General features: G+C 35.9%; 1 protein-coding gene and 1 pseudogene across 2 annotated transcripts; one reads left to right on the top strand and one right to left on the bottom strand.

Annotated features, from left to right (window-relative positions):
* Positions 1-95,133: 95,133 nt before the first annotated feature.
* Positions 95,134-204,560, top strand: ADGRL4 (adhesion G protein-coupled receptor L4). Of its 2 annotated transcripts, XM_030326590.1 has the most exons (16): positions 95,134-95,222; positions 96,849-96,998; positions 152,819-152,971; positions 159,937-160,086; positions 160,613-160,683; positions 161,687-161,866; positions 161,982-162,165; positions 163,453-163,569; positions 168,336-168,541; positions 170,691-170,864; positions 172,283-172,486; positions 174,556-174,776; positions 174,899-174,965; positions 200,926-201,017; positions 202,608-202,776; positions 203,134-204,560. In XM_030326590.1, the coding sequence occupies exons 1-16, from the start codon at positions 95,201-95,203 to the stop codon at positions 203,194-203,196; spliced, it is 2,223 nt and encodes a 740-aa protein (XP_030182450.1). In that variant the 5' UTR covers positions 95,134-95,200; the 3' UTR covers positions 203,197-204,560. The 2 variants fall into 2 exon arrangements, with proteins under 2 accessions (XP_030182450.1, XP_030182451.1); XM_030326591.1 differs by lacking the exon at positions 200,926-201,017 and having other exon boundaries at positions 203,134-203,200.
* Positions 166,464-166,984, bottom strand: LOC115521391 (annotated as a pseudogene).
* Positions 204,561-288,358: the final 83,798 nt, after the last annotated feature.

Raw genomic sequence — 288,358 nt, 5'->3', positions numbered from 1 at the left:
TGCATTCTTCTATGACTTGTTCCTCTACCTCAGTGTCTCATTTTGGAGATTCATTAATGTTGATGCTTATAATTGTTAAACCATTAATTGACACTGCTCTATAATATTGGGGTTTTTTTAATTTTTTTTAACGTTTATTTCTTTTTGAGACAGAGAGAGACAGAGCATGAACGGGGGAGGGGCAGAGAGAGAAGGAGACACAGAATCTGAAACGGGCTCCAGGCTCCGAGCTGTCAGCCCAGAGCCCGATGCGGGGCTCCAACTCACGGACCGCGAGATCGTGACCTGAGCTGAAGTCGGACGCTTAACCGACTAAGCCACCCAGGCGCCCCTATAATATTGTTTTAGAACATTTCACGATATATTTATCCATTCTACCATTGATAGGCATTTGGATTTTTTCTACTCTGGGGCTATTAAAAACAATTCTGCTAAAAACTTTTTATACATGTCTCCCTGTGAATATGTGGAAAAATTTCTTAGCTTGTATACCCTAGGAGTAAAGTGTCTAAGTCTTAGACTATGTGCCTGTTGAACTGCTCTAGGTAATGTAAATGGTTTTTTCATAATTGTGTTAATTAATGTTCCCATTAGTAGTAGGCGTAATAATGCCCCTCACACCTCCTAATCACTAGAACTTGTAAATGTGTTACCTTATATGGCAAAAAGAATTTGCGAATGTAAGAATAAGAACCTTAAGGTTGGGAGATTACCCTGGGTTATCCTGCTGTGGACTCAATAAACAAGGGCCCATAAAAAGTAGAAGAAGGAGGCAGAAGAGGCTGAGTGACTCAACATGGGAAGGATTTCACTTACTTTTGCCAGATTTGAAGAACACACATAGCCTTGAGCCAAGGAATTTAACTAGCTCCTAGAAGCTGGAAAAGGCAAGGAAGCAGATTTTTCCCCAGTGTCCAAAAGGGAGACTGGTAGAGTGCTAACCCACACAATTGTAAAATAATAAATTTACATCCTTTTAAGTTTGTAAGACTTTTTCACAGCAACAAAATAAAATGAATACAATGAGCAAGCATCTCTGCTGTACTTTATCCTTACCAGTACTCTGGTTTGTCTTGGCCAGTTTACTGGGAATGGCATGCCATTGAAGATTTACTCTGCATTTATATAGATGTAGATGTAGATATAGATAGATAGGTGTAGAGGCTAGTTGAATTCCTTGGCTTGTGGCCCCATCCTCCATCCTTAAAACCAATAATATACACTCTCCTTGTCACTTACTACCATCTAAATGTTTTCTATTTTAATTATTTCGTTAGTTTATTCTTTCTCTCCCCACTTGAAAATAGCACCATGACAATAAGGATTTTCAACTATTTTCTTCACTGTTGAGTGCTTGATATATAGTGGATGTTCAATAACTATTTATTGAACAAATTAATGAATAAATTAGCCTTGTTTTGAGATGTACTTACTGAGTGTTGATTGCAGATTGCACATTTTCCATGAGACACATGGTAAAAGTGAGTTCCCTTAGAAAAGATTTACATTTTCTTCTGTCAGGTGACTCAAGGCACTACCATTTTGAGATCACTTTAGCGTAATTGCCCAGTCTCTTCAGATATGTTCTGGGTATTTCAGATATTATAAATATAGGCTACAAATCTATGAGGTCCCCCTTACTGTTACAACTTTTCAGATACTTCTCCTGCTCAATACTAAGATTCAAGTAGTAATTCATCTTTTGGGTGAGATGATACTAAGGAAATGGGTATTTCTTATCCACTGGTACACTGAGGATGACAGTGTAGCTCTTAGGATAATTAATTTATAGTAAGGTTTTCCTAATAGATACCCTGTTGTGATTAGTTCCTGAGCTTTGTCTCCTGTCTCTTGTGTCCCTCAAATCCATGACAATCAACGTTTGAGGTCATCAGGTTAGCAAATCCCCTCAAGGCTAATGCTAGCTTCAGTGCTCAACATGTCCAGCTGGGTTCAACCTTCCCTTAATCCTAAATCTATGTACTTTTAATTTTCTTTTTAGTACCTATCAAATGCGTTTGAGGGTATATTCTACCCTTTTTGTGTGGTAAATGTTGACAGAAATGGAAATCCTCAGCCCCCAACTGATTGCATCAGAACCACTATCTACCTGAGAGAGGGCAATGTTGCATGACTGGACCCCAAATGGAAGGAATTACCCAGCTACCAATTAAAATTAGTTACAAAATACTTCAAATTGGCTAAACGTATTAAATCTTCTAGTAAGTAAATCCGATATATTCCTATAAAATCAAATAGAACCATTTTTACTGCTGTACTTATTTTCATACTTTTCCATGTCAGTGGAATGTGAAAAGAAAATCATGTTCTGCTTGTCATTATATCTCAGTGTGTGAGATAGCTCGTGTGTGACTAGCACATACTAGGTGTTCTCATAGTATTTGAACAGATTCTGTGCATGAATGAATAATCTAAATGAACAAACTTTGTTATCTGTGTATAAGTTTATTTTTTCCCCTACATGTTGATGGAGTCTGCAGCTCAGGTTCTAAGAGTATCTAAGTCTATATTAACACTGACTTTAGAGGAGTTCATTTTGTTAATAAGGATGATTTAGCAGCAAAACCAATTTATATCCAACTATGGACACCTTGCTATCTGGCATTTTACTAATACAAAGCTTTGAAATTTATAATTTTAACTCTTTCAGTAATAATAATTTAGCCATGACAATGGTACAAAGAGTTTTGACAAGCAGTCTCACACTCTAGATTCTCTACATTTTTGTGAATTATGAAAGGGAAGAAACTTCTCAAAATTTGGGCAAGAAAACCTAATACTTCATGCCTAGTTAGTGGCATTGCCAGGATCATAAATTAGTTCATCTCTGTCTTGTCGCAGGTTCTTTCTTCCCTTGTTTCAATATTGGTTTGCTACAAATATTAAACTGAGTATCCTAGATCCCTGGTGATACATAGATACCATTAATGAATTAATTAGGTTCTAGTTTAGGATTAATTAACAAATATCAAATAACAATGGAAATGTCTTATATTTTAAAAACATTAAAAACATCTCCTCCTTTTTCTAAAAAATAGTATAGTCATTTATCAAACCTAAAGATTCTTCCCCCCCACCACCAAAAAATGGCAATTTACATGTTGAAATAAATTGCAGTGTGTTATTTCAGAAAAGACTTTTAAGGATAAATTAAACAGCCATTTAGCAGAATTTCTGATTACAGGTACATGAACTCTGATAATATGTTGGCTATCAAATAATTTGCTCCAATCTAAATTCTTGGAGTGGCACTATTACTGAACTTATTCAAAATCCTCTCTATAACAAAAGAAATTTAGTTGTGTACACTGAGATAACAAATTAATCATCTATTTTTGGTCAAAAGTTATGTTCTAGAAGAAAATGAGTAAAAAGGATGTGAAGGTCTTATACCTCACTAATTTAAATAAATACTTAAACATTAAGTGCCATTTAAAAATTATTACTTCATTTTTTAAGTGTCAGTAATACTTTGAACAAGATTTCAAAAAAAAGCAGACATATTAAATATTTCTAAGGGCAAAATAATTTAGAAAATCAAATTGGAAAACAAATTTGGTGATATTTATCAAAAGTTTTACAAAGTGTTCACAGGCTTTGGACTTAGGTATTCATTTATACAAATATATCCTGAAGAAAATACCTATAGGAAATAGTTATATTGCAACATTTTTACCTAGGAATAAGAGAATATTTAAATAAAGCATGACACATTCATTCAGTGGAATATTTTATAACAGATATAAGCTAGAATAGACTATATGGCAGCATGGAATACAGTTAAACAAATATTGAGATATAAAAACACTATAGGTGTTCATCATAAGTATTACAATATACACACGGAGTTTTTATTTTCAATGATTTATATGTAAATTATTGGAAAATGTAGTGTTTAATGATAACTTTGAAGTAAATTGATAGATTGGTCAGCCAAACCTGAAAGTTCAAATTTGTAACACTTTGAAAGAAAAACACATAATACCTGAAGCTTGATTGAGTTCCACACAAGAGGCAAAAGAGTAAACATAGATTATTGGTCAATCGTTCATATAGATAAATGGATGGAAGGATGGATGGATGGTTGGATGTAGACAGATAGATAGATAGAAGGATAGATAGATAGATCCCTTCTTTAGGCTAAATCCTATAAAAACACAAAAATAGGTATCTAACAAGTTCCCAAAAAGCTTACATTCTTGTAGGGAAGAAAGAATTAATTAGATAATAATACAAAAACAATAAGACCTATACTAAGTAAAATTATGGGAATTTTTTTGCTAATTTATTTACTTATTCATTAATTTATTCATTAATATAGCTCTAGTAACAAGGCCAATATTTAGATTCAGAGAGCTTTTGTGGGAAAATTAGTTTACTTGGGAGTATTGTTGGGAAAACTACTTAGATTTTCTAAAATTTGGTCTTTTCACCTGGTAAGTGGGTTCAACAATACTACTGTCAAATTTTAAGGTGAGAATTAAATAGGAAATATGCAAAAGGTACCTGGCACCAAAGTGCAGAAAGCTTCCCCCAAATATTAATTTACTCCATCTTTTCCCCTTTCTTACCAGGCTATCTTGAAAAGGGACTGAAATTTCTGTAATGAAAAACACATCTTTATTTATGGATTTTTTTTACATTAAGAACACTTAAATTTTAAGTATTCTAACAGTATTTTCTTCAGAATATGTTTTTTTTTTCCACTTACTGAAGGATTTTTAATAGGTCTCTTCAGTCTTCTTTTTTTTTTTTTTCAACGTTTATTTATTTTTGGGACAGAGAGAGACAGAGCATGAACGGGGGAGGGGCAGAGAGAGAGGGAGACACAGAATGGGAAACAGGCTCCAGGCTCTGAGCCATCAGCCCAGAGCCCGACGCGGGGCTCGAACTCACGGACCGCGAGATCGTGACCTGGCTGAAGTCGGACGCTTAACCGACTGCGCCACCCAGGCGCCCCTCTTCAGTCTTCTTAAATATCAAAACTTAACAGTTTTAAGATTTCAGTATGAATGAATCAGAAATTAGCATATTAAACTTTCTTTAAAATGTACCAAACATTTAGAGTTAATGAGAAATATTAAAGACAAAGGAGATTTTCAAAATACATGCTAAAGCCTCGATTTTATACCAAAGAAGAAGATGAAGAGAGTTAGCAAATAGTCACCCTTTTGAACATTATGCCAATGAAATCAATATACTCATCCTTCAAAGGGAAGTCTAATGTAGGACCTGTACTGATTTCTAGTCCTGAGTATTATTAAGGAGCACTGCATTAACTTCCAGTTCCAATAATGGATATGCTTTAGTTGTCTCTTCCTTGCACTGAAAGGAACAAATCCTTACTTTTCTCATTGGATGACTTCCAAAGTAGTCAGAGAGAGAGAGAGAGAGGGGAGAAAGAGAAAAGATGACATTAGCCATATTACACACTCTAGGGGATTTTAATATTACTAAGGTATTATGTTTCTTATGAATGAAAGCACCCAAAGAGCGTGACATGTTATTTCTTCAAAGAAGCTTTTCCTTTTACCTTCAATTGACATGACTGAGAAATTATCTTATAATTCCTCATAAGTGGATATGTATCCTGACCTGAACGTACATATAAGTCAGTTTTTCACAAAATGTGTATATCTTATCTGTCATTTGTTTGGGGTATTATATTTTTCACAGCAAAAGCCCCTTGATGAGCACTGAGTTGGTTGTCAGGTTAAATATATGAGTAATCGACAATACAGTTCTAAGTTTTTCAACTTATATTTGCATTTTGATAACTAAAGAAAAAACTACTAGGATGAGAAAAGGGCTCTTCCTGGTTCTCAAAGAAGCTAGAAGTCATTTGCTCTCATACACTTATAACGTCTCAATTATTCCTGCAAATAGAAGAGGTAACTTCATGCATAATTCAAAAGCATGAATAATAACAAATTGTATTATATTTGGCTTTGTGCTCCGTAATTTGGGGTCAGAGGCTTTACTTTCCTGACATGTAAGCTGCAACCAGAATGATGAGTCGGACTTGGACGGGTTAAAGTGGAGACACTTGGTACATCCTGGAAATGAAGTAGTTGAATAAATCTTGTATAATGTCCAACAGCAAAGCTTTCTATTATATTGATAGCTAAATCAAATACATTTTATTCCTGCTTGCATAAAAAAATTAAAATTATAACCTAGCTGACTTTTTCAGTGAGATATACATACTCTTGAATTAAGATTCAGAAAATTTCGATTTCGGTCTGGCTCTCTCATTAACTCATAAGCTTTATGTTCTCAGGCAACTAGCATTATTTTTCTGGGTATTAATTTTCCAAGTATTTCATGTGAAAAATGATGGAATTGCATTAATTCATTCTAGGGGTGTTTTCTGGATTTTAAAATCCGTATATCTGTAATTACTTCTAACACTGAAGCTGACTGTCTCAGGGAAAGAAAATGGGCCAGAGCACCAATTCTTAAACCTGTTTCCACTAGACACACATTAAATCAGATGTTTCTATGGTTGCCGCCCCCCACCCTCAACCTCTCTCCTTCCAGTCGTCCTTACATCTACTCCCCCAAAACCACCTGTTAAGGACATCGATGACTTTCATATTGACAATCCAATGATCTTTTGTCCTTATCTTACTATGCCTTTCAGCTACATTTGACACAATGAATTACCTGCTTTCTACAACGGCTTCCTGGAAGGTTATTCGGTCTTAAACCTCTTCCTACCTCAATGCGCTAATGCTCACATACTTTTGCTTGATTCTCTTTTTCTGGACCTTTAATGGCTGCAGTGCTTGGCAAGCATCCATTCTCAGACCTTAACACTTCATCTACACTCACCTGCTGCGTGATCTTGTCCAGGTGTATGGCTTTAACTATGTGGTAGCAACTTACAATAGTATTGTTAGTCCAGAACTATCCCTTTAACTACAATGTCAAAATTCAACTGCCTACCTATTGTATTTATTTGCGTATTGAATAAGCATTTTAGACTTAGCCTAATACGAAACCAGTATCTCAATTCCTACCATCCATCTGCTTCCATATTTTCTTTCCTTCTAATCTTCCCACTTAAGTAAAAGACAATCATTCTTCCGGTGGTGCAAAACAAAATTTTAAGACCATCTCTAACTCATCTTTTAAACAGAAACTTTATTTTATAATTAGAAAATCTTATTTCTTTAATATTATAGATGCCCAGAAGTTTATTAATCCTATTTATTGATTCATTACACACTCATCCATCCAGAGTCTTTTTGAAATGTGTTTATATTTTATTCATTTTTTTGTTTTTGATAATGTAATAAGCTTTTAATTTATCACTCAATATAAAAACTGGCACACTGTGAATATTTTATATGTGTTCCCCAACCCCCATCCCATCCTCCTACCAGTCGTAAGCCAAAGTAGCAACCATCAAGATCTGTTGTTCATCACTTCTTTTCCATAGTTTTGTATATTTTAAAACTCATCAATATGTATTCCTATATATTTTAATTACTTTTTAACTCCATAAAAAGGCTTTTATGGAATATGAAAATTTACTTATTGCTTCATATTTATGTTGCTGAAATTTAACCAGATTGTTGCATGAGGCTGAGGTTAATTCATTCTGACTGAATAAAAATCCATTATGTGAATATCCCACGGTTGATATATGAGCTGTCATATCAATAAACCCAAAGGTTACAGGGTGCCTGGGTGGCTAAGTCGGTTAAGCATCCAACTTTGGCTGAGGTCATGATCTCACAATTTGTGAGTTCAAGCCCTGCATCAGGCTCTGCATTAACAGTGTGGAGCCTGCTTTGGATTCTCTCTCAATCTCTCTGGCACTCCGCCACTCGCATTTTCTCTCTCTCTCAAAATAAATAAATAAATTTCGAAAAACAAAACAAACAAACAAACAAAAAAAGGTTGCTTCTAGTTTGGGGCCACTGTGAGCAATGCATCTATGAACAATCTTGCATATGTAGAATGTTTCTCTCAGGCTGTGGGAGATGCTGGTACTGCCTTACCCAGATTTTCCCAGATTCTGTTTACCAGTTGCTGTGGTGCTGCCGCTAAAATCTTAGACCTGCAACCTTCCCTGGAGAATTGCTCTTGGGAAATAGGTGCAGCATCACCTGAGTTGCCTAGATTGCATTTCTTCCTCATCTCCTTATCATCCTGGGGTGGCTGGGAGTCAATGAAAGTGTACAAATGCCTGCCACCCTGCCTCAAGGCAGGGAAGATGTGGAGAGATCACCCCTATTACGGCGTTGCTTGGCTCCCCGCTCTCCTTATTCTGCATACCCGCTCCCTTACAAGCTTCTCCTGTGTGCACAACCTTAACAGAGCATTGCCCAAGAACCCCTGTCTCCTTTTCGAGGGAATTTGGCCCAAAACAAACCTAGGGTTGTAGGGTATAAAAAAGCATAATTTTTCAAGACAGCTTTTGTTTTTCAAAGGGGGTGTGTTAATTTACATTCCCACTAGAATACGCAAGTTCTCCAGTGGATCCACATCTTCATGGCCTAGTATTGTCAGATGTCTAGAAAATCTTTCCATAGAATAAATATAAACTAGCATTTCATTATGATCTTGACATATTTTTCATACTCACATTTTTTTTAATAATACACTGACTCATTTCTTTTCCACCATTTTTTAATTAGTTCTTGAACTTCAAATCCTAAGAAGTTCTTTGTGCATCACTGGTATTAATAATTCTTTTTTATTTGTAAGCATTCTGGTTTTAATTTGTCAGTTTTAGTTTCTTTAGTATTTTTAACCAAAAAAAAAGGGAAAAACTCATTTTAACATCCTAAAATATAATATATATTTTTTTTCACAGCCACATGTAATTGTCTTGATTTTAAAAGTCTGCCTACCTCAAGGTCTAAATTTTGATATGTAGTGTGTTCTTTATTACTCAGTTCTGGGCAGTTTTAAATTCTTATTAGGATTTCTTCTTCAATTATGATTTATGTAAATATCAGTGCATAATTACTTAATTTCTAATTATTCAGGAAATTTTCATATCTCTTTTGCTATGTACTTCTAATTTAATCATTTTGTGACCAGAAAAGAAGACCTTCATATACCTATCCCATACCTATCTTACCGCAGAGTTTTCCGAGGCCTGCTTTTTGGCCTATTTACATAATCAGTATTTATAAATGTTCCATGGAAGTCTGAGAAAACTTTCCTAGTTGTTATATGCAGAATTTTTGTTATATCTCTTGGATAAACTTTGTTGTCCTGACTTTTTGTCTGTTCCTTTGAAGTTAAAAAAAAAATGTATTGCAATTCCCTATGTTTATGCTAATTTTTCTAAATCTCCTGGCACTTTTGTTTCATGTTTTACAAGCCCTTTTGATTGATTGTATACATGCTTAGAATTTTTATATTTTTTGGTGAACTGGACATTCTGTTCTCATATAGGGACACTCCCCGATGCTTATGATGTTCTATCCTTAATAATAGTCCCTCAGCGGGGCGCCTGGGTGGCGCAGTCGGTTGAGCGTCCGACTTCAGCCAGGTCACGATCTCGCGGTCCGTGAGTTCGAGCCCCGCGTCAGGCTCTGGGCTGATGGCTCAGAGCCTGGAGCCTGTTTCCGATTCTGTGTCTCCCTCTCTCTCTGCCCCTCCCCCGTTCATGCTCTGTCTCTCTCTGTCCCAAAAATAAATAAACGTTGAAAAAAAAAAAATTAAAAAAAAAAAAAATAATAGTCCCTCAGCCCGTTTGCCAGATACCAGCCAGGGTGATCCTTTTAAAACAAATCAGAGCATGTTGCTCATCTGGCGAAAATTGTGATGCTCGTCCTTTGACTCAAAATCAAATTCAGGATAGGGGTGCCTGGGTGGCTCAGTCGATTAAGCTTCTGAGTCTCGATTTTGGCTCAGGTCATGATCTCGAGATTGGTGAGATTGAGCCCTGGGTCGGGCTCTGCGCTGTCATCTCAGATTTTTCTCTACCTCTCTCCTTCTACACGCCACTCGCACTTTCTCTCAAAATAAATAAATGAACTGAGAAAAAAAGAGAGAGAGAGAGAGAGAGAGAATAGAAATCAAGGTTTTACAGTAGAATCTCCCTGCTTATCCTGACAAGGTTGCCCCATTTAGCTCATCGCTTACCCCTGCCCCCTTGCTCATTCCATCCAGCTTATAGTAGCTTCCTCACTTTTCTCTGACTCCACCAAACATGTGCTTAGCTCAGGACCTTTGATTGCCTATTGCCTATGCTCGGATGACTCCTCCATGCACAACTGTACATTTATTTCTGTCACTTGAGTCCCCTGGCTGGAGTACCCTATATAAATATACCACTCACTAACAAACATACCATCTCTTTCTGGCCTTTACTCTATTTACTGTGTTTTTAAAGATCTTCAATCATCATTTGTGTTTCTATTAATACCATAAAAGTAAGGCATGTTATTTTCAACTCTGATACATGTTCTGGTCTCAATGGGTCATTTCTTTCACCTATAAATATTCTCCTTGCCTTCTATCCTGTATTTTTGCGGAGAGACCTCACTCTCTTTACCATTGTTACAACCAGTATATTCCAAGAGTTACAGAAATAAGAGTGTATGATTGAATGTTAGGTTTTCCCAATGGGAGAAAAGAGAATGAACACAGAGTATAACAGATAGATATCATCTTCAAGATATCAGAGAACAAAATGAACACAAATTCAGGAAATTCAAGGGATCAGAAACCTTATGTTGAGTAATTAAATATTTTGGAGAACACAGACTGTGGCTGTCATAGGAGTCTCTCAGTCTCCCTTGAAGGGAGAACCAGTAATGAGAAATAGAGTCAGTTGACCGTCTCTACCTACCATACCTTTGGGATCTACTGCAATGTTCAAAGTGAGGCACATTCGTGTTGGGCCACTCCCATAAATTGACCATGGTGGGGGTACCAGAGCTAAGGCATTCCTGCCCAGTGCAGCTAAACTCTAATGAGAAATCATTACTCTGAGACACCCCAGTAGGCTGGTCAAGATTTTCTCAAAGCTTTTTGTATCTTCCTATCCATTCTTCCTCATTCTTTCCTATCCATTCTTTCTCATTGACCTCACTCCTTCACAGATATCACACCCACATTATAGGCTGTCTTTGCCTACTTCCGTTTTTCCTCCCCTATATCCTTTATAGCCATTCCCACCCCACCCCCAAATTTCTCTTACATTTAATTCCACCTTGGTGTCGGCTTCCTGGAGAACCCAACCTAACAATAAAGAGTAGTCCTTGTTTGTGGCTGTTAGAATATAAAGCGACAGAACTTTAATTGGGATAAGTTTAAAATCTGCTGGTTATCCACTTCTTCAACAAATTTTTGAGAATCGCTATGCATGCATATAGTTGTCTTAAGAACTACCATGATGTTATAATTTTAAGACTGAATTAAAGCATTTCTATTTCCTGTTCATATATACACAGTTTGCTTTGGAATTCAGGAAAACATCTCCTATTTTTCCATTGTTTGGGCCATGATTGTAAATTATCAGAATGTTACTTTATCTCTTGTGAAATAGAAAAACTCATTTTAAATTACTAGGCTTCATTGGTTAGTCAGGTGTGCCAGATAATAATAGGCCATTAAAAATAAAGAGAATCAAGTACCAAACTGCACAACTGAAGAGTAAAATAGTAGCAATGTCAGAGTAGAAGATTATATTTCTGGAATGCTTAGATTCTCCAAATAATTAAAATCTGAACAAAAACACAAATCACATACCAAACTATTATCAAGGGCTTAGAAGAGTTTTATTAATAAAATAAAGCTTGCCTTCCTTTTATGCAATAGATGTGTCCTGGAAAGTTTTACGCAAATTGAATTTGTCTAATCAAATCATGTACTAAAAGCTTTTTATTAAGGGGAAATTATGAATCCCTTACCAAAGAATTGTCCAGAGTTTTATACCCTCTTTGCTTAAATCAAGGTGAATTCTCAGGATGGAATATTTCAATATACTACACATGACAAATAATTGGAAAGGAAATATCTAATAATTAAATTTAAAAGCTATATCTTAGAGTCTGAACTCCTACAAATTGAAGGTGAAAATGTCCCTCGTCCATCTCGATTTCAGTAAATTTGTAAAATAATCAGTTCTTCTAAATGAATAGTTCACTCATTAAGTTATCTTGGCTCTTTTTTCAGGTGACCTTTCCTTTCAAGTACCCAGGAATCCAAATAAGAGCAAATTTTCTTTTTATAATATATATTAACAGTCCCCTTTCCCAAGAATATTTTTATTCCAAATATATACTCATACACGCAAAAATCAAGACACTCTGTCACCTTAGGTACCATTAATATGATGCTTTCACTTATAAAAATCCCAAATTAGAGCTCATCTAAAAGACATCCCTGAAAGAGTAAAAGATGATGAAGGGAGGGAATAGCTAGTCGCTATAGAGGAAACACGATCTGCTGTAGGTAATAGCTGCAAGTTCTAAATGTCAGAATCTGTTATTGGGTAAAATCACCGCCAACATTTCCACTGCCAAAAGAAATTAACAAGTTAAACTATCAAATTCTGTTGAATAACTTGTTTTCTATGGAATACATTCTTATTTTCATAACAGAAGTTGAACATATTACTATGACAAATAGATATATTTAGTCCATAAACATGCTGATGTGGTGATTTCATGAATAATTTCACATCTGGATAAAGATAGAAGAAAAATTTATACCCACTCAGAATCTTGGAACACCAAATGGCAGCCAACAATGTCCAGATAGTGGTTTTGAAATTTAAGTTTTATAGAGGATTTTCTAAATGGCTCTTTTTGATTTTGCAAGCAGACTGCTTCAAAGGGGCTGTTATTTCTCCAGAGTTCACTTAAGTATCTGTGAGCATGATCTTAATGGGTCATCTCTTAATGTCTACTGATTAATGAGTTAGCTTCCCCAGGACACTGGAGTTAAGGGGTTATACTAGCATTCCATTCAAAACCAGGGCTAATATAGAATGCAGAGCGAACTACTTTGAATTTCAAGTCACTGTTATAGCCTTTTTAGCATGAAATGTCATGTGCCACAGACTTTGAAGATATAGTAGTTGAATCCACATGCTTTCAGTTTTCAAACAAAATAAAAATGTAGAATTGCACATCACATTGCTTTTACTTAGGGCTGAGGTTCAGAAGGCATAAAAAAGAAATAATAATTAACACAAACTATTTAACTAAACTCAGCAGTATTCCAGCTGCACAGCAGCAATCGGATGGCAGGGACCTGAGTTTAACTTCATATGTATTCCAGAAGTTGTTCTTCATAATCCAGTCTTGACTACAGAAATTATATTAAGCATTGTTTTGATTCTTCTTTGAATATTTAATGCCTCAAGTTTATTATGTATTTATTCTTGCACATTCTATTAGAGGAAAGCATCATTCCAAATCACCATTAGGAGTTTCAACCGTAATACCATAGAATACTTGATATATCCCCATTCTGAGTGACTGAAGGCAAACCCCTCATTGCTTCTTTTCAGGATAGAATATAGAAGTTGGTTTTGTATTTAGTTTGTTTAACAATAGATGAATATTCCTTAAAAGGTGGCTGGGAAAGGGCTGGGATGAGGGTGGTTGTAAACATAGTGTTAGAACAAGCCTGTCTACTTGGAAATAGCAATTCAGAAGATATATTTGGCTACTCTATTGTTGCTTGGTGACTTAGGATAGAAAATGAATGTCTGTAGGACTTACTTGCAAATAAAACTTTTTGTGATCCCTGGAGCACTCTCAGAGGTGGCCAACAACCAGTTCTATGCAGGAACTTAAAGAAGCTCCCTCTTGTCTCATTCCAGATCTCCTTCGTCCCCTTTCCTCTATTTTAGGTAACTCAAGAAACCCAAAATTCTTTACTTATTATTTTTCCCATTATTCTTCTCTGTTTCCTCTTGATGCCCATTAAGTAATTCCTCCTTCCAATGCATTTTCTTTGCTTTATATGTGCCCAAATTCTAGCATTCTAAGGTACCTATAATAAATAAGATGCTCTCCAAATTTTAAAGATTTTTTAATATTGGGAAAGAAAAAAATATGCTCAGTTTATGTAATCACCTTCCCTTTTATTGCAAGCATCAGTACATGTACTTCTGTAACATATATTTTAGGAAGAGCACAGAAGCCAATGACTGTGGTACTATGTAATAAGTAAGTACTATGTAATAAGTACTTTGATGGTAGAGACTTGCAATGTTGGTATCTCCAGGAGAGCACAGAGGAGAGAGCAAGTAATTTCTCCTAGGGAAATTTACAAGTGATATCATCCTGAAAGCACGTAATATTCCTATGTACTTTTCTGTATAAGATTTTGTAACTCTTAAATATATGAATTAGAAAGTAAAGAACTCAAAGAGTTCAAAATCATTTGAAAAGTGACTATAATTTCAGAGAGGTATCTGGTTTAATTGTGGAGGACTTTGAGCAGGATATTCTTGCTCTTGGTTATACTGGGCATGAAGATTTAATGTAATGGAATGTGTATTAGGGTTTTGAATGTGCTAATTTTATAATTCAGTGGTCCTGTAGACAGCCTGTGCCCAGGGAATTAAGTTGAGACGATTTATGTTAAAGAAAACTTGTAGAGTTAAGAGCTTCAGGCCAAAATGGCTGTGAAATATAATGCAATATTTCTTTTTTTTTTTGAAGAGGAGAAACTTCACTAAATAACATGTGATTCTATCTTTCTCTATTTTTTCATCACAAAGTGGTATCTACAAGGATCTGTTGGAAAAATTTATAATTTCCTGGAGTTGGTTTCATTTTCTTATTTCATCTTGAAACATATATTCTGGTTTGAATTGACTTATTCTTTTGTATAATTTACATTCTGTATCAGTTACCTATTACTTAAAAATTACCTCATTTAAAGGTTGACAAACATAATTGATTGTATTATATTTTTGATGATTCAGCAATTTGAACAAGGCTTAACTGAATAATTTTTCTGCTCCACGTCGGCTTTTTGAATAACTTTTTTTTTAAGTTTATTTATTTTGAAGGGCACCTCGGTGGCTCAGTTGGTTAAGCATTTGACTCTTGATTTCAGCTCAGGTCATGATTCCAAGATTGATGAGTTTGAGCTCTGCATCTGGCTTTGGGCTGACAGCACAGAGTCTGCTTAGGATTCTGTCTCCTTTTCTCCCTGCCCCTCCGCTGCTTGCTCTCTATCTCTCTCTCAAAAAAAAAAAAAAAAAAAAAAAAAAAAGAAAAGAAAAGAAAAAGGCAGGGAATCGTGTGATGCCTGGGTGGCTCCGTCAGTTAAGCTTCCAACTTAGGCTCAGGTCATGATCTCGGGTCCCTTTTTCGGACTCTGTGCTGACAGCTCGGAGCTTAGAACTTGCTTTGAATTCTGTGTCTTCTTTTCTCATTGCCTCTCCTCTGCTCACACTAATGATAGATACATAGATAGATAGATAGATAGATAGACATAAAATTATTAGTTCTCATGACTCTATAGATTTACTGGCCCCAGTTATGTGTTTCTCATTCAATATCTGTCATGCTATGACACTCAGGCAGGACCTAGGAACAGACTTACCTAAAGACTTCTTTATTCACTTTTTGGTGCCTGGGCTGGGAGTCTTTGAAAAACTGGGTTATGATAATCCATATTTTCCAATACAGCCTCTTAAAATGGCTTACCTGGGTGTTCTCATGGTACAGTAATTGGACATCTTATGTAATGATTGACATTCCACAGAGAGAGCATTACAAGAGACAGAGAGTAGAAGATGCCAGTCCTCTAAGACTCAGAACTGAAACTGGCACAATGTCACTTCCACCATAATCTATCACTCAGAAGCTGCCCAGATTCAGTGGAAAGGAAATACACTGCACACCCGCGAGGGAAGTGTCCAATAATTTGCCATAGTCCCAGCTCTAATTACAAATCATTTACATTTCTTTAAATACCAAAATGCACTCATGCCCTCCAAAGACTTCCTAAAGTGTTATCAAATCAAGGTATCATGCTCAGGTTCAAGGATCCTGTCATCTAAATGAGCCTCAGTTGTGGATGAGGCTCACTGGGTGTGCTTTCCCTAGCACATGGCTTCATAGGCTTCCATTCATTCTGAAGCCTTATGAAATAATGAGATAAGTTATCTAACACTCTCACACACACACACACACACACTCTCCACCAAACACTGATGAGATAGCACATCCTATGCTATTGTAGGTTGCTTAAAATAGACACCCCCTTTCTTGGGGGCAGAGGGAGAACAGGAACCCCCACCAGTCGTATGGTTCATAGAAATTCTGAAATACATTTGGGCACATGTTGACAATTCATCTGTTAGGGACCTCCTACTAGACTTAGAAGTGATCCTTTGGTTCTGCTCTCTGGGTTATTCGTCAAGCCCTTGATTCACCCTTCCTTTTCTATAAGAAATGGCCAGTATTTGACACTTATGTAGCCTTTTCATCCTGCTTTGTTTTTGCAGAAGTTTGGAGTCCTAAAGCCACTTTTCTTATTGTACTATCAGTTTCTCCTTTAGTCTAAGCTGGTCATATAATGCTCTTAAAAATTGTGTGTGTTTTCTACATGCTTTATTGGAACTCAATCAAAAAAAAAAAATACACCCACATATTGCCTTGAGACCAGTCCCTCTCCATCACTGGCTACCTGGGAGACCATCGTGAAATAACATCTTTAAATTTACTAGAAATCCTTTTGTCTAAAAGAGAGGGTCTAAAAATCATAAACTTAAATATTGTGAGGACTTATAAAGAGGTTCTTGTCCAAACTCTCATGTTTTTCTTCATCCAAGACCACATTATACTTTAAGAATATTTTACTAAAAGAAAGAGAGGATGAGAAACAATTTTATTTTTAATTTTTTCAATGTTTATTTATCTTAGAGAGACAGAGAGAGAGAGAGACAGAGTGCATGCAGGGGAGGCAGGCTCCAGGCTCTGAGCTGTCAGCACAGAGCCCTACGCAGGGCTCGAACCCACCAGCAGCCGTGAGATCATGACCTGGGCCAAAGTCGGAGGCTTAACCAACTGAGCCATCCAGGTGCCCAGAAACAGTTTTAATTTCATGTCTAGCATGTCCTGTCTCCTTTATGTTTCCTCTAAATTCTGCTGGAAGACTGAAATATTTTATCTATAGTTTATTTCTCTTTTCATATTTTATCTTAAGGATCTGTAAAGAGTCAATTGGCACTTTCTATATTCTGCCTGGAAATCTCTCCAGTGAGATCGATGACTTCATTTGGTGACCTTCCTATTTTCCATCATACTGTAGATAACAGAGCTGCTAAACTTTTGCCACTATATAAAAGGTGTGATTTTTGCTTTAACCTCTAAATGTTTTACTTATGGTTCTTCAATCCGTCACTAATAGTCTTTTCAAGGCTCTTCCAACTTTCAGAAAATTTCCTCAGATTTTTTCCTGCTTCCACCTCTTACCTGTGCTCAGTTTCCTACTTCCTACTGTCAAATTGTGTTCTAGTTAGCTATTCCTGCAAAACAAATAACACCAAATTAGCAGATTAAAACAATAATCACTTTATTATGTCTCATGGTTTTGTGGGTCAGGAATTAGATCAGGACCCAGAAAATTCTTCTTACATTGCCTGAGTTTATGTGGTGGTATTCAGCTGGCAGAGGGTGGTGTAGATTGTCAAATATGGATAAGCACATGTCCGAAGCCTTCACAGGGATGTTTAGAAGGTTGACTTCTGCTGGGACTATCCACTGAAGTGCCTACAAGTGGTCTATCTAGTTTAGTACAGAAGGACATTTTGCATAGTGTCTTAGGGCTTCAGGTTATAGAAGATTTGTATGGAAATTGAAGGCTTCCAATAGCATAGTCTTAAAAATCCCCAAATGTCGCTTTTATTTCTTTCGATCGGTCCAAGAAGTCACTAAAAACTAGATTTAAGGTGATGAAAACCACACTCCATCTTTTAATGAGAGGAGTAGTAAATGGCTTGGCAGCCATTTATAATGTACCACACATTTCTACAACACAGAACCACTTTCATAAAAAGCATATTTTGATATGGGCTTTTGGGTGTCTTTTATGTGAAGGCTGCTTTGAAACCAGCAGTTAATTCTCCAAGAAATAATTTTGTTGTGTTTAAGATTCATATCATTGCTTTTCATGAGGAAGTTTTTTGAGTTGTAAAGTAACTAGTCTACAAATGCATGTTTAAAATAATAACTATCTAAATGTTTCAAGTGTGTACAGTTATGGTTCTGTTCTGAAGTACAGATAATTCTTTTGGAAGATAAAATGTTAGGTAGGAGTGAGTGTAATGGCTCTGTTTAAAATTAAATCTGGGAAAGTTTTCCCCACTACAAAAGTAATTCACATAAGCACTGTCACGGTAAATCTATAAACTGGTTTTGATGATAAGATTCTGTTATGTATGATGGAATGCACAAACATCGCCAAAATTTACCTTTCCCAAGTCCTTGCTTTTGCCAAGTAACTTCATAGCTACTTTATAATTACTTGGTCTTGGCCAATAAAATTGGAAATGACAGTGTGTCAGTTCTCTCTGGGTCGCATGAGTCTTCGAACACTTGTACTTCTGTCACTGCCGTAAAAAACATGCTCAGATTAGCTTGCTGGAGAATGACATGTGGAACATAGCTGAATTGCCCAAGTCATTCCAGCTAGAGCCAGCCTAGATTAGCCCACAGTCGTCAGCACACCCTTGGACATGGTAATGAGTCTGAAATCCAAAGAACCCCAAGCTGAGTCAAATCTAAATTGCTGGCACACAGCCTATTCAGCTAAATAGTAAGATTCTTATCTGTCACTTACTTTTGGAATGTTTGCCCATGGAGTGTTATTGTAGTAAGAAGTAACTGACATGGAACTTGATACAAAGAGCAGGGTGACACTACAGCAAAAATCTAAAATATGTGACACGGGTTTAGGGACAGAGTGGCAGGTGGGGGCTGTAAGTACAACAAAGAAACTTTAAAAGGAGGTTGGAAAAATGGAAAGGGAGCTGCCAAGGAAAGCTAAAATATGGTGACATATTATGTAGTTGCAAAACTTGGTAACCTCTTACCTGCATTAACTTATAAGATTAGAAGTGTAGCTAATAAATATTTAACCTCAAACGCAGAGATTTCCATTCAAAAAGTTGAAAACAGTAGCTGCTGTATATATGAAAATGTCCAATCATCAAGAGACGAGCTCAGAGTGGTGCTGGAGGTGTACAAGTAGAGGGAAGCTAGAAGGGCCAGATAATTGAGTCTAGAAAGAGATACAAGTCTACAACAGAATAGGGAGTGTGGCTTTGAATCCTACGGTGTACTGGATCAAATATTTAAAACGCATTCAACATTTTTGAGAGAGATGTATTGGCAAAAGAATAACCCAGCTGATCAAAACTGGACTGAGATTTTGCAAAATGTAGATAGATCTTTAAAGCCCTAAATTTATATAATTAGAAAACAAGTTTTGAATAATCTTCATAGAGCAAACTTTCCAATGATATCTTTAGAAGTACCAAAGGACCTCGCGGGAAATGAAAGATACTCTAAAGAGCAGAACTAAAAGCTGTAGAGAATAATAGATTGAAAAACTTTTCTTAGATATCAGAATTGGACCAAAGCAAATTCTCCAGCCCCAGGATAGAGGACCTGGTTATCATTACAGACTTCAATTTCTGGATTTTGAGATGAGTGACTTCTTTTTTTTTTTCCTCAAATTTTTAATTTACATTCTGGTTAGTTAACATATAGTGTAATGTTGGTTTCAGGAGTAGAACTTAGTGATTCATCAGTTACATATAACACGAAGTGCTCAACACAGCAATGTCCCACCTCTCTTCTATCAACCCTCAGTTTGTTCTCTGTCATTAAAAATCCAGATGAGTGACTTCTAAAGAGCCTCAGATTCTTGGTCTTTTCAAATAGTAGTATTTATTGTTATCACCCTGCTTCTGTTTGATCACTGTATGTTGGATGTTAGTGAAAAAGAAAACTTGTCTTCTTTGTTTCATAGAACTCCAAATTTAAAGTAATTACATTCAGGGGTACCTGGGTGGCTCAGTAGGTTAAGTGTCCAACTTCAGGTCTTGGTCTCATGACCAAGGGGTTCCTGAGTTCGAGCCCCACATCAGTCTCTGTGCTGACAGCTGGGAGCCTGGAGCCTGCTTCAGATTCTGTGTCTCCTTCTCTCTCTGCCCCTCCCCTGAATGTGCTCTATTCTCAAAAATAAATAAATGTTTAAAAAAAATAACTGCATTCAGGGGCGCCTGGGTGGCGCAGTCGGTTAAGCGTCCGACTTCAGCCAGGTCACGATCTCGCGGTCCGTGAGTTCGAGCCCCGCGTCAGGCTCTGGGCTGATGGCTCAGAGCCTGGAGCCTGTTTCCGATTCTGTGTCTCCCTCTCTCTCTGCCCCTCCCCTGTTCATGCTCTGTTTCTCTCTGTCCCAAAAATAAATAAACGTTGAAAAAAAAATTTAAAAAAAAAAAATAACTGCATTCAAATTGATATAGACCACAGGATCCTGGAGTTGAAGCTTATGTGGGATTGGTGAGGGGCAAGTATATTTGGTATCAGGGACAAATATGAATAATTGTGGCATTAAAAGCAGACTGGGACCTTGAATAATGGCTCAAATTCTTCATCTCTCTGGATTCACACTCTTTGGCACATACGTTTGTGGCCATCTTTCTCTCTGACTCTTGGCTCATACATGTGACCTATTTTGACCAACAGAATTGTGAGCCCAAAACTCAGGAGACCTAGTGGGCTCCTGTTTTCTCTCTCTCTCTTGAACTTCTGTCATCACCCTGATGACCTGCTCAGTAAGATCAAAGATACATGGAGGATAGTTAAGTCCCCCTAGTCTTACAAACTGAGACCAGCCTATACCGGTTAATATCAAGCTCATCCCCAAACACTTAATGTGACCAGCTAGGATCTGAAAATTGCGTAGATGAGCCAAATAGTAATGATGTCCTGCATTTGTACATTTAGTCAATGCTTATTGTTTTAAGACATGGAAATCTAGAGTTGTTATTGTTTTAGGCAGTAGATATTTGATACATTATCTTTAAAACATTTTATAAAATATTTCAGGCAAACATAAAAGTATTGGGTATCTTAAAATTAAGAGCTGTATATCTCTCCAAATAAGAAATAAACATTCCAAATACCTTTGAAGCCTCTGTGTGTAACTTACCATCAAATTCCTTCTTTGCTATACTCCAGAGACAACAACAACCTCATTTTTTATTATCCTTATGCATTTTCATAATTCTACTATAAAAGTATTTTTCTGTAAACAAAATGTAGCAGTGTTTTCCATTTTAAAAATTTTTATGTGATGATAACATTCTTTATCATCTACAATGTGTTTTTATACTCAGCATTATTTATTTTTAGTTTTTACCATTTTAAAACACATTGCTCCATTTCAATCATTTTCATTATTGCCTCGCATTACTTTATGCGGCTATGCTACAATTTATTAAAGCATTTTCCTCTCTATGGATATTATGTTATCATTTTAGGCCATTGGACACCATTTTGTATACTGGCCAGATATAGGAATTTCGTTTTAAATTTTATATCCTACAGTTCTGAGTTACTAAAGCAATGAAAAGTCCTTACACCAGCATATATTTTATTCACGCTTCAGAATTTGTCTCATGTATTCAGCTAACAAACACCAAATGTAATACTATTTATGTTGACATATTCCATACTTCACAACTCTGCAAAACTAGCAAAGTTCATATAAACATAGATTGGTTTCAAACACCAGAAGCATTAAGAAATGTTTTTAAATAATATATAACTATTTTGTATAGACTTATTCAATGAGCTATCAATCCTGAAAAGCAATTTGCGTTATTTGCTCACAGTTTAGAAGAATCAAAACAAACTCCTTAGCATTTCACTTTTTCATCTTGGCCTGGGATTATGGCTCTAGGTGTGTATTAGAATATGGGGAAGTATTTATGTGAGATTAGTTAACATCCGGTACTAAGAAGGCATTATTGAGATTTTTAAGTGTATGTAACAAAGGCCTCTTAAATGGATAGTAGTAAAGAACTATAAATAAAACTACATTAAACATTTATTTTATTATTCAAAATATCTCTTAGTGATTCTAAGAGATTCTTCTCCTAAGTAGAAACAAATATGTTATTTTTACAAAGCAATTCATGTGTACTGAGGAAGGCTGTTATTCCAATAAACTCAGGAACATTAAAGGCAATATATTCAAATGAAATTTTTTGACCTGTGCTCCTGATAATGCCTGTGCTGCAAATTGTTGACTTATCTTAATACCAAAATACTTACATTGAAAATATTTGCACTCCATTTCATTCACGATTAAGAGGAGTTTGATTTTTCAAACATGCGAAAATCTAAAATGTCTAGACAACCCTATATTAATGAATCGTATAGATTACCTCTTTTGTCTCAAGATAACACTATTGGAAAGGATTCAGACTCATAATTATTTTTTTAACAGACCAAAGACTGATCTAATTTAACCATCCTTATTTTTAATTGTAGCAACAGTTATTTCCATCACTGCAATATCATTTTTAAGACTTGAGGATTCAGGAGTGCCTGGATGACCAGACAGTTAAGTGTCCAACTTTGGCTGAGGTCACGATCTCACAGTTCAAGAGTTCGAGCCCCACGTCAGGCTCTGTGCTGCCAGCTCAGAGCCTGGAGCCTGCTTCGGATTCTGTGTCTCCCTCTTTTTCTGCCCCTCCCCCACTTGCATTCTGTCTCTCAAAAATAGACATTAAAAAAAATTAAGACTTGACGATTCATAAGAACCACGGAAAAAGTTTGCATTAATTATCAAGAATTTCCTTAGAAAACATTTAAAAAACAACAACGATGTACTCCCTTTTTGATAAAAACGGTTTATACATATTTAGATTTTACACTACTTGAATAACGCTTGTGTCAACTTGCTACACTCTGCTTTGACTCAGTTTGAGAGCTATGTCCATCTGTTTCATTTTTGATTTTTGTTCTTTTTATATTATCACAATTTTATATGTTTTTTTTTGTGTTTTTTTTTTTTGTTTTTTGTTTTTTGTTTTTTAAGGAAAAGCAGACTGCCATGTTCACTGCCCCATTTGGATGTGGCTGGAGTCTTGGAAGCTTGACTACCCAACAGTCTCCTACAAATGGACCTTCAGAACTTGTTTGGAGGTTCTGGCAGGGAGCACAGCTACTTGTATACCCTTGACTGAAGAATGGCCCTCCTTTGTGGGGAAAGGTCACCCTTTTCCACTGGGCCCACAGCTCTAGGAGGGAGGTACATGGAGCATTGAGGGAGACAGGTGACACCACCTAGCCAGCCAGATCAACCCAATCAATCCTGGTGACCAGTGGGGTGACAGATGTCACAGCCAGATCACCCACATATCAAAATTATCTCAATTTTAGAGCACTCCCATTTCTCTCATAATAACAGCTATTAAATAATATTTTATAAAGATTTTTTTCCTGGTACTATTTGAACCTCTAGTTCCATAAACTTTATATCTAAAAAATCTATATAAACAACACTATAAATAGGTGTTACCTGCAAATTTCAATATAATAATATGTCTGAATCATATTGCAAATAATAGGCCATAGGTCCCAAGTAGAAGTTTACATATTCTTAGTCTCTATGTATTCTCCATTTAAAAACTAAACTTAAAGCAACCACTTATTGTGTAATATGCTTTCATAATTAATGCATTAATATTTATTAGCAAAACAGAATCTAAGGATTTAATGTGGTGAAAAAATTGTCTCTGTATGTAATACAAATTTATTTTTCTAAAATTATGGATGTTCCTATTCTGAGTATTTGAGACTCAGTTATGTGACAAACCACTCCAAACTTACTGGCTTAATACAACCTTAATTTATTATTTCTCATAACCAAACGGGTTGCCTGAACAATTTTTCTGTTGGTCTCACCTGGACTCACTCCTGCATTTACATTCAACTGTGAGTCAATCAGTGGCTGGTTGAGTCTTTCTCTCCAGGTGGTCCTTCAAGGAGACTCCATTGATTTCTTCAGACTATGGTCATCTTAGAGCCTCACATAAGCTAGGCTGACTACAGAATTTCTTGGGTGCACACAAAGTGAAAATATGGGGCCCCTTTTTAAAAAATTATTAAGAGTTTAAAGATGAGAGCAGCAGAGTATTAAACTAAGTGTGGGCCCTTTTAATCAGGGCCCCCATGAGACTGCACAGGCTGCATCCCCAAGAAGCCAGCCATGGAAAAGGGCAACAGCAGGAGCTACAAAATGACTTGGAGTGCTGGATCTTAAGTCACATGGTTCACATCCACCAGACTCTACAGGTCAAGGCGAGTTCTAAGATGAGTGCATACTCAGAGGGGTAGATTGGAATGGGGAGAATTCGTGATTATATTTTACAATCTACCACAAGAGATATTTTAATTCTGCACCTTCTTATATCACCGAGTTGTTCTCAGCATTTCAACAAAGATAATCAATCTTTAAAAACTCTAATTAAATTACTTAATAAAATCAGATGCAGTCTGCTATTTCCACCCTTGTTCACTTAATTTTCAGAATTTCATTAACTAGGAGGGAAGGTTGAAAATAAATAAGGAAATGAAATTATTTAAAATATCTATAGATTGAAAAATATATATTTGGAAGGAAAAGAAGGGATTTTAAGGAATCATCAAGGATTACTATTAGACTTTGTAGAGACGTCTGCCAGATAAACTATGTACAAATGCATCAGAGTGGGTGTGTATGGAGCCATCACATTTCAACAAAACAGACCCATGTAATCCCCAGGTCTAGTGTAACCCCCTGTAAAGCACTGGAGTACCATATAGCTTAAATGAGAATTATCTTCCAATTGTGCAAAATAGATCAGGCTGTGAACACACAGCAGTGTGACCTGTAGTGAAAAGGGACTAGTTTGCTTTAAAGATGACAAAGAGAGGGGCGCCTGGGTGGCTCAGTCAGTTAAGCATCTGACTATTGGTTTGGGCTCAGTTCATGATCTCACCATTTATGAGTTTGAGCCTCACATTGAGGTCTGTGCTGACTGTGTGGAGTCTGCTTGGGATTCTCTCTCTCCCTCTCTTTCTGTCCCTCCCCTGCTCTCTCTGTCTCTTTCTCTCAAAAATAAATAAACCTAAAAAATAAAAAATAATAAAATAAAGATGAAAAAGAAAGACTTCATAAACCAAAATCTTTAAATCTAAGAAAGAAGGGGAAAAATCTAGGTTGCTGTCATTTTCACTGTGGGCTACCCATGTCCTTAGAGGAGGCACTAAGGTCCCTGTGTTACAATTAGCAATAAAACGCTGCTTAATAATCTTGAGAGAGTCGAGTCATTTTCCCACCAACGCTTGGATGTTTTTGGTATTATTTTAATAGCGTCTTCTGATTTTATTAACCTCTCTTGAAATGCAACCTTCCCTTTGAAGGAAATGGGTCCTAATTCTCCCCATCAATTCTGATCTTTCAGTGACACTCTATTATAGCATCTCTATGTTCTCATTCTAAATTTGCATTGTCGTCTTTTACTGATGTCTGAAAACATTGGGAGAATGGTTATTTTTAGCCCTTCTAATACCATCTTCTCGTATTTGTACAAGATCAAACCATTTGTTTAATAGAAAAGAGATGGATATAATATATTTCATTGTAAAGTGATCATTGTAGAGACCTTGTTGGTCCTATTGCTAAGAGGGAGTAAAAAAGTGTAGTAAATGAAAACTGCAGAAGGCTTCCTGGTGTCTTCCAAAAAGGTTTTTGTTGTTACTGCAGTTTTTCCACTTGAGAAAGACACATGAAAGAGGAAAGGAGAGCAGTGATGTGTGTTTCCAACTTCAGGGTAATTGAGGGATTGGATTATTCTGCTGAGAGTGCATCAAAGAGAAGAAAACCCATTACAGGATGGGGGCAAAGAACCCAGGGAGAGGCCAGATTGCCAGAAGTATGGTTCTCACAGCACTGAAAGCAGGCGTGAGACAGGGCACCCTGCAGTTTCAGACAGAAGGATCTTTCCCGGCCCCTGCGCTGATCATGAGTGAGGCTGAGGACATGTAACAGTCTGGGCTTCATGGGAATTTTCAGCTTTCCATATGCTACCTACTACTGCCAGGCTGCATTATGTTAATTAAACCTCTTCCTCCAAAGTGGTTATTACAAAAGAGGTCTGCCAATGTCCTGCATAGCGTGCAAGCCCAGGAAGAGAGGACAAGGGCTCTGCTATGAGGGACAGTCCAACCACCAGGACCTGGGCATTTTGAGGAAAGTATACTCAAAACAAGATTAACTGGTTTCTGTACTTTTAAATGAGACAGTGAGCTCAGTCCCCAAATAGCACTGTGAGTAGTAGATACCTTAGAGCCAAATTTCCTAATTAGAATAGTCTCAAATGACCCTGAGTCTCCTGCCAAGGACACCAGTGGAAAAGAGTAGATGAGTGCTTTCCTCTGCGGGGCTACTCTGCCTTTATACTTAGTCTTCCTCCCCGTGGTGTTGTCTGAAATGGCAAATTTCACACTAGCACTGAGAGAAGAGAATAGGATACTGAAAAGTTTGTATGAGATCTCATTTCTGTAAAATAATGACAAAAATAACTCCTTTACATGATTGCACGTAGATGATTACTATGATTATGATAGATGATAGATAGATAGATAGATAGATAGATAGATGTTCGGTAGACCTCATTTGTTATTTTATAAGCCTGCAGGAACATAAACTTATGAACATGAGTTGTGGTAGTGGGTCAGAGGTGATATAGAAAAGGGGAGAAGAGATAAGAGATGAAATAGAAAACAAAACAAAACAAAACAAAGCACTCCTTTTCCAAAGTTCCAAGCATGTATATAATTCACTATAATTGTTGTATTTGCATAAGATTATGTGAGCATGTATCTGCAAGGACAAAATTTAAAGAACCTCATGTAGTCTGAAACACTGATACTTAGGAGAATAAAAAGTTATTTCTGCACTCTTTCATGTTAATTTCCGAACAAGAAAATATCGGAACAGCCATTAATAGTCCTGATACATTTATTGGGGCCAAATAAATGTCAAGCATTATTGCAGTTGTGGGGCCTGGCAGCCTCCTTCCTCATTATTCCTCTCAACCACGTCATAAGAGCAACAGCACAGTATGAGGCGTCATGGCCTAAAAACAAGAGGTTTTTCAGGGTGGAATCAACTCTACCAAATAATGGCCAACAGCAGTGGGAGAGGGGAACACTTTCCTGGTAGAGACGAAGGAAGGGGATGTTCATAGATCCACAGTTCCAATGTGAAAAGTGCAACTTTCTAACCACGTCTGGGACACACATACACACATCTTTACTCCTCTAAATAACATTGTCTCAAAAACCTTAATGAGTTTTTAAATATGAAATAGTTCAAGTATTATTTAATTGTCGGAACTTTTCACTTTAACACACTTATTTTTGGGCAATGCAAAGTAGGATCTCCTTTTCACAGCAATGAATTAATTGCATAGAACATCATTCTTCTCAAATATGTACCCACCTTGTTTTTATTCTCTCTCTAGTCTCCACTATGCTGCTAAGGATGTAATCTGATTCGCAGCTATTCTGTAAAAAATTAGTTTGATGTCAGGAGCCCGATACTATTGTCCTTTCCCTGGCAAACCTCCCAATGAGATCAATCAGAGTTTCCCTTCCGACCTAAGGAGAGAGCAATTGGGTCCCAGTGCAGGAGAAAATGTGGGCAAACAAAGCAGCTGTTTGGTCATCATCGATTGCTCAAACACAGTTAGGAGCATTTGAGTCCCCCGAACTCCCGCTGGGATCGTGACCTTAAATTCAGGTTGCAGAACATCAGGAAAAGAGGTCTGCTCTGGAAATATCCCGTCCTTTTTACTTTAGTATTTCTGCCACCACTTTTTTTTTTTAATTTCTCTGAGGATTAAATTGAGATACGTGGCTGGGTATACGAACGTGGCGGTAGGGATGACTAGAGTTGATGGAAAACAGGTAAGGGAGAGGGATGGTGAGCATTTACATGGGGAGATAGAAAAAACTTTCCCATGAATATTTTTTCTTAGAATCCATAATTACTACAATCAATACAATAGAGAAACTACAACAACAGAACCTAGTAAATTATGTTTTTAATCTCCAAAGCATTTTTAATATTTTCCAAGTCAACAAACTAAGCCTAACTGACTTGGAAATTTCTCTATCATACGCTAGTACAAAACACAAAAATATTTACCAGAACACAAAGTGTTCAAATAATATTTGAATTATTTGAATAATATTTGAATATTATTTGAATTATTGCTTGAATCATTTTACTTTAGTCATGTAAAAGTACAATCAGGAGCTACTAGATTATAAAGTATTCCAAGACCGAAAGCTTGCTTTCTCTTTACTATATATTATTTTATTATTGTTGTTGATGATGATACCTTATTCAGGATGCATTACAGCAATTGTTACTTATTAACAGGATTTTCTGCTGATACGTTCCTCTTGGGTTGACCAAAGAACAAGCTTGAATGTTTATTTTTAAGGAGCTTCTATTGAAATGTAAGTGGTAATGGAATTTTATTTTTCATTGTAGTAATAACACTTAACATGAGATTTACCCTTTTAACGGATTTTTCAGTGTATGATACAGTATTGTTATCTATAGACACAATGTTGAATAGCAAAACTTTAGAACTTATTCATCTTGCATAACTGAAATTTTATAACCGTAGATTACAAAAGTTATTCCACAGTTTGCCCTTACCCCAGCACCTGGCAATCACTTTCAATTCTTTGCTTCTAGGAGTTTGACTATTGCAGATAAAGCATATAAGTGGAATCATTCTGTATTTGTCCTTTTGTGACTGGCTTGTTTCACTCAGCATCATGTCCTCAAGATTCATCCATGTGGTTGTATATTGCAGAATTTCCTTTTTTTCTTAAAGGCTAAATTCTAGACAGGGGCTTGAATAATATTGGTTAAATACTGAAGGTAACAACTATTGATTAAAAATGGTCAAGAACATTACACAAAGATTCATATAAGGACAAATAAAACACTCTAAGGGCAAAGACTGAAGATGTCTGAAAATAAAGGAGCTCTCTCTTGACTTTAGGACTGGTTTTTCAAGCAATTTGGGTTTTTGCTAGATTCTATGGTTTGTCAGACTAATGTCTATGAATTTGAAGACTGTTATTCTTGAGGTTTTTTCTTGAGGCTTGATGAACACACAGTGTTGCTGGGAAATAACTTACTGGAGAAAGGGCACATCACGTGCAAGTATTGGGAAAGATGTGGTTCTGAAATGGAACGTAATTATTCATTAATAGTCACCGAAAATGAATCTGAGGCGTCCAGTTCATCTCCTTGCCATTTCAAGATTTTTCTCTCCATTAAGACACTCATAGTAATATAAACAAGTAATATTGCATTTTATTTGTTCACATTTTAATATGACATTTATATTCCATTTTCTATTTCACTAGTAGTCACATATATTCCCATTGTTTTCACATTTCCCTTTTTGTCAATAGTGGTTTTTAATAAGATTTTTCTTATAAAGTCAATTCTAAAATGTTTTGATGTTCTATATAATCAATTTTCCATAGTTCTGTAATGATTGCTTCACAACAACCTATGGCTGGTTTTATTGCCTCTGTTTTCATTTGGAAAACTATTACAGGAATTGAAAACATAAATGCATGTGTAGAGTTTTTCATATCACTGCAAACATTTAAATTTAGAATTTTTGCAGAGCTGTTTATAACAACATGACAATATAATCAGAGAGTTAAAGGATGGTAATTTTCTGATGGAGTATTGTTTTAAAAAGCAAACTTTAAATGGCTACTTACTGAATGACCTGAGTGATCATATTTCTGGTTAATAATCAGGTTTCTGATTTTCCCGGCATCATCATTTCCTGATGGAACTAGTCAACAAACCTAAGTATCTAATGGTGTTCTTAAATTATCTAAAAGATTAAGAATATATCAATCAATAAAATGTTCTATATTTTATCTAATGTATTTTGGTATTTTTATCCATTTATTTTTAAAGACAACAAAGTCAAAACAACTAGTGAATACAATAAATTAAATTATTGAAATCTTCAAGTAATTGCCTCACTGGCTTTTATCATTGGAAACACACACACACACACACACACACACACACAAACACACAACTGAAAATTAGAGACAAGAAAAGTCTGGAACATATGATGCTGCAGAAAAAAAATAGTTACAGACAGAATTGTTCTTAGAAACTTCTATTATCCAGAACTAGCAAGACTACAGGCCATTGGTTCTCTATCTGATCAATTCAATACTTCTCTTATATGACAAATATTTTTATAACATCACTTTAATTCTCCCAATAAAAAATTCACAGTTAATATCATCTATCAGCACACAATTCAAAAACATCAATCATTAAGTATATCAGTGAAGAAAAGTAAATTAATTTATAACAAAATATACATTCAATATGTAAATTTTAGACATGACTATGCAAGCAACCACAATAGAATAGGTAAATGCTCCTTCCTATAGGTATCATCACTTCAAATGCTACAGATGAAAATGCAAATCGATTCATTTTGTTGTATTGTTGCCTCAAAAACCAGAGAAACACAATGCCATCCGTGATGTGATTTTGAGAAACAGAGAACCACTCTTGGCATAATTCTTAGCAAAACAAAGCACAATCTTTCCTCAGTTTAAACAACACTTGCAATACTGGAAAAATCTGTGACAAAAACTATTCATAAAAACACTTGATTTTACCAGGCTTGGTTATTTATAAACAGGTCTTTCACATACATGGATACTCAGAGGGCATTAAAGAAAGTCAGACAGGGACATTCAACCAGTCATTTTACAGGACTTTTCCACACATATCCAGAGCATCTGGCATCCCTGACAATTACCTACCAAATGATAGCAGTGTCTTTCCACTTACCGTAACATCAAAATGTCCTAACACGCTTCTCAAAGGACCTCTAAGGAATTGTACATCCAGTTAAGAACCGCTGCTCTGAGTCAGTCACATTACTTGTGTGTGATTTTGGCTACTATGGCCAAAGCATCATTCTAAATGATTACAACAACAAAGTTAAATCATTGTAAAAGAGCATCTTTGAACTGTTACACTCTTTCTTTTTTTCCCAAGTTCATCTTCTTTTTTTTTTATTTAAATTTTTTTTTAATTTACATCCAAGTTAATTCACATATAGTGCAACGATGGTTTCAGGAGTAGATTCTTTTATTCCCCTTACCCACTTAGCCCATCCCCCCTCCCACAACCCCTCCAGCAACGCTCTGTTCTCTATATTTAAGTGTCTGTTATGTTTTGTCCCCCTCCTAGTTTTTATATTATTTTTGCTTCCCTTCCCTTATGTTCATCTGTTTTATAACTTAAATTCCTCACATGAGTGAAATCATATGATATCTAATTTTCTCTCACTAATTTTGCTTAGCGTCATACCTTCTAATTACATCCACATAGTTGCAAATGGCAAGATTTCATTCTTTCTGATTGCTGAGTATTACTCCATTATGTATACATACCACATCTTCTTTATCCATTCATCCGTCGATGGACATTTGGGCTCTTTCCATACTTTGGCTACTGTCAGTAGCATTGCTATAAACATTGGGGTGCAAGTACCCCTTCGAAACAGCACACCTGTATCCCTTGGGTAAATACCTAGTAGTGTTATACTCTTTCTGATGCACATGCATAAAGGAGTGAAATGGATAGTTATGAACTGGTTGTCTACAAGTTTTAGAGCTTTATTCTTGTTGTTCTTTCCTTTTATGTCAGATTATTCAACTACTCTCTTTTCTTTCAGCTGCCTCTTCAAATTATGACTGTTGTTTTAAGATAATATCAGAAGCTCCTAACACATAGGTCCTGTGGAAATTACTCTGAGTTTGCTTGTCCCAGAGATGGCTGATTTTAGACTTGCGGAGTCTTCCAGAATATGCATTGGCACATTGTGTTTCTGCTCATAAATCTTGGCTCTCTACTTTCCCAGCTTTAATTAAATTGTCCCAGGAACATTTTTATTTCCCTGATGCACTCTAGCACAGTGAATTTATAGGTATTTAGGAAGTCCAGAAATATCATGGCTCAGAAATTATAGTAGTCCAGGTTATAAGTTCTATGAGGGCAGATAATGTGTTTGTTCTAGTTAGCACTTTGTCTCTTAGCACAGTGTTTAAAACCTAGCAGGGGTTCAATAATGATTGTTAAATAAATGAATTTAAAAATGAATTGTAGGGGCTCGTGACTGCCTCAGTTGGTAGAACGTGCAGCTTTTGACCTCAGGGTCATGAGTTCAAGCACCATGGTGAGCACAGAGATTACTTAAATAAATAAACTTTTAAAAAAATGAATTGTAGGTAAGATTTAAGAAAATAACTTCGTTTGAATTTACTCATCCTGATACTATTATTATGGCCACTCTCTCTTCGGAATCAAATTCTTTCACCTTTTACCATTATTATTGTTCAAACTGGTCAATATTCTATGGCCCTGTGTCATACATGATGGAACTTCTCATAACCCACAGCTCCTTAAATTAAATGGACCATCAAATTTGCATGGAAATTGCCTTTTAAAATTCTCCAAAATTATTTTTATTATACTTAATTACCTGCTGCATATTTATCATGGAGATCAAACTATGTAATAATCATGTTGTATTTTAAGCATACCTTTTTTACTATAATAATAGTAAATAATAATGATAGTAAATAGTAAATAAGTAAATAATAATAATAAGGTTGTGCATTTGGAGAAGTTATTCTCCAACCACTGAAAGAAAAAATAAAAAAGGAACATTTATACACATAAAGATGAAAATTGTAAGCCAAGTATTCAAAAATTATTTCCTTCATTTATATAATTTTTATATGAAAACCAGAACAGAAAACACTTAAGAGTCTATAAAACATTCATTGCATCTTTAAATTAGCATGCGTTTGTAAGGTTTACCTTTCATTGCAGTGATATGTCAGTGTGGGATGATGTGGTATACGGCAGCAACAGAAATTATACTCCATGGCATGTAATTTGTTGGAAAGCAGAAAGATTTAGAATGACAAAAAAACTGGTTCTGAAACATGTACATACAACAGTAAAATTAAATGAATTAATCTTTTATTTATTAGAAAGAGCAATTCCTTAAAAATATGAAATATGCTTAGAAATGCAATATTTGAAATACTGTCCTGAAGTGTATGCACAAACAGGAACACATCTTCGGTGAAACTCGCTTTCCCCCCAGTTCTGTTACTACATTTTATCTTTTAAAAGGGAAATCCCAATTTTGCAAGAAAAAAAATAACTCAAATTAACTGCAAAGACCAGTCGAAAGTCCCACCTAGGAACAGACCCTAAATTAATTCTCTGAAAATCATTAATGGAAGTGAAAACGAATTACAATTTCCAACATAAAAAATGCATAAAAATATTCCCATCAGAGGAAATAAAGTAAAACCAAAAATTGGTTCTGGTGTGGGGAGTCTCAGAATGGCATATGGAGCAGGAGACCAGAATGCCTAGAATGTTAGGGAGAAATAAGTATTTAAAAATGAAAAAAATGTAGATGACATGTATGACTTTTAGGTATTTGCGAGAATATTTTTCAAAGGTAACATGAGGATGAAAATAATAGAGACGTCATTTTAGCATTGTAGACCATGGCTACAACATAGCTCTGACCTTCATCAAACTCAAAATTACAACATAAAACATGTATTTGGATCTGTGTCCCGGTAGAAAGACTTTGAGAGACGCTAACCTTTGGTTGATACTGTCTAAAATTCTCCCATACCTGCTTTGTCACATTGTGAGTCATTTTCTCTTTCTTCATGTTCTCTGAAAACATTTACATCCATTCTCCTTCCAAAATATATTCTCTCCTTGCCTCTTAAAGTGTACTCTAAGCCAAAAGACCCTGTTCTATTATTAAAATAGAATAAATAGATACTGCTATGTCCACAGAAATACTTCCAGTCTGTAATCACTTCCTTCAAGGATTGCAGACATATTTTCTATTAGTTGACAGTGTATTTTCTTATAGCACTTCTGGGTTAAGTTCCCACCTATGTGATCCGTTATTTCATGTATATATGGAAAACAAACTGAATCACTATGTCCTGAACAGAAAACAACAACAACAACAACAACAACAACAACAACACTGTGTCTACAGATGCTGCCATGTCCTAATATTCGATAAAATTCCTTCTTTACTATTAAGTAATTTGGGGAAGATTTAAAATGTTGGCAACCAATCTGCAAACTGTATGTAACTAGGAAGGTGACAAATATGCCCTTTCTCTAATTCTCCCCCGCTAAAAAACCCAGCTATCTGGTCTTTCAACATGTCTGATAAAATAGTGGAATAAATACAAAAGGAACTTTCTGGGTACAACATTTTTCTGCTAAATTAGGAGAAGGTTTTATTTAACATTTTTATTTTCAACTTTAGAATCAAGTCACTTTTTGAAAAGATGGTTTGATGTAGAAAAACAATTAAGGACAAGGTGGAACCACACTTGTTCAATGACCTTGAGATGGCTCCTCCTCTGGGTCCCAGCTGACATTTCCTTCATAATTGATGAAACTGATCATAAAGCTGGAGAGAGAATTAAATGAATTAACATTTGTAAAGAGCTTTGTATATTCAGTGTCTGTCATATAGTAAGGGCTATATAAACACTTACCGTCATGAAGATTCCAATAATGATTCTTCAACCCAGAGGTACATGATGCAATTTCAAAACTATTCTAACATGACAAATGTGAATAGACATATATTTATATATCTCTAGTGAAGCCTTTGTAAAAGATTTCTTGCCAAGATTGCATGACATGAGGCACATATGTGTACTTTTCCCCAATATAACAAATACAGACTATAATTTTCTTCTTTTGCTCTCTAGACTGAGCAATCTAAGGACATATCTCTTCAACTTTATCAAATAGGGGTTACCATTGGGAGAGCCTTGATAGAGTGTATCTGTAAACATGGCCCCATCTAGCTGAGGGCAGAGTTCCAATGTTCAGAACTGATTTCCCCAGGGAGATCTTATTGGATATAAAGTTTCACTGAAATTCACACCCAATAGCAAAGTGCAGGGAGGGTCCCATTAGCCACAAGTGTTCAATTCTTCAGGAGAGCTGTTTAACAGACAGACAGACAGCTGTATTTAACCTGGATGCTCTTCCTGTATGCACCATTGATGCATATTAGTTCAAAATGGAAGCCAGGGAACTCTTGCATGTACTCTAATAACTGAAGGAATTTCATAATTCTTTGTGTTGTTTACTTACATAGACACAGCTGTGAAAAGATTGCTCATGGGAGTCAAGACGATTCCTGATCAATAGGGTACATTTTAAAGTGTGCTTATTCCAATGCGGAGGAAAATAGAATAAATGTCATGTTGCTGCTCAGAAATCCAATTGTGAACAGAGTTAGAAATGAATTAGAAAGACCATTCTCCTCAATTATTTGGCAGAGTTTTTAAAAACTATTTCTTCACAAACAACAATTGTACTTATCTCAATAGAAAAAAAATATTTTGGAAAATTTTCTTTATAATTGGTTGATATATATTTTTTCCAGGGAGGACTACATTTGTTTATCGAGTGCATCGGATGCTATGATCCATATATTACATACTTAGTTTTACTTAAGTCTTGTAACAAGTAAGTATTATATAGTCTAAGTTTACAGCTGAGGAAAGTGAAGGTTGGTAAGTAAGGTCCCACAAAAGTAGCGCTATGGCAAAACAGGAATTTAAACCTGATTCGGTTCCACTTGAATTTTTATGCTACTTACATTACACTGTGCAGATACTGTATCAGACATGACTATTTTGGCTAAATTATGGTCTTTTTCAACTGTTTGTTTTGACGGTGTGGTAAATAAGGCTAGGCGTTTTTGTCAACAGCTCAGCAACTGTACTTTTGATTTTTTCTGCTTCTTCCATTTTGTTGAAGTATAACTTCTCTGCTTCATCTTCTGGATTTCTGGATATTATTGCTCAAACAAAGATACAGATTGAGTCATTGGTACAAAAGATTTGTGTGACCACATCTGTGGCTACCAAGTGTCCATTATAGCATCAAGATAAATTCCATGGTGCTTTCAGGAAATCTGCTATTATAACATTTCTTCCATCCCTGTTCCAAGAAAGCTAAATTTGTATAGCCTTTGACAAATGTCAGCAAAATAACTAGGAAGCTATTAAGAACCACTTCAAGAATAATCAGTTCCTGGACCCAAACAGCTGCCTTTTATCAAAGGAGGGGCATCTCCACAAAAGTTGAGACTAAATATGATTTCAAAATTTGCCAGTGCTTGCACCAAGATCTCATTTTCACAGGTAGATCCCGAGATACACCCAAAGTAGAAGAAAAATAAAGGATTCAGTGCTCTTGTGATTAAATAGAGTTTTTGAGTAAATATTTGAATGCTGACATGATATTATTGGTTTGCAGAAGCTATCGGGTTTAAAAACCGTTAACGGAAAATGAGACGATATAAGACATTTTCCAAAATCCAACAAAACTAAACAATATTCGTGAAGTCTAGAGCTAAAGGCCAGCACAACATCTGCAGAACCATGAATCTCACTCATAAAGCAAGACTTGTCAGTTTTCACATTTCTGGATGAATGAAAAGTATAATTACTTTGGAAATAGGAGGGAGACTATCTCAGAGTATTGAAATTAATCTTGTCTTTAATTAATTAATTAAAATTAATCCTGTCTCTGAGTCTGTGAGGGCAGGGACCCTATCTCATTAATCATTCTACCCCTAGTACCTACTGTTATGTATGAACGATGTGGGTGCTTAAAATATATTGGGAAAAGGAATTAGTGAAATAATAAATGGAGAACTTAGCTGTGGCCCCAGGCAGAAAACACCACATGCTTCCAACATAGGATAAGGAATGGTTGGAAACTGACAAGGAAGCTCAGTAGGATACAAAATCAGTAGCTTTTTCCTCCCAATTTGCCTACTAAGATCTCTTATGACATACAAGCCCAAGTGGAAGTGTTAGTGAAAGCTTAGTGCTCATACCCTATGTCCCAACCCCAGAAAAGTCATTTCTCTGCCAGATTTGGGTTCATGCCTCTGTCTCCTCCTATCGGCGACTCTATCATCCTTCCTAATGATACACTGAGTGCAGAACATATCCTGCAATGTCCCCTGCCCTAACAATCCTGTATTAACTTTTAAGAAGAAAAAACTTCACATTATAAAGGTCACACCAAGCAAAGAACATCAGTCATCTTAAGATCTCTCTCCTAAATATGCACTTAAATTCCTTAATCAATAAAGTCCAGTCACCAGTTGTTATTAGTAGTCTTATTCTGGGGGGGAGGGGGGGGAAGGGCTGTAAAATTGATGGGTTAAGTAATTCATCAACTCCTCCACATGAGTGTCCTGGGACTTTACCTCAATTATTCATTGTGTCCATTCACAATACGTTCTCAGGTAAGTGGAATTTGCTCACAATAACATAGCAAAATCCCAAAATAGCTTTTTTTTCATATAAATTATGCAGCTACAACTGAAAGAAATTGCAGGACATCCAGTATACAACTTAGTGACATGTGATTCCATTCTAACATTTTGTAGAGTAATATTTTTCATTCAGTCCAAAGTAATTTTACAATCCAATCCCTGCAGTGAAGGATCTTTTGTTCTGAAGATTCAAAAAATATATATTTTGATGATTCAAAAGTGGGTAAAGAAGAGTTTCTTGATCTTAATATCTTACTAATTAAAATGGATAAGATTAGCATACAAACAGTGTTACTATGAAGCAGAAAGCACAGAAATTATTGAATATGTTAAGGGTAAAGAAGAAAAAGTCTCATCTATCTATTAGAAATAGTTGTCAGCAGATTGGTAGATTTTGGAGAATGATGATTAGAGTTTCATGATTATCAGGCGATCGGACAGGCGGAAACACAGGGGAAAGGAGCCTAATTCCATCCTGGCACAAATCCTGAGTGTATACTTATACAGCAGCAAATAAAAGCGTTTGCTGCAATATAAACTACCTTTACAGTGCTAGCGATATGCCACGCACTATCCTAAGAACCGTATGCATGTTATAAAATGTTCTTATTTTTATTGAGATATACTTGACAGTTACCATCGTATAGTTTCAGGTATAGAGCATAATGATTAAATATTTGTATGTGTTGCAAAATGCGCATCGTAATAACACCCATCACCATAAACGGTCTTAATTTTTTGTATGCAATGAGACTTTGAAGATCCACTCCCTTAGCCACTTTCAAATATACGACACAGTATTATTAACTATAAAATTTCATCTGTACAGCAGCAACATGAGGTTAAGGTGTTAAGGCACTTTATTATTCCAATGACAGAGCTGGGTTGGACCTGGGCAGCCTTCCCCCATAAACCTTGCTCATAATCACTGCACCATACTTCTCTCACTTCTTATAACCTCCTAATTGGGAGAGTGGCCTGCAAGCGATAGTCATTAACAAAAACCTCGATATCAGAAGGAACTGCTCTGGGCAGAAAAGAAGATGAATTCCTATTTCTATATTTCCAATTACAGATCTGTAATCTCATGGAGTTGGTTTTGAGAGTTGGAGAAAACTCCAGTTTGGGTTTGGAAATTAGCTTCACAGAGCTGAGATTAGAATGAATAAGTTTACCACAGAAGGAAAAAATGTGAGAGAGAATAGGGTAGAGGACAGAGGCTTGAGGAAAGTCTTCACTTAGAAGAGAAAGAGGGCTCTGAGAAAGAGCGGGCTGTTGTGTCCAGGTAGCTGGTGGTGCCCTCCTGGCCAGGCTCTGCAGAGACCTGTCACTCAGAGTGGACCACATTCCCACCCATCTTATCCACATGGCTAGGCTTTGTGTCTGGCATGCAGGAGACTTTCAAAAATCTTTTCAAATTAAATTGGAAAGAACTAACATATTTTGCATGTGTGCAATATGAGCCACAGGGTTTAATAACTGCACCTCATTGAATACCCATGGTGTCTTTTCTTCCTTCTTAGAAATGAAGAACTTCACACATTCAATAAATGGAGAAACTATGAGCCAACTTCAGATTTGCGTAATTTCAAATTGGTTTCTATTTCTAAACCGTGCATCAGAGATGTCTACCCTTTGTTCATTGAATTGCTTTCAGTGTAGTTTAGTTTTTATTTTTGTGGGGATGATGGTTGGTGTTTAAAGAAATAAGAAGGCTTTCACATGAAATAATGAGCTGTCATTCTTACAGTCATGCTCATACTATCCTGAAACAAAGCAGAGAAAATTCAACATGAGGACTAGAGTTTGTATTTAAGCTAATTATTACTGTGTCTAAACAAAAAGAAACAAGAAGTTAGCAATATATGACATTGTTGAGACAGTTTTGTAATACCATGATGGTTGTCCTAGGCAAACGTCATCCATCTATCAAGAGATACAAAGAATCAAGACTCTCTCTCTCTCTCTCTGTTTCCCTCTCTCTCTCTCTCTCTCTCTCTCTCTCACACACACACACACACACACACATACACACACACACAAACACACACACATTTTTTTTTGTCTTGATAATTGGACACAAGTTCATTCTATTTCTAAGATTTTGTTGTTGTGGTAGTGTTTTATTTGTTTGTACATGAGGAATTTCTTCTTGTCATCAGGACTTCCAGATTTATTCTCGACAAAAAACTCCCGATTAGGACCTTGAGGAAATAGATTTACATCTTCCTAGAAGGGTTATCAGTAAGCCCAAGAAGCATGTTAATTTAGGTGCATAAAACACCACGACCAAATAGATGAGCTATCTGTTCTGTCCCCCTGTTCTCTCCAGCTCCCGGGAGGAAAGGAGTGGGCCATGCATTTTCAGAGGAAGGGGTGGGGAAGTGGCATTTCCTCTTTTGTTAGATGAAAAAGGAAACCCATCCATTTAGGGTGTTTGAGTTTGATCTTGATCCTTCTGATCTAGAGTCATCATTTGTTTGTTAGATAGGAAAGAAATTTGTGCACTGACCCAAAGGAAAACATAACATCTGAATTACGACCTCACTCCCCCCACCAGCTGTCACATAAAAGAACCTTCTGAATTACTAACTATTCAAGTTGACAGGGAAAGTTTGAAAGGAAATGTGACATAATGTCATAATGTGAAAGATGGAAGGAAGAGACAAAAAAAGTCACTTTATTTTCTATTAAGAGTTCTCATTCATAGGAGAAATTGAGGAAAGAATAACAATGCAAAGGGCAATATCAAAAGTATGCTCAATTCTCACTTTTATTCTAGCCATTCACCCTTTTGCTCTGTACCTCATCTCTCAAATTTTTTGTGGATTTCAACAAATTTGATGTGTTTTAGAAAGTCAGTGTAGAAAGGGGAGAGAAACTAGAACGGATGCTTCTTTTTTCAAAGTTATTTGGATGTTAATGCTTCTTAATGAGAATAGTTGTATTCCTGGTTCAAATGTGAGATGGCTTTGATATCTCATCCTGATGTCTTCAACATTAGTGAGCCATTATAATTTACAGATAATGTTGACATTGTGTGATTTAACCACACTGAGGACATTATGTTATTTGTTACTTGTTTTTAAATAAGAATGTTATTTTCTACAGTGTGACCCTCTGTCTCTATGAACTGGCCAATCCATTCATGCAACATAATAAGCATCAGTAGAATATAAAAGGTATCAGTAATGATACGTAATATGTTTGCAAAAGATGATATTGCATGTGACTGAGTTCGCTGAACTTGCTGCTTCATTCAAGCTTGGCTGACATGGCAAACTAAATGCTACTAAATGCTACAAAAGATCTTTTCTACAAAGCATCCAGCCCTCCAGCCGCATCATTTCAATATTCATGTGTAATTTTACATTTTAATTTTAAGAAACCGATTTGCCTTTATTAGCATTTTAGGTCTGTAAACAAAAATGACACACCTATTGTTGCAAGAACAGAAGGAAAACTAATGTGCATGTTCCTTTTGCCTGGAGATGTTACTTTTTATCTATTTAAACAAATGTAAATTTTATCATTTTTTACAAACATACACTTTTTTTATGCATCACTATAATTTACATCATATAGAACATGAAAACAGTATTCTATTAGATTATATAAAATCAGAGCTGAGCGATTAAGTCTAAAGCCCTAAGTAGGAGTTCAATAAACATCTATTAGATTAGCTAAAAGTTCTGAATTCTTATTTCTATTAATTAGCTATTTGAAGTTGGAAAGTTGTAGAAATATAATCAAATAGAGTCAAGCACAAAAAGAGAATAGGAATTATTTGACTTCATAAAACCCTGAAGTCCTACAGTTTACCTTCAGGTATGGTTGTATTCAGAGACTCAAAACTCATCAGGACTCTTTTGTTTTTGTTTTTGCCCCACCCTATCTGTCCCCCACCATGGCCATGCTTTCTTTGGTCCATGTTACCTTCATTGTCAGGTAGGTACTTTCTTTCTAGTGGCCCCGGAAGTTCCCAAATTCCATGCTGCTACTTAGTAACCAAGGCAGTGGAAAATCCCTCTTTTCCAATAATTCTCAAAACACGTTACTGGTAGTACTTCAATGGCCAGGCATGAATCTTGTGGCTTCTCCTAGATTTCAGAAGTGAAGTCATCCTACATAAAGACGTGGACTAAGAGTGAAGGAATGATGTCCCAAAGTAAAATACAAGCATTGTTTACATAACATGTGTCTACTGCATAATCTCACCTGAGATAAATCCAACATTTTAGTACATTTCAATAATGGAATTTTACCAGCATTGCAATCCTGCCAGGGGTGTCTCAACTATTTCTAATGGTCGTCAGTGGTTTTGATGTCAATATTTTAGTCTTTTAGTAATTAATTGTATCCAATTTAAAGGAGTAGTTTATGTGGAGAAAGCATTAGTTTTATCATAACTTTCCCTGAAATTTAGGGCCACAAGTCACTATTTTGAGAACAAGTTTAACAGCATGATTTTAAGAATATTTATTTTATTGAAATGATAATTCCATTTGAAAAATGACTTTAATTTTCTAAGCAGCCTGATCAGGTTGACCTAATAAATGAAATTGGTGCTAACAAAGTGATGACAAATGTGCTTGAGTTGTTTTTCCAGAACTAAGAGGAATTTTTTTATTATTGTGAATATAGTAACTTTTCCAGCCTCTTATGAGTGGTTTATACGTGTAAGACACCTGGCTGGCCATGGTTCAGTATGCAGTCTGTGATCACTGTACAGAAAAAAAAAAAAAAAAGTTAACTGGCCTATATGGGGCTCAAGCCCCTGACCTCAGCCTCATTATGTATAGAACCGAATCAACTGTGCTTACCAGCCATAGACATGCAAGAGTGTCATTGAATGTCCCAGATTTCCTGACATAGGCTTCTTCCTTACCACAGGACAACACAGTTTGGTGATGACTCATCTAAGAAGCAGCCATACACATCTCAGCTTCCTGAGGAAGGAACCAGAACAACAGGCCAAACAATCTTTAGAAGCTGATAAGGTTTAAGTCAGCACCTTCTTCATCAACATCTCCCAGACCCCTCCACTGACTCCTTTTCCTTGGCACACTGATGTATAACAGTTACATCATTTCTCGGGAAATGGAACCCAGAGCCCAGTGATCTCTGTGGAATTATCATTATTGCTGGCATGTTCGTGATTGGAAGTCTGAGTTGTTTCTTTTAAAATTTTTTTCCGTTGGAGGATGATAAATCCAACTAGATGCATCTCTGGCTTCAAGTATATCAAGCCTTAAATCTCAATTACTAGATTTCAAGTTTACTTAAGGTAATTTGGACATATTCTTAATTTTTCACAGTTTCATACTGTAAAATGAGGTTTCAAACGTGTAAGTACTTCATCTCACAGCTTTTGGTTTCTCCTTATATGAGAGATTGTTTCTAGCCCTTGACCTATATGATTAAAAAGACATAGTTTGTATTTCATACATATGTTACAATGCATTTTGTACAGTTTCAAAATACAGCAACTGGCCACATGCACTTACAATACTTGTTTTTATGTAGTTAAAATACTTGAAAAGGCTTTTTACCACAGCTTTTCCGATGCATGATGCCTATAATTATATTGACACCAGATCATGGCTTATTAAATGTCTTTCATAATAAGCATCATAATCAGAATTCATAGACTGAGCCTATCTTTTCAAAAGGAATATTTATTTTACAGTTTTTGATGCTAAAATTCCCTTTTTTATCTATTATTCTGTGGCAGTTACAGGGTTCAGGTTTTCCGGAGATTGATCGGAGATGGTGCCATTAAGTGCCTGATTCAAACTGCAGATATTTGGATAAATAAAACTTCAGATAATAGGGTTGATGTTATTAACTGTTATTTTAAGCTAAGCAGAAAGGAAGAAAGGAGTAGAGGAAGGAAAGAAGGGAGAAAGGAAGGAAGAAAGGGAGAGAGAGGGAGAAATAAAAAAAAAATTACTTGTAGATTTTTCATATACCTCTAATAGTACGATTATGTATGCTACTTAAGTCTAACCCTAAAAAAACAAAATTAGAAAATGAAAAGTTCAGAAACTGTAACTAATCTAAAACAACTTTGTTAAAGTCAATAGGATCTGAAAACATAGCTTTATGCTCAGTAGATATCACATGAATATTTGCTGAGAAACTCAGATAAAGTGGCTGAGGCATTTCTAAAATAGATTTCTTTCTTTTCTCTTTCGAGCCAAAATACACTAAAAGGAAAGCATGAGTCCATAAAAGAAAGAGAAGTAACCATTTTAATTTAAAACGATTTGTTGGCAAGTCACTTTCCTCATAGTGTTTGGAAGGACTCTTTTTATGTGAGTTCAGAAAGCTGTGAAAATATTGTATATTGTACAACTGGAAAGATTACAGACATCCTGAAAAATAACAAAGGTGAAATACAATGCTATTTCAATCACAAAAAGTTAAACATAAGGATTTACAATAATGTAACTTATATGATCAGTTATAAACATATAATTCTAGACACATATAAGAACAAGTATAAAATTCTGTAATTAAAACATCCATTAAAACACATATGGACTTAAGAGTCTCACTGAAATTCCACTATTAACTTTTAAAGGGTCTTAAAGCTGCCAGTTCAGCTGTTTAAATAATAGGAAGACTTGTAATAGGAACATATTAGGTCATTGTATTAGAAAAGCCTACATTTTATACCTCTTTAATGTTAGTCTTTCTGGGATATTCCCTACATATTTTACTAGCAGCAAAACCCTGCCTGGGTATTCTTTCAGCTACAGAGAGTCTTTCTAGAACCCATGTGAATGTATTTGGTTGGGTGAGCAACATAAATGAAAACATTTTAAATACCCTTAAGTCTGGTAACCAAGTAGTACGCTTCTGATGGCAATTTTATCTCTCAATCAGAATTTCATAAGTAGTCATTACTGTAGAGTGTCAGTGTTTAGGAACTCTCTTGGAAGGGAAAGGTTGGGTTGCAGTGAATTTATAGAATAACAGATGAAACCTCTAAGTATTTGTGACTGTTGAAAAGTGGAATCCTAGGAGATTTATTTAAATTGTTTTAAAATCAGTTCCACTTGGAAGGTCACTTCTCAAAACTATCTCAGAAGTTACTGAAGTATAGATAATGAATTACCCATGGTAATCACGCCACATTATCTGTGGAGCCATAGGGGGAAAGCAGATACTGGATACAACAGAGAGCACAAGGTAAATATGGATCAAGAGCCTCGCAACTGTCTACGCTTCATTTTGTTTACATTTACCTAACAAGTGTTCCACGTGGCCTCCATTTGCCTGCTGAATATCCCTGTTAACTTCAGCATTCATACCTTGTCTTATTCCTCTTGTTCCCATATCCTGTCCAAAAGATTCCCTGGCCCTTCCTTTGTCTCCCTGACTGCCTCCTTTCCCTTTTGCTTTTCTCCCTTTTTCCTTCTGGCTTTGTGCTGAAAGTGCTGTTAAACATCTGTTTTGTTTCTAAGGGTGACACTCTTTCTTTACGAACTTTCCTCATGGTAATCCCTTGAAAATTTGAAACGTTGAGTCCAGCTTTTGATCAATCAGTTAGCAGCAGTTTTCTCAAACACCCATGTATGTAGTCAACACAACATCAATCTTACCCTTTAAATACAGAGCTTCACAGAAATGGAGTAAAAATCTCATATATTAAATTCTTTTTGGGTTAAAGACTATGCTATACACTTCTACAAATTATTTTATTGAAAATTTGGAACAATCTACTTCATCCAACATCAACTGGGTCCACATTATGGGGAAGAAAGAATACCTAACCCGGAGGCAGAGGCATGGGTCCTGACCCTTCTCCATTGCTTACCAGCTGTTCAATCATGAGCACCTCATTCTACCTTGGTATTAAAATCAACTGGAGATTATAATGGCTAAAGTTCACAGATGGCAATAGATGTGAAAATTGTCTTTACATTTCAAAGTACTTATTCAAGTATCAGATATTCTAATCTCTTGAGAAAGTGCCCAAAAGACTACCTTCAATTTTTCACATAATTAACTTTTTAAAGAGTAAATTAGAGCCCCTTAAAACTTTTCCCTATAACAAGGTCACTGTCACTTTTTCATGTATTCTTATGTAGGAGAAAAAGTGGTTGAGGTAGGGGTAGAAGGATTGGAATTACACATTATTAGGGTAGTCAATATTCTTAAGCTCCTTCCCTGTAATTTTTAAAGCTACAGAGAATCAAGCTCTTATTCTGTGCTCAGTTAAATGCTTTATATATGTCTGAAAGAGAAAAAGACAAATCCCTCTTGAGAATATAACTTTTCTAAAAAACCATGATGGACATGGCTTCAATATTCTGGGGGTGGGGAGAGAGAAGAAAAAGAAAAATCAAAGCTGAATTGCCCTGTTGGTGAAAACTTTGGAAAATCAGGACCAGGGAAGGTGCTGAAAAGTGAGACTGAAAAAGAAGAGCCAGGAACCAAGTCAAGGCACATTAGTGACAAGTTGCTGTTTGGGGAAATGGCTGAGGAACATTTGAAAATGGTATCATTTTAGCATACTTTATTGAAACACCTGCAAACCTTTGAACTTTGGTAAAGCCTGCCCCTTACCACCCCCCTCCCCGCCCCACACATGCACATAAACACACTCTAATGGTGGTAGTACTCCTGGGAGGGATTAAGAATCAAGACAGCATCAGGTATATGTTAATGTGGCATGGAAAAGGAGACTAGACAGCATGGGAACCAGAAGAAACCAGACATGAAAGGTATACATGTGCACTTTACTAGGAGGCCTTAGAAACTGGATTTAAATCCAATATCTTGGAATAATTAAGTGGTGTGATACTGGGAAACTACTTTTTTCCTTTCTGAGACACTGATTCATTGGGAATAATTGAGGATGATAATATCCACCTTTAGGGATTGTTGTTAGGGATTTAATCTAGAGATTAAATATGAAAACATATCTATGTGACCAATAATAGGCTCTATGGATATACTCCATGGACTCTAGTCTCCTTAAATCTTTCTGAACTCTGAGTTAGATAAATATTAAACTCCATCCCTCCCTCTTTGATTGTCTCAGGTATCAGTGAGGATATTTCCAGAAAAAAAAAGTTAAGTACCCTGCTGTAGAGAAGCAGGTGGTAACTTTGATTCCATGGTATATAGACTCCTTCCGTGTGTAAACTCTTCATGCCTATGTATGGTGTGGATTTCACTGTAACACTGAACTGGGTGGGACTAATGTGCCGAGTCAGGTGACAACACAGGAAGCAAATGCTAACTAACTCCATCTTCTTAGCAATACATAAGATTCTGCTTCTCATCTTATTTCAGGGTGGGAAGTCATCTGATACACTGGTTTACATTAAGGTGATATTGAATGATAGTTTAATGTGTAAACTTCTCTGAGGGATATGTGTATATTAAAAATAATAGTAGAGAACATATACTGAGCACTGCCTGTGTTAACAGGCACTTTCTAAGAACTTTTTAAGTATTATATACAGAGTTTAACTTCACACAACCACATGGCAAAGCTACTTTTAATATCCCCCTTTTGAAAATAAAAATAACTAAACTTTAAATTTTTTTTAATGTTTTTATTTATTTTTGAGACAGAGAGAGACAGAGCATGAGCAGGGGAGGGGCAGACACGGAATCTGAAGCAGGCTCCAGGCTCTGAGCTGTCACCACAGAGCCCGATGCGGGACTCGAACTCACAGACTATGGGATCATGACCTGAGCTGAGGTCGGACGCCCAACCGACTGAACCACCCAGGCGCCCCAAAATAACTAAACTTTAGCAGCTTAAAGAATTTACCTAAGTTATCATCATTAAATAATGGGACCAAGATCTAAACATAATTTTCTATATTCAATAAACATTAATTATCACTATTAACACATGTAGTTATTAATATTGATATTTTATATATTAATATTTAATATGTTTATTATTGATATTCCTCTTGGATTTTATCATCTCATAGCATTACATCTCAAAGCAAATTAGATAACCCTCTCCTTTTCACATAAAAAAAGGGATTCTTACCCTACTGTTCTGGAAATATTTTCTAGAAATCTAATCTCACCCATCTACACATGACTTTGGACGGTTAATTAATATTTTTGAGCTCTAAACCTCTATATTATGTCACTTTCTTCTTGAATTCCCTCAAAGTTCTCTACTAGTTCATATAACTTAGTCCATGTTTCTATGAGACCAGAGTGATTAGTCAGTCCATCCATCTTTATTTTGTACACAACATGTCAAAGTTTCTTCTACCTCTGTGCAACGCTATCCCCATATCCTTCATCACCTTGTCAACCTCCATTCACTTCCAGGGCCAAATTCAGTATAACTTTTACAGTGAAGAGTCCTGAGACCCGTGCCTCAGGCTAAGTTAACTCTACCCAATAGAACCTCTATTACATAGCCCACTTCCTTCTGTAACAATAGCATGGCACTTGTACTAATTTTCATAATTGTTTGCCCTGTATTTTCTCATAGATTGGGAATTGCATGAAAGTAAGAATATGTCTGCTTCATTTTGTTTTCTTGTTTCACCCCTTTTATCCTATTTCCTATCATACCATAAACTGTATTCAGGGCCTTCCAGACACTTGCTTATATTCATATAGGCACATCAAACTTAAAATGTCCAAGACTCAGCTTTTTCATCTCTCCCCAAAACCTTCTTGAGAATCTGGGCAATGACTGTCTATCTACTTATACTCAGTCATTCAGGGAATTATTCTACACTGCCCCCTTCTCTCCCTCTGCTTATCCACAGTCATCAGGTTATGCAGATTCTGCTTCTTAAACACTTTTCCTCCTCTCTATTTGCAAAACCCAACGCACTCAATCTGTCTTGAAGTATTTTCAGAACTTGTCTGGTCTTTTTGTCTCAAATCTGTCCCTCAAATAGATATTTTCCCCCCAAACACACAGCTGGTCAAATTAAGGTTCTGCCAAAAGCTTTTCAACGAACGATTTAACTGTCTTCAAAATATTGTCCTATATTTTTGTTGTCCTCCCCTATTCTCCACTTTCGTCCTCCCCTTCAACCATGCTACACAAATATTCGTACAAATACCTTCCATTTCATGTGCCTTCCGCCCCGCACTTGGATTCCTTTCCTCCTTGGGGAACATAGCTAACTCTAATTTAAGAATCACCTGATAATTCCTCTAGGAATCTTTTCTTCCTCATTCTTACCCTCTCACTCTGTTCTCTAGGGTTTGATATTTCCATAGTGTCCTATAACCAAATATGAAAGTTTCACATTGTATATTCATTGCTTATTAAAGCTGAAATAAGGAATACCAAATTTGGTTAAAACAATTCCAAAATTCAAATTGGTTAAAAAGAATATATTTTTTATTGTTTCTGTTTTGTTTCACAGTAAATATTTCATTCCTATCCCAATTTCGACTTAAGAGAAAATCCAGACACCACAAGAACCCATAAGGTTTTTAGTTTTGTTTTAGTTTCATAATCCAACATTCATAATGAAACCTTTCTAATGCTATCATGAAGCCTATAGGAACTGTAAAAACTCTCATCTCCCTGGGGCTAGTATTCATTTGTTTGTTTTGGTTTTTGTTTTCTTTTTTTTTTATAGCTTTAAATAGTTGATTTTTGAGATAAAAACTTTAAAAGCTTCAAAAATGATTTGGGGTACTTCCTGTGTTTTAGCACTACAAAGACAATATTCCAACCAAAGTGTTTTTCTACATTAAGAGAATCTCAAAGGAATCTCCATAAATGTGAGCTGTGGTTTATGAGACACTAATCTTGATCCTTCAGACTTTCTCAGAAATTGTGGTGATTTTGAGGAATTGGTTTCCTTTTCTCTCCTGTCCACTTGCTTGTGTTTTATTTATTTTTTTTTTATATTCATTTTTGAGAGAGCGCAATTGGAGGAGGAGAGGAGAGAGAAAGAGGATCCCGAGCAGGCTTCGCTCTGATAGAGAGCCCGATGGAGGGCTCCATGTCTCAAACTCACAAACTCAGAAACCATGAGATCACCACTTAGGCTGAAGATGTCATGTTCAACAGACTGAGTCACACAGGCCCCCCACTTGCTTGTGTTTTAAAGAGAGGGAAAAAAAGGAAAGGAGGAAGAGAGGGAGTTAGATGCTTCCTTCCATCTGCATGATTTCCTATTTATCCTCTACATTTTTGTTATTTATGAAGTTAAATGTTTGGAATATGAAAGGAAGATATGCGGGGTTTTGCTTTTTGTTTTGTTTTCAGCTCAACCTCTGAGTCATTTAAATGTTTTCGACAGGATTATAGGTAAAATTTCTATTAAACCTATCAGTTTACTTTTTATATGTAAGAGGTGATTAGATAAGCTTGAGTGTATATTAAATGTGGTTAAATTAAGAAAATTCACAGATATTATTATAAAATAAATATTTAAATTGACTATGGAATATACATATATTGAAATACATATATATTCTGTGAAATATTTCTTTATATGCACCATTCACAGAAACTATTGACAAAATGGAAATCTATGAGGATAGATAAATTCTGAAAAAAAAAGGCCTTGAAAAAAAATTTTTTTAAATCTATCGCTATTAATTTGACTGAAGTATTCATCTGTCTTGTTCTCAGCTCTTTGCAGTAAGCAATAATATTATCTACTTTATATTTCTGTGTGAGACAAATAAAATGATATATATGACGTTCCTAGCACAAACTCAGCACAAAGAAAACCCTCAATAAATGCTAAGTATTCTGCCTTTGACATTTTAAATCCTAAATGTTCTACATGTTTAATAGTTGTTTTGTGTTTTTTGTCATGTAATATTTTAAATTATCAAAAAGGAAAATTTAACTCTTAAACTGAAGTCATGTGCTTATTTGGATACAATGTTTCAGATGCCCAGAACATATCTTTTAATGCAATCCACCCACTATGTAACATGGCAGATGGTAACAGAGTATAAAATTACTGTCTTGTTTGTTAATATTATAGATATGTTATCTGGGGCACAGTGTGACACATGTGACCCACAGGAAGAGAAGGAGGTGCTCTGGTTCCCTAACAGATAATATTTCTTGTGACCTTTGCAATGTTGATATGCAATTTTTCCTTGCAGGATTCAGTGATCCTACTGATTCTAATCTGTACAGGGAGATAATAACATACAATCTGGTCAACTTCCTTTCTTTCTTTTTTTCTCTTTTTACTTATAAGTAACCCAAAGCAAGAAGTTTGCAGAGTTGTTTCCATAATAAAAAGTTTTATTGAGGTAAATTTGAAATAAACAGTGAGCATACTTAAAGTTACAATTTAATCTCTCTCTCTCTCTCTCTCTCTCTCTCTCCCTCTCTCTCTCTCTCCATATATATATATATATATATATATATATATATATTCCTGAGAAACCACCAAGATACTGAACGTTCAGCATATCAGCACCCAGGTTTCTTCCTGCTCTTTTGTCACCACTCCCTCCTATCTCCTGCCCCTTCCAGTCCTCACACAATCACTAACCTGCTTTTTGACACCACACGTTACTTTGCATCTCCTAAAGTCTTATTTAAAGTAATAATAGGGTGATGCCTGGTTGGCCCAATCGGTTTAGCATCTGACTCTTGATCTTGACTCAGCTCATAATCCCAGGGTTGTGGGATCGAGCCCTGTGTCAGGCTCCATGCGGAGCATGGAGTCTGCTAGAAATTCTGTCTCTCTTTCTCTCTCTCTCAAAAGAAAGTAGTCATACAATACTCTGTATGAAAGAGTCATACATACTCTTTTTCCACTCACTTGGTTGCATCAATTTGATTCACCTGTGTTACTGCACACGTCGATAGCTCGTTCTCTTTTCTTGTTAACCAGTATTCCTTTGTATGAATATTACAAAATCTGTTATCTTTTCACTTGTTGTAGGACATCTGAACCTACAAAAATAAAATAAAAATAAAAAGCTGCTATAAACTTTCTTGAACAAACCTTCCTATGGATATATGCTTGAATAAATACCTAGGGATGATGTCTTGGCTGATATTTTTCACATTTTTTCATTTGCTCATAAGGATTTGTAATTGCTTGCTGAAGCATCTTTCAATGGCTGCTTTAAAAATCCTGTCAGATAATATCAACATCTGATTTATCTCCGTGTTGGCATCTGTTGATTATGCTTTCTCATGGGGGGATTTTCCTCGTTCTTACTATGAAGAAGAGTTATAGTTTTACTATTGACTAGATACATTCGATATTACGCTATGAGACTGTGAATCTTATTTAACTTTCTTTAGTAGGCAGTCCCCAGGTGAGGTGTCACACTAGGCCAGTTGGGTGTGTATGACCATCTTCTCACATGCCTGGTCGGCATTCCTCCCGTGCCAGCGGGGCGCTGACTCCCACTGCTCATTGCAGACAGCTAGGGTGTAAGGTTAGCCTCCCCTTGACCCTGCCCTACGTTCCCATTAAATATAGGACATCCGTTCACACCACCTCATTACCTCTGAGCAGAGGGGTAGATCAGCTTTCCCTTGATCTCAGCTGTCACCAAGGAAGTGGGAAGTGAAGGACTCAAGCCCAAAACGTGCTTTCTTGGTACGATTTGGAGAAGCTCAACTCTTTACTGGCCCTCCCCACCATCACCCCCACCACCAGAAACCAGGAGAGGGGAAGCGGGGCGAGTGGAGTGTCAACCAGTCTTGCCCCCACTACCTCCTGGCGCCTCCTGAGGCGGGTGCTCGGCAACCATGCTGGAGATGGGGGAGCTGTGTGTCAAATCAGGAGTGTGGCCCGCCCTGCTTCAAACCACTTTCTCATGGTATCCCACCATTGCCTGCTGGACATGGAAGTTCAGCTCTCCCGTGGGCCTTAATGACACCAGGGGCAGGGAAAACATGAGCCACTTCTTAGCACCTACTTCCACCACTTTGTTTCATTTTATTGATGCCATGTAGGGTGGAGGCTCTTCTTCCCATTACGATGGAGGAGAAGGATGTAAATTCTAATGGTGACCAGTTATACAAACACCACCTCCTTCAGGCTCTTTGCTTGTGGGTGTGCCATGGAGGCTCAGCTGACCTCTAGACCCCCTAACACCATCCTCGTAGGGAAACTGGAACACCACTGCATTCGCCAGGCATATGATGAAAGCTGAGCTCCCTGCTTGGCCGACCCATACTGCAATCAGTTCTCTAACAAGATCAACACGTCTTCTCCTGAAACACAGTGTCTTGAAAAGCAACGTTTCATATATTTTATCCCATTTTCGGTTATTTCAGGCAAAAGGGTAAACCTGGCCACTGTTACTGAATCTCGGCTGGAAGCAGAAGTCTGAAATAATTCTTCTAAACGAATTGTCAAACTTTTTGAAAAGATGGACTTGAGCAGAGCTGTACTGGTCACAGTATCCAACATTGCAATCAAATGTAATAAGCTGAATACATCAGATCACAGGACCAGAAAATGAGTCACCGTGGTATTCTCTCCATAATGACTTCAGATTTTAAAAATGGAGTGTTCCTCGGTAAGATCCAATCAATAGCAAACTGTTGTCTTATGTCTACAGTCTGCTAAGCATTCCTTCGTGTTTTATTTTAATGTAAACAAAAATAATAAAATGGGGATAAATACTTATTCAAATAATTAACTGTGATTATCACTTATGTACATTTGTGAATGGTATTTATAGTTTCCTTAGTAGTATTGCAACAATAAAAATTTCTTAATTTTGATAATGCACTATGTGAGATGTTAATTACAGGAAGCGAAGTGAAGGGAATACAGAAACTCGGCACTATTTTGCAATTCCTCCGTAAGTCTAATTCATCCCAAAGCAAACAGTTAAGCTAAAAAAGTTCCCTATGTTTCTATAACCATAGTCAATGACTTGAAATATCAGTCTTTTTCATCCTTAATTCCACTCCACTCCTCCAATCAATCCCAAAGCTTGCATTTTTTTTTTTTTTATGTGGGCACTATCTTTTGTCTTCTGCAACACACTCATTGCTCAAGGTCTCGTTACTTCTAGCTTGGATCATCGCAATGGCCCTGACATTCATCATTCTATTTCTATGCCTGAGAAGAAACAAGGAATGTAAGTAGGTCCCTTAACTCTTCTGAACCACAAACGTCCTCAACTGTAAAATGGGAATAACTACAAAATGACAGTGAGAGACAAATTACTTCTGTATCTATATCTATATGTATATCTAATCTATATACCTATATCTATATCATTGGTATTTATATCTATATCTCTCCTGAAATGGGCAAAGCACTTGCACTTTAAAATGCTAATGCATAATTAATTGCTAGATGCAGCCAATCATCAACAATTCCTTCCAGGAAAATCATTTTACTCACATGTTTTAGGTTCACAGGTTTTCTGTGATCTGCTTGCATAAAAGTAGCCGCCAGCAATGACACTAAAACCCAAAGCACATTGACATGCCTCAAGCCAAGTCCATCTTGGGGATTGCAATAACCTCTTATTTCCACTTTGTTCCATTTCAGCTATGTAACATAGCCATACAGGGCTAAAGCTGTTAATTTTCATTTTGTCACCTTCAGTAACTCCTTAAAGCCATATAGCTCCAGAGCTGCCTACAAATTAACCCCAAGTAAAATAAGTCACCCTCAAATGATTGAATCGCCTTCCTGGATACATGTAATAACATCCATTGATTAACGCACCTGTAAGTACATGGGCAAAACTAAAGTAATAAATGCTTCAACAAGAAATAAATTTTTGCAAGTTCACTTGCAGGAAACAATAGGATATGCTCTTAAAATTATTCATGGCATTTAAAAGCCATCATCACCTTTATAGTTTGTCGCATTTGAATATTCTTCATGAGAATGAACATAAACATTAGTCTTTCAAAATTAATGATATTTTGTAGAAGCATTTTGCTTTACAAGTCACTGACTCAACCCAACCTTTCCAGATACCCAACTTCTTCTTTTTCTTGCCTTTCTATAGAAGAAATAATCCAAAATTTCCTAATGATATATAGCAATGAGATATCTTAAACTTTTGATAATGTACTAGGCATATTTTTAAAGTTAGATTAGATATTTGCAAAGGATTTAAAACCAAAAGCAAGCTTTGTATTTTAGTAAAATTTTCCGGTTCTTAATAAAAGTAACACCCACACAGCACCATATGTCGGCTGGGTAAAGGGGGGAAGGGTAATGAATAATTCAAAATTGCCGCCAGAACCTTAACATTATAATGGTTTTCATACTGCTTGGTTATTTCTTGCCGGACTCACTTAACTGGCATAGTCCACGTTTCCACACAGCTTTATTCAGTGAAGAAAATCTATGCTGAGACCCTAAGCCTTAACAAATTGCCAAGGGATGAGCCTAGAGAGGACTGGGGATCTCTGTATATTTAAATATTCACAAATCACACCTGATAAATACGAAGGGTAAGGCAGAAACTCAAGTAAAGGAAAAGGTTCCTATTTGCATCCCAGGTAGTCTGCCATTTCACTATGATGTTAAATGAGAACCTTGGCTTTCAATATTGACAGATGAATGATCTGACTCTTGAGGAAAAGTTATTATCCGGCACGGGCTCTGTGTTATACAAGCCATTCTGTTTTAGTTCTGGGGCACTTGGCATAAGGACCCTCCACCATTATCTGCAGCTTGAGAACGCACAGCTGGAATGGCAATGGATTTGTTATTTGTAAAACATCCATGAATTTCACCACAGGCCCCTACCAACGTGGAAGCATCTGTGAGTCAAACTGTTCCCCAGCTGTTCATCCACTACCTGCAGGTTCTTGTAGCATCAAGTCCCTATTAATACTGCTGGTTACACTGCACCCTGATGAGTTTGTACAAAATCGTTCCTCTTATACTACAGTTTAATGCATGAAATCCCTCAAGATAAATCCCTTAAGATTCTTTTTTTAAAAAAATCATGTCTTTTTGGAATTGCTGCCAGAGTTTCTGGGGCAACTCTCCACATTTTCATCTGAACCCTTTTTCCTAAGTTTTTGTAAAAGGTCCTCCCTTCCAGGCAGATACATCCTTGGTGCTTTTCCACACAAAGAATAGAAAAAATTTCCATGGAAGCAAGATTCAGAAGCTAAATAGAAAAAGGAAAGAAAAAAAAAAAAGCCAGGCTGAAGCCGTTTTAGGTCTTATCTTCAAAAGCACAATTGCTTCAGGACCCCTTAACAAATAGCTTTTCTTATTAAGGCTCTGGAAATTTTAATTTCTTTAACAGTGACACACATATTTTAGGTTTTAATTAAAAGCTTTAGTGATAATAATTTGTATCATTGTACCACGGTACTTTTATTTAAAAACAAATTGCATTTATAAATCATTTGGGAAAGGGTATTTAACGGCTTTACTTCAGGAAATGGAAAAGGAGTAGACTTTCATATTAAAAGCAGAACAATAATATATAACATTTAAATTTGCAAAGACACCAACTAATAATTATAGTAAATGAATGGTTACAAGGTTTAGCAATTCAACAGAGTTTCACAAGTGTTCCTGAAAAAGCATACAATGACTTGTTTTAAAATCTAGATCTCTTTGATGATGGTTTTGTTTTTGTTTTAATTTTTAAACATTTATTTATTTTTGAGAGACGGAGAGACAGAGTGTGAGTGGGGGAGGGGCAGAGAGAGAGGGAGACACAGAATCTGAAGCAGGCTCCAGGCTCTGAGCTGTGAGCACAGAGCCTGACACGGGGCTTGAACCCACAGACTGTAAGATCATGACCTGAGCTGCAGTTGGATGCTTAACAGACCGAGCCACTCAGGCGCCCCAATTATATTTTGTTTTGTAGCTCCAAAGTTTCAATAAGATCGGGTTAACTGCTGTAATCCATGAATCCCCCCAACAGAAGCTTGCCATTTTTTCCACATTAGCAGATCTAGATTTCTTGACATCAAATTGGGTATTCCCTCCAGTACTCGTGTTTGTTTTTCTGTAAATTCACGTTTCTCTGGATCCAAAATATATAGACCCAGTTTAATAAGAATATAGTCACACGAGTATAAAGTGTAAGAGTTTAAACCTGGACAAGGTAGTATCAGTAGCTTCACTTGCAAGTAGATTTTTAGATACCGGTTTGATTTTTGAATTTCAGATATTAACCTTCACTTTTAGATTTCTGATATAAGATTTGTTTGTATTCATAAATGGACATAAATATAATATGCTTTTAAACATAAAATTCCTAATATGTAGGCCACTTTCAAATAGGAAATAATATATTTCTGGAAGAAAGAAAATAAATTAAATATTGTCTGCCTGCTTACATTAAAAGAAATACATCACCAGTTCATAAGTAGAAGAATAATTGGTAGTTTACACTCCTTATGCATGTGGTAAAGGATAAGCTCATCAGCTTCTGATCTGTGGCTTGGCAATATTTCTCTAAAGAAATAACTACTCTCTTTTTCCATGCATCTTCCCTCTCCATATCATTGTTTTACATACCTCCTTCTCAAATCCGATTTCTATCCAAGCACTTACTAGGCAGTGTCCTTTAACCACTTACCTCATAGTCACAGAGAATTTCATCATAATTCATGACACTTTGGCAACACCGGTCAAGCTCAAGATTGACACTTGATCTAATGCTCGGTCTTCCCTCTGCCTAGAATGTTTTTTCATATATATCATTTTTTTATGGCCATCGCCACTTCTTGTCATGTTAATGTGTCAGTGATGCCTCCCTAAACTATCCAGTATATATTAATCATCCCCCATCATTTCTGTGTAAAGTATGATTCACATTTGTCCAAAACCAACAGAAAACTCAAAGAGTAGCTTAATTGAATTAATACTTTATTTTTCTCATGCATAAGAAATAGGTAGGCAATTGGTAAAGTTAATTCAGGACACTGTCCTGTCTTTCTCACATGGTCACAGTGTGGCTTCTCTAGTGCCAGCCATCACTTTTGCATTCCAGTGAAGAAGTAAATGGCAGAGGAGGGCGCAAACCTGAATAAGGAAAGCAAAAATGTCCCAGAAATTTCAGAAGTCTTTCTAAATCTTATTATTCAGAATGGTGTCATGACTACCGTTAGCTGCAAAGGATGCCTAAACAGGTAAAATTCTTGCCACCTTGAAGAGCAGTGATATTGTGTTAGCAATGAAGGAAGAGTGAATAAGCAACTAGCAGCACCTGTCAAACTTCCATGCACACCTTGTGTTTTATTTTCTTCTCTGCCTTTATTAATGGATTTATTGGTTTATTTATCTACTGTCTCTCTTACTAGAAAATGAGCTCCAGGGGAGCAGAAGTTCTGACTGTCTTGTTCACTCCTGCATGGCCATAGAATAGGTTATAAATATTTTCTTAGTGAAAGGATGTTAGAGTAATCTGGTAATTTCTTAGTGAAAGAAGTTGGATTAAATAGTAACTTTGACTTATCCAGCGCAAATACTTCCTGTCTGAAATTGTCACAAAATGACTGTGCTATTTTCAGCTAACTGTGTCAATGATTATTTAAATTTTTTAATCCCAAGAAGTACCATGTAGAATCAGACTGGAAGGATTTCCTGTCATCACTTTGTTTTGGTTTGAAAGAATTCTAATACTTGAAGTCCACCATCTTTTCTGTAGAGCTAATAATTCCAATCACAGCACCATTTTCTTCTTACTACCCCCAACCCTCACAAAAAACAAAAATGTAAGAAGCAACATAATTTTGAACACGTCCCATATGCCAAAAATTCCACTATGTATCACATACATAAGTATTTTTTGACATGAGGAAAGTCATTTGTTTACTTAGCTTCTGTAATACTATACATGAATGAAAGATGATTGTTATTGGCTTTCTAAAGCCTCATACTTTAATTTCTAAAATACGGCATTTCATAAATGGCTGTTATATGCAAATTAAGAAGACTAAGCTACTTCTTTACTGGGCTTTAAAATGAAATAAGCGTGTAAATACCTGCTAAATATAGTAAATATCTGCCTATAAATAGATTAGTTGGAAGGTGTTCAAATACTTTTGAAAAGACTATCATAAACAAGTATAGGTGAGGAATGTAGTGGCTTTTTAGGAACAGGCACCTACAAGCAGAATGGGCAAGTTTCCACATGATGATCTCCAATCATTTCTAGCACCTGTTATCAAATGCCATCCTTCCGGACGTATGCTGCCTGGAAAACAATTAGTTTTTTATTTCTTGGCCTTTGATATCATTGGAAGCAAAGTAAAATCATTCATTGTTCAACTCTTTATCAGTCCATTTGACACTAGCATAAGCAGTCACGGTCACGTACCCAATTCTCACCACCTAGAAAGGAAATTTCAAGTCAATAAACAGAGCAGTTCCCATTGGTTCATGGGGAATTCTCCAGTAGTTTCTTTACAGAAAAATCACACAAAATAGACACAATCCTTTTTATGTCTCATTAGTAAACAATAATTATTGAAGGATATTATTTTTGTTTTGAAAGAGAGAAAGAGAGAGAGCAGGGGAGGGGCAGAGGGAGAGAGAGAGAGAGAGAGAGGATCCAAAGCAGGCTCTGTGCTGAGCCTGACTGGGGGCTCGAACCCATGAACTGTGAGATCATGACCTAAGCCAAAGGCAGATGTTTAGTGACTGAGACACTCAGGTGCCCCATGAATGATGTTATTTTAAATCATGCGGGCAACTGTTTTTCCTGTGAGAGGACTAAGGAACTAAGATACTGTCACTTAACTGAGCTACTCAGAGTTGGAGAATCGCATTAGAAGTGGTGTTAAAACTAAATCAGGTTTCCTGACTACTGAGCCCGTGTTTGGACCATTCTTTCACTAGAGTCCCTGATATATTGTTAACTGAAAAGGATCATTAATTCTTTCAGGGCATGAGGGTATCATTAAAACACTCAGGAAGAAGCTACTTGCCCACCATGATACTGACTCCCTGAAACAGTTACAAGAATGAAGAGTTACACCCACAAGGTATTGTATAGATCTTGGCTCATTCTAGAATCAGAAGTTATCTTTAATTTTCATCTTTTGAAATAAATACAACTTTAATTGCATGTCTGTATTTGCTTGTTGTTGGCTTAGGAGTTCAGGAAAATCATAAACCTGCGTGTTCCATTCCCTCTCCCACTGAGCTGTATACATTTTCAAGGAAGGAATAACATGAAAGTGACAGCAATGACAAATAAAATTGCAATTCCAGAGTTTCAAGTTGTTTTCTTTTCTACTTTAGATTACATTATGTATCTGCTCCTGAAGACTAGGTTTCTTTCATTATCCCAAACTTCATAAATGATAAAATTGGAATGTATGGTCCTATAGCTAATAAAAAAGTTGGCAGGTGAATACATTCTTATATCATTAACTGTTTTTGCAACAAAATGAATATCTGAACTCAAATTTAGTACAAGTATTTAAATGACTCGGTTGCAACCATCTATATTCTTGAAGCAAATTTTATTTAGTGAATTTCATTCATGGGTAACTGATATTCTGATAAAGTTAAATTTTTTGCATATGACAAGATCAACACTAAAGTAAGATGTCTTGGCCTTTTATTTAAAGATGGAGAGAAAAACAATTCTTAATAGTAATATTATTTAGAGCCTATAATTGTTGCCTGCTAATTTCAAAATACAAAATTTATTCTAGAGTTTTAATCATAAATTCTACTTCTCTGAGTTTGAGGAATATGCCAGAGAAAATATAAGGAGAATGACGGTGAGAGGGGAAAGGAAAAGAATGAGAGAGAAAGAAGAGGAAGAAGAAGGAGGAAGGTGTGGACGAAGAGGAGGGAGGAGGGGGGGAGGGAAAGGAAAAATGCAGGAAGAGGGGGAGGAGTGAAAGAGGAAAAAAAGAAAAGAAGGAGAAGTAAAGGAGTACAATGAGATCACCAGGGAAAACACAGTGCTCCTCCTGCTGTATTCTGTTTTGGCTAAAGGAAGAAGGCTAAGCAAAGTACAATTATGTAGTATTACGGAATTTATTTCCAAGGATCTTGGCATATAATACATACAACATCTAATTCCCAGTAGGTAAAGGCAGGATTCCTTCCTGCTTCCCTCCCTCTCTCATACCACTTTTTTTGTTTCTCTTGGTTTTCTCCTCTCTGTCCCTTCAACATTTCCATTTCTGATCAAATGCAATCTATTCATGTGAAGCACAACATCATGCTGACTTAAGTCTTTCTGCTTCTTTATCTTTCAGAAGAAAATCACTCTATAGTTGAAATCCCAAATTACAGTAAGAAATACGCAAGGTATCAGTGGTTCAGATTTTGATCACCAATACGAAGTAGAAAGCTTTCTTTTTTCTCCTTGAAGTGAAATGTTTATCTTGTAGATAGATTGATAGTTGAACTAATGGTAATGAGAACACTTTACATAAGAGCATTTATAATGAAATTTGGTTCTGGAATTTGTAGGGGACGTAGGAAACATTTTTTTCTTGTTAAAAGTAATATTATAACCAAAAAAGGTATTTTTTATTACTGAATTTCAGGGTTGGAAGAATGTTAAAGAATATTGATATATCTAACTTTAGTAATAGAATTTTCTTTTCTCTTGAAATGCTCTCAGGGCTACAACAGTCTCATATGTCTATTTTCTCCTATGAAATATTTCTAGTACATCTACTAATTTTTAAACTATATTAAGAGATTTTAATATTGCAAGAGATTGATGACTTATCCTTGAGGTAACTTTATAACTGCTTCTTTTTTACTCAATACTTGAATCTATTATCATGTGTGTTAATTCAACCATTCAAAATGTTATCTGTTCATCTGAATACAACTGATAATTTGTGTATATCTGAAAGGTGTATTTCACATTTATTTTACGCAGCATGTTTTCCAAACATATTCCACCCTTTATGTACAGAGCACAATTGAAAGTCCTTCAGTGTTGTTTCCATCAAGAGACGATAAGTAGAAGGAATCATTGCCACTTATTCTGTTTGATTCTTCCCTTTCAATTTTGGGAATAAATTGAAGTTGCTTAAAAATGTGTCTTTTGATATATTGTAGCTAAAGTTCTTCAATTTATGCTTTTAGTTTGCCAACACTGAGGGGAGGTGTCCATAAATATTTAGCTACCTAAATAAATTCAGACTAAATATACCTGAAGAAAGATGATTTGATGATATACCTTCTTGAAAGACGTTCTCAACAATTTATACGCAAGAATGAATCACTATCATTTAAACTAATTTTCAACATGTTTGGCAAAAAGAAGCATTTTCTTCTGCTCAAAAGTTTCTTCTCCAAAAGCAATTACATTGTTCATGGAAATCAAACTGCTGGGTTTTCCTTTACTCCTTTCAAGGTTTATGATCCTTATATGGAATCAGACTCCCATTTTGCAGGTATTTTTAGACAAAAATCATGAATATTAAGCCATTATTTTTCCATTAGCAAGTTTTCCCAAGGTGGGTTTTTATCATTTTAAGACATTTTGTTTTGTGTGTTACTCCCTTTTTGTCTAATCACCTCTAAAATTATGAACTCTACAAGAATAATACATGCTGAATAACAAAACAGCTTGAAATATTCATAACTAAGAAAGCAACTGTTAAATGTTCATAAACAAAGTTGTTTGGAGACTCCTTTATTAATTTTTAATTTATTTTCAGTCAATTCCTTATTACTTCCAAATTCCTGTAGGGGATTCTGTTAATTAGTCATGTGTAAAATATTCATTAAAACCAGCTTCCTATTTTCTTCTTTTATTGCAAATTTACATTTCTAATCTTATAACCAAAATAAATGCCATTGGGTAGAAGAACCACATTAATTTTGATCAGCCACTTAAAATAGAAGCTCATACAATGAAAGATATGGTAATATAAACTAGAAGTAATACTTATTTTGTGCTTTTATACCTTTGCACATAAAGGATATTTCACAAACAACATACACTTCATATTAACTTACTTAAAGATTCATGGTTAATCCCCAGCGACAAAGTTGATGTCAAATTGAAATCTCTAGGTTGTACAAGTTTTGCTAGATTAGTAAACTTCACGTTTTGCTTTTAAAATTAGTTTCTTTGTTATTTATTACTTTTAAAAATATCTTAAACGACTGTCTTCACTGCAGATTACTGTTGTTTGGGCTCCATACTACAAATTACAAAGTAGGGTAGGCAATGGGACATTCAAGTGAGCTTAGTATTAATGTAGCTATTGACTCTTTTCTTCATAAAGACACATCAGTAAAACATTCATACAAATATCTTTAAAAGTAATATACGCTGGCTTGGTGAGAAATAAAGTTTCCAATGCCAGGTATAATATTGCAAAAGTCAAATTCTCCATCGGTTGAAAACTTTTGTTTTGGGGTACATCTAATACTGCTCTCCTGAAACACTCCAGATAGCCTGTGCATACTGCTTTTCTTCTGAAAGTCTAGGCCCAAATTTTAATCCTTCAGTCATGCAATTAAAATATGTAAAATACAACTCCATATGGAAAGGCTGTTAAAATTAAAGGACTATTTAGGGGCACGTAGGTGGTTCAGTCGGTTAAGCATCCGACTTCAGCTCATGTCATGATTTCATGGCTTGTGGGTTTGGGCCCTGGGTCAGGCACTGTGCTGACAGCCTGGAGCCTGAAGTCTGCTTCAGATTCTGTGTCCCCCTCTCTCTGCCTCTCTCCCCTCTCAAAAATAAATAAACATTAAAAAAATTAAGTAACTATTTAATGGAAAAAATCAAAAGCAGGTATTTTGAGAGAAGAGAAAGGAAATTATCTCCATTTAGTCAAATAAATGGAATGTTTTGTCTGTTTGCTTTGGAGAGGAACAGTAAATTTACTACCAAATTAAAGTCATGGCTGTGGCAACACATTTACACCCTAGAAAGATTTAGCAATATTCATCAAAGATCTCTCAGAGATCTTCTGACACCAAGCCACATCAAGGCAATAAATGTAGGAGGCACAATTCGTTGGATGTTTTAAAGAGAAAATACTGATTCAATAACGAAAACTACTCATTGGGATGCCCAAGGTGTATAGACCAATATTTTAAAAGATTGTTTCTTCATTAAACAGAAGGTCAAATATAAGACTGAATTTTTGAAAGACGTAATACCAATATTAAAACAGATCTCTAAGTAACAGGTAAAAATATATACTAAAACAAACAAACAAACAAACAAAAGTTAACCATAGCATATGGTCAATTAGATTAGAGATCTCTTACCAGGCTAATTTGAACTGTCAGTCAATACACTTTAGGGCTGCTTATTCTCCTAAAAGTCAACCTAACCTGAATTTGATCTAGCCTGCATTGATTTCTTCATCTTGACCACAGAACATCAAGAAAGTTATTCCATGGTGACACACACACACATAAACTAATCTGCCAGTCTCGTATTGTAATTTTTAAAAGTTAATTTAACATGCCTACTGGTAAAGACCATGCTCGCCCCTCTTATCACTACCTTATTTTCTAAACGCTCACAAACATTAACTCTCTAGCAATTTTTCTCAGAATCAACCAAATTAGAGTTTTCTAAATCTCCTTTTGGCCATGAGGTCATTTTTCCTCAGTATTTTGAAACTCTCATTCTCCAAGAGTTTTGAAAGAATTATCAGGCAGTCATGACTTTGCACCTCTGTTATTCGGTTATTTACATAAGTCCCTTAGAAAATCTCAGAGATTCCTCTATATCTCATATCTACAATGTCCCTTGATCATAAATGTCGTGTGCCTTCTGGGTTGAAAATCATTTTCACATTTAGATGGGAGAGTGGGGAGTAGCTAAAGAAGAGCGTGAAATTCAAGCCTCTCTTTTACAAATGAGGACCCTGAGATCAAGCACAGGTGTGTTCAATGAGCAGAATACCAGCTGGACCTCGGGCCATTGTGCATGCTCATTCTCCATGAAAGGAACTTGAAAGCAAAATTAAGAACAGAATAATGTGTGTGAGTGTACTATGAGGAAAAAAAAAAAAAAAACTCAGCTCTGATTTGGGTTTAAGTTCCAGCTTAACCCTTAGGCAAAGTTTTGAATATAGTTTCCTCATCTGAAAAAGGCAAAAAATTCCCTGCACTGTTTTACAGCACTGCTATGAGATGCCTAATTGGGAAACAAAGCAGGGAAACCATAATGGATCATATAAGCATAAGTTATTATAATTATATAGTAAATTACACCATCTGTCTTTGTTCTTGTTATAAACTTTAACAAAAATTGTAACATAGTCTGCCCTTGCTGCTTCTTGAAATGTTTTAAAGTTGTTAGATCGTTTTTTATCTTTCTAGACTTTATTCCAGAGAAAAGATCATGAGTTTTTTATAACCCGACAATAGCTTTTCCTGAACATACTTTTTGATGATAATCATCATTTAAAGATTTTAAATTTTGTGTGTGTGTGTGTGTGTGTGTGTGTGTGTGTGTGTTCTACATGAGTCATTTAGATTTGGGATGGTAGCTCTTCCAAAGAACTAGTAACAACACTTTCTCAGAACTGTAAGAATGATATATTTCTGAAAATATCCTCAGCTGTCTGAAGAGACTTTTAAATGCAAGCTGTGACTCCTTTTTAGAAACACGACAGCAAGAGAGTTTCCCATTTAAGACACTGCCATATGCAGCATTTTCTTGCTCACTCAGAGATTGTATTTAATGTCTACAAAAATATATTGTGTTGATTTCTTTTGAAAGTATTGAAACTTTGAGGAACAGCAGTGTCTTTTAATAAAGAACACCTAAATGTTATACTACTCTAAAAATGTTTCGTTTCATTCTTCAGCAGCTGATAGGAAACTCGGTATTATTAAAGCAAAACAAAGCAAATTCATAGTCTATAACCAAGGCACATGATAAAAACATAGTATTTTGTTTTTACCGCATATAGCATGAAAGCAAATCACTTATTATCAGAAATATATCTGATTCCTTAAACAGATAAATATGAAATAGTTCCTCATAAAATTATCACACTCGATTTTTAAAATGTCCACTACATCAAATAGTTTTTTATGGGGATGCCTGGGTGGCTCAGTCTGTTAGATGTCCGACTTCGGCTCAGGTCAGGATCTCCTGGTCCAGGGGTTGGAGCCCTGCCTCAGGCTCTGTGCTGACAGACAGCTCAGAGCCTGGAGGCTGCTTCAGATTCTGTGTCTCCCTGTCTCTGCCCCTCCCCGACTTGTGCAGGCTGTCTCTCTGTCTCTCTCTCTCTCTCTCAAAAATAAATAAACATTTAAAAAAATTTAAAAAGTTTTTTTATGAAATGATTAGAGGCATGATCAAATTCATGTAAAAAATCTAGAAAGGGCAGTTTTTACAAAAAGATTGCTTTGCCTTTTAAAGAATTAATTAAGCAATTATTTTATACATAGCCCCAAAACTTACTCACAGTTAAACAAAGCAGTTAAATATAATGTAATGTTATGAGATTACACTTGCTGGTATTTTGTCATAACAAGTAATCTTATTTTTACTTCGCTATGCAATAGGTAAGAGAAAATTATTTTCCACCATCATTTTGATCTCTAAAAACAACTTATGCTCAGAAAATCATGTGTAAAACGTAGACCCCGATAATAAATTTGGACACATTTTTATTCGCATTCAAAAATCTCTTTAAGTTAAAATTCAGATTGAAAAGGAAAGTGTTTAGGAAAAACTCAAAGATTAAGAATTCATCATCACAGAATGACATTTCTTTTGACAACATAACTCAATTGCTACTCAAAAATAAATCATTTAGGATTCAAATGCTGTGAATATTTATTTAGTGTCATACCTGTCATTTGTTTGGCACTTTTCCCCATGGATAGAGGAGAGCAACTGTATATCTCTTATTACACAGTCAAAACCATTCCTGGTAGCAAAAATCCACAAATGCTGTGTACCTTAAAGTGGGCAGGAAAAAATTTCAGTTGATCTAATAAATCACAAAAAGAACTAATATAATTCCCATAACAACACTCCACTTGCTATCAAGCTAACATTTCATAAAACATCATTCACATGCAATAGTAGATGGGGCTCCCGGATGGCTCAGTCAATTAAGCATCTGACTTCAGCTCAGGTCATGATCTCAGGGTTCCTGGGTTTGAGACCCGCATCAGGCTCTGTGCTGACAGCTCAGAGCCTGGAGCCTGCTTCTGATTCTGTGCCTCCTTCTCTTTCTGCCCCTTCCCTGCTTGGTCTCTGTCTCTGTCTCTGTCTCTTTCTTTCAAAAATAATAAACATTAAAAAAAATTTTTTTAATTCAAATGCAACAGTAGAGAAGTCCACCCAGCCTATCTGATAGGATGAAATTTGTATTAAATTTAATAAAAGAATAAAAGCAGAAAGAGTCAAGTTCTTAGCCTTTTCCAAAATTAAGTTTCTCTGGTGTCCAAACAGTACCTTCATTTTCATAGTGTCATGTCTGTGCCAAAATTTTCTTTAGGAACTACCTAATTTAAGGCCCAACATGGCATGATAGAACTGAGAATATGCAGGAACTAAGCACATCTAAGAACAACTTCTAGGAAATTCATTTAGACAAGACACTATTAGATTCTGGACAGGAATAAGTCATATTTTAATTACACTGCAGTATACCTATAAAATGATATTTCAATATTTTAAATTAATTTACTTTGAAACTACTCAGCTTCTAATTTATTGTGTTGTTGGAGATCAGTAAATTTAACATCAAACAAACAAACAAACAAAAAACAATTTTGCTGCATGAAGAATTTTGGACAAAACATTGGCACTCTCCAAAATTTCTATCTTGTACCATTTTTATGAGGATAGACTCAAGTTGTAAAGTACACTGCCAAATAAAGCTCTATATGAATATAATAGATTACTCTGTGGATGGTGATGATTAGTGTTTGTGGGTAATTTAACCCCATTTAACCCCAAATTTAACCCCGATTTAACAGATACACTTTCATCCCATCTTAATGCATTTTGGTAGTTAAACCACCCTGCATAAGCCAGATAAAATGTCTAGATTCATCAGAGAACTGAACCTTAATGGAAATCTGTTGATAATAATAAAATAAGGAATTAACAAAGTTGATATGTCATAATAAAGTGAGCGAAGTAAAGAATTTTAAGATCTAGTCACTCAACAAATCATGGAGTCAGTTTCTCTTGGTCTGGAAAATAAATGGATTGGATTTTAGGTCCCCAAATATGTATCGAACAATAAACTTCCACATTCGCTGTCACAATCAAAAATCCATAGTTTTATAAATCACTAATAACATAGCAATGCAGATGGTTGATTGTACTTTTTAAGTCAAACATTGTTTCATATCCATCATTGCAAATGATCCCTACCTTCCACCTCCTCAAAAAAAAGCTATGAGGGAGCCAAAACAGACTGTACAATCCCCATTTTACAGGTAAGAAAACAAAGGCTAAGTGAAGTTGCATAATGTGCCGTGGATAGAAACATAAGATGCCCAACTGGGGCTAGAATACAGATTTTTTTTCATTGCAAGAGAAGGAGTCTTTCAGGATTCTTAGAAAAGATTCTCTCAAAAATGAAAAAAAATCATTGATCATAGAGCATTTTGGTATCTATTAACAATAAAATTTCCCATGAGTTAATGGATAGACTAAAATACACAAAGGTTGAAATATTCTAATCTCTAAAATTAATACATAAAAGCAGGAAAACTAACCTTGTTTGTTTATTCTTCATTAAATATTTTAGCAAATAGTGGGGAAATGATTGTTTCAATTTTTAGGTATTAGACACTTCTCTTTAGTACATTGTATTGCATTTTAAAAGTATATCAGAATTGAAAAATACATATAATTATTATAATATTCAAAAGTATTCATTTTTCTCTGAGTTCAAATATTTGTAAATCATGTTCTAATTATAAAACCTCTAGAGTTGATTAGAATCAGCTTTAATTATATTCATATTTTATTTTAAAGCCAATCAGTTCACTTAATAGAAAGGAACTTATGCTGTCAATACTATTAATATCAATTGCCTTTAGATATCTCACATTAGTATTTATTTGATTCAAAAAAGTAATCATTTCTTGAGGTTGCTTTAAGATAAATGTATAATATTTTATAATCATGATAGTTCTATTTCTAAATTTCCATGTTTTATAATATGTCATTAGTTTTGATGCAGTTTATAAAACTTGAAATACAGTGATAGCAACTGTGTATCATTTATATGTCAAAGACATTTGAATTCTAACTCTTGAAAATTTTCTTTAAGCCCTATTACTGATTTCCTGTGAAAAATAATATATTACAATGTAATGCAGGTAGCTAATGGGTCCCACAAATTAAGACACAGTGAAAACTATTTGCTTCTTTCAATAAGCTCAATTAGAAAGTTTATGATAACTTGTAGATTTTTTTTTCGATTGAGTGACAGGAAGTAACAGTATATAACTGCCAAAGGTTATTAGCATATAGACTGAGGAGAGACTATGACTGGCTAAGAATTCATTTTTTCCAGTGCAACTTTAAAACTTTCTCCTGGGTGGACTCCATTCTTTATTTTAGTACAGTGAAATTGTCTCTTAACTCAGAACATAGTGAGCAATGTATTGCATTTTAATGTGTCCTTTTCTTACACAATTTGTGAAAATAAAATATCATGGTCATAGCTTTTGAAAGTACTATAACTTTTTAAACTACAAAGCAAACTGAAAGGGAGGGAGAGTGGGCGACCTGCAAGGAGATAAGGAAGGGAAATGGAAAGGCAGGGGAGAGGTGAGGAAGGAAAACAATCCTGATACCCTAATAAACTAACTTGCCTTCCATTGCCTCGTGTTCCTGCACATTTAGCAGTTTGTCAGTTGGCAGAATGAAGAAGTAATTCACAGATTCTGCAGATTCCAGTCACACTTGCGGGAATGGATTCTGGACTTCCTCAGGACTCACTGAGAAGATGAAACTTGGCAGAACCCATGTGGAAATTCATTTCATCTGTTTTCATTTTATACTGTCTATCATGTATTTTTGATGACTAAATGGAAAAGAAAAAATGAAATTCTACCATATGAATTTCTATTAAATATCATTTTAGCTATCAGTTGTCACACCTGTTATTTGATGCATTTCCACCAGTTGGTATAATTATATATATTTGCAACCTATATCATTCTATGAAGACTTATTTATTTTGCAATGAATCCAGTTTATTAAAAATTTATTCAAACATCTTAATATATACCAAATATTAGTTCCCAATATATTTAAATATTTTTCACTCCGAATCTATAAGGGATTGATAACATGTGGTTGTTTTTAAATGAAAATGAGTCACTGTTTTCCATGATAATGTCACGACAGCTCTGCAGGCTCTCTTTATGGGTCTGCACATGCGCTTAGATTTGCATACAATTTCAGGAAGTTTTGAAGCTCCCTGACTTCTCTTCTTAAACCCTCCCAGGTTCTGAAGCTCCATCAAACCTCTATAGTCTATCAGTTGCCTCCAAAATTCTGTCATTAGAGTCACATATCCGTTACATTTTTTAGTATTCTGCCATATATGTATATTTGTATATAATACCATGCAGGATTAATCTCTTAAATATAACATAAACATGTACAAAAGTAGACTTTAAAAGACTAAACAGGGGCACCTGGGTGACTCAGTCAGTTAAGCTTTTGACTCTTGATTTCAGCTCAGGTCATGATCTCGTGGTTCATGGGTTTGAGCCCCATGTCAGGCTCTGCGCTGACAGCACAAGCCTGCTTGTGATTCTGTCTCACTCTCTCTTCTCTTTTACTTAAAAATAAAATAAAATAAAGACAAAACAAAGATGTAAAGAATAATATCTTACTGCTTCCTTACTGATGTGACTTCAGAGCATCTATATGGTTGGGTGTGATTTATAATTAACGATGATATGTAAAATCTTGTTTCAGAATGAATTCTTGATTACTTTTGTTTCTTGGCTAAATGTTTGTCAGATCTGATTAGTCCCTGTTTTTATTTCCTAAAATGCCTCATAGTACAAGTATCGACATCCCACTTTCAAAACCAGCAGTCTATATATTATAAAACACCCACACATACATACATACATACATATTGGGTTATTATTATGTAACTCATGAAGATGGCTCATCAACCATTCAAACTTCAGACTGGGTAGAATCTGGCCTAAATCGCAATTTCTCAGTGGGATATAAAGACAAAAATACTTTTACATGTATATTTAAATAGATATATATTTCAATGTCTTTAGTCCCAGTCAACCTTCACATAATTTCTAAAATGCTTCCATCTTGATTTATTTATATTTCCTAGGTTAAGTACTATAAATGTATACTTTGCTGAAAGTATTAAGATGATTTACTGTACTCATGTCTCTATACTCACTTGACATCTTATTTAGATCTTTTCCTTTGGCTGAGTCATTTGATAAAAAGAAAGATTAAAAGAGAATATATTTTGTTAACAAAGATATTCTTTTCTGAATTTCCCTGCCAAATATTTTTAATATGCTGAGCAAAGCTTTCTTTTGGAAAAAAGAAAAAACATTTTATACCATCCATTTCTCAACATTCACTTACTAAAAAGGTACTTGAATACCTATTATTTATGAGCACCATGCCAAGTACTGTAGATTCCTTTTTCAAAAGTTGATATCTGCTTCCTTCTTTTATATACCCTCAGTCTTAAATTAATTGAATTAACAGGGTACCACCCACATTTCCTGACATTTTTTCCTTCTGCAAATGCACTTTTTCTAAGTTCATAGAAAATAAGTAGTGCTTATCAACCACAAAGAATTACTGAACTGTACATAAATGGGCACTAAGAATCAATCCCCACCCTTGCAATCTGGGTCTAAAATAAATCCTGGAAATAGTGCTCATTTTATCAAGGAATATGAAAGTTGACATTTCTATACTTAGCAAGCTTATTCCTTAGTGGTGATAGAAAAGAAAAAAGACTGATCTAATCATTCCAGTATTCCAAATTACATCATAGATAGTGACTCTTCAAATGAAAACATACTTCATAGGCCTACTCTATAAGCTTTATATTCTGTAGTGTAACAAAGTATTTTAGGAGTGAAAATGACAGATGTGAGGTACATTAGCAAAACGAATAGTCACTTCTTCCCACCAGACCAAGCACTTTTATCACAGCAATTTATCAGGAACTAGATAGCAATGTAAGAGGAAACATTTGAACTACAGTATATATCGCAAAGAAAGTCAGCAAGTTTGAAATTATGACTACAAAACTAGTAAGCATTTCATTACGGATTTTAATATTTTGAAATTAAACTATCACTTAAAAGATGAAGAAGTGAAAAAATACACAGTTATCAGAATACATCGGGTAAAACTTAGGGAAGAAGGAAATTTAACTCTGATTTAGTCAGTAATCGCCTGCATTTTTCGTTCTGCATTTATACATCTACATTTTGGGGGAGTACTTGGCTGATTTTCTGGGAAGTACTGATTCTCTCCGACTGCCTGTGTCACTAGTGGGTTCTGCTCAAACGTTTTACAAATAAATACAAGTCTAAATTCAAGATCCAAATGCTTAAACAGCAGAGAATTTTCTACTAATTCAATTTTATTTCATTTCATTGTTCTTATCAGAAGCTGTTGACATTCAGAAAGAGTTATTTTAAGGCTGCATGTGTTCAAGAGGAGCTCTAGAGATAAATATGCACAAAAAACTCTGATAAATGACAAAATTCCAGAATGGAAACATGCTTTGGTCAGGGGGAAACATTCACTCCCTCAGTCTTTCATTCACTTCATTAGACATGAAAAGCCTCCTCTGGGGGTGCAGTAATAAGAAAGACACAGCCCATGCTCTCAGGAGCCCATGCTGTGTTGACAAGACTGTTAATATTCAATTTGAATACAACGTAGACATGGTATGATAAAAATATGTTTAACATGCCATGACAGAAACATGAATTAAGCACCTGAGTCTGTGAGAATCCTGCCAAGGGCGGGGAATGGGGAGACAAGAAGGTGGGCATAAAAGGCTCCCCCTAGTGGTAGCCAGCCCTGCCTCTGCCCAAGGTGGAAGGGAAACTTCCATTCCTCTGAACAGCATCCCTTCAGGAATGGCAGTGTGAAGCGATTCTGTACAACATTAAGGGGGAATCCATACGCAGCAGGGTTCTGGAAAAGTTTAGGAGAAACACAAAAATGGGCACACAAAGACAGACATTTCCTCTTCTAGTCTGCGGCTCATGTTACTTTGAGAAGATCCGGTGCTATGAGTCGCCACGGTTTTGGTGCCATTTTAACAAGAAATAGGAAAAGGGGCACCAGGGTGGCTCAGTCAGTTGAGCCTCCAACTTTGGCTCAGGTCATGATCTCATGGCTTGTGAGACTGAACCCCGTGTTGGGCTCTGTGTGACAGCTCAGAGCCTGGAACCGGCTTTGGATTCTGTCTCTCTCTCTCTCTCTCTCTGCTCCTCCCCTGCTCATTCTCTCCCTCACTCTGTCTCTCTCTCTCTCTCTCTCTCTCTCTCTCTCTCAAGAATAAATAAAACGTTTTTAAATTTTTGTAAAAAGAAGAAATAGGAAAAAAATTGGAAGTCAGTGGAACTGAACACAGTCCAAAGCTTACTCAGTTACATTTGCATTTGCAGACAGAATAACTTTGACAGCTTTACTAAGTGGCCAAGAGATTCCAAACATCAAACATAGGTACAGATAAATATGCCCTAGCTACTCACCAAAGTCAGGAAATAGAAATAGAACAGGCAGCTCAAAGTGAGAATCTATCCTTTACTGATCTATTTAGTCCTATAATTTCACCCTAAGTGATTCACTCCTTTATGTCTTGATACAAAAGCTTAAATATACTTGCACAGGCTCAGCTATTATTAGCTAATGTAAGAATACATGCTATGTGCATTACTGCACGATGTAACAATGTGCCAAATGTAAAGAAGGGTAGCTGATGTTTGGAAGAGGACTAGAAGCAAGGGCCTAGTCAATGGTACAAATCAAAAGAATGGCAAGACTGAAAGCGAAGTTAGAATAGAGACCCAATTTGCCTATTTCACAATTGTATCTAGTGTTGGTCCTAAATACAATCTTTGAGATAAATTTTATTTCATTCTGGAGGATAGATTTTTATATCTAAAATTACTTCTCCATTTTCTTATTAATCAAAACAATTATCAACAGAAGGCCAGCTGGAAGAATTTCACAATAATATTTGCCAGTCTATTATAAAATAATGATTGCAAATTGCTCCCATTTATTGAAAATTGCTACATGCAGTAAGTGTGCTTGATATGTATTATCTCATTTAATCATCATAGCAAAACTATGAGGCTAATACAGAACTCTGAAGCTGATCTTTGTACTTCCCAATAAAACCCAGACCCAGCTACCCAAGACCAATTATTTGTAAGTAGCAAAAGTGAGATTCAAACTCATGCTTTCTGAATACAAAGCCCATACTTTTAAACAGTAAGTGTGAATGTATGACACAGAGGAAGAAACATGTTGGCAATTAGCCTAGGAGTGTGGTCCCTCTTGTCTGTAGAGGTAAGTATTTCAGTATTTTATTTTTGAGTATTGAAGTAAACTGTGATGGTGTTTTCTAACGTTTCTTATCATAAACTCATATAAAATTTCAAGGTTTGTCAAGAAATGTTAAGACTGCTTTGTTTAACTGAATACAAAGTATTTGTAAGGGTTAATAATACATTTTTAAAAATACCTGAAAATACACCTGTAACAACTGACCACTAATCTCCTTCCGTTATACACATTCATAAAAATGAACATTTTTAAAGTTATTTCAGGATCGTAATTTTAACAACCTCTCTTGAAATGTTATGGGAATCAATGAGTTAATACTCATAAAGCACACTGTAATTCTTAGTTTAAAGGTGCTTAATTTAAAGAATATATGGACTCTTAATAAAAAGGTCAGATGTGTAATTTATTGAACTAAAAGCAAGTTCTTCTTTATGTGTAATTAATCATGGAACTTGTATTGACATGGACTGAAAAACAGTGTGGCTCATTGCAATTCAACCTCACCAGGATAGTTAAATGAGGGAACAAATTGTTCAGGTAACATCAGCCCAAAGAATACAACAGAAACTAACATAAGCATAAATGTCATAATTGCCACCATTTAATATTCACTGGCTGCCTGCTAAGTGGATATAACTATGATAAGTGCTTTAAGAGTTTTAAAGAGAGGGAGAACATCATGGGTCAACAGCATAGGAAAAATAAGTTACGTGATGCGATTTTAATAGTTCTAGAGTATAGACCCTCTTTTATTTGTAGCAAGCATTATTCACATACTACTTCATTCTTTTTGTTTAATTTTTATTCATTATTTTAAATAAGAAATATTTGAAACAGATGAAAGACTATGTGTAAGCATATACAAGCTATAAAGCATAAGAATAAACTAGCTGCCACCACATATATATTGTCGGTTCCTTCTGCATGTCTTATTTTTATCTCTCATTTGGAAGTAAACACTATCCTGAATTTTTTTAGTATGATTCCTTCATTTTTTATGGTTTTAGCACTATCCTTGCACAGGAAGTTCATATTTGGGGGGTGTTTACAAAAAAATGGCATCATACTTCATGTCATTTACCGTGACTTCTTTTTTTTTCTCTCCTCATTACATTTCTAAAACTTATCAATGTATTTCACTTTTTGTTTCATTAATTTTTATTACTGAAAAATATTCCATTATGGGGATAAACTTCATCTTAGTTATCAGTTATCTTCCCTATATTCAGGTAGGTTGTTTCTAGTATTTTGTTTTTTGCTTGTTTTTAGTATTACAAACTATGTACATTTTTGTTTCTGTCTCCCAGGGTGTATTTACAAGAGTTTCTCTAATTATACATCTAGGAATACAATTGATAAAGGGTAGATTTTTTTCTTCCTAAGCGGATACACTAAAATATAAAATGTAACTTGATCTACACCCCACGAATACTTGATATTGCTAAGCTTACTTGCTGCTAATCTATATTGTGTCCCAGTAGAGCTGAGACTATTTTATTTTTGGTTTTTGAAAACTCTCTTGAGATTTTGTGTCCAATTTAATTGAATCTATAGTCCATTTTTTAATGTTTATTTTAGAGAGAGAGGGAGAGAGAGAGAGCAAGAGTGGAATAGGAGCAAAGAGAGAGGAAGACTCAGAATGCGAAGCAGGCTCCAGGCTCTGAGCTGTCAGCACAAAGCCCTATGCAGGGCTTGAACTCACAAACCCCAAGATCATGACCTGAGCTGAAGTCCAACATTCACCCGACTGAGCCACCCAGGAGACACGTATAGATCATTTTTAAGGAGAAGTGACAGAATTACATCATTCTATTTAAATTTTCCATAAAGACTTACATTACATTAAAATTTTTACTTACATTAAAATTTCATAATTCATGATATATTTTAAAGTGGATTGGGTTTTTTTGTTGATAGTGTAAATGGTATTTTTAATTGGAGCAAACTGCAATCAATTTTTATATATCGATCCCATATTTAGCCACTTTGTCAATCTTTCTTACTATTTCTAATAATGTATATGTTATAAAATAATGTGTATAATAGCAGCTTTGCCTATTCTTTTCAGTCCTAATACATTATATTTCTTTTTCTTATTTTGTTGGCCAGGCTTTCAGTATAATGTTTGGAAGAAGTGATAATAAGTCATTTTTGCCTTTTTTCCCCCTGATTTTATACTTTTTGCCACAACAATGATATTTGCTATAATGTAAATATTTTATCCTATTATACATTTTTTAAAAAAAACAGGAATGAGTATTGAGTTTTAGCAAATGGCTATTTTCTATATCTATTGACTACACTGTGTTATTTTCTTTCTCTAGCCAGCTAATATGGTAAAAATACTTAAAGATTTTCTGAAGTTTTATTCTTGGGCTGAACCCAAACTGGTCTTTTTTTTTTTTTTTTTTTTTTGGTGTATTAGACTGTTACCATGTTTTCATACTATCCTTGCTTAGTTTTGGTACTAATGTTATATAGGGCTTATAGACTAGGCTGCCTCTTTATTCTCTATTCTCTAAATCTTTGTATAAGATTACTTAAAATGATATATTTCTTGAAAATTTGATAAAACTCATCTGTAAAATTATTTGTATTTCATTTTCTCTGTGAGAGAATGCTGCCTTTATTTTCCTCTAGTAAACACATATCTTTCCTGGCAACAATAACAATAGCTAACACAAAGTACTTATTAAAAGTGCTAATTCTCCTGTATATAATACATATAATACTTGTTACAATCTTAAGAGCAATATATTATCATTATTTCATTTTAAAGATGAAAAGATGAGGCATGGGAACAATTGCTTAGCTTATAATAGCAAAGTCATAAGTTGTATCTACATAACTTTGCTCCAGAGCCTATGTCCACTTAGAATTGTCTGTTGACCAGAAGTCCTATGGTTTATATCTTTTGTCTTGAAACTTGGGGAGTTTCAATCTTTCCTTTTTATTCCAATTTTAAAAGTCCTGAGAAAGGTCTTTAATTGGATATTACCCTCCACTCAACTATGGTCAGGATGACAGGGTTTATAGCAACATGACTGCTCCCATTCTTACATGAGAATATAGTGATATTAAAAGAAGCTGCCAAGATAAAGAGAGTTGCATTTATAGAAAATGGTCAAGGTTCTGGGTAGACACAGGCACTGGACTAGGAAAAATATCTGAAAAACAGAAAAAAACGCTATACTCAGAAGAAAATTTCCCTTATACAAGTGGAGCTTTGTGTATATGTAAAGATTTTTTACCTGGCTGAAAGAGAAGTCTGGCCTTTGTCCTTGGTTCCAAAGAGGTAGACCCCTAGATCTTGGAATTTCTTGCATGATGAAATTTTGTTTTGTTTCATTTTGTTTTCTTGTGTTGTGTTGTGTTTTTTATGTGAAGGCTTTCGACCACATCAAACAGTCTATGATAACAATGTGATGTATGGTATGGACTTCGGGTTATGCGGAATCAGTGTGACAACCAAAGAGACTGGAGAGTAAATTCAGTCACGCAGGTAGCCAACCATCTCTACATGACTGAACATCAATAAATCTTCTGGACACGAAGGCTTGTGGGAACTTTCCTGTTTGGCGACACTCTGCATATCTTCATACCATTGCTAGGAAGGGTTGACACTATCCATGACTGCATTGGGAGAAGACAACTAGAAACTCCACAGAGGAATCTCTCCTAGACTCAACCTCACATCTCTTTTCCCATTGGCTGATTCTAATCTGTATCCTTCGCAAACTCTAACTGTGAGTTTAACAGCTTTCAGTGAGTTCTGTGAATCTTTTTAGTGAATTATCAAATCTGAGGGTGATCTAGGGAACCCCTGAAATCTGCAGGTGATGTCAGAAATGAGAGTGGTCTTGGGGACTGTTTCATAACTTTCTTAATGACGAGTATTTATCTGCCTGATGCCCAGCTTTTTTAGGTGAGGTGCTCTTTCAGAAAGTGCCTTGGTCCCTAATACAAAGAAATCTATAGCAGGCAGCCCTGGCAGGGCAACTAACATGCTCAATTTTCTTTTTTTTTTTTTAACGTTTATTTATTTTTGAGACAGAGAGAGACAGAGCATGAATGGAGGAGGGTCAGAGAGAGAGAGACACAGAATCTGAAACAGGCTCCAGGCTCTGAGCTGTCAGCACAGAGCCCGATGTGGGGCTTGAACTCACGGACCACGAGATCATGACCTGAGCTGAAGTCAGACGCTCAACCGACCAAGCCACCCAGGCGCCCCTAACATGCTCAATTTTCTATGGATCTGCTTCATGTTTTTATATATGTGAGTCTGTATACATATACTACATATAGATGCTTGTTTAATGATCTCTCCTCCTAGACTGTGAACTCCAGAAAGCAATAATCTTGTCTCTCTTATTCATTCGCAGGGTCTATATTCATTTACTATTCAGATTTGATGGATTTAATGATTGGTTAATTGATTCAACCATTCAATTAATATTACTGGTCAATTAAAGACCAGGTGCTGTCCTACATGCAGTGGGTCCAACAGTCAAGAGTTCCAATTAGACCAAAGTTTCTATTCCCATGGCTCCTAAAATATATCAGGAAAATAATATATAAACAAAATAAATAATTAAATATAAAGTTTCTCAAATGGGTGCAAATGCTGTTGAGAAAAATAAAGAAGAGAATGGGGAGAAACGAGTGGTAAATTTAGGACTGCGGTTCAGAGAAAGGTCTCACTTATAAGGTAACATTTCAGCAAATAACCTGAAGTGCAAAAGCAATATGTCAGTGCTCAGAGATAGACAAAGCCATGTGAAAACCAGGAGGAAAACATTTTCAGATGGGAGACTGTCAGAATAAATTCCCCAATGGGGCCAGTGCTACTACAGTTGAAGTGAATAGTGAAGAGGGAGAAAGAAATGATAGAAGGTAACATTAGATAAAAAGGAGAGCAGATTATATAAGGCCTGTGGGTCAGTAGAAGGACTTTGGCTTTGATTCTGAATGAACACAGATTGCTATTAGATGGCTTTGAGTTGAGGAGTGTCATTATACAAGTAACATTTTTAAAAGATCACTCTGTATGCTGTATTGGGTACAGATTATGCGAGCACAAAAGGTGAGAATTGAAAGTCCAGTAAAGAAAGCCCATTTTTATGGAGAAATCCAGGAAAGAGATGATGGTAGCTTGGACCACAGTCAAGTTGGTGGTGGCAGTGAGAAGTAAAATAATTCTAAATGGATTTTGAATGTAGAGCTCACAGAATTTGCTGACAGGTTATATGTTGGGTGAGAGAGAGAGGAGTCAAGCGTGATCTTAAGGCTTGTGTCTCAAGTAACAGTTAGGATGGAATTGTCCTTAAATCAAATGTGGAAGCAGAAACAGTTTCGGATTTTTTTTGTTTGAGAGACAGAGAAGGAGAAGAGAGGAAGTTTTTTTTAGACATTCAAATGGCATATCTAAGAAAGTAGTTCTAGGTGCTGGTGATACAGTCTAAACATGGAAAGAATAAACAACAAAGACATAGATAAGCTTCATCCTCTTGTTTGCCGTTATATCATTATTACCTTGCATAGGTGTTCAATAAATATTCAAGACATGAAGAAGTAAATGTTTTACTATGAATACCTAAAATTCTGCCATGATTTTGCCTCTATGGGGTTGTGCAGTAATAGTCTTGAGGATAGGGCCAGGAATTTCCTTAGAATGCAACTCCAGATATACTCATTTCTGACCTCTATCCACTAAGCAATTTGTTTCCTGTAACACGTTTGATTTTCAACAGTGATATTCTTGTGAGTCAGCTAGGATGTTAGTCAGAAAACAGACCTCCGAGTAAGTAAAAAGTTAAGTTGAACACAGTTTAGTTTTATCTGTTAGAATACCAGGTGATTTTGCATAAAAACAACTCTAATTTTTCCATAATTGGCATTCATGCTTTTCTGACAAAAACTGACTAAGATATTTGGCTAGTTCTTAAGGCCACTTCTGACAAGAGGAAGTTTGTTTTCCTGTTGCTCTGACAGGAAGAGGAGGATCTACTTCTCCAAAATGCAATACCCAATTAGGACACAGGCTAAAACTGATGACTTAAGTTAGTATATAGCACTCTTGAAAACTACATATTGAGATATACAAAGTTATGTGAGTGTTTACAAGGGTGTGTCCACATACTGAGTTTGCAATGCTAAATGAATCTCTTAGGGGTTGCCTGCAAAACAACACTGATAATGACAGGTGAAACCATGGGCTATCAGATGTGATCCAGACTCCACCAATCACCAATAGATGAAATTGGACACATTCTATTTTTGCTAAGCCTCAGATCTTTATTTCTAAAATGGTAATGCATTTGGCTCATGGAGTTATCTCAAAATGTACATGAATTTATATCCACTAAGTGCTTTCGAATGGCTGGTGCATGAGAAACATTTACTACATAGTACTTATTATTGTTAATACTATTGTGTTTGCAAATTTTGTATCCTTCTGTTCTTTACTTGTAATTATATCATATTAATCCTCTATGTCATTGAACAGTCTTTATAGATAACATTTAAAATACGGTTTGCAATACCCTTGTGTTCAGTTATTTCAGTATTCAAGGTTATTTTTAAAAATTAAACACTGGTCTGTTTTTTAGCATTATGTCATCATGCTAGCATTTTAAAAATCTGAAATCTGTATCATTACTTTATTCTGGTGAAAATCACTGACCTTATTATACTATTGATGTGAAAAGACAAATCAATTACTATTCTATAAGCCTAGCAAGTTCTGTGCCCATGAAAGTAAATAGGCAAATGTATTATGTTTTGCAACTCTTTTCAAAAATAATTTTTACTCTACTTCAAAAACATTCCAAATAAATGGAATACAAACATAACAATATGGAAATTGTTATATAGTTAAGGCTGCTTCAAAACTTCCATTTATTCATGATAAAATGTATAAAAAGACAAATCAGGAAACTGTTCATGTAACAAAAACAAAATATACAGCTTGCCATCAGTAAAAAGTTTGCAGAGCCAGAAAAAAAAAGACCCTTTAAAATCTTATTTTAAATGATTTTCTCAAAGTTATCAACTAAGGGATCTATTATGTAAAGATGAAAGATTTAGAATAAAGTATTTGGAGTTATTTTATAGCCTGTCTCTGCATCATTCTCTTGACTTGTATAGAGTCAAAATGCACATTTACAGCAACAGGGAACAATCTACACAAAAATATACTCATGAGTTAACACTGATGACATTACACTTTTTTTAGAATAGTGCTTTTAAAAAAGAGATCCAAGGGGCACCTGGTTGGCTCAGTCGGTTAAGCGTCCGACTTCAGCTCAGGTCACGATCTCACAGTCCCGCGTCGGGCTCTGGGCTGATAGCTCAGACCCTGGAGCCTGCTTCCGATTCTGTCTCCCTCTCTGTCTGCCCCTCCCCCATTCATGCTCTGTCCCTCTCTGTCTCAAAAATAAATAAACGTTAAAAAAAAAGAGATCCAATATCATTTTCCTTTAAATATTTTAGAATTAAATCTTTTCTTTATATTCTTTTTTAGCTCACCAAAAATATTTTATTATGTTAATTAATATTTGAGTGGCAAATTTAAATTTACAATTCTACTCCCTGACTTACAATATAGCTATAATTTATTGTATTTGAAATGTATCACATATTTACTCTCATTTTTTTATGAATTCAAAACTGTGTTTTAATAAAAACTAGCACGTATATCAGCATCTTGAAATAACCAAAAAAAAAAACACCCAAAATATCCATTTTACTCTATTACTATTACCAATTTTATTTTTTTTATTTTTTTATTTTTTTTATTTTAATTTTTTTTTCAATATATGAAGTTTATTGTCAAATTGGTTTCCATACAACACCCAGTGCTCATCCCAAAAGATGCCCTCTTCAATGCCCATCACCCACCCTCCCCTCCCTCCCACCCCCCATCAACCCTCAGTTTGTTCTCAGTTTTTAAGAGTCTCTTATGCTTTGGCTCTCTCCCACTCTAACCTCTTTTTTTTTTTTTTTCCTTCCCCTCCCCCATGGGTTTCTGTTAAGTTTCTCAGGATCCACATAAGGTAAAACATATGGTATCTGTCTTTCTCTGTATGGCTTATTTCACTTAGCATCACACTCTCCAGTTCCATCCACGTTGCTACAAAGGGCCATATTTTGTTCTTTCTCATTGCCCTGTAGTACTCCATTGTGTATATAAACCACAATTTCTTTATCCATTCATCAGTTGATGGACATTTCGGCTCTTTCCATAATTTGGCTATTGTTGAGAGTGCCGCTATAAACATTGGGGTACAAGTGCCCCTATGCATCAGTACTCCTGTATCCCTTGGGTAATTCCTAGCATGCTATTGCTGGGTCATAGGGTAGCTCTATTTTTAATTTTCTGAGGAACCTCCACACTGTTTTCCAGAGTGGCTGCACCAGTTTGCATTCCCACCAACAGTGCAAGAGGGTTCCCGTTTTTCCACATCCTCTCCAGCATCTATAGTCTCCTGATTTGTTCATTTTGGCCACTCTGACTGGTGTGAGGTGATATCTGAGTGTGGTTTTGATTTATATTTCCCTGATAAGGAGCGACATTGAGCATCTTTTCGTGTGCCTGTTGGCCATCTGGATGTCTTCTTTAGAGAAGTGTCTATTCATGTTTTCTGCCCATTTCTTCACTGGGTTATTTGTTTTTCGGGTGTGGAGTTTGGTGAGCTCTTTATAGATTTTGGATACTAGCCCTTTGTCCGATATGTCATTTGCAAATATCTTTTCCCATTCCGTTGGTTGCCTTTTAGTTTTGTTGGTTGTTTCCTTTGCTGTGCAGAAGCTTTTTATCTTCATAAGGTCCCAGTAGTTCATTTTCGCTTTTAATTCACTATCACCAATTTTATATGAATGTATAAAATAACATTGACTAGTTGTGGTGTGATTTCTTTAATTATTTCCTTTCTGTCGAGTATTTAAATTGTTTGCAATATTTGAATGCTACAAAGTGGGTGTAAATTCCTCAGTGTGTAAACCTTATCAAAATCTAAGGATGTTTATTTTTATTTTAGAATCTATGTCAAGAATGGGAACTACTTAGTCAAAAAATGAAAATACTTTTAAAGCTGCTTATAAACGCTGAGAGATTGCTGTCCAGATCAGCCTAAGTATTTTGTTTTGTTTTTGTTTGTTTGTTGAACTAATTGTAGTACTAGGCCACCTGTGTCAAGGCATCCTAAGCATTGTTGCTGTAGCAATATTCCCATAATAGATTTTAATAATGGGCAACAACGAGTATGCATACAATAGGACTCAAAGTTACTTATCTATAGCTGCACAAGACAGGGTTTGTCCTGGAGGGAACTTAGTGTCTAATGTGGCACATTCTATATAAGAAATAAAGAATCAAAGTAGAGTAAGAATCAAAGTAGAGAAATAAAGTCAAGACATAGAGAATGAAGAAATTAAATTCCATAAACAATCAGAAAGCACACAAGAAATGGCATCCCTCATCACAAATGTGCACTCATAATGTGGAAAGACTTTTAATTTTTTGTTAATGTTTATTTATTTTTGAGAGAGACAGAGACAGGATGCAAGTGGGTTAGGGGCAGAAAGAAAGGGAGACAGAGAATCCAAAGCAGGCTCCAGGCTCTGAGCTGTCAACACAGAGCCCGACGCAGGGCTTGAACTCACGAGCTGTGAGATCATGACCTAGGCTGAAGTCGGATGCTCAACCGACTGAGCCACGCAGGTGTCCCAGGACTTTTAGATTATTCTTACTATGTTTCCTATTAAACCACTATACTGAGTCTCTAGTTTGTTTATAACTGAAAAGTATACCTCAGATTTTTCTTCATGTTGTCCCCTAAATTTAATTTTTGATCAACCTTATCAATATCAACACATTTCTAACGTGAATTTTTTTAAAGCTCATTATGGGGCGCCTGGGTGTCTGACTTTGGCTCGGGTCATGATCTTATGGTTTGAGTTCGAGCCCCACATAGGGCTCTGTGCCTGACAGCTCAGAGCCTGGAGCCTGTTTCAGCTTCTGTGTCCTTTCTCTCTCTGCCCCTCTCCCACTTGTGCTCTGTCTCTTTCTCTCAAAAGTAAATAAGCATTAAAAAAATTATTTAAAAAAGCTCATTATGATAACGCAAAATAAATGTTAAGTATAACAAAAGATTTAATGTACTTGATAAAAACTGCAGAGACCTCTTATAAATATCTAAATGTTACCATTTTTTTTTACTTTTGTATGAAAATCTATCAATATCAGTAAGCTAATATTATCTAATAATTGCATTTGAGAGGAAAACCAGAACTGACAATTTTACTAATAAAGCTATTAGTTCTAAGTATTTCACTTAAGATGTCAACCACTTAGAAACCAAAAGACTTTATCAATAAGCCACATTTGCTTCACTCAAAGCCCAGGATTGTGTTACAAAACACCGTGTGATAGTTACAAATTAATAAAAATTCCCATTATCACTTACAGCATGCTGGGATGCTTTTTTTCATGTTACTCTGATAAATACCATCTTATTTTTTAATGACCGTCTTCATAATCTATAAAAGCCACCATGTCGACTCTCCAGAAATGTTTCAGTAACCCTTTGATTAAACAAAATCCTTAAGGATTTCTTTGAAATCTTGAAGGTTTGTCATTATTTTTAATAGACTAAGCGAAGCACTCAAAGGATAGTCACAAGCAGTTAAATCACTTGGATTTGCACTTGCCACAATGAGGTACTTTTGTGTAGCATTCATATTTTAATCAAGGAGGATCTCTTTAGTTTAATTTACAACTTGAAGATCTATTATAATAAACCCAACATACTCAAAGAATTAAGATAAAGAGACATCTAATGTTGAAGTTATTATCTCATAATAAATATTGAAAAAATACGTATGTACCCTAACTTTGTTTTAATTTCTGGACTCAATAAATTAGTGAAAAAAAAATAACATGAAAGTAAAGATTCTAATATTAAGTATTTTTGTTGTATTTAGCTATGAAAAGAAGTTATACTTTCAAAAAGTTGCTTTATTTGTGTCTATAGAAATATATATGCACACACACATACATATACACATATACATATATATGTATATATTCATATGTGTGTGTGTGTGTGTGTGTGTGGTATGGTATGTAATTCCCTAAACTGTGGTTCAGGGCCCCCTGTCTTATCCTAATGTTAACTCCTACCTGAGCCTCTGACTTCCTTTGTTGGCAGTCTCTGATCATTACCAACTAGATGCCAAAAGCAAATTAGGGGGAGGCCCAGCATTACATAGGTACAAAGAATACACTTGCAGATGCCCTGGTAGCCACGCCTTTAATCTGATGTGCCAAAACTGTCCTCATGTTCAGCTCCCTCAAATCCAACATCGATAGTTCTAAAAACATTATGCTTAAGAGTAAATCCCCAAAACAACAATTGCTCACTTAAGATAGGAGGTAATTGTTCTCACCTTAAAGACTAGGCATGGCCAATTTTGCCCGTTCTCGCAGGTGGCTTTGGCTTTACGGTCCTCAGGGATGACTCTGTTTTATCACTCCACCATCCCCAGGCTGCAACTTTTTCTCCTGGTGGATAACTGCTAGAGTTCCGATTTGAGCACAGTGTCTTAAGTAACAGGAAAGAAGAAGCAGGGAGAAAAAAAAATAGGCTATTTAAACAAGGCTTTAAAAGCAAAATCCAGAATTGTGCTTATACCCTAATAGCCAGAACTTAGTCTCAGCAGAACCAGTTGTAAGGTCGATCAGAAAATGCAATTTTTATGTTGGTAGGCTAAGTTCACAGCTTCAAGTAAAGGCTACTATTATTAGGAAAGATGTAAAATATATTTGTTAGGGAAGCAACCAGCAGTCCCTGCCACACCCTCATGGCAGTCTACATTCTTTGTACCATACTGACAGTTATTTATTTGTATTAAAATGGTTGGTTTATCCTTGCTTAATGAATTACTGAGGTCAGTAACATGTCATGTCTAGTTTTGTGGTAAGAAGATCAGGACTGCCTGAAAGTTACCCTGAGGATTCATTTTGGGATACCTAGCAAGCGACTTTGAATTAAGGATTCTTCTTCTCCCATCAGAAGGCAGTTTTCTCTCCCACCCCAGCCACCTAGAGGAGTTAACAAGCTCTGAAAAGCCCTACAATCCCCGATGTTAGGCAGCTAGTACCTAAATTCAGATTACTTGGCTCCCAGGAGTCTTCCTCCCTGTGAAAAAGCTATTTTCTTCAGGTTATCTATAAGCAGGGATAACAGGGCTACGTGCGTGGCTCAGTCAGTTAAGCATCTGACTCTTGGTTTCAGCTCAGGTCATGATCTCGTGGTACATAGGTTTGAGCCCTGCATTAGGGTTAGTGCTGAACTGTGAGGAGCCTACTTGGGATTCTCTCTCTCTCTCTCTCTCTCTCTCTCTCCTCTCTCTCTGCAACTCCCTGCTCATGCTCTCTCTCTCACTAAATAAATAAATAAATAAATAAACAAACAAATAAACTCTAAAAAAACATAAGGGAGAATGGAGGGCCAAATCCCCTTCACTGTAATCCAAACCCACACAGCGTGTCCTGAACAGTACCTATTTAGGTAAACTCAGAAGCCCATGCTCAGCAATAACCAAGAAGGCACACATCCCCTCCAAGAGGGGACGGCTGGTCCCGGTCTCTCTGCTATGCATGAAGTACAGACCCAGTAGGGAGGGCCCTGCTTTCCCTTTTGGTAGTGAGGAGTAGGACAATAACCTTGTCAGTTGTAGAGGAAGGAATTTTCAGTTAATTTGGTTGACAGAGGTCAGAATTCTGATATCAACTGTTGACAAGAGTTGTTTGGGAAAGTACTTGGGCACCCTGTGGCCCCATGGGAAGCCAGATTAGATACGGCCCCTTCTGATGAAGAAAGTAGAGGAGCATCTTCAAGTCCCAGCTAGCTCATTGTCCAGGAAACCCAGAATCAGCCTATAGAATGAGTTAGGGATATTTCTGCTTGTCATGCTGTAATTTTGAATCTCCAGTGTCACAGAGAATATGGCAAATAGTAGACACTCAGTAATGTTGGCTGGAGAATTAATGAATGAATAGAGGATATCTAATGTTACCCCTGATAGCAACATTGGGAAATACATTAATATCTGAATTATTTGTTATTTTCTTTAAATGAAAGAAAAAGCCACCTTTATGTAGATATCCTAAACTGTCAGTGGGTGTTTTCTCATGAAAGATCTAAGCTTTCTATGACACTACCAAGGAAGTACAGAGTGAGCTCTCCTGGAGTAATGCTAAGAGCCTTTTTCTTAGGTATTTCTCATCAGAATGGAAGCTTGTTCCATGCTGTCCCTTTTTAACTTACTATATATTTCTTTCAATCTGATTCTAAACATCTAATTGGAATAGTGTTTTCTAATCTTAAAGGAAAAACTATTCACTGTAAAACAATTTCTCTGAGGACTGGAGAGACAAAGAAGCCATTGCAACTGGTTTGCAGGCACATAGAAAAGTGGGAAAGCCACACATGGACCCTGCTGAGCCTCCTGTTCTCATGTGAATATCAGGCCAAGTAGATGAAGCGATGTCTTTGGCTTTAGAAGATGAAGAAGTTTGATATCCCCTGGCATACGAAGCCACTAGAAGGCAATAAGGATGTAATAGTAGCTGTGATAAAAATGAACTGGAACACAGTTCTCCAGATACAACAGAGCGCCTCAGAAGTATATTCTACTCTATTGTTCCCAGTATCTTAGTTAATTATTAGACACATTGTGTAAACTATTGTTTTTACTGGATAATATTTGAAGATGATTCAGTGCTAGAGTGATTTGATTTTCCAGTAACATTACTGGGATGAGAAAAGTTACATCTGGGCAAGTTATTTTACCGTAGTCATATTTCTTCAATTCTGTGTAGCACTCAACATGAACCAAGAAGCTAGGTTTTAAAGATTCTGATAAGAATAGATTAATTATTTTGACCCCTTTTCTCCCAGTAAACTTTTTGCACAGTGAAAATATGAGGTACACTTGAAATTCAAGGATAACTCTTTGTTAGGGTCAAACATTTTATGATGCAGAGGTATAAAATTAATCCATTTTGTTGACAGCCTTATAAATCCTTTAGGAAAAAATAAAACAAAAAGAAAAATACATTCTATTGACAAGGATAGTAAGGAAATGGAACAAAATTAGTGTATTTACAGGACAACCTCTAAGACCATAATCATATGGTTCCTCTCAAATGCTACAGTAATGGACCACAGAACACTGTAAACAAGACATATCACTTAAAAATTGTGCACATCAACCTTAACAGTCTTAGCACTGAAGGAATAAACAATGCATAATATTAATTTCAGCCTTCAAAAACCAAAAGAAAACAGTCAACAGAGGACTCACAATTTTAAAAAGTGATATGCATTGTATTAAGTTTTCAAAAGTACTTTCTGACAAGTATAAATATTTTTTTTATTCTCACAAATATGAGAGCAATGAGGGACATATTTAGAAGACACACTGCTAATGACAGAATACTGAAATTATTAAAAATAAAGTGAAAAATAACTATTTAAAAAATCTGTCCAATACTATAAAATAATATAATAGAAATAAAAGCTACTTAAGAAAATGTTCTATATGTAGTTTTGTTGGTTTTTTTTTTCTGTAAAGAGAGGAAGTGCCCAGATCAAGGAAAATGTTAACCGCTTACATTAGAACCTTATTTGTATCTCCTGATCTAATTAGACAAAGTGAGGAAATAGTTTGAAATAAAATCTCAACCTCTAGATCAAAGGGTCAGCTATGTTGACAATAATTTAACCACAGCCTCTATCTTTCAGATCTAAGCAATTTCACACGTAAACAATGTTATTACTATTAAAGTTTAGAATCCTTTTAATTTTAAACATATCTATTTACATTAGCAAAATTGCTTATAAGTACCTGAATATCACCTAATGAAAGAAAAACCTCTTCATTTGTCCTATGTACTGGGCTCAGTAATTGTATTTGTCACAAAAATAAAATGATATGACTATTTTTCCACAAAATTATTCTTTGTACCTTACATAACTTTGTTTACATTTCACAGATAAGATTCACTTTCAAAAGACATTATTTTAAATATTTTCCCTTTCTAGAAGTTAATTCAGACAAAGAATTATTTTCAGAATTATCACCAAAACTGATCATCATTCTAGATTTTCATAATTTTCTTATGTCATTGAATAAAAGTGTGTAATTTCATATGACAAAGAAATCAATTTTTATTTATCATTTAAAAATTTTCATTATATTATAAGAAAAGTTGTAGTGGAATTTGGTATAATTACATTTGGAAAATTGCTATTTAAGAATTTTTTGGGGTGCCTGGCTGGCTCAGTTGGTAGAGCATGTGACTTTTGATCTCGGGCTTCAGCCCCATATTGGGTGTAGAGATTACTTTAAAAAATAAAAAAAATGGTAAAAGAAAGGAATTTTGGAAGAGAAAGTAGTGCAACTAGTTTGTGAATAATTTTTAAGACACATATGAGAACTAAACTCTATATCTTAGCCCTTGCTTTACAATGTTAATTTATAAGTTATGTGTCAATGATGCCTTTTTTGTCACCATGACTTTTAGGGGAGTAATGGTTACCTTCAAATTTATCTTATTATTTCTGTTTAGGCAAAATCATATTAGCAGTTGGTTGAAGACAGTACTATTTATACTATTTATATTCATTTATGGTTATACATAGAAATATGAGGAAAACTTATGACCACCTGATATGCACCTTCATAAAAAAAGTTTTAAAAACGAGACAAATTACAAATGATTATAAGCTAAAGAATTTTATTTAGAGTTCAAAATAACTTTATATTTTTAAGCTAATCCTTTCTCATAGAAGGCTATTAATAACAGATTACAATAGGAAAATTAAATCTTGTCTGAGATAAAGATTTGTGACAAAGTCAAAAGTAAAGAGTATGAATAAAAAGGTAATTCTCTAAGAAGTAGGAAGTTAATAATGATGTTCCCTAGAGATCTGAACAAGAGACTTGTATTTTCAATATGCATGTTAATAATAATGGATGATTGTGAATAACAAGCAGCTGAAATATGCTGACAGTATGTAATTACAATATTTAATTTTCCTTAAAAATTTTGAGCAATTATGGAGAATTGTAAAAAGGTATAATAAACTAATGATCAAAGAACACAAAGTAGATGAAATGTAATGTAAAGTACATTGTATTACATACTAAAGAAATAATTTAAATTATTTGTACATCCTGATGGATTCTCTAACTTCTTAGGATATTCTTCTGCACAACACGATGAAGCAGAGGAACCAACTATGATTAAATCAATATTACAACATGTTAATTAAAAGCATAGCTAAAAAGTGTAACAATATTAAGTAGAAGATGATTTTAGCATGATTTCTATTTTAGAAGTGGCACACTTTTTAAAAAAATAGCTAAGTTTAATATTTTTATAACATGGAATAAGTCCAAACAAAGGAAGATACATTAATAAAGTATTTAGAGGTCAGTTATAATGCAAACAATTAGTATACTACACATGCTTGCTTGCTTTCTTTCTTTCTCTCTTTCTTTCTTTCTTTTTTTTTAAATCAATGCCTGGCTTAAAAATATCAGTTCCTAAGCATTGGTGCTAATTTATAAATCTTTAAGAATAGGAGTCATAGGAGAGAAAGAATCATAAAAAAAACAGGGACATTTGCAAAAATGTTAAACAGAATAATGGAAAGATTTAGTGAGTTTTCTGAAGGTCACAAAACAATCGAATGACCAGGCTGGGAAGGAACTCAGATCTCCTTTCCAGTCAACATCGAAAATTACCAGATGCTCTTTGCACTCGCTTCCACTAAAAAAAAAAAAAAAAAAAAATTAGCCTAAAACTAGTCAAGTGTTGCTATTCATAGCCTTAAACAGGCAATTTTTAAATCATTTTTAAAATACTAGAGTTTTATAGTTATGGGTTATTAAAAATGCCTAAGTAGAAATTTTTATTATAATATTAAAATTAATTTTCATACAAAATATTGACAGACATTAAATAGATTCAATACAGATTAGAGAGACACAAGTTTCCAGATAGCTAAGTTTGAAAATCGTAGCACTTCTTTGTTTTTTAATATTATTTTTTTAAAGTTTACTTATTTATTTTGAGAGAGAGAGAGAGCACACATGAGCGAGGAGGGGCAGAGAGAAGGAAAGAGAGAGAATCATAAGCAGGCTCTGTGCTGTCAGCACAAAGCCCAACAGGGGGCTCAAACTCACAAACTGTGAGATCATGACCTGAGCCAAAGTCAAGTGTCAAAGGCTTTTCTGACTGAGCCACTCAGACACCCCCAAAATTGTAGCATTTCTATATTGATTATTTAAGACCATTAGTTTAACAGTAGACAAAAAGACATAGTTCCCTATTGTTTGAGAACCATGAATTACTCTACAAATAACTAAAGATTTTCCTGGACTTCTCTTCAAATTTAAATTCAAAATATTTACATCTGCTATATTGCAATACCATGAAATGTATCTGGAAGCCTAAAAGACATTTGAGGCAAACAATTTCTAGCTGATCTCCCAAAATAAAGATTTCCTTTTGTGATAAATTTTACTATTCATTGGTCTAGATATTTATTAATTTATTAACTCATTTAATCAGCACAAACTTTTATTGTATACCTATCCTTCTCAAGTTACTGTGTGAGGTATCATGGAGGGGAAAACAAAGAAGCAAAACTATGTTTCTTACCTTCAAGTTCTAAGATACCAGGTTAGGAATCCTCATCAGAGAAGTCCACCTTGTGGAAACCCAATCGGTACCCATCCCTAGAGGTTGTCTTACACTGAGTGGCTGATGTCCCACTTTGGTAAAGCTTTTCTTTGAGTGTTGCATGTTGCCATCAGATTACTCTTCCCATCCTTACACATAATTCCTTTTTTCTTGTTTTTACTTTTTTTTTTTTTTATAGCCCTTTTGCCAAGCATATGTTGTTAATGCTGGGATTGACTAAAAATTAACCTGTGGTGGAAAAATCTGTTTAGTAAATCGTAATCCTATTGAGAATCCTATGGGAAGAGAGATAATATAAAAGAATGAGGAACCACCTAAATTAACAAACTGGTAATAAAGTTTCCTTAACTCAAGAAAAATCAAATGATGTGTAATAACAATATTTAGAATATAGTCACAGAGCTGGTCAAACACTTAGAATCCAATCACACTGTTAACATATATGGATAGGAATTAGAAAATCCCACAGAGGCCTCATGAGGGAGGTCCAGAAGCAGCATACGTTTTCCACATGATAAATACATCTTTGGAGAAGGTCTTTATTTCAACTGTGCATGAATTTCCTATATTTTGATGTGTTGAGTATTAAAGGTATGGAGTGCCTGAGAGTTCTGACATGTATATTAATGACCATAACAATTGTGATCTAATGTGGCATGCATTGTTATTTCCATGTTATAATGAGTGAGCTGTTTCCCAAAGAGGTTAAAAAAATCTATTCATGATAAAAGTTTGAGCTACACCCAGATCTTCATGGTGAATACTTTTCAATGCAAACTTTAACTTGACTAAGAACTTTTCAAGGAAAGCCTGTTTGATTTCGCATCTTATAGATAGACCCAAGATAGAACTAACCATTAATTTGCTAAGACCCCACATTGCAGAATGAGGGTTCAAACTAATGTACTATGACCACAACTGGGTAGGCAGCTTAGAATGACTTAACTTCCATGTGTTATACTTACACTAAAGTCAAGCTCTAAGTGATTGCTATATTTTTAAAAGTTAGACATGTCTCAGTGGTACCCAAGTGAAGATGACCGATTAAATGTAAAACTTAAAACTATATCCCTTTGAGAATACTTCTTTAAAATACATTTTTCTCTCACAATTGAAATATTTTCTTGGATTGAAAATTCTCAATGCTTCTTTTTTAGTAATGTAAAGACAATGGGTCCCAAATTATTCAGTTACTATCTTATATCTATTCCTTAAGAAAATAGACTACTTCAAATAAATTTTTAAGTAATTTTGATTTTTACCAGAGCAATCTTAAACTGTAAGCATCATTAAAAGTTCATGTTCACCCTTATGTTCTCCTACATTTTCTTGATAAAGATATATAAATACAATTTTACTTTTATAAAAATACACATGTGAAAAAAGAAAGCTTGGAAAATATTTTTAAACTGAATTTTAACTTACTTTGTTAATTTTGAAACAATGTATAGAGAAGAATAATATGTCATTTTTATTTGCTCTGTTATCTTAAGGGTAAAGAGTAAGCATGTGTGGCTGACATAGGAAGCAAACCATTTTAAGGCAATGATATTAAAAGTAGGTACTGTCTTTCAGTTTATAAGTTGTCTCAGAAAACAATGTATTTCTATATTTATTATGCCTTCTGAATGATGAGTATGTTCAATGACTCCATATGATGAATCTATACCATGACTGTGGGAAAACTCTTCATAAACGGAATCAGGCCATTGGAACACCTCAAATTTTAAATTATGAGACTGAGCTCGCTATTTATTTCCCTACAAAGCCACTCCTCCTATTTTTCCAATTTTTGTGAATGGTTCCAACCTTCCTCTATTCATACAACTTGAAAACCTTTCTACTTTCTGTGTCTCAAATATATCTCTCAGCCTGAACTAGTCAATCAGACATCAATCTGTCCTTCTTTAATCCTTTCAGGACTCTGTCCGCCCCCCCCCGCCCCTCCCTTTTTTTTTTTTTTTTTTTTTTTTCAGCCAAATACCTCTACCTTTGTCGAAACATTTGTAGTCTATTTCCTGAAATATTCTGGCTTCCCTGCCTTTGATGTCTCCTTAATATCCTTCATTTAGACTGCTGCCAGACTTTTTCACTGAATCACTGTCTAGTTAAAAAAAAGGGGGGGGGGGGAGTAATCATTAAAAGAAAACCAATTAACAGTAGAACAAAATCCCAAACTTATGTTTCGTGGCATTTGGGGCATTTAAATCACCTTTACAAATTCCCTGAATAGCGATAATGGATAACTGGTGACCCCTCATTTTTCCAACAGCCTTCTGAGGTGCTAAGAGCACTAACTCAGGAGCAAAACAGCCTGGGTTTGAATCAAACCAGCCACTTAAAGACTAGTTGTGGGACCGGGCAACTCACACACTACCTCTGTTCCTCATTTCCCTCATCTATTGCAGACCCACTCTCAGGAGCTCCTGGTGGGAGTTAAGTTAAGCTAGAAAGGGTCTAAGCAAATGCAGTAGAGAGCCAGGGAAATATATTTATACCTAAGTACTTAGGTCGTTGTGACTTGTGTCATTGTGACCGGTTTTAGTTGTTGCCCCACGGGGGGGAGGGGGGGAGGCAGGGCTTGCTCCTCTTGGTGATTGTACTCTGTATACAAAGTCAGTTCTCAGTAGATGTTTGTTAAATCAAACAGAATGTAAATGAAACAACAAGGGGGTGCCCAGCTGTGTAAAGGAAAAATAGCTTGTCTTGATGGCACAAATTTCAGTCACTTCTTTTCTTTAAATCAATGCTATTGAGGTATAATTTACACACAATAAGATGCACCAACTTGATGAGTTCCAACAAATGCGTGGACTTTTGAAACTGTGTTTTTGTTTGTCTGCTTGTTCTTTGCTCAGTCATCCGAAGCCCAATCTTCACCTGTAGACAAGGTATCCTTCTGCCCTCCGAAACCCTGAGTCCCAACAAGGTGAGGACTCGGCACTGGCCAGGAGTGTCCCATTGTCGGGAGCCAGGGCTCAGTTTTTTACCTGCGAAGGCTTCATGGAAATGTGCTCGTGAACAAAAGAACGCTGTGTCCGGGAACTTCGGAAGTACCCCTTCGACCTTTGCGGTCCTGGATGCTCTCCCGGGAGGGACACTCCGTGGGCGGCCCCCTTGTTTTGGCTACCGAGATGGGGGTTTGAGGGCGGCCCTCTGGACGCTGAGCCCGGGGGCACAATGATCCCTCCAAGGGTCAGCAAGAGTGCTCGGCGGTCAAGAGGCCGGGGATGGAGGTCAGGGTGGCGTGGAGCAACCGGCCGGGGGCCGGACGTGACCGGCAGACTCAGGGCTTGACCCACAGGCTCACACAAAAGAGGCCGGAAAGTGTCCGGAGGAAGCGGCGCGTCACGGGGGACGGAGCCGGGACCCTGCAGCGGCCGCCCAGCTGCGTCCCGGGGACACGGCCCGCACACCCAGCCGCACTGCCGCCACCGCCTGCACCGCGGCCGCCGCCAATGAAACTCCTCCCGCTCCTAGGTGAGTGCCCAGCGAGGTCGCGGAGGGGCCGGGGCTTGCAGGGAAGGGGATTTTTCCGAGGTGGAACTCGCGTGCCAAGCGGATTTGGCCCGGGTTCCAAGAAGAGTGGACGGCGGTACTTTTCAGGATGTTTTTTCTCCTTGGCCTTTCAACTCTGGAATTGGATATGCAGGGCCCAGGGACCAAGTCACCATTTTATTCCTGAATACAAAGTCCGCAAAATCCCCAACGTCTCCTTTGACCTTTTTTTTTTTTTTTTTTCTGATCTCCCCTCAAGAAATTTGGGAAATCCAACCCGGTAACGCTTGTGGGAGGCTTCCCGGCACTTTAAGGGGACTGCCAGCCCGGACTTTGGGTTCATTTAAAATACCATTTGGATGATGCTGTACAGAAGGGTTATAAATCACATCTTTGCAGCTGAATTAATTCTGGTTTAGACAGTATATCCAGCCCTATGTGAGGCCGAGATTTAGAATCAAATGTTAACACTCTCTTGTTACCAGATAAGGACAGTTTATCTCAGATGACTGTTCTAAGAACAATGATTTGCATGGCTCCTGACTGTCCATCCTCAAGCAGGTGTGACTTCAGAAGACCTGGGGTAACAATAAAAAAGGATGGGCCCATGCTTTTCCTTATCGTTTACTAACAGCCCACAAAATACCATTTCCAACTTTGTTTTTTTTTTTGTTTTTTTTTTTTTCAACGTTTTATTTATTTTTGGGACAGAGAGAGACAGAGCATGAACGGGGGAGGGGCAGAGAGAGAGGGAGACACAGAATCGGAAACAGGCTCCAGGCTCCGAGCCATCCGCCCAGAGCCTGACGCGGGGCTCGAACTCACGGACCGCGAGATCGTGACCTGGCTGAAGTCAGACGCTTAACCGACTGCGCCACCCAGGCGCCCCTCCAACTTTGTTTTCAATTACTCCGAAATAAAGCCTCGTTCTCTTTTCGGCTTCATTTTATTGGTTGTGTTTGTATGGTGTCCGTTCCCAGAAGATCAATCTTTGACCAATATGTTGAGTTTATCTTAAATTCTCCTACTGGGGGAACATGTAGCATAAATTTTACTATGGAAAAGGCAGGATTTAAAAGAAAATTAGACTACAGAAAAAAACAATAATTGCACTTGTCCTCCTGATGTTATGATATGTTGCTCTTCATCTTAAAAATTACAGAGATTTGAATTTGACAAGACCCAGACCATCAAGTCACCTTGATCTCTGCACAGAATCATTCCCAGAGGCGAGAAATCGCTTTACAATCATGCAATCCCCTTTAACAATATTTCGTCTCAGAACCAAGAGTCCAGTGATCTAGGAATACTCTTTTCTGTATAGAGCTGGGTTGTTTACTACATTATAGCTTTGTTGAGATTTACTCGATAAATACTGACATTGAAGAAAGTGCTCATCTTTTTGCTTACTTGCTCTTGTGCTGTTAGTTAGCTAAATAGTCTCTTGGGAAATTCTCATAATCCATTTATCTAGATGGAAAGAAAGAAGGGTTTTTGTGTTTACTATAGTATGACTCAACAATGGGGGGGGCAGGGGAGAGACTTTTCTTTCTCTTTCTTTTCTTTCTTCCTTTTTTTTGAAAAGGTATATTTCTCTATTTTCCATAGTGGGTTTTTCCACTTTGCTGAATTGTTCCTACACTCAGAACTGCACCAAGACACCTTGTCTTCCAAATGCAAAATGTGAAATACGAAATGGAATTGAAGCCTGTTACTGCAACATGGGATTTTCAGGAAATGGTGTCACAATTTGTGAAGGTAAACAACCTTTATTACCTCTTTTGGGTTTTTTGGTAAGATTAAATTCTGATATGATTGTTTTTCCCTTGTCCAGAAATTAAGTGTTTTACATTAAGCTGTATGATTTCAAGCTATTGATTAAAAAAAAAAAAAAGCTTAATTAACTAAACAAGTTTGAAGGTCCCACTTGAAAATGTATACTTGATTATTGATTTTTGAGGAGTCCAGGTATGTCTTATTTTTGGTGTAACTATTGAACATTGTCCTTGAACTTAAGCTGGAAAACTAAGTTGCAGAGAGCAGAGTCAATACCTTTGGAAAGGAAAGAACACAGAGTTCATGAAGTCCAGGCTATATGGATATGTGTTGCCTTCGGGTACCTTCTTTACTACCTGACTACTTAAATTTGAGGATAATATTAAGAGATTCAAGTGTTTTGCCTGTATATCCTGCATGATACCCTGGAGAGAGAGAGAGAGAGAGAGAGAGAGAGAGAGAATTTTGAAAATGTATTCTTTTCTGAAAAAGTAGATCTCACTTATAGAACTTGAGGCTACAATCCAGAGCAAGAATGGTAGACAAGGTCCTAGCAGGGTGCAATTCAGCCACTGATTTGATAAACAGGACCTTGTCCGAAAATCATATTTCAGTGACTTCTTGTCTGTGGTTTCAACCGCCACTCTTTCTCTTCCTTCAAGCCTCACTCTCTCCTTCTTCTCTCTTTCATTTTTAGTAGAATCTAGTTTTAACTGGGTCAATGGAAAAACATTCTGTGTATTAGAGAGAGAAGCAGTTCCAAGTCATATAAATTAGTTTTAAAATATAATTAAATGACAACTTCAAATTAGAACTATGTGGTATTATACTCCTAAATGTATTTAAGATAACATGGACTTTTTCTAATTAAGCCAGGATATTGTACATTGTTAATATTGCATGTGTTTGCTTATAGCGTAAACAAGTTGTATCTCGTGATTCAATTTGATAGGCTCTTAAAAAAGATTAAATATGCAGTTCTTAGTAAGACCAGACCTCATCATAATTAGTTTAATGTTTAAAAAATGTAGAGCAAAGCTACAGTTGCTTAATGGTGCATTAGATCAGGCATTTCTGTTTGTACATACAGCCAGGATTTGTAATATACTATTCCACAAGCACTACGAAATTCCTTCTATAAATAATCTTAGATTTTTACTGTGTATATAATTGAATGGCATTATAGCAAGTTGATAGTTGAGTGACCTTCAAAATATTGCATCGAATATATTAGTGTGCTTTTCCACTAATCATTACAAATTGCACTATGATACTTCATAAGTGGTGTTGCCTTTTTGTTATTTAGATTCTTTTCAACTGTCATGATTACCATCATTAACATCAATAATTTTTCACAATTTGGACCTTCAGCAGCTAACCAGATCATAATCATCTTTTTAATGTTTTTTTTTAACACATCTTCCATTATCCAATGCACTCTTCCTCCCCAACCACCCCCACCCTGTCGCCCTGCTGCCTCAGTCAATAGCCAGCTGAAGGGCAGAAAAAACTTTTTGTTGGAAAAAAAAATACTGCAAGATCTTTGGCCTGTAATTTCTTTTCACACAGAACAGAATTTGTAATGGCACTTTTTTTTTCAAGTTCTTTTTAACAAATCCCTCATTTAAAGAATGTTATAAATTCACTTGTCTTAGGGATACAGGAGTACTGATGCATAGGGGCACTTGTACCCCAATGTTTATAGCAGCACTCTCAACAATAGCCAAATTATGGAAAGAGCTGAAATGTCCATCAACTGATGAATGGATAAAGAAATTGTGGTTTATATACACAATGGAGTACTACAGGGCAATGAGAAAGAACAAAATATGGCCCTTTGTAGCAACGTGGATGGAACTGGAGAGTGTGATGCTAAGTGAAATAAGCCATACAGAGAAAGACAGATACCATATGTTTTCACTCTTATGTGGATCCTGAGAAACTTAACAGAAACCCATGGGGGAGGGGAAGGAAAAAAAGAGGTTAGAGTGGGAGAGAGCCAAAGCATAAGAGACTCTTAAAAACTGAGAACAAACTGAGGGTTGATGGGGGGTGGGAGGGAGGGGAGAGTGGGTGATGGGTATTGAGGAGGGCACCTTTTGGGATGAGCACTGGGTGTTGTATGGAAACCAATTTGACAATAAACTTCATATATTGAAAAAAAAATTAAAATAAAAAAATAAATAAATTCACTTGTCTTAATATTCACTATGTGAGGCTTATAATGTCCTCTTAAAACTGTTCAAACAGTGGTTTGCACCTTTTATTAATTCATTGGTAGATTTTTGAAATTTATTTCAGTAAGTATATTTAACATGCGTTTTAGAGTTAAAACACTATGTTCTCAACCGCTGAATTGTCTAGATTATATATTGGGTTTGAACAATTGGCTTTCTTCATCTGTGAAGAGATTTCCCACTTTTCCTATCTTTCTCTAAAATTGGTATTAGGTCAATAAAAAATGACCAGACAACAGTTTTGTTATAAAGCATGGCTACTTCTCGAAGAGTGAAAGTAAATTTCTTTTTGGTATCATTACCATCATCTTCCTCATCTCCATCCAATTTGGCTCCCTCAGAGACCTGTCAAATAAATGTTATGGTAGTAACCAGACCTCACTTAAATGAACTCTGTTCCAAGAACTAGTTTTAAACAAGTTATTTAGAATTTGGATAACCTAGTCCCATAGAAACAAGTGTTTTGTGGTTGTTTTTTTTTTTTGATGTTTATTCATTTTTGAGAATCTGAGAGAGACAGAGCATGAGTGGGGAAGGGGCAGAGAGAGAGGGAGACACAGAATCCGAAGCAGGCTCCAGGCTCTAAGCTGTCAGCACAGAGCCTGACATGGGGCTCGAACTCACGAACGTTGAGATCATGACCTGAGCCAAAGTCGGACACTCAACCGACTGAGCCACCCAGGCGCCCTGAAACAAGTTTTAATACTAGTGACTTTATTTCATTTAATCATCTTTTTACTGAACAAATATTTATTGAATATTTTCATTGTCATCATTATCATTATCACCATCACATCAAGATAGCTAATATCTAAGATATTAATTAGCACAACACCTTCATCTGTTGTTATTCTCATTTTATCTATAAAAAAGTAGAATCTTAGAAAAGTTCAGTGAATATCACAAGTGATAACAACAAATAAGTAATAGAGCTGAGATTTCAGCCTAAGTCTGTTTCCAGAGCCTGTACTCTTACTCACTATGTTTGCCATAAGACCTCTACTTAACAAATACTGCTCTGCCCTTGGATTAAAGTAATAAATAAGGAATTGGCCTTGATTTCCAGGATATCTAGGGACAGCTTCAGAACTATATTAACGACTTGATGCAGTGTTATAAAATATGTAAATACAGGTAAATTTGAGATATGTAATCAACTGCAGGGTAGCTTTCCAAGTGGGGGTGACATTTAAGCTGAGAATCAAAGAATAAATAGGATTCATTAAGACTGACAAAGTGACAAAGCCAGGCAAAATGAATCAGCAGTAACAAAGGCCTAGAAGTTGAACATGTGTAGTATGTTTTAGGGAGCCCCAAGGATTTCATTCTGGATGTATATATCACAGGGCATATTAACTGAGGGGGTCAGTGGGAATTAAGTGTGGGTGTCAAGATATGGACTATTTTCTCTTAACAAAAAAAAAGCCATTGACAAGTATTAAGTAGCTAAGTTACATGATAAATAGTGTATATTAGAAATATGACCCCATTCGGTAGAATAAGAATGAATTAGCAAAGGTCAACCCAACCTATACAAACAGTAGTACTGGGGTGCCTGAGTGGCTCAGGTGGTTAAGCCTCCAACTCTTGATTTCAGCCCAGGTCAAGATCCCAGGGTCATGGGATTGAGCACTGAGTTGGGTTCCCTGCTCCTCTTGTTCTCTCTCTTTCACAAAAAAAAAAAAAAAAAAATATATATATATATATAATAATAATAAAAATAATAATAAAAGAAAAAGAAAAGAAAAAAATCCAATAGTACTTTGTACAATTCTTATAGTTTATGTCACTTCTATCCAATATATCTTAATTTTCATAAGCTTTTGAAATAAAATGTATGGATGCTGTCTTTTATTTACAAACACCATTTTGAATGGTTATAACTAGTTTGTTAAGCTCAATGCTATAGCTTTTTGCATATGAGAGAAGCAGGACTCTGAAGCTTAAGTGAGTTTCCCAGTGTCCCAAGGCTACAGTGACAAAGCTAGGACTCAAACCCTGGGGATCTCAACCTTCTCTAGATTACCAAAAATATCACTAGTATTACTAATCAGCTGATGTAATTAGATTAGTGTAGTACAGCTTTTTAAATCAAATAGGTAAAACAGTATCATTTGAATAGGAATTATTTATTTTCGACAACCTTACTGAGGTATTAACATGAATTTATTTACACACTTATCTTTATTCTGACAATGAGTGTATTTTAAGGCAGAAGCTGGAGAAGTGTAGAAATCTGGGGATATATTTAATGGCTTTTGAAATTGTTGATGATATTTTCCTAAAATTTAGGATTATTTTAGTCTTTTAAACAAATGTTGTTGCTATATGTTTTGCTTCTCAGCACAGTGTTGGTTACTCTCTGGAACACAGTTATAAATCTAAAAAGTGAGACATGAGACATCCCATCTCCTCTCAGTAATTTGGAAGGTTGGAAAAGTTGAAAGAATCTTTGTGTACGTACAAAACCTGATATTGCTTGATTTGAAATAAACTGAGCTGGGAGAGGTAAGAAGCAAGAACAAGGGGAAGGATGCAGTACAGTGCCTGTTTGGGTGTGGGCGTCAGGAAGAAGGTAGTAGACTTTCTCTTCCTACTCCCATCTGAACTCAGTAAGTGGTGCTGTGTTTGGGGAAATTTCATGGAGTCAGAATGGGTAAGAAAAGAGTTGCCCCAGATGAGGATAAGAAAGGTCAGGAAAGATATAATTGACAGCGTGTATGCATGTATAAAAATCTTTCATAGCTTGGGACATGCTTGTTATGAATAACATCGCAAGCACTTTATAAGAAATAATGAAGTCTCAGTGCCTGCACTCAGGGAGACATACTCTATGCTTAAAAAACAGTTTTCTTCATTATCTAATAGCCATATATATGCTTGCAAAATTCAGCTGGGAGAATATCATAATAAACTAAAGAGCATTGTGACAATAGTAAATGTAGAGAGAACAGTGTCGCAATAGTTATCTAAGAGTTTGGAAGAAGAAATGGTCTGCGCTTTCTGAATGTGGGAGAAATATCCATTAGAATAATCTGCCTGCATCATTCTGCCCAGGCTACAATATAAGTACCAAGGACATGTAATTTTCTTCCATAATAGCTTGTTTTTTAGTAATGAAAGGATGCTTATCAAAATGGGCAAACCGAATGTCATCAGAACAGATGCAAAGCATACAAAATGTGTGCGTGTGTTTGTACATCGTGTATCACCAGTTGCCACAGATATACTATCTAAACTATCTCCTACAAAAAATAACTGCAGTTTTAAATATTTAACAAAAGACAGTTTGGTAATTTCCATAATAGACACATGATCAGCAAAACTTAAATGATGCAAGTCCTCTTTTTCCTTTTCCTTTAAAAAATAATTCTATTTTTAGTGGGGCACCTGGGTGGCTCTGTCAATTAAGCATCTGCCTCTTGATTTTGGCTCAGGTCATGGTCTCAGGTTTTGTAAGATCAATCCCCACATCTGACAGCATAGAGTCTGCTTGGGATTCTTCTCCCTCTCTGCCCCTCCCCCGCTCAGGAGGGGGTGCATGCACACTGCAGGCCCTCTCAAAATAAATTAAAGAATTAAAAATTAAAATACAATATAAGCTTAAGGAAAGTGTTAAAATGGTTTATGCTTTTATTTTTTTCTTCCTATTAGTTGAAGGAATTTGTCATCTTATGAAGTGGATATTTTTGAGGAAATTCCACCTAATTATTGTGGTAGAGTTTGTTCCCTCTAATGTGTAACCTCTTCTTGTCAACACACGAAAGAGGTCATACTTCTAGTACAAGGAAAAGGATTTCTGGAATTGGCAAAGGCACTTTATTTATTTGGAGGAAGTTCATGAAAATCACGCATCCTGGAATGTAAGCCTTGGGTTAATTTAGACTGTCATTTCTTAAATAGGTTACATTTCCATTGAGTACAAGACATCCCAAGGAAATATGTACTTCACTTTAAATACATCTGATACATGACTGTCTAGAAGCACATTAGAGTTCCTACTTTTTCAAGTTTGGATTCATATTCATGTACCTAAGAAGATCATCTGGAGTATGTAAAAATGCATTTGTTTTACCAAAAAATAAAAACTTTGCTTCCTCAATACTTTTTATTAGTATATCACATATGAAGGAAAATGAATCTTGGAGTTATCTAACTTTCTTCCATCTAGAACCTCCAGTTGATTGTTCAAATATTATTTAAATATTATGTATAAATCAGGAGCCGCCTCCCTCTAGGGATTGCAATAAGAAGGAGAGAAAGAGGGAGAGGGAGGGAAATGAAGGCAGGGAAAATGAAAGTGCTGGTCCTGGCTGCTACTTGCGCCATTTGAGTTTTGTTGATAAGCTGCACAATTTTATAAATAAACACTTATCTCATGTGACTTGACAATGTCATTTTTGCAGGCTGTTTCAGAAATCATTTTTTTAAATCATCCTGTTTCATGTTTACTGCACAGGATAATTATCAGAATTAATGAGATAACAAACTAAGAAATATTTTGAGATCTTAAAAGAGGTTTTAATATGAACATATGATTTTGGGTTTTTTCAAGTAATTTATACTGAAATATCATGACAAGTTTTCTTCATGTAAAAATCTCTTTTATTTGTAATCATTTTAATCTTTTATTTATTTATTTATTTATTTATTTATTTATTTATGAGAGAGAGCACATGGACATGAGTTGGGGAGGGGTAGAGGGGAAGGGAGAGAGAATCCCAAGCAGGTTCCTCACTGACAGGGCACAGCTTGATGCAGGGTAGGTCCCATGAACCATGAGATCATAACCTGAGCCAAAATCGAGAGGTGGACACTTAACTAACTGAGTCACCGAGACACCCTGTAATCATTTTAAATCAGTATTATCTAAGTGGATTTATTGCATATTTAGAATCAGAAAAGTACTATCAGCATAGAGAATTAGCAATAAACACATTGCTTCTGAGTTCTTTTAAACAATCACAAAGAGTTGTTCAAAATTCTGAGTTAAATCAATTCTAAATAAGACTTACCATCTGATTTGACATTATTAGTGTCCTGATTTTTTTTTCTAAGTTAAGACTGCCATTTTTGTTTTTTGTTCCAGGCTAAAACATCAGTTCACAAAGTATGTATATATCTATGTATAAGTGTGTGTGTGTCTGTGTGTGTGTGTGTGTGTGTGTGTGTGTATGCGCCCTATGATATGTGCTGATGCTAAGGCATCAATAAAAATGGAAATGGATATTGTTTTTCTAGAATTAGTGTTCATTTTGCATGCAGAGTGAACATGGCAGCTATACCATCTTATACTCTCTGTTCAGCCATATCTTTAGGAACTGCTAGGAAATTAAAATTAAATGGAAATTGTGCTCTCAATGTGGAATTTTCATACATTTTAATCCTCTGTGCTTTTCAAGAAAACTACTGGTAGAAATAAGAACAAAAGGATCATAGGGATAGCACTTTCAATTCCACGAAGTAACTCACCGAGTTCCAGTTTTTCTGCTTTGTTTACTGTAGCTCTGATCTTTTGTCAGCATTTTAAGATCGCAAACTTTATGTTGCTAAATTGATACTTCCTGTGTCCTGAGGCGTGTCAGTTATCTACAGCCCCAGCTTTATAGGACATCAGCATACTTTACAGCCAACTCCTGCTTATTTCAGAAGCAAATTATCCAGTCTCCTGATTATCCATTTTTCCATTATTTCTTTTTCCTTATTTAGGCTTTTTTCATGCTTAAAGAAGTAACTTTCATATTTACAGTTTATTTACGAAAAGAGTAATAATATTGATGTTGATTTTAGTGCTTTTTGTGAGCTAAATGCTGCTCTAAGCACTTTACATGAATTTATAAATTTAATCCTCATAACAACTCTTTGAAATGAGGGCTAGTATTACCCTCAATTTATAGATTAAATAATTTTCCAGTGAAAGCACATTCAAACTATTGCTTTATATAATTCTCAAGCTACTCTGTGAAGTAAGTCTGCAAATAAGAAAACTGAATCTCCCTGAGACATAAATGAATTATTTTGGTTGTTGCCCCCATCTTGAATCTGCTTTTTACCCACTACATTATCAAAGAAATTGATTAAAAACAAAAAAGTATGAGGTGTATATACTTAAGATACCTTAGGAATAAGTGCAGGCAAGTTAAAACTATTTACAAGTTTCAGTATCTTGATGAAACTCATAGATCAGATAAAGTTGTTTAACTCCTGTTCATCGACCTCCTTAAAACCCAGTGTATTGACAATACAACAAGTGAGATTGGGGTGAGGGGGATGGGCACGGGAATTCTATAAATTAGGAGTGAACTTCTCAAAGCAGAATCAGAGAAGGTTTCTGCAAAATTGGCAGCTCTTCCTTGTGGTGAGATCCTATACCCTTCCCAGAAAGGAAGTGTCAGTCTCGGTGACTGGTTTAGTTAGATGTGATTTTCCAAAGGTTACCCTGATTGGGCTCCTTATTCCCCATTGGCATTTGAGCCCAAATAAAGCCAAGAAAAAAATCTCTTAAAGGGAACTCTGGCATCCGCCTGAAAGGAATTGTTGAGAGTAAAAATTGATGTCACCTTTCTGCCTATACCCCATCTCTGCCACCAGGAATAATTCTTGGAGATTGCTCTTCCCCTCCACCCACAGATATAGGGAATTCTGAACTGTCTTGTATGTACTAAGGAGGTTGTAATGGCTGGCAGACAAAACCTGAGCCAAGCTACCTGAGATAATCAACATTGCTCTTTAAAAACATGACGATCATTTAAGAATAATCAGTCATTGGAGAAGAGCCAATAATACAAAGCACAAAGTTGAATAAATAGAACAATCGGCCTGGAAAATGATACTGTTAGGAAGAGAAGAGGTTGAAGGGAAAAGTCTAGCTTATATCTTCAAAGAGATTCTGAAAAAGTTTGCATTCAAACAAACAAAAACAAGTAGAATAGGCTTCTATGTACAGAAAAATTATCATACCACAAAAAATTTTCTTCTTCAATATGTCTTTAAACCTTTGTGCTGCTCAACTCCTCGTACCTTTATCCCCTGTTTTTGCTCTCATTTCGTAGCAAGAGGCATCAAGACAATAGCTGTAATTGTCAGGAATGAAAGCCAATGTTTAAAAGTCACCAGAAGATTGAGAGCATATTCTCCATTCCTGGGTTTCCACCCCTACCAAGATGATCACACAAGGAACAGGGAGGTTATAAATATCAAATTATTAACAAATCAGTGGAAGATACATCAGGACTCAAGAAGTGAAGATATTCTGAGCCGATCAGCTCAACACAATCATCCTTTTTATAACACAATTTCACCCTTTTGTGATCTTTTCCTTCATCTGTGCCAAAACCTCTCCCAAATTCTTCCCATGCTTTATCTCAACGTGAAACTAGGTAGCCAATGTGTTTTCTGATCCTAATTGCCTAATGTGGTTTTCACATTATAATGTCATTAATATAGCGATGGAACCCCTATGCAGTCTCACTATATTGTCTGTTTTCCCAAGTGATTTCCTGAATTCACCTGCTCATACTTTTGATGGTTCCTGCCAGACACACCTAATGTATTTTTCTCCTACAATAAAATATATTTATCATTTAATCAATATTAGTCCCAAGTTGAATTGATGATATATAGTAGTAAAAAAGTGGTAAAAAATAACCCAGGAATTGCAGAACTCAAGACAAAAATTATGAGAACAAAACAGAAAAACAGGACTAGACATGGAGAACCTAACATCCATGTAATAGAAGTCTTACTGAAGAAAGGATAAGACAAACTTTAGCAAAGGAAATAATAAAAGGTCTGACAATTTCCCAGAGCTTAAGACACACATTGAGTCTTTAATTAAAAGAGCCCTCTAATCCAACCTATCTTCTACAAAATATGTTTATGCCTTCACGGTTTATTGCCTATTGAAGCCTTCTCAGCTTCGATGTCTATTGATTGATATCCTGCTATAAAAGAGGAGTATCATTTACTTCACATTGTCACTTTTATTCATACATTCAAGTTGTTACCTTCATGTCCTTAAATAATAATGGAAATACTGGCTATCGGGCTACTCCATTCCTGGAGCCTAGGGTGAGGACCTCTTCAGATCATAGGGACAGAGAGAGAAAGGACTTTAGGGTGGCTGTGGCCATCAGGAGAGTGAATAGATGAGCCGAGCAGCCTAAAAATGTAGATGCCTACTACAGGAGAAGTTTTTGTCAAACTCTTGAGCCTCATTTCTTCGTTAGTCTACTTTCATTTAACCCCTACTTCATTTCATCACTTTTCTGAGACTAATTGTAGCCCTAACAAGGGAGGGAGAGTATATTTAAAAGTCCTGTGATTTTAATCGTTATCTTAAAACTGATTTTTAAGTGTATTTATTATTTTCAGAGAGAGAGAGAGAGAGAGAGAGAGAACAAGTGGGGGAGGGGCAGAGAGAGAGGGGCAGAGAGAGAGAATCCCAAGCAGCCTCCATGCTCAACACGCTGCTCAGGGCCTGATCCCACAACCTTGAGATCATGACCTGAGCTGAAATTAAGAGTCGGACGCTTAACTGACTGGGCCACCCAGGCATGTAGTTTCTAAATCAAGTAATTCTAAATCAAGAAAAGTAATTGGGCATGAAAAGTAATTTCTAAATCAAGGTCTTATTTTTCAAGTTCCCATTGTTAGATCCATCCCTTATATCCTTATATTGCAGTAGCTAAGACCCAGCCCTATAAATTGGAGCCTTCCTGTTATGCTATGGCCTAGTAACTAGATTCTCTGATATAAATTCTAATATTGCTGTGCAGGGTTTCCAAACTTGTTTTAAATATTCTAGTCCAGTTCATCTGGGATTCTCATGATAAGTCACAAAGTGCATCTGAGCCTGTTTCTCTGTGAAATGAGCAGATTTCACCAGGATCACTATCAATGTCTATTCCGGTTTTAAAATTATGTGGGTTTATTATTGTGAGACATGTATTTGAACTGTAGTTAATTCCCAGTTCAATCACTTTTGAGGTAAATAGCCTGGATTTGGGGCTTTATTTGAAACCTGAAATTGAAACAGAGATTTTGGTCTCTTGCCTCTGAACTCAGTACACTTTTCATTGTTTTTTTTTGTTTGTTTGTTTTTTAACTCTGATCTCTGGAGCTGGCATGACCTAGGCAAGCAATGCTTTCATCTCCTCTTTCTGCTCCATTCCCTCTGACTCATGGCCATAACACATCCTGATACTCTTTCTTGCTGAGCCAGGATGTGACCTCAAATTTCCTCTCAAGACAGGTGCTACAAATGAATAGGGATTGGCACATAGGTGAAACTTATTTTCCATGTTTTCTCTGGTACCTTCCACTCTTGGAAGGAATTTCTGGACCAGTCTCTTCAGGAGCACTGCACTATTGCAGTGCTGAAAGGTAAGCTATTAAATATAATGCAACCAGAAAGTTAAGTACTGTAGCGGAGTGATTTGAACCATTAAAAACAATCAAGAAGGCTATAAAATCTTGATTTTTATATTTGCTTTCCTATTGGAGAGGTTTAGCTACTTTTATATGTTATTGAGACTACCTCCCTTTGAATAAGATGGTGTACATATCCATTTTGTGGGTAAGAGGGTTGTGATTCATGTGCTTTTATAATCACCATTTAACTGACATCTGGAACAAAATGCTACAAATGGAACTTGTCTCTGTGTTGCAATTCCAAAAGTACATTGATGATTGTGTGTTTATGAATATGTGATGAGCCAGGGACAGTGAGAATGGAATTGACCAGAGCAATCCTCTCAGCTGGAAACCTGGACCAAATTTCTCCTTTCTGAGGATTACCTGTGTTTATAGGCATCAAAGTACCTTTGTGTCATGCCCAATAAATGGGATGGGATAATCAACTGTGTTTGTGCTTAGGGGAGAGATTGGGCACTTTCCATGTTGGAAATACTATAAGCTGAGACTCATTGTATAAGACACAGTACATGTCATTCTCTTTGGAAGATTTTTTCATTTCTATCTATTAAGAATAATTGCTCATGTTTTCATGTTCTCTTCATAATTCCTTTTTATTTTGCATTAATACGTAATGTTGGAGTAAGTTTGGATGGGGTCTACCTGCTTTTTAATAGTACCTGAGGGAATGGCTGTTTGGGGACACTAGTTCTTATTCTTTTTTTTTTTTTTTAATTTTTTTTCAACGTTTATTTATTTTTTGGGACAGAGAGAGACAGAGCATGAACGGGGGAGGGGCAGAGAGAGAGGGAGACACAGAATCGGAAACAGGCTCCAGGCTCTGAGCCATCAGCCCAGAGCCTGACGCGGGGCTCGAACTCACGGACCGCGAGATCGTGACCTGGCTGAAGTCGGACGCTTAACCGACTGCGCCACCCAGGCACCCCATCTTATTCTTGATTGTACCCTTGAAAACTACCAAAATTGGATCCAATATATAAAATATCATGGACTATTTTTCAGGTGCTACTCTGACAAGTTGGTGCACTATTTTTATTGTTCCTTCCCTATGCTGAATGTATTAAGATATTGCAATGAATAATATCTCTACTTGTACGAATCTGTGCTTAGATTTCATTGAATTTTATGCATTGTAAAAGGCTGATATAGCAAGGTTACCTTAGGTATGATCCCATCACAAATATTTTGCTATACATAGTGTCCAATATAGCCATATGGAAGATTTGTGTGATCAGTGAACATCATAAATTTCACATACTTCTTTCCATAACATCTTTGTTTTCCTACTTTATTTTGAGGATCATCCATACAATACTGAATATTCATTAACTTATTTACTGCACTTTTGAGAATTTTCATGAGTTAGGAAGCAGCATGTGTTAGGCAGGGTCATTTGCAATTTTGGCACTAATCCTTCATGATCATCCCCTAGTTTTGAGGACGATCCCCTGGTAGTCATGTTTAAATCCCAGGAGTTATTTATGTTGACTGTGGTATTTCCTTTTGTGTCTTATGTTATCAGAAATGCCTTTTTTACAAAAATCCTAGGAAGTATGAAAATACTGGCACTTAAAAACTGATATTTTGGGGGCACCTGGGTGGCTCAGTTCGTTAAGCATCTGACTTCGGCTCAGGTCATGATCTCACAGTCCGTGTGTTCAAGCCCCACGTTAGGCTCTGTGCTGACAGCTCAGAGCCTGGAGCCTGCTTTGGATTCTGTGTCTCCCTCTCTCTCTGCCCCTCCTTTGCTCATGCTCTGATTCACTCTGTCTTTCAAAAATAAATAAATGTTAAAAAAAATTTTAAATAAACTTTAAAAAAAACTGATATTTTTACTTTTAATCATAAGAGTACTTTGATAGTTCTTTCTTAAGTTGCAAAAAAAGAATTTTAGTTTATGTGTTATTGAAAACACCTGCCTCATTTATTGCTCCTTCTAATGAACTGACCTTTTTAAACATAACTTTATATGAAACTGTGTTTATTATTTAGTTAACCATTTAAGATGAAGTTTTATCTGGTTTGCATTAATGTGTTTAAAGTGAGGCACTGTTGTTTCATTTTTTTATCAAACTTTAAATTTGATTAAAATAGAATAAATGATCACATGAAAAGGGAAGAAATATTCTTAACTCTCTGTAACTTTAAATCATTTCCTTAGAATGTTGATATTTCCAAAATATAAAGATTATCAAGAAACTATTGTCTCCATCTACAAAAAAAAAATTTTTTTAATGTATTTTAACCCTTCTCTAGACTGACTCACTTTCTTGCTCTAGAAAAGATTCTTATCCCATTTGACAGTGCTGGAATCAACTAAAAAGATTACATGTTTAGAAGGCTGTGGGAAAATGATTTTAACAACTCTAAATGTATTATCTCAGATAATTTTCTGTTTCCTGTCTGCTTGAGATACAATTTTATATCCTGTATCAACCATCAAACATCATCTTGGTCCCAACGATCTGAATTTACAATAGATTTGTATAATTTATTAGTCAGTTGCAAGAGAGAACACCACTGGATAGTGTATATAGCATTTATATAAATATCTCAAACATTTGCAATGTTAAAAAACAGCGAACACAGCACATTTATCTGGCATGGAAATTGTAATTTTCTGAATATTAAAATATTAAGGCAAGGCTATTGAAGTATTTCAGTTCCTTTAACTATTTTGGTCCATTACCATTGAGTATAGAGAAAAGGTACTAACACTTAAATTACTATAGTCTCGTGTGTAGTGTGAGTAAGGTAAGAATGAGGATATTAGGAGAAAAAAGATTCAGTGTAAAGAAATTGGAATATACAGAAAGAACTTCAACCTGAATATAACAGATGATTGTATTTTATATTCAAGTCAAAGAGCTTTCATTGAAAATGTGATTATCTTGAGTGTCATTGGTCAGACAAGCTCAATTCCTACCAAGTCCCTTTATACGGATTTACTGAAAAGTGCCACTATTTTCTATAATAACATGATTTTCCCCACAATTTTATATTCTTAGATAATTAATTTCTATTACCAAGAAGTCTGGATAAGTATACAGATTCAGAGATTCTCTTTATAATTGTTTAAAAGTTCCCAGATAAATTGCTGGAAGCTAGAATGTCAAAACTGTTCAAACCTAGTACTTACTTTAAGGAGGAAATTAACACTTTGGTCCTTTATTTGCCATGGAAAGAGATAATGACGTTCTCTAGGAAGATTAGAATCTAACCAAACAGTGTAGGCTATATATAGTATACAAAGCCTTGTGCCATTTGTGAAAATGCTATCAGGGAGAAAACCCAATGACTGAGTTTCTGTACTGTATTTTTTAGGTACACAGATTTAATTTAGAGATTATGGTTTGAAAATAAAATTTACTGTATGAGTGTTTTTGACTGATAAGAAATTGATTTTGTGAGCTTGCTACACATTAATTGAAATATCTGGCCATGTGTCTTGCCTAGATTTAAGAAACCATACGTACTTGGAACCATATATATTCCTTCACTTTGAACTAGCAAGTTAATCACTTTGTTACCCATGTAAGGAAGAAACTACTTTTTGCCGGTGTTCTGTCTGAATAATCTCCCTGTATTGCATAACAAGTGGGTTTTACGTAATTGACATTTTATTTAGTTGGTTTCAATATATTGAAGGTGGAGACCTTTAAGTTATTTAGGAGTGATATTACGTACAAATTAAATGCAATAATTTATATTTTCTAATATTTTAAAGGCTATATTTCTAAAATCAAAAATAAGAATGTGTGTGCACATAAGCCCATTAAAACATAAATGTTATTTGTTATTGATATTATTCAGTGCATTTTAGAATGCAGTTTTTAAGAAATTAAAATAGAATGAAGGTGGTTACATTGTAAGTGTCTTTAATATGTTTTAAATATAAGCTTATTTAATAATTATTGACTCAGGTTGTGCTTACACAGGAAAAATAGATTGCAGACAAGAGTTAAATCATGCAATTTGGCAAATCTTCCCAAAGAATGCCCAAATATATAATTTCCATGAGATTTTTTAAACTTAACTATCCAGGTCACTTATCTACACAAGAATTATCCAGCAAAAGGGATATCTGTATTTTATTTCTCTTTTGTGAATAAAAGAACCAAAATTTGGGTCATGTTGATTCAGTAATGTCATGCTGTTGGCCCTGTGCTGAACAAGAACACATCCTAAGTCTGAAATAATTTGCTATTAAAAATATAATTAAGTTGTGTTTAACATTTAGAACTTGAGGAAAGAAATGTGCTGGCCTTTGCGCATTTTTGAGATTAAAGTTTACATATACAGACAACTAAATCAATTTTGATGAGATTGAACAGAAGTTGACGTCGTCCTAACAGTCGTTTGATAGTTTTGTATTTAAAGCAATTTTTTGAAAAAAAAAGAATTGTGTATCTTTTGTGTCAGAAAGGTTCTTATGCCACATTTCCTAGTGCCATATGGAGGATAAGTTCCAAAGATAATTTCTGGACATTTATAAACACAGAAACCTATTGAGAATACTAAAAAAAAAAGCTATAACAAATCTCTGTTGTGTATGCAATGCAGGAAGTCAAGCAGATGCTTGATTATAGTATTATGTTTGTTCAACTAATGTCATGTTCATTGCTGCAGTTTCATAATGGAATACCATGTGGAGAAGAATGGTTTTTTAAATGTGTTTTGCACTTTGAATTTCAGTTTATTAGTAGACAAATATGTCAGAAAATTTTCGGTAGAGGCATTAATTGTTGTTTTATAGTCGATGATCTCTTGATACTTATCCTTTGAAAAAAATCACATGGTTGCTTTAAGAATAAATAAGTATAGAGTTAATCTGACTTTAAGTAAGGCTTTAGATTATAACCCATAGTATAATTCCACTATTATGATAAGAAAACTTATGACTTGTTAATTACTGGTGATACAATTTTAATAAAAGATTACAGTGATTCATAAATTGTGATCCAAGAACTTACTACTACTAATGCCTTAAATTTTGCAGATCTTTTCCTTTATTAAGGGAAAAGAAATTATCCTTATAACAACACTTATAATCGATGTAAGTATGATACACTTAGAGAGTAGAATTTAAAATAAAATTTTGACATATGGTAGTATTCAAAACTAGGATATCAAGTACAGATAATAAATATAGAAGAGAAAAGGAATGACTTTAATTTATTTTGAAGTTGGTTTCAGATGACGAAATGTTGTAATGGAGACCCACTTTGAAACTATGGGCCTCAACTTTTTAGATTCAGACACTATTGACAATTTCAACCAAAATACCTCAAAAGTAGAATTACAGCTTGTTAGGAGATGAAGGGCCATGAAAGAAGCACAGCCTCTGAGGAAGACTTTCCTGGGCTTAAATCCTGGTTCTGTCATTTACTACTCACTATCAGATTTGGACCAGTTTCTACATCTTTGCCGTATAAATAGTTTTATCAATGTCAAAGTACTTTTTGAGGATTATAGAAGGTAATACAAATACAGCACTTAGTTATGATGCTGGCCATAAGTGATAACGGTTATTAACATAAATCTGTCAGTCACCTCTTGCCAAATTGTTTATGGTAGGTTCATTCTCTTTCTACTTTCCCAAACCATTTGGGAAACCAGGTTAAGATCATCTAGGTAGCTAGGTCTGAGGATGATGTTACACCTATAATACCAAAACACTCTTCTGCTTTTCTGAGACTCCATGAACAACAATACATATGTGCACTTCAGCATATATCTGGAATACAGGCATATTACTCCTGACCTAGTAACAGTTTATTAATCTTTAACTTATATCTTAAGCTTGTTTTGCCTGAAGAAAAACTTTAAAACACACACAAACACACACACACATACCTAAAGAAAATTATTTTGAAATGTTTATCTTTGAAAGCATAGTATCTAATGAATGATATAAAATATAGTAGGAAATAGATCTAAAAAGCATAAATTCTCAGAAAACAGTTTATTTTGTTTACTATGACTATGTATCATTATTAACAAATATATTAATATCATTTTTTACAGCTTGAAAACAATAAGGTTTACCTAAAAATGTGAACATTTCTCTCTGTTATGAAATTCTATATATTTTTGGTTTAACAACTGTCTAACTAAAATTAGCTATTTCAAAGTATATGAAGATAAATAAAAACAGAAAAGTAGATGATATATATACATACATAGTTGCTTTTAATTATTATTATGAAACGTTTAAAAAGACTGGCTGGATGCTTTGTTATAAAACTTATTAGAATAGAGAAATATATAATATACATGTTTGTGTGTACATATATAACATTATATATAATAAGATCATAATATATATATAATATATATAATATATATAACATAATATATATAATAATATATATTTAAAGATCACTATATATGCAATAAAATCATCAAATATAGCAACAAGATTTACTTTTCATTGAGTAGGATCACTCTAAGAAAAGTATAAGGGAGGGGCGCCTGGGTGGCGCAGTCGGTTAAGCGTCCGACTTCAGCCAGGTCACGATCTCGCGGTCCGTGAGTTCGAGCCCCGCGTCAGGCTCTGGGCTGATGGCTCAGAGCCTGGAGCCTGTTTCCGATTCTGTGTCTCCCTCTCTCTCTGCCCCTCCCCCGTTCATGCTCTGTCTCTCTCTGTCCCAAAAATAAATAAAAAAAAAAAACGTTGAAAAGTATAAGGGAAAGTAACTTTTCATGTTTGGCACAACTTTGTTTCAAAGATGGGAATTTGATGTCTTACCTTTCAATATAATCTCCACGTAGATTCTTCAACTCTGAGGGAAATCACGGATCCATAGTTACCTCACAGGACAGCACTTACCGGTATTCTCAGTGCCTGGGAGAAGTGATGTGTGTTCACTGACAGAAACTAGTTGAGAGGAATGATTGGAATCACTCTATCATGATTCTGCTGTTCTGTGGTTGTCCAAGCATTCATCAGTGTAATATATCTCATCCTGAATCAGGATAGATTTGAATGGAAATATGTCTAGACACCCTTATTCAATTCAACAATATTTCTGAGTTACAATTTAACTTATGTCAACCTGGGATGATCAAATATTTATTCACTGCATTTGAACCCTCTGTAATTTCTTGGAAATTTTTCCAGTAGAAATGTAAGGAGGCCAAATACAAATTCAATTGATTAAGAATGAAAAGGCGTTCTTTTGAGACCAAATCTCAACTAAATATTGTTTTAAATGTCAAAACAGACTTTTAAGCACTTGACCAGTGGTGAAAACTCCCATTAGGCTCTCTTAAGTCTAAATTTACTCCTCTCACTTTTTTTAAACTGTTTAAAATTATTATCAAGAAACTCGTGACCAATATAAGTTTTAAAAAGTGTCCTGAAATAGAGTGTTTAAACCCTTGATATAAAAACATTTCTTTGTTTTCCATTACCTTTCATTTTATAATTTAGAAAAAAAGTACCAGGTTATATCTTAAATTTCTGCACTTTTAAATTTGTTATTTTTAATTCTAATATATTTTGAAACTTTCATTCTAATTTGTCAATTTTCCTGAATTACAGACACACACAAAAAATGCAGTTGCCGTTAAAAAAACTATTTAAAGAATTTTTTAATTTATTTTTCAGAGAGAGAGAGAGAGAGAGCAAGCAGGTGAGGGACAGAGAGGGAGGGAGACACGAAATCAAAAGCAGGCTCCAGGCTCCGAGCTGTCAGCACAGGGCCTGACACAACCCACAAACTGTGAGATCATGACCTGAACCAAAGTCGGACACTTAACCTACTGAACCACCTAGACGCCCCTGAAAAAAACTATTTTATTTTATTTTTTTTTTAATTTTTTTTTTCAACGTTTATTTATTTTTGGGACAGAGAGAGACAGAGCATGAACGGGGGAGGGGCAGAGAGAGAGGGAGACACAGAATCGGAAACAGGCTCCAGGCTCTGAGCCATCAGCCCAGAGCCTGACGCGGGGCTCGAACTCACGGACCGGGAGATCGTGACCTGGCTGAAGTCGGACGCTTAACCGACTGCGCCACCCAGGCGCCCCATGAAAAAAACTATTTTAAATGATAGGATAAATAGTACCTAACAACAAATCTAAATCTAAAATTCCATTTTGTAATTAGCATAATTTTTAACAACAGAGCAGTCATATTGAATCAAATTGGATGCTAATTTTTAATTTATTTATATTTACTTATAATTTATAATATATTTATAATTACTGTTCACAAATTCATGCGTTTGCTCACTCAAAATATACAGTTGAGCATTTGTGATTTATTAGACACTTTACAGGGTTAAATGTAAAGCAGTGAGCAAACATGTGGCCCTTTTGGATTCTAGAAGGATAAAGAAACATTAAAAACAAAATCGCACAAATGATTACTTAATCATTTGAGTGACCTGAGTGATCATGGAACCTTCATAAGGAGACAATGTCTAAGCTGAGGATTGAGCTGGGAATGAAGTTGATGAAAATGTGTTTACGGATGGGAATGGGGGATAAGAATGATTACTGCATGCACTCATGAAAGGTGTGATGAATGGTAAAGAGATGCAAGGGCCAAGAATAAAAATAAGTTACAAGTTAGTAAAATGCTGGAATTGTAGAAGATGTATCTAAAAAGTTGGTCAGTGTCCATATGGTGTAGGGTACTGATTTATCCATAGAAAAATTTTGATTATATTTTTAGATATTTGCATTTCTGAAGATCACATTAATTTCTACAAAGGAAATAAGTTGGAGGCCATCAAAGTGTGGATGCAAGCTTGTAATATAGGGCTGTTGCATTGGTTGGAGAGAGAATATTGGCTTAGTTAAGATTAATGAAAGAAAACAGGCAGGAGTAATATATAAAATGTAAAGATATATAGGTCTTAATGATGAACTGGATGTTCTAAGTGAGAGACAGATGTGAATGATATGTCTTAGATTTGTAGTATGAACAATTGGGTAGATGTTGATGAATTTGATGTTAAAAGGAAATATATATGGAGAAAAATGATTCGTTCTGTTTTGGACGTGGTATGACTGACATGCTCTTCATATATCTAAGTTGCAGACAATAGTATATATTGGTCTAAAACTTAGAAAATTCTTGAATAGACAGAAAATTTTTGGAATCCTTAATAGAATGTTGGTAATAATGGAAGCCATGGAAGCAGATATGATTACCTATAGATAAAGATACCATAGAATGAAAACAAAGAGGAGCTAAGCACAATTTCTGAGACCCAAATCTTTAATCAGTAGGAAAATAAAAATTGGCATAGCGTATTTAGAAATATGGCCTTAAATGTGGAGAGAGTGTGTATGTTACCACTAAATCTCAGGGAATGAGTATTTCAGGAGAGAAATAGAGTTCACAATTTCAGACACTACTGAGAGGTCCAATAAAAATGGAAAATCACTGAGTAACCCTTTTAATACAGAGATCAGTGATGACATTAGCAGGAGCTACTTTGGTGCAATTTTGGTGACGGAATCCAATCTAGAATGGGCTGAACAGTGCATGAGAAATAAAGTCAGTCTTTTAGGTAGTTTGGCTATGAAAGCAAACAGAAAACCCAGTATGGAAATTGACCAAATGTAAAGGCTATTGGAAAGAATTGAGAAAAAGTAGAAGATGAAAAAAAGACTAGAGGAAATGGATTCAATGAAGACAAAAGTAGTTGGGGTCTCAGTCTCAGGAAAGCACACCCAAGCTAAGTGAGGGTATAGAGCAGGAAAAGATTCTGCCTTACTCAAAAGCACAGGCACAAGTTTGGCGTCTAGAGAATCCTAACATGCTATTTCAAATTCTTGACTGGTGGGGATCAAAGAGGGAATAAATGTGGCTTGTCTAGAAAAATGACAGGAGTCTTGCAATATTGAAAAGAAAAGGATAGCAACAAAAACATTATCCACATAAAATAATCAAACAGTATCTGCCAGCACCTAGAGCAGCATGCCAGTAGATGGTTCCAATGAGGCCATGTTTCCTATCTTCTCCCATAGATAATTATCATCATTTCTGTCTTAATCAGTCCAAGCTGCTATAAAAAAAAAATATCATAGAGTGAATGGATTATAAACAACAAACATTTCTGTCACACAGTTCTGAAGAATGGGAAGTCCAAGATCAATGTGCCCACATACTAGATGTCTGGTGAGAACACTTCCTGATTTGCAGATGGCCATTTTTTCTTTGCACCTTCACAGGGAAGAGAGGGAAAACTCTAGCCCCTTCATCTTCCTAAAAGGGCACCTATCCCATTTATTAGGTTTCCTCCCTCATAACCTACTTATCTCTCAAAAGCCCCGCCTCCAAATACAATCACAATGGGGATTAACATATACATTTTATGGGGACATAAATATTTAATTCATAGAGTACCCCTAATCAATATTGACTGAACATTGCCTTACAATTGTCTCGGAACAGTATATCGTGAAATAACTATCAAATGATTAGAATTGTCAGAGAATCAATTCCACTTAAATTGATAGTAAATTTGGGGGGATTCTGTATTTATGCTGTAAATTAGAATTTTATAGACTGCACATCCAATATATGTACATTTATTAATTATATTTATACTACTCTACATTTTGCAACACCCCAAAATTGAATTGTAGAAAGGAAAAGATGTAAATAAGTGAACAAATGTTAATAATATTTCCTGTGTATCCATGGATCTTTTTGTACACGCTTTGGGGTGCATTTCCCCCATGGTAATTTGAAAACAGCTGGTACTAATGAGATCCTCTTTGACAAGTATACCATGGTAGCATGTCATATGTATACTATGGGGCTATCTCAAATCATGCATGGAAAATTCGGTTATTGTGCTGTTATATTGATTTAGATATTGAGAGTTGCAGTTACTTTTAACTAATGTTAAGAAAATTCATGTGAAATTGAAAATTTGCTATTAAAAATAGCACTGACAGCTCCTTCCAAAATATCATTTTTAAATGATACCATAGTGCCATAATTTATCTAATTTTGTTCCCTGACACATGTATTGAGATTAAAGTGTCTTCAAAGCATCTTATTGCTACAAAACACCTCCCTTATGGTCAAATTCATTTTTAGACACTTTATCCAATCTCTTTGCCAAGATACATTTTTTCTATTCTTGATAATCTTTTGAGGTGTTAACTCAGATTGTTTGCAGTCATTTTGAATAGGACACCAGCTGCTTTTAGTTATGATGAGTCAACAACTTGGAAAATATTTGAATTTGAGTAGAAACATAGTTTACATTTGGATCTCAAATTTATTTTATTAGTTGCAAAATATTATTTTATTTCTCCTCTTTTGACAGTTTGAGAAGAAAAATAATGCATACTGCTTTTTAAAAAATTAACATTTTTTGTAGATTTCATTGCCAAAAAACAGTCAATTAGTTATTATTCTGCTGTATAAAAACTTAAATATGAATCATATTTTTCATATATTGCTTAAGTTTGGCCACTCCTATCTTCCACAACCTAAGAGGGTTTCTTATGTGTAATTTTTATCCTTGTCTTTATTTAGATGGGAAATGAGAGATTCTATAATAGCTCTCAACAAACCTGAAATTACTACTTCAGGAAGCATATTATGTTAGTTGTGTGAGACAATTAAAGATTTAGATACTGTTTTTAAATTTATCACATAAGGAATAAATTCTGTACTTCTTTTATTTATAAGTATTTGTTTATAAATATTATTTTAGAATAACATTTTTTGTGGGGTGCCTGGGTAGCTCAGTCAGTTGAGCATCTGACTCTTGATTTCACCTCAGGTCATGATCCCAGGGTCATGGATTCTTTCCTTCTCCCTTTGCCCCTCTCCCCTGCTTGTGCAGTCTCTTCCTCATTAAATTAAAATAAATAAATAAATAAATAAATAAATAATAAAATGAAATAAAATAAAATAAAATAAAATAAATTTTTGTTTTGTGTGTGATATATACTCATTATAAAAATTTTAAGCCATTTGAAAATTATGAAAGAGAAAGCAAAACATCACTCAAATCTCCATACCCCCACCAAACCAGCTTTTATGTATTTAATAAACATTATTCTGTGGCCCTTTTATGTGTACCTGTAAAAGATACTATTGTTAAGGGAAATAGTTGATACATTAGATAGATAGATGATGATAGATAGATAGATAGATAGATAGATATAGATGTGATAATTATAACTGATTATTATGTTACTGAAAGGTACCCACTCTCATTTTATGAAATAAAACTGAACAAACAAAATGAAATAAAACTGAAAGAATTGCTCATTGCAGATTTCTAATTTTAGCTGCAAGATAATAAACTTTAAAAGAACTGTTAATGTAAGAAAAAAATGTGTAAATAGAATCCGAGTGCTGAGATAATTTTTTAACCATTTGTTTTAATTTCAGATAGTACTGATTTGTCCACTGCTATAAAAGATGAATCAGTTGGGGTTCCTGGGTGGCTCAGTGGATTGAGCATCTGACTCTTGCTTTTGCCTCAGGTCTTGATCTCATAGTTCATGGGTTCAAGCCCCTTGGACTCTGAGCTGGTAGCTCAGAGCCTGCTTCGGATCCTTTCTCTCTCTGCCCCTCCCCCTTCATTCACTCTCTCAAATTAAATAAAGTGAAAAAACTAAAAGATGAATCAGTTTTCGTAATAACACTTTCTTCTCCCTTCTCTTTCTTTTTTACCTGCTTATTTTTGCTTATACTATTTTTACTTTGTCAAAGCTTGTACTATTGATATTCTGTTCGACCACAATTCCCATAGAAGTTTAGTCTTGATTTTATGTTTAAAAGGTTTTAGTGCTTCCCTTGAGTAATTTTCACTATCGATTCTCCATTTCAGGTGATTTAAGAATATCTCTAATTAACTGAGTTTAATCATTGAAGATGTTTTTTCAAGAAGGGTTTCTGACCACTGCTGTTTTCAGTCCTCTACATTGGAGATGTCTGACAACCCCTTTTATGCTTAAAAATTTTGTATGAACATACTATTTCTAAGTCAAACTGTCTTTTCATTAGAACTCCCTACACCACTCTCTGTCTTCTGGTGCTGACTGCGGACATATCAAAGATTCAGGCTAGTTTAACTTTGACCTCTCACAAATGACCTGCCTTTTGTGCCTAGATGGCTACGTTCACAATTTATTCAGGTGGGCCCAGCAGACATTTTCCTTTTCTGTTTCTTTTCTTTTAGTAGTATCTTTAATTTTCAGTTTGTGTAATTAACAAAACAAGCCAAAGATAATCAGTATCTCTGCATCCCCCTCAAAATATGAGAACTTAAATATTTCAATACCAATCGTCCATCTCTAGTCTGAGTTGTTTTTATAGTCTAGTATTTTAGTTTGGTATTATTTTTGCTCCTTTCATTAGTCCTTATTATTTTGCAATAATAGAAGTAATCATAATAGAAATAATAAGAGCTATAACATGCTTACTTTGTGCCAGGAACTGTCTTAGGATCTTGAATTATATTAACTCATATAATCCTCATACCACCTGACTTTCAGATGCAGAAACTGATGTATTGCAAGGCATCTGCCAGCTAACGAATGACTGAATGGGAAATCAAATAAATAAATAAATAAATAAATAAATAAATAAATGGAATTTATTGTCAAATTGGTTTCCATAAAACACCCAGTGCTCATCCCAGCAGGTGCCCTCCTCAATTCCCATCACCCACTTTCCCCTCCCTCCCACCCCCATCAACCCTCAGTTTATTCTCAGTTTTTAAGAGTCTCTTATGGTTTGGCTCCCTCCCTCTCTAACTTTTTTTTTCCCTTCCCCTCCCCCATGGTCTTCTGTTAAGTTTCTCAGGATCCACATAAGAGTGAAAATATATGGTACCTGTCTTTCTCTGTATGACTTATTTCACTTAGCCAGTCAGAGTGGCCAAAATGAACAAATCAGGAGACTATAGATGCTGGAGAGGATGTGGAAAAACGGGAACCCTCTTGCACTGTTGGTGGGAATGCAAATTGGTGCAGCCACTCTGGAAAACAGTGTGGAGGTTCCTCAGAAAATCAAAAATAGACCTACCCTATGACCCAGCAATAGCACTGCTAGGAATTTACCCAAGGCATACAGGAGTACTGATGCATAGGGGCACTTGTACCCCAATGTTTATAGCAGCACTCTCAACAATAGCCAAATTATGGAAAGAGCCTAAATGTCCATCAACTGATGAATGGATAAAGAAATTGTGGTTTGTATACACAATTATTCATATATTTAAAAAGAATGAAAGATCATCAGTACTACTGCAAATACTGCTACTACTAACAACTAACATTTACTGAGCACCTACTAAATGCAATAATTCACTCGTAATATCCTTATGAATCCTATGAAGTAGGGGGTTTCATTGTAGCCATTTCATAGGCAAAAAAAAAAAAAAATGTTACAATTTAAATTTTATACCTGAATCAGCACTGGGATAAATTGACACAAAATAATTGGAGACATCATGAAGGGAATGGCAATAATATAATCGTGGCTTCATTATCACCAATTTGTCTATATTAGTCACTTCGTATTAATTAATCTGTTTTACTTTCAGCAGATTTTTTTTTATTCTGTCCTCTTTGAAGTTTGCATGATAACGGGACTGCTTTTGGAGGGGACAGGAGTAAAAATGAGAAGGCCGCTATAGAGAGAGGCTGGTGCCTTCGGCAAGAATTGCGAGAATTGTCATAAAGAGTAACACAATTCTGGAAAATGACTATTCAAATTGAGACAAAGGAGGTGCTCAGGGCTCCAGTAATAGACGATACTGTTCAAGCTGCTGCTCACCTGCTGGAAATTAACCTGCTATTCTCAGGCTTGAATAGTGATGGTACAAGAGGAAATGGGTTTAAACTCTAGCAATAGAAATTTAGGTTACGTTTAGGGAGAGGTGTTTAGGGTGAAAGGTGTTACGTACTGGAATGAGTACAAAGAGAAGTTGTCTTATCTACTTTTACAGTGTAGCTTTTTATTTCTCCAGGATGATTTAAACATGAGAGATGAACTCAGCGACCTCTCTGGTTCATTCCCAGCCTTGTAATTCCGTGAAGAAATAAAATATTTCTTCAGAGCTGCTCATAAATTTCATTAGGCTTCAGTTAGTATTCTCAATGGTAAACTAGTTACTAAAGATTTCTTCTGAATTTTCTGACCTTACTATATAAATAAAGCTTTAACTCCTCGGTGACTGTAAAATCTTCTGTTTTAAGAATATTAAGTAAAGTATTTTAATTGTAGAAGTTAGCACTGGTTTTCAATGAAACACTCAAACGGACTTGATTTATAGGTCTCTCCTGAAGACAATGTTATATTGTAAGAAGCAGTGTTTTGTTTTGTTTTAACTAAATTAGCTGGAAAAAGTATGAAGTACTGGAAAGAAGCAAAGGTGTCCTTACTCTTTAGAAGGACGCCGAATGAACAAGTCATACAGTAAATAAAAAAGATCGGAACTCGGGGTGAATATGAACACTGCAAAGACGTAGCACATGAGGGGAGGGACGCCTTCCAGTCTTCCATGCACGCATGTGTGCCCCCTACCCCCCAACCCCGTGCATGAGCAGATGAATAAGGAGGAAGGCTGCCGGCAAATGACAAAATCTGAGTGTGTCCTAAAACATTAGTATTCTTTATTCAAGTGAGGTTAAGAAAAAATGCTATGTTGGAAGCATATGTTTAATGGGTCTGAAAATGAGAGTGTGAGTTGTCTGAAAATCTTCAAGCACTTTATAGATCTGCAACACTGGGTACAAAGGGGGTGAGCGGTGAACAGGCAGATACAACCAAGGGCTGGCTTGTGAAGGAGTTTCAGTACCAAGCTGTGACCAATGGACTTAAATAGCCAACTAGAAGATTTGAAGTTAATTTTGAAAACAAAGGCTTTTTAAATTGTGAAAGGAAATGACATTTAAGTTTGGGGTCTGTATCTGTCATGACTGTGAACAGTGTTTATTATATTTTGAGGGTCAGGTTAACCATTTACAAATTATCTTGAAACTTTGTTTTATTTTCTTAGAAAGGCCAGCCCCATTAGAGAGATAACTGTGCAGGGTCTAGAGGAGGTTGTGATGTTTTCTGGATTTAAGTTAGGCACATTTGGAGATGGGTTTTCATTAAATTTAACTCATAACTAACTCTAAATATTGCTGCTGCTAGTGGTAAATGGTAAGTATTAACAGCCCAAAAGTATTAAAATGTAAAACAATGATATTAGTTATCAACCTAATATATATGCTGTGCTATACTAAACTATACTTTACTAATACTATACTATTATATAGATGTTAAAATAGAGAAGAAAAATGGATCAGATCTTTGGCATTACATTAACTTGTATTTGAGTCTTGACTCCAAGCTTTCCAGCTTGGTAAACAATGAAAAATCAACCTCTTTGATTCTAATTTCTAACTGGTGAAATAGAACTAATAAAATCCAACCCACGGGAGTTTTTGTAAGGATCAATTGAAACAACACATGTAAAGCACTTACAGATTTCAGCACCTGGAATGTACTTGATAAATGTTAGTCTGGTCTTGTGCATATTTGTAAAAATACTGTAAGGTTTCTCAGGGAATCCTTCTCAAAGGGAAGTATATTTCATATACACTTAAGAGTAAGGTTATGAGAAAAAAAATGATAATAAAAACAGAAATGTCTGGCAACAATGGCCTAAGGAATTACATGAGAGAGGAATTGAAACATTGATTATTCAGGCAATTTTCTACTTGGAAATTGTAGCTTTTCATCCCCATGTTCTTGTAGGCAAAGATACTGCCTCTCACTTTTAGATTGTCAGCTATAAAGTAGGCAGTACATTTTTAATGCAAAAATAGTTGTATGGATGAAAGGATCAGTTATGCCAATAGATGGTCTAATAGACACTTTGTAGAGGGCAAGAAAACCCACCAGAAGTCAGTCCCCCAAGCCCCAGAAATCTGGGGCCTGACAATAGGCAGAGAGTAGAGTCAGGAATGAAGATCACAATGGGTACTCTTAAACTGGAAGAAAATGGGATACTGAAGATTTGACACATGACTTAGGGTCTGAGAGCCAGATAGAAGTCTTGTTATTTTGTGTTTGTTTTTTTTGTTTTGTTTTGTTTTGTTTTTTTAATGTTTATTTTTGAGAGAGAGGGAGAGAGACACAGCGTGCCTGGGGGTGGAGCAGAAAGAAAAGGGGACACAGAATCCGAAGCAGGCTCCAGGCTCTGAGCCATCAGCACAGAGTCCAACACCAGGCTTGAACTCAGGAACTGTGAGATCATGACCTGAGCTGAAGTCGGAGGCTTAAGCATCTGAGCCACCCAGGTGCCCCAAAGTCTTGTTATTTTAGATGCCAAAGAAGCTGAACCCCAAAGCTTTTCTACCTAGTCATGGTAAATGGAAGGACAGAGACGAAGGGAGAAATGGCTATGGAAATTTACATGGTCGCAAAAATTGGTGGGGAGAATGCTGTTAGTTTGAGTATTAACTTGGTAAAATTAATTATTTGTTGAATTCCTTTTTATTTAATGAGTTTCTTTTCTGGCCTAGTGGCTTATATTTCTTTGCTAGTATTTTCTACTACCAATAAGTAATAGGGGTGACTGGTATTTTGATTAATTCCAGGTGAAGTTCACACCTAGGTATACACTGTATTCATTAGCATAAATAGTCCATAGCTAGATTCCAGGAGTCCCAGAAAAATAGCACTTACTCTCCAAACTACTTACCAGTATACACACACACTAGGACTACTGTTATCACTACTGCTTCTATACACACATATATTTGCATATGGATCTGTTTCCGAGCTCTGTGTTTGATTTCATTGGTCCATTTGTCTATCGTTGCATCAGTACCACATGGTCTTAAATACTGTAGCTTTATATTAGGTCTCTACTGTTAGACTCATCTCACCTTATTTTCTTCAAGAGTATCTTAGAAGTATTTAGCTATTTGCAGTTTTAATCAACTTTATTGTGGTGTAGTTTGCATACAACAATATTCATCCACTTTCAATGTATCTGTTGAGTTTTGATAAATGTGTAAAGCCATGTAACCAGTGCTAAGTCAATATATAGAACATTTCCATCACTCCAGAAAGCTTTCATTTAATCCATCACAGTCAATCTTGTCCCTAGCCCCAAGCCAGGTCTGAGACAAACACTGCTCAAATTTCTGTCATCCCAGACTAGATTTATCTCAAATGTGTGCAATCATTAAATATATCCTTTTTTTTGCATATGGCTTCTTTTTCTCAGCATAATAATTTTGAGATTCATCCATGTTGTGGAATGTGTCAGTAATTTATTCCATTTTTTTTTCCTGAGAAACATTCACAATTTATTAATTATTCACTGTTGATGGACATTTGAGTTATTTATTGTTTGGGGCCATTATGAATAGAACTATGAATATTCATATATAAGCATTAGAGTGGAAAATTTCTCTTGAGTAAACACCTAGAAATAGAATTCCTAGTTCATTTGGTAAGTGTATGTTTAAGTCTATCAGAAACTGACAAAATGCGTTGCAAAATGGTTGAATGACTTTTATTTTCCCATAGATAATGTATGAGAGATACAGGTGCTCTACTTCCTCATGGTCATTTGGTATGGGCCATCATTTAAATTTAGCTTTTCCCGTAGATATTGAATGGTTTCTCATTGTGGCTTTAATCTGCATTTCCCAAGTTACTGATGATGTTGAACATCTTTCATGTGCTTCTTTGCATTCCCTATCTTTGGTGCAGTATGTGTTCAAATATTTTGCCCAAAATTATTGAGTTGCTTTTTTTTTTCTTAACTTATCTCATATTTTTTTAAGTTGATTTATTTATTATTGAGAGAATGACAGAGGTAGAGAGATCGGAAGAGACAGAATCCCAAGCAGTCTCCTCCTCATCAGTGTGGAGCCCAGTGCGAGGCTCAAACTCCCAAACTGTGAGATCATGACCTGAGGCAAAATCAAGACTCAGACTATTAACCTACTGAGCCACCAGGGGCCCCAAGTTGCTTTTTTACTATTGAATTTTTAGGGTTTTTTTCCAATATATTATGGATATGTCTTTCTTGAGATACATGCTTTGCAAAAACTTTCTCCCAGTCTATGACTTTACATTTTTAAATTTTGATTAAGTTTAGGTTATCAGTTTGATCTTTTATGGATTCTGCTTTTTGTGCTATATCTAAAAAACATTTTTATAACATAAGTCACAGATTCATCCTGCATTTGGTTTTACATTGTGGTCTATGATCCATTTGAATTAGTATTTACACATGGTATAAGGTATGGATTAAAGTGTTTTGTTTTTGTTTCTATAACATATGAATATACAAATATTTTATCACTATTTGCTAAAAGACTATTCTTTCCAAATAGATGATGGTATAATTTTCCAATAAAAACAGTTTTACTTCTTCCTTTCGAACTTAATACATTAAAACAAAACTCAGATTAAAACAAAAACAGACATGCAGGTTATTTTTTACACGAGAATTGGAGATTTTATCTCTGGGTTGGTTTTTTTTTTATATATATATATATATATTCCATGCTTATATGTATTTTTTATGTTATTATTTTTTAACTTTTTTTTTATTTTTAAGAGAGAGTGAGAGTGGGAGAGGGGCAGAAAGAGAGAGAGACAGAGAATCGGAAGCAGGCTCCACACTATGAGCACAGAGTCCAGTGTGGGGCTTGAACCCACAAACTATGAAATCGTGACCTGAACCAAAATCAAGAATCAGCCGCTTAACTGACTGAGCCACCCAGGCGCCCCTTCATGTCTATATGTAATTTTTGAACATGTGGGAGAAACTGCTGAAACTTAACATTTAAACATTCTACCTAATTTCTTGTTTTCCATCTGCCTATGGGAGCAGAAACTTGCTGTGTGAGCAAGAGGTACTGTGCTCTTATCCTTTCAGATGATTCTTTCTTCACATGCAGCACTAATCAGTACTTTGCCGAATCCTCAGGTGGACCTTTGCAGTCCTCTAGGAATTTTTCTCTCTGCAGCCTTTTCTTCCTTCCTTCCTTCCTGCCTTCCTGCCTTCCTGCCTTCCTCCCTCCCTCCCTTTCTTTCCTGCCCTGTGAACCCTAGATACCCTGGTCTTCTGGGACTATTAGCTCCATCTGTTCAACTCAAAGGGTTCATTAGGCTCCATCTGGGTCATGGGCAAGAAATTCTCTCAAGGCAGGAAGCTTACCTCATTTTTTTTTTTTAATCATCTCCAGGGATTAGTGTCTTTTTATATCTGTTGTCCAAGGTCTTGAAAACCATTGTTTCACATATTTTTCTTGTTTTGTTATTGTCATTAAGGTTGATTATTTCTGACAAGAGAGTAAATCTGATCTCTTTTATTCATTTTCATCACTCTGTGTTGTTATGTAAATTGAAAAAATAGCATGAATAGCTCCATATAAATGCTTGATTTGGGGGGCTGGGATTTTATTTCAAAATGCAAGGATTATATATAAAAATAGTTTGAAATGGATATTTGTAAAATAGTGAGGTAACCAATCCATGAACATGGTATATTCCTGCTTTACAATAATTTGACATTTCTCAATAGTGGTTAATCATCTTTGTAGACAGCTTGCACAGTTTTTATTTGTGTGTTTGTTTTTTGTTTGTTTGTTTTGTTTAGTTTTTTTTTTTTTAGCTTATTTGCAGATACCTGTGACTTTTTGGTGTTTTAACTGATATTTTAACTTCATTGCTTATTTCTTATTGTTAAAAAGCTTATTGCTTTTATTGCTGTATAAAAGTAATGGAACTGATATTTTTCTTATTTTGACTTTATATCTAGTGAGCATGTTACATTTATTTATATTTCTGATAATTTTTTAAATCATCTACAGTATTACTCTTTTCCTTTTAATACTTATCCCTTTTATTTCTTTTTATTGCCTCACTGGACCTCCAGTACAGTGATGAATAGAAGTAATAAAAACAGACATTCTTATATCTAATCTCAAAGAAAAAACTTTCTTTTATCATTAAATATTGTATTTATTGTATTATCTCTTTTATTTCTAACATATAAAAATTTTCATTAGGGATAGATGTTAAATTTTGTGAAGTCCTTCTTTATTAAGATGTTCATGCCATTTTTTTCTTTATACTACTAGTGCAGTAAATTTAATTGGTTTTCAGTTGTTCAACAATCTTTATATTGCTGGAGTAAATCATTAGCTATCATGCATTACCCATTTTTGTGTTTGACTAGATTAGATTTACTGCTATCTGTTTTGATATTTTGCATCAATGTTTATGAATGAAGTTGAACTGTAATTTTCTTTTTCATAATATCCTTGTTCAGGCTTCTAGATTTTTAGATTTTTCTGGTTTATTATAATTAGTTATATAGAATTCCATTTTTTCTGTTCTTTGAAAGAATTTTTGAAATGACATTATTTCTTTATATCATCCAAATGGTACACCACATAGGGCCTGGTGTTTTGCTTTTGTGGAAATATTTAATTATAGATTCAATTTCTTTAATAGTTAATTTTCTATTTCTTTTGCATGCTTGTTTTTATTTATAATAAGAGAGATTTTGCAGAAATCTCTGGAGAAAGAATGGTCTTTTCAGCAAGTGGTGATAAAACAATTAGGTATCCATGTAGAAAAATGAAAAGCATGTCTGCTGTTTACAACATATATAACAGTTTCAGGTGAATTGTACATCTTTAGATAACATTAAAATCAGAACAGCTTGTAAAAGATTAGGAGGTTAGGAGGTAAGAAGATTGGGAGGTTAAGAAATGATTTCTTTTATAGGAAAGAATAGTAGTAACCATAAAAGGAAATATAAATGTAACTAGATTAATTTTTTTCATCAAATTATATCATTAATGATATAATTCCATTAAGTGTCTGACTCTTGATTTCAGCTCAGGTCATGATCTCAAGGTTTGTGGGTTCCAGCCCTGTGTCCAGACTCTGCACTGACTCGGCAGAATCTCAAGCAGGCTCTGAGATTCTTTCTTTTCCTCTGTCTCTGCCCCTACCCCATGCTCTGTCTCTCTCTTTCACTCTCTCTCCTTCTCAAAATAAATAAATAAACTTAAAAATACAAAAGAAAAAGAAAAGGCAAGCTATCTAGTGGGAGAAGATAAATGCAACACATGTAATCAATGGCTTTTATATAGAATAGATAAAAAAAACTTCTAAAAAATAATAATAAGGCAAAGAGCCCAACAGAAAATGGGTAACAGACTTGAATAAGCAAGCCATGAAAAGAGATATCTAAATGTCCTGAAAACATAAGAAAAATGCTCACATTTGTTAATAATTACAGAGATTAAAAGTAAACAACAATGAGTTAATACTACATACTTACCAGGATGCGTAAAATTTTTAAAGATTGTCAATATCAAATGAAATTTGGGAATAGTGGGACACTGCTAATATGAATATAGGTTGATGTAACCACCTTGGAAAACAGTTTGGTATTATCTAGTATATTTGAAAATATGCATGCACTATAACCCATCAATTCTACCACACAGACATCAAAAAACATAAAAATATTTGTATCAATATTTCTAATATTCAAAAATGCAAACAGTTCAATTGACCATTATCAGTAGAATGTTAAGCCAATTGGAGTCTAGTCATATAATGGAATAATTATTAAATAGAATCATAAAGGGGTGCCTGGGTGGCTCAGTCGGTTGAGCGTCCGACTTCGGCTCAGGTCATGATCTCACGGTCCGTGAGTTCGAGCCCCGCATTGGGCTCTGTGCTGACAGCTCAGAGCCTGGAGCCTGCTTTGGATTCTGTGTCTCCCTCTCTCTCTGCCCCTCCCCCATTCATGCTCTGTCTCTCTCTGTATCAAAAATAAATAAACATTAAAAAAAATAGAATCATAAAAATAAATAGAGCAAAGGTATATATATAAAGCCATATGAGTGACTCTCACAAATATACTTTTGAGTAAAAATAAACAAATGGAATAAAAATCAGACATAATAGAATATACATTGTGTTATAAACCTTAGGACCTGACAAATGTATGTAGTGTTGAGGTAACCATACTTGTGCAATGAAATTACAAAGATAAGCAGCAATGTGAGATTTCATAAAAGTCAAGATAGTTGTTACCTCTAGGAGTGAATTAGCACAGTGATTAGCAGGAGGTATGGGGGTTCTTATGAGATGATGCTAATGTTCTATTTTTTAACCTGAATGTTTATTACATAAATATTTCCTTTATGAAAAACCACTGACCTATGCATCTTTATTTTGTTCACCTTTCTACATGTGGGTATAATAAAGATTTTTTTGTGCCAAAAAAGTTTTAAAACCTTATATTTCTATAAACATATTCTTTTCACACTCAAACATCAGGTTGTTCTGACTCATTTTCTACATCTAGGCTTCTCTCACTAGCCATCTGGGTGACATAAGGCATATCAGATTTTTTATTTGTAAAACAAGAATGCGATATTAGTGTAGGATTATCTTCTTCCTGCTATGAAACTTGACAACTTTATTTGCTCATTATATTGGTGTTTTAACCATAGATTTTCACCACCATTGGTTTTGTGCTATAATTGTCATATCATTAATTTATCATTGGATATTCTTTCTAAGTAATAATTAATATTTCCTCCATCAGAGTTTCAACTCAGAAACCAATTCATATCTACTTTTCAGAGTTATATCCAGAAACAAACAATGGTCAAGACTGAGGATTGCTTAATAATCACATAAATTCCCAATTTTAATTCTGTAGAAGGAAAAAAAAAGTTAATTAATTTATTATTTTTTTCTTTGTGATTGTAATAGGATCTGAAAGACAAATGTTATCATCTGCCCACTACAGTCTATTAGTTTGTTTTGTTAATGTTTCTTCACCATGTGAAATAGGTGGTAAGCAGAATAATGGCCCCCATGGATATCCATGCCCTAATTCTCAGAACTTCTAAGAATGTCATGTTACGTGGAAAGAAGAAACTACGTTTGCAGATGAAATTAAGGTTGCTAATCATGTGACCTTAAAATAGAGCAATTATCTTAGATTGGGTGAGCCCATTGTATCTCTCAAGTATTCTAAAATGTGAAAGAAGGTGGCAGAATGTATCAGTTTCAGAGTGAAGAGATTTGAGAAAGACTCAACTAGCCATCCCTAGCTTTGACAATGGAAGTGAGGCTCTTTCTAGAAGCCAGAAAGGCAAGAAAATGGATTCTTCCCTGGAGCTTCTTGGAGAAAACTCAGTCCCACTGACACCTTTTAGCCCCCTTGAACTCACTTCAGACTCCAACCTCTAAAATTGCAAGATAATAAATCTGTGTTGCTTATAGCCACCAAGTTTGTGGTAATTTGTTATAGCAGTAAAAGGAAATTAATACAGCAATACTGTTTCCTTGGGTATAATACAGTATAAAAGTGAAAGGCATCATGGATGTATTTCCATTCTTTTTATTATTTTTTACCTCCTAAAATTTTGGAGTCATATGTTTAAAAGAGACACTATAAAAAAATTTTAAAGCCAAATGGCATGAATAAGTTGCCAGTAAATACCTGAAAAAGTAGAAGAAAATAAATCTAAAATTAATAGGCACTAAAATTCACCTGTATCCACAAGAAGATATAACAAAGGGTTGTGATTTTCCCTGTAATTTTATAGGTAATTATGAAATAAAAATTTAAAATCAGACTAATTGCTGCCAAATTAGAAATCCAATAGAATACTTTTCAGTAAAGATGAGCTGGAATATAATAAAGATACTTGTGTTTGTGTATATATTTGAGAGAATATTAGGAGAGGTAGCATCACAGGGGGAGAAGGTCTGTGGTTGTGCACTCTAGTAAGGGGTGCTTGAAAGAAATGGGTGTGTATGTGTGTGTGTGTGTTTGTGTGTGTGTGTGTGTTCAGTATACTGATCAAGCAAAGAAAAGAGAATATACTTTTCTTTAAAGATTATCACAAAAGGCTCAATAATCCAATAATGAAATCGAAGTTAATGTTCATGAATACCCAAAGATTTCCTCAGTTGCTCCAAACAATTTGTTAAACTAGTCAAAACTCTTCTTAGAGTTTTGAAGAGGAAAACTATAGAATATGAATACAAATGAGCAAACAACATGAAACAAAAACCCTGTAGCAATAATGGATATTTTAGCACAGTTTACAAGTGGAGAAAGATAATAACCTGGTCAATTTATTGTAAAGATTTTAGGTGGCAAAACTCATTGAAAAAATGTGTTTTATGTGTTTAAATTAACATTATATAAATAGACTTCCTTCTTATTTTTGTTGTCACTGAACTATTGCCATGCATGCTACATCCCACATCACTTAGGAGAAATTGATATATGTTACATTTTATTCAAATATACATTATATTCAAGTACAATATATTGTACTTGCTCATAAAATATGCCTTATTTGAAACTTTAAGTATAGTCATAGGAATGTCTTTTTTTATTTTTTATTAAAGTTTTTAAATGTTTATTTGTATTTGAGAAAGAGAGAGAGAGAGAGAGAGAGAGTGCATGAGGGGGAGAGGGGCAGAGAGAGAGGGAGACACAGAATCCGAAGCAGGCTCCAGGCTCTGAGCTGTCAGCACAGAGCCGGACCAAGGGCTCAGCCCCATAAGCAGAGCCATGAGATCATGACCTGAGCCAAAGTGGGATGCTCAACCTCCTAGGCTACCCAGGTTCTCCAATACGAATACCTTTAAAACCATAAATGTTTATGTGAGTATTTTTAAATAATATTTTTTTAATTTTTTAATGTCTATTTTTGAGACAGAGGGAGAGACAGAGCACGCACAGGGTAGGGGCAGAGAGAGAGAGGGAGACACAGACATCTGAAGCAGGGTCAAAACTCTGAGCTGTCAGCACAGAGCCTGATGCAGGGCTCAAACCCACAAACTGTGAGATCATGACCTGAGCCGAAGTCAGATGCTTAACTGACTGAGCCACCCAGGGGCCCCTTTAAATAATATCTTTAATTATAATCAGAAGAGTCACTCAGAATCCTTTGTTTCCTTATAACTGAAGGTAATCTCTATATATACATAGCTTATGTATAATGCTTACGTGAATACGAAAACGAGTTACTAGATATTTGCTCTGTTACATGAAGCAAAACTAAACTCATTTTAAAGATATAAAATGGATAACAAAAGTTCTTGGTTTAACTCTTAAAATCTGAACCAAAACCAGGAACTTGTTTTTAAAAATGCTTTGAAACTAACTCAAAGGGAAAAAAAAAGAAGAAGAAGAAGAAACTAAATCTGGAATAAAGTGGAGAGAACTTGATATTTGAGAGAAAATGCAAATGCTAACAACCTAAGGGTGCCACCTGTCTGGCTTCCTTTAAAACCACAGAAATATGTGCTTTGCAACTGAATCCAGTCTGATGTTCATAGCTGAGAGGCCCCCACCCGGTGGGAGCAGGGTCCACTGGCAATCTTATTTCCCAAGCAGACTTCCCACACTTTTGGTGCCGCACAGGCAAGGCGGCGACAACAGATGGAGTATCGCTGTGGTATAAAAAACATTTGAGGGGAAACATGTGCAGATGTATTTTGGCCATGAAACTATGTGAAAGGTCTTACAATTCGAGAAATTAATTAGAAAACAGAACTGTTGTGCAGAATTTGAGAAAGTTTTGGCAATAAGCAGTTATATTTGTAAAACCAAATAGCCACCACCCTTCTCTTCATCTTCTAAATAATAAATTTTATTTCCAGCGTGTTCCCTTTCTAATTTAACAAACTCATATCAATGTACTAATGTGAAATTATACAGTCCTTAAATTATAAAGCTTTGCTATAGGAATGAAGCTTTTTTTTTAATGTAAGTTCCTCATGTGTTAGACTTTATTCTTTTTAACATATTTGTAATTTCCATTTGTTCTAAATTTGCTACACCAGAAAACTTGGAAGTCAATAAAATCTATGGTTAAATCTATTAATTCTACTTTTAAAATTAGGCAATAATTTATAAGTTTTTATTTCCTGTCTTAATGAAGATTTGACTATAAATATTAAATCTAAAATTCATACTGATAGAAAATTCAAACTTTTTCATCATGACCATACAGTATGATGATAAATATGGGCTTTACATAAAAGAGACCATACAGTATGATGATAAATATGGGCTTTACATAACCTAAGCAGTGGGTTAAAAGTAATTGTTTTCATTCCTTCGTATTTATTCAAAAGTTAGTATGTTTTGGGGCGCCTGGGTGGCTTAGTAGGTTGAGTGTCTGACTTCGTCTCAGGTCATGAACTCACAGTCCTTGAGTTCGAGCCCTGCATTGGGCTCTGTGCTGACAGCTCAAAGCCTGGGGCCTGCTTCTGATTCTGTGTCTCCCTCTCTCTCTGCCCCTCTCTTGCTCATGCTCTCTCCCTGTCTGAAAAATAAATAAAAACATTAAAAAATCAAAAGTTAGTATGTTTTATTATTCTTAATATTTGTATAACACCTCCAGTGTGCCAAGTACTACCTGAAGATATTTAATGGTTTTTTTTTTCTTTTTGTCTTTATTTTTTAAAGCAATTTTAGGTTCATAGCAAATTGAGAGGAAGGTATAGAATTGTCCATACACCCCCTAAGCCAACACTTGCACAGCCTTCTCCATTATCAACAACATCCCCACTAGAGTGGTACATTTGTTATAACTGATGAACTTATCTGGACACATTATCACCTAAAGACCACAGTTTACAGTAGGGTTCACTGTTGGGGTATATTCTGCAGGTTTGGAAAAAAATGTATAATGAAATGTATCCACCAGTATAGAATCATACAGACCATTTTTACTGCCCTGGAAATCCTCTTTATTCCGCCTGTTCTTCCTTCTCTCCTCTTTAATGGATTCTTAATCTTCACAATAACCCTCCAGTGGACATCCTTGATTCCATTTTGCTGGTGGGGAAATTAAACTTTGGACATGTCATATAAGATTCAAAGTTTGACCTATGTGACTCTTCAATATGTGTTTTTCCCAATTTCATGATGGATCTTTTCAACCAGGATTCAAATTACTGTTTTTTTTTCTTTTTTTCTTTCTTTCTTTTTTTTTTGTTTTTTTGTTTTTTTGGTGGGGGGCATTCTATGCTGTCATTACTGTCAAGATAAAATAAACTTTCCTTTCTCATTGGAAAATAGTTCTTTTGTCACCATGTTCATTGGAGATGATATAAGTCTTGCTTAATATTTTACAGCATCAGCTCAGCTATCAGATTTAAAACCCAGCTCTGACAGTCTAATGCTCTGTCCTGCTGTGTGCTAACATCTCTGTGCCTTCAGTGTTTTCATCCATAAAATGGGGCAATATTACTTCAGAGTTTTGTTTTAGTATTTAAATGACACAGTAATGTGACTGCCTAGCACATAATAAATGTTCAGTAAACGTTAGCAATTACTTTCTTCTTCTTATAAGAGATAGATAGGGGCATCTGGGTGGCTCAGTCAGTTAAGCATCTGACTCTTGATTTTGGTTCAGATCATGATCTCATGGTGGTGAGATCGAGCCCCACATCAGGCTCTACTCTGACCATGGAGCCTGCTTAAGATTCTCCATCTTTTTCCCCCCCCCCCCCCACCTCTCTCCCAACTCACACATACTCTCACTCTAAAATTAAAAAAAAAAAAAGATAGATGTAAATGGGTCCAGTAGTTTTAATACTTATAATCTCTTGTTCTTTCCAGCTATTGGTCTTTGGAGTAGGTTATTTATTTTTTTAATATATTTTTTAAATGTTTATTTTTGAGAGGCTGAGAGAGAGCATGAGAGCAGGTTAAGGGAGAGAAGGAGACAGAGGATCTGAAGCAGGCTCCGCTTCACACCATCAGCACAGAACCCAATGCAGGGTTCAAACTCATGAGCCCTGAGATCATGACCTGAGCTGAAACCAACTGTCAGATGCTTAGCCGAATGAGCCACCCAGGTGCCTTAGTAGGTTATTTAAAAGAAGATTCTAGTTATACTTGATCTTGGAAAATCATTTTATTGTTTGCTACAAAAGTGTTGGGACATGAGATAAGGAAATGTTCCATTTTTTTCTCCTTAAATTAACACTGATTGTTTAGGTATCTCTGGGAGTACTATAAAAGCTGAAATGTTGGCATGTTAGTCTATATTATTTATATTTTTATGTCAGCCTGCAAGGTTTGCCTGCTATAAACAAGCAAGTACAAGGAGTTAGTGCTCCAAAGGAGATATTCCTTTTCTAGCACAGTTAAAATTGAATCCTCAGTTAATTTTTCACTTATGTTTTATTTTTATAACAAAGTATTATACAGATTATGGCTTTTTGAATCATAGTTAAATGTGATGGTTATAAAGATTTTTTTTTAATATTTATTTATTTTGGGGAGAGAGCAGGTGGGCGAGGGGCAGAGAGAGAGGAAGACACAGAAACCAAAGCAGGCCCCAGGCTCTGAGCTGCCAGCACAGAGCCCGATGCAGGGCTGGAACCCACAACTGCAAGATCATGACCTGAGCTGAAGTCGGACACTTAACCTACTGAGCCACCCAGGCACCCCTGGTTATAAAGATTTTAAAAATACAACAATTATAGATTTCACATTAAAACAGGAATCTCTCCAAATATATACTTGGATTTTTTCAGAACTCTGGACTAAGTAATCATAAGCAGCAATTATATTTTTATATTATAAGTAGGCGAATTCCTATTTTAAAGATTAAAATACTTAGGAATAAAATAGCTTCAAAGTTTTATTTATTTAAGTACAGTTATATTCACCATCTTATTTATTGCTGAGAACATTTCTGCAGAAATTTAGACAGTATATTATTAATATCAGCACTTTGTGGATGAAAAAAACACAGACAAAATAGAACTAAGTGACTTGCCTGAAATAACACAACTGTTTGTAAATAAATCCAGGACTGGGGCTTATCTTCTCGACTCAAAGCTTTTGTAAAATTTTTTAACACAGCAATAAGCAGAATTCTATTCTGATTATATGTCCTTCTGCTACCAGAATATCTAGTATGAGTCGTTTAGCCAGAACCAAGATGTTCTCATTTTCAATAAGTCTGCACAACAAAGTCATTAGGCATAACTAACTGCTATCACAGCCATCTGTAAATGGGCTTTGAAAGAAACAACTTTGATACTGTAACAGAAAACATCACAGAGGCAGAAAACAGTATTTTATTTGATGAGTTTAACTATATCTCAACTAATAAATTGGCTGTCATTCCTGCCCAGTATAGAGATAAGGGGGACGAGGACATGTAGATGCCCTTTTTGGCTTGCCAATTTGCAATTATCCCATGACAGAACACAGTTTTACTATGATTGATGAAACATTTTAGGGGGGAAAAAGGGCTTAAATGGAAGAATTTTATTAGGTTTTAAAATGACACTGCTAACAATAGTGCTGGGGAAAAATAAACATGAAAACATTTTAAGTAGATAGCAGGAATGCAGCCTAATCCAAACTGCCTAGAATGTCCTTGCTGTTTTCACTTACTTTTGCATCATATACGGGGATGTAAACAACTTAATTCTAAGGTTATTGTTGCAACCTTTTCTGCTTTGTACTTTGATCAGAAATAGTGTCTGAAATAAAAATGAGAAACCTCTAAGACTTCAGTGGCTTGTCATAAAAGGATGCTATTAAACATAAAAAAAATGCGGTAACTGCATACTCTGAGCTAGAAAAGCACTAGAGTGATAAGGAAATGTACATTGTACAGTAATATCAGGATCACTCTGATCTTGAACATTCATTTTCAAGTTGGACAAAGTTTTTGAATCAGTCTCCCTTGCTCTTAAGTATTCGTATCTCAAGTTATATAATCAGTTTTACCATCCCATATTGGGTCAGATCACTGGTCCAGAAAATAAGGCATCAGGTCTTTTCCCAGAGTCGGTACTATTAGCTAAATCATCTTACTGCTCAGTGTACCTAACCAATGGTATGAGGCTACAAAACTTATGGAGGAAAGCAATTTCTAACTGACCCTTAAGGCAATTATTTTAGGGCTAGAAGCGTGATATTTGATTACACCTAGTATCATTTTCAATTTAAATAGCTATAAATTACTCACACCTTTTTTTGAATAGCAACAAGTTTTAAGTCAAGGAACTCTTCTGAGAATTGAAGAAATGTCCATATGTTTATTATATGCCCCATAAAACAGCGTTTCTTTAAATGCTTTAATTATTTCTTGGGGCCGTGATTTTATTATGTGTAAATTTATTTTTATTTTTTCTTATGAAGAGATCCCATAAAACAGTCAAGTGACCGATGATTTGAGACCAGCCAGACATAAATGATAAAATAATAGTTTTGTGATATGCTGTATGATTAAAGCAGATGTCATATTTAATTTAAATTTAAACCAATGTCATATTTAATCCTGATGATATGAAAACTATGAATACAAGATTTATTTTTCACAGTCCCAAAGTAGATCTCAAATATCCAAATCCAATTAGAGGGTTCTCTGTTGCTAAAGAGACTTCAGAAGGCAAAGAAAGATAATCTTGGCAGCACTCTGGAAGTGAGCCTACTCCTAAATAGGCAGGATCAGAGGAATTTGGGATCAGGTAGGAAGGACAGGTACACAAAGGAGCAGAGTGGGGTTAGGGCAAAGGAAATACGGAGGAAATATGAAGGAAATTGTCCACTGAGCAGCCTCTGTTGTGGTTTGAACACTAGTATGATTTGTACCTCTTACAAGCACCATACCAAGTTTTAAACAGTTTGTCAGTAGGGGCACCTGGGTGGCTCAATAGGTTGAGTGTCCAACTTCAGCTCAGGTTATGATCTCGTAGCTCACGAGTTCAAGCCCCACGTCGGGATCTGTGCTGACAGCTCAGAGGCTGGAGCCAGCTTCAGCTTCTGTGTCTCCCTCTGTCTCTGCCCCTCCCCTGCTTACTCTCTCTCTCTATCTCTCTCTCTCTCTCTCTCTCTGTCAAAAATAAATAGACATTAAAATTTTTAAACAGTTTGACAATAAAAGGTGTGTGACATGCTCAGGTATGGGTGCAAACAAGAAGATTCCAAATTGTGATCTCCTCATTGAACAAGCATTTGTTGTGTATCTCTTATGTACCAAATATATACAAATGCCCAAATATACAAATATCAATAATTTATGGTCTTTTTCCTTGATAATCTCACAGTTTAAAATGAAGGACCTATTTGTAGAGAATTCATCAACTTACAATAGCAAAATATGGGAATCTTATTTTAATATTCATAAAATATGAGACAAGCTTTTCTGTATACCATAGTTTTGCATGTCAAGTTTTCTTAAGGGATGGTAAGCTTCTGTGGCAACTTTTCTCAAGTAGATTAGGACCATATTTTGCATTAACCAAAATTTGCTATTTGATTAGTTTTATGTGGCCATAGATTTTTAAATATGCCTTCACCACTATTGTACTTTATTTTGTACATATTGAGATATCTGTGAGATTTACAAGGATGTGTCACCAAAAAGATGGAAAAATCATTGAAATTAAATTTCTGTATTCTTTTCTTTCAACAAATAAAAACTATGCATGTTAATTTACACACACCTGTACATATATGTATAGATATATTAGTTTTAAAGCAAAAATACATAAATGACATTTTAGTATAATTTTTGAAGAATGTTTGATATTATTTATGGCAAATATCTAAAGAAAAAGGTGTCATTCTGACATTGTCAAGATAAAGTTTATGCTTGGATGGACAAGACAGGGAGAGAAAGAATCAACAATATCTTCAACATGGTTCTGCACAAGGACTTGTGAAATAATGGTGTAGATAAAAAGAACTTGAGGGAGGCAAAATGGTTGTCATCTTTGAAGAGGAAGGTAATAAATTTAAAGTTTCCATAGTTAATTTAGGGAATTGTTGGGAGACTTTAGGAATATCTAGTAGCTATTGAATTAAAATGCAGAGAGATCAAGCGTGGAGGGAAAAAAAAAAGTAGGAGTGTCCCCAGGGGTAAAAGATGAAAACACAGAGTGAATGTAATCTCTGAGAAGGACAAAGGGCTGCTAACTGAGGCATTTTAGGGATGCATTAAATGTTTATTGCAGATAGCCTGCAATTCTGCACATGCTTTGCTCTCAGGGCCCTGTACTATAATCAAGGGATTTAAAAAATGAGTGTTAGGCTTTGACCTACCAAAAATTAAAAAATAAGTTAGGTTTGAGCATTAAACAAATATTATTTTTTAATATCAACCAGTCCGACATCAAGATGCACCTATTGGCTGGTAGAGAAATAAGTTTTGAGTTTTTTGCCACTTCTTTCTCAGCTATTAATACAGTCATATATCTAGGAATGGATAATAAAATGTACAAGAATAGGTGAAGTTGGGGTCATCAATGTAGGCATCAGGAAAGAATATTACTCAGACACAAGACAAGCAAAATCTTAGTTTAACTAAAAAAAAAGAAAAAGAAAAGAAAAAAATACAGACAAAACTGATAGTTTTCTCATGTCAGTACCATTTGTCACGCCTAAATGTGGTAAATATTGAGGTCACAGTTACAATCACAAGTTATGGAAGGCAGCATATCATCATTATACTATGTACAGGTGGATGACAAAAATAAATTTTGTCAGGACAGGAAATTCTTGCTCCTCTACACCTATTCCTGGTACTCATCATCAAATCCATATTTTTGTGCTTGACTAAAATTAGGTAACCACATTTCTTTTCTGCAGTGTGTTTTACTTGCCCACTGTACCCTATTCTCACCTTGATCAAAGTAATATCAACTCTATGAACCCTATTATGTCCCTAGTATTATTAGTTTTTCATTTCAGTAAATATAAGAACCCTAATTATCTCTTAATTTACACATTCATAATCATACAGTCATCATCCAATTGCATTTATATATTGTAAGGTTGATTGTCCACCATTATTATACCTCAGTCTAATCTTCCTCTGTATTGAGGCCTGTATACAAAATACATTACTATTTGATTAGAACACTATGTTGAATGTTTACTTGACACAGAATACATGGGTGGGTGATCTAATATCTGAATCCATGCATTTCTACAAATGCTTTGCACTCCCATGAGTAAAAGATTTCTTTAGCTGCTTAGAGAGAGAACAATAGGATCAGTTATTTGATCCCAGTAACTGACACATGCTACCCCACTGTCTCTCAGTTATGTTGGTGAGGATCTGATACTATTCTAATCATTTTTCCTTTGTTAACTGGTGACTTTTTTTGTATCTAAGAGCTTGTAAGATTTTTCTCTCTATCATTGATTTGATTTTCCCCTTGAATATGTATTACCTTAATGATTAGAAACAAAAATCAATAAAACTAGTTTCTCAAAACGTATTTCATAACCATCACTTAAGTACCAGAAAGATTACACGAGTATTATTCATCTTTACTATTATAGTTAATAGATACAACAGAATGAAAAAAATTAGAATCATTGATTCATAATCTGAAATAAATGTATGAGGATTTTTATCGCACCCTCTGCGGCCAATGAGCAAGAGAAGTGGTTTCCAGTGTCTAGAGAAATAAGATGGCTTGTTTTCTTTCTGTTTGCCTACTCTGCTTAGACTTGGTTTTGCTTATTTGCTCTAAAATGTGTTTTAATAGCTCTGACAAAGGGCCAAAAAATGATCATAGCATGAAATGGGAACATTTTCGTAAGTGCTACATTTCCTTCAGAAAATAAGTAAATGCAAAAACAGCAACAAAAACCATTCTATACATTGGAAGGGGGATGCATATCCTTGGCAAAATTCCCGATCCGTATTCAAAGGCATACTTTTCCTTTCAAAAACCTTGAAATGATACTTGTTGCTTCAAACCTTAATACTCCCAAGATAAGTACAAACCGAAGACAGTCCATAATTGAGGAGGCTGATAATGATGATTTTTCTCGGTTCATTAGAGCATTGGGATGAGAAGAGTATTAATTGCCAATGCCACTGGACACACACAAGCCCGGCAGCCTGCCATGGGGAGAAATAGAAAAGAGAAAAAAACAAAACAAAAAACAAAAAAAAAAAAACCTCTCCCATTGCTTCACCGTTGACATAGAGGCCCTGTTTCACAAGGAATCACATAATAGTTATAGTCATTTTAGTGTTCAAATTTACGGAACAATACTGGAGATCATGACCAGAGGGAAAATGTGTGTGAGAGTGATGCGCTCTTAAGGTTCTGTGGCTTTCACATTGTTAGAATCCATTTGAGTCCCGCCAATATCTCAAGGGCTTGGAAAAGAGAACAATATTTTTTCTTTTTTAATTATTTTTTTCCTGACTGAGATCAATGGATTAAAAAATGGAATAGAAACTAAAATCATGCTCAACTGCTAGAAAGCCAGTGTCTTATAAACCCAGTAAAACTTCATTATACAGAAAGTAATACAATTATGTGGTTTGTTGCCAAAAATGTGTCATTACCTGGATACTCCACAGCACTCTTGAGTTTGGAGAATTAGATGCCCATTAATTGTGCCTTGTTTGGAAGAACACTTTATGGGGCGCCTGGGTGGCTCAGTCCGTTGAGCGTCCGACTTCGGCTCAGGTCACCACCTGGCGGTTGGCGAGTTTGAGCCCCACATCGGGCTCTGTGCTGACAGCTCAGAGCCTGGAGCCTGCTTCAGATTCTGTGTCCCCCTCTCTCTCCACCCCACCCCTGCTTGTGCTCTGTCTCTCTCTGTCTTTCAAAAATGAATAAACATAAAAAATAAATCAATTTAAAAAATTAAAAAAAAAAAAAAGAAGAACATTTTATGACAAAGTACCCGTCACTCTACACTGCAGAGATGTAAGGTAGAGCCAGGTAGTCTTCAGTATAAAAACTGTGTACAACAGATTTTCTTTCTAAACTGCATGATTTAGCCCATCAGGGGTTTAGTTTCATCATACATAAAATAGAAATAATAGCGATCATTGTGTTATTGTAGCAATTAAATAAAATGAGCCATCCAGCAGGATGCATGAGAAATGTTTCCTCTCTTCTTTCAGATTATTAAGATACAGATCATGCTAATCTAATTTTTAATGTAAGCCCATGGTAACAAAATGAGTAGCTAACCACCAACCACAGGAACAAGTTGCCCAAAAATATGGTAAAAGAGGATTTTTCTGGCATATGCATCTGTGTATTATTTTAAACTCCTGTGTGGTTTTCAGGTAAGCTGGATTGAACCATGTGGAACCCCAAAGTTTTTTCTGGCCAGCACTGGGAACAAATATAAATTAAAAGGCTTCCTTGGTCCTTGTCCTCTACTCTCACATCCTAACCTCTGGGCTGTATCACTCAGTTGGTAGGAAGATCAAACCCAAGTAAAAACATATAAGAAACAACAGCAACAACAAAAGGAAAAACAAGAGTGCAGGAAGGTGACAGCAACACTCATGGAAACCATGGAGATCAAAGCAGGTTGAGTCAGGAGAGCGGGCCTACCCAAAGAGAAGTACAAAGACAGCAGGCTTGTTTCTTGCACTAGAGCTGAGTAAATGCCAGGCTCTTGATTCTGATGCATCCCCTGGAAGAGGAGGAAGCCTTGTGTTTTACCTGGCGATTAAACAATCTATGGCTATATAGTTGACTGCCCAACTGTTAATACTCCTTTCTAAATGTCCTAAAGGCACCTCAGTCTTTCCTTGTCCAAAAGCAAACTCTCTCCTTAGCCCCTAAGGAAGCTCCTCCTCTGCCTCCCCCTGTCCTGGTAAGTGGATCAGTTTATCAGTGAAATTCCTCCAATTTGGAACCTGCGAGTCATCCCTACTTCCTGTATCTCCAATTAACTCGTGTCCTATTAGTCTCCAATCCTCACCAATGTTTTAAAAATTATTTTATTATGAAAAATCCAAACACACAAAAGTAAAAATAATAATAATAATATAAAGAGCCACATGTAACCATTATCCAGCTGATACAATTTTTTTTTTTAATTTTTAAGTTTATTCATTTATTGTGAGAGAGGGAAAGAAAGCATGAGCAGGAGAGGGGTGGAAGGAGAGAGAAAGAGAGAATCCCAAGCCAGTCCCATGCTGTCAGTGCAGAGCTTGATATGGGATTCAATCTCATGAACTGCGGGATTGTGACCTAAGCCGAAACCAAGAGTCATACGTTTAACCAACTGAGCCACTCAGGTGCCCCTAAGTTAGGTCTTCATGTCTTGTAGTGTTCTGTTGGGTCTACTTGGATCTTAGCTATTTTTCCTTATATTTCCAAAACTGTTTTGAAATTCAAATCTAATCCGATTTCTCTATACATAAACCTGATGATGGCTATTATCTTACCCACTGAATATAGTCCCAAATTTTTAGCAAGTGTTTTCTCAGTTCAGGCCACGCCTACCTGCACAGTTTCTTGCTCTTCATCTCTACCCTCATACCCAGTGTTCAACAATTTAGCTCTCCTATAAAGTATGCTGTTCCTGCAGGCCTCCAGACATTTGGGGAAGCTCTTTCCTTTGAAAGGATTATTGGGGGCTCCTTTTGTTTAAATTCTTTTTTTTTAAGTTTCGTTTTTTAGTTTTGAGAGAGAGAGAGAGAGAGAGAGAGAATGAGTGGGGGAGGGGCAGAGAGAGAAAGGGACAGAGGATCGAAACAGGCTCTGTGCTGACAGCAGTGAGTCCAGTGTGGGGCTCGAACTCATGTACCGTGAGATCATGACCTGAGCTGAAGTCAGACCAACTGAGCCACCCAGGCACCCTAGTTTGTCTAAATTCTTATACTTCATTGCCGTTTCCAGCATCCTCTCCTCTTCTAAACCTTCCCTACAAATAACCTTCACCCTTCTATCCTGAAAATTTGCCCAGAAAACCATTCCCCTGAGTTACCACTGCACTGCTAAATACCTCTCATATTTGTTACACACACTACATTCTAATAATTTGGGCCTTTGTACATCTTCTCTCCAGTAGCCGTGGATCCTGTTATGTAACAGGCTATGAGCACTCCTTTGTGTGTGGAGTGCTCAACTCAGTGTGTTAGACATGAACCACTGAAAATTTTGGCCGAAAAAATGTTACTATTTCTCCTTAACGGCTTTTATAACTTTTAAAAATTTTATTTCCCACTTAATGGTGTTACAGTGAACTTTTCAAGTGATACTCTAATCTAAATATTTATTTTATTATGCCACACAAAGGATTCAGTATAGAGTTCCAGAGAGTGGGTAGCATAACTGGTAAGTTGATTTGAACAATGGAAATAAGAGCACAGAAGAAGCAGCCTTCTGTTTTCCTATATGATATCCACCCAAAGAAACTTTCTCCTTGAGAATTAATTATTATGAAGCTGGACACTGGAAAGCTTAAGGCTATTTAAATATTTCACATTTGTATATTACTTCACAAAGATAATTTCTTGCCTATCTCCACTATCTTGGGGGAAGTGAGGAGGTTACTTCCAGATAAGTGCTATTTTACGAAACAAGATTTGACTGGAACCATTAGGGAATTAGTCCTTATTGTATATCCAGTCCAGAAGATTGGGCGAGAGATAACAAAATACTTTTATTTCCCAATTCTTGATAAGAAAGCTAAAAGGTCAAGTGCTCAAAACCACACAGTAGAGAAAGACACAAAACTCATTGTTAATCTCTTTTTTTCTGCCTATTCATAATGTCACCCAAGACTTTTAAAAATGTGTTGAGGTCCAATAACATATTGCCATGTTTAATTTACTTTTAGAAACATAATCAGTTGATATAGTGTCTCATTTTCTTGGACTCTTACCAATACCTCAGACCTAGTGAGTCCTTTTTCTCTGTATTTTTGCATATCATTTTTCAGCTATAGGCCACAAGGGATAAAATCTTCATCGTTCTCTATATTACCAATAACTGATCTGAGAGCACAATTTCTTTTAAAGTTAATATAAACTTCTCCCAGTATGCTGTAAAAGGAGTCAAATTTTGAGATAAAAATTGAAACTTTTATTTTAATAAGAACTCAATTATATGCTCCTGTGTTAACTTGCTTTAGAATGTGAACTCTGACAGCAGGGCACATATCCTGACTTTTTGATTAATTTTTACTTATTTCCCAGTATAGACCATATTCACATTTGGGAACTAGGAAACTCCATAAATATTTGAGTAACTAAATGATTGAATCAAACCTAGTGTTATGAGATATTTTTCTTTTACTTGATTTAGATGATTGTGTTCAATCTGTGAGCTACTCTCAGTTAATTTTAATAAACTAGGCTTTTTGTATGTGTACATAAACAAATGTTTGCTCTGTGAGCATATATGTACATATTGTCATTAGAGTTGTGTAAGATATCTCTGTTTACAGAATAAATTAATAATTAAATACATACATGTTAATAAAGTATTAACTCTTCAGCCCATTTTATATAAAGCCATTCAAAATTTCTCTGACTTTACTGTCAGATTCTCAGCAATTTTTCTCAACTCCTCCAGCCTCCATATGCTTTAGCTAAGGGTTGACAAATTGTCTAGCCAAATGCTACACATGAACTAAGTGTTTTAAAATGCTTTTGAATTTTTAAAAATGTTAATCCTTTAGGTAAAGTATGTACTTCCCAGTATCACAAGCCATACCGCCTTCTGTTATCTGACACTTGGTGGAGTCACCTACCTGGCCTATAGAGCAGAGAGTTTTGAGAGCTCAATCTTTGTTCTTATCTATCTCTGAGTTGTTGGCCTCTCAGGGGAGTTCAAAACTCTTCTCTTGCTGCTCTGTCCTATTTATACACGAATAAATCAGGTATTATGCTGGGGGTTAGAGCTTTCAGTGAACAAGGGATTAGAGAGCGGTGTCTATTAAGGTAAGGTGGAAAGAGGCCTGATGCAAATACACACACACACACACACACACACACACAAATCTAGGTGCAAGGCCTGGCCTAGCCCTGCTCTAGATATTAGAGACAATGTTCTTGCTTCTCGAAGGCTGACTGGTTTTTCTCTTGAACTGATTTTTTTAAGCAGTTGAAATGGTAGTATGCCCATTGTAGAAACTTAGGGGTGTGCTCAGAGCAAAAGACACTCCAAAGTGCTTCCTTTGTTTTAGGAACAGGCCTCCCTTGGGCCTAGGAAAGGAGTCTAACACAGACTCCTACAAGTCTTACCATGAAATAGATCTGAATTGTAGGACATCCTACTAGGCATTAAGATCTTATATTTGTTGAGCTTTGGACCTCATCGTTAACAGTCAAGATCAGGTCTCAAATATTCAAAAGTCTGTTCACAGAGATCTTTTTTTTAAGGGAACTGTATATTTCCACATCATAAAATGAAATAACACCATCTTGTTGATATTTCAGCTAACTTAAATAACATGTAATTCCTAGGGGGAGAAATGTTAATATAATGGTACCATGTAAAGCCATATACAAAACTAGATATTTTGCATCCGAATTATGTTTCAAATAAAAATGCCTCAAGGGATGAGTGGTTATCTTTGTGTAATGGAGTTACAAATGATTTTTCTTTTCTTTCTTTCTTCTCAGCGTTCTTCCAAAGAATTATAATGAGCAGCATTAAATTACTGAAATTTTAGAAACTGAATTATGGGAAAACTAATTTCGAGAACTTAAGAGATTCTCTTTTTGTAAATTATTTATTTATTTTTGAGAGACAGAGTCTGTGCAAGATTGAGAGAGAGAGGCAGAGAGGGAAAGAGAGAGAGAATCTTAAGCAGGCTCCTCACTGTCAGGGCAGAGTCCAGTGCAGGGCTTAAACTCACAACCCGTGAGATCATGACCTGAACTGAAATAAAAAGTCAGATGCTCAACTGACTGAGCCACCCAGGTGCCCCTACAAATATCTTTATTGTTATAGATGGGTAAGGATAAGTGATTTAAACTGGTTCCCACAGTTTGGAAGCTCCCTCTACACAGAGAAGGGATGACATTACATGCTAATGGCCAAGTAGCTGTTAAGAATCTTAAGCAGAGTGCAAACAAGTTTCTAGCAATTAAAATGGTAGGAGTATTATTTTTCAAATAATAAAGACATTAGCAGCCTGTATATACTGCTTAAAACATGCTAGGCTCTACTCTAAGCATTGTCTGAACATCAATTTCTTTAATCCTCTTGACAATCTTCTGAGTTAGTCACAATGTATTTTCCATTTTACAGTAATCTTTCTATCACAGTGACTAGCACATAATAAACACTCAATAAATGGGAGCTTGTTACCACTATGAACTCTTTTTATAATGTATTTAAGAAAGATGAGATCATTTCAACATTCAGAATGGTCCAGGCTTGAATCAGACTTTGCCACTTATTGTTTGTGTGCCTTTGGGCAAGGTAATCCAACTTTTTATATTTCAGTTTTGTTTGTAAAATAGGAATAATGTCTGCATCATAAGGTTTATGTGAGGATTAAAAATGTGTGTCAGATAATGTATATGATGTGTTTAGTATGGTGCCCTGGTTCGTTGGGAGCCTTCAGTGAATGGCAGTAATGTTAGTCATACACCCTGTTTTATAAGGTCTTCTGCTGGAGGCTTCTGGGTGCCTCAGTCAGTTAAGCTTCCAACTTCATTTCAGCTCAGGTCATGATCTCAGGGTTGTGAGATCAAGTCCCACCTCGGGCTCTGCACTGAGTGTGCAGCCTGCTTAGATTCTCTCTTTCTCTGTCTGTCTGCCTCTCTCTCCTTCTGCCTGTCTCCTCCACTCACACTATACTCTGTCTCTATAAAATAAAAAATAAATCATAACAAAGGTGTTCTCCTGAAAACCACAAGGCAGCAAACTGCCCTGCAGTTAGGTGGGAGTTGAAAAGACATCAATGACATTATTTCCTTCTCTTTCTATAACATCTTTTAATAGTTCCATAATATGGGGGCACCTGGGTGCCTCAGCTGGTTAAGCGTCCGACTCTTGATCTTGGCTCAGATCAGCCTCAGGTTCATGGGTTTGAGTGATAGATGACTTTTACAGACATGACCCATCACTCTCTTATGCTCTGTTCAACCCTAGCTCCCTACCTGGATCAGTACAGAAAGTTTGGAAGGCCTCTGGGGTGGTGGAGTCATTACATTACACGGGACACCCTGTGTCCCTGAACCATTGATTGTGGAAAAATTACCTGAACACTAACCGTGGTGTCTATCTAGAGCAGTCAATAATCTTTTTATTGTACTGAGCCATTACATGTTTGGATACATTTATAGCAGTTAGTCTATTATAATTAATATAATAATTCAAAATGACAAAGCATATAAATGGGATTTGCAAATCTTACCTGACCTGTCCATAGTAGTCATTTTTGAAAAAAGAGAGGAATTCATCTTTAGTTGTCTGCCATATGTTAACTTCTATACTTATATTCTTAATGTTTGAAAATGAGGAAGTGGAAATAAAATGTAAGTTAAAGATGAAATGCAGGGGCTCCTGGGTGGTTCATTCGGTTAAGCCTCCGATGCTTGATCTCAGCTCAGGTCATGATCTCACTGTTTGTGACTTTGAGCCCCACGTCCAGCTACACACTGGCAGTGTGGAGCCTGCTTGGGATTTTCTCTTTCCCTCTCTCTCTGCCTCTCCCCTGCTTTCTCTCTCTCTCTCTCTCTCTCTCTCTCTCTCTCTCTCTCTCAAAATAAATAAACTTTAAAAAATAGAATTTGAATAAAGTTTCCATTTTCCTTCTGAAATCACTACCTCGATATCTTTCCATCTTGCGAAACAGACCCATAATTCATTTGATGAATTCTTATTATACATTTTGGCATTTTTAAATAATTCTCATAGAGGCAGCAGGATGCAACAGTTAAGAGAACAGGCTTTGGAACCAAACTACCTGGCTCTGCAACTAAATAGCTGTGTGATGTTGGCAAGTTACTTTTCTCTCTAGTCCTTACTTTCTTCAGCAGTTAGCATAACAATGGCAGCTACTTCCTAGAGCTTATGTAAGGATTCAGTGAATTCATATTTATAAAACAGTTGGAAAATTCTCCAACTCTTAGTCATCACTAGATGTCTGCAATAGCCTGTGTGTGAATTAAATGTTAAACAATTCATTCTTTAAAGAGAAATTAAATTTGGTTTGATAGAAACGGGGGGTAAAAATCAAAGGCATTTTTCCAACTTAGTTTTTACAATTCCCTCATGATTTTTCTCTGTGTTCCCCAATTAGGCTTCCCTGTACCTTCAGAAATGTTTCAATGACCTTCTGCTTGCATCTTTGCCCAACATTCTGCCTTCCTGTTAGTGACCTTCCTGCTCTCTACCCAATACTTATCTATCCCACATTCACTTCAAGCTCTTCCTCTGTTTTCACATAGCTTTCTCTTTGTGTCTTCATGTCCACATTTCCCATATAATTTATTTTAAGGGTACCAGTCACTGGATTAGGGTCCACCTAATTCAGTATAACCTCAACTTGATTACATCTGCAAATGCCCTGTTTATAAAGTCATAGTCAACAAGACACAGGGTTAAGACTTGAACATATCTTTTTGCGAGACATAATTCAACCTACAGCAAGATTTAGTGCTACCTGAAAATATTTTCTGTCTCCTCCAGCCCCTCATGATCACTATGGAAAAGCACGTACTTTTGGTTTTATTTACTTGACAGATTATATCAATTTGCTTTCTAATTTTTACAAAAGGCTTATGAACCTATATATTTTCTGATAAATTGTATTACAATATTTTAGGCAAAACCTTGGACCATGATATAATTTTTTTTGTATTTGTGTACTCTTCTATAGGACAATAAAATGCACATAGTAATGAATAAAAATATTAATGAATAAGTGAAGAAACCTAGTAATGTGAAATTCTTCTAGGGAATAAGTAATAAAGATAAATGGTACATGATTAGAACATGTCAATTTGTAATCTCTGATTTTTTAACTTACGATATGCTTTTGACTAGTTATAAAGAGAATTATAAATTTACAAATGAGTATATATGTATTGCCATTATTATAATTAAATTTCATATAAAATCTGGAAAATGTCCCAGTATACATCCGATAACTATGTTCCGTGTTTCAGAAATAAGAGATTCTATTTTGCTTTGCAACAACAAAGAAGGCTTCCCACTGTAAATAAGAATAACACAGGGTGGAATGTTGATTGGACCATTAATTTTTCCTAGAAATTGACATCGCATTACCTTATACTGTTTAACAGTCACAATTCCCAAATCCTGGTAGGAAATATTAGAAGTCAATTTCAATTATATAAAAATAATGTTTTAAATTGATATGTCCACAGATGATAATGAGTGTGGAAATTTGACCCAGTCCTGTGGTGAAAATGCCAACTGCACTAACACAGAGGGAAGTTACTACTGTATGTGTGCACCTGGTTTCAGATCCAGCAGTAACCAGGACAGGTTTATCACAAATGACGGAACCCTCTGCATAGGTAAGTTTGACTACCTAACTTAAAATTGGTACCTCTCACTTATTGCTTATTACCTCCAGAGATTAAATAATATTTGAACCAAATTCTGCCAGTCTTTGAGCGTACCCTAGATGTGCAGTACTTTTAGAAATTTCATTAATTCTTTCAGTCTTCTAACACTGTTTAATCAGTTACTATGGAATATTTATCTAAGGATGTAAGAAAAAAAATCAGGGGAGAAAATCAAGCAGTTCATAAGAAAAAAAAATCATGAAAGTATGAAATCTAGTGTGGTGGCAAACCACAGGATAAATATTTACACTTGAGAATAATATGTTAATTCAAGAAAACTACGATTTGCATGGCAAGATATTGATGCTTTTATAAATATGCACTCTGAGATGGGCTCTACATTTTCTCAGAAAATGTTCAGAAAGGCATTAGTTCCAAAAGACTTGTTCTAGGGGCGCCTGGGTGGCTCAGTCAGTTAAGCGTCCGAGTCTTGATTTCAGCTCAGGTCTCATGGTTGTCAGATCGGGCTCTATGCTGACAGTATGGAGCCGGCTTGGGATTCTCTCCCTTTCTCTGCCCCTCCTCTGCTCTCGCTTTCTGTCTCTCTCAAAATAAATAAATAAACATTTTTTTAAAAATAAATAAATAAAAGAATTGTTCTACTGCTTTTAGTATTGTCAGCTGAAAGGTAGTTACACTTAAGATCTGCATTAAGTTTTTCTGAACACTAGAGTCCTATTTAGAAAATCATTTCAGGTTTACTAAAATGTTTTCTGGAATGATGATAATAATTTCAATTAAATCCCTAAGTGAAATATTATTCTGAGTCTGAAGAGAGTATCTAGAAGTTTTTTTTAATGTCCTGTTGTAATTTGGTCATGCATTTGATATATCAGATCCTATAGAATTTGGATTAAAGTCTGAGAAAAAAAAGATTGCTTCGGAAATTCAAAAAGTTGAACAATTTTCAGGGGCAAATTCTCTGGGGCCAAAGACTTTTAACTTTGAAAGTAAGTTATAAATCATCTTAATCACGGTTTATACAACACTGTCCAATTTACCAACAACTAGTATAATTAATTATGGTTGATACTAATCTGCAAAATGAATACATGAACTGAGACCCTGAGAGTGAAATCACATGGCCAAGAGAAGATATTTTATTAGAACTCATGACTCTATATGCAACATGGCCAAGGTAATGTGCTGCTTTCACTTTACACAGTTAGCTAAAAGAGAGATACCCAGGCTAATCTACATCACACTAAAGCTTTGCTTAGTTCCCTACTGAGATTCTCCTTAGTGAGCTAAGGAGAAGTCTAGCTATGTTCTTATTAACACATGAGAAGTTAGGAGACAGTGTTCAAAGAAACTTCATCAGTGAAATGTCTCCATCAAAGAAATTATCCTGTCTCATGTACCTGTGGTTCATAACATTTACTCCGCTATAAAAACAGAAAAGAGTTTGTTCTCCTCATTTGATCTCTAAAGTAAATGAGGGCTACTTCTGATTCACATGTTTAGGTAAAAGGAGGATTAGAATCACAGTCTTGTATCCGGAAAGCTACAGGAGGCTAAAGCAGGTGGCCATCTACATCTTATGCATTGATCTGAATCTTGCAAGTGCAGAGGATCAAGTTTTGCAAGGGCATAAAAGACTTAAAATATGAGACAATTGAACGATAACTTCATTTTTAGTGTTTGCAGCAAAAAATTTTATTGGAATATAGCTTTACAGTATATTCAGGATATAGTCTATGAAGCTCCCCAGAAAACTTGTAATACCTCACCATTTGATATTCTCAAACCTCTGCTCTTGTTGCTTGTCTTCTTAGAATGTTATGCATATGTGTGTTTTAGCTTTAGTAGTTAAGTTCTAATTACGTAGCTCTGTAAGCTTTACTAGAAACGTTCCAGTTAGTGAAGAAATATAACTCACAACATCTTAATCACTTAATTTTAACTATGTTCTCCATTCCCTCTTGTCTCTGGAAGACATCTGTCTTTTCATCTGATCATTTTTACTTTTAATATGCTTCAATTCACAAAACGCTGTATTTGTCTGTTTATGTTTCTTACAAGTAGAGAATTCCTATATTAGAAAAAAATTGAATCACAGACACAGAGAAAACACATACACACAAAGATGATTGAATGCCAACGTTTCATGGAGGTATAACATATTTGTAATTTATGACTCTTTCTCCCAACACTCATTTATTATTGAGATACTATAGAATGCCCCTAGGTTTTGGCTAATTCCCTTTTTAGCTATTTTAAGCAATCAGTAAACACAAGAACTATATTAAAACCCAGTACCCAATATTGAGTCCTTCAGTTTCTACCTGTTTCATTTGATGGATTATTCACTGAAAAACTCGTTCTCTGGAACATTGTTATTTCTCACCAATTTTGTTGTCCTTAAGGATTAAGCTTTTTTGAGAAGTAGAACAGTTGTATCTTTTTTTTCTCTAGTCCTATAGTAATTTTCATTGTGCACTATGATAATCTTCAGGAGAATTTGAACAGAGAACTATAATTCTGTTTCCTTTTACATTAGTGTATCACCTTGTACTATGTTGCCTCTGATTTGAAAGTTTACCTGATCCTTAAATTTGACATGCCTGGTAATTATAGTCATTAGGAATCTCTAAAAATAAATAATGAAAAACTCCAATTCAGGGCAAGAAAAGACCCAAGCAAAATTCTTTGCCTTCAGTCTATATTCAAATACTATTGGCCACAGATAAGATCATTTTGTTGCAAAAGGATTTGAGGCAGATTTAGCGTCCTGTGTATTTGCCTTCCCCTGTAATTACAGTAAAGCAGAATTTCAGATACCTAGCTTCCTCCCAAGAGACCTGGTTCCAGACTTGCATTTCACAAATGGGAAAAAAGAGGCATCCAATAGGAAAGTGGTTCTCCCAAGGCCAAATGAGTAGAACCTAAAAGCTTCACATTTACTAAGTGCTTAAGACCAAGCGTTTACTGCTTGTAATTTTTTATGTCGCATTGCCTTGGGTATGCTGATAATTTCAGATTTTTTTATGGCTTTGGATAATATTAACATCCAGTTTTGTCTTCACAAATTACTTTCAGTAATTGAACATTTTATCTTTTCTTCGCAGTGTGTGAGTTAAACGTTAGACAAATCAGTTATTGATGAAAATTGTAAGAATCAAAACAATCATATGATCATGTTTTGAAAGAAGATTATGATAAAACACTGTTGGGTTGGCTCACTGTAGACATGAAAAACAAGCATAACCTCACTAATGAAAAAGTACCAAGTGAATTTTTTGATGTGCAAACCAAGCAAACGATTGTTATGATGTGCTTACGTTTGGCAAAATCACCTTATTAGTATTAAGCCCAGTGTTAGGTTGGTGGTAGAAAAAGTCGATCAGTTATTAAATATGGTATGCCAATTCTAGCCTGACTGAAATAATTCCAGAGTAGCAATTTAACTTTTATTAAGCTGAGGTGGGGGTTCTTTTCCTCTTTTACATCTCTGGGGAGTACCAAGACATGGCAGTCTAATGAGACACTCATTATCAATCTGTTTTCTCCAAACTTACATATTCACAGGGCTCCTGCTATTAAGAAAACATGCAGTCTGAATAGAATCACTGGGCCTATTATATCTTGGGCACTAGTTCAAAACACCTTCATGTCCATTTCCTCATTTGTTTTAAAAAAGAACTCTTTTGGGGCGCCTGGGTGGCGCAGTCGGTTAAGCGTCCGACTTCAGCCAGGTCACGATCTCGCGGTCCGTGAGTTCGAGCCCCGCGTCAGGCTCTGGGCTGATGGCTCAGAGCCTGGAGCCTGTTTCCGATTCTGTGTCTCCCTCTCTCTCTGCCCCTCCCCCGTTCATGCTCTGTCTCTCTCTGTCCCAAAAATAAATAAACGTTGAAAAAAAAAAAAATTTTAAAAAAGAACTCTTTTGAAGTAAAAGGTATTTTTTAGGGTATTACCCAAAGTCACAAAACTAATGAGTATTACAGCTAGAATTTGAGTTTAGATCCTCTGCAGGGCCTTTACCTGTAAGAAGGACGCATAGTGATTTGATTAGATCTCAGCTAATGAGGCCCTGCAAGAGAATGCTAGAGAAGTTAGTGTAGGCCTTACTGCAAAATATCACGTTCATTTTGGTAAACCAGTTGCATCTTATTTGGGCATGGCATACTCTCAATATCTGATGATTCTCTCTACATTACTAGGTAGCAAGGGGCGTAGAGGGATATCCTGACACTAGTAGAAGCTTTTTGACTAGTCTGGTACATAGCCAGTTGTCACACACTCCATTATTAGGTTAGATCCAATAAACTCTACTACCAAGGCACAGAGTGAGAAGGATATCAAATTCAGCCAACTGCACTTACACATTTGAGTAAATAAGTTATAAAAACAAAAAGTATAAGCAAGAAAAGTATAAATAATTTGGAAAACAGTCCTTTAATGGGATGATTAAGATTTTTAAAGGATTACTTTGGTAGGTTAATTAATATTCTTGTATAACATTTGGAGTCAGAATATGAAAATTTTCATAATGTTAATCTTGAATGCTGGTCTCCCAAGCTACTACCTCCTTATTATTTTTGATTACTATTTTGTCACTTGGTGAACTTAGAGCTTGAAATACCCTACATGATCCAAGGCTGACATTCTGGGATGATAGCTAGCAAAGTGAGTGGTGGTAGAAAGGCTTGAACTAGAGCAGAGACCCCAAGAAGCACCACAGGCATGGAGGATGCACAGGGAAAAACTGAAACACCGTCAGTTACGAACACCAACGTTATATATACCTGTGTCCAAAATGCACAAGAGAGGGTGGAAATTGAGTTTGCAAAGATTTCTGTGTTGCTTAGACATTGGGTTTGGGACAAAGTTGCCAAGAAGAGTTGCACCTTTAAATCATTTTAAAATTAAGAGAAATCAATACCTCATTTCCTGTTAGCCATATAAGTCATCTAAAAATATGAAACATGGGCATGGGGTGCCTGGGTGGCTCAGTCGGTTAAGTGTTTGACTTCAGCTCAGGTCATGATCTCATGGCTTGTGAATCAGAGTCCCACTTCGGGCTCTGTGCTGACAGTTCAGAGCCTGGAGCTTGCTTCGGATTCATCTCCTTCTCTCCCTCTGCCCCTCCCCTGCTCACACTATCTCTCTGTCTCTCTCTCTGTCTCTCTGTCTCTCTTGAAAGTAAGTAAACATTAAAAAAATTAAAAACATAAAATAAAATAAAAATGTATAACATGGGCATTCAGAGAACCTAAGTTTCTTATTCATGAAATAAATGATTCTATCTATGATATCACATGGGTCTGTCACATCTTCATTGGGGTGTTATCCTATTTGGATACAGTACATGCTACTTCTTCAGCCATGATCCAGAAAGAACTACTCTTTAGTTTTCTTATACATATTTTTTTCACTTCATTGATGTCATTAAAAATAACTCTAGTCTGCACTTCCACCTGGCTTCTTTTCTTTACCCTAACCTGGAATCCTTTAGTGGATGGTTCACTAAATCTTAAGAGTCAACCTGCTTTTGCTCATCTCCTACTTTATTTTCTGTCTTTGTGTGTGTGTGTGTGTGTGTGTGTGTGTGTGTGTGTGTAGAGCGGCAGTCTTTAAACACACATATGCAGAAATGAGAGGAAGAGCTTGAGGGTACCAGGACGATATTCCTGTTTCTTTAAAGGTAGTATACTTGGATTCCTGGGTCATACAGATTATGAATATACAGACTTGACAGAAGAATTAGGAGTTTCTCATCCTTTTTTTTCTTTCAGGCCTGTGAATTGTCTTAATTCTAAGACCATTGCCTTTCTGGCTAATGGAAGTTTCTTCAAGAACTGCCGGGAGGCTTACTGTCAGTTCCAGTTTTGGGTGGTTCAATTTTTAATGGTATCCTGTCCCTTCATTACATTTTGGAAGTGAGAAGTTAGGATCAGCTACTTTTAAGATAACTAGCTAGATGGCTTTTTAAATTGGACTGTGGTTACTACCCCCCCTTTTTTATGACAAACAGTATTGTGGCACTCTAGTAGGTTTTTTTTTAATCAAATTTTATACTTAAGATTACAGGCTTATTCATTAATCTAACACAGAGTATCTCTAAGATGTCAGAGCCAGGCTGAGAACTCAAAAATCTTTGCATTAGTTTAAGGTAATGATTTGGACTCTTCAGTTCCTTGGAAGCATTCCCTATTGGAACTCTGCCTACTGGCAGAGTATTTATACTGCATTTATAACTTCAAGACATATTTCACTGCAGTATGTAAAATTTTAAATTAAAAATATAAATTATGTGAGCTTAAAACCTAACATTTTTATTGTGACTTTGATATATGGCTACTGAAAATCTAAGACTTAATTCTGCACAATTTGTTACTTTATCTATGATGACTGTGTATTAAGAATCATAGTAAAATATAACTTGGACAAAATTAATAAATAAGTTGTGGTAAAATTTTAAAGGAGTCACATCACACATTCTGCTAATTTTTAGGATAACTTACTTGCAAACAAGAAGCTTTGGAAAAAAAGTGGGCTATTCTTTTTTATCCTCCAGATTACCCTAAACTGAGTTTAGCATAATACTAGAAAACAAAGAATTTTTGATGTATTTTAAAAATTGGTTCTTTATTAAACTAGGACAATGTTAAAATTGTCAATGATAGAAATTCATTTAATGGCTTTGGGGATGACTCATTCTTTTCAGAAAATAATTCAAGAGTTTGGTTGTTCCATGAAAGGCGGTTTTTAATACACTTTCAAAATGGATTGGCCAAATCGGGGTTTAAAAAAATGATATGCGGCCCTTTGCTCTGTCATTCTGCAAATGATGGGATTTTCATTGCTTTCCTGTAAAATTTGATATGAAATCATTAACCATACCTAATATTGTATCAGCAAGGTAGCAACTGTGTAAGTACTAAATAAAAATTTAATTTTTTAAATATTTCCAGATATAGATGAGTGCAGTGGACCAGCTGCCTGTGGTGATCATGCGGTATGTGAAAACGTGGACGGTGGGTATAATTGCTCCTGCAAGGAAGGTTATCAGACATCCACAGGAAAATCTCAGTTCACGCCTAATGATGGCACTTACTGCCAAGGTAAATTATACGATGAAATTTTATGTATTATCGAAGAACTGTATAAAATATAATACTGCACAGTAGTGAAGTATACAAAGAACTGCATCTTCTAAGAAATATTCCAGTATTCCTTTATTGTCTATAAAATGAAATAAGAAAAGCTATTGCTTTATTTAATGGAAGAGGTACACCATATGTTTCACATAGTTAACATACTTTGTTCTGTAGGGTGACTACAATCTTCCATTTTGCCATAAAATATTGTGTACTTTATTGAGTAAAAATAAAGAATAGATAGAAATAAATAAGGAAAAATAAGTGAATGCAATGAAAATAAACACTGTGTTTTATTATGAGTAAGATTCTTTAAATAATGAAAAGTAAATAAATGTTAATGAAAAAACAAAAAATGAAAACAGAACTCAAGTGTTAAGAATGTGTTTTTAATGTTTAAATAAGGGAGCAAAGTTATTAGAATCAATATAGTCATCTTAGGAAAAAAGTATTTTTAAACATTTACTATATACTCTTTTTTCTTCTACAGAAAATGTGAGTGCAGACTGCCATCTAGATAATGCCTGTATTGCTGCAAATATTGATAAGATGTTAACAAAAGTAAGTAAACTAGTTGTATTAAGAATTTATTATATTTTGACATTTTGGTTCCAGTTAAAATCCTTCCTGCATCACATGTAAAAAAGATTAACAATCAGGGGCACCTGGGTGGCTCAGTCAGTTAAGCATCCAACTCTTGATTTCAGCTCAGGTCATGATCTCACAGTTTGTGAGATCAAATCCCGTATCAGGATCCATGTGGACAGTGTGGAGCCTGCTTGGGGCTCTCTCTGTCCCCCTCTCTCTTTCCCTTCCCTGCACTAGCACTCTCTATAAAATAAATAAACATTAAAAAAAAGTAACAACCAGTTGATCTTCTTGTATTTACGTATAGAGATTTAAATAATTTGTTTGAGTCATAGAAAGGAGCAATTCGAAAATCCCCAAAGCATTGAAGACTTTTAGATATTTAACATATATTACTTTTTCACTATTAGTATACTGGAAAAAAAATTTTAACATACAAAACAAGTTGATGAATAAAATAGTAAAAACACACTTTGACCCCAGGCCCACTCCCACATTCTAAGAAGACATAATGAATGCAACTAGGTTTTGTACTTCAAAGGAAATATTTCAAAGAGTAAATAAAGTAGGACATTCACAAAATTATTGTCATGTGATTGAAAGTGTGACTCTCAACATGATTAACAATCAACTAAAAGCAAATTTCCAATATATCACGTTGTAAAGAATTTTCTCGGGTTGATTAAAATCTAATTCAAATTAAGTTATAATTTATCAGAACTTTTAAAAGCTAATGTTTAAAGGTTATTAATTCAAGCATGCAGTTTCTTTTCTAAAGTAATTTCTGTGCTTTTTATTTGGTCACCCTTTGTAAATAGTTTCAAATTTTAGTGCTGCATGTTATGGTTTAGGTGTAGTCTGATAACTTACTAATACATAGCACAAGAAAAATAAACTTAGAATAAATTTGCCATTCTTGAAAAGCTCCAGTACTACTCTAATTTGGTTTCTTTTCTCTGGACTCACTTTTGTACAGATTAGACACATAAAAGAACCTGTGGCTCTACTACAAGAAGTCTATAGAAATTCTGTGAAAGATCTTTCACCAATGGATATAATTACATATATAGAAATATTAGCTGAATCATCCCCATTACTGGGTGACATGAATAGCACTAATTCAACCAAGGACACTCCTTCTAATTCAACTCTTACTGTAAGTATATTGAGCTTTAACTCAATATAACTGAGCTTTAAACTTTCCCTTACATCTGTGATTCATGTAAGATTCCAACATTTTTTTAAAAGACACACTATTTTTTTTCTAACAGGAATTTGTAAAAACTGTGAATAATTTTGTTCAAAAGGACACATTTATCGTTTGGGACAAGTTACCTACGAATCGTAGAAGAACTCATCTTACAAAACTGATGCATGCTACTGAACAGGCTACCTTAAGGATAGCTCAGAACTTCCAAAAGACCACTCAGTTCAATACTAATTCAAGTGATATAGGTAAGAAGCCAAGGTCAATTTCAAAACAATAGTGTTTCCCAAACAAGCCATTCTAAAAAGGGAATGTATTTAAAATACTGCTAATTGGGGGCACTTGGGTGGCTCAGTCGGTTAAGTGGCCGACTTTGGCTCAGGTCATGATCTCGCGGTCCGTGAGTTCGAGCCCCGCGTTGGGCTCTGGGCTGACAGCTCAGAGCCTGGAGCCTGTTTCAGATTCTGTGTCTCCCTCTCTCTCTGACCCTCCCCCATTCATGCTCTGTCTCACTCTGTCTCAAAAATAAATAAACCTTAAAAAAAAATTATAAAAAAATAAAATACAGCTAATTGAATTGGCAGCTGTTTGATCAATGCAGAAGCTAATGGCAATGCACATTGCAAGAGTAATATGAATGAAGTATGAATCAAAAGGATGGGTACCTAACCATTGCCTCCTTCGTACCTTCTGCACCTTATCCTATTCCTGAGCTATTTAGCATTTAAATGCTCAGAGTACAATACTCCCTTGTCATTTTGAGTTAGTCATCTCAGGACTTCTTAGGGTCTACCTTGACCAAAGACAGTTCTAGACAGATTTTCTGATATGAAACAATCAGCATAGCAAACTAGAACATTTCCTCCTTCATGCAATCTCGTACTTACAACATTCAGAATCTTGAATCAAATTGAAGATGCCTATAACGTTGTTCTGAGGAAACAAAGTATATTTTCTGATAATCATTGCATTCATCTATATTGTATTGTCTGGGAGACATCTTGCTGTGCAACAGCAGGTAAGCAAAAATCACTCTGTTATATCATGACTTACCACTTACTCAAAATTAAAGTAGCAAGCTTTATGACTAATATATAGGAGCCTTGCATTTCTGTGATGTTCTTGCATAAAAAAGGTGAACTACCCCAGGTAAAGAAATTATCACTCGAGAATTTAACTCAATCACTCTCCATATAGTAAATTATAGATACCGTCCTCTATACCATTGTGGTTGCTTATCTTTGATTTAGTAATTATAGTTTATAGCTCCCTGGTGTACATACATATTTTGTCTTTCATTTAATCCAATAAAGATTAAATTAAACCATGAGTGCTATGGTGAAATTAGAAAGTTAAAACTTGAGTTAGATTTTTAGATATAAACTACAAGGTCCAGGCATGTTCAGAATGTGTTCATTCTACCTACCATAAAAAAGTTGAAATACAATAATGATGGATAACAATGTTCCTAACTAAATGAATACACTGATTAAACTAATTTCAGAGAATTTATGATTTTCATGATTTTGTTTCAGCTCTCAAAGCTTTCTGTTTTGATTCAAATCACATGAAATATATTCATCCCCATATGAATGTGGATGGAGATTATATAAAGATATTTCCAAAGAGAAAAGCTGCATATGATTCATATGGTAAGACTTTGATAGTCTTGTATTCAATGTCAGTGATTTGCAATAAATACTTATCATGCCTTTGATTATATCATATATACCCATGTGATTTCTTATAGAAAATATTTGATGTTTCTATACAGAATTTCTGTATTTGTACTTGAGATTTTCATTCTGATATAAATACATGGTGAGAATTTTAGCTGCCAGTATCTATATCCATCTTGTGTTATGCCCAATCTCTGAAACTGTCTGATATTGTTGAAATTCTAATGAAATATATAAAGGAACTGTCATTTCATTCCTTGTTTCTCATCAGTCATAGGTGCTATAATTTGCATAGAATTCTTTTAATATTTCTTCTTCAGCAATCCTTCATATTCCTCATTGGGAGACTGAATTTGTGAGTGTGTGAGGAAGACAAATAATGTTCAGAAAGACAGAAAGTTATTGTTTAGGCTTGGATTTCTTTCCCACTTGTCATTTCTTGGTCTTTGTACAGTAAACTTTTCAACTGGCAGGCTTTCTTAGGAAATGGAATCAGAAAATGCCAGTACCAGCAGGTGACTTGATGATTATCTAACTTAATTTCCTCATTTTATGGTTACTAGAGCAAAGGCACAATGAAGTTAATGGATTTGTCTCCATGCACATCAACAAACAATACAGAGCCAGTACTAGTAGGGAGGAAGTTAACAAAGAAATCAACCCTGACCAGCTTATCTTTGTCACCTAACCAAAGGCAAGCAAGCAGCTATTTTAACCATTTATCTGCTCTCTTAATGCAACGCACTTGGGAAAAAAAAAAAAAATCTCTGCCAATAGAAGAATTGTTTTTGTTTTCATATAGGCCAAAATATAGTACCTAGAAAAGACATGAATTATAATAGCTTCTCAAAGAATATGTGGGTGGTCATAAATATAAATGAAAAGCATATTTAATAACACACATATGGTTTTTTATAGACATCATTTCATAAATGGATGTGTCTTTATTTTTTTAACATTCTGCACATTCATTCTCAGAAGAATATCTTTTAAAAAAATTTGTATGACACTAATATGGGATTTTTTCCTAATCTGTTGATATTATCCTCTTTTTTTTTTCTTGTCATTTTTATACAATAGTAAGACACGGAAGGTCACAAAACAAAGAAAAAATAACTAGGCCATGCTACCATTGAACTCAAGGCTCTTACCCTATTACATCATATTCTAATTCACCAAGCACACATAATTTTTAGGAGCAAATCCAAAGACTGTGTTAACTGTTGAAATTTCAAAAACAATTTGAGTAATGTTTAAAAGTTGAGAATAAAGCCATTGACAATACTTATTATAGCGACAGATGATGAAATTGTCATGGAATTAATATCTCGAAGAGATCCTGCCTGAATGTATGATAGCTTTGTTATATTTGAAGATCACACATGCAAACTCTGACACTTGAAAGAGACCATAATATCAGCTCTCAACAAAACACGAGGAGAAAATTTGATCTCCTTAAGGGCTGTATCTTAAAAATAAGGGCAAGTCTAACAAACTGATAAAACCTGCTTTATGATGTCTACATGTGATGATTCATTTACCGATAAAAACCCATTAGTAAAACACAGGCTTCAAGTTAAAATCTGCATAGTGTCATTCATAGGAAAATAAGGAAGGTTTATGGAGAAACAGGTAGATTTTTAATCTTTTTTATAGGCTGAATTTTAGTTCCTGTCATTAGTAAATAAACTCCTCATTTACTGAATGAAGGTACATACCTGATAAAGGACTTAAAAGCTAGATCAGGCCGAGATTTAGTGTGAAATCTCTAAGAATTAGAAGAGGTTCAGATGAGGAGAATGGACAGATACTGAAACAGTACTCAGAACAGAGGTAACAAGGGATTTGGAAGCATTCTATGCAGCAAGAATCACATTTTACCCAAAGTCAAAAATTAATGTTAAATATTTTCCTTGAGAAAGGAAAGGAGTGATTAACAGACTTTAAAAACCCATCTTACCTTTTCGGGGCTTCATTTGGTTTTGGACCACCTCCTACTGCAACTTCTGAGAAGTCACTGCGACATGAAAGGGTCATCCACCAGACAGGGTCAAGTTGACCTCAGAGGTTTTCAGATCCTGCTTCAGGCCCTGGTCGGTCTACAGCAAAGGCTGGACTAGTTGCCATCACTCGGAGTCCTCATGATGTCACTAGCCCAACCATGTGAGACTACTTCATTTCTTTCTTTCATATAAGTTTTCTTAAGCTGACAGTTCAAGAAAATACTCTTACCTAATACACATAGATTTCAGCAACCTCTTAGCAATGTTTCTTCTCTTGTGATACCTTTTTAGATAAGATAGAAAACATGAATCATGATATATTTTGGCAATGTCTAGCTCACATACCCATAGCAATATCCAAAAATATTATTCATTAATGTGATATTGTGATGTGGAAGGACTCAGGTTTGTATCACGGTTCTTTGTTTTTTGTTTTTTGTTTTTTTTTTTTTAATTAACCTTGTTTCAAACTCTATTCCCAGGCTTCTTCAGCTTCATTAGCGGCAAAGAGTGAATTGTGTATAAACAAACACTGAAAATAGTTGTGGTATCCAAGGGGCTCAGGCTTAAGTATATTAGAGATCTAGATTTTATCAGATCTGTGAACAAAATTTTAAAAAGCAGTCATAATATAAAATAGTTCCCAGGGCACCTGGGTGGCTCAGTCGGTTAAGCGTCTGACTTGATTTTGGCTCAGGTCATAATCTCGAGGTTTGTGAGTCTGAGCCCCACATTAGGCTGTGTCAGCACAGAGCCTGCTTGGGATTCTGTCTCCCTCTCTCTCTGCCCCTTCCCAACTTGCTCTCTCCCAAAATAAATAAAAATAAACTTAAAGAAAAAAGATTGAAAAGGCAGCTCCTAATAACTTCTTCAAGTTTTATCTTCTTCAGAAGTTGACTCAGTTCAGTTTGCTTCATTCTTGGAAGCTTCATGAAAGTTCTCCACAAGATCTGGAAATTCATTCTCCTCCTCATCCTCTCCAGTAGCAAATGGTACTTCTCCAGCCACAGACTGTGTGGGCAGAGCTTCAGCCAGTCTTCTTAAACTAGTCAGAATGTCTGCACCAAGTTGGTTTAAAACACTGGGTTAGATTTCTGTCAGCTGCTTCATCTCATTGTGGCCTGTGATGGTGAAAGTGTTTGCTGCCAGGGATGCCTGAACTTTAGGCTTGTTAAAGTGGATCACTGTTCCTGGGTTTGTGAACATTTTCACTTCTTCAGTACCAGAGGCATTGTTTACCCCTAACTTCTTTAAGCAGAACTGAAGTGTTTTATCATCTGCTGTTGCCCTTCTGTGAACCACCTTCTTTAAGCAAGCAGTTCCTCTCCCAGTGCACAGCTGGACAGTTTGGCAAGTGTCTCCTGGTTCATGATACTTTCTTTCATCTTGTTGGAGTGGAAATGGCACAGCATGGGGGTCTAGGGTTGACACTCGGGGGTCTCGGGAAGACCGACTGAGATTAGCTGAACATACATGGGGATCCAAGATGGCAGCTAGAGGGCACAGTTCTTTGGGTTTTTTGGCGATGTAATCAACATTTGTATTTATGGTTTTGATTGATTGATGCCTGTCACATTATTTGCTGGTGTCACAAATTTGAGGGAACAAATACAGAGTTCTTTGTAAGTTGTCCAGTAATCTAAAGCCAAAACATAATGTTCCTAGTTAATAAATATAACAATAATCATATTACTATAGTGTGTTAAATTTTACAGAAGCCTCATGTGTCATTTGATTTGTCTCCACCTTAGCCTAGTAAGTAGCTAGGGTGAGTATTACTATCATCATTTTATAAGTGAGGAAGCTGAAGTTCAAAGCAGTTCATCCATAGCCACACAAGTAGGAGCCATGACTGAAACCAGAACTTTTGATTCCAAGAGTAAATTCAGAATGCAAAGTTCTAAATTTAGTATCCATAATTCTGTGCAACAGATAGAGGAGGTGTATGATCTAAGTGGCAAGAGGAATTTTGAAAAGATAATAGATCTAGATTTTGAGTTGTTCACACACTTAATATCAGTAATAATGAGCTGCTTCAAAAACCAAGACAATGTGAGATCCATTAATATAGGTGCACTGTCTAAGCTAAGGGGAAGATAGTCACATGATAATCTGTACTGATAAGGTTACATTTTTAGTACTGGGTTATATGCGGGTCTCCTATGCATTTGGAGAGTGTCAAGGGGCACAGATAAATGGCTGCCTAGCAAGGCAATAAATTTCCTTCCTTGAGACTGCATAACTGTATGTCATCAATATTAAATAGGAAACATTTCAGAGGGCATGAGGTGGAACTCAGTGGCATGTGACAACTTGTTTAATTCTAAAGTTCCTGAATACTCTTAAATCAGTGATAACTATTTTCCACTGTCTAATTCCTATATTTGCATAGCAAAGATAAAAAAAAAATTACCTTTTAAGTGAATGCATCTCACATCTTTGTTCTTAGGAGTTGGATATACATTTATCTAGAACTGTTTTTCTCCTAAATATAGCTTGTGCAAAGGGGATGTTATAGTCCATGATCAGTTTCAGAATCATAGAGGTCAGAGAATATGTCTTAATATGATTTGATTATATAGACATGGACTTATGACCAATGTATTGGTGTCTAGGTATTTGTACGACTGCCTTAGAGTAAACATTTTGACTGTTAAATTTTTATGTTTGAGAGCTTAAATATATATATGTATATATTTATAAGAATTTCACTAAATCCACTTATTTGATTGATAGGCAATGTTGCAGTTACATTTTTATATTATAAGAGTATCGGTCCCTTGTTTTCATCATCTGACAACTTCTTATTGGAACCTCAAAGTTATGATAATTCTGAAGAGGAAGAAAGAGTTGTTTCTTCAGTGATTTCAGTCTCTATTAGCTCGAACCCACCCACACTGTATGAACTTGAAAAAATAACATTTACATTAAGTCACATAAAGGTAAGCTGTTTTTCTGGTGACTTCTGGTTATGACTGTGAAACATTCGAAGTGAACGTTTTTGTTGTGTCACTTTAATTATATGTGAATTCTTCAGTTTAAAAATTGAAATAAGGGGCGCCTGGGTGGCGCAGTCGGTTAAGCGTCCGACTTCAGCCAGGTCACGATCTCGCGGTCCGTGAGTTCCAGCCCCGCGTCGGGCTCTGGGCTGATGGCTCGGAGCCTGGAGCCTGTTTCCGATTCTGTGTCTCCCTCTCTCTCTGCCCCTCCCCCGTTCATGCTCTGTCTCTCTCTGTCCCAAAAATAAATAAACGTTGAAAAAAAAATTTTAAAAATTGAAATAAAAGAGTAAAGTAATTTCAACTCATTTTTCTATAAAATAGGTTTTTACTTTCAGTGCTCTCTAAACTTTCTAATAAATATCAAGGAATTTTACACATTTGATTCTCTGAAATTAAGCTATATTTTATTTTTATTTTTAATTACATCATTCACTTTGGAAGTGTCTGTACCTTTTATGAATGAGTTATAAAAAATGTATCAAAGAGATAAATGTCATTTGTGCAATGACAGAGACGTTTGATTAATAATTGCCATTTGAAATAATAATTGCTGCAGGGATTTAGATGCTGATTACAATAAAATCACAGAGAAGTTTACAATATTTCATAAAGAAATTAGCTGAGACCACTTTGCTCTTTAATTGTTATTCTAAATCTTTTTGAAGCTCCAAAAAATTAAAATTCTACTATAATAAACATTAGAAAGAACTAAATAGTTTTTTTTTATATACCTAAAAATGAATGAGGAAACTAAAGATTATAGATTACTCACTGCTTTTTTTCGGGTGATGGTTTCTTGGACTTTCAATAGAATTTCAGTCCTAGGACCTGAATAAGTTACCTTTAATGCTCCATTTGAAGAGTCTTGAAGCTAGACAGTTGTATTTGCATATAATAAAAGAACATATATGCTTACATACAATACAAATGTGTCACTATAAGTAAAGACATCTAATGTAGAAAGAAACTAAATGTATAGAAAATACAAGAAAATAGTAGCTCAAACCTAAACATTGGTAGGCATTATGTTTAGTGCAAAAGAAGATGTGAAATGTTTTAAGAATGGAAATGAAACTTAGATATTTTCAGATGCTAAATGACCTTTAGACACTGGAAACAAAACATTGTTCTTTCACATAGTCTGATGGTTTTTCTGCAGTTTTTACTAGTAGAATGTTTTGGCAGCTGAAGAGATGCCAAGGACAACTCAGTTCACCAATCTCTGATACAATGATAAAATAAAACACAACACACATTTAAATAAAAATTCTTCACCAAGGGGCGCCTGGGTGGCTCAGTCGGTTAAGCAGCCGACTTCAGCTCAGGTCATGATCTCGCGGTGTGTGAGTTCAAGCCCCGCATCGGGCTCTGTGCTGACAGCTCAGAGCCTGGAGCCTGTTTCAGATTCTGTGTCTCCCTCTCTCTGACCCTCCCCCGTTCATGCTCTGTCTCTCTCTGTCTCAAAAATAAATAAACGTTAAAAAAAAAATTAAAAAAAAAAATTCTTCACCAAAACCAATGGGAAAATTGATTGTCCTTAATCTTCTTCTGTGTTCAAATTTTTTACCCATTCAAATTAATGACCACTATGAAATTTTGTCACTTTCTTTGCACAACACATTCACTAATTCATGGTTTCCCTCTTTCTTAGAATAAAATTTGGATCCTATCTTTTCCCAAAAAAAAAAAAAAAAAAAAAAAATAGAAGCTATCTCCTATATAACAGCTTCAGTTTCCTGATTCCCTGAGAATTTATTTGCAATTTCACCAATTAGTATACACTTCTCCATTACCTCAAAGGAATATTAAAAGTAGTTGTCATAATAGTATTATGTTATGCTTACTTAATATAAGTATATGGTAAAGAAAACTCTATTTATTAAACAACCATCCTGTAGTCTATGTGATCAGACCCTATCTCTGATCTTGTCTTCAACTGATCCTTATCTCATTCACTATATCCTAACTACACTTTTAGGCAAGGTGTTAATTATATTGACATACAAAATGGTATATTAAATATGACAAATGTGATACTAGATGTATAATTTTTTCTCTTTTTTCCATCAGTAAAATGTCTCTTTTTCAGACCACAGATAAGTATAGGAGTCAGTGTGCATTTTGGAACTACTCACCTGACACCATGAATGGCAGCTGGTCTTCAGTGGGTTGTGAGCTGACATACTCAAATGAGACCCATACCTCATGCCGCTGTAACCACCTGACACATTTTGCAATTTTGATGTCTTCTGGTCCTTCCATTGTAAGATAATTTTCCAATTCATATTTATAAACCTGCCTATTTCCTTCTTTTTTCTTGGTTATTTCAGGAAAGATAATTGATTTTTTGTGTTTCTTTGAGTGTAAATATCATATTTAGTTAATTGATAAAGCCCCAACATTATCTTTTTTTAATCTTTGCTTTCTTACCTACCATAACCTAAAAAAGTCTAGGACTTATCCAGTCTATAATAGCTAGTAGACTGTATGTTAAATATCTCTCCATTGACTCTTATGTTGCTTTTGATGGGGTGTCAGGGAGAGGGGAAAATGGGTGATGGGCTTTGAGGAGGGCACTTGTTGGGATGAGCACTGGGTGTTGTATGTAAGCAATGAACCACGGAATCTACCCCCAAAAACCAAGAGCACACTTTACACACTGCATGTTAGCCAATTTGACAATAAATTATATAAATAAATAAATAAATAAATAAATAAATAAGAAAGACATAAAAAAAACCATTTACATATTTAAATGTATCACGGTTTTTAAGGGCCTTTGCTTTTGTCTCGAAAGTTTATTTTTACCGAGTACAAATTAGGTAAAAATATTTGACATCTGGTCAGTAAGTATTAGCATATTTATAACTAATGCAACGTTTTAATAATGTAGAAGCCTACAAGATTTTTAAACATGAAAATCTCTCTACAGTGAATAGCTTCATGCTATGTATTTCGTATCATTAATATCTTTCTTTTACATTATATAATTTCTTATTTTATATTTCTGTATCATAATTATCATTAAATATCAGGTTAGTTTCTATGTCTATCGAGAATCCATCAAATATATAAAGTGGCCAAATAGATCTACCTCACCATGTCAGTTATAAAGACTTTTTTTCCTGAATGTTAAGTGAGAAAAGAAGCCTCTACTCTGTATATAAAATATAAATATTCATCTGGTTAGAATAAAACCAACTTTTCTCATTTCAAAGTCTTTCAGCTTTACTATTTTGATGTTCTATATATTCAGTATTTCTGATACCTTTGTTTAATGTGTTTTAGATGAATTGCTGCATAGAAATAAGACTTGTTATTACCATTGATAAATCTGTTTTAATTAACCATTTTCACATTACAGTAATGAATTGCCTTTCTAATATCATGAAACTGATGACGATAACATTGTTAAACCATGTACTAATATACAGTGTGCCCAGAAAAAAATCACTAATTACAGAACTTTTAAAGTGCTACATGATTTATATCATATTTCTCTGAATATTGAGCATTTTCAAAGGTACAAAATTTTTCTCATCTAAATGCACATTTGTATTTTTACATTTTATGAACATTTTGATTAATGTTACACCAAAAAGGAAGTTCATTATATGTTGTAGTTCCTTTGACAAGTTACTGAGTTATTCTCTTAACAGCTTTATTATTATTTTCCCTTAGGGTATTAAAGATTATAATATTCTTACAAGGATCACTCAACTAGGAATAATTATTTCACTGATTTGCCTTGCCATATGCATTTTTACCTTCTGGTTCTTCAGTGAAATTCAAAGCACCAGAACGACAATTCACAAAAATCTCTGCTGTAACCTATTCCTTGCTGAACTTGTTTTTCTGGTTGGGATCAATACAAATACTAATAAGGTATGTAGATCTCTCTCAATCTATTTTTATTTTCTAATTTTTTTCCCTAAATATACATGTCATAAAATCATGAATTGTAATTAAGAGCTTAATGAGCAAACATAGTATATATTTTGTTCCTAAGTGTTTTCTAAGTTTGCTAATGTTAACATAACTAAAACCTGCCTGTGAATTTCATTAGGCACAGTGTCCCTTGTTAGGATGAACCATGGGGACAAGTGAAAACTTTGCTACAAACTGAAGAAATAACCTTTTGGTTTGTTTTTTGGTTTGTTTGTTTTGCTGTGTTTTTACCTGGGCATTAAACAAAGGCAGAAGGGACAGAGCGAGAATTGGAAATTAAAAGTTTACCTTAACATAAAAGCAGCTGGGTTCATAGGTTGAACTATGACAAATAGGCTCCACCTAGTCATTACACTTTCCTAACAACCTCTTCCCCACCATTATTGATCTAGGGCCTTACCAGTTTCTATATTGTATTAGTCTGAGTCCTCCTAGGAGCAGGCATTAAAGTGGGATTAAACATGCAGTAAATTAATTAGGCAGAATGGCTGAGAGATAATGGGAAGGGAGAGACTGGAGAATCATCAGACCAAGACGCAAGTGAGTATCGGCATGAGAAGATGTGTAAAGGAAAGAAGGAAGGAAGGACAAGTAGGTGGAAGTGTTTGACACAGCAGTGCACTTTTCAGGAAAGTTCAGCATGGTTGTCAAGGAGTCCTTTGAGAAGACCTTGAGTCAAATCTGTGTCTCAAGAAGAGGAAGGTCTTAGTAGCAGCAGCCTATGGGAAACATGAACAGGGCAATGTCTTTCCTAGTGCAGCTTCTGGAGCTCTAGGTCAATTGCCCTCCCTGCAGGTGGAGATTGGAGAAGTGCATTCTCATGGCCACAAAGCATTCAATTGTCTCCACATCGCCATCCTTGTAGAAATCTTTCAAGTATTGACACTAACCCCTAGATATCAAGGTTTTCTTCGGAAGTAGATACAACCAAACATCTATTTTAAATAGTATACACTAGACTATAAACTTCATAATGTTTTTGTTGTTGTTGTTTTGCAGAGGTGCTCCCAACACCTGCCGATTTTATATACCACCCACTATCCTCCAATGCCTTATTTTTCCTTCAGTTTCATCCCCCCATTATCCTTTCCCTAAAACTATTCCTTAGAGTATTTTCAATTCTGTTTCACTTATCAAGTTTTTCTCCTTACCAAGCCATAGTTTAATTTCAATTCCTCACTAAAGTAGCTCCCAAATTTTGATTACCAGTGACCTCTCTGTTCCCAACTTTATATAGTACCCCCTAATATATTTTGTATATAATCTCATTATGCTTGGATTATGCTCCTTTTTATTAAGTGCAATAGGTATGTAAGTGTGAATTATATTCCTTTTCCAGCAATAGATACTGTTAGTTCTATTAATACAGAAGTGTGTAACTACTTCTTTTTATATTATTTCTTCTAAGCCTAACTCCAATTCTATTCGTGAAGTAAATACTAATAAGTAATATTTAACTGAAATCCATCTTGAACTTACCTGATAATCTTACAGCTTACAGTGCTTCCATAATGAATTCTTTTTGTAAAATATATTATCCATTGTCCATTTTGTAAAGTCAATGTTTGTCACGATAATCAAGATATTTATTATATTTCATTTAGCATGGTATTAGCAATAATTTTCATTCTTTGAGCATGAATAAAATTGAGGAGGGTAAAGGCATCTCCAAAACAGAAATCAACTTAAATCATAACACAGAGATCACGTTTTACCTGTGACGAATCCACAACCGATCCCATAATATAAATGTATAAAACTGTAACTCTCTCTGGACGAGACCAGTCACTTAGTTCTGTCACGGGATTGCTTCACAACTGGTGCTTCACATTGAAGAAGCTCACCTGGAAGTGGTACATCTTAAAAAACTGGCACTTGATGAGGATATTTTAATATGAGCAAGCATTGTATCAAGTGGCATAATTTACGGAGAAAGTCAGGATGTTATGTTATGCTAATGTTAAAGCAAACCCTGCTTATGGTTCCTTTCTTTCTTTGGTTTCTAGCTCTTCTGTTCAATCATTGCTGGGCTGCTGCATTATTTCTTTTTAGCTGCCTTTGCATGGATGTGCATTGAAGGCATACACCTCTATCTCATTGTTGTGGGTGTCATCTACAACAAGGGATTTTTGCACAAGAATTTTTATATCTTTGGCTATCTCAGCCCAGCTGTGGTAGTTGGATTTTCAGCATCACTAGGATATAGATATTATGGCACCACTAAAGTGTAAGTTAAGATGATCTCGTAAGTATTTGAAATGCAATTCTGAATATGCTTGTGTATCATTGAAAATGTTGCTTTGTGAAGTACATACAAACATATTTATAGATTTATTATTTACTTTTCAGATGTTGGCTTAGCACAGAAAACAACTTTATTTGGAGTTTTATAGGACCAGCATGTCTAATCATTCTTGTACGTATATTTAAAATTGGTTCAAATTCCAAACAGTGATGATCAAAATTCTCAGCAATCAGGCATTACTCTGAGGGAAAACAATAATTTTGAGCACTTTACAGTATATCATTTTTTAACATTTTACACATATTGCATCATTATTGAGAAAAAATACATGTATACACATTAAATTCAGAGGTACTAAAACTCATCTGCCTCTCCTGGAGGAGGATATATTTCTGCATAACATACAGGAAAAGCATTTTTCACTTATCAGTAACGTCTCAGCACACTTCAATACTGAGAGTTTGCCAACCAGCTGATAATCTGGCGTTTCAGATGTTTACGTTATTTAATCTTTTATCAATGATCAGTGATCTCTGAAGATTAGACTGTCATCTTTATAGTTTCATCATCTGTATGTACCCTGTCATCAAGAAAGTGATTTTAAACTAAATTGCGACATCAGAGACAAGAACCCACTATTTTTCATGAACAGACAAGTCATATATTGATAGTCCCATTTCAGTGAGGAAGAGGGCCTTTTAATTCTTATTGGAAGTGGTTTTTCAAACCTACAAATTTGGCGGGTGTTATGTTTTCCTTTCTAAATAAAGACATTTTTAGATATCTCAAGAGCATTTCTAAGTGCTGTTAAGTTTTCAGAGCCATTCTGAATATAATAGTCGGTCAATGAATCTGGGAGGGCTGACAAGGCTCTAGAATGGAGTGAATTGTCAATGGAGAAGCTGTAACAGTATTTTGGACAACTCTGTCACCTGTGTTTTGACCATAAGCTAGCCATCCCTTTTGAATTGTTTTTTTCTCTCACTCTTTCCCCTTGTGTTTTTATGGTTGTAAGGAAGCTGCTAAAGGGTGAAAGACTTGAAATGTAAAGCAGAGAGTTTCATCAGGGTTTATTTTTTAATGGTGTTGGGGAAACAGAGTGCATTCAGAGGCGGTATTTCCTAATCATCACAGAAAATTATTTCTCATTTTCACAGTGAATCTAGTAGTATAACAAGAAATCATTAGCTAGATTTCAGCTAAAATAATTTCATAGTTTATTGTAATTCCAAAATTTTCAACCCACATGAGAAGATAGACTGCATGTTGTTCCTTTCCTGTATTTTTGTGCATTGCCCTGATAGGAATATTTTGTATAAACACACTCCCTGTATATTCTGATTTTACTGATATCCTCTCTACAGAATGGGCCATCTCTGGTACTGTTTTGTACAAGTGGAAGTTTTTTGGATCAGTAATTCTTATAATTAAGATAAGAAGTAGTGAGCTAGAAATTATAGTGAAAACAAGAAAAATAGAAGGATTCTGCTCTTAAGTAAGAAATGGAAAGTGTTCCCTGAAATTGTTTTTTTTTTTTTTTTTACTTTTGCTTATGTAAGGGAAAAGATAACTTTGGATTATCTTATAGTAAAGTCCGCAGACTTTAGATGGGCTTATCTAAAAATGAGTCCTACAAACTTTCCTAGATGCCTAAATGAATAACGTCACACTGTCCTAGGCTGGAATTAATGAACCAATTTATCTTCCATAGTTTCAGTATGATAATCATTCCATTTAACCAGACGGTCAGGCTACTTAAGAAATAGATGAGGCACCTCAGTTTTATTCTAAAACTGAATAATGTTTATCTTCTTCAGTATCTTTAAAAGCAGCAGAAATTCCTTAAATAATTATCAGATTGAAGTGAAGTCATTTATTGTTGTTATTCCCATTTTTTTCTGGCTAACACTGGCTTATTATTATCTTTGTTGTTGCTGCTGTTGTTACTGTTTGTTATAATTTTATATTCAGCTATATGTTGTTGTAATTGTTACTATTCTGCTCTATGACACACTGTTAAGTGAAACACATCCTGTCATCCCAGAATAGTATACATCTCTAGTTCAGTAAAAGAAGTAAAAGAAATATTGGGAACCAAACATCTGAAAATAGAGCCCCTAACAGTTTGGGCCTGACACTTCCCATGGGTCTGTTAAAGAGACAATAGGACCAGCTGTAGCCTAGTAAGAGGACTGGAGATGGGGGCCTCAGGGGTAGTGTCTTAGAACTGGGAGTCCTTGGCCTTTGCAGGAGTGCAATGTTCTTTTTGAAAAGCTTTTCTTTTTGCTGCCAATAAAAAAATGTTAAGTGCTCCCCTATATTTTGAAGACAAGTTGTGGATGAGTACTCCAAAAGGTTTGCAGGATAGAATCAGAAATATAGTAAGAATAGGGGCGCCTGGGTGGCTCAGTCAGTTAAGCATCTGACTTTGGCTCAGGTCATGATCTCACTGTCTGTGAGTTCAAGCCCCGCGTCTGCTTCTGTGCTGACAGCTCAGAGCCTGGAGCCTGTTTTGGATTCTGTGTCTCCCTCTTTCTCTCTCCTCCCCCACTCATGCTCTGTCTCTCTCTTCTCAAAACTAATCGTTAAAAAAATAATTAAAAGAAAAAAATATAGTAAGAATAAAATTATCATTCTGATTCCAGATTGAATGCCAGCATGACTGGATTTTCATGTCTCCTTGATATATAAGAGCAGAGTATAATGATCCAGTATTGGCACGCCTGGGTGGCTCAGTTGGTTAAGCGTCCAACTTTGGCCCAGGTCGTTGAAACCACGCTCTTTGTGGGTTCAAGCCCCCTGTCAGGCTCTGTGCTGACAGCTCAGAGCCTGGAGCCTGCTTCAGATTCTGTGTCTCCCTCTCTCTCTGCCCTGCCCCTGCTTGCATTCTGTCTCTTTGTCTACCAAAAATAAGTAAATATTAAAAAAAAAATGATCCAGTATCTATGAGAGCTTGACATATGTCCCCTGACTTTGGGACAAATCTGAACATAGAGACTAGACCTGCTTTTTTCAGAATTTCTTGCAAGCTGCATGTTTACCAGAGTATCCTTTGACATCAGGGATGGAAGGGATCATTATATAGCATGCCTAGGAATAAAATGATGAAAGAACATACACAACTTCAGCTCTTCTATAAACACAGGAAACTTAGAGAAGTGGACAAAAGTTGTAGGGTTGCCTAGAAGGTTGCCAGGTCAAAGTGAAGTTATGCACAACTCAGAGAATGGGTTGAAGAAAGGTGAGGTTAAATGGTGGCATGACTGCCCTTCTCTGAAGAATAGAAGGGGCCAAAATGGAAAGGAAATACTATAAACACTAAGAAAATCATATATACCTCTAAGTAGTGGCCATCACATAAGCCAAGATTACCAGCAATAATAAAAATTAAACTAAACCAAAGTGATGTCATGAAGCAGAGGAATTGAGCTTTATCAGTGAAGGGACAGCATGAGAGAAGCAACTATGCTGCCCCACACTCATCTACATTGATGTACTGAATGGAAAGTCATTATCCTATGTTTGGGTATATTCTGGTAGGTAAGGATGCCAAGCCATACAGTTAAGTTCTCCATGTTAATTAGGTGGTATGGGCATGAGGGGAGAAGAGGAAATATAAGAATTATCCCCTGCTCACTACAGTATCAATGAGGATAAAGCAAGACAAAACAAATGACAAAGAACAATACATAATAAAATAGAAATGATGGATAAGATGTGGGCGAGATTAATATGGGCCAAGGTAATCATTCAACAAATCTTCATTGAGATGAATGAACTTGTTTGTAGAAGGGGAAAGAAGCAAATTCCACTTTACATACAGCAGATTTTTAATGTGAATTTAAGTTTCTAACAAGAGGCCCCATAAATCTGCCAGATTTCCTTTGAAGGTAAACAAAGAACACCGACAAATGGTCATCACTGTGTATAAGACAATGCCAGAAATAACAAAATTATTATCATCTGGCTGTTACTAAGAATATTCGATTATTGTCATTTCACAGCTTCATCACTTCCTAGTCTGGATGCCATTAATTATTTATCAGATTTTCCTCCATAAACTTATCCATTTCTCCTCTACTTTCAGAATCAAACTATTGCTATCCCTTCCTAAGATTCTAGTATTAATAATGGGAATTTTTTTTAATTTACAGTTTATTAAACAACTATCATTCATAGCTAATACTCAATCTCCTTAAATCACTCACATTGTTATCATCTATCCCATGTTATAACTAACAAAAAATAGGATTTGATTTGAAATGTTAAGTGATTGGCTCAAGGCTCTGAGTCTACAAATAAATATTGATACGAAAATTTGAAACTAGAAACTACCTTTCCATTTCATCTTGCCTCTCTTGCAGTTGCCTTATCAACCTACATTTCTGCTGCCGTTATCAATTTCATTTTAACCTTTCCATAATAAACTGCCCCCAACTCAGCTAAAACAATAGCAACTATTAAAAAAAAATAACATTGATGATAAACCTCATTTTATTCCTGATATTAACCTAATCATTCTCCATGTTTTAGCACATTTAATCTAATCCTTCAAACAACTCAAATATGACTGTATGTATGTATTTTATTTTGAAGTTGGAGAAAATGAGACATAAAGTGATTACACAACTTGCTTAACAGCTAGTAAGCACCTGAGCTGAAACTCACATTCATGAAGTTGAACCCATGGCCTGCTTTCTTGATTCCAGGGCTGATATTTCCCTTTGTCTATCGCCCAAATTCTAGAAGCTGGAATGTGAAGTTCTCAGTAATTTAGCTGAATCCCGCCTATTTCCAGCCTGTTTTCACACTGCATATTCCCACAAAACAACTCCTTCAAAAACTTCATCCTTGTTAGATATTCTTGGATATTTTCTTGTTCCTTTGCACTCCAATAATCCTACCACCTTGCAGTTCTGCCTGAAATCTTATCATTAATTAACACAGGACGTGATGGAAACCTTTCCAGATTTGCAACCAATCTCTCTCTCCAACATACATACCATAGAATTTTTATTCAAACTCTCTATAGTACTTTTAATGCTCTGTTTTGTTGCACACAGTAATTTTCCTTATGCGTTATGCTACCCATCCCCTACATCCAAATGCCCAAACAGAGCTATGAGTTTCTTGATTTGCTGACCATATGTTGCTCAATAATCAGTGTCATTTTGTTGCACAACCTTAGGGGCCGCCTCCGGTCAGTAAATTACAATTACTCTTTACAGAGCAACACTCACATTGCATTTTCTATAAACCCTAGACTATCAAACAGGCTCTTTGGCCACCCAGAATATAGAAGTATTTAGTAAGTCCTTAATAATTATCTGTATATTTCAATTAATCCATTAATAAAGACCACAGTAATAAATGGGGCAGGAAGAAACACCATGAGATCCTTCTAAAGCTGAGTGACTGCTCTGTGTCCTGGATGCCCAACACCTAAAGTGAAGGTATCAGTGCCCACCCTATACAATAAGGCTATGGTAAAGCAAAAAGAAATGTTTTAGGGAAGGCATCCATTCTTTAAACTTAAAATGCGAAAATGCACAATAATCTGGAGGATAATTTTTGGCTCTCTTATTTATACGTTTTGTATTAGAAAATAAAGACTAATTTTAAAGCCATGGTTTGCACAGTAAAAAAAAAAAAATGTATGCAAGGAAAGGTATGTTTGGCCAATACTGTGTATTTGTGTGTGTACATATATAATACATATGTGTGTGTGTGTGTATATATATTTAAGCATAAATCCTAATTTTTAAAATATTGGTGAAGATGTGGCAGCATTTAATTATGTCAAGATAAGATTTAACATACATGCCTGTTACTTTTTGGAATGTGTTAAAAGTCTCTAGAACACTCTGCCAGACAAAGTTTAACTGAAATTGAAACAAAGTGTAAAATATCTTAAAAGCAATAAAAATTTCATAGAATAAAAAGACAGGATAAAGACAAAATGTAAGCGAAACTTCAAATGTAAATAGATAAATTAGTGTTGATTCTGTTATGCTTCGCCTTTTAAACGAGTTATATGATAAATTTCGTGACTTACTCTAAACAAATCTGGGAGGACTTGCTCTCCGGAGTAGACATCTCTGTAGAACAATGGCAGTACTTTTCATTCATACATGGAATTCTTGCATTTCTTCTGTAGAGGAGAGACTAGGTCCTGCAAATGGTGTTTGCTTGTTTTTATGAATGAAACCTGAAGTACGTCAGGTTTGGGATTATAATGTAAAATGCCTTTAAGACAATATGTAAATGAGTAAGAACTGAGTTCGAATCAGCATTGGTGGCTTTTTCTACCCCAGGTATGTTGCTTCAAAAGAATACTCAAGCTTTTAATCTCCTCTGATAAGTGTTAACGATTTAGGTATTTGAGGAGCAACATTTTCTGCATTGATCAAATGAAAGTATTTCCTCAGGTGTTGACTCATTAATATTAAGGATCTCTTAGAAATTGGAAGTATAAACCAGTGACCCCTCGGATTCTATCTAGGAATCGCTACATTTAAAATGTTAAGATTGTAACTATACATAAAAAGCCCTAGCCATGCTTTTGAAAGATGGAGCTGTACAAGAAAGAGGCTTCTAAATCTTTGTAAAGCAAGCTGCAAACTGAAGATAATTTCCATAATTCATTTCTTTCTTCAATATTTTTAATCTTTAATGCTGAATCCTTTCAACTAAAACTGCACAAGCGATTAGATTCAAATACACAAATATAAAAAAAGAGTTGGTGAAAATAATTTAACTTTTAAGTAGAAATTGAAGTTTCCCATAGACATGTTCGGCATTGAAGAATAGAATTTGCTTGATTGAGGCAAATACTAATTAAGCTATGTCCAAATAAGGCATTTTCTTTTAAAAATGGGAGCTTCCATTTGAATTTAAATCACAACTCTTATAATTGAGTGTTTCTATATTACTACTCCTAGCCCCTTCCTTTTAGGTTTGCCCAGATTTCCACTCAGTTCTTTGTAGTGGCCTCCTCTAATTGTTCTCTCTATGTCTGCAATCTCTTAATTCCCTTTCACCAGGAAATGCCTATTAAAACCTCCTCAAAAGTGAATTCCTCACATAACCCTTACACAAGAGACAATGTCCATGTATGTTTATTATTGTGTGAGCTATTCATACTACATTTTTTAATTTCACAGACTGCCCAATCTTGAAAGAAATGCAAATATTATAAAACAATATAAAGTAAAAAGTGGATATTTTATCCCACACTCAATATTTTTCATAACCACTCTTTTTCTTAATATTTGCTCTGCTTCCTTCCAGACCTTTGGTATGTGCGTGTATATGTGCACACACATCTCACATACACATTTATACAAACTTAAGCAAAAAAATTGATTACAAATAAAAAAAACCCTGAATCGTTTGTAACCCACAATACGTCATATTCATCTTTCTTTGTTATGATATGCAATTCTCCCATTTTATCATTACATATTGTGTATATTATGCTCTAATTAATTTTACCACTTATTGATGAACATCTAATTTGTACCTAATATTTTCTTATTATAAATAATACTGCATGCACAGGGAATTCTTGTTCCAATATAGTTGCATACATCCATTACATAAAATTGTTAAGAAATGCTTCTTAGGAGTAGAAATGCAACAAAACACAATGTTTTAAATTTACAAATGGTCTCCAAAATATTTACTTCAGTAGATACTTATGCCAACAATATTTGAGGATGTCCCTTTTCTGACATTTTTGCCAACACTAGATATTACTATTTACTATAGTGTCTATACAGCTACCCTGGAATATATAAACCCAAGGGAAGGATTATGATAGACCGGGGTTCTGCAACAATGGCACTGCTGACACTTTGAACCAGATCTTGTGGGAAGACCTATCCTCTGCATTATAGGAAGCGTAGCAGTATCTCTGGCTTCTACTCACCAGATGCCAACAGCACTGCTACCACAGCTGCCTGGACATGACAACCAAAAATGGCTCCAGTACAGCCAAACATCCCAGGGGGAATGATATCCCTGATCCTCTCCACTAGGAACCACTAGTCTAGACTTGGTCATTAAGCATCTTCTATAGGAGTGCGTTTGGCAGCTTTCTTTAAACAACAAAAATATTAAAAAAAAAAAAAAAAAAAAAGAATTAAAATCGTAACTTGGGCAATGTCCTCTAGATAACCCCGCTGAAGCTATACTGGAAACACTAGCCATTGTATATTTTACATGTTATGGATAACAACACAGACATTTTCATTACATCTTTTAATTTAATACCATCGTGTTTGTTAGATGCATCTTTTAGTGACCTCTGTGGTTCAAGGCATTTTACAATTCTGACCTTTTCTTCATATTACATATTAATAAGCATTTCAGTGCCTGTAACATTTTGTTACTTTCTTTTGTATTATTCCAACCTTCTTGGAACAATAATAGCTAGAGTTTAAAAAAGAAAAAGTGGAGTTTTAAAACAATACTTAACATAAATAATACATTTGTAGTTTTCAATGCATTCTCATACGTGGAAGTTCTATTCATACCTTCTCAGATAATCTCCTTGGGATTTGTACTAACAAAGTTTCATAAAAATTGAATAACTTTATAGAAATTAGAAATCCAAAAAGAATACTGGAAAAAAATATCCCTTGGGTCTCTCAAGCCCAATTAGAAAACACTGGCCAAGGTGAAGCTCATCACTGGTATTTTGTTTTATAAATATAGCTTTACAGTGAGGGATGTTACATCATGATATAGTGAAAGTGAGTTGGTAAAGCAAGGTATCATTAAAATTATTATTCACTTCACATTTGTATAGTCTTTTAATCTTTACAAAACCCTTTTAACACCTCAGTTAATCCTCACAAAAAGCTTTGGTAGTACAACAAAATGTAAATAGTAATAGCATTTAGTAAGAGATAATGTGTTACTAGATTTTCACTAGATCTATTAACTATAACCTTGACTTATTTATAAATCCCTATGGGGGTTCTGCTATTTATAACTTTTTCAAGTATACCAATTCCTTGAGAACTGGTTATACTAAAGCAAATTATGTACATTCTTATGTGGGCAACAGATAAAACCTTCTACAACAGATAAAAGCTTCTACTCACTTAAAAATCCTTAAATTTGGCCAAAAGTTCAGTACTTGTTCTGATCATTCTTGTACCTCTGATCTAACTCTGAGCATAATACAATGTCCTCGCCGACATTGTTGGTTGGTCTGCAACAAAAATGAGCCCTTCTTTCAATCAATCTTTATTAGCATTTGCAGAAATCTTATTCCACACATGAGAAAATATTTAATCTTTCCTGTAAAGATTAGAACCCTCCATCTCCTTCATTATTCTCTGCAAAATACAAATGACTCATTCTGAGACCATGGACTATCTGTGTGGCTGTGTCTTGATTTCCGTTTCTCATATGTAAATGTTGTCATGTCTAGTTTCAGATTTTTCCAAGAAAGGAACATTTAAAATTCCTTCTGATGAAGAAAGCATGCCTCCCAATGACATCTGATCAAAAAGAGACCCCAAGTTGTTCACTGTTAGGGCGCAGCCTTTAGTCATTAGAGCTTAATTCACACTTATTTGGGTAACAGGCACCATTTTGTCTGTACTTTATATAAGTGAGAACTAAGGTTTAGCAGGCTTAGACAATTTACTCAGGATTACCCAGCTACTGAGTGGTAGAGACAAGCTCATGTTTTCCAGATTCATGTTCTGCACCTTTTCACTACCGCATGTCCTTCCCTTCTGAAGGTTGCAGATTTTTGCTAGGTCCATGAAGATCTTGTTCTCTCTTCCAGATTCTGGCAAACTGTCTTAGGGTTGAGTTGTGAAAGATCTAGCAACTACAGAGTTTCAGATAATTATTCACAAAATTTCAATTCTTTATTTTGCTTGTGAAGGTGTCAAAATAAATTATTTTCCATATTGTTGAAAATGAGGGAAATCTTGGCCCTTATAAATATCTCTTCCCTCATTTTGTTTTGCTTTATCTAAATCTTGCCAAGAATATCCAACAACTAACCAAAATACCCTACCTAAAATCCTGACTATATCAGACTACAGATCAGTATGTGGAATACAGATAGTATGGAGATTTACTGTTTCATTAATTCATATTCATCAATAAGTAATTTCCAATGCCCTGTTTGACATCTAATTGCTCAAATTCCTTTTTCAATTTTCTGTCATTGAGAAGAAGCTAAAAGGTGAGTTTAATGCTTCACCCATTTTTTTTTAATTTTTTTTTTCAATGTTTTTTATTTATTTTTGGGACAGAGAGAGACAGAGCATGAACGGGGGAGGGGCAGAGAGAGAGGGAGACACAGAATCGGAAACAGGCTTCAGGCTCCGAGCCATCAGCCCAGAGCCTGACGCGGGGCTCGAACTCACGGACCGCGAGATCGTGACCTGGCCGAAGTCGGACGCTTAACCGACTGCGCCACCCAGGCGCCCCTGCTTCACCCATTTTTAATTGTCCTTAATTTCATATTTTTAGTTAGAAGATTTATTTTTTTATAAAAAAAAAGCCTTTGGGGTTCTTTGAAAAATTATTATGATTTTATTTAACTAGTATCACTCTACCAATATAGGTAGTATTAAATCAAAATAAAAGTACAGGTTGTATGAAAATAAAAAACCTGGGAAAAAATAGGTACAACACTTTGAATATTTCAGAATAGGTCAAAACTTTATCAAGTATTAAATCCCCAGGTGAGGTTGTGCTAGAAAAACTAAGGGGATGTAAATGGAGACAGTTGCTTTCAAAAAGTGCATCAGGTTGGGGTGCCTGGGTGGCTCAATCAGTTAAGCAGTTAGGCATCCAACTTCGGCTCAGGTGGTGAACTCGCGGTTTGTGGGTCAAGCCCCATGTTGGGCTCTGTGCTGACAGCTCAGAGCCTGGAGCTTGCTTCAGATTCTGTGTCTCCCTCTCTCTCTTCCCCTCCCCTGCTCACACTCTATCTCTCTCTCTCTCAAAAATAAATGAACATGAAAAAAATTTTTTTAAATAAAAAAAGTGTATCAGGTTGGCATGTATAAACAATTCTAAGACAACACATTAGTGTACTTGAGGTAATATTTTGGAAAGGCAAAGCTGAACATCTTTCCACCCCTTGTTTACCTCTTTCTTGGCTTTATTGCTCTTGGAGTCAAATCTAAAATCTTTAACAAAGCCTACAGTAAGGGTGACCATATTCACTTATCACCAAAATCTGTACCTTTTTAGGTTCACTTTTAGTGAAAGTAGGTAACGAAAAATCATTCAGATTGGGTTCATTTTATTGATGGACCCATAAAACAGCTCCAATCAAAAATCTATTTTCAAAAGTAATTTTTTTGACACAACAACAGTGGTTTTGAATAGAGCACCGTGTGACTGACAAGATGGCCATTTTGAAACCTTCTTCCACTACACCCTGATGACAAAGGAGAAAGCTGTCCCTAACCACTCATGTCTGAGCCTATTTGAGCAGAAGGGGCTGTTTATGCTATATCTGGACAGAGTCTGGAGAGGGAGGTGGGATATTACTGGTTATCTTCCATGTTTGAGCACATGTGAAAGTCAGAATGGTCACTGCAGATGTGACTCTCACACAGTGCCCCAAGAGACATGACAGGGTAGAAGTGGAGATTACCAAACATACTGGGCTTATTTTAATAAGATGTAAACAAAAAAACTTGGACAAATGCTAATCTGAACAGAACACTGGGCAACAAGCATTAAAAATACCGTGCCCAGGGGCGCCTGGGTGGCGCAGTCGGTTAAGCGTCCGACTTCAGCCAGGTCACGATCTCGCGGTCCATGAGTTCGAGCCCCGCGTCGGGCTCTGGGCTGATGGCTCAGAGCCTGGAGCCTGTTTCCGATTCTGTGTCTCCCTCTCTCTCTGCCCCTCCCCCGTTCATGCTCTGTCTCTCTCTGTCTCAAAAATAAATAAAACGTTAAAAAAAAAAATTAAAAAAAAAAATAATAAAAATAAAAAAAAAAAATACCGTGCCCAGCTAACAGGGATAAAGTGGACACTTTACTTTGGGGGCACTGCCCCTGTCAGCCACATGACCCTCCCATGGGATTTTGTGTTTTAATCACACTGCCTGCTTTACATTTTCTGAGCAGTGCTTCGTACCTTCCCATCTCAGCACCTCTGCACTAAAATGGCTCCCTGTTGCTTCCCTCCCGCCATCCCTTCATCTAGGTAATTCCTGTTTGTCTTTCAGATATCAACTCAAAAAACACTTTCTGAGGAAAGTACTTCCTGACTCATTGATCCGTAGTGTACTTTTTTGTGTTATATGACTTCACAGAAACTCACTTTTTAAAAAATTGTTTCCCTTAATTTATAATTACCTATGTTAGTGTGAATAACTGATTAGTAATTGATTCATATGTTTCCTCCAGGAGACTATAAACTCTTTGAGAGTAAAGCAGCTTTATGGATTTTCTCTCACTGTATTATCCTTGAGGTTTACCAGGTAGTTATCACTCAGGCAATAATGCTGGGTAAATAAATAAATGATGCAGCAAGCACAGTATTTAGTCAAAAATGTTCATTCCTTTCCCCCAAAAGGAAATTTAAAGAAATCATCACCACCGCAGAAATGGGATTATTTTGAGAGGACTTCTCCAAAGAGATAATACCTGAAGCATTCCTTAGAGCACATCACTTTTCCTTCATTTCTTTTCTCCTTAGAAATGACTGTTATATGTATCTGTCTGCATTGATCTCTCTATTTAGGGTATGCTTTCACTCAGAATTCTAACATTGGCATTTTATGTTTAGCTGAATAAAGTGAGGTCCTGGCCAAATAATGTGACAGATTTTCAGAAGCCAACTGGTAAAAAGTATACAATGTGGGTTCTTTCTGTGCCCTGGATTTCTAACATTGACATGAAGATATTGATGCCAATTCTATATACAGAGTTACTATAAGAAAAGAAATGAAATTGAAAGAATAAAAGCATCCTTCAAAAGTTAAAAAAGGAAAATTTTTAATAATTTAGGAGACATTCTTATGACTCTTCTATTTTTACCTTTAAAATTGGCAATAACATCAGATACATCTTTGAATTTAATTGGGTAAGATATTTTAAATATAAGTTACAGTCAAATGATCTATATATAAGTTTATGTGTGTGTGTGTGGTGTGTGTATATAAATATTAAGTTTGTGTGTGTGTGTATTGTGTGTGTGTGTGCGTAAACACACACTTTTTTTTTTTTTTTACTAACCTCTATCTTCTTTTTCCACAGTAAGTATACATAAGGAAATTATTTCCTTGCTTATATCTTAACAAGGGAGATTTCATCACCGGGTTTTCATTGTCACATTAAACGGAACTGTTATAAATGTTCTTCACATATAGTTTTTCTCATTTGCTTTTGTTCCTTTTCTAATATCTTGCTACGGCTCATAACCATCTACAGTTGAAACCAGCTACAAAAATAAGCCCATGGAATTCACTTACACCCACGGAATCACTTTATTCTTCATGTTTATACATTTCTAGTTCTCTCCACCTTTTGATTCCATTTTGAAGACAGTAAATTACTCTTTCAAACACTGAAAACAAGTTCGGCTATTGAAATATTCCTAATGGAAACATGTTAAAAATACAGAGTGTGAATTTTTTAGTGTCTAAGATGATTGTATATCAAGATGGAATTTTTAGGAGTGCCTTGGGTGGCTCAGTTGGTTAAGGGTCCAACTTTGGCTCAGGTCATGATCTTGTGGTTCGTGAGTTTGAGCCCCACGTCGGGCTCTGTGCTGTCAGCTTGGAGCATGGAGACTGCTTCAGATCTGTCTCTGCTCCTCCCCCGATCATGCTTTCTCTATCAAAAATAAACACTAAAAAAAAAAAAAAAAGGATTTTTAGCCATAATAAAATGGAGCAATTATTCAGCAATTACCTGAGGGGATGTGGGAAGATATTTTCCGAATGAGTCCATATGCTTCCTACTTGTGATCAAGACTGTTGTTGTGACTTACGTGCCCAAGACTGTGAATAATGAATATACATCATAAAATCCAAGGGTCTGCCCTTTCTGTTAGAGGCAAAATATTGCATATACTCCAAGGTATCCACACACAAAATAAAGGAGGTGCAACTTCATCATTTCTCTATGCAAAATTATTCCTTGAGGGTCATTACATTTTAATAATGTATAATATACCCCTCAGTTTCTATTGCTACATCTATTATGGATAATAGATTTCTAATAAGATATTGGTTTGTCAAAATCTGCATGATGTGAAACAAAACAAATTTTTTAAATGTTTAATCAAATTAATGGTTGAATGCTTCTTCACATGGATCATAAAGGATAACTGAGATTTAGGTATTCCATCCATCCTTCATCCTTTTATTCATTCAGCAAATATTTATTGAGCATCTTTTATATACCAGACATAGTTCTAGGCCTAGGGAATATGTCAGTGAATAAAATAGAGAAAAGTCCTTACCCGTATGAATCCTGAATTCCAGACCAGGAGTCAGCAATGGCCACAGTCCACAGTCTGTTGTTATAAATTTATTTATTTATTTATTTATTTATTTATTTATTTTATTTTTTACTGAAACACATTCACTTGTTTGTGTATTGTCTAACTCTGCTTTAATGGCATGGCAAAGTTCAGTGTTTGTAAGAGAAACCATATGGCCCTCAAAACTTAAGCTATTTACAACCTGTCCCTTTGCAGAAAAAAAAATTCCTGACCTCTGTTCTACACTTGAGTGATTTAAGAAAAGATAACTATCCTCTCCCATAAAATATCTCCGAATATAATATTGGGTTCATGAAGAATATGTTTCTTATATTTAAGTTATCTGGTAATTTTATCTATAGATTGCCTTTTGAATTACTCCTCCCTTTTCTATAAACCTTTGAAGATACCCAGATTTTTGACCTGGAAACTTCAGTTCTACCCTAGAGGAGTTTCAACAAAAAATAAGAAATTGTTTATATGAACAATAAATGTTTGACTTATTGTTGAATTATACTACATATTGTTGAAGTATTTATTTTGCTAACATTATTTTAGGGGAAAGTCCTGAAAGTGGAAAAAGATCATCTGTTTTCTATTGAGGTCATATTGCCCAAAATAAAGCCTGAAAGGTATAAGTCTGATATAAGGTGTTTTTTATAGGTCCAGTGAGACTATCACAAAACAATTCTTATCCAAGTGTGGAGTAAATATGTTATATTTATCATTGGGCACATCAAATGTTGAGATAATTTGGAAGAACCATTTCTATATAAACATAATTGCCATTAGTGATAATAATTGATGTTCCTTGAGAATTTATATGTTGAGCACTATTCTAAGTACTTTATATTATTTAACTTACTATACATAACCCTTTATGATAAATAGTAATATTATCCATATTTTACATAGGACAAAATGAAATACAAAGAGTTAAATAAATTGACCAGTAAGTAAGTATCAGAACTAAGACTCAAACCCATGAAGTGTGGCTCTGAGTCCATTTATCCTATTTATTTTGAAGTTGCTTCTGTTACTTTTTTTAAGTGTTTATTTATTTATTTTGAGGCAGAGAGCATGCAAGGGAGTGTGGGGCAGAGAGAGGGAAAGAGAGAATCCCAAGCAGGTTCAACACTGTCAGCGCAGAGCCCAGCGTGGGGCTTGATCCCACAAACCTTGAGATCATGATGTGAGCTGAAATCAAGGGTCCAACGCTTAGCCAATTGAGCCACCCAGGTGCTCCACATCTGTTGTTCTTTTCATACTGTCAAATTATATGTAAGGTAATGATCTCCAAATTTTTCAACTCAAGAGCCCATCAGTAAAATATATGTACCTTAATAAATAGTTTACATCTTGAAAAATTGCATATACTTAGTAGTTGCCTAATATGATCTGTCACATTATATGATATATACAATATATATTATTACACATTCTGAAAATATAAATTCAAAATTTTGAAGATAACAATGCTTCAATTTAATAATTCTCACTAAAATATTATTAGATTTTTAAATGGAATATTGATTACACTTTTAATACAGCAATCCAAAAGTGTAGATCTAAGTTCAGTTTAACACTTGGTTTTAATGGTTATCAGAACTGATACTTCACCAAGAGACATTAAATCTGTACTTTTGTGTGAATGTATAGCCAATAGATCACACTGAGTGCTCTGTTTTAACATTCATTTCTTCACATCTTCAGTAATGCTTTCTAATTGCACTTTGAAATACTATTACTAAAAGGAATGTGTATTTAAATGTATAAATGAATGCATTTAAGTTTGTGCCATATTATTTTCCAGATATTATTTCAATTAACGTACCTCATCATGGAGAGCAAAGCCGTTTTCCAATGGTGCATGACTTTTTAAAACTTGAAGTAGAAAACATTAAGAAACTGCTAAACATGTATTATTGACTTTAGAGAAATTATGTGTTGAATTGATTATTACTTTAAATATGATTGAAACTTGTGGATCTAAATGCATATTTCAAATAGCCCTCTTAATAATTTGAATTTTTAAATGACATTTTATCAAATCTGAGTAGATCTTTATGTATTTTGATTTGGTTGACTTACATGGACTTAGAGCTTGGATAGCAACTTACCATATAAGTAGAAAAATAGTCAGTTCTGTCATTGTCCCATGTGTATATTTTTTATCAGGATTAATTTTAACCCACAGTATACTTGGAGTCACTTTAGGTCCTAATTTTTTACTTTGTTCATGTTACTTTGTTAAAACTACATAATGTTTAAAAACATATTCATGTTACTTTGTTAAAACTACATAACTACGTAACAACAGGGGCAAACCTCTCTACCTTTAGGAACAAACACTCATCTTGCTGAATGGTTTGAGAGCATGAGTGTCATATATATTTTAAATAGTAAATCCTGGGGAGCCTAAGTGGCTCAGTTGGTTAAGCATCTGACTTCGGCTCAAGACATGATCTCACGGTTCGTGGGGTCGGGCTCTGTGCTGACAGCTCAGAGCCTGGAGCCTGCTTCAGATTCTCTGTCTCTCTCTCTCTGCCCCTCCCCTACTCTCTCTTTCAAAAATAATAAACATTAAAAAATAATAATAATAAACCTTTATTTTCCTTGGAAAAGTATCAACGGCAATTCTAATGTGTTTCTCCTATGTCCCAGTAGATTATTTTAAGGCATTCTACTTGACCACCAACATGGACCACATCTGAAGACTGTCAGATTCCTAGATTCTTTGATCACAGAGAACAGTGAAGATCACTGGCATAATGCACTAAATCCTACTCATGTTTACAAGACCTTCACCACTGATGTCTTGACTAAGTTCAATGAATACTAATGCCAGACAGCTGACCATGTCACTACTCATTACTGTTTCACTCTTCTACTTTTGACCATTTTTAAAATTAAGTAACTATTAGCAGCTAATATAATAAATGTCTAAACATTTAAGTTTGTGAAATTTTCAATGCCAATTTAATTTTTCTTTACTGGCCCTTCATCTGTGGTTTGGTAGTTTTGTAAAGAGCTTAAGGGCATTATCTTCCCTACCCTGTCTACTAGGTACAAATCTTTGCCCTGGTACTTCCTACTTGTGTCACCTTGGGCACATTATTTAACCTCTCTGTGCCTCTGTTGCCCTAATTGTGAAATAAATGTAATGATAGTGATAATATTAAGAATATTAAGAATTACCCCCATAAAAGTTTGCGTGAGGGTGAAATGAATTAAAAATAGCACTAACAATAATGTCTAGCACACAGAAAATGCTCATAAATATTATTTTTGTTATGGACCCAAGTTTCAATGTTACAGCAATTTATAACTACCTGCAAAATGCTTTTTATCCCAGAACAACTGTTCACCCAATTGTAAATCCCAGCAGCCCATGCTTGGTGGGAGAGCATTGCTATCTTCTAAAGAATAAACCTCAGGGTATTTATACCATGAATACTGTTAATATCTCAGATGTTCTGTGAAGGATACTCTCCTCTTATAATACTTAGAACCTGTTTAGAAATGTTTAGTATGTTTTCAGATTGCTTCAACTGTTTCAAATACTGTACCATCATAATTTCTGTGAGTTTTCACCAAATTTGAATTTTTTTAATGTTTATTTTTGAGAGAGAGAGAGAGAACAAGCAGGGGAGGGGCAGAGGGAGAGAGAGGAAGACATAGAATCTGAAGCAGGATCCAGGCTCTGAGCTGTCAGCACAGAGCCTAACACGGGGCTCAAACTCATGAACCACAAGATCATGACCTAGGCCGAAGTCAGACGCATAACCGACTGAGCCACCCAGGCGCCCCAAGTTTTCACTAAATTCGTACTAATGCAATTTTACATCTAAGCTTTAGAAAATTTATTTCTAGCCATTATTTCCTTAACACAAGTTTGTTAACAGGTGCCGGCCTAATCCATCACTTCTCAGCATAACTGTCACCGTGCACATCAAGGGATTTCTAATGGGAAGTTCTGCCTGGCCAGGGTGTGTTCTTTACTGGGCTCAAACCTTTTGTATGTACTTTCGTCCACTGTATACTATATATTTTATCAGTCTCCGCACATACACACATGTTCTGGTTCCACAACAATTGCAGCATCTGAAAATTTACCCCCTCTTCCTTTGAGATCTCTTTTCAAGCTGTCATATGTGAAGAGGGTGATGTCTTTAGGGGTTTCTACTAAGAAGCTAGTGTCGTCAGGTTACAAAAAAGATCAGATGTGAAAATAATTTTAAAGCTATGGAGTTGTGGTGGCCATACAAAACACAGGGTGCCCAATTAATTGGAATTTCAGATAAACAACAAGTTATTTTTTAAGCATGCCCCAAATATTGTATGGGAGATACTTATACTAAAAAAGTTTTTGTCATCTAACTGCAATTCAAATTTAACAGGCATCTTGTCCTTTTATTTACTAATGAGACAACCCTATGAGAAGGGCTTATCAAAGTGTGTGTTATACAGAAGAAAATGTGACAGGGACTTGAAGGTATAAACTGTATTTCTGACTTACTGAAAAGGAAGTTGTGTACTAGTTATAATTTGTGTTGATCTTCTAAGAAACGTAGAAACAATCCACAAATAAGTTTTTGTCTAATTGATTATTCATCACATATCTAGAACATCAATAATAAATACAAGTTATTGATAAGTTCGTATTTTTTTAAACTGGATTTTAAATTTTTATTTAAAATATAGGAAACAGTATTTCTAGGGTATTTCATATATATATATATATGTAATTTATATTTTATATTTACATGTCTTTTACCTTGCATAGATTTCTGTTGCTGTCAAAACAAATTACCACAAATTTAGTGGCAAAACAACAAATCTACTGTTTCACAGTTCTGGAGGTCAAAAGTCTGGGTACAGCATGGCTCAGCTGTTTCTTCTGCTGAGAGTCCCACTCGGGCGAAAATTAAGGCCTCAGCCATTCTAGAGGCTCTGGGGGAAGAATTTGTTTCCACGCTTCTTCAGGTTGTTGGCCAGATTCAGTTTCATGCAATTGATTTCTTTGCGGGCTGTGGCACAGAGGTCAGTCTCAATTTGTAGGGGCCTCCCACATTTCCTGACTGACGACCTCCTTTGTCTTCAGTTTTCTCTGACCTCCACTTCTGCCTCCTCTCTCCCGCCTCTCTTCCTGTCTTCCGTAGCACCTCGCTGCTAAATCCCTTCTGCCTTCCTCTTTCATTTCTAAGGGCTCACGTGCTTACATTGGAACCAACAGGATAATTCAGGATAACTTAAAGCCCATAACTTTATTCTATCTGCACAATCCTTTCTGCTGTATTCACAGGTTCCAGACATTAGCTGTGCCCATTTTCTCAGAAGAGGGGTACATTTTTTGCTTACCACATATTCTAATTTTTTCTGATACTCTGTAATTAGCATAATAAGTAAGTAAGGGGTGATTCCAATTAAGAAATAAAATCAGAATGAAGACAAAACTCCGACTACTTGATTCCAGTGTAGCTAGTAAATTTGTTTTTAGTTAAGAGATGATATCTTCTCATTTTAAAGCTTCAACTGCAAACTACTGAGCCATCTCGGCAGTGATCTAGGGACTGAAAATGAGTCATTGTTTTTTGAGTTTTGTTTTTGCTTTTAGTGCCCTCTCAGTAGGCTAATAGAAACCCACCCTTTGTCCATGGCAGAAGCAGATTAACTAGGCCAGTTAATTTAAAGGTAATAAAACTATTTGAAAGGACATAGCAGTTGTAATCATGACACATTCTTAAATGAACCAGATTCCATTTGATGTATATGAAAAATTAAAGCATAGGTCTAAAAGTGCTGTAAGAGAAATTTTCTCATTCTTTTTGGTGAGATCTGACATCAGCATATAGATGGCTTCATCAATTATTGAGAAAAAGACTAAGAAAAGAAAAATGACTGATTGGGATGCTTCATTTTGAAGTCTGAATTTGAAGCCCTTGGGTTGAATGTACCTGTAGGTCTAAATCTTTCAGAATTAGCTCATGCTCTCTCCCCAGCTTATCTATGTAAATTTTTTGTTTAAAAAAAAAATAAGGTACTTAAACATTTTTAATGCACTCCATCAAACATCAGAGCATGTGTGCCGGGCTTTGAAGCCACTGCATATATCAACGAAGGTAAGAAATAGATCTCCGTATAGATAAATATTCCTTAAGATGAAGCTAGGGGAATGACTTTAAATTTAAAATACTGCTTTCTCTCAAGGGTTAAGTTTTCATGATTTTGAGTGATTTTTTTTTTCGCAGCTATTTTCATTCTCTCTATATTCTCAAGTGCGGCAATGAATTTCAGAGTTCTTGTTTGCCACCTAACGTGCTTGTCTTGCTTATTATTCCCAGAAAAGTATTAAGGACTCCTAATTGACAAGCTAAAACTGTTTTTTTTTTTTAATTGAAACAAAAAGGATAATGAATGACTCTGTTCAATTGTAGGTCATTAATTAGCCCCTGTGCTTTCGTGGAACTCATATTTAGTGATAACTAAAAAGGGAACCACAGCTGATAAAATCAGCACACATTGGTAAACATTAATGATCAAGAGTGTGAATCATTTGAAAGGCACCATTTTCTTAATTAAGGTTCATATTAATGATGTTCCTCGTATTTTAGAGAATCGCTCAAGTATTCAAGTCCGTTATCATGGAGCCAGAATTGCCCATAAACACAGTGCTAGTAGTACCTTTCCAATTATTTAACCTAAAATGCAGTTATTTATCTAGCCTCAAAGTCGTTACTTCTCGAATAATTGCAAACCATTCCTCATGATCAGAAATAACTTTTAATTCTATATAATCTTGGTTTGGGCTTTTGTTTTTATCTTCTCAGACTATTTGTACTTATTTCATAAAACATTCCCTTCTGAAAATATTTTTCCTTGCCATGTAGAATGCAGAGTTTCAACTTAATTTCCACCTCTAAGTAAATAAAGTCATGTGCCTTTGGGTGGTACTGATTCTTTAGTTATGGTTTTTTCACTCTATTTAAACATGGATCTAAAGTAGCTTATATATTTATGGATTAAGAGAGAATGCAGGCAGTGTAAAAGCAGCAAATGTAAGTTTTTTGTTACCCCAAATTTGCTGAATATTATAATATGATGGTGGATTTGTCTCTGAGTTTTGTTAAGGAAAAAAACTATTCTTATATTTGGTAAGGAAGACTTTTTCAGGACTACTGTGATAGTTGTCAAAACTATTGCAATAGGGGAGAGAGAGTCAGCTCAATTCTGAATACAATAAATATAGCTGGAGATTTATAGCCAAGGATCAGGTTGTGTGTTGGGGAAAGGAGATGCGTGGGAAATTACTAAGAGCAGATAGCAAGGGTAGGGAGAATTCTTGCTAAATTTACTTAACAGGACTCTTGCTAAAAGGCAGGCCAGTGTGATCAGATACCAAGGTTGGGGGTGGTGAGGAATTTAATTAGATATTGAGAGTGACCAGATATCAAGGGTGGTAGGATTCTCTCTAAGCTGACTTAGCAGGATTCTTGATAAAACTGAACTCTGCAAAGGTGGACACTGAAGCCAAATGCTGAGGCCTAGTTGAGAAGAGAGCTCAGAGGAGGCTTACTAAAGTTTGGTCAAGAATTTTGTCAGTGTTCTAATGACTAAGGCAAGGGAAGAACATGTTTGCATACAGAATTTTCATTGTCCAGAACAATAGAGAATACTGTCACGGTTTACACTGCCATCGAATTGAACTCAAGCCTGATTTTATCATTTGGGTTTCAGTTTTCAATAAACATACACTGGGAGGCAGTATGTAACAAGGTGGCATTTAAACAGGAGTGGTGAAGGAATTTGCCCTGGCAATTCCTGAAAGCCCGGCAAATACAACCACCCTAGGGCACGCTGGTGGGCTGGAGGAAGGACAGAGAATCCAATGTGAATGTAGTGACGAGATCAAAGGATAGAGATGTAGGACGTGAGAGAAGAGGTATAGTGAGACAAATCTAGAGGCCATTGTGAACTCCTTAGATCTAACTCTGAGTGAGATGAGAAGCCATCAGAAGATTCTAAATAGAGACATGGTATGACTTATATTTTAAAGGGATCTGTCTGACTGCTGTAACGTGAGAATAGAAGGCGAAGACAGAAGCTGGGAGACCAATTAGGGGGCTTTTGTAATAGTCCAGATGAGGCACAGTGTGGCCTCTCCCAGGAGAGGCACTGCAAAGACAGTAAGTGGTAGTCATATTCTGAATATGTTGTAAAGGTAGAGGAGAAGGGTTTGCTGATGAAGAAGCCTGATCTTCTAGAAGGATGAGGTAACTTTTTTTTTTTTTGAGGTGAGGAGATTGAAGCAAAACTAGGTTCTTTGGGGGAAGAAAGGCAGCTTGGTTTTTGACATGTTCAACTCCTGATGCCTACTAGACCTACTGAAGCAGTTGGGTAGGACATTAAGGATAATATTTTGAGGGGCACCTGGGTGGTTCAGTGAGTCAAGCATCCAACTCTTGATCTCGGCTCAGGTCATGATCTCACTAACCATGAGACAGAGCCCCACGTCAGGCTCTGACAGCACAGAGCCTGCTTGGGATTCTCTCTCTCCCTCTCTCTCTATCTGCCTCCTGCCCCACTCACACTCTGTCTCCTTCAAAATAAATAAATAAATATACATATATATTTATATATATAAATATATATATTTTTATATATATATATGTATAAATATATAAAATATATTATATATTTATAAAATAATATATATTTATATATATAAATAAATAAATAAATAAAGGATAATATTTTGAGCCATTGGGTCTGATAACCCAGGAAATGAGTGTGCATAGATAGATCTGATGACTGAGACACTGAGTAATCTCTTATTTTCTCTGCGTTGCCTCCTTTGGCTTCACTAGTCATTCAAGATTGGCTTAGAAATTGTATGTTAGTGTGCCATTACCTGTGTTCTTTTACACTACTATGCAGTCACTGGGCACTTACTGAATAGTGTTGCACCCATCGATTGGTCATCTCTTTCATTATACTGTAAGTTTCTTAAGGAAAAGGCTTAAAAGTGTTCTTTTAAGGGAAGTGGAAGAATAAATTAAAATCCTTCGCATTTAACATAAAATCTAAGTAATATTCAGCCTTGTTTACTTCACTCACCTCTTTTCATACTACCCTTCCCTTTATTTACTACACCCCAGTCCCCTTTGCTAATTCCTTCAGCGTATACCATATCCTCAACTCTCTCAAGCCTCATGGGTTCTTTGATCTGCTAATGCATTATAACTTATTAAGTCTTGGTTTAAATACTAAATCCTAAGAGAAGTACTTCCTGAACCTTTATCTTAATCCACCCTCGTTTTGTCTCTCCTAATAACCCAAATTTGTCACTTGATAGCATTTATCACAGTTTGTAGATTTATAAGTATTTATGTGATAATTTACTATAGAATTGTCTTAATACATTTATGAGAACAAAGGACAATGTCTGTTTTGTTCATTAATATACCCACCTCTCACCACTATCCCAGAGACTTGAGCCCTTTATAAAATGTTTAGAATACATGTAAAAAGTTTCATATATTTGAATTAGTACCAATGAATGTGGATAATATAATCAACATGTTTGTGATTTTATTCATTACGTAAAACTGTAACACCATTTGATAAATATATTTTTATCTGTGTTCTCTTATAATTGGGAAAGTATAAAATTATGGAATAGGAATTAATCTCCTGCTTGTCCAGCAACACCTGGTTTTTATAAGTATGTAAACATTCTCCCTATTGGACACAAAGATGTACTTTCCAGAACTGGATCACCCATAGGGAATAAGTTTACATACTTATAAAATGATGTGGAACAACATTTCAAATATATACGTACTTCTGAGAAGACATAGCAGTATGAGCAACTATTTTTCAAGCCTGTTTTATTGAAAACAGTTTAAGAAACTTTAGTTAATATTATAAATTAGTCACATGGAAAATGCATGCAACTAGAAAACAATTTTTTTGTTAAAGCTATCTCACAACTCTTTGCTGAGATGACATATTCAATATAAATACTTCATAAAAATTCTTCGAAAATACTCAAACCAACAGTGGTTTGACATATATTATTTATACTAGCCGAATTATAATACTTTTTATTATTTAAAAATATATGCATATAATTATAGAATTAAATACAGTTGTTTCCAAATTTACTTAAAGAAGCTATAGCTATAAAACCCTAGAAAATATGATGCATCCCTCCTTCATAAGTATAGTCTCCTTACAAACTTAAATATTATTAAATTATCATTTCAGTTAGTTATTTGAGCTAAGATAGGGTGAAACTATCAATTCAATCAATTTTAATATGCTTTCTCTCCCCCTCTACAGTTGCTGAATTCTTTTCTTTGTATCAAAGAATTATTGTAATTAGAATTAATTAATCATATAATTAGAAGTAATAGACATTTGGAAGCAGAAAGAACAGAATAGACCCTCATTCCTCTAAGATTTTCTCTCAAGGACTTCTCCATGGAGAAGTGACTATATGAAATTATCTGACCCATTATTTCATACTGCTATTTATAATAGTAATTAGTAAATTTTGAGAAGTTATACAAAACTTCTTAGAATATAGGGGAAAAAAGCCAATTTTTTCCATAGCTATAAGCTCTTGAAATACTAGTATAAGAATTAGATTAAAATACTGCATTTTGCTATTTTTACACAATGGCTTTTGAAAAAAATGTTTGGATTAATAAAACATATTCAATAAATGATTAATCTATAAATTATTTTTATAATATTTAATGTTTTTAATTGTTAGTATTCTCATATTAAAGTGGACATACACTAAAAGGTACCCTTAATTTAGTGTTCTGGGACCACAAATATGACCTAAAGGTTTCCAAAAATACGGGAAAGAGGAAACGTTTCATAAGCAGTCACTTTAAAAGGAGTAAAAATTGTGTGTATTCTACTTAGCCCATAATAGGAAATATAAATAATAGAATGATAAATGCTTATTAATAAAATACATATGCCTTCAGAAACATTTCTTTCATTGATTGATATTTTGAAAGATTCTGAGGTTAAATCTGAGGGAAGGAAATTTCAGCATAAATATTAGGCGACATTGCTAGATGAACCATACAAAAGAAAGTACATTCAAACATTTTCTAGGTGTTTGAAGGTGTTTTGTTGGGTTTTCTAATCCCTCTGATCTCTTTTTCCAGTTTAAATTTTTAAAAGCTGACAGAATTATCACTAACACTTCTCATTGAAGAAACAGCACACAATTGAATGAAGAAAAATTTGGTTTCTCAAATGTTCACAAAGTTTTTCAAACCAAAATTTTACTTAATGTGCATATTAATCTTATTATTGGCAGCAGCTGATAATCATCAATCTGTAGATGTGATCATACATCTGAAGAAGTTTCTTGAACAGGTTGTTTTTAATAGAGTCTGGCAAATTGTATTACCATTTGTACCAACAATTTTCAGTGATATTATAAAGATCAACCCCAGATCTGTTTCTAACAGAGGGTTTGTACTTTGTAATATACATAAAAGTTCTAAGATTTTCTAGTTTCCATCTTATTTGAAATCTTTACTATTTATTTATTCCCTTTATATGTATCTAATTTACTATGAAAACGGTCTTTTCTTTGAAATTCATTTATTTTCTCAGGTTAATCTCTTGGCTTTTGGATTTATCATATACAAAGTTTTTCGTCACACTGCAGGGTTGAAACCAGAAGTTAGTTGCTATGAGAACATAAGGTAAATGTCTCTTTCACTCTATTTCTTTAGTAGTTAAAAGATTGAGTACCTTAAGGCACAAATAACTCTTGGAAAGGCTTTTTTTTTAATTTTTTTTATAACTTTCTTCTGCCATATTAAAAAAACTTATTGTCAAATAGCATTTTAAATATGTTTAATAAGACTATAATCACCACAGATTAAATGGTAAGTAAAGCCATCTTTTCTAACATAATCCCCTTTGAAAGAAAAGATGATGGCTGTGTTTTAAGGCAAAAATTGGCCTTAGCGATTTTCTTTGGAAAACATTCCTCAGAGCTTAGTAACTGTGTTTCTTTCTTGTGACTCCTAGTTTGCATGCTGCCATGATTTTTCCTTCAACCCTCTCTTTAAAACTGATTTATTGAGACCTCGAAAATGGTTTGTTCAGGAAAAACTGAAGTGTACTATAGGGAACATTAGAAACGACTAACGTTTGTGTTGCTTGGAAACACTCCTGTAGTTTCAATACCTTACACAAGATTTATAGTTAGGATTTAGCAAACGTTTGATCGATTACTTTCTTTTACTCCTCACCATTCATAGCTTCATGTAGTGTGCTGGTTTTAATAAAGTTGAAAATGACTCATTTTCTGAGGTATACTGCTAAAACATCTTCTGCAGGAGAGAATGATTGGACAAAGAATGAATAAGAAAATAATCATTAGTTGCCTCATTTTCAAAGCAATGTCCTCAGTGAGGATTGAATGTTGTTTTACCAGAAGTCATAGGCAGTAAGTTGAAAATATGTAAGAGTATGTGCATGTATTTTTTTTTTAATTTTTAAGAAAGCGGTATTCTGACATGAATTTATTTTGAGGCAACTGTATTGTAACAGCAGAAAAAAAGAATCTAGTTTTATATTTTGTGCTTTCTTCTTTACTAAACCTGAAAGGAAAGCGGAACCTTCCTTTGATGTCATGCACATGTACTCACCCAAGTCCACCCCGTATACTTTGCAAGGTTTCTTAGGGAAAATGCTCCCTAACAGATAGATGTCTTACCTTCAGGAATTATTACAACATTTGATTTGAAATCAAAGCACATACACTGCAGTATACTAGATAAAAATATTTTAAGATTAAAGGAATTCCAGGACGCTTGGGTGGCTCTGTCGGTTAAGTGGCCAACTTCAGCTCAGGTCATGATCTCACAGTTCTTGAGTTCGAGCCCTGCCTCGGGCTCTGTGCTGACAGCTCAGAGCCTGGAGCCTGCTACACATTCTGTGTCTTCTTCTCTCTCTGCCCCTCCCCTTCTCTTTCTCTCTCTCTCTCTAAAATAAGTAAACTTTAAAAAAAATTTTTTTTAAAGATTAAGGAAATTCCTTGAAAAATACCATATTTTAATAGCGTTGCCTTCATTTTAGAAGTGCATCCCTGTCATGGTGCAGTAACATACCCTAAAGGCTGTCCCACGTAACTAGCATGATGTATCAGTTTCAAAATCCTTATTGGTGTTTGCAGAAGATTTCTTAATTGTACCAAAAAGCCATTTCCCACATAATTTGAGGAGTTTAGGGATGTGTTGAGTCTATGTCATTTTCTTAACCGAAACATTTCAAATGTGTTACAGGTCTTGTGCCAGAGGAGCCCTTGCTCTCCTGTTCCTTCTCGGCACCACCTGGATCTTCGGGGTTCTCCATGTCGTGCACGCATCAGTGGTAACAGCTTACCTCTTCACCGTCAGCAATGCTTTCCAGGGGATGTTCATCTTCTTATTCCTGTGTGTCTTATCTAGAAAAGTAAGCAGTTTCTTTTATTATAATTGCGGTCAACCCTATAGCATATTCATGTAGCATCGGCTACCAAATTGATAAAAATTCTTATTCTCATGGATTTGTGCTGTCTTTATTGCCTAATGCAGTACATTTTACTATCAAAATAATTGGAACATCTATCTGTTCGTATGGAAATACGCTTTAAAAAAAACTTGCTCTTAGGAATGTAAACATAGCTTATATTAATTTAAGCATATTCTGACAGATAATGAGAAAATCATACTTTAGAAAATGAAATATAACAATTTAATGTGATTTGAAAATAATTTGATGTGACCATTGCAATTATGTTTAACATTTCTTTTTTTTTCTTCTTTTTAGATCCAAGAAGAATATTATAGATTGTTCAAAAATGTCCCTTGTTGTTTTGGATGTTTAAGGTAAAAATAGAGAACTGTGGATAATTTTTGCTCTACATAAGAAAACCAAGCTGTGGATGGCCAATGTATAAAAATGACTTGAATCAATGATCTAATTATTAATTACTAGATAAGTATTTTAAATCCATTTTTCTGTTTACAGTGTAGAAACTGTAGATAAGATACCATAATTATGTACCATATAGCTATAGTTTGCTTTCCCACATGACATAGTTAGTTATGTCAAAATAGTATTGCAAATATTTGAAAAGTAATTGGTTTCTCAGGAGTGATATCACTGCGCCCAAGGAAAGACTTTCTTTCTAACACAAGAAATATATGAATGTCCTGAAGGAAACCACTGGATTGATATTTTTGTGACTCATGTTGCCTTTGAAACTAGTCCCCTATCACCTTAGTAATGAGCTCTGTTACAGAAAGTGGAATATGAGAGAATGAAGGGGCAGAATGTAAAGCAGTAAAAAGGAAATGGCTATTATAACAATGAGATGTATTTTGAGTAAACTTGTTTTTTTGTAAACTAAATGAGAAATTATAGCTGAAATAATTGAATAAACACTTCTTACCATTGCATGAATTTTTCTGAACTTAAATTTATACTAAAACAACTTAGACCTTTTCTGTATTTATTTTCTTTCCTAATATTCAAAAAAAACCCACAAAACTTTACAAATGAAAAGTCAGGCAATTATGTTCTGGTTTTTGGGTTAACATCATAAGGAGGTATGTGCTGTTTCCATACTAATTTCATAGATTATAACTTCAAATCTTTAATCAGAAATACATAAATGTGTCAAACTATAATATTTTTCATGGCTGTAAATGTAAAAATTGTGTATATAAAAATTGAAGTATTCTCTTCTATAACCTTTCAGTGTAGTGAGTAATATTGGATCTCATTAGGCTAGTATATTTGAGTTCTTTATTTCTTTTAATTTTGGAAATATTATAGTTCACATGACAATATTCCCTTTTAACTTACTATTTTTAAAAGGGCATTGTAAATATGAAAGTATTCAGAAAGTGAATTGCCATTTTTTTCTGTTCAGAAAAGTACACATTTAAAAATGTTATTTATAACAAAGGAATCACTGAGAACTGTAGAAATGTTCACAGTGGATATATTTTCTGACAGTTTTCTACTATCTATTAAAGCATATCTGCTTAAATGTATGGTTTCTATCTATCCTCAAATCTTCTCATTAAAATGTGGAAGCAGGGATTTTATTTCAAAAATATGTAATTGTCTGCACCTGCCTGTAGAAGTATGCCAACACACTAAATGTTGTGATTTTAATTTCTCCAGCTTTTAAAATGAAGTCTGTCAAAACTTGCTCTAACAAATAAAATGTTATCTAAATGAATACAGCTACTGTTTGCTGAGTCATTTTCTCAAGAAAGATGAGCTACCTGCCAATATGTCCCTACACATTTTTAGAGAATCCATGATAAATTTTCATTATATCTTCTGATCTCTTATATGCTAAGCCTGTGACCTATTATTACCATTGTCATTATAGAACAGGGTTATAAGCATGTGATATTGAAAAACTAATCTGTTCAATCAATACATACGAATGATGTATGGCAGGCAGAATAATAGCTCTCCCAATACTCTCACACCCTAATCTTCAGAATCTGTGGCCACTATGTTAGGTTACATGGAGAGAAGAATTAAGATCGCTCATCAGCTGACCTTGACATGGGGACATCATCCTGGATTATCTAGGTGGGCCCAATGTCACCACAAGCGTCCTTGTGAATGAGAAAGGGAGAAAGGAGAGCACGAGAGAGTGACACAGCCCGAGATGGTTTGACCAGCCGTTGCTGGCTTTGAAGACTTCTGAAGTCTATAAATGAAGGAAACTTCACAGCCTCTAGAAGCTGAAAAAGACAAGGAAACAGATTCTTCCCTAGAGCCTCTAAAAGGAAGTAGATGTGCTGATACCTTTATTTTAGCCCAGGCTGACCTATTCTGGACTTCTAACCTCCAGAACTGTAAGATAATAAATGTATATTGTTTTAAGCCACCAAGTTTGTTGAAAATTTGTCACAAGTTTATTGATAATTTTTGATAATTTGTTATAGCTACCATAGGGAATATTATGGAAATACGTATAACATCTTTAGAGATAACCAACTATTCATGTCATTAGGACAAACCTTGACTCTAGTGTCTTGTTTTTATCAACCCTCCCTTAGATATCATTGGATAAAGCTTGTATTCTTTAGCATACTGTTCAAACCTCCTTAGGAGCCTCCTGGGTGGCTTCTGAAACAGCCCCCATATGTGGAGGACAGGGTGAGACCGAAGAAAGAGGCAGGCCACTCTAGATTGATAGAAGGCAAGTTCAATAAGCAAGAAAACTTGTCTTATGGGATTTGTCTTAGGTTGCCACAAATAAGTAGATCTTTACACCTACCCATCAAATCTTAAAAGTTTATATAGAGTGGCGCCTGGGTGGCTCAGTCGGTTAAGCGGCCGACTTCGGCTCAGGTCACAATCTCGCGGTCCGTGAGTTCGAGCCCCACGTCTGGCTCTGTGCTGACAGCTCAGAGCCTGGAGCCTGTTTCAGATTCTGTGTCTCTCTCTCTCTGACCCTCCCCTATTCATGCTCTGTCTCTCTCTGTCTCAAAAATAAACATTAAAAAAAAAAAAGTTAAAAAAAAAGTTTATATAGAGACCATCACATATACCATCCAGATGGTTTCAATGCCACATTCCAATCTCAAGACTGCATTGTTGGGGTATCTTCTTGGAGCACTGAAGACAAGCAGGATGTACATTCCAAGGACAGTGAAGGGGTGAGGAGCCTCCAAGTGCCCATGTCCAGCTTGCAGGTCAACCACATGTCAAGTCTCTTGATGACCTCCTCCAACAATAAGATTTCAGACCTTTCAGTTTTTACTTTTTTCCCTCTGAAAATTTCTTTAGTCACACCAAACTGTTTCTTTTTCCCAAAACTTACCATGGGTTACCAAATTCCCAATTCCTAGAATTTCCTCCTTGTGAACATCATTACTCTGACAAACATTATTTATCCCTAATGTATCTTTACATGTATCTTGAACGTATCTTGTCTATGAAGCCTTCCTGGATTCATGCGAGGAATTAATCACTTCCACTTTTTTTTTTTTTTTTCAACGTTTTTTATTTATTTTTGGGACAGAGAGAGACAGAGCATGAACGGGGGAGGGGAAGAGAGAGAGGGAGACACAGAATCGGAAACAGGCTCCAGGCTTTGAGCCATCAGCCCAGAGCCCGACGCGGGGCTCGAACTCACGGACCGCGAGATCGTGACCTGGCTGAAGTCGGACGCTTAACCGACTGCGCCATCCAGGCGCCCCTAATCACTTCCACTTTTGTGTCAGCACTTTCTCTAGTACTTATCCTATTTTAATATTCATTACATTGTATTGCAATTGTTTAGGCCAAACTCAGGACATTCATTGTGCCTACTTTTGTTCTTCATTGAGGACAGGAACCTTTTCTCCTTTTTGCTTCGTGAATCAGTGTTTCTGCCCTCTGCTGCCTTGTGATCATATGACTGATATAAGAGAGTCTGGACCCTCTGAATAGTCTGGCCTTTTGCTTTAGGTATTCCACACTGGAAGCCCATTCACCGAACTGGCTTTCTCAGGTAAAGCCCTCGATGCTTGTCTCTAACTGTTAGAGTGTTCAGGGGAAGATATGGCCCAGCAATCTCAAATTGGTGAGGTACAGCAGGCAGAAGGATTAGGCTACCAGTGTAGACGTGAGCTCAGAATATGGCTTTACCTCAGTTTTTCCAGGAAAGATCTTCTTTGGGGATTTGTAAGGAGCTTGCCAAACTGCTAATAAAGTAGTGATTTATTTTCCATTTGGCTCTTATTCCTCATGTAACACTCACTTCCTTGTTTGATGGTGAGTGAGGTAAATATTAGGATTTTAGATTCAATTTCCTCAACCTCTAAAACACATCACAAGTTTTGTCATATTAATTTACAAACTCTTCTTTACTTGATAAATATATGGGGATGAGACAAGATTATAGGATTCAGTCAAAGAATTTGATACTTTAAGGTTGGCTTCAAACAATGAGAAGAATGGACACCAAAGAAGTATAAGATAAATTCCCCATGAAAATTTGCTATTAAGTGGATAGAATAATGTCCCAATTGTAAAAAAAAAAAAAAAAAAAAAAAATGTTGCTTGACTGATTACACTGTATATAAATATATTTACACACAATAGAAATATATTTATATAAATGTATCTATACACAATATAACAATTAGGAAAAGTGTTTTAAAAAAAATCTATCAGCAAGTACTCCACAATCTGCACGCTAGACATAACCAACAAAGAGTACTTAATAATTTGATAACATCATCTCTTTAGTCCCTTTCAATTCAATGCCACTTCCCTAAAGTTAGACAATAACTCTGCATTACCAACATCATTCTCTAATTTCTCCAACATGAAATCTTTGAAGAAAACACAAATTATGGTTCCAGAAAGAGTACCCTTGTTCAGGTTTTTACTTTACCTGGAATGTCTACTCCCATGAGAATTCCACACGTCATTCAAAATCTCCCTCCACGAAGCCTCTCTGATCAATTTGGTCCTTGTCGATTTCCCCAATCTACTACAGCTATACCACATAAAGAGTGTACAAGATAACATAATACTTGATAGGAGTCATTGTGAAATTGTCATGCAGTGTTCAAACTTAAAACTTCTAGGTTTTAAGAGACAGCTAGGAGAGAAATCACTTAGAAAAGGCATTTAAAGGAGGAAAAAATTATTTTTCCCCAAAACTTGCTACAGTTTTCAATTATTGCATTGCATGATCTCATTTAATTTTCACAGTAACATATGCAATTCTATCTTCATTTTTCAATGTGAACAGTACTTGATATCACAGAGCTGGGAACTTGCAAAGTTCATGTTCAAACTGAAAGCCCAGCTCGTTCTGCTCCCTCGTGTGAACTCAGGAACTTGCTCATATTCTTGGATAGGAAGGTCCACCATTCCATGGCCATAAACTCATACAGTATGAGGACTGTATTCCTGTTTATAATTATGTTCTCTTGGGTGACGACATGCTTTTTTAACATGGCATTTTGATATGTCTTTTCTATATGCATGTGCAATTTGAAATGCACACAGCCCACGTTTTAAGGTGAAATGTTTTTCTTCTTTTCTCTTTGCTTGATTGCCACTTCCTTGCACATTTATTTCTATCTCTCATCCCCACTCACACCCTCAGCTAGGCAATTCACTTTAATTACCTGTTACATATTCTTCCATATTGTTCTTCCTGTTTATATCATCATATTCAAATCATTAATATGAGATTACGTTATAAAAACATCTCTTCTACCTGTTTTTCTCACTTGGGAAGTTAACAGGTATAGCTCACTCTTTTTGGGTGACTAAATAATATTCAGTATTGAGGATGGACCATAAATTGTACAGCTGATGTGCAATTTGGATTAATACAGTAATACATTAGAAGACTTTGGTATCTTTCGGAAGTAATGTTCTGTATGCCGTATGCCTTGGTTTTGTTGACGAAAATACCAAATGCCAACAGCCATCTTTTTTCCTCTGATAGATGTGGGCTTGTATTGATAAGACAAAACACTGTAACCCTTTCTTTGATGTAGAGGTTCCTTGTTATTTCTTGTAAGTATTCAGTGAAACCGTACCATGGATTTGAGATCCACAAATCTCCTTGAGCATTATAAGCGAAAAGGATTTGAATCATTTACCCTAGACTGAAGGCTTGAGCAAGCGTTAAGATCAGTAGGCAATCTGAAAGTACGGGACATTCTACTTGGTGTTTCATTCAGACGTGACGCACCACAGGTGCGTGTGGTGGTTGTGATTAATATAAAATGAGAGGGTTGGTTTGGCGGCAGTCGATCTATTCCGGTACCAATGTGCCGTGATTCTGATTCTAACCCCCCATTTGGAGGCATCGTAAATACTAAAATCTATAATGTATATTACCATTTTACGCACTCAAACATAAGGGAAAAAATAATAGGTTTCTTTCAAAATTGTCCTAAAGAAACGTGGTTTCGTTTCCTGTTGGGCTGCAATTTGCTATATATCAGAATCCAAGGGCCAGGCTGTTCAACCTGAAAATGATTATTTTCTTTCTTTTCGTTAATGTATCGGAAGTGGATCTAAAAGAACCTTCAGGATGCAGGGGGGCTAATTATCCTGGCAGTCAGTTAAGCTTTGGAAGTTTTAGGTGATAAGAACAGAGCCCTAAAAAGGACTCCCTGCCTGCTGCTGCCTGCTGCGAAGAAAGAAACCTGTGCTGCCATCCCTGAAAATATTGTTCAAATTACCCTAAAATTCTTCTGGTTTTCTGTGCATCCTGGCTCCTGGAGAGCGGCACTGTTCCAGCGAGGTCATTTACTCTGTCACTTCAGCCTGCTCGGCGATCATGACAACTACATCTTTCACTCAATCTTATGTAGGAGGCTTTTCTGCCAGACCTTATGCGACCTGAGTGGGGAAGGTAATTATGCAAAACAACACTGTTTCTTGTTCCTCAAGTGCCACCCGTCTCCTCTGCAGAACCACCTCAGTGCTCCCCAATTTGATCTTCCCACTCAGATCAATTTCTCAGATTCCACTAAAGGAATGCGTAAGTAAACAGCCACCTTCACGTCCCAGGACTTAACGTGCAGAGAGGCACAGCAGTGTCGCCAATACTGGCACCAGACTCCACGGGCTGGTTGCCAGGGCTAGAGTTCTATTTCTACCTCTGGTGACATAGGATCTTGGGCAAGTTACAGCCATGTGTTTTAGTTTTTCATCTCAGAAATGGAGATAAGGACAGTACCTGTCTTATAACGCCGTTGTGAGAATTGTATCGCTTGATATATGGAAGATAATGACTACAGTGTTTGGCATATAGCAAGTGACATTGAAGGATTAGCTATTAGTATTATAACCTGGGTGAACAGCTCTTGATTGTGCACCTACTAGGTGCCAGCAGCGGTTCTAGGTGTGTGATAGAATTCACTGGTAAAACCCAACTAATAAAAAATAGACATAAATCTCTTGTTCAGCGTGAGGATTTCTACAGTACTGATTGATCAGCCAGTTACATCTGAAACAGCAAGGAAACAGTAAAAATAAAAACCGGTAATGATAAAGTTACTGTCTCTAGTTTCTACCACCTCCTTATTTGCCTTCTCAACTCCCACCCTGCCCCATTCAAAACCTCCAACCTCGAATTTCACTGCCATGCTCTGTGAGGCTGGTAGGATGGCGGACAGAATTCTGAGGCTTAATGTTATTGACCCATATCTTTGAAGTAGGGGCGCAGCCCAGGCCTCACACTGCTCTCTACATGTAAAATCTCTGCCCCTCTGGGGCTAATGTCCTACAGTTGGATTAAAATAGCTTTCCTGTGCAAAGGTACATCAATATATTTTTACTTAAATATAAATACTATTACCATTTACGTGAACTTGAAAAGTATAATCTCTTTAAACAGTGCACATAAGCAAAGCTAATTTGGTATTCTCAGCTTTCCATATATCCCTCCAGATGAGAGAGAAAAAACTTTGGCATTATTTGGATACTTCGTGTTCTTTGTTCGGGACACTTTTGTAGTCATTTCGTTTGCTCTTGCTGAGCGTAAAACCATAGAAACCATGTTCCTTAAAACACAGTCTTGATTTCTTTAGAGGCAAAAGCAAATGAGCTATTTTAATACTTGAGAAAAACAATAATACAGGAATTTTCAGTGGGAAAGGAGAAATGTTCTTTAATAAATGTCTGTTAGTCATAGGTAAGATGCATTTGTTTTTACATATTATTCATTATTGTTTCCTGAAAAAATAAGATGTATTTGTTTTTACATAAAGGTGATTTCTAGTTTCCATATTTAGTAAACCAGATTTTGAAAATTTTGACATAAAGGAATTAAGAATTCTATTAGTAATTTAGGGATTCAGACATTTTGTTTTATCTGTCACCCCCTTCTGCGTACCTCATTGTTCTGATAAACAGAGCCTCAGAGGTCAGAAACATAGTTTTTATTCTTCTATGTGCTAAAGCATAAGACATGTTTAGTATTGTGTGATTTTTTTTTTTTACCAAGTAGATTTGCATGCAGAGCTTGAATAAGTGAAATACATAGCCAAACATGTTTTCTACTTGTAGAGACAAGTTGAATACAAAGCTCTCTTTTGCTCACCAAATCTCAATTTCCTTGAGACTATGAGCACAGTGTTGTTTCTTAGCATGCTTCTATTTTCTTTATAAAATTCAAAAAGGTAAGTAGATTAGTATATATAATTTTGACTTGGACATGATGTGAATTTTATACACGAAGAATTATGTCCATTGAAACCTCTTACAAAATGAATTTAAGGCACTTTACAAAGGTGGATAAAATAGAAGCTAGATGGTATAAATGTGAAACACATACTAGAGTTGTGTCAAAGGAAAAACAAAGTTACAGTCATAAAATGGAGGTAAGAACTTTAAACATGAGTCCTTTATTCATTCAAGTTCTGTCCTATAATCCCTTGCCATATAACAACAGCACTCTAAAACGCGCCTTAAAAAAAAAGGATTTATTACTGTTTCTCACATTTCTGTTGGCTGATGGGGCTCAATGAGACAGCTCCCACCCTGGATCTCATGAAGCTGCAGATTGATGCTCTCCGGGGCTGCAGCCGTCTTATACAACTGTCCACTACCATCTCCAAAGGGGCTGCCAGCCAAGCATCCATTAATGGTCTCTCCACATCATTTGGGTTTCACACAACATGGGTTCTGCGGTCCTTGAGGAAGCATCCCAAAGCAAGCATTCCAAGAGACCCTGGTAGAGACTGAAAGGCTTCTTGTCACCTAACCTCTGAAGTCATACAGTTGACTTCTGCCAAAGCGGCCAGTTGCAAAGCCCACCCATATATAAGGGGTTGAAGAAAGAGATCCATGTTTTAATGGTGGAGTGGCAAGGTCACATTGCATAAGAGTATATGGAAATGGAAAATATTATTGAGGTCATTTTAGGAAAATACAATCTGTCATAAGTTTTATATTCTTGCTAATATCTATATATCATAATATTCTTACATTAGACCAAGCAATGAATTTCATAGGACTGTTTTCCTCAAGTGTCCTTGAGCGTAAGCCAATGAAATCACACTAAAGAACAATTCAGTAAAAGCAATAAAGCTATAAAAGTTCCAAGTAATATGACCCAGGTAACTATTGTTTGCTATCATATCTTAATCCAAACGTAGATTCAAAAATCCAGGTCTGTATCAGTATTTCCCATACTATAGCCTAGTATTCTGAACACCAGTATTCTGATTAATGGTAATAGGGCCTTATTTGAAAAAATAAGACAGGGGCGCCTGGGTGGCGCAGTTGGTTAAGCGTCCGACTTCAGCCAGGTCACGATCTCGCGGTCCGTGAGTTCGAGCCCCGCGTCGGGCTCTGGGCTGATGGCTCAGAGCCTGGAGCCTGTTTCCGATTCTGTGTCTCCCTCTCTCTCTGCCCCTCCCCCGTTCATGCTCTGTCTCTCTCTGTCCCAAAAATAAATAAAAACGTTGAAAAAAAAAAAAAAAGAAAAAATAAGACAATAAAGGTATTCCACAAGTGAACATTTTTGAAAAACTCGTGTAGTTTGCCCAGACCATTATCCAATTCTGCCACTGACCCTGGGCATCAGTCTGTCAATTCTTTTAATATAGAAAATGTTTTGAGAAGTACTGTTGTTTTTTAAACACACACACTCACACAAACCAAAATGTTGATGTTAGTCTAATATAGCTTTTCCATACCTTTTTAAACTCAGGATAACCAATTAAGATTTGGGAAACTTCACAGAACATGGACTAGAGGGTGCTGATATGATACAATACAGTTTTCATATCCTTCTACCGTCATTCATCCACAGTTAATGACTCTATCACATTCAGAAATACTGAGTAGTACTTTGAGTAATTTGAGAGTAAACTCTAAGTACCTGTTATATATGAAATAATGTCTCTTTGCATTCAATCAACCCAAGAATATAGTCGGCATTCTTTGTAAAATTAACAACATAAGAGTACTCAGGAGTTTATAAAGAGGCAAACCATGGGCATATAACCAGAGAATATAACAAATGATTGGGCGATTGAAAGCCCAGAGTTGTACCATATATGTAGCACCCTGAGAATAGTTTAGTTAAAATCCTCACTGGTCAGTATACAGGCAAATATCAAGCAAGGTGAACTTTTATAAATAAAGTAATCCTAATACTAAATTCCGGGTTATAGTATAAAATCTGAAGTCAGGGCACCTGGGTGGCTCAGTCGGTTGAGCGTCCGACTTCGGCTCAGGTCATGATCTCGCGGTCTGTGGGTTCGAGCCCCGTGTCGGGCTCTGTGATTACAGCTCAGAGCCTGGAGCCTGCTTCGGATTCTGTGTCTCCATCTCTCTCTGCCCCTCCCCCACTCATCCTCTCTCTCTCTCTCTCTTTCTCTCTTTCTCTCTCTGTCAAAAATAAACATTAAAAAAATTTTAAATCTGAAGTCAGTGTAAAAATCTATAAATGTCTTTCTTTCACTAGCTTGATACCTTTCAAAATAGTTTCAAGTTTAGAACATATTTGCAAAAAATTAGTTCTTAAAAAAACTACAATTCTAAAATTAAGATGAAAATATTTACTTTTTATAAAATGGCATATAAATTATCTTATGTTACCCATAATATATTATTTTAAATCAAACCATTGTAAGATTAGTGACAAGGTAACATTTTCTAAATTAATGTGAATGACCTAATGTTAGTTAATTCAATGCTCTAGGCAGTAGACGCCATTTACAGAATAATATTTCTGACCAGAGATAAGGGAAGACAAATATTTAATACAAAAAAATTAGAAAGAAACATTTATAAATATAAGAAATCTATTTCAAAGTGTGATATATTTAGTAACCCCAAACTTCAACTATGTCATGTTTTCTTATTCCATGACAACCTGAGTCAAAAGGTTAGGACCTAAAACAGATGGTCTGCTAACACTAGATTTCATCTAGCCTAGATCTAGTTGAGGAACTTTTTCAAGACAAAATGACTGATTCAAAAATGAAGTGTGTGCTGCCCGTGAAAATAAAGAACTTTCAGGTCCTTGCTTCACTATGACAAGGCACAAAAGGAAAAGGGAAATAATGAAGTTGTGTTTAATGGAAAATGAATTTATGAATTAGTGAGGAAATGAAAGAAGCTTTAAATGAAAGCAGTTTGCAGGGATGCCTCCCCTGAAGCTACACAAAATTGAAAAGGCATCTACCGAATCTTAAAACCGCATTCAGTGTTATCTTCTAGTCTGCCCTTTTAATGGATGATTTGTATGCAACACTTCCAAGTGAGATGAGAGTATTACAGACTACTGAATCAGACATAATCATCCTATAGACCCAGCAGGGGCAGCCTGAGATAATAGGGGGAGAGTGAAAAATCCTACATTCAGAAAGTGTTTTTCTCTGAAACCACCCAAGCAACACAGTCTCTGAACACCGCACACGTCATCGTGTGGCCTTAACCATAGCTTTTGCCTTACATTGTTAAAGGGAAAAGAGCCGCCACCAAAAATTAGCCTGTCTTCCTTTAGCATTCTGTCTCTAATAAGCTGTATCCCCAAGTAGGTGGCCATTGCCTTTTGGTGGCACTACAGGCACAAAATATGCTTGAAATGAAGATACAGCTATTTTGCTTTTAGTTAAATTTGTTTTCAAGAGGTGGCATTTCGAAAGTACTGTAAGCTAATGAAAACCAATGAAGAGAGCTTTATGTAATAGCCCAATCACTGAAAAACCAAAACACACAAAAAATATCATTTTATAAGCAAGAAATGGTAAGCTAACTTTAAAGGATTATGACCCTGGGAAGAATACACCCATGAGGGAAAGACCACCTGTGGGGCTATTCTCTTTCGTACAATGTTAGAGCTAAACAACAGCTTATAAAGACTGGCATGCGATAATATAGAAAGACTTCAACAACTAAAGTGTCCAAATATAAAAATTGACCATTTGAAGCACCTTTCTTATTAAAAAGTTTGTGTTACAAAATACTGAAACATATTATAACTTATAATCAACTTAGACAAGGAAAATTTGTAAGCGCTTTAATAATCTCAGAGTGTGTATTCTTTCAGCACCGGTAAATACTGTCACTACCGTGCATATATAAATTCTGTTTCATGGTATCTAAAATCCTTATTTTTTCTTCTGTTACGTGATCTGTAATGAAGAATAAACTTTGCTCGAAGAGAGGTACGAGCTTTAGCCTTCAATTTCTGGAAGGTTATCTCCAGATCTCTGAAATGTCCTGCCTGATAGGAGTGCCTTTGTTAGCTCAGAGACTTTGGCCACCAGACAGCCCAACAGTGTGATTTCTAACAGAAGCTTTGAGTCACACCATATTGGTTCTGAACCCCTGAGGAACTAGGGACTAATGGCATTAGCTCAATCTCTAGGAGGGGCTGGAGACCAAAGGTCAGCTGTACAGGAAGTATAAAGTCAGGCCCAGGTAAAGACCCTGTACACCCAAGGCTTTCATAAGTTTCCCTTTCTGGCAATCCTCTGTATGCACTGCCTCACACTGTGGCCAAAAGAAGGTAAAGTCGCCTATGATTCCATGGGAGAGGACAACCAGAAGTTCCACATTTGGACCCTTCCTGGACTCTGCCCCATGCATCTCTTCCTTTGGCTGATTTTAATTTGTATTTTTTCACTGTAATAAAAACTTGGATCCTAAGTATAGTGCGTCCCTGGATTAGTTGTTCTAGTGGCTTATCAAACGTCTGAGTGATCAAGGGGACCCCTTGAATTTGTAGTTGTATCATATATAGTAGCTATATTATATACATAAACCCTGTTTCTCTGGGGAACCCTAACTAATCATAAAGAGAGAAAGAATTTTTTTATAAGAAATTGGCTTATGAAATTTCATAGTGGCTGGCAAGTCCAAAATTTGTAGGGCAGACTGGCAGTTTGGAAACTCACACAAGAGTTGATGTTGCAGTCTTGAGGCAGAATTCTTTTCCTGGAGAACCTCAGTGTTTACTCTTTTTTTTTTTTTTTTTCAACGTTTATTTATTTTTGGGACAGAGAGAGACAGAGCATGAACGGGGGAGGGGCAGAGAGAGAGAGACACAGAATTGGAAACAGGCTCCAGGCTCTGAGCCATCAGCCCAGAGCCCGACGCGGGGCTCGAACTCACGGACCGCGAGATCGTGACCTGGCTGAAGTCGGACGCTTAACCGACTGCGCCACCCAGGCGCCCCAGTGTTTACTCTTAAGGACTTCAACTGATTGGATTAGACTCATCTACATTATAGAGGGTAATTTCTTTTCCTTAAAGTAAATTGATTGCAGATGTCAACAATATCTACAAAATATCCTTACAGCAACATCCATACTAGTGTTTGAATAAATATCTGGGCACTATAGCCTCGCTTAATTGACACATAAGACTAGCAATAACAGTGGCCAACTGGTCTCAAGTGAGGGTAATCCTAGGGAACCCCTGACCTTATGGCTGGCGTCCGAAATGAGAGTAGTCTTGTGGGGACTGTGTCCTCTGACTGTATATTTGGCTAATTTCCAAAAACAGGCTCATACAAATATAGTCAACTGATTTTTGACAAAGATACAAAGGTAATTCAATAGAGAAAGAATAGTATTTTCAATAAATGGTGCCAGAACAATTGGGTATCTGTATTAAAAGAAAAACAAAAACAAAAACTAGAAACAGACTTTACGTCTTACACAAAAAGATAACTGAGAGTGGATCATAGACCCGAATATAACATTTTAAACTATAACATTTTTGGAAGGAAACAGGGTGGGAGTGGGAATCTATGTAACCTTGAATTTGGTGATGAGCTTTTAGATACAACAAGAAAAGCACAATCATGAAAGAAAAAAAATGATAAATTGGACTTTTTTAAAAAAACTAAACACTTTTGAGCTGCAAAGAACTGTTAAGAAAATAAAAAGACAAGCTATGCACTGGGAGAAAATATTTGCAGATCACACATCTGATAAAGTATTTGTATCCAAAACATACAAAGAACTCTAAAACTCAACAATAAAAGCCGAACACAATTTAAAAATGGGCAAAAGACCTGGACACTTAACCAAAGAAGTTGTACATATGGCAAATGGGCCTAGGAAAAGATACTCAACATCATTTGGCATTAAGTAAATGCAAATTAAAGCAACAATGAGATAGCATTACATGCTGATTCAAATGGCTAGCATCCAAAAAACTGACAATATCTGTCTCTGGCAAGAATGCAGAGCAACAGAAACTCTCATTCATTGCTGGTAGGAATGCTAGGCCACCACTCTAGGACACAGTTTGGCAGTTCTTATAAGCTAAACATAGTTTACCATATGATCCAGTAATTGTGCACCTAGATATTCATCCAATTCATTTGAAAATTAATGTCAACATAAACCTGCCCATAAATATTATAGAAGATTTGTTGATTGTTACTAAAAACTGTAAACAACCAAGATGGTCTTCAATAGGTGAACGGATCGCAAACCGTGGGATATCCATACAATGGAATGCTATTTGGTGATTAAAAGTAATGTGCTATGAAGCCATGCAAAGATATGGATGCACCTTGAATACATATTAATTACTAAGTAAAAGAAGCCAGACTGAAAAGTCTACATATTGTATAATTCCACAGAAATGACATGGAAAGGTCAAAACTTTAAAGACAATAAACAGATCAGTAGTTGCCAGGGAGAAGTGGCAGGTGGGTCTATGGAGAGGGGAAAAATTGATTACTTTTCATGCAGTAAAATTGTTATGTATGATCCTATAAAGGTGGATACATGATATTATGCAGTTGCCCAAATCCATAGACATCTATAGCACAAAGAGTGAACATTAACACATGCATATTAAAAAAAATCATTTAGAAAGTTGAGGGATTCCGTGATGTAATGCAAAATGCCATGAAAGAATATAACTCTATTACAAATGTATAAAAGAAGGTGAAAGAAGATGAGGGCAAAGGGTGCCACGTAAAGGAATTTTGAAAGTGAGTAGAATCTGTAAAACTAAAGTGGAAAAAAAGAAATGTGTATAACATTGTGTCCTATATATGTTGGTTTCTGTAGGGGTATGGGTTAATAATTCTGAAATTATTATATATGTTTACCAGAATTGAAAAATTAAGTAATAGTAAGATGGATGGTGGTAGCCAAGTTTCTCACTTTTGGAGTGAGAAGTCACAGTTAGGCAAGGGGAGAAGGCTAGAATGATATATGTGGTGCATTAGGGTTGGAGATATCATACGCAGATACAGATAGTTTCATGTAAACTAAAACAACGATACCCAAGAACAATGAGCATATCTCATAGTCAGATCTTGGTTTCAAATACCACTCTACAATAAAAAGAAGCACAGTCTTGAATAAATAGCTGTTCTAGGAGTGGGGCAGGAAATATATAAAATGAGCCTGGAGTATCTTGTAGTGCCAGAAGGTAAGGAAGTGCTCAAAAAAAAAAATTGAAATGATGGCAATATGTCAAAGGGGGATACTTGGTCAATGGAAAGAGTTCCCATTGGTAAAAGCAAGAACACAACTGATCTTTGATGAATGAGTAAGGACAACACATTGGAGAAAGAGTCAGTCTTTTCAAAAATGGTTCTATAACAACTGCATGCCCATATGTAAATAAATAAATAAATAAATAAATAAATAAATAAATCTAAACACAGAGCTTACACTCTTCACAAAAATTATTCTAAAATGGAACAAAGACCTAAATGTGAGGTGCTAATCTATAAAACTCCTGGATGATAAAGTAGGAGAAAATCTAGGGGGCCCTGAGTGTGGCAATGACTTTTAAACTCAATACCAAAAGCATAATCTATGAAAGAAATAATTGATAAGTTGAACTTCATTGAAATTTTAAAATTTTAAAATCTTATTATGTGAAAGACACTACCAAGAGAATAAAAAGACAAGCCACAGACTGGCAGAAATTATCTGCAAAAGGCGTATTTGATAGAGGACTGTTACCCAAAGTATTAAAAATACTCGTACAACTCAACAATAAGGACCTGATATAAAACGACCTGATATAAAAATGGGCAAAAGGCCTAAACAGACACCTTACCAAAAGATTATACATATGGCAAATAAGCATATGGAAAAAGCTCAGCAGCATGTGTCATTAAGGAAATGCAAATTAAAACAACATATCACTATTAGAATGGCCAAAATCCTGAACACTACAACACCAAATGCTTGCAAGGATGTGCAGCCACAGCAACTCTCATCCATTGCTGTGAGAATGCAAAATAGTAGAACCACTTCAGAAGACAGTTTGGCAGTTTCTTGCAAAACTAAACGTGCCTACCAAATGATCCAGCAATCACACTTCTTGGCATTCGCTCAAAGGAGCTGAAAACTTCTATCCACCAAAAAGTTGCACACAGATGTTTATAGTAGCTATATTCATAATTGCCAAACAACCAAGACATTCTTCAGTAGGTGAATGGATAAATAAACTGTGGTGCCATACAAACAATGAAGTATTATTCAGCACTAAAGAGAATTAAGCTGTCAATGTGTGAAAACACACGAGAGAATTTAGACACACATTATTAAAGTGAAAAAAAAATCCGATGGGGTCTCATACTGTTTGATTCCAACTATATGACATTCTGGCAAAAGCAAAACTATGGAGGCAGTAAAAAGATCAGTGGTTGACAGGGATTAGCAGGAGAGAGGGATGAGTAGGTAGAGTGGAGAGAACTATTAGGTCAGTGAAGTAATTCTGTATGATATCATAATGGTGAGTACATGTTCTAATACAGTTGTCAAAACTCATAGCATGTACAACACCAGAAGTGAACATTAATGTAAAGTATGGACTTTTGGTGATAATCATGTCAATTTAGGTTCATTTATGGTAACACATATAACATGCTGGTGTGTGATGTTGATGGGGGAGAGGCTGCGCATGTGTACGAGCAGAAGGTGTATGGAAACTTTCTGCATCTTCCACTCAATTTTGTTTGGCACCTGAAACCTCTCTAAAATGAAGTTTATTAAATAAAGTATTAAATTATAGCCCAAAGTATAAAATAGATACCCATGATTTCATATTGATATAAAAGAAGATTAAATAGAAGAAAGTAAACAAATCTTCCATGCAATATAATTCAAAAAAATTCACATACATATGACCACTACAGTAGTTGGAACTTAACTCCCCACATATTAATTGTGGAATGTGCATAGAAACTTCCTTCCAAAGATTACATTATGGAAAAAAAGGAAAAAAGAAAGTGGAGAAACCTGATAAACACTACCTCAGTCAGGTGATCTAGGTCAACATCTACAGTGATAAGTCATGTTGCTAGATTGTAATCTTGATACAGTAAGAATGGTAATTTATCTCTGTGATTGTCTTCTTCAAAGCCCATAATCCCAGTATCATAAAGAGAAAAACCTAAACACATTCCAATTGAATGACATTCTACAAAAATCCTGACCAGTACTCTTCAAAACTATCAAAGGCATCCAAAACGTGGAAAATCTGAGAAATTATCCCAAAGAGCCTAAAAAGACTAAGACTAAATGTAGCATGGTGTCCTCAGTGAAATTCTGAAACAGAAAAGGGACATTAGATGAAAACTCAAAAAACCTATTTAGGTTTTAGACTTCATGTAATAATAATGTATCCGTACTTATTCATTGGGTGTGACAAATGTACTGGGTTTGGGGTTACGTAGGAACTCTGTACTATCTGCACAATTTTTATGTAAATATAGGATTTTTATTCTGAAATAGAAAAGACTTTTTTTAATTCAATGAATCTTTCCTTCAATTTTACCTTGAAATGTAATTGAAATCCTATGCCAGAAAGTGAAAAAATATTTGCAAGTGGAAAAGATATGTCTTACATTTTTTATTTGTAAACTGTACCCACCGTCCAATCTCTGTTTATTTCAGATACACAGCATTACTTGGTAATGATAAAATTCTTCTCCATCACTCAAATAACATATGGAAACAGGAGATAACCTCAGCATTTGACCTGAAATATAACTGACCACATTAACGCCTACCTACCAGTATATGTAATTGCCATAGCTGACTAATCTCTTCAAGGTTTTGACCCTGACAACAGGAACCAAATTAAAATATTTGAGTGGAGCAAGGGTGGCCTGTGGCTGTGGGAGGCATGGAATCAAAAGACGATGGACATTCTCTAGGCTCAAAAGAAGGGTGAAGACCCAAGCTGGTAAAATGAATAATCCAAAGAAGACAGCAAGGTGGTAGAGTGACTTCTGAGGCAACAGGATTGTAAAAGGGATAAAGGAAACTATAGTAGCAGCTTTGGGATTCATGACACAAAGCAGAGACTTTATATATGGTGCCTATGGTATCACCTGCCCTCATAATTGAAGTGTTCTGTCAATGATGCTGAGCCTGAGCCAAATAGGACAAGAGTTTTTATATTCCTTACCTCTCAGAGTTTAAGCTCGAGACATAAACAGGAATTCTTTTACTCAAACTTTCAGGTACACCAGTTTTGATAACTGTTAAGGATGAAGAGGATACAGGTCATAACAAAGTACACACATATGAGAAAATCCCCATTAACCCCTTGGGGGAAAGCCCCACACCAAGAGGACCAATGAATAGAACAAACTGGTCATACCAGCGTCTCTGGCTCTCCTACTGATACCCAATGATATCTTTATGACGTCATTCAGTCTATCTAAATCTGTTTCTCTGACTGACCTTACTTGATTCCTCATTTCTTACCTTTTGATACCTATGCTTTGTTACTTCTGCACCCATTTCTGGCTCCTTGTCCCATAAAATGGGTCAAGTCTAATCCAACATCCAGTCGTGTTCCCCAACCTTCAGTCTGGGCTGATCCACCCTTCTTTTTTTTTAATGTTTAATTATTTACTTTGAGAAAGAGAGAGCGTGAGCAGGGGAAGGGCAACGAGAGAGAGGGAGAGGGAGAGAGAAAGAAGCCCAAGTAACCTCCACGCTGTCAGCATGAGCTGATGCAAGGCTCAATCTCACAAACCATGAGATCATGACCTGAGCCCAAACCAAGAGTAGGATGCTTAACCGACTGAGCCACCCAACCCACCCTTCTTGATAGCACCACATAGAATCCAGGACACCACCCTAGTTTGTATATCTCTCAGAGATTTTATCTCTATAATGTACTCTTTGATATAACTGAAATATTCTAATTTATTCTTGTGAGTCCTCCTAAAATAGGTTCATCTTAAGAATCCTAACTGTATACCACTTATTAGTGTGCAAAAACATTTCACATCTATGTATTTATCTAATTCTCCCACAAAATCAATGAAGTAGTCAACTAGTAGTTTCCCAATGTTAAACCTAAGTTCTAAGAATGTTACTTGCTCTAGATCCCATAGCTAGTGGAGAGATTTCAAAATCCTAAACCAAAACTACAGTCTATCAAGTGCAACATATTCTGTTAGTCTGGTTTGGGAACCACAATTGATAAGACTGGTGTGAAAAACCTAAGATCACAAATATGTCAAGTGAGAACATTTTTGTTTCCTCTGCTATTTTTGAAAACTACATCTCCATACTAACCACTTACACTTAAAATTCCCTTAAAAGTAGCTTTTTTCCCCAGTTGCTCCCTACCACCAACTGTAGCCAGACTCTAGAATTACTGTGGAGATTAATTATCTATAGGAAGCAAGAATTTATGATTAACCTCCAATTACAATCAGCCACACAATAATCCTATTTTCCTTCCACCATTTCTACATGTATTCAATGCTCATATTTTTTGCAGACTCTTGTCACTCACTGCACGATGAAATTGTTACCTTTACTGCTTCTCTTACTCCTCACTCTATGTCATTTAAACATGGTTACAGCAATCTCTTTTACCATATTTGGTATATAACTTTCAAATAGAATGCATTTTCACACTCTCCTATTAGTCTTTATCTAAATCTAAACTTCTTAGCAGAGCATTTAAGACCCCAATAAATTATCCTGTTTTGAAATTCATCTCTACTCCCATCCATACATTTCAATCAAGTCAGCATCTCATTGTTCTCCCAAGTAGGTGCTGATCACTGATTGCCCTATCCTGGGTTTTATTTTACATTTCTCTCCAATAATTAATATCCTTCACTGAATTATGATCACAAAATTCAGATCTCACCCTTTTAAAATAATATATCTGATTGTCTCTTCTACTATCTGTAAATTCCTCTCTGATAATGCTATTTTCAGAATATATGTTTCTCATCTGGAATAATTGTGTTTCAGATGTCCAGAGGGAAATACATTCTCTGTCCTCTGCCAAAACCCATGCTGGGCACTTAAAACATGAAATATGCTCTTCTTATCTGTTGCTTCAGAACAATCCAACCCAAACTTAATGGTATAAAACAACTGCTTTTTTATTAGGCTCACTAATTTGGAGGCTTACAAATTTACCGGGACACAACGGTGTCATTTACCTTCTCCAGACTCTTGTCTGGAGTCTCGGCTGAGAGGGACACAAATGACCAGCAGCGGAAAGGGCTGGCACTGATGCAGACACTTCCAAGACCATTATTTCATTCACATGGGTGGTGTTTGGGCTGGAATCACTCAAAGGCTTGGCTTAGCTAGCTCTGTCGATCAGAACATGTACTTGTAGCCAAACTGTGTGACTTGGGCTTCTCACAGTGTGGATTCTGGGTTCCAGGAGGGAATGTTCCAAGCACAAGCTTTCCAAGAGATGATGGCAGAGGCTGCAAGCCTTCTAGCCTGGCTCCAGAAGCCTCTGCAGCATCAGTTCTGCCACATTCTATGGCTGACAGTCCGGACTTAGGTGGCAGCAGGAAGGAGTTAGACGACATTTCTTGATTAGGATGTGGTAAGATCACACTGAAGAAAATACATGAGGTAGAAGATTTGTTGTAGCCATCTTTACACCATACCGTCTTACAAAGTACCATAAGGCAAAAATAAATTTTGTCAGGGAGCGTCCTGCTTCCCTCAGTGTTCCCAATACGGACAGCATAATCTCCACTATCAGATCATAATTGTAGGCATAGTTTGAATGGCCAACATAACTTTTTTTTTTTTTTTGGTCTAAGAATTCGTGTAATCGTACGGTGCTGTTACATGCGGGGCCCAGCATACCCTTGCTACTGGAAGTGAGAGGGGAGGGACACAGCCAACCTGACTAATCATAAAACCCAGTGCCTTTGTAATTAGTTCTTAGGAACTGAATGTCTTGCAGGACCAATCAGTCTTTTCTGAAGACAAAGGTTAGAGAGAGAATATCTATTTCCTCTAGTGTTATTAAGCTAGAAACAGATAATTGTGCCCTCTGGTAGCCTCCTTAGCTAACCACATGTGAAAAGCTCATCTGGAGTATAAAAAATTCAAACTGATACATAGTTAGAAGCAGAGTCGAGGGATGAAGAGAAAAGCTTGATAACATCATTAGAGTCCTAGATTCTAATGTGCATGAAACTTGATCTACCCTTGATTTCCAGTTTATACAACCCAATAAGTTCCCTTTTGTGCTCACAGTGATTTAAATTGAATTTCCAACACCTATGCTGAAAAGTCCTTCTGATCTGAGTAAAGTTTACCTAGTTCTGTCACCTATGATTAAGAATACTTGAAAGAAAATCTTTAACAAGAAATAACTTTCAATCAAAATGGTTTATATGAGAAGGAATATAGAAGGACAGAAATTCTCATACAGATATCCCAGGTACACATTAATAAAGCAACTTTGGATACTACAACATAAGTTATGATGTTAATTTGCTCACTTAAGAACTGGTAAGAAACCTTGGAAATGAAGACCAAAAGAAAATTTTTGAATTTTTGAATCAATTGAATCTGGGTTTCTCTTTACTTACTCATGTCATAGATCCACTGTAACTTTTCTGTATGCCCAGTAGTAACCTCACCCCCACAGCATCTGGCACTAGAATTAAATCCTCTACTTCATTCCGGGGACTTTCTTTCTAGTTTTTGTGCTTTTACAAATCAAGATTGACCTTTTTGAGGTGCATTGATGAAGGAGGGAAAAAAAATCCTCTTTCTTTAGTAAAAAGAATCATTCTCATTGATGGGGATTCATACTGAAAATAACTTTCCTGCTGACGAATTAACATGATACTTTCTGGATAGTATTGCTGATCATCACCCTTGTGGCAGTAACTTGGGTAATTTCCTGTTTACCAATTGCTTATACTGTTTCACGCTGTCTATACAACGGTTACTTGAGTGCTACATGTCTAGAACTGGACTGAGCACTATACCACACAAGCACAGTAATATATGGTCCAAATACCCACAAACCCCAGTGCAAGGCCAATACTGACCCACAGAAGCCAACTAGACAACAAAGTATTAGGTAAAAAACACACCAAATAAAGATATCAAATAAAGAGAAAAACTCTGTTCTTTCATTGCAAGAATTGAAAAAAAAATAATAACCCTAAGTAATACACTGGCATTATGAAAGTGATACATTAGGGCATATTTATTAGGCAGTACTGCTGAATCTTACAGCTAGGTAAAAGACAAGCAAAGGGAACCACAAGGAATATATTGAAGCAAGCTAGATTTGGGAACATAAGAGCCATAGACTACAATAATGGAAATGAATGTTGAAAAAAAGAGACACTATTGTGTGATCCTGAGAAACAAAGCTCGAGAGGTCTGGATTACTGAGTTGAACATCATCAGAACTGATTCCCTAATTGAACTCATAGATAACAAATAAATTCTTTGTAAGGACAATAAATAACACCTACATCCAAAATTTTAACAGAAGAGAGTTAAACAGAAAAAGAGAGTTTCTTTCTTCCTTCCTTCCTTTCTTTCTTTCTTTCTTTCTTTCTTTCTTTCTTTCTTTCTTTCTTTCTTTCTTTCTTTCTTTCTTTTTTTCAATGTAAAGAACAGTTTGGTTGAACCACCAGGCCCCCAATCAGGCAATCAGGTTAACTTGGATAACTATGTCTATTTGACCCTGAGGAAAACTACAGTTGGCTTATCAGTGGTCAAAGAATGACTTTCTCAAAAGCCTAGTGTTTTTAAAAATAATTAAGTCACAATGGACAATAAAAAAATAATGAAGCCTATCACCCACAGTAATATTTAGTTTCTAAATACAAGCAACCACAGCATTGGCTTACAAATCTGAAGCGTAGCTTGGGGGCCTGTGCTGTTCTATTTTCAGTTCTGAATTTTCAGATCTGTGCGCCTTGTGGCAGAATGACTACCATGCAAATTCCCCTGTGACTCTGTGAAGCTGTAAACCAGCTCGTTGCAGCTGGTTTTGTGCTCAGCACTGTTACCAGGCAGCATGGGAGGAAAGAAAGAATATATGGCAATCATTCCTAAATTTTAGTGTGGGTAAGAGTCATCAGGAGCCTTGTTATAAAAACAGATTCCTAAGCTCTATCCCTAGAGATTCTGATTCCATCAGTCTGGGATGGGCCCAGGGATCTGCATTTTAATAAGGACTCCCCAGGTGATTCTGATGCAGGCAGCCCATGGAGGACACTTTGTGACACTCTGATCTGTGAAAATTATAAGGTAAGTGCTCCATCCAGCATGTCCCCATAGCAGGCAGTGCATTCTCCATTATGTCAGGGAGCACATCATATTAATGTGATTTGTTTACATTTTGTATCGCTAGACTGTGAGCTTCTTGAGGGCACATCTTGGTCAATTAATTTTATGTCCCCAGTGCCTGGAACAGTGGATTTAATGAAAGATAATCTAAAGTTGATACCGCAAGTGCAAACAGAATGGTTCTCAATGACCAAAAGAGATAAAAGAACATTTCAATTTAATTAAAATTTACTGTTTGTGAGATTATTCCCCAGCTAATATCTAGTATCCCACTCTGACTTTTTGGGGAACTTTTTCCTCCAATCTAAGTAAATGTCCTTAAACTGAATCACCACTTTCTCATATTAATTCACCTTTCTATCCAAAAAGTACTTTTGTTTTCATTTTTCTTTTCTGAGAAGTGGGCAACTGACCAAATGTGAGCTAACCTTGCTACTTCCGTTCCTAGTCATGGTCATGGAGTTTATTCAAAAATAGACACAGGGTGGGGCGCCTGAGTGACTCAGTTGGCTAGGCATATGACTCTTGATTTTAGCTCAGGTCATGATGTCACAGTTTGTAGGATCAAGCCCCGCATCAGGCTCTGTGTTGACAATGAGGAGCCTGCTTGGGATTCTCTCTCTCCAGCTCTCTTTGCCCCTCCCATACACATGCATGCTCTCACTCTCTCCCTCAAAATAAATAAGTAAACATTTAAAAAAGAAAGAAAGAAATAGACCCAAGGCCAAAGCGAGTGGCTCAGGTATTCCAAGGATTTTTTTAAAACTTATTTATTTTTTGAAAGACAGAGGGGGGGGGGGGCAAGTGGGGGAGGGACAGAGAGAGAGGGAGACACAGAATCCAAAGCAGGCTCCAGGCTCTGAGCTGTCAGCACAGAGCCTGACACGGGGCTTTAACTCACCAACCATGAGATCATGACCTGAGCCAAAGTTAGTCGCTTAACTGAGCCACCCAGGCACCCCCAAGGATTTTTTTTTAAAGTAGAGCCAGCATGTTTTAGTTTTTCCTTTTTTTAATAATCACTCATTTATTTATTCATTCAGCAAAACTGTATCATTTCTTTTCAAGTACTGACAGTCAGCCTCAAGTCTCTTGGTCAACTGGCCCCTTTCTTTCTCCCCTGCCTCTGATCTCCTTCACTTCAACTCCTCACTCTGATTTCTTCCTCACTCAATTTGGCCGCATCATGGACAACTTTCAATCAAACTCCAGCCTAAGGGCCTTTGCACTGGCTACATTCTCTGCCAGAAATGCTCTCCCATATGGTTTACTCCGTTACCTTTAAACCTTTGTGTAGAATTAGCAATGGCCTTCCTCAGTACCATTCCCAATCTCCTGTTTCCCTGCTCTACTTCTTTCCCATTTCATAGACTCTGTCACCTTCAAACTACGAAAAAATGTACTTTTATAATTAATTTGTTTTCTCTCCCCCAAGTCCCCATCTAATGTGAATTGCTCAAAAGTAAAGGATTTTTGATGCATTCCAAATATCTAGAATAGTGTTTGGCACATAGTAAGCACACGATAACTCATTCATTCAATTCATCCAACCAATACTTGAATGTTTCTATGTGTCAGGTGGCCAAGCAAACAGATCAAGACTTTCTTCTGGGTGAGGGGATGGATAAAATAGGTGACGGAGATTAAGAACTGCACTCGTCGTGATGGGTACCGGGTGATGTATAGAATTTTGAATCACTATATTATACACCTGAATATAACACTGTAGGTTAACTAGAAATCAGTTAAAATAAAAAAAAAATTAATTAAAAAAAACTGTTCTCATTGAACTTATGTGACTACGGAGCATACGGATAACAACCAACAAATATATAATATAATGCCCAAGTACTGCTAAAATGCTTAGAAGAAAATAAAGCATGGAAAAAAGAGAGTACCAAAAGCATTATTTTAGATGATAGGATGGTCAGGTCTTTGAGGTGGTAGTATTTGAACTGCATCCTAAAGGAAGTAAAAATGAAAATGTAAAGACACAGACTCGGAAGCCAAGTTTCCCGGGCTTGAATCTGACTGTGCTACTGACTGTGTGACATTGAGTAAAACACTTTTCAGTTAATTCGTTTCTTTCATCTGTATAATGGGGATAACATTGTATCTTCTTCAGAAGTTTGGTGCGGAGTATTCAATGAATTACTCTCTACATAAAGTGCACAGCACGGTACCTGAACATAATAAATACTCTACAATTGAGTGTTATCTATTGTCGTTGGGGTGGAGAATTCCAGTAGAGGACTTGCAATGGTAGCATGCTTGGCAGTTTCAAGGGACAAAAGGAAACTTAGTATCGCTGGCTGGGGGAACCAGAAGAGTGGAAGGAAAGAAGATCTGAGAAATATCCATGGGCCAAATCTTGGGTCTGTGCTCTTGAAGGTGACAGGGAAGAGCCTGAGAAGTCCAAAATCTCATGTTCCTCACAGAATGGAGGAAAACATTCTTCTGTAGGAGAGAGACAAATTGCCCACGCAGAGAGAGGTAAGGAGGAGACACAAGCAGGAAAAAAAGCTTTGATGTCATTGGAATTGCTGGGATCCACACAGAGAGTTTTGTTTCTCTCCTTTCTGAGAGTCCTTGATCCTCTTTCCATCTCAGAACCACCTCAGAACACTTCCAATATGTCCACCTTTCCTATTCAATGGGAAGCGAGGGTGGTTTAAGCTTGCCCAAGCTGGGTTTCTACTATCTGCAACCAATTGGGTCTGGTATAGTGAACCTCCTAGCACCCATATGAAATAGGTACTGCTATCATTGCACTTATTTTAAAAACAAGGGGAAAAAAAGTGCAAAACAATTAAAAATCTCCAAGGTTATATATCTACTAAATGGACTAACAGAATTGAACTGACAATTGTCTTATTCTTTGGGGATTTTTTTTGGTATTTTTATTTAATTTTTTTTTTAATTTACATCCAAGTTAGCATATAGTGCAACAGTGATTTCAGGAGTAGATACCTTAATGCCCCTTACCCATTTAGCCCATCCCCCCTCCCACAACTCCTCCCATAACCCTCTGTACTCCATGTTTAAGAGTCTCTTATGTTTTGTCTCCATCCCTGTTTTTATATTATTTTTGCTTCCCTTCCCTTGTGTTCATCTGTTCTGTGTCTTAAAATTCTCATACGAGTGAAGTCATACGATATTTGTCTTTCTCTCGCTGACTAATTTCGCTTAGCATAATACCTTCTGGTTGCATTCCTATACACCAATAATGAAGCAACAGAAAGAGAAATCAAAGAATCGATCCAATTTACAATGGTCTTATTCTTTTCTATTTCTCTTAAATATTTATCACATTGGGGTTAGGAATATAGACTCTGTGACAGACTGCCTGGATTCTTAGCTTTTCCACTTAAAATTCTGCTGTCACAAATCATTTCCTCACTTACAAAACTAAGCTAATAATAGTGCATGCCTTAGTGGGTTGTTGCAATGTTTAAAAATATTAACAAATGTAAACTCCTTGGAACAGTACCCAGTATATGGTAAACTATCAACAATAAAATATTGTTGTTGTATCATTACTGAACTGGCTGGGCCAAAGCTCCATATATGTATGCCCTATTTTTCTTAAGTTTCTATTGCTGTGATTGGCATATGAATCAATTTCACCATTTCTTCCAGAGAGAGCAGCACCAAGCTCACAGCAGACCTGTAACCGTCCCGCATCCCACTTCTAGCTCTTCTCCTGTAGAGCTCCCTATTTTCTATTTGTCATTGTGTCCTCTTACCTTGAGTTCCTCCTGAGGACAACTTATAATTGTCCTGAACTCAGTATCTGAGTCCTTCTCCTTTTGCTTTACCTTCCCCTTCCAAACACCCTCACCAGTCCCCCAGCTATGAAGCTGCTTTAGATAAATCCCATGTACACCGTTACTGCTGTATCAGTTTCCTATCGCTGCTATAATAAGTTACCACAAAAGTAGTGACTTCAAGCAACAGAAATGTATTACCTTGCGGCTCTAGAGTCAGCAGTTTAAAACAGCTGGACAGGGCTGCATTCCTTCCGTATGGTCTGGGGGAGAATTGGTTTCCCTGCCTTTTCCAGCTAAGAGAGGCCACCTGCTTTCTTGGCTCACTACCCCTTCCTCCACATTGGAAGCTGACAATCCAACATATTCCTGTCTTTCTCTGACTCTAAGACCTCTAAGACCTCACCTTCTTTCTTGTCCTTATAGAATCACTTGTGATTACCTTGAGCACATTCAGAAAATCCAGGATAATCTCCTATCTCAAGATTTTTATATTTTTGTAATGTTTATTTATTTTTGAGAGAGAGAGAAGGAGCGTGTGCACGAGTGGGGCAGGGGCAAAGAGAGAGGGAGACACAGAATCCGCAGCAGGCTCCAAGCTCCAAGCTGTCAGCACAGAGCCTGACGCAGGGCTCAAACTCACAAACTACGAGATCATGACTTAAACTGAAGTCAGATGTTTAACCGACTGAGCCACCTGCAAAATCCTTTGATATAAGATGGCATATTTGCTCATTCTGAGGATTATGACATGGACATCTTTGGAGAAGAGGGGCATTATTCTGCCTACCACACTAGCTTTGACATTTCTCACAAGTGTTACATGAAACTTCCCAATGTTTGCTTCTGAAAGTTCCAAGTCTTCCTAAAAATATTTTTAAAGATAATAATCTCTGAACATATATTCAAGGAACCGACTCCCTCTTCAACCAATGTTGCAGAACCATTATGCCAGCTTTTCTGACCAGAAAACATGATGAAAGGGGTAACATGATCTATAAAAATGTTGTCACTAGGGGACAATTGCCTAGACTCATATCCTATCTTATTTACCTAAGAAATCATCAGCCAAGCTCTCTTACAAAATCCTAGCTCAGATCCTTACCAAAATATAGAGAGAATAATGGTATCTACGTAATAGATTCTTAGAACTAAATAAGAAACTTCATGAGTAGTAAATATCACATAGTACGTGCTCCCTAAATTCTCTTCCACTGTCATTCCTAGAGCTAGGCTTTAAATTACACTTGGCTTAGACTCTTGCCATCATCCTACTGGTTCCATTATTTCCACTGCATTCTTTACACTGATGACATGGTTCCAATCACACCACTTCCTCCTCCAAAAGCTTGTGATAACAAAGCAGTTTAGTATAATGGTTAATAGCCTGGCTCTGGAGTCAGATAGATCTTGATTCAGACAGATATGCTATTAGCCACATATGTGACTTTGGGAATATTACTTCAACTCTCTAAGCCTCAGCTTGATTTTGAGGATTAAGTAAGATAGTATTTGTAAATTGCGTATTTACTCACTATAAAACGTGGCATTACCATAGCTCGATTGTCGTGCTCATCTTCTCCACTACCTAAAGAATAAAGCACAAAATTCCTAACATGATGTTCCAGCCTCTGTAACCTGAAATCCACCTAATTTCCAGTCTCGTTTTCTCTGTTTCAGTTTCTCCCATGAACTTCAGAGCGCAGCTCTTCCATTCTGCATTCCAAGGTCAGCATAAACTGTCTTCAGACTGACCCCATATCCACAAATGTACATTCTCTTCATCTTGTGCAAGTTTCCCCATCGTCCATAGCCCATCTCAAACACTAGACTGCTCCGTGAAGCCTTCGATGATAATCCAGCCAGAATGAATCCTTTTCTTCCCTCTTTATCTGTGCATGTACTGTATTGCTTACCTCTTGTTCCATGGATTGCAGACCTGCCTTTATTTTTGCATCCCTACTGGATTCCAAGGCTCTAATTCATCACATAAGAACTGAGGTGCTACTATGTACCCAGAACTGGGCAAAGAACTATGGGAATATTAATTTAAAAAACAGATGTGGGCCCAGCCCGCTTGGGCTGTGGCTTTCCCACAGGGACATCTTGCACGTGAGTGTTTGCTGAACTGAATTATTTTCTTTACACAAGGCAACTTTCTTTACATGAGGAATTTTAACATCATTCCTGCTCTCTCCCCTGGATTCTCTCCAGGTTCTACATATCTATTTAAATTTCTTTGGTCAGTGCTAAACACGAGGCTCTTACCAAAGCTTTACAAACACTAAGAACTGTAAGGATTAACTCATGTCTTCTATAGTTACACTAGTGTTTATGTCCCAGAATCAAGCTTTGCTTCATGAACAGCAGGACTATATTGTGGCTGTGTTTTGCTATACATTAAAATATGTGTTGGGGAAGGACCAGATTCTCAGCCTGTACAACTATAAACATTTTCTCCAAATTGCCTACAATGTGATCCACCCCACAAAGAATATATACAAAAACAAAGCTTTGAAGCAAGGTAGTTTTCCAACTTCAAATGGAATAAAATATAAACTACCTAGCAACACTCCAACACTTCTTTTTAAATTAGCTAATGAAATGTGCCAAGAAAACGTAGTCCCCAGTCCCCAAAAATGCCTTCTCTGTGTACCTGTTTGCCTCAGTGTTCCTGGCAGAAAGTTTGACTTGATCATTTCATTCCCAAGAGAAGGAATAGCAACGTGTGCAGAGAGACCTGTCTCCAAAGCTTGACAATCCCAGGTTCGAGAGATGTCTTTGTCACTTAATGAGGTACATTTTAGCCATGTAACCTAATCCTTCTAAGCCCTCACTGCCTCATTGACACAATGGAGATAATAATATACATTTCATGAGGTGGTTGTGAAGATTAGCAAGATGGTATATATTACGTGCTTAGCAGGTATGTGACATTTAGAATTACTAGCTTTATGGCAGTTATTCGGTGTTGTGGTTTCCTCGCTATCAACCTCTGTTGCCGGACCATGGGTCCCTTGGGAACAGTGACAATTTTTGAAAATGGTGATTATTTCGGTCACTGCCCCCATTGCCTTGAACAGTGCTCAGATAATATTTGTTTAATAGATAATTTATAAGTTCTGGTTGTTTATGAGTCATGTGGGCTTTCTTTGACATCCGTTACCTACCTGCCACTAAGCCTTTCTGATTTCACTGCCTGTCACTTCTCTTTGAATAGTGACCTGAAGCTGGAAGCTAGCAAGTGGACTGTTATTTGAATTGGTGTTAGAGGATTAAAGATTTAAATATGGTAAATGAGATATGGATTGAGAATCCTGTGCTAAAGAAATATTGCCATATTCAACTTGGAGTAATGACTTCAAATCAAAAATTTTTAGCAATGACCTCAGAACTCCCCTTAAACATTTATCTTTCGCTTTGAATTTTTCTCTGCATGAGAGTGTATGCAAGTATTCCACAGCAACATACCTGCTAAAGAGTAGGAATTTTTTTCCTGCGAATAAATATGTTTACCCTTTTAGAGATCATGAATAGAATGATAGTAAAAGTAATTGTGATATCAGACTACATTCAAATTTAAAAGGTACAAGGTCTCCATCTTATAGGCCATAAAATTTAAAGGGACAAAACCCAGTTTGGGCACTTTTGTCTTATAATCAATAAAATGCCTCTTTCCCTTATTAGGCAGTGTCAGTTGCAGTCAGCCATTGTCAACAACCAATTTGCTCTATCAGTGAAGCAGATCATTACTAACCACATGGTGCTGGTGTCGCACTTCTCCAGTCTGTCTTGAGCATGAAATGGAAAAGAATTTTTTTTTTCTTTTGCTTTTGCTTTAGGAATTAAAATCCGACAAGATACAAAGGAGAGTGAATTTCCAGGCTAACATAAAAGACTCTTTTTCATCTTTTCCTCAAACCAGAGGGGGAATTCTCTATCTATCATATACACTGTCTCCAATCATGCATTTAAAAACCCACTCATTAGATACAGGAGGTCAGATAAATATGTGACAGCGATCACCTCGGCAAATACAGCAAGCAGAGACAGAAATGGTAGACATAGCCAACCTAGAAGAAGGAAAGGAAAGAAAAGAGAAGGCTATTTTACTTCAGAGCTGGTTCATCAGAATCAAGAGGGTTGAGAAAATTGAAAAAGAATGGGAGTCTTTTCCCCTATCCCTCATATAATTGGCGTAAAATAGTGCTGGCCACGTTGTTGATACTCAATAAATATTGGCTAATCAACTTATCCAGTGACAGAAAACTGAAGTCTCCGGCTCCTGGAAATATATTTGCAAGAACAGCAGGGCTTTTAACTAGGGCCAGAAAGCCTTTGGGACCAGGGGAGGCGCAGAATGCAGCTGGATGGAGGCCACACAGACTCTTCAAGGTATCAGACTTAGTAGTCATCCAGGCAGGGTGAAGCTCAAAAAAGCAGAGCTGGGAAAGACAGTCAGCTGAGAAGAAGACTGTCTGGCTCCTTGCATTCCCTCATGGAAGGGTTTCTTTCTTGGCACAAGAATCTTCTAGATCTGTAGGGCAGAAGATCTCCCAGCTGTCAAAACCTTCTCTTCACTTTCCTGGTTAAGCGCCAAACCAAAACTGTCAATCATGAAGAGCTGGTTGCCATGGTGCAGCTGACATTTACTCCCATTGACTGGGCCCTGGGCCCGAGGTATTCTGGAAAGAACCTACTTCTACAGGGTCACTGGGGAGCAGCTTCAAATTCAGGTGGTGTTCCAAAGATCCCAGGAACAACAGGTGCCCAGGAGACTGTGCGACCCTATTGGGGGAGGCGGAAATACTGCCGAGATAAAGGTTGGAAGGGAAAAGAAAGCTATCCTGTTTTTAATGTGCTTGAACTGGCATCAAAAGGAAGATATTTCTTCTTGGAAGCTAGACCCAGGAGCAACCTCTCTGCTACTATGGGAACAGCTGTGGTAGCTCTTTGGGGATGGCTACATTCCAGAACTCAGGGTTGGCAATCTGAGAAACCTCTCCAGTTTTTGGCTCTGAATTGATCATCACACTAAAACTGAATGTTTAACTGGAATAAATAACACTTCAAGGTCTGTTGTTTCAGGTGCAACTTCTCCCTACTAAGTTTAAAGATACAAGAACAACTACCGTACTTTTAGTTTCTTCATAAGCAAAAGCAATACAAATACGATTTTAAAATCCTTATGGAGATTTTCATCTCAGTGCACTGGGACTTAGGGATTTACACATATAATTCCCATTAACACTAATAGGCGTTAGAGTATGTGTACCAATTCCCTTGTGTCAAAATGGGAACATAACCATATGGATACTAATAAATACATTTTTAATTCTGATTTTATGCAGATTTCACATAATATTTTATACAACACTTAGCAAACTCTGTGGAGGCAAAAATTGTCTCAATTCCTTCTCCCCAATAGAGATAAACATATTCACGTAAACTCCTACTATATCTATAAACATATTGATTTCTTTTGTACAGAAGAGGTCTGACTAAACTATGGGTAGTAGTTTAGATGTATGCAGTGCTAAGATTTTTCAAGTGCAAAATGTTTATTGTTTGCAAACATACCTTCTTTACATGTAACAACCTCATGACCCATCAGATATTTTTTTCCAGGTGACTAAAATTTAGTTGTGACTCTATCTTTTTACAGTGTTTTAGTGCCACCTGCTGGAGAAATCTTTATTAAAAGCAAGAGATTCAGGAACTGAATGAACCTGCATTTTCCAACCCAAGAAGCAATTACCTGAAAAAATCCACTAATATTCGCAAAGGGGGAGAAAAAGATTTTAAAAAATGAAGAACAACAAGAAAAAAAAGGAGACCTGGTCAAAGAAAAAAGAATATTTTTGCTTGTTTCTAAGTAAGGATAAAGAGAAAAAAAATGGAAGGATCAACCATAGAAAGAATAAATAGAGCTGAGACTGAAGCAAATGTGTTTTTTTTTCTTCTTTGTTAGAATTTAGCTTATTTTTTGATAAGCACATTTTTTAAGTAGGCTCTACACCCAATGTGGGGCTCAAACTAATGACCACGTGATCAAGAGTCGCATGCTGTATGTACTGAGTCAGGCACCCCACTGATGGACATGTTTTCTAGAAAATCTTGAGATAATGAAAAAACACTTTCATTTATTGTGTATACATGGCAATATAATGAATACTCAGGATGAATTACCTCAAAAATCATGGAAATATAAATAAACAAAGTCATTCACTTAGAGTTTACTAAAAAGAGCTCAAATATAAGTAATGGGGAGTTGTAAAATTTAGAAAGACTTAAATAATGATAGGATTGACTTTTTAAAAAATGAAATGCCCTCACAGAAACACAATCAAAACAGCACATATGGTGTTTGGAAAGAACATTGAATTTTAAAAATTTAATTACCCTGAACTCAGTGTAGAATAAAATGCAAAGACACAATCCTTAGTAAAAGCAAGTCTGAATTTCACAACACAGCTTCTAACAAAGTGCATGGGGTCTCTTAAAGACATGACTTCTGAAAGGTTGTGCCTTCTCGGTTAAGTGTTATGAACTATCCGATAAGCAGTTAGGCAATGGGACATTATAGCTTATAAGGCCTCCCAGCCCAGGCCCCACACCCACTACCTCCTTAGAGGGAAAAAGAGGAAAACATTCTTTTTTAGAGATCTTATTTAAGGAAACAGTCTATTGGACATACAGTTCTACTTCAAACAAGAAGTGCTTATTGAACTTGAATGTGAGGATCTGGGACAGTAGATTTAAAAACTGTAATGGAGGGCTGCCTGGATGGCTCAGTTGGTTAGGCGACCACCTTCGGCTCAGGCCATGATCTCACGGTTTGTGAGTTCGAGCCCCGCATCGGGCTCTGTGCTGACAGCTCAGAGCCTGGAGCCTGCTTCAGATTCTGTGCGTCCCCCTCTCTCTGCCCCTCCCCTCTTCACATTCTGTGTCTCTCTGTCTCTCAATAATAAATAAACGTTAAAAAAAATTTTTTTTAAATGTAATGGAGGCCACGAAGCCTCATCACACTAAGCTTAGTGATAATTGTGGGAAGATAATTAGAATTTTTTAAATCTCCCCATTTTAATCAATCACAGGTTTATTAGGAAGTTTTTTTTTAAAATAAATTATTTTTATCTTGTGAGGACCAGAAAGAGGAAATTTAAGAAGAAAGGCTTAAACATGTGTTATAGATTTTTAAGCCAACAACCTTGAAAAGACGGTCTCTTGGAGTAAATCGACACTTAGGAAAAAAAAAAAAACACTCTTTATTTGAATTTGATCATTGATTGCTTTACCTCCATCTCTTAATGTGCCATGGAATCATTTCATACCTATATGCACAAACATACGCATAAAGACGCACCAAAGAACAAATTTTAATTTGTTCTCAATTGAAAGCAAATTTTTAAGTAGTCCACCTTAGCCCTTTCAAATTCCAGCCAAATGGCTATTTGTACTTGAATATTACACAGGACAACTGCAGGCACCGGGTTTATATATTACATTGCATTGTATTGAGATCATTTATTTTTTCCACAGGAAAACTGTTGGAGAAGAATAAAGGTTGTGTCTATAAATACCACCAAAGAAGGCAGTTAAAGTGAATACATTTTTTTTCTTAAACCAGGATTTCAATCATTTTTATGTCTATTCCACAAGAAAACCCTAATATTATATAGCTCTTTCCAATTCTCAGGAACTATAATATTATCTTCTTGATGCACATGCCTAGCTTCTTTTAAATACTAATGGTGGTTCCACATATACATCCTGAGGACATGGTAGCCCTGAGCAGCTTTTACTCCACACACAGGAATGTGGGGATGTGCTTTTCTTGATGTGCTTTAGCCGTGCATTAAAATGGATTATACTTCCATTAATGCACCTCATGAAAACAGATTGGCCTGTCTTCAAATGATACGGATAAAGAACAAGGGGATGGGCTTCAAGCCATCACCAACTCAAACTGATTTAAGAGAAGATAAGAACAGTTGGTTAACCCCCAAGAGGTGTGTCTACATCATACATCCCTATGCATCACACATCTCTGTTGTGGGTGAAAGAGTGCAGTTATGTGTTTTCGCCCAGCCTTATGATTCAATGGGTACAAGTGAAGGCATATTAATATACAGAGCCTAAATAATACTGTCTGAATTCTATCTCTGCATCCATCCCATGTCTTCTAGCTATAGCATATCTCTCCAGCTCTCTCATAGTCATTTCTGGAAAGAATTGGAAATGTGAGGCTCCTACGTAGGTCCTCACATTTGTCTCCATATCGGCTTGTGAACAAAATCACAATGGCATATTATTATATTGAGTTCAGTGAATGATTAGTTTCCACTCTATTTTGCTATATCCCACGAGCATTCTATCCCTAGTATTGTCTTGACAGTTAAAATTTTTGTCTATAATATATTGGATTTCATTTATGTTTAAATACTTATGCTTAGCATTTTTTAATGTGCATGAAATACAATTAAATAAGAGGTTATTACGACTACAAAAAGACGGAAGATTCATGAAGAAATAACCCACTGCTTTCAGGGCTCTAAACACAAGCTGTTGAAACAATTTTTTTCTATCTGAAAAGAAATACATATGTACTCATCCAAAAAAGACTTACAAGCTTTGAAAGTAAGTAGAGAAACATATTTTAGATATCATCTGTAATGCAAAATATTTATAGCTTTCTCTATATATCGGCCTTAAAAAACTATCTTAACCTCAAGAGCATTTTGTGCCTACAATGTCACAAATTGTTAATTATAGTCATATTGAAACTAACAGAATTTAAAATAGCCTTTCTTGTAACAGGAAAAAAATGTCATTTTATGCAACTTTATAAAATAGTTGTAAAAAATAAAAACCTTCCTTAAATTATCCTTTCCTATAATGGTATTTCTTAGTGATAACATATGAAATTAAACACTATAGAAGTCATACAAAAAGTCTATCTTCTAATTAACAAATCAAAATCTGGAAATAACCCCAGTGTTCTTCAACTGATGAATGGTACATCCATATAATAGAATACTGCACAACCATAAATATGAACTATTATTACACATGATAATTCAGACGATTCTCAAAGACTCAGTGAGAGAAGTCAGTGTTAAAGAGTTACATACCAAATTATTCCATTTATAAGACATTAACAGACAAAACTACAGTAATGGAGAACATATCAGTGGTTGCCAATGAAAAGGGATGAAGAGAGGGTGTGACTATAAAGCGATAGCATGATGGAGTTTTTTGAGATGACGCAACTATTCTGTATCCTGATAATGGTGGAAACCATACATGTCTTAAAATTCATATAACTGTAAGCCAAAATGAAAAGTCGGTTTCCTTTATAAGTAAAAAAAAAGATATTAGGGGCAACTGGGTGGCTCAGTGGGTTAAGCATCCAACTTCAGCTCAGGTCATGATCTCACGGTTCGTGGGTTCGAGTCCCACATCAGGCTCCATGCTGACAGCTCAGAGCCTGGAGCCTGCCTCAGATTCTTCCTCTCACTCTCCCCCTCCCCCACTCACACTCTGTCTCTCTCTCAAAAATAAATAAACGTTAAAACATTTTTTTAAGATGCTATGTATTGCTATATAAGAAAAACTGGAATTCAAAAATATGACTTAAGTTATTAATTAGAAACAAAGGAACACATGTATATGATTTTTTTCATGACTTTCCTTTCACTTATTTTATCCACCTAATTCATTTCCTCAACAAATGTTTTCTGAGAGCCTACTACTTCTTATTATTGTGAACATTGGTGAACAAAGTCAGGTACATCTCCTTTTGTAGAAATTCATTACTTGTTGATTTCACTTCCTCATCTCTCACTTTTCTTTTCTTTTTTTTTTTTTTCAACGTTTATTTATTTTTGGGACAGAGAGAGACAGAGCATGAACGGGGGAGGGGCAGAGAGAGAGGGAGACACAGAATCGGAAACAGGCTCCAGGCTCCGAGCCATCAGCCCAGAGCCCGACGCGGGGCTCGAACTCCCGGACCGCGAGATCGTGACCTGGCTGAAGTCGGACGCTTAACCGACTGCGCCACCCAGGCGCCCCTTCTCTCACTTTTCTTGAAGCCATCTAGTCAAGATGCCACCCTTCCCCCTGAGACTGCATTTCTGGAGATCACTAATAACCCACATATTGTAAAACCCAGTCTTCAACTTACTGGAATCAGGATCTTCTGGTACAGTTACCCACTCTCTCTTCACTTAGCTTCTGAGACACCACCACTTTTGTTTTTCTCCTACCTCACTGACCATTATTTCTTTTTCTCCTCTGCTAGGCCCTTCCCTTCATCCAGACTTCTGTTTCTCTGCCTGAGAGCTCAGTCTTTGAGCCTCTTCTCTATTTATATTCACTTCAGAGGTAATTTCATAAAATGACTCCATAATTAACATATCCAGTGCCATTTTTCTGTCTTAATTTCCCAAATCCTCTATCAAATTGCCAACTTAACATCTCCATTTTGATGTTTAATAGTTATTCCAAAAATAATAACTCTTGACTTTTCCACCACTACAAACAATAACAACAAAATTAATAATAATAGCCCCCACTTCTTGTACATTCTTCTCTCAGGAAATGTCAACACCATTCTAGAATTTTCTCAGGCCAAGTCTTTGAGTTAATCTGGACTACTCTCTCTTTGGGAAGACAGGTATACAATGAGGCTGAAAAGGAGATATCAGATAGACATACAATATAACTATAGGCCACTTAAAATATTTTTCATGAGAGTGAGACAAAGCCATTGTTTTAAACAGAGAGTTTATCTAATTGAGCTTATGTGGAAAATGTGTTGGCCAGGATGGTTGCAAGATAGAAAAGAGATGGTTGTGACATCAGAATAACATTCCTGGAAACAAATTATATTATTCTAGGTTGTGTGGAAGATGAAACTGATAGGGCTTCCTTGTGCACAGGACTTGGAGGATTTCTTTTTTTTTTTTTTTTTTTAATATTTATTTATTTTTTTATTTAAGAGACAGAGTGAGGAAGGGGCAGAGAGAGGGAGATAGAGAATCCGAAGTAGGCTCCAGGCTCTGAGCTGTCAGCACAGAGCCCAATGCGGGGTTTGAACCCACCACCAGTGAGATCATGAGCTGAGCCCAAGTCGGACGCCCAACAGACTGAGCCCCTCAGGTGCCCCTTTTTCAATTTTTTTTAAATATTTTTTTTTTTAAGAGAAGACTTGGAGGATTTCTAATTCGTACAAATGACAAATGGTGGTGTCACTGGAAAGAGAACCTGTGTTGTGCTTATTTTGTTTGTTTTCTAGGGGAGATGAGTAGACATCATTTGTTCTGTTTTAGACATATTTGGTTTGAAGTGCCTTTACCACGTCCAAGGAAGATATCAACTAGCAGTTGCAATCCTTGTCAACAGCATTGACCCTTGGCAATGTCAATGTTTGTTGGGTGAGTAGAGAAGAATGAACCCCCCCACACACACAGAAAGAGAACAGAGGTCTGAGAAAAATGAAGTAAAAAGCATACTTTGACATGGAAACCAAGAGAAGAGAATTACTTTAAGATGGGTGAGTCAGAAACACAGTAGTCTGATGAAAGCTCAAATAAATACTAATGATTGCCTGAAGAATTAAGGAAGACAGAGATCATTTGTGGTTGTAACATGTATTATTTTGGTGAAAAGATGAGATCAGAATACTGACAGGACTAAATTATTGAATAAATTAGATGGAAGGAAATGAAAACATTTAGGATATGTGGAGAATGTGGATAATAAACTTTAGGGAGGGGAAAAGGGAAAGCGCATAAACCTAGAAGCAGCTAATGGCTAATTAAGTGAAAACAGGAAAACACTGAATAGTTCTGAATGAAAGTGATAAAAAACAAAAAAAAAAAAGTATAAGATAATTGGCAAGAGTGCTGTTGAAGTGGTGAATCATGAAATTTAACCCGAATGATGAGGCATGAAAAGCAGCTGTTGACAAACAAAGGCATGAATGGCTAGGAATGAATACAGGATATAAATAGGACTGAACAGCTGAAAAAGTGATAGGTGAATAAAAATAAGCTGAACATATAGGAGGACATGGTGAATTACTGATTTTAAGGGAAAAGAAATTGGAGGTGATGATATGATGTTAGGAATGCCCATTAGAGTAGACTGTTAAAGTAGAGAAAAAGAGAGTCATGGAGTTGAAGAGGTCAACACACTGAGAAGCAGGACACTGGAGGATTCACCCTGTGAGTGTTGAAGATATATATATGGGGTTATGGGGTGATGGGGTGATGACAGTAAAGTAGGCAATACAGTCCTCAACACGCTGGCTTGAGGAAAATAATTAGTGTTATTTATAGGACAGTGTAAGAGTAACGTGCTGGAGGTGATAAGGGAGATAAAGGGGGTCACCAAAGCCTAATTCCTGGCCATGAGTTATGTTGGGTAAGAGAAGTGGACTGGAGATGGCAGAAGTGGTGTATGTGGAAGGAGGCAGTTATCAGTGAAGACCAGATGAAGGAGAAAACATGGAGATTTCCACTGAGGATACAGTGGAGTTTGCCAATTATGGAGGAGCAACTCCAGAGGATGTCGCGAATGGTGTAGTAGGTACAGGAAGGCAGCCCAAGGACAAAGTAGTGCAGTGTTGTAGAGAAAAAGGAACATCAGAGCACAGATGGGCCGGAGGAGCTGGCCATAGGATCTTTAACTGATTAAGACAGGGATCAGACATGTGTGAAGTTAGCTACAACAATCTCATTGAAGACAATGAGCATTTATTTCACCATTTGGCCTGGTTGACAGGGATTCCTGGTGCCCGAAACACTGCATACCGTGCGGCTCGCCTGTTAGAAAACTCTGAGACTGTCAACCGTACACAGGGTACGGGCTGGTCAGCAGCAGACCCACAAATGGTAGACTTACTTGCTTAGCCTTCGAAATGGTAGTTAATTCAAATATGTGACATGGTCACGTTTTATAAAAAGAACAAAACAACTTCAAAGACTATTGACAGATGTGTAACCTGCCTTAACTTCTAGGTTAGAAAAGAAAAACGATAGGGACCTTTAAAAGAATGATAAAGTACTAAATCATGTTCCACCTTTAACATGATTTCTCAAATTAATTACGGAATGGAATTCCTTAGCATATGAGCTTGGTCTTTAGGCTTGAAACTTTTGACTCATCCCTCAAACGGGGAAAAATGCTGTGTCCAGGTACACAACAATGCCTAGTTAAAAAGAAAAGGGGTATTTTTTATTCTGAGCCTCTTTTAGAGGGAAGAGCCTTTCCTAGGAGGCTCAGCAGACCTCAACTCAGATCCCACTGAGCATGACTGAGTCACATGCTCTTGGTCTAACTGCAGAGACCCTTCAAAGCATGCTTCTGGGGACAATTCAGCCTCAGTAGCGAGAACTTGACTATGCTGGAAAAGAAGAAATGAGAGGGAAGAGAGGAAATGAGGGACCACCAGCACCAGCCACTTCACAAAGGTTAGGTGTCTTCTTACTGAAATTTGTGTGTGTGTGTGTGTGCGTGTGTGTGTGTGCGCGCGCGCGTGTGTGTGTGTGCGCGCGCGCATGTGTGAATATATCTCTAAATACATTAAGGTCAGCATGTTTTTCCAGTTTGCAAATGCCTCTTCATTTTGTATACAGGACCTATTGTTTCCAACAGAAACTTTTAGTGTTTTTCTAGGCAATTCTGTCAACCACTTCCTTTACAGCTTCTGGCCTGATGTCCTGCACAGAAAAGTTGTCCTCTATCAAAGATTCTAAAATAGTCACTTCTATTTTCTTCAACTGTTGTCAAAATTTTACTTTTTAATATTACATGCATTGCTCTATCTGAAATTGATTTCAGTGAGGTATGGATTTTCATTACACTTTTCCCCCAAAGGCTAACTGGCTTTCTCAGCATCATTTGTTGAATAGCCAATCTGTTATCCATGAATTTGAAATACTACATTAACAAAATGCTAAAAATCCATATAAAACTGAGACGGGTCCCAAATTCTTATTTTTTTTCATTCATCTATTTAAGTAATGTTGTTTTCCTTCTGTATTTTTAAATGTAAACGGAAAGCAGAGAAAAGATAGACATAAACCTGGCCACGTTCAGTCAGAACTATACTTGGAGGATTACAGGCTTGTCCTCACCTTTTAAGATGAACCAAACAGCCTCATGCATAGACAGAAAACGTCATCGTAGAGGTGAAAAGACCTGAAAATGTCTGTGCCTGACTTTGTCAGCCCCATTCAACTGCAGGCACTGAAGATAGTTCACTTATAAATTCCAACCCCCTTCTGCTGAACGGCCAGAATATTTTTCATCCATAACAAATAGTTATTGATCTCCTACTGTATGCCATGCACTGTTCTAGAGACAGAAGAAAAATAATGGTTGGGACAAAAATCCATGCTTTCACTACACAAGTAAGCAAATAAACAAGATAATTTTCACAGTGATAAATACAGAGAAGACAAGAAAGCAAGGTGGTGAGATTGAAAGTGCTCAGGGTCAGCCCAGAACTTCTCAGTAGGTGCTCAGAGAATCCTGGCCTGAGTAAGCAGGAGCCAGCAGGGAAAGGCAATCTCAAGTTCAAAAGTCTGGGGATAGAATGAGTTTAGAATGGGGAATATTTGAGGAAAAGAAAAGGCAGAGTTCAGAAGGGTGTTGGTGAGCCGAGTGGAAATGAGGCTGGAGACCTAAGCAAGCAAAGCCAGCAGATCAACTGAGACATTGTAAGACTGGATTTCAGACTCACTGGGTGGTAGGTTTTTAAAGGAGCCCGCTGCCCCCAAATCAGAATCTCCTATATTTAGACGATCCTTCATGAGCTTCTTGTTTTCACTTTCATTACTGCCACTACCACAGTCCTTACTCAGGCCTTTTCCTGCATATGGTCCCACTGGAGCCACTGGTAGTGATGATCAGTAGAGACAGGACTCTGCTATCAAAGCTTTTACAGAAAATGCTAATCTGACTTTGTCACTCTTTTGATACATCTTCTGTGAAATTTTTCCTGATACTATTTTTTTTCTGGTGTTTTGTTGCGCTATTATATTAATAGTAGCATTTAAGCTTAATAGTTCTATTAAGGTCCTTTATTGTGCCACAGGTAATGTTTCTGGGGTTTCACATGTATTAACTCATTGAATCTTCACAACAAACCTGTGAAGCTAGAACTGCTTATCATTCCCACTACATATGAAGAGCCTGAAGCATGGACTTTGCCCATTGTCACAGGGCTCCTAAGTGGAGGAGCTGGGATTTGAATGCAAGGAGTAGGTCTCCAGAGCCTGAATGCTGAGCCATTATGCTTTGCTGCATCCCCAAAGCCCTGTTAATGGTGCTCTGTATTTGACCAATGCTGAATTTCTAACAGAACCAGCAGAGGAGAATAATTTAAGAAATGTAACATCCTAACAACAGGAGCCCACAATATGCCTATTATTAGGCTTTATACATGTGTCTATTTAATACAACCACCCTGACCCGTCTGGTGCCATAGTCAGTTTCACATATCACTACACTGCTGCTTCTCAATGTCTAGCAATGCCCTAAGCACCCTCAGAGGAGAGCCTGGGAAACAACTCTTAGGATCACCCCTTAGGCTAGAGGACTGCCTGTTTTTGCCTTGGTAGAAAACATTCAGGCTGGCCATCGATCCAAGAAGATGTTCAATGGCAATTCTTCCCGATAATCGAGGGCAACAGATGGCAGTATCCCTCTCTGATTGGTTCACCTATTCCTGGAACTTACTGGTTTAGGGCTGCAGGTAGGCAATCTTGTCTGACACACAGAAGGTGTTCAATCAGTGTTACAGAGTCAATGGTGGTGTCCCTGAAATGCTAAAATACTCAGCCTCTCACCTTTTTTATTTTAAAAAAAACACATCTCTCCTTGTTCTCTTCCATTTCCTTGCTTGACTCTTATCTAAACACATATATAGCATGCACTATGGGCCTGGATTTCCTTTAAGTACTTAATAATCTAGGACCCTGAAACTCACAACAACTCAATGAAGTAGGCACTATTGTGCTCCCCCCTTTTCTTTAAAGGTTTATTTATTTTTGAGAGAGAGCTTGAGCAGAAGAGAGGCAGAGAGAAAGGGGGACAGAGGATCTGAAGCTGGCTCTGCTCTGTGCTGACCAAAACAAGCCTGTTGGGCTCAAACCCTTGAACCTCGAGATCATGACTTGAGCCCAAGCCTGACGCTCAACTGACTGAGCCACCCAGGCACCCCTGTGCTCCCTTTTACAGATTAAAGGAACTGAGGTATAGAGAGATTAATCTACCTTCTAATTCACAAACTACTAAATAATAGAGCCATACTTCCAACAGAAGAAGTTTATCTCCAACTTCTCAGCTACTGGTCCCCTTGGACCTACCTTAATACGAGTTCTTTTGTCACTGAGAACCTCCTCATGCCTCACTAACCTTATGGCAAAAGTGAGAGGCCATTTATAGATATACTTAGATTATAGTATCTTGAATACTATACCTTTACTTCTGGTCATTTTTATTTTTCCCAGAATTCACTCTCCACATAAATATTTACAAAAATCCCTAGAGTTTCTTATACTCTGTCCATAAATCAGTCCTTGTCAGAGCTCCCCCTGTGCCAGTGGCATCACTGAAAGCTGAACTCCACAAGGGATGGTGCCCCACACTCCCCCAAGTGGTTCCAGTTGCCTCCAGCCTTAGAGTCTGCTACCCCCAGTGGGCTGTCATTGCTAACAGTGGAGCCAGATATTTAGAGTCCTTGATAACCATCTAAAACTGCCAGCAATACTCCGAGTAAAATATCTCGTCTCTGTAGATTCATAGGTCAGAGAAGGATGTGTTCTCCTCATTACATTTAATCAGAGGCTCACCACAACAAAGCTACCTGGGCCTGCAATTGTACCCTGTTTAGTGGCACAGAACTTTCACTTCACACCTTTTCATTTCTCAGAAAATACGCTGAATCTGAATGGGCTCCTAAATCAACTATTCTCTGTGCCTCACACCAGCTCTGCCGGCCTCCCCAACAGGCCAGCAACTGCTGTTGTCCTGCCACAAGTCCACACTCTTTCTCTCTTCAGACTGGGTTCTGTTAGAGCCTTCTTTTATTCTTTCCAATATTTAGCATTGTCTACATTAACCTTAGTAAACGGGACTTTTTTTTTCCTCTTTATGCTAAACTTCATTAGGGCCTAAGGGGTCAGGGTTATAATAATTTCTTATGCTCCATTCCAGAAGACTTCTTTGGCCTTTCATGTAAATCCCCAGGTCCATACAGTGGAAAGTGCTTCCCAGCTTTACGAGACAAGTTGTTCAAAGAAGGCTATTGCCTAACATCATCTATGAACATACCTAAGACTTGGCCCTGCCCATTCACAACAACTCATTGCATTTGGCTGTGAGATTTTCTTGGTCTGCGACTATGACTTTTGTCCATCATCACCATATTCCAACATTCAAGATCTCAAACAACACAGATATATTGAGGTATTATGTTCAAATCTGTAAGTCAATGTTCATAAAATTATAGACCTTCTCCATCAGCCTCTAACCTTCTTTATTTTTTTCAAAATCTTTTTAAGTTCTTAATTTTTCCAAATTCACTTAATTATACTCTGGAAACTAACAAAATAAGTAAATGATGTGCAACATTAGTGTTTTTCTTTTCTTAAGAAGACTACATACAAGATGATGATTTAGCGCTTGTAACTGCAGAATAGTCATTTACATGTCACTCGGTTAAGTGTGGCTTTTCTTTAAATCACAAGTTTCTTGTAAATTTTTTACTTCTCTTGTGTACAAATGAAGAGAGAAATGATGGCTGCATAAGAATTTCACCAACAAGATTCCAGTTTCATATCTGTGCTATCTGATGCTTCAAAAAATGTTAACTCCAATAATGATTTGAATTGTTCATATAATTCAAGTGGTGAAAATAAAGCTATTCAAAGTTGATTATTTCAAGTTTTAAATAGCATTCTTGTAAAACCTTTTTCTTGTTGTTAATTCTGTTAGAAAGTTTAGCACTGCAGTGATGAAACAAATACAAATGTTAAAGAACAGCATTATTGTAACAATGTTCTTCCCAAGTTGAAAATATCTATTGAGAAATATTCTTAAATTGGGTATAGTGCACATACAATTTTTATTTGCATTCAAACAAACAGCAACGTTCTGAAAATAAAAACAGGAGCTATAATTATCAAATATATAAACACATACATATATGCATATAGATTAACTTACCACAAAACTTTTATGATTAAGTTAATGTTAAATGCTATATATAAAAATATTGATAGATGTAGATATTTCTACATGACACTACGTAAGATTGTTTTGTTGCCCACATCAATAATATTTTGGAAATGTTTGACTCTTCAAACAACTGCTTCATCAATAAAACTGTCCTATAATAGTATTGAACATTTTTTAAAAAATTCTCCAGATGGAGTGCTTGGATGGCTCAGTTGGTTAACCGTTCAACTCTGGCTCAGGTCATGATCTTGTAGTTCATGGGTTCAAGCCTCTCATCACGCTCTGTGCTAACAGCTCAGAGCCTGGAGCCTGCTTTGGACTCTGTGTCTCCCTCTCTCTCTGTCCCTTTCTCTCTCTCTCTCTCTCTCTCTCTCTCTCTCTCTCTCTCTCTCTCAAAAATAAATAAACATTAAAATAAAAAACTTTTGGGGCGCCTGGGTGGCGCAGTCGGTTAAGCGTCCGACTTCAGCCAGGTCACGATCTCGCGGTCTGTGAGTTCGAGCCCCGTGTCGGGCTCTGAGCCTGGAGCCTGTTTCCGATTCTGTGTCTTCCTCTCTCTCTGCCCTCCCCCGTTCATGCTCTGTCTCTCTCTGTCCCAAAAATAAATAAACGTTGAGAAAAAAAAATTTTTTAAAATAAAATAAAATAAAAAACTTTTAAAAATTATTTTAAAAAGTCTTCCAGGTGTTCATTTTCTTTTTCTTTTTTTCCAAAACAAGACATTAAAAATATTTGAAGTATTCAACAAATGGAGCCCCTTCCAAAATTTCAGGTCTAAAGATTTTGGCAGTTCGAAATTATTGACAGTTTGCAAACAAGAACACATTAAAAGTATCATCACATTCAAGTTAACTATATATGCACTTTCAAAGAATATTTGGAAAAATATTTTAAAGATAAAATAAAGCCATGGTAAATTTTTGTACTTAAAAATGCCAATGACATAGTATTAGAGATAGAAGTATGACATTGGGTCCCTCTGAAGTTTAATTCTGAGTTCTCATTAAAAGAAATTTGCTTTCATTGTTATATTTCTTAATTGCTATGCTTCAGAATCAATTTGTGTTTTATGCCCCCCCCCACCCCGGTATTGTAGAGCAAGTCTTGTGTTAAAAGCCCAGTGTTAACAGTGTCATGATGTACTAGTGTCTTACTGGTTTTTCTTTAATAAATCTTTTTGTATATATAAAAAAAAAGCCAAACCATGACTAAAGTGTTGAAAATGTACAAGAATAATTATTTGCATTATAACAATAAAGTAAGATATCATGTTTTTAGTTATTTTTTTGAGAGACAGAGAGAGAGAGAGAGAGTAAGAGAGGGAATGAGTGGGGGAGAAGGGCAGAAGGAGAGGGAGAGAGATCATCTTAAGCAGGCTCCACACTCAGCAGAGAGCCTGACATGGGGGTTGATCCCACAACCCTGGGATCATGACCGGAGCTGAAATCAAGAGTCGGACGCTCAACTGACTGAACCACTGAGGCACCCCAATATTTTGTTTTTAAATGTTACTTTAACAACCACTGATTAGGGAGAAAATTTTAGTTTTGAAAGTATTTCTTGAATATAATTATTTCATATCTACAAAGATAATTAATCTAATTTGTCCATTCATAAGAGCATATTTCAAAATCATATCACCTTAATCAGTTTTATTGTCCTTCACTCCTTAAAGTGTTCTGGTTCGGAGGATAAATGTATGCTCACCTTATAAGCCTTGAAAGACTTTGGCTTTTATAAGCATACCTTGATATTGCACATTTGGTTCCAAAACACCTAAATAAAGTGAATCACATTAATTTTTTGGTTTCCTAGTGCATATAAAAGTTATGTTTCCACTATACTATGGAAATGACATTATGTCTAAAATAACAATGTACATCCATCAATTAGATAATTTTTTTTTTTGCTAAAATGTGCCAACCATCATCTGAGCTTTTTTCTTTTTTTTGCTGGAGGAGGGTCTTGCCTAGATGCCAACGGCTGCCGACTGGTCAGTGTGGGGTCGCAACGTCCAATTGAAGGCTGGCAATTTCTTAAAATAAGACAATAATGAAGTTTGCCACATTAATTGACTTTTCCTTTCGTAAATGATTTCTCTGTAGCATGCAATGCTGTTTAATAGCATTTTACCCACAGTAGAACTTCTTTTAGAATTGGAGTCAATATTCTCAAAGTCTGCCACTGCTCTATCAGCTAAGTTTATGTAATAGTCTAAATCCTCTGTTGTCATTTCAACAATCTTCACAGCATCTTCACCAGGAGTAGTTTCCATCTCAAGAAATCACTTTCTTTGCTCATCCATAAGAAACCACACTCCTCATCCGTTAAAGTCTATTAGGAGATTGCAGCCATTCAGTCACATCTTCAGGGTCCACTTCTAATTCTAGTTCTCTTGCTGTTTTCACTACCTCTGCTGTTACTTCCTCCACTAAAGCCTTCAACCCCTCAAAGTCATCCATGAGAGCTGGAATCAACTTCTTCCAAACTCCTGTTAATGTTGATATTTTGACCTCTCCCCATGAATCATGAATGTTTTTAATGGCATCTAGAATGGTGACTCCTTTCGAAAAGATTTTCAACTCACTTTGTCAGATCCATCAGAGGAATCACTATCTATGGCAGCAATAGCTTTATGAAATGTATTTCTTAAGTAATAAGACTTGAAATTCAAGATTACTCCTTGATCCATAGGCTACAGAGTACATGCTGTGTGAGTAGGCATGAAAACAACATTAATCTTGTTTTACATCTCCAGCAGAGCTCTTGGGTGACCAGGTGCATTGTCAATGAGCAGTAATATTTTAAAAAGAAACTTTTCCCTGACCAGCAAGTCTCAAGAGTGGGCTTAAATTATTCAGTAAACCATATTGTAAACAGATGTGTTGTCAGCCTGGCTTTAGTGTTCCACTTATAGGTCACAGGCAGAGTGGATTTAGCCTAAGTCTTTCAACTTTTTTTTTTTTTTTTTTTTTTTTTTTTGGGACAGAGAGAGACAGAGCATGAATGGGGGAGGGGCAGAGAGAGAGGGAGACACAGAATCGGAAACAGGCTCCAGGCTCCGAGCCATCAACCCAGAGCCTGACGCGGGGCTCGAACTCACGGACCGCGAGATCGTGACCTGGCTGAAGTCGGACGCCTAACCGACTGCGCCACCCAGGCGCCCCTAGCCTAAGTCTTAATGACACTAAGATTTTTATAATGGTCATAAGCATTGGCTTCAGCTTAAACTCACCAGCTGTATTAGCTCCTAACAAGACAGCCTATCCTATACAGCTTTGAAGCCAGGCATTGACTTTTCTTCTCTAGCTATGAAAGCCCTAGATGGCATCTTCTTCCAGTTTAAGGCTGTTTGATCTACCTTGAAAATATGTTGTTTAGCATAGCCACCTTCCTTAGTGATCCTAGCTAGATCTTCTGGACCACTTGCTGCAGCTTCTACCTCAGCACTTGCTGCTTCACCTTGCACTCGTATGTATGGAAATGACTTCTTTCCTTAAAATTCATGAACCAACCTCTGCTAGCTTCAAACTTTTCTTCTGTGACTTCCTCACCTCTCTGAGCCTTCATAAAACTTAAGAGGGTTAAATCCTTTCTCCGGATTAAGCTTTGGCTTGAGGGTATGTTGCAGCTGGTTTGATCTCGTATCTAGATCACTAAACTTTTCTCCATATCAGCAATAAGACTGTTTCGCTTTCTTATCACTTATGTGTTCACTAAAGTAGCACTTACAACTTCCTTTAAGAACTTTTCTTTTGCATTTAAACTTAGCTAACTGGTGCAAGAGGACTAGCTTTCAACCTGCCTCAACTTTTGACATGCTTCTTCATTAAGTTTAATCATTTCTAGCTTTTGACTTAAAATGAGAGACATGCAACTCTTCCTTTCACTTGAACAATTAGAGGCCCTCGTAGAGGTATTAATTGGCCTAACTTCATTCAATATTATTGTGTCTCAGTGAATAGAAAGGCCCAAGGAGAGGGAGATGAGGGAACAACTTATCAGTGGAACAGTCAGAATACACACAACATTATTAAATAAGTTTGCCATCTTATATGGGCCTGGTTTGCAGCTCCCCAAGACAATCACAATAGTCACATCAAAGATTAGTGATCACATATCACTACAACAAATATAATAACAATAAAAAATTTGAAATATTTCCAGAATTACCAAAATTTGACATAAAGCCATCAAGGGAGCAAATGTTGTTTGAAAACTGCACCTATAGGGACACCTCGGTGGCTCAGTCAGTTGAGTGTCTGACTCTTGATTTCAGCTCAGATCATGATCTTACGGTTTGCGGAATGGAATTTTGCGTCGTGCTTCACTCTGAACATGGAGCCTGTTTAAGATTCTCGCTCTCTAGGGCAATAGGGTGGCTTAGTCAGTTAAGGGTGGCTCTGCCTCTTGATTTTGGCTCAGGTCATGATCCCAGGGTCATGGGATCAAGCCCCACATTGGGGCTTAAAATTCTTAAGATTTTTTCCCTCTCTCCCTTTGCCCCTCTTCCCCACTTCTGTGCACTCTCTACATATAAAATTAATTAATTAATTAAATCCCAAGGCCTCCATTTATAAAGAGGCCAGAAAATGAACTGAAGAGGACTGTCCAGTGTAACAAGAGGAAAACCAGAGAAGCAGAATACACTGGAAGGCATGTGAAAAAAATGTTTAAACAAGACAAGTGATCAACTTTAGAAAATGATAATAAGCCAAATATGAGGGGAACTGAGAATTGACCATTGGACTTAGCAATATAAAGGTCATAGTTGACCTTGGCAATAGTCATTATGGTGAAATGACTAGAGAAGTACAATAATATGCTTTTATATACTTCAGCTAAAAAGAAAAGAAATAAGGGAGCATGTAGATAGTATGGCAAATAATTGTTAAATCTGGGTGATAGGTTATATAAGATTTCATTATCCTGTTTGTGTATGTTTGATTTTTTCTAAATAAAAACCTTGAAACGGGAGAATAAAAGCAGAGAATTGGAGAAGTAATTACACACAACTTTTCTTAGTAGCTTACTTATATAACAGGGTTGAGAAATGGCGTGCTGGGAGATGCTACTTAGAGAGGAAGTAGAGTCCAGAGAGATTTTGTTCTCAAGTATATGAAAAAGTATTTCTTATCTGTATGATGATAGTCAAGATCCAATAAATAGGTAAAACTGATGATACACAAAAGAAAAATGAGATACCTGCTGGAAAGATATTTGAGCATAAAAAAATGTGGGTGGAGGGATCCAATGAAGGTTTAACTTTAGATAGGAGCACAGTTTAGTTATAGGAATGACTTAGGGACTGTGGACACAGTTGAAGTTTCCTGGGTGTTGTGGTGGAGGACATATGAGGCATCTTTATTCCAATTGTTCCTCTTTCTTCAGTGAAATAAGCAAGGACATAAACTGAGAGTGAAGATGGCTAAGAGAGTTTTAAATTCTAGAAGAAATCAGGAAATAGTTACCTATGAGAGCAACAGAGTGACAGGATTGTGAGTTCCAGTGAGGCAGCCATCACGGCTGTGTGCTTTTTTTCCCCCACTATAGACAGGAGTCCCAGTGTAAATGTTGAGTACAAAGAGCTGGATTCATTTATAGTACAGATTTTTCAACTTGCATGATAAAAAGCAAGACCATGAAGTCTATATGTAAGACAAAAAGGAGGAGAGAGAGCAAAAAGATTATAGATCGAAGACTATAGGTCCCAATAGGTTACACAGAAACTAAGAGATGAGATGAGATGAGATGAGATGAGATGAGATGAGATGAGATGAGATGAGAATCTGGGTGATGACTTTATTTGTAAGTTGACTGAGATAAAATGTAAAATTATTTTCATTAAAACACATTACAGAAGTGGAAAAAGAGCCTGAAAATTGGAAAAAAAATTTAATTTTTATATTCATGTATATTTATGTATAGTATACTATACAGATAACTATAACATATAGTTTAACTCCTAAAAACCATAAAAAACAAGCATGCAAAGGCAATTCACAAGAGAGGCTAATAAACGGATGAAATGATGCTCTACTTTATTAGTAATTAAGAAAAAATAGATTAGGGTCATCATGAAATACCATTTCATAATAATGAGTTGGCAAAAATTTTAAGAGTTGCTTATTATCAAATGTTGGAGAAGTAGAGAAGTATCAGGAATATTTATACATTGCTGGTGGGATTGGGAATTGGTACAAGCACTTGGGAAAATGTATAAAATAACATTATAAAAAATAAAAGAAATAAAAACCATTTAAATGTTTAGAGCAGGAGAATGAATAAATAAATGTTAGTATATTCATGTGATAGGTGAAAAGAATGAATATAAATAAACCTCACAAACCCTATGTTGGATGAAGAAAATGAAATTACACATCAAAACCAATTATATAAAGATTTAAATATTTAAGACAACATGATGTATGACTTAGGGATATATGCATATATAGAAAACTATAAAGAAATTCATGACAGTGCTAAATAAGAACGTTAGGACCCTTCTAGAGGAGAGATTGGCTGTGCCCATGAAAGATTGGTAAAAGAGATTTAACTGTATCAAGCATTTTTCTTGAGCTAGTTGGTAAGTATGTGGGTACTCGATACAGTATTGCTTATATTTTTTTGGAGATCTTAAGTGTTAATAAACTTTAAACCTAAAAATCAGTAATATATGAACTAGCAACTTCAGGGCTACTATAATAATGTCTCCCATTTTTCTATCTCTTTTCATTTTTTTCTTATCCTCATACTCTTTCGTCTTTCTCTTCCTGCTCCCTCACTCCAACGTATATTGACTCACTCCCCACTGGGTTCCAACATTGTACTTTAGAAATGAATACATATGTTTCAAAGTGCAGTCTTTTACTAGTATTCTACCATTTTTTAAGTACTACACTGAGAAACATGTATATATGGATAGGCAATTTTCTTGATCCTGGCCATTAAAAAGGGTAAAAATATTAGAGCAATTATTCTTTTTTGAATTCATCTATTTCCACAAAATCTCATTAGTTAAAACCAATAGCTCTCTTTCTCCCTGAGGCAAGCAAAAACTTTTACCTAATTCATATTATGAAACTTGACAGACTAATTTTCCAAAAGTTTAAGGTGTTCCATTAAAGCTTCTATTCAGGGGTTTTTTGTTTGTTTGATTCTGACAGAGAAACTGTGCCACTCCAACTCACACACATTTGTTATACGGACCTTAAACTTTCCTTTTCTAATCTCATGTTACATCCTTCCAAATTATTAGCCAATACGTGGGAGCTCCTTCTGTCCCTTCTCTGGGAACCCAATAGTTTTAGCAACTATAATGGACAGTAATACCTAGTTTCTATAAATTTGATTTTCTCTACTCTCCCTTTACTTAAATCATCTGCATGGATTTCTCTTCTCCTCAGATCAAGTTCATGAATGAATTTGCAGTTGTCATTTTGATTGGCACTAGAAACAGACCCAAAATAAAATAGAGCTCAGATTTGCAGAACTCAGTTTACTGCATCTCCATGGAAATTTACATAGTACGTACAGCACATTTCTTTACTACTTCATATGCCTTTGTGGAAATTTAAAATGAAAAATAATCATATTTACCAACTAATAAGTATGCCTTTTTGGTCCATTTAACCAGCAAGATATCAATGTAGCATCTGTGTCACGGCTGCATATAAGTTTAAATGAGTCAGGAAGTGAACACTCAGTAAGAGAAAGCGTTGAAGTTAAAAGGGAATTTAATGTAAGCCATGGAGATAAAAATGTTTATTGAAGAAGTACAAGCTTTTTTACAAAATAATAAAATTAGGGCATGACCTCTATGCATAGTATTCAGCTACAAAGCAATTTAAAATTTGATGCCATTGCATTTCTGCACTGTCTATCCCCCAGGAGTATCTTTTGGGAATATGGTAGCAAATACTAATGACAAAGACATAAAGTTTCAAAATATTTTTAAATTTAAAACCCCCTTGCTATGATGGAATGAGCAAAAGTCTAGCAGTCTGAGTTCTAATTTTGTATTTGTTTCTTTGTTTACTCACTTATTCGTCAATTGTTAACTACACACCAATTATGTGCCAGGAACTTTCTAGGCACTGAGGTTATCAAGATAAGTAAAATATAGTTGTTGCCTAGAAATTGGTGACATTCAAGTCAAATAAATAAAGTTGTATGACATTGCCCAAACCAATCTTTCGATGTCTTCTTTTGCAAAATAAAGAAAATTCAGGTCCTAACTAATCTCATTGATATGAGGATCAAATGTGCATGTGAAACTTCTAGGAGAGGAGACTATAGTTTTTTGGATGCCTCCCATGTCCACAACTTCTTCTAAGCAAAACAGCCTTATATATGTGAAGGAAAACAAGTAATTTAATTCCAGAGAAGAATTATATGCTTTCCATGAGTGTCAAGTTCCTTTAATTAAACCCAGATCTAAGACAACCAAGCTGGGACTTCCGGTTTCCAGTCTAGCGTATAAAAAGCTTGGAAGTTGCCACTCCATCCTAAAACATCTGATGAACTATAAAATCAACAATGCTTCTCAGATCTGTAAGAGAACTGAGAGCACAGGGCAAATTGCATCCTTAAAGTTGAGACATCAATAGGCAATACTGAAAAAACTTCTACAAAATGCCAAAGGATAAAACCTTGCCTATAGAGGTGCAAAGATCAGAGTGACATCTTACTTCTCAGAAACCATGCAAGCAAGAAGACAGTGGAAATACTTGAAGTGTTAAGAGAAAGAAAAAAAAAGCACTAACCTGGAATTCTGTACACTATGAAATTAACTTTGAAAAGTGAAGGAGAAATAAAGTTGTTCTCAAACAAAAAATGGGGGAATTTGTAGTTAGTAGCTGTTGTAAGAAATTTGAAAGTTCTATAGAGAAAAGGAAAATTATATAGATCAAAAATTCAGATATGCATAAAGAAAAGGGCATAGAAGAAGGAATAAATGAAGATAAAATAAAAACTTTTATTTTCCTGAATCATAATTGATCTAACAGATAAGTTTATTCGAAATAGTAATAGCAACAATGTCTCTGATTACGTTTGTGTGTGCGTGCATGTGCACCCGTCTGTCTATGCATGCTTATGAATAAACAAAGTGAAAGACAACAAAGGGACAAAAGTAAAGCATTAGGATTATTTTCATTATAAAGTACTCACACTACCTGTGAAGCAAGAGTGTTACTTGAAAATAGATGTGGATTAGTTGTAAATGTATATTGCAAATTCTAGGACAGCCACTAAAAGCATACATAAAAAGAAATATATTTTATATGCTAAGAAAGTAGAGAAAATGAAATCATATAAAATGACCACATAAAAGAACAAAAATCAGGGAAAGGGTGAGTCACAAAAATAGGAACAAGAAACAAGGACAACAAATAGAAAACTGGAACTAATACGGTAGACATTAATCTAACCATATCAATAATGTTCTACATGCACCAATTAAAAAACTGAAATTCAGAGTGCATCAAAAAACACTACCCAATCATATGTTGTCTATGAGAAACCCATGTTAAATATAGACACAGTTTAAAAGAAAGTGGATGGGGAAAGATATACCGTGCTGACACTTAAAAACAACAGCACAAGAATGGCTATATTACTTTCAGACAAAGTAGACCTCAGAACCAAGAAAAGTTACCAGAGATAAAGAGGGCCATTACACAATGATAGAGGGGTCAATTCTCCAAGAAGATATAACAATCCTTATCATATATATATATATACATGTATATATATATATATGTGTACACACACAAAACAACAGAGCATCAAAATATGTGAGGCAAAAATGAATAGAAACACAAAGAGAAATAGATTAATCCACTATTGTAGTTGCAGACTTCAGTATTCCTCTCCAAACCGAAATAGACAAATCCAGGGGACAGAAAATCCCCAAGGACATAGCTGAATTTAACAACACCATCAATTAGTTGGATAAAATGGACATCTATACGCTACTTCATCCAATGACAGCAGAATACACATTCTTCTTAAGCTCATATAGAACATTCACCAAGATAGAGCACAATCTGGGACATTAACCACACATTAAAAAATTTAAAAGAATATAAATCCTACAATATCAGCTCTCAGGACACAATGGGATTAAACTAGAAATCAAAAACAGAAAAATAGCTGAAAAATCCAAAAATATATGGAGATTATACAACACACTTCTAAATAACAGATGGGCTAAAAAAAAGAAATAGAGATTACAACAAAGAATATTTTGAAGTAATTAAAAATGAAAATACAACTTATCAAAATGTGTGAGATGCAGAGAAAAAATACAACTTGACAACAGGTGTAAGAAATGATGTTCATCATTACCAATCATCAGGAAAATGCAAATTAAAACCACAATGAATATCTCTTCACATGTGGATGACTATTATCAGAAAAAGAAAAAGAAGAAGTGTTGCCTAGGATATAGGGAAATTAGAACACCCTTATATACTGTTGATGGGAAGGTAAAATGGTGCCTTTATTGAAAACACAAAGTCCCTCAAGGAATTAAAAATAGAACTGCCATGTGATCCAGCAATCCCACTTCTGGGTGTATATCCAAAAGAATTGAAATGAGATCTTGAGAACTGCACTTCCGTGTTCAATGCAGCATTATTCACAATAGTTGAGATATGGAAATAATCTAATTTTCCAGCGACGGATAAATGGATAAAGAAAATGTGGTTGTACACAAAATGGAATATTATCTAGCCTTTAAGGGGCACCTGGGTGGCTCAGTCAGTTAAGCATCCGACTTCAGCTCAAGTCATGATCTCACAGTTCCTGGGTTCCAACCCCATGTGGGTCTCTGTGCTGCCAGCTCAGAGCCTGGAGCTTGCTTCAGATTCTGCGTCTCCCTCTGTCTCTGTGTCCCTTCCCGCACTCATGCTCACTCTTGCTCTCCCCGTCTTTCTCTCTCAAAAATAAACATTTAAAAATTTTTAAAAAAAGAAAATACTGTCATCTGCAACCACGTGGATGAACCTGGAGGATATTTTGCTAAGCAAAATACACCAGTCACAGAAGGACAAATACTGCATGATTCCACCTATATGAGGAACCTAAAATAGTTAACCCTGGAAGCAGACAGTAGAATAGTGATTGCCAGGCACTGGGTTAAGGGGGAAATGGGGAGATGTTGTTCAGTAGGTATCAGGTTTCAGTTATGCAAGATGTATAAATTCTAGAGATGTACTGTATAACACAGTGCCTATAATTAACAGTACTGTATTGTGCACCTAAAAATTAGTAAGGAGATAGATATGTTAAATGTTCTTCCCACAATTTAAAAAAAATAGAAAAAAAAACTTAAACGGAAAATAATAAAGATATGCAAGTTACTACAATGGTGAAAAGATATCCAATAATGTTTTTCATAAGCAAAACAGATCAGTAAATCCTGATATCTATGATGATAGAAGTCAGAAGTCAGGATAGTGATTACACTTGGAGTGGACAGGAGTCCAAGTATAGTTAAGGGATTGAATGAGACTTCTGTGGTGTTTGTATATTCTTAATCTTATTTGGGCAGTGGTCACTTCAAGGTTTTTGTGAAATGTATCAAACTCTATACCTAAGATTTTTAACTTTTCTGAATGCATGTTACGTGTTTAGAAAAAATGTTTTTAAAAAGTTAATCTTATATAACCTGGTAACTACCACTGCACATACTAAAATATGCCAGAAGAAAGGCATTGATGTCTCAAATGCCCTTTCTAAGAGAACATGGATTTGTATATGTAATTCCCATACCCCCAGCCAAATATGATAAACATAGGGCCTTGGCTTCTTGATTGTTCACCCAAATGGCCCTAATTTGTTAGATTTTTTTCATCATAAATGCACGTTGAATTTTGTTTTACGCTATACACAAGATCATAGGATTTTTATCTTGTAATCTTTTAATGAGAAAATTACACAGAATGCATAATATTAAATCAGACATGCTTTTTAGGTCATGATGTAATATATGTTTTATATACAGCTGCATTCTATTGACTATTTTTTAATGATTTCACCTGTTTCATGAATACCATTGTCCTATTTCTTATTTTTGAATCAAGATTATAGCAGCTTCATAAATTAAGCTGGGGTGCATTCCTACTGTTTTTATTCTGTAAATAGTTTGTTCAAGATGAGGCAGATTTCTTCCATATAAGTGATAGGATTTGCTTGTAAAACCATCTGTGAGTAACATTTAGTGGTATTATCTTTATGGAGATTGTCAATTGATTCAATGTATTTAATGCCTGTAGGATTATTCAGTGTTCCTATTTCTTTCTGAATTGGTTTGGTAAGTCACTTTCCTAGGAAGTTTTCCCATTCCATATGTTTCAGACATACTGGCATACATTTGTTTATAATATTCTATCTTTTCAATCTCTATGATATCCTTAGTTATGCTGCCATTTAAATTCTTGATGTTTTTGTATTTTCAATCTCTTTTTTTTGTTGTCACTCAACCCTGTAAAAGAGATGATGCTTTATAGGTATTTTAATAATCATTGTCTTAGCTTAGTTGTTTTTTTTTTTGTATGTTAGTTTCATAGTCTATTAATTTCTACTCATGTATTTATTAGATTTGTCTTTCTAACACAGTTTTTCTAACTAAAGTTTGATGCTGAGCCCATTTATTTTCAGGCTTCTTTGTTTTCTAAGTATTAAAGGCTATACAATTGTATTTAATCAATTTGGTTGCAGCTACCCAGTGTTAACATGCAATATTTTGCTACCATGCAGGAAACATAATTATTTATTTATTTATTTATTTATTTTTATTTTTATTTTTATTTTTTGAGACAGAGAGCATAGGAAAGGGGCAGAGAGAGAGGAAGAGAAAGAGAATCTCAAGCAGGCTCCATGCTCAGCACAGAGCCCAACATGGGGCTTGATCTCATGACCCTGGGATCATGACCTGAGTAGAAACCAAGTTGGATGCTCAATCAACTGAGCCATCCAGGCACCCCTATTTTTTATTTAATATCCATTTTTACTTTTTTCATACAGTCAATTATTTAATTATGTTTTTTAATTTTCTAACATAGAAAGATATTTTATTCATTATCATTTTATAACATTTCTAATTTGTTTTGGGAGGAGTTTTTTTTTTGCATTTTATTTTTTTCAACGTCTATTGATGTATAATTAGCAAATAACAAATTGTATATATTTAAGGCATACAACATGATGGTTTGATATATGTATATAATGTGAAACGATTACCACAATCAAATTAATTCTCACTTATTTCTAATGTTATATAATCATGGCCAGTTTATTATCTGTATGATATCAATTTATTAAAAATTGTTGAGATCTTTTAATGGTCTAGCATTCTTTAAGACAAATGGTATACATATTTCATGAGTATTTGAGAAGGATTTGTATTCTTTGATTGTTGGCTTCAGGAAAAGATCTATTATGAAATAACATTGGTTAAGCATGTTCTTCAAATTCCACTTGGTTTAATAAATTTTTGCTTCATCAATTAGATAGATTTGCTTCTATCTACAAGTTAGAATTGCTACATCTTCCTGGTGAATTAAACCTGTGATCACTGTATGAAATTCCTTTGGTCTCAAATAACATTCTTATCTTAAAGTCTATTGTTTTCCTCTCTTCATAACATCTATGCTATTTCTCGTATCCATCTTATATAACTCCTTCCATCCTTTCATATTCAACACTTGGTGTCTTATATTTTTGGTTTACTGCTTATAAAGAACCTATAGCTACAGCTGGGTTTTGAAAACTATACCTGACAATTTCTGTCTCATACAGAGAACATTCAGTCTGCATACATTTGATTACTGACATATTAGACTTTGTCTACATTATTTTATTTTAAACTTTCTATTATTCTGATTTTATATGTGTTATTTTTCTTTGTTGCCTTTTTTGAAGGAGTTTTTCAAGGATTTTCACTTGTTAATTTTTCTTATTATTCTTTAAATCTACATGCTTGGGTGCTATTATATAATTTTTATTCTTTTATGAGTCAAACTTACAATTGTATCATGAGTACCTAACATAAAGAAACTCTAAATATAATTGTTATGTTAACTCTCCTTTCAAATACCAAGAACTCTGAATGGTTTTTATGCCCCAATTAATGTGGTATTTTGCTTTTATTTCCCCAAATTATACATATAATTATTTTATACAATTGGCATGTATGTATATTTACAAACATGTTTACCAGTTTATTTTCTAGCCATTTTTTCTTACATCTCAGACATTCTTCTAGAATCATTTTCTTTTTTCCTGAGATGCATACATAATTTGTGAGTTCTTTTAATAAACTCCATTTTGTTCCGTTGCAAATTTCTTTTTTTTTTCCCTCACTCATAAAAAATAGTCTTTGCTGGGTATAGAAATTCTCTTCCCACTTTGAAGATACTATCCATTATTGTCTAGATTACAGTATTACTCTTGAAATATAAATTGTCAATACAACTCTGGCTCATAAAAATATAATTTGTGGCTTTTTAAAACTATTTGGTGTAGTTTTTTTTTTGTTTGTGTTTGAGCATGATATAGCTGTTTCACTACGAAGAATCAAGTATCAAAGTATTTCCCCTCTTTTCATGTATCCTATTAGTATTCATAATGACTTTTGTGTCATATAAAATCATGTAAATTTCTGAAAAATTACCAACAATGATCTCTTCTAACATTAATTCTTAGTCATTTTACTCTTTATTTCTAGAACTCTAATCATATCAATGTTGGACCATCTCCATCTATCCTACATATCTTTTACCTTTCATTCATATTACACATCTTCTTTTCTCTCTGCTAGAGACTAAATAATTTCTTAATATCTCTTCTGGTTCATTAATATTCTCTACATATTTATTTAACCTGCTGCTTCATCTTCTATTCACTTTAAATTTATTATTGTTTTCATTTTCAATTCTCTTTCATTAAAATCAGATCTTTCTGGTACTTTATGGTAACTTCTTGTACATTGCTGTCTTTATGCCCTCTTTCTTAAAAAACGATTAGCATAGGGGCGCCTGAGTGGCTCAGTTGGTTAAGCGTCCAACTTTGGCTCAGGTCATGATCTCTTGGTTCATGAGTTCGAGCCCTGCATCAGGCTCTGTGCTGACAGCTCAGAGCTTGGAGCCTGCTTCAGATTCAATGCCCCTCTCCCTCTCTGCCCCTCCCCCATTCACTCTTTCTGTCTCTCTCTCTTTCAAAAATAAACATTAAAAGATTAAAAAAAAACAATTAGCACATAATTACATTCTAAATCTGTTAATTCCAATATCTGAAGTTCTTGGATATCTTTATCTATTGTGTTATTTCTGCCGAATCTCAAACATAATGGCTTCTTTTCTGAAGTACTCAGTATTTTTTATTTTTTATTTATTTTTTGAGAGGAGCATGAGTTGGGGAGGGGCACAGAGAGAAGGAGAGCAAGAATCCCAAGGAGGCTTCATGCTGCCAGCACAGAGCCCTACACAGGGCTCAACCCCACAAACCACGAGACCATGACTGGGGCCAAAATGAAGAGTCAGTCATTTAAGCATCCCTGAAGTATTCAGTGTTTTTTAATTTGAATTAACTTTTACAGAATATAATCTGTTGGAATCCTGAAATTTTCCTGGATCTGTTTGCCTCCTGAGAGGACTTACAGGTCATTAGAAGAACTGCTCAATTGGGACCAATTTAAGTTAATTTCTTGTCTTGACACGCATTTGACATGAGTTGTAAGAGTTTGAAATCCAGAGTTACCTTAGAGAAGCACAATGTTTGCAAATGATCAAATAAGACTATCATTTTGATGATTATCATTATTTTTATATCATAACTTTCACTTTTTTGAGATAGGATAGACCAGTGGTTTTATATGTTTCCTCAGCTGCTCAGAAAATTTTTGGTAACCTATCTTTTCACTAATGTGTAGCTCTTTTATATTACTCCAGATTAATTGTAGGAGTGTGCTATTCATTTGTTTCTAATTTGGTGGCCTAACAATAATGTCTAATTTCCTACATGCTATATCATTTACGTTTAAGATCTAACAGATACATAACATTTGCTGTTAGGAACATCTCCTAGATTTTACTTACTAAACGCTCACTTGTTTGGTTTCAGCAAACTATTCCTATTTGGAGATCCCTGGTAATATTTTTTACTTCTTTACAATTTCAATCACTCATGTAAATACAAGCATGTTAATATTTACCCAGGATCAAGCTGTATTGGAGGAGGAAGGGGTGTTTATTTGTCTCTTCGTTTTTAGAATATCCAGTCAATCATAAAGCTGGAAGCTGAGGTTTCTAATATATAATGTGGTTCTTTCTCAGATTCCTTGATTTCAAATGATTTAAGAGGGGACAGTCTGAGTCCCAAAACCAAGATTAGAGATGATCAGGATGTGAAACAGTATTTTCCCAATATGACGCTCTCTATAACATCAACATTTTTTATTCTACCTTTTTATCTCAAATCTTCATTTATAATTAAGAGGCATGTGATTTACTAAATTGCTATTCTAATATAATCTGATTTAAAAGGTCATTAGAATAAGTTAATTTTGGCTTTTCAAATGTATTTCTTCTGAGGCTTACTAATTAGAAATTGCTTCCAATCTTTAAATGATTAATAGTCATCAAAAATATGATTTAATAATTTCTGAAAAGCATTTAGACTTACCTTGAGATAAGCTCATTCAACTTAACCCATTGTAGTTAATATGTCAATGACTGACTGGAATGCTGTGTTAGGGGATTACATAGGTTTCTTTGCAGTTGATAATGTCCCTCTTCTAGGACTGTACGTAAGTGGATATAATCTGTCATAGACCCAGAGAGAGACTCTCTCCTGACCCTAATTCAATGTGTATAAAGGCAGAAGCAAATTGCTCTGCCATATAGACAGTTGAGGTCATTGAAATCATTGCTCCATTGAATGCTGCTTGAAGCAAAAATGTGAACAAAATTGAACAAAAATAACAAAACACACAAATTCAATGTCACATGAGCGAAAGAATACTTAACCAGTGATTGGCATTTTTATAATTATCAGATTACAGAATACTTTTACTTCTAAAGACATTTTACTTTGAGATGATTAAATGATTTTACATTTTTCAGAATAAAATCAAGCTCTCTATTTGAGTTGGCACAAAAAGGTTTGATTTAGCACAAAGATTTCTTTGGGTATAAAACTGCTTATCTCTCTTCTGACCTAGTGTCATCTTGATTATGTGTCACAATGACCTGCAGATGACAAAAATAAGCATCATATTCTACACAATCAAGTCTAATGACATATGCAACTGCTGACTTATGTATTGTCCTTATTTCAAGATATTATTAAGTTTTACAAAATATTAATTCTAGATATAAAAATAAAACACACCATACAAAAAAGTAAATCTTTGTGACTTATCTAGTCCTTCAGAAAAAAAACCCATTATATATTTCTCATTAAAATATACTTCTACAGAAAAAGTAATGTTTTATTATTCTTTAAGAAAAATATAACATACAGGGTAATTGTAGTTAAATTTTAAGAAAGTAGCTTTGTTTTCATTACATCAACAAAATTTTTCAACTTTTTTTTTTTTTGGGGGGGGGACAGAGAGAGGCAGAGCATGAACAGGGGAGGGGCAGAGAGAGAGGGAGACACAGAATCTGAAACAGGCTCCAGGCTCTGAGCCATCAGCCCAGAGCCCGACGCGGGGCTCGAACCCACGGACCGCGAGATCGTGACCTGGCTGAAGTCGGACGCGTAACCGACTGCGCCACCCAGGCGCCCCCATCAACAAAATTTTTAAAAGCTTTCACTTTAAATTTGTTTTAATGTTTTTATTTATTTTTTTTTTTTTTGAGAGAGAGAGAGAGAGAGAGAGAGAGAAAGCATGAGTGGGGGAGGGGCAGACAGAGACAAAGACACAGAATCTGAAGCAGGCTCCAGGCTCTGAGCTGTCAGCACAGAGCCTGACGCAGGGTTAAAACCCACAAGCCTTGAGATCATGACCGGAGCCAAAGTCAGACGCTTTACCAACTGAGCCACCCAGGCACCCCAAGATCTCACTTTAAAATCACATGACAAGTAATAACAAATTTTGTGGTACAATTTTTTAAATTAATTTCCTACATAAGCAAGTTCTTTGTTACACAACTATAATATTTGAGAACTAAATAAATCTTATTGATGATCTTATCCAACTCCTTCACACTATAAATAGGAAAACTAAGGTCTGGAAGTATTAATATGATTTGGCCAAGGTAATAAACTTCAAAGTGCCAAAGTCAGAACTAACATCTCAATCTCCTGGCTTCCCACATCAAAGTTTTAATCCAAAATTACTGTGAGAGAAATAAAAACTCACATATTCCCATACTTCCATAATAGTAAAAAATATTTTTTTTGGAAAGTATTATAATATTGCAAGAGAAAATTCTGTAGAATGTGAGTATGGTTCATTTGATTCGAGGCTATATTTTTGCCCTTTGACATTGAAACCTGACCTCAAGTTAAAATTATCTTTACCATGAAGTACAATTATTGAGCAGCGTCCTCTAAAAGAAGCAACTAAGAGAACAGCCTGAGTTGATGAACCTTACGGCAGATTGCAATCAGCAACATTCACTGTCGACAAGACATTTATGTTAAAATACAAACTCCAAGTCAGTGATTACTGTTACATTTTGGGTTCTGACATGATGATCAGCAATACGCTTTTCCTAAAAATATTTTTTTCAAAAGTTAAATGGATAAAATACATGCATGGAATTAACACCACATTTTATACTGAGTTGAGCCGGGTTTCCTTGTATTTCCTTGAATTTCCTTGTATTAAATTCATGTAATTATTTTTTTACAATGTCAACTGTCACTTTTAGCTACAATTTCTATTACTGAGTGGTTTGGAAGATTTGAAAAAAAATATGGAATCTGAAGAGACTATGCAAAGTTAAGTATAACGATTAAAAATTTTATGTCACCTTTATCCTCATACAATGACAATTTAAATACTAGCCACTTCACGAATAAGTCTTTGAGTATGTGCCAATGTCATCAAATATCAAAATAGAAAATATCACAAGTATTGATTTTGTTTAAACTGCATATACTGACATAGAATATACTAATCTTAGGAAACATATCTAAGCAACAAAGGATACTAAAACAGAACATATATTTGGGGATATGATATAAAGTCATTTCCATTCTAATAATGTGTTTGGAAGTTAAAGTAAATGCCATTGTCACCTACCATAGCTGCCTACTTGTTCTGGTGAAAATTTACTATGATGGCTGGGAGCATTTTTCCTAATCCCATTTTATCCCTCAACAACATATGAAAGCGGTATCACTAGACCATAATTCATTGTCATGAATACAGTAAGAGGAGTACCCAGGAATATCAGCTGAATTTCAACAGCCATTAACATAACTCTATTACCTAAAGAGAATATGTTTGCAACAAATAACACCAACGTGAACACAGTATTTCTAAAGTGAGAATTATAATGTATTTCTCGGGCATTTTGCAATTCAAAACATCCTACATTCATTCTTAGACACTTAGGCTCTGCCCACTCTTATTTTTACTGCTACCAATACCGCCAAGTACCAGATGCACATTAAAAGTATTAAAATGGGCAATTCGCAAATGTCAGCTTTTCTTACTACTTACTATGGAGAAGAATCATATTTTTCCTCCCAAGTGTTAAAATACCATCTTCCTCTAAACATCTCCCCTCAAGATCTTTTGTCCTTCTATGGAACATTATTCTTGGGTTCCATACTGAGGAACAGTCTACTGGGGGGAGTGACTGATACCCATTTTTGTTTTTGTTTCTGGGTATCACATATTAAAAGTTTAGACAGCATTTACAAAGGACTGCTTACTTTCTCAGAGTTTGACAAAGATGAAAAGGGCAGCGAGTATAGTGTCAAAGATGAAAAAGCCACCTTTTTTGTGGTCTGGAGTTTTATGCTGACCCATATCAACAGGAGTCATGTGCTGGCTTTTCTAATACTAAAGCAAAATGTTAGACAAATAGGACCTTAATTAATCCCAAATCCACTTACATAATGTTGCGCATACTATACCACTCACTCAAAGATGTCTCAAATCAGTTCCCTGTAATCACCTTTGAGCTTTTATAAGACTGAAGGAATTAACAAGTCATTGTTTTCCTGGAAATTTAGGAAAAGGGGAATAAAATGTAGCTCTGGTCTTGGAGTCTCCTATAGGCCATCAATACATGGTGAGTGTGGTATATGTTGCATGCAAATCATGGATTGCTTGTATATTTTAAAGATATACACTCACCTTGTTAAGTCAGAGAAATAAGGCAAGACTGAAGTATTCCAAATAAATCCAACATTGTTCTGCTTTTCTATTCAGCTTCATTTCTTGCTGCCATATTTTGTGCTTAGAGTTAGTAAGGACTAAATATTTTCAATGCCTAAAATTTGGCACATGTAACTAGCCTCAAAAACAAAAACAAAAAAGAATATATTTAATTCTACTACAACTTACACTATGAGAGGGAGAGTGTTGGGTGTTGGGGTGCCTGGGTGGCTCAGTTGGTTGAGTGTCTGACTCTTGATTTTGGCTCAGGTCATGATCACAGGGTTGTGGGATCAAGCTCCATGTTGGGAGCCTGCTTAAGAATCTCTTTCTCTCTCTCTCTCTCTCTCTCTCTCTCTCTCTCTCTCTCTCCTCCCTTCCCTTCTTCTGCCCCTCTTCCCTGCTCATGATTTCTTTCTTTAAAATTAAAAAAAAGGAGGGAGAGTGTCAAGATATGAGGGGCAGAGGTAGTCCAGGGGCAAATCATGGAAGTCATTGTAAGCCACAGTGCTCTGGACTGGATATGTCCCCCCAAAACTCGTATGTTGTGATCCTAATTTCCAGCATAATTATATTAGCAGGTAGGGCCTTTGGAAAGTGGTTAAGTTATGAGAGACGTTAGTGCCCTTATAAATAAGACCATGGAGAGCTCTTTCACTTCTTCTGCCATCTGAGGACACAGCAAGAAGACTAAAAGTAGGAAGTGAGCTCTCACAAGGTGCCAATTCTGCTTATTCTTAATCTTGAACTTCCCAGCTTCCAAATCTGTAAAAAATCAATTTCTCTTGTTTATAAGCCACCTAGTCTATGGTATTATGTCATAGCAGCCTGAACTGGCTAAAATACACGGTAAAATGTTTCACTCTATCTAGCAGTTAGAAGATTCTAAGTTGGAGAATAGTATTAGATTTGCATTTAGAAAAGTGACTCTAGTTTCAATGGAAGACAGAGATCTGCAGAAAGCAAGATTATTGGCAGGGAGATCAGTTAAGCAAATGTAATTATAGGTAAAAGAGATGGTGTTTGGGTAGAAGGTTAATGAATATTGTCAAGTGGTCAAGCATCTCCTGAGTAGCAGCGTCATGGCAGCTACTAGTTTGGCTTGCCACATTTCTATAGATTCAGTCAGTAAAAGACGATGAATCTAAATGGATTTAGACAGCTTATTACTAACACAAAGAAAAGCAAAGGCAGTATCAGCATGGGTTCCGATGCCTGTGACCCTAATCCCACAGAATGACACAGGACTTAGGGGATCAAATGACAGCACAATTAGTACACTGCTCTGATGTGGATGAGCCATCTCCCGACTGCAGTTAAGTCGTGATGTTACAGCTTATACCTGCATCCTAAGCAGAGGAGTTGGTGGAAAGTCTCATACCTCACCGTAACCAAAGAGGTGAATGAGAGCTGCCTTCCAGGAGTCTCCCACTACACCTGGAGCCTCCCACAAAGTAGAGAGAGATGGATGAGCAACAGTCTTGTAATAGTTTCTCACAAGACTGCATATCTTGCTATATTACAGGGAGAATCACAATGCATACATTAAGACTCGCATTGGACTGAAAACAAACAAATTAGAAAATGTTCAAGGGTACCTGGGTGGTTCAGTGGGTTAAGTGTCCAGCTCTTGGTTTTGGCTCAGGTCATGATCTCACAGTTCATGGGTTCAAGCCCCCCATCGGGTAGGGTTCTGCACTGACAGTAAGGAGCCTGCTTGGGATCTTCTCTCTCTCTCCCTGTCTCTCTGCCCCTCTCACTCTCTCTATCTCTAAAAATAAGTAAATAAACTTAAAAAAAAAAAAGAAAATGTACAAAAGACATGAGAGACATGTCATCAAAAAGGACATACAGATGACAGGGCACCTGGGTGGCTCAGTTGGTTAAACATCTGACTCTTGATTTTGGCTTAGGTCATGATCTTGGTCTGTGAGATCGAGTCCCAAGTCAGGCTTTGAGCTGACAGTGCAGAGCTTGCTTGGGATTCTCTCTCCCTCTCTGCCTCTCTCTCTCCCTAAATAAATAAATAAACATTAAAAAATAAGAGGACAGGGGCGCCTGGGTGGCGCAGTCGGTTAAGCGTCCGACTTCAGCCAGGTCACGATCTCGCGGTCCGTGAGTTCGAGCCCCGCGTCGGGCTCTGGGCTGATGGCTCAGAGCCTGGAGCCTGCTTCCGATTCTGTGTCTCCCTCTCTCTCTGCCCCTCCCCTGTTCATGCTCTGTCTCTCTCTGTCCCAAAAATAAATAAACGTTGAAAAAAAATTTAAAAAAAAAAAAAATAAGAGGACATACAGATGGCAGAAAGACACATGAGAGGATGGTCAACATCATTAGTAATTAGAAAAATAGAAATTAAAGCCACAATATGATATGACTACATATTGTTAACAGTAAAAAAAAATCAACTTGTTATAAAGATATAGCAATTATAAATGTATATATACCTAAAAATGGTTTTACAATAGATAAAACAGAATCTTATAGAACTGAAGAAGTGAAGTAAAGTCATAATTATAGTTGAGAATTTTAACACCTCTGACTCAGTAATTGATAGAATAGAATAGATAGATAAATAGATAGATGATAGATAGATACATAGATGTGGAGATAATAAAATATATGTAACATATATGTAAATCATACAGGAAGGGAATTTTGGGCAATGTTGTTGAGCTTAGTCAAGATGACACATTATAAAACCCCACATTTACTGAGATGGCTGCTAAGGGCAGCAATGAATCAATCTTGGAGAACATTTTCCTGGAAGGCATATAAAGTTCCTACCAGACCAGAACATCTTTGGGGAGAAAGGAAGAAGAATTTATTCACTTATTCTCCCCAAGTGTTGGTTGAATACTTGCCCCCCAGATAAATATGTAGCCTCCATTATAATTAGTTCCAAAACACATGATGGGGGCTCTAATTTTGTGAGAAAATGATGACCTTGATTCTTCCAGAGAGTGGTGATACAGATTTGATAAGTCATAGTTTCCTTTGAGGCAGAAGCCAGCCACAATCTTTGCAGAACCTTAAGGGCAGAGGTTTAGAGAAACATGCTACCAACCCCACTGTTGCCACGGACCTTGAGACCTTGAGTCACCATCTCCCTCTCTACCTCCCACTCTTTCAGCCAAGCTAGTCTTGGATATCTGCCCAGTATGATGGTACAGACCTTTAGCTCAGGGGGATAACTAAAGGACCCTTAGTTATATTGTCTTTGCTGGGCCATTGTTGTTGCAATTTGCCCATTTGCCACTATTATTGGGAATGGAAGCACCAAGAATCCTGAGGAAACTAGATACACTTACCCTACCCCCATTGTGTAACAACATCCCAACCTTCTTACGGTGATCAGTTGATTGCTTGCACTAATATTTATTTTTCTGTCCATATGACTACTGACATGAAAAACTCAAAGTGACCAGCCAGGGGTAGCTTCAGCTTCAAGTTAAGTAGAATTCTCACTGTATCCCTGGAAGCCAAGATCTCTAATGTGGCGGAATTGTAAACACAAATCCTACAAATGGAACACTTCAAGTGACCCCAGTGGGAGCCTTGGAACATAGCCCCTTCGATAAGGGGGGGGGGGGGGGGGAGGGGTGGGGCTTGTAGTAAAAAATGAAGTTTCAGGCTTACAGAAATAGAAAATAAGGGCTTGATCAGAATAACTCTTATGATATATTCAGTGCAATTACATTTATTTTTCCATTTCTTCAACACAAATAATTGGGAGTTAACCATGCACTGATCTGGAGTAGGTGTTGCAGCTCAGAGAGAAAGTATTTATGGCAGCCTTATTCACATATCTCACTACCTGTATCAACACTAAAGCTGTTTAAGAACTGAGTCTTGCAGATAAGGTAAAATTAAATATTTTCTATTATATCCCATACTCTGCTCCTGCTAGCTGCATGATTTGGGGCAAGATAATAAACATTCCTGGCCTCATTAGTTTCTGTAAGAGGAACTAGAAAAGCATGTTTCACTTAGTCTTCTCATAAAGATTAAGGTTTAGCAGTCTGACTGGCACATATTGTTAGTATTTTCACTAAGTCAATAAGGCTGTTGATGCTACTGTCAGCCTTGCAAATAACACACTGTCTAGTTTACTGTCGTATGTTTGTATGGGAAGATCTTGGGGGTTCATCAATATCACTGGCTAAAGAGACAGACATTTCTAATTTCCTCTGTAATATGTATATTTTTATTATATTAAAACCTGTGCCTCATTTGTGTTAATATTGCATTTTTAAATGCAAATTGGAAAAAGCTAAAGATATGTGAATCTAAAATAAAATACATATTTTAGCGGCACCTGGGTGGCTCAGTAGGTTAAGCATCTGACTTCAGCTCAGGTCATGATCTCATGTTTCGTGGATTCCAGCCCCGGGAGCCTGCATGGGATTCTCTCTCCCACTCTCTCTGCCCTTCTCTCTTTCTCTCTCTCTCAAAATATAATAAATAAAAACATTTTTAAAAATAATAAAATAAAATGCATTTTTCATTTCTTTCTACTCAGGATTCTCACATATATGCAACCCACAATACTGGGAAACTTAATGCCCCATGGAAGAAACCTTTGACAAATATTTGTGCTTGAGTTAAGTAAAGAAAATAAACAGAACATACATGATCTGAGAATTTTTGGGGTGAGTTTAAGTTTAAAAATTCATTTGTCTTTCCTAAAAATGGAACAAAACAGCAGAATTTACATTGGTGTGAGAATTGAAATAACCGACACTTCTTAAGTTCTCGGCAATATTATATATTTTGAAACTATGTGATTTTTAAAAGTAAAAGTTGACACTTTTGATTTCAAGTTATTTAAACTCTGATTTTGTGGTATGCTTTATAGTCTTCACAGAATAGTAGTTAGGAGTTGGATTTGAGTTAGAAAGAAAGCTGAGTTTCAAATATGTGTCTATAATTTATTGGATGTTTGTTAGTTTTTCAAATATGTGTTTACATTTCTTCATCCAAAATGAGTATAATTGTATCTTCTTCATAGATTTTCTGTGGGTGTTAAATGAGATAATATATGTAAAGCACTCAGAAGTATGCGTAGTCATTGGAGACACTCCATAAATTGTAGTTTTAATTTACTGGAGGATGCAAACTTTGATTTATAGCTACTCTAAATTTGCATGTGTATGTATAGAGAATAAAGAAAAAATAATATTACTTTAATTTATGTCAACATTAATTGCAATTTCCTGTGAAATGTCTAATTTATGACAGTCAAAACATACATTTATTTTAAGACCAATATGGTGTAGTGCAATCGAAATTGTGTAAGATTTGGAGTTGGAAACCTCTATCCTTGTGTCTGAAGTGTGACCGATGTCTGCCATTGTGATCTGATGCCGTCTTGTTGAGAGCATTTGCCCAAATAATGCCTTCTGCAGGTCAGTTTCTTCATCTTTCAAGTGGAGACCGACATTGTGCCTTTCATTTTTATTGCTTTGCCATTTATTAACTTGTGTAAGCTTAATCAGATTTGTTAGCTTCCATGTGCCTCAGTCTCAACGTCTGTGCATTGGGTATAATATTCACCATGTTGTTGAAAGAATTAATGAGATAAAACAGGTGAAGTCTTGGCATAGAGCTTGGAAGAAAGCAAGTGTTGATATGTGCTACTGTGTTTATTACCTATTACACCCCCCCAGGATTTCCGGGAGTATCACATTAGTCTGTAGGCTGGAAATCATCTAAACAAATTTTGTGGTCATTTCAATGATGCCTCCATCTTTTGCTAGATTATTAAACAATCTAAATTTACATAAAACCACTATTAGAATAAAAGTATAATTGTCTTACTTTTTTAGTCTTTAAGATATACTAACAATTGCAATATCAGATTACTGTGACTGAAAATTTGTTTAAAACTACAAATATTATAGATATATTTAGTAGTCAGATAACAATGGAAATGATTTGGCTAAAGAAAAACAACATCTGATTTCCTTGCAATTGTAGATCTGTATTGACTCTAAAATTATTACAGTTAAGTTCCCAAAATGATTATTTGAGTATTTATTTTTAAAGTGAATTTACAGTAAAGTTCATATTAAAATAAGGTAGTCTGTTTTATTTCTTTTTTTTTTCCTTCTCTAGGGTCTGTAAATAAATTTTAATTTGTTATCATCAGTTTCCCGGGAAGTACATGATGGATAACACATTAGAGACAGACAATTGGTTTGGGGAACATTTATAAACACAAAAGTTTCAGAATCTTATATGAAAAACCAATAGATCTTAAGAAATTCTTCATAGTATTAATAATCATCAAATAAGAAGGTATTTTGATTTGCTCCTTAAAATGGAGAATATCAATTAAAGGAAGACAGAATTGACAAAATAGATGTATTACAAAAAAACAAATGACATTGCAGTGTGGTGGAAAGTGATTCTTTTAAATCTTACCTCATTGCAATATTATCTACTTTTCAGGGGTGTTCATGGAACCAAAATTGCATTAGAGAAGGTACTATTTTACCTCAATTAATTATTAGATCTCATTATATTAGTATAGATGATAATAGTGTTTTCATAATTGAATCTACAGTGTAGAGTATTTAGGCATTTTAATATAAGTATGGCTTTCACATTTGCATGTTCTTCAGGGAAACAAAAGCACATCCATTATTTAAACCTATTCCTCATATTTCATTAAGTAGAATTGAACATGCTTGTAATTCTAGAGTGGAATTTTATTTATCAGAACGTAACCTCCAGAAAGAGACGATTTGTAGTTCTAAATATGAAAGGATATTTCTAGTGGACTGCCACAAAAATGCTTGGAAATCCTAGGATGTAAATGATAAGTATAGTAGAAATCACCAGCCCAGATCCAAAATCTAGTCTCATTAGGTTAAGAAAATATATCCAATTTGAAAGCTGAAGTTACCTTCTTTCTATAACTTTTTCAAGCTTTGAAGAAATAATTAAATTTCATCATATATTTTGCCAACTCATGCAGAATGTAACTAAGACTGGTTTTTGTGGGGAGTTTCTTGTTTGTTTTGTTGTATGTAGTAGCCTAAATTCCATTGCGCACTTTTGCCAGATAATTCTCAGCTCAAGCCAACCCTGGACTTGAGGGGTCTCTTCTGCTTTGTGCTCAAGGAGCTAGAGCATAATTTTGAATGAACAACAGTTCAGTCCAATATCAATTCAACTGTACCAAAACCATATAACCTAGATTAGTTAATCAACTCCTATCATATGCAGAAAACAAAGACAAAAGCAAACAGTCAGTGCTACTTGATATTTAACATATTTAATATAATTTCCTGGTTTTGTATTTCAAGGATGCATTCTACAAATATGTTCAACAAGGAGAATTATATTCTAATTGCACACTAATATTAATGTTTCCAATCTTACACGAGAATATATCATCACTATAAATTCTGTGGACAAGTGTATGAAAATAGCCCTCTCAATCTCTTTATCCTAAAACCATTACTTGACTTGGGTACATATGGCAGATAGCAGATTCATAGTTCTTATGAAAAGAATATGTTTCATATCTCTCCCTATATCTCTGTACAGATATATATCTATAAGGATAAATCCTTCAATAAATCTTTGAAGGTAAGTGTCCAAAGTTTAAGGGTTCAATATTTCTATATCAGCCTTAAGTCCTCCACATCAAATAGGTCAGACCAAGTTTGGGTCTTTGGAGATTACCTCTCAGAATAATATTCTCCTTCATTTGTATTGCTTTAACTTCTCTTACATCATGACTATAAAATGAACCGAAATTGTTCAATGAGTTCACAGTGAAACTACTCATAACCTCAAAGGCCACTTAAAATCCTCTTCCAATTTATCAGGGTCAAAAGGGTCTATTTTTCCAACAGGTTAGTTGATATTCACCTAGAGTTCTCAACAAAAATTGTGTCAATACCATTGTACAACTGTGCAATCTCCGATTTTTTTTACCATTTTCCAATGGTGTTGTGTTTTTTCTGACAATACTCTATTTATAACTGGTAAAGAATTACTAAATATCCTATTTCCTGGTAGCAGCACTAGGTCTGGTTGATGTCAGTGACAGATTGAGGTGAAGTATCAATGCTGAATCAATGGAATTTGCACTACTCTGAATGTGAACATCAGTTGTAGCCACAATAAGTGTTGTATATATTTTTTTCCTCAAAAATTAAATACAAATTAAATATTTTCCCACCAATATCTCTATTAAATTCCATCACCAGCAAAAAAAAAAAAATTCCATCATCAGGTACTTAGAGTGTCCAGCAATTTCCTCACAAAGGCATGTTAATACGATTTCCTCACCTATTTATATTTCTATAAATTAGTCTAGAAATTTGTCACATTAAGCTTTTTTATTTAAATGTATTTTTTAATCTTTGTATGTGCCATTCCAAAACTCTCTCTACAACTATGTAAATTCACTAATCTCACTCACATAATTAGAATCTTAAAAATTAAGTCAATATAGAATACATTTTTCACTTATTATATTTGAGGACACCATTTGGGTTTATGGCTTTTAGGTATTAAAATATGCATACAGTTAGTAAATTTAAAATCCTTAAAAATGTCAAATTAAAAGTAAAAGACTTTTTACCCCTCTACTAATCCTAAATACTCTTTACAAAGGACAGTCGCACAAGGATGTGGAGAAAGAGAATCTCTTTTGCACTGCTGGTGGGAATGCAAACTGGTGCAGACACTCTAGAAAACAGTATGGAGTTCCCCAAAAAATTAAAAATAGAACTACCCTAATGACCCAGCAATTGCACTACTAATTATTTATCCAAGGGATACAGGTATGCTGCTTCAAAGGGGCACATGCAGCCCAATGTTTATAGCAGCACTATCAACAATAGCCAAAGTATGGAAAGATCCCAAATTGATGAATGGATAAAGAAGATGTGGTATATATATATATATATATATATATATATATATATATATGTGTGTGTGTGTGTGTACATACAATGGAGTATTACTCGGCAATCAAAAAGAATGAAATCTTGCCATTAGCAACTACGTGCATCGAACTAGAGGGTATTATGTTAAGCGAAATTAGTCAGTCAGGTAAAGACAAATATCATGTGACCAGAAGCTGTCAGAAACATAACCCTGTAACTCCTCTGCTAACAGTGGCTCAGTATTCACTAATTCGTATTCATAATAACTGTACAGGACATAATTACCCTGAATCATGAGAATCAACTGTAGTTACTGTTTATCAAGTACCTTTAAATCTGAGAATTTGGCAATGAATAAATTAGACATAGTCCTTTATTCAAGATGCTTGCATTTCAGCGGGTGGGAGTAGGGGAGAGCCAAACCAAATACAACATGTTGGGAGGTAAAACTATTGAAAAAAAAATCTAGGTAGGGCAATAGTGAGTATGGGTGTGTTGTATTTTTATAGAGGCTGCTCAGGGAAATTTTCTCTGCGGGAATGACCTTAAAGCAGGAAATGGAAGAGAAAAGAGTGCCAAACAGAGGAGGGAACCAAAGCAAGGGGCTCCAAGTAGAAGTGTACTTTTTAATGGGAAAAAGGAAGCAGGCCAGGGTTCACAAGGAAACAACTGTTAGGTAGAATTAGAAGAAAAACAGGTAGACAAGGGTAGGGCAACTCCAGGACAATTTCATTGGACTTTATAAATCGGATACCTTCTATTTGTCCCTTGGATTTATTCTTCAATCTCTACACCTTCATCTGTGCCCTTTTAAGGACTACATCAATGGGATGTCTTGCCCTTTGGTTTTTGGTTGGATTTGGCCAACAAAATGTATGAAGAAGAAATTAGAGGAGGAAGTGGAGTAAAGGTAAGGTGCGCAGTCTTTCAGCTCTCTGTGTTTAGTTGCCTCCGGTTGGCTTTGCCCCTAAGCTGATGCCACAGTTCCTGACAAGTAGTCCTCCATCACTGAGCTCCAGTAATCATTTTCTTCCATCAGCCCTTCAGACCCAGGGGTGGCAATGGCATCTGCTGTCGCTGATCCCATGGTCCCACACTATGCCCACTATACCTTGAAGTTCCTCTTTCACTTTGCCCATATCTTTGTAAACAGACACTTGATTATCTAGAAAATTGATGAACTTGAATATGCCATTTGTTTCCTGTCGTTTACAAGGGAAGGATTTGATGTTTATATGGGTGCCCAAGGAGTCTCTGGAGAGTTTTGAGTATTTAAATACTTGTATCACTTTGGCAGCTGTGTGGAGAATAGATGACAGACAGACAAGGTTGGTAGCAGAGGAGACCATCTCAGAGGGTATCTTAACAATCCAGGTAAGAGATAATGTTGGCTGGCATAAAGTGATAGAAGTAGATGTATCAAGAAGTGGTTTAATACCAGATACATTTTGAACAAAATTTTAGGGTACTTTAATGGATTGAGTTTAAGATATAAGAGAAAAAGAGAACCCCTCCCCTCCCTGGCAAAAAATAAAATACAGCTTTTAGTCCAAGCAACCAGAAGATCGGAGATGCCTGTCACCAATATAAGCAGCTATAGAGGGCTGCCTGGGTGGCTCAGTTGGTTGAGCGTCTGACTTTGGCTCAGGCCATGATCTCGCACTCCATGAGTTCGAGCCCCACGTCTGGCTCTGTGCTGACAGCTCAGAGCCTAGAACTTGCTTCAGATTGTGTGCTCCCTCTCTCTCTGCCCCTCCCCCACTCATGCTCTGTCTCTCTCTCTCTCTCTGTCAAAAATAAATAAACATTAAAAATTTTAAATAAGGAGCTGTAGATTTTAGGAGGAAATTAAAAATGTATTTGGAAAATTTTAATTTAAAATGTCAGGGAGACAGGGCACCTGGGTGACTCAGTCATTAAACATCTGACTTCGGCCCAGGTCATGATCTCACGGTTCATGAGTTTGGGTTCCACATTGGGTGAGCTCGAGCCCACCATCAGGTGAGCTTGAGCCCCACTTTGGGTGAGCTCATGCCCTACTTCAAGTAAAACATGAACCCTGTTTTGGGTGAGCCCACTTCTCAACCTCTCTCTCTCTCTCTCTCTCTCTTTCTCTCTGCCCCTCACTCATTTGCATCCTCTCTCTCTCAAAAAAAAATTAATAAAATAAATAAAATAAAATAAAATAAAATAAAATAAAATAAAGTAAAATATGCCGACTAGACAGAGAAATATAAATCTGGAATTCAAAGAAGTGAATATAAGAATCATCAATACAGGGGCGCCTGGGTGGCTCAGTCGTTTGAGCGTCCGACTTCAACTCAGGTCATGATCTCGCTGTCTGTGAGTTCAAGCCCATGTCGGGCTCTGTGCTGACAGCTTGGAGCCTGGAGCCTGCTTCAGATTCTGTGTCTCCCTCTCTCTCTGACCCTCCCCTGCTCATGCTCTGTCTCTCTCTCTCTGTCAAAAATAAATAAACATTTAAAAAAAAAGAATCATCAATACAGAGATAGCATTTCCTGCTAGAGAGTGAAAAAGATCACTAACATTGTGTGTATATACAGGGGAGGAGAGAGAAATAAGTCTTGGGGCAATGATGTCTAGAAGATGGGAAGAAAAATAAATCCTGGGAAAGGACAAAGAAATTCAGAAGACAGTGAAGTAAGAGAATAATCAACAGATTTTGAGGCTTCAAGAGAGAGGAAATGACAATTTTGTCAAGTGCTATTTACAAGGCATGTTGGAATTGACCAACGAATTGGCTAACAAATAAGTTATTACTGGCCTTGACAAGAATATTCTTATTAGAATACCTACTTACAAAATGGAAGAGTAGAAACATATCGTAAATGTAGATAACTCTTTCAAATTCTCATCAAGTTCAACAAGATCAAAAGAGAACAGAAAACAGGGAAACTGGATAGTGGCTGAAGGAAGATAGATATTTGGTGTTGGAAGAATGTGACATTCTCCTGTGCATTTCTTTACTCTCTTTTTGAAATATAAAGGCAGGCTTTCAGCTGAGAGAAAAGAGGGGGAAAGAGGGTTAAAACTTTGTGGACAGAGGAGAATGTATGTAATAGCCATCTAAGACAGAGAGCATCAAACTTTTGTTGCAAAGAGGCAGATATTAAATATTGTAGATTTTGTAAATGATACAGTCTCCATCACAGCTACTCAATGTCTGTGTTGTAGTGCAAACGCAGCCACAGACAATACATAACCAAATAAGTGTGGCTGTGTTTCAACCATGAAATAAATAAATAAAATGTTATTTTCTAAATCAGACAGAGCTGACTTGGCTCACAGGAAATAGTTTGCTGCTCCCTGATCCAAGAAGATGTAAACCCCATTGAATTTACAGGAAGCTGTAAAGGCTGCGTTGAGGTAATAATCATCAACATAGAGTGGGACCAGTCAAGATGGAGTGGGTTTTCTCTAGCGATGTTCTAGCTGCTTGAGAGCAGATATTGTCATGTGCTAAAGAAGATGCCGAATAAGACACGAATCTTTTATCTCCAGTTTCTGCCAAGATGTGAGCTCCTCTAGGCATTTACCCTCCCCTCTCCTTTCATTCCTAAAATCTTGTACTTTCTTGTGCGTCTTAGACATCATTCTCCCCTTAGCAGCCCGAGTGATTTTCTTAATTCCTCCATTAGACAGGTGTCTCCTGCTCTCCACCACTCAGAATCACTCACTGTAGTAGTGTATCATATTGGAGGTATGACTCCCTGGGCCTTGCAGGGTTTGGGTCCTCCCTCCTCTCCAGCATCACCTCACAGCTCTTGGCTCTCTTGTTACACTCCCCACACAGGTTCTGTCTCTGTTTCCCAAATGAATCAAAGCTGATTCTGTCCTTGGGCTTAAAATACTCCTTCTCTGAACCTTCTCTGAATCCCCACTCATTTTTCATGCTCTATTTTAAATGCCCCTTCCTCTTAGAGGTGTTCCTTCACCTTTGTGAATACTCCTTATCCCCCTCGCATGTCCCTTCCCACCCACACAGCAGCCCATTATTTATCTCCTAGGACTCTGCCCTTCTCCTTCACTGCATTCAACATAATCGATAATGATGAACTTATAGCTGATATCTGCTTTAAGGCCTACATGGCCCATCAGATTATACACCCCATGAGGGCAGGATATGTGTGTGATTTGTTCCACCAACACGCATCCTAGCCTAGCCCTTGGTACAGTAGATTCATAATCAGTATTGCTGATGAATGAATTGAGGAATTCTCATGTACTTCAGGCTTAAGAGGTAAGAAAGGACTTCCCTTGCTGCTTTCCAACTATTACTCCTTGTGTTAGTTTGCTCAAGCTTCTGTAACAAAATATCACACACTGGGTGGCTTAAACAACAGCAATTCATTTTCTCACAGTTCTGGAAGGCGGAGGTCCACAATGAAGGTGCCAGCAGGGTTCGCTTCTAGTGAGGATTCTCCCCTCGGTGTGTAGATGGTATCTTCCTGCTGTGTCCTCTCATGACCTTCTCTTTGCTCACAGAGAAAGAGTGAGCTCTGGTCTCTCTTCCTCTTCTTGTAAAAACACCAGTCTGTAGATTAGGGACCCAACCTTTGACCTTATTTGGTCTTACATCCTTAAAAGCTCTATCTCCAATTACAGTCATATTGGAGGTTAGGGCTTCAACATATGAATTTAGGGAGACACAATTCAGTCCAAACACTCTCCACTCCTAGACTGGGTCAGGTTCTCCCTCATTTGCTCCCATAGTGCCCTGCACTTCTATTGCACACTGCATATTAACTGTCTGATTCCATGTCTTTCTTTCCTACTAAACATTTAACTTTAGAAGAGCAGTAATTACATCTTTTTCATTCAACATTCTATCCCAGTTACACTGCACACGACCTGGCACATAGTAAGCACCAAAAAATACTTTTTGAATAAATGAATGAGTCTTATCTTACAGAAAAATACCTAAGATCTGTGTGTTCCAATTAATTACATACTTCTTATGGAAAAAAATAATCCTTAGAAGATATTTTAACTTACTTTCTACAGGAAGAGACAATTTGAAGATAGAAAAAAAAAACATTTAACTTAATTTAAAAATTAAAATTAAAAGAAGGAGGGCTTATAGTTTATGAGGCTTATAAGATAGACACCAAATACAGTGTATAAAACTTGTTTTGATATCGATTTGGCCAAAACACTAAAACAGACTATTGGGGGACAATATTAAAAATATAAACACAGGGGTGCCTGGATGGCTCAGTCAGTTAAGCATCTGACTCTGATTTTGGCTCAGGTCATGATCTCACAGTTCATGAGATCAAGCCCCAAGTAGGGCTCTGTGCTGACAGCACTGAGCCTGCTTGGGATTCTCTCTCTCTCTCTCTTTCTCTCTCTGCCCCTCTCCCACTCACTCACTCTCTCTATGTCTCTCTCTCTCTCTCTCTGAGAATATATTTAAAAATACATATAAACACATACTGGACATTAGAGGATGTAAATAGTTTTTAATTTTGTTAGTTCATGATAATGGCACTGATTGTTTTTTAAAGTCCTTAGTTATTAGAGATAAATTACTCAAGTATTTATGGTTAAAATGATATGAGACATAATATCTAGGATTTGCTTAAAGTATCCCAGGAAGAAAAAAAGTAGAGGAGAGAAATAAAATGAGATAGTAAGATGATACTTGTTGACACTTGATGATGGTACATGGGGATTCATTATACTGCTCTTTCTATTTTTTATGTTTAAAATTTCCATAATAATTTTTTTAAAAGAACACAGATGAAATGGAAAGAAGTGCTATGTACAAAGTTATTGACTTCTAAAGCTTTTTCCATGCAAAATCAAAACTATGTCCCTTTTGGGGGATTAATTCAGTTATAATGATGGAGCATAATGGCAACTGGCCAAAAAATAACTTTGTTCTTTCATTTAAACTCACCAAGTCTCTGGCAACACAGCTTGTCATACCTGTCAATTTTCAGTATCCTGGGGGCCAAAATGGAAGAATTTACATCTCATATCAGAAATCAAATCGTGTTCTGAATATATAGAAAGGCAACTTGGAAATTTTTGAAAATACCATCAAGAGCAAATATGTACAGTTTGAAAAATTATAGTGCTTCATATTGATTGTTGAAATTGTATGAAAGGCAGTAAAATCACCCCATTCATGCTGGAAGAGCAATCTATCTTGAAATCTGTCCTAAAATAAAGGCCCTATGGAATTTACTGTGTTCAGTTTTTAAATGACTGAGGTAATTGCAGTAGTAATATTAAGATAGCAAGACATCCCCTCATGATATCATATTGAGCCATTTTATATTATCATTATTTACTTCTTGTAGATATGATATAGAAATGTTCAGAAGCACTGCCCTTAGAGATCCCTTTCATTGCACTATAACTATTAAAACATAAACGAATAACCTAAAAGATGGAATAAAGGGAAAATAACCTTTTATGGAATACCCACTTTTTAGTATCAACTATGCAGGGTGATATTCATTCTGTGATTTAACCTACAAGTAACTTATTTACATTATAATCTACCAAGTAGAAATCATTCTACGGCTAAACTGAGAACCAGAGTGTTTCCAGCAGTTCTACAGGTTGCACGGTTAATAGAAGAAGAGCTCTGATTAAAGCCCAGATGTATGTGACTCCAAACCTGTTTGCTTAATCTCTAGTGTACACTGTGTCCCATTTATAAGACATCCGCTGAGCACAAGAGAAGTTATATATGTTCTTGGTGAAGGTTGCAGTTTGAGGTTTGAAAAATAGAAATTTGATCTAGACATACTGGTTGTTTGTGCAGGCAGAAAGTCTTAGTTTGGGGGGACTGCTGTAACAAAAATGCCATGGACTGGTTGCATTAACAATAAACATTTATTGCTTCGAGATTCTAGAGGCCGGGAAGTCTAGGGTCAAAGCACCAGTACATTTGGTGTCTGGTGAGGATCTGCTTTCTGGTTTGCAGATGGCTAGTTTCCTGCTGTGTTGTCACATACAAGACTGGGCAAGAGAGCTCTGAGCTCTTCTTATATAAGGGCGCTAATCCCTTTCGTAAGGGCTCCACACCAATGGCCTAATCACCTCCCAAAGGCCCCATTTCCTAACACCGTCACACTGGACATTAACATTTCAACACACACGGTGCAGGGAGTGGGGGGTGGGGGTGGGGGACCAATATTCAGTCTATACCGGAGACTCAGATCCTATAATACTTCAGGGCTGGCCCTCCCTTGGAAAGTTCCTAAAACCATTTTTGTCAGGTCCACCCAAGTTAATTAGACTTGAGGACCTCCTACATGATGACCACAGAGTCAGTACCAGTTGGTCCTAGATTAGGAATTAACGAAAAATTTTCTGACACACAATATTAGCCAATACCAGTTTACAAAGCTTTCCATAACATGAGCAGGGAACCAGAATACAACCAAACAGCAGTTGCTTCAAGATGTCTCGTCACATGTAAGACACTGTTTCCAGACCCCCTCCCCATCACCACTGGGGCTATGCTCCATTGCAAGAGATAAGGGCAAAGAAAGGGAGGACAACTTCAGTCTTCAGTATGGAAAAGATTCCTTCTCTGGTCCCTAGGTAGCATTTGTAGTGCGCTTGTCACAAGATCCCTTTAAGAGTCCATGGTACCCTTAATGAAAGAATATCTATTTAGAAAAAAAAGATATTGCCACAACCTCTGAATGACTTCCCAAGTTGTGTTTATACTGAACTTCATCTTTCCAGAGTGATCAAAACACTCCAGGCTTTCTTACAATTTTATAATAAAAGTGAATATTTGTAATAAAAGTGAATATAATAAAAGTGAATAAAAATAAAAATTTCAAAACTTTGGGTATCACACGAACAAAGATACGTATGTATGAATGTACCTATGTTAAATATATCTATTTAGGAAAATGTTTGCCCTGCTATAATGCAAACTATGGACCTTGGCTGATAATGTGTCAATACAGGTTCTTCAACTGCAACAAAATGTACCATACGGTGCAGGATGTAAATAGTGCGAAAGGTTGTGGGTACGTGGAAACAGGAAGTGTATGGAACTTTCTGTTTTCGCCACTCTATCTTGCTGTGAACCTAAAACTGCTCTAAAAAAAGGAAAGAAAGTTTATTAATTTAAAAACTTCGTCAATAGATTTTTATCCCTGAAGTATATTCAATTGCCTAATTAATTTTATTTGATTTGATTAACTATTGGTGTAAAGATAGGTTCAAAGCAACAAATTAAAATGGAGTTTAAGGCATTTTACAAAATATTCCTCATCTTTTGAAAAGTTAGAGTTAAAATTCATTTTGTTAAACCAAACTGACATAGATGAAATTATACGTCTTTATAGTAATAAAATATTATTTCATAACCTTTTGTTGGTGGTTTTTTGTTTCAGAGATAAAAACAAATTTATCGTTCTTTCCAGCACAATGAAACCACTGAAGGAAATCTTCTCACGCTATTTTCAGCTTTCCTGATATATCCAGAGATTCTATCCATATGAGTCCGTGTAATTCAAAGCAAACCAATTATTTCAGTCTTTCTGTGTGCTTAGATTTTAGAATCAGATCAGTGAACTGAACTGGTTAATGGGTGAATTCAAAAAGAGATCAAAGTTTCTAATAGATTTTGCAACGAACAAAATTTCCAGCCGGGTAGAACAAAGGCTAGATTGAATGTAATTCTATAAAAAAAAAAAAAATACGACCTCAGTGTATTTAAATAATAATGCATCTATTAAACTATAATGCGTTAGAATGTAGTTCCATTTCAAGCTCCTTGTGGATTACTTAGAGGAAATAAAATCTTATTTAAGCTATTTTGTGGTTTGTAGGAGTATGAGCATTATTGAGACTTTTAAAACATGGAAATTTTAAGTGGGTAGACCGAATAGTAATCCCTCCCTATTTCCAAAATTTACTATTTTTGTAGCCATTAGTTCATATTTTTTGAACCAATGGCTTGAAGGTCTCTTTGCCATAACCCCTCAGCCCCCAGTGGGAATTATTGACCTGATGGAACATGGGCAGAGGTCATGGCAGGGAAGGAAATACTTTTGAAGCAAAATACTTGATTAATTTCTTCTCAGACCATCCTTCCTTCTCATTCCCATGGTAGATGAAAGCAAGAATTGTGACTTTGTGTCTAAGCAGAACTAAATTTCAAATAGGTCATATCTCTCATGATTTTCAGAGCAGTATTGGAAACCACAAAGAATATAAGTGCCAAGATTCCTATCACTGTGCTCAAACTCCAAGACCTAAAAAAAAGGATCCTAGAAGATCTGATATAAATGATTTTTCAGTTACCGGTTGAATTTTAAAAACATATGTTTCATACCCTTATATTTCTTCTATGCCAAGTAACCACATGATTTCCAGAATCAGTGTTGTCTCTGAGATGAGCAATTTTTTAAATTCTCAATAAGTATTTAATTCCACAGGTGAAACATTTTACTTTTCTTATGTCTTTTAGGATATTTGTATATACATCAAATGATTGCATATTATGATTATTATTAACTATCCATTTAAGGTGCTGTTCTGGGGAATGAGCACAAGGACTTCCTAAATTATTTTCCTTATCGACACAGCTAGCCCCAACTTGTTCTCCAATATTACAGTCATTTAACAGTTGAGCTGGCAACAAGACATGGGCCAGAGCTACAATGAAAGTGAGACCCAAAGTCTTTTTAGTGAAAGCTAAAATGCTTTTTTTGTATCTCACAGTGGTTTTGCAGCTGCCATTCAATTAATCCCAGCAGGATGCCTGTGACCAATTCAGCAATTTTCTATTTTTATACACAATCTGAAATCCTTTAATAAACTAAGTGGGACTTTCTAATAAAGCACCAACAATTTAATCTTTCACTAATGGCTCACCCACCACCTATGTGTGTTAATCAGGACGAGGCAAATTTCTTCTGTAACTTAAATAATAATTATGGACTTAACAAGTGTAAAACAAGTATAGAGTAATCACGGAGGATGAAAAACAAACACAGATCTTAGGTTGCTGATTTACGCCTTTTTCCACATAACCAGTGTAATCTTGTTTAGTAGGTTTTCAAACTGATGTACACAACATTAAATCCACAAAACAGATACTTTTGAATCCTGGTATGTTGTTCATAACACATTGCTAAAGGAGATACTGAAAACAAAGCTGATCACAGGCATCTGACATGGCCACCTCTTGGTACGTTAAATTGCTTCCAAATAGAAAACTAC

Source organism: Lynx canadensis, chromosome C1, assembly GCF_007474595.2.
Source record: "Lynx canadensis isolate LIC74 chromosome C1, mLynCan4.pri.v2, whole genome shotgun sequence".
Lineage (NCBI taxonomy): Eukaryota > Metazoa > Chordata > Mammalia > Carnivora > Felidae > Lynx > Lynx canadensis.
Note: the sequence above shows the minus strand (reverse complement) of the source record. Positions and strands in the feature narration are given on the sequence as shown.

What these genes read in the sequence shown, in the direction of transcription:
- ADGRL4 (XM_030326590.1), top strand. Translation starts at nt 95,201, where the DNA reads ATGAAACTCCTCCCGCTCCTAG. An exon ending in TGGTGTCACAATTTGTGAAG is followed by an intron (nt 96,999 to 152,818) that starts GTAAACAACCTT and finishes ATATGTCCACAG; the next exon opens with ATGATAATGAGTGTGGAAAT. An exon ending in TGATGGCACTTACTGCCAAG is followed by an intron (nt 160,087 to 160,612) that starts GTAAATTATACG and finishes TTTCTTCTACAG; the next exon opens with AAAATGTGAGTGCAGACTGC.